Raw genomic sequence first — 270,548 nt, 5'->3', positions numbered from 1 at the left:
ATTTTTCAACATAGTAAGAGATGGCGCAACCTGAGTTATGTGACCACACAACCCTTTTCTATTCATAATCAACCCTTTATCATTACTTTTACAAACTCCCACATTCTCCAACACCCAAATAGTATCACTTCTACAGTGGTGTTTCCTACATCAATTCCTTCGGTGTGATGTCTGTAAAAACATTCATATTTTAATTTAACCACGGTACCTCTGCCTAATTGAGGTACATTTAATTCAGTTCTAATGTTATAGGCAGCACAATCATTGTCTCCCAGCATGGTCTCATTCAACATCATTTTTCCCCTAGTCCTTAACCAGAACAATCCTACATTTTATGTCACACAAGGGAAAGAATACTTTCTATTGGTACAATAGTCATTTTTCCCAACTTACACAGTTTTTACATGATGCTGGTTCAGAGACTATTAAAAGATCAGACAAAGGTGATTTTCTTCACAAAATACAATTGTCCATTCTGTGTCTGTTTGCCATATACTTAGCCCATTCGTATCACTCCTTCTTCACTACTTCTTCTCATGTGGTGTCCTTGAGTGGTTCTAATTCTGATATATCTAATTCTGTTGCTTTTTCAATGTTCTTATCTTGAGGTAGATCATTAGAGTTTATCAGAAAGTTTCAAATATCAGTAAAAACTCTGACTGATGTCTCAGGTTGCTTTGTTGGCACGGTGGTCTGCTTGGTAAGGGCAGTCGATGTCATCTAGTGATAGCTACTGTGGTTGTCACAGCAGCCGCCACCCTTGTTGTTGTCACAGGTTCTTCCTGTTCATGTGCAGGGGTAGGATCAATCTTAATGACAGTGGTGCTACTCCCTTCGGTCACTGTTGTTCTTGTTATTTCAACTATTAATTCTTCACCTTCAACTGGTTCAATCTGATTCATGATGAGCACCCTCTCGTCTTTTTCTTTGATTAATGTCAGGTCACATCCTTTCGGATCCCAAACGACTTGTCCCTTTGTTTGGTGATATGTCCATCCACAGAGTGCAATCTCCGATAAGGGTTTGATCCTTATGATTGAGATAGACTTCAGTTCTCCTACTTCTGTTATAAATTGAGGTGGAACAGAGATTCAAACCTTGTCAGTCTTTTTGGATTGTTCGGCTGATTCCATTCTTCTCTTCCTGCTCCCACAATACATCTTGATTGTGCATTAGTCTGTTGTTTCTATACTAGCATTCACTGTTACTTCTGTTATGTCAATGTCATTATTCTTTTGTTGTTCTAACATCAATTGTCTGTAAAGGAGGCCATTCAAAAGTTTAAAAGTCAATTGTAGGGTAATCCCCATTTTCTTCAGCTTGCGGGACTTTTCCTCCTCTTTCTTCACCTGAGGCTCCCTCCTCAGGCCGGACTTAGCTTCCATCTGGAAGGCTTTCAATTTTAGGAAAGAAACGTTCTTATTCTGTTCCTTGTGAGGCCTCTTCTCCTCTTCTGGGTGCATTAGTCGGTGCACGTGTCATATTTTGACTTTCACTTAATTTGCTGTTTTCTTGGCTCCTCCCTGGCGTCTCAATCGTTTCCGCTGCTCCTGGTTCCTCCAGGCTCCCTCCTGGTGAATCAGCATCCTCTGTGTCCTCATCTCTATGTGGTTGTATCCTTCTCTCTGTTAGGACTCAGCTGCAGTGGTTCAGATGGTACCACGTCTGGCTTCTTTTCACTTGGACGGCCGTTCTTGTTGCTTTGGCCACCTCATAGGGTCCATCTCTCCTCGGTTGATCCCACTTCCTCCGGATCCCTCCAACGTGGACTAGATCTCCTGGTATCACTGGGAGAGGTCCTTCTGGTCCCCTTGGATCATCAGACGCAGAACCTCTCATCCTGGTTCAGGTTTCTGCCTACTTTCTGTGAAGCATTCATACTTAGAGACTTATGGCCTCTGTTCTATGATTGCACCATACATCCTCTTACTTCCATCACTCATCACACAACAAACAGACATTCCAGCTGAAGCTGGCGAACCCCTCTCCTTCTGGTTTCCTTAACATAAGACTTGGAAAACAACAGACAAAACATAACAGCATTGACAATGTTATGTGTTATGCATAAATATATTCATGCAAACTGAAATCTGAGACCATGACAATTCCCACTCTCTCTTTACCTGACTCTATGCCTCCAGGATACTTTTCTGCTGGACTCCACAAAAATAAAAGCCCTAAAAAGCTTCCTCATGCTTCCACCCAGTCTTCCCCTTTCGGCCCCAGGTTCTGAGAGGTGTTCCCAAATCATGTCATTTTTACTTAGTTTCCCATCTACTCCATTTCAACTGATAATCATGTGCATAACCTACAATTAACATTCTCTCTTCTTGAATTAATTCAACACTGTATATGCTTTCATATCAATCCCTTTATCATGTTTGTTTAGAGTATAATATCCTATCATCCATTCTCTTTCACATGATGTATTAAAAATAAAACAAGTAGCCTCCAAACTCAACCCAGTATGTCTATAGTGGAATCTAGTCTCTCTCTCTTTCTCTCTCTGATTCCACATCCTCTGTCATGGTGTTTTCAAGCTCACCCATTATTCAGCTGGACCTTATTTCTCGTGAGACTTATGCACCCACCAAAGAGAGACAAGAAGAACTTTACCACTGCAGTGTTGTAAGAAGTATACCACCAGCCTGGTGTATCTTGATGTACACTCAGTCTCCAGAATGCAGCCCAAGCCCTTCCATTTCTGGCTGTTTTTTCCTGAGGACATACACACTTACACATGGGTTATTTCCTGACAACATTAGCAAGATCACTAAATCTTAATTTTTAATAACAGCCCTATGTAACCATTCTGCCTCAAATACCTGGCCTCCTGCCACAGAAATATTCATAATGATAGTTAAATGATGGTCCCTACGGCAACTGCTGTAAAATAACATGTACTCAGTCAAGTGTCTTCCAGTTGGAAGAATATCCAATCCTCACAAAACTAAGTCATAAGTTTCTTAAACTTTTGCTCTAGTGTTCAAAATGCCACCACTTATTCTTTTTACCATATCTTTAGATATGTGAATTGTTCTATTTACTTTAGAATTTTCCCTATATTTTACACAGTCAGCTGTCTTTCCTTTTCTGTGAATTATCTCTATTATTATACATAGTTTCTACAAATAACACCCATTCACTACCATTACCTTCATTTATGAGTCCCCTAACCCATAGCAGCCATTGTTTAATACATCCTTAAGTCAATTTATATATCATTTATATCAATCAGTCCCTCCTCAGGAACATATACACAACCTTATGTTCCTCAAAACAAAAATAAATTGACCAAACGAGAAAAAGAGAAAAAAAAAAAAAAATTTTTTTTTATAATAATTACACATTTGCAATAAATTTCCACTATTCGTAATGTAATTAAACCTGGAGAAAAACGTCCATCTGTTTCATTCTATGCCCATGTTATTATTGGTCTCTTTCTTCTTCATTCTTGGGTATCATCGCACAACATACTATCTTTTTATTCAATTAAACATTAGATTTTATCATTCCAATTCCAATGACATTATAAAACAAAAAAAATAAAAAATAAAAAACTTTAATCTAATATTCTGTAAGTTTTGTCAACCACCTTGTCTCAGGATTAGTTTCCAGAGCTTCCCTAGGCCTATTAAATTTAAACAGTTCTATATCTAAATAACTAAACAGTTATTTCTTAAATACATTTTCCAACCCAATATTCAGGATAACAGTCCTTAGTGTTTACTTTAACTCAAATTTGACCTTATCTATTCAATACACAACATCCCTTTAATAATGAACATTTATACTAAACACTTTAAATACCAGTATTATCTATTTTCCAATAGCCCTTTTGTCTCAGTTTCTCTCATGAATGGCCTGATAATAAAAAATCAGTACCCCAATAACTTTAAGTCATTATTCTCCCAACAAATATAATGTCATTTCAGCATGTCTTTTTTAGATACAGTTCACAGGTCATCAGACACAGTTGTCCCTCACTGTTCAGTCGGTTAGGGTGGGTTTGATCTCCACACCCACTTGTGGTAATATTCTCTCCCATGCCTTAAAGCATTCTGACGTCACCTTCTTATGATAACTCCCTTATTCCACCAGTGTTCTCTCAGATGAATTACAAATGATGTATTTATCAACAAAAACCCTCACAAACCCACACTCCAATAAACCCGTTGGAATAACTTTCAACACTTTTTATATGCATAATGAACAAAACACATTTGTGTATTTCCCCAAAGACCATAACCCCAAGGAACTGATAGTTTTACCCATGAACCCATGTTATATCAAAAATTAAAATTAAAATAAACCTATTCGAATAACTTATTCAATTTAAGGGTACAACTCTTCATAATTTTCCCAGAGACATAATAGATTTTCAAAGTAATTATACAGTTTGAATAGAGTCTGGTGTCTTAAACATTTTATAAGTAAATCCCACCTGTTCCAACAATTTCTAGTAAAAGGTGATCAGTCTTTCACAGGAAATTCCTAGGATTCAGGGCATTTTGACACCATTAATATGTTTCCACTCCCCCTTTCTTTAGGAGCAACTTAAATACATTTTTCAAAAACATGTTCATCCTTTTGCATACCCAATTTGAAACTGAATTGGAAAAAACCCTTCCAATATATCTACTAATGCATATTCATTCCCAGTACATGGTGTACTCACTAGTGAACCATAAGCTAATAATAGCAAACGAACTGGACTCACTCATCCAGAACTCCATGTTTTAGCCTTATCCAGATATTTTTATTTTTAAAGCGGCTGACTTTAATTACTGTGGAAAGCAGTTAATTAGTCTCCAATGACATTGTTGACCAGAGAAGATTGAAACCCCCTTTTTTTTTTTTTTTCCTTATTCTTTCTGGAAAAGAAAGTGTACATATCGTTAATATTCACAACGTTACCTTTTAGTCAGCAAACCAATAATTTTACTTATCCATAGATTTTATTCTAAAGCGTCTTTAACAGTTCCAGAGAATTGTGGTATAGAATGTCTAACAATTAAAATTCCATCGTTACTTTACTAGATGTCAAGTCAAACGTGATCTAATACTTCTTCTTGACCACATATAAACTGCAATCTCTATGAAACACTCATTGTTCCCTCAGAGACTACACACCGCCAAGTAAAAATTCCATTCTCACTAACCTCAAACCAATTAGTTGTCTGTCATTTTGACAAGGATATAAACTCTTGTATAGCGGCATTTCCTGCTACCGCACTAAGTTCTAATGTCACATTACACTAATTTTCCCATAACCGATATACCTATATCCAGAACAGAGAGCTATTTTCTTATTGGTTCTTAGATCTTGTCAATAGTTCTGCCAATCACCCGCACGTCTGCGAGGATTAGAGGAACCACACACACAACCCCATCGCAATGTATTTTCTGATGATAGAATGTTGACATCAGAACGCCTGCAAATCGAGCTTCACATTTTGGTCCCATGTGACTGTTTAATTCCCTTGTCCTATTTATCCTGTTCATCAGGTAATAGTGTCCTTCTCTCCCTATTCTATGGAAACAGTCATTTTGTTGTCATGCCACTAATTATTGTATTTTTCCTAAATACTCCCATGTATTATACACCTTTTATTTACTATTTTTCCAAGGTAGAGCGAATCCCCTTTCCAATTAAAAATGCATTTGTCACATCACTTAATTTCTCTTCTCAAACCAAGCTCTATATAGTACAGACATTATTTCTGAATACTACAGATGACTTAATGTCTTATTCTAATACAATACTTCAAATATCACTGTGTTTTTCCCATTACAGATATTATTATTTATTCATTTTATAATTCTAATCAATTTTATGATTACATTTACATTACATTTAAGTCATTTAGCAAATGCTCTTATCCAGAGCGACTTACAAATTGGAAAGTTCATACATATTCATCCTGGTCCCCCATGGGAATTTAACCCTCAACCCTGGTGTTGCAAGCACCATGCTCTACCAACTGAGTCACACCAGTCCACTGCCCGCTCCTTTACGATCTCTATCTAACGTCTTACGTTTACCTTTATTAATTTATTTTGTCTATACTTTCTTACCTCTTATCTATATTCTTATTATTTCATTGTCTTTTATCCCATTTTACTGTTTAATTCCCGATTCACGGTTTTAGTGAAACAAACCTCTCATATTTTGGTCTCTGTCCTTCAGGCTATTTTTAGACCGCAGTCTCTGTGGGTACAGAGTGATCGACGGCCTCTTTTTTCCTCTTCCTTTGTTACACCGTTCGTGAATCCTTAATCTGTCCTGAATTTCACTATTTATCACTATTTATCTTAACTAACCTAAATTCGTTTTTAACTTTATAGTACAATTTCAATTTATCGACGATTCTACTTTCTGTCTTGTTACACACTATTTGGTTTAATCCTCTTTTATTATCTTTATGGTTATTTATTTTAACACCTTTTTTAGTATTCTACTATGGTCGCTTATTACTTTATCACATCAGTGTTTTTATCCTTGATTATAACTTATTTTACTTCGATGTTCCTTAATTTCATTCCATCTGCCTAATAGCAGTTAACTGCACTCTCCTTCTCAAATTACACTCAGTTAACTATCAGAGAGGCTTGCGCATGCCTCTTCCTACCACAGACACACACACACACATCTGCCTTCTTATACTATTTACCTATCTATTGTTTAATAGTGTGATATCTACCTACATATGTCACTTACTCCTACAACAGTAATGTCAATCTTTCATGATTCACGATGAGCTTTCATAGGTTAAAACAAGGGCTTCACATTATTGAGTAGACAAAGGAACCACTCGTGTGTGGGCATGGTACAGTACTTCTCTGTTAGGATAACATATTTATCTAATGTTAAACTATTATTGTGCAGTGTAATTCCACTGTAAAGTGTCATATTGAACTGAGATGTGGTTGGGTGGATTTCTACTGTGGCCAGTGGTTGGGGTTTCAAGCGTTGTGGGTGAATCATGTGGTTTGGGGGATGTGGTACCCCGATCCAGAGCTAAATACAAGTGTTTTAACACCTCTATGGGTTTCAGAATGTGTGGGGCAGGGGACCCTACACTACAGCAGCTTGTGTAGACATATGCTCTGTGTTAAATGTGAAATGCGCTTTATTTTTTGGAAGAAAAACAACTTAAGTAACCGCAAAATGAAAACGCTTAATGATAATCAACATGCACTAACTCAGGGGTTCTCAAGCTTTTGGGGGCCGGAGACCCCGTTTGTGATAGCAAATTCGTCAGGGACTGTGTCGTAATCAGAACACAACTTGAGCGAGATACAAATTGCATAAGGATGAACCAAGTCTCGGACCCTGGGAAGGAACATTTTAAAGTCCCATCTCTTGGCATCGGAGTGAAAATGTTGCAGTTAAGCAACTTTCCTGCAAGTCTAGTTCTACACATTTTGTAATGGTGCTGAGAGAAATGTTGTTGTTTAAAGCTTTAAAGCTAACACCCTGCAATTCTAAACATTTTACCATGAGGCAGAGAGAAAATGTTGCTGTTTCATACCGGTGCATTTATATTTAAAATAAATTGGGCAGTGGTGTGTATTCATGGATGCCAAGGAAAGCCAGGCTTCCTGAAAAAATGTACTTTTTTTCTCATCATTTTCCTTCAATTCGCAAGAGGCTGAATGAATCTCACCAGAGAAAGCATCCGAGCGAACGAAACAGCGCCCCTATGTCTCTGTATGTGTAGCCCATCTGATGCTGTCTGGTCAAAAAGAGTATGACATTGTTGCCGTCCGTAGCTTTGAATGCAAGGTAATCCAGTTACCATTTGGCCTGCCTTGATAAAAAAGTGTAAAATAATAGCCAATCAGCATTGAACTAAACTGAGTGAGCTCAACCTTGAGTGGTCCTGGCGCACAAAAAAAAGTGTAAATGGAAGCCAGTTTGGGTTTGGCTTCACACCAATCACATCAAAAGCAAAACGTAATTGACAGAAAAAACTTGAATTGTTGCATCTTGTTGTCCTCCGGTGGCTAGCTAGCTTTTGACCCTTTCCTAAATTAGAGATGGATGGAGATAGGGATTTGGACTTGTGGTTTTAATTAATTCTCCATACTGCCAATGATTATCATGACGATTCTGATTCAACCATAAATTCATACATTGTGCCTCTGGCCTGAGAGGATGGAAGTTCAATATGTAGCTAGATGTAGAAGGCTGATGTTAACTAGCTGGTTCATCGTTGCCCATGAACGGAAGTTAGGCTAGTGAGCAAGCATTTTAGTCAGGTAGCCTAGGACAACAAAAACTAAAAGCATGTACTGTATGACAGAGTCATAGATCGTTTCTCAACATGAAAGAGAGGATGGCAATGGTGTTTCTCTACAAGTAGGGTGAGTCAACATGTTTTTCTACTTGCATGAATGCATGCACACATATACACACACAGAAATCAGAACCATGGACAGCCACATATTTAGCTTACGTTGATTGGTGTAACGAACGTCTTCGGGAGAAAGAGAGGAGGACCAAAGCGCAGCGTGGTAAGTGTTCATGATGATGTTTTTAATTAAACTCAGAACACTAAACAAAACAATAAACGATGTGAACAAACAAAACAGTACCGTGTGGCGACAAACACTGACACAGAAGACAAACACCCACAACCAAAAGACAAAACAGGCTACCTAAATATGGTTCCCAATCAGGGACAACGATAAACACCTGCCTCTGATTGAGAACCATATCAGGCCAAACACAGAAACAGACAAACTAGACATACAACATAGAATGCCCACTCAAATCACACCCTGACCAAACAAAACATATAAACATACAAAGCAAACCATGGTCAGGGCGTGACAATTGGACTAAATTGTTTTTGGTATCTTTAAATTGTTATTGTATTAGACTAAGCAGAGGTGATTTGATGATGTTGAAATGGTGCTGGAATAGTGGAGGCAGCTCCTGTTATCTTTGTGACTTGCGGTAACTCTCTGTGGTTCTAAATCAATAGTTGTTTAGTAGTCTGAAAATGTCAGAAACATTAACTTGATTGACCATGCTGTAGGTCATGTAACTGTTTCATTCAATATGCTTTGTGGACTTCACCAGACAGAGGTTACTCTCCAGTTTTGTGATGAAACAGAGGTGTGGTTGAATTTATTCTGCCACTGTGTCTTCTTATTGTCTCGGCCTTTAGGCCTATATATCACAGTGTCAAGGCATATGAACTAACAGGTTACAGAGCAAACAACGCAATTATCACAACACATAGGTTGGAATGTGGCTTTTCTCTCTGGTTTCCCCAGTGATTTTACCCACGCACCCTACTGGTTTGGGGGAATACAATTAACTATTGATTTGGAAAATGTACTGTGGATACAAATATCCCTGTGAGCTTCCCAAGCCCATGTTGCTTAGGGTTAACAGCATAAATTGTATATCAATAATATTATACTGAACAAAAATGTAAACACAACATGTAAAGTGTTGGTCCCCTGTTAAATGAACTGAAATAAAATATCCCAGAAATGTTTCATGCTCACAAAAAGCTTATTTCTCACAAGTTTTGTGCAATAATTTGTTTACATTTCTGTTAGTGAGCATTTCTCATTTGCCAAGATAATCCATCCACCTAACAGGTGTGGCATATCAAGAAGCTGATTAAACAGCATGATCATTACACAGGTGCACCTTGTACTGGGGACATTAGAAGGCCACTGAAATGTGCAGTTTTGTCACATAACCCAATGCCACAGAAGTTTTGAAGGAGCGTGCAATTGGCACACTGACTGCAGGAATGTCCGCCAGAGCTGTTTCCAGAGAATTTAATCCGGGTTCTTCACTTGTAGGAGTATTTCTGACTGTAATAAAGCCCTTTTGTGGGGAAAAACTCATTCTGATTGGCTGGGCCTGGCTCCCCAGTAATGAATGTATAGTGAATTTCCATGAATAAAAAAATGAATAACAGAACAGTCTCAACAGCCAATTATTGCAGGATATCCAAGGACATGCAGTCATGTGAAATCCAAAGATCAGGGCCTAATGAATTCATTTCAATTGACTGATTTCCTTCTATGAACTGTTATTCAGTAAAATCTTTTAAATTATTACATTTTACGTTTATATTTTTGTTCAGTATACATGTATTGTATCACACCCTCTAAACGTGTTCCACGGATCCCTTGGCCAAATTAGTGGAATCTGTTGGGAATATTCATTTAAAAAAATACTGCTCCCCACTTTGAGAACCCCTGCACTAACTGAGATATTGTAAGACATTGTGTGAACAAGGTGTACATTTTTCCAAGGTGTTAGTTGTAACTTTGTATTGCTTTGGTTAGTTTACTGAATTGAGAGATCTTGTTAATTTTATATTAAAATAATGTGCTGTGTATTAAAAACAAAGCCCCTGTGTTGGTTTGGTTTGTTTATCCTCCCTCTGCATCCATTGGTTCAGTGCCTCCCGCCGCTCCTCTGTTCCCATGGTGACTCCCTTCTTAGCTGGGTCAGTGCTATCCGGAACCCTTGGGATGTCGCTACCCTAACCCCTAACCCCTACAGTAACAATCATTCTTAAATAACCCTAACCCTATTCTTAACCCTTACCTTAACCATTTTACATTTCAACTTCAATAGGCTAGGGACGTCCCAAAGATCCTGGCTAGCAATACTGTTACCATGGAAACTGCTGTCTCAGTGTCAGCACCGTGTTGTCTCCATGACAACAGCGCAACAGGAAGGAGACGCAGACACAACATTGTGAATATCAATTTTTATTCCTCATATTTATATTTATTCTCAGGGTCACAGAGTTCAACGTTTACAGAGTTCACACTAAAAATAACCATGACAACCCTAAACCCAATCTAATCTATTCTTCATCTTCCATATCTCTGCTAGACATCACTAAGTGATTAGACTCAGCTGTTATCCATTAAGACTCCTTTCATCCTTCCCTATCTCCAATCAGACGCTCTCGCCACACAAACACACTCACTCATTCAGGCTACGTTCCAATATCCATACTAGAGTACCACTGAGAAGGAAACGATGCTAGCTGTGCATCCTAAGTGTAGCACATGTAGTGTTCTAGTGTGGATGATGGAATACAGCCTCCCTCTCAGGCCACTCCCTCACACACCTGTCGCCTTCAGAAGGAACACAGTAGGAAAACGCTTTCAAAACTTCTTCTCCCATTTGTTCCAACAAAACCCTGACCAGCGCAGTCCACACGCAGTTCCATCTGAACGCTACCCTGACCAGAGCAGTCCACACGATTCCTTCTGAACGCTACCCTGACCAGAGCAGTCCACACGATTCCTTTTGAACGCTACCCTGACCAGCACAGTCCACACGCGATTCCTTCTGAATGCTACCCTGACCAGAGCAGTCCATACGCGGTTCCTTCTGAACGCTACCCTGACCAGAGCAGTCCACACGGTTCCTTCTGAACGCTACCCTGACCAGCACAGTCCACACGCGGTTCCTTCTGAACGCTACCCTGACCAGAGCAGTCCACGCGCGATTCCTTATGAACGCTACCCTGACCAGAGCAGTCCACACGGTTCCTTCTGAACGCTACCCTGACCAGAGCAGTCCACACACGGTTCCTTCTGAACGCTACCCTGACCAGAGCAGTCCACACAGTTCCTTCTGAACGCTACCCTGACCAGAGCAGTCCACACGGTTCCTTCTGAACGCTACCCTGACCAGAGCAGTCCACACGGTTCCTTCTGAACGCTACCCTGACCAGAGCAGTCCACACGGTTCCTTCTGAACGCTACCCTGACCAGAGCAGTCCACGCGCGATTCCTTATGAACGCTACCCTGACCAGAGCAGTCCACACGGTTCCTTCTGAACGCTACCCTGACCAGAGCAGTCCACACAGTTCCTTCTGAACGCTACCCTGACCAGAGCAGTCCACACGGTTCCTTCTGAACGCTACCCTGACCAGAGCAGTCCACACGGTTCCTTCTGAACGCTACCCTGACCAGAGCAGTCCACACGGTTCCTTCTGAACGCTACCCTGACCAGAGCAGTCCACTCGGTTCCTTCTGAACGCTACCCTGACCAGAGCAGTCCACACGGTTCCTTCTGAACGCTACCCTGACCAGAGCAGTCCACACGGTTCCTTCTGAACGCTACCCTGACCAGAGCAGTCCACACGGTTCCTTCTGAACGCTACCCTGACCAGAGCAGTCCACACGGTTCCTTCTGAACGCTACCCTGACCAGAGCAGTCCACACGGTTCCTTCTGAACGCTACCCTGACCAGAGCAGTCCACACGATTCCTTCTGAACGCTACCCTGACCAGAGCAGTCCACACGCAGTTCCTTCTGAATGCTACCCTGACCAGAGCAGTCCACACGCAGTTCCTTCTGAACGCTACCCTGACCAGAGCAGTCCACACGGTTCCTTCTGAACGCTACCCTGACAGGAGCAGTCCACACGCAGTTCCTTCTGAATGCTACCCTGACCAGAGCAGTCCACACGCAGTTCCTTCTGAACGTTACCCTGACCAGAGCAGTCCACACGCGGTTCCTTCTGAACGTTACCCTGACCAGAGCAGTCCACACGCGGTTCCTTCTGAACGCTACCCTGACCAGAGCAGTCCACACGGTTCCTTCTGAACGCTACCCTGACCAGAGCAGTCCACACACGGTTCCTTCTGAACGCTACCCTGACCAGAGCAGTCCACACGCGGTTCCTTCTGAACGCTACCCTGACCAGAGCAGTCCACACGGTTCCTTCTGAACGCTACCCTGACCAGAGCAGTCCACACGGTTCCTTCTGAACGCTACCCTGACCAGAGCAGTCCACACGCGGTTCCTTCTGAACGCTACCCTGACCAGAGCAGTCCACACGCGGTTCCTTCTGAACGCTACCCTGACCAGAGCAGTCCACACGGTTCCTTCTGAACGCTACCCTGACAGGAGCAGTCCACACGGTTCCTTCTGAACGCTACCCTGACCAGAGCAGTCCACACGCGGTTCCTTCTGAACGCTACCCTGACCAGAGCAGTCCACACACGGTTCCTTCTGAACGCTACCCTGACAGGAGCAGTCCAAACACGGTTCCTTCTGAACGCTACCCTGACAGGAGCAGTCCACACGCAGTTCCTTCTGAATGCTACCCTGACAGGAGCAGTCCACACGCAGTTCCTTCTGAATGCTACCCTGACCAGAGCAGTCCACACGCAGTTCCTTCTGAACGTTACCCTGACCAGAGCAGTCCACACGCGGTTCCTTCTGAACGCTACCCTGACCAGAGCAGTCCACACGCGGTTCCTTCTGAACGCTACCCTGACCAGAGCAGTCCACACGCGGTTCCTTCTGAACATTACCCTGACCAGAGCAGTCCACACGCGGTTCCTTCTGAATGCTACCCTGACCAGAGCAGTCCACACGCGGTTCCTTCTGAACGCTACCCTGACCAGAGCAGTCCACACGGTTCCTTCTGAACGCTACCCTGACCAGAGCAGTCCACACGGTTCCTTCTGAACGCTACCATGACCAGAGCAGTCCACACGCGGTTCCATCTGAACGCTACCCTGACCAGAGCAGTCCACACGCGGTTCCTTCTGAACGCTACCCTGACCAGAGCAGTCCACACGGTTCCTTCTGAACGCTACCCTGACCAGAACAGTCCACGCGCTTCCTTCTGAATGCTACCCTGACCAGAGCAGTCCACACGCGATTCCTTCAAAACGCTACCCTGACCAGAGCAGTCCACACGGTTCCTTCTGAACGCTACCCTGACCAGAGCAGTCCACTCGGTTCCTTCTGAACGCTACCCTGACCAGAGCAGTCCACACGGTTCCTTCTGAACGCTACCCTGACCAGAGCAGTCCACACGGTTCCTTCTGAACGCTACCCTGACCAGAGCAGTCCACACGGTTCCTTCTGAACGCTACCCTGACCAGAGCAGTCCACACGGTTCCTTCTGAACGCTACCCTGACCAGAGCAGTCCACACGGTTCCTTCTGAACGCTACCCTGACCAGAGCAGTCCACACGATTCCTTCTGAACGCTACCCTGACCAGAGCAGTCCACACGCAGTTCCTTCTGAATGCTACCCTGACCAGAGCAGTCCACACGCAGTTCCTTCTGAACGCTACCCTGACCAGAGCAGTCCACACGGTTCCTTCTGAACGCTACCCTGACAGGAGCAGTCCACACGCAGTTCCTTCTGAATGCTACCCTGACCAGAGCAGTCCACACGCAGTTCCTTCTGAACGTTACCCTGACCAGAGCAGTCCACACGCGGTTCCTTCTGAACGTTACCCTGACCAGAGCAGTCCACACGCGGTTCCTTCTGAACGCTACCCTGACCAGAGCAGTCCACACGGTTCCTTCTGAACGCTACCCTGACCAGAGCAGTCCACACACGGTTCCTTCTGAACGCTACCCTGACCAGAGCAGTCCACACGCGGTTCCTTCTGAACGCTACCCTGACCAGAGCAGTCCACACGGTTCCTTCTGAACGCTACCCTGACCAGAGCAGTCCACACGGTTCCTTCTGAACGCTACCCTGACCAGAGCAGTCCACACGCGGTTCCTTCTGAACGCTACCCTGACCAGAGCAGTCCACACGCGGTTCCTTCTGAACGCTACCCTGACCAGAGCAGTCCACACGGTTCCTTCTGAACGCTACCCTGACAGGAGCAGTCCACACGGTTCCTTCTGAACGCTACCCTGACCAGAGCAGTCCACACGCGGTTCCTTCTGAACGCTACCCTGACCAGAGCAGTCCACACACGGTTCCTTCTGAACGCTACCCTGACAGGAGCAGTCCAAACACGGTTCCTTCTGAACGCTACCCTGACAGGAGCAGTCCACACGCAGTTCCTTCTGAATGCTACCCTGACAGGAGCAGTCCACACGCAGTTCCTTCTGAATGCTACCCTGACCAGAGCAGTCCACACGCAGTTCCTTCTGAACGTTACCCTGACCAGAGCAGTCCACACGCGGTTCCTTCTGAACGCTACCCTGACCAGAGCAGTCCACACGCGGTTCCTTCTGAACGCTACCCTGACCAGAGCAGTCCACACGCGGTTCCTTCTGAACATTACCCTGACCAGAGCAGTCCACACGCGGTTCCTTCTGAATGCTACCCTGACCAGAGCAGTCCACACGCGGTTCCTTCTGAACGCTACCCTGACCAGAGCAGTCCACACGGTTCCTTCTGAACGCCACCCTGACCAGAGCAGTCCACACGGTTCCTTCTGAACGCTACCATGACCAGAGCAGTCCACACGCGGTTCCATCTGAACGCTACCCTGACCAGAGCAGTCCACACGCGGTTCCTTCTGAACGCTACCCTGACCAGAGCAGTCCACACGGTTCCTTCTGAACGCTACCCTGACCAGAGCAGTCCACACGCAGTTCCTTCTGAACGTTACCCTGACCAGAGCAGTCCACACGCGGTTCCTTCTGAACGCTACCCTGACCAGAGCAGTCCACACGCGGTTCCTTCTGAACGCTACCCTGACCAGAGCAGCACACGCGGTTCCTTCTGAACGCTACCCTGACCAGAGCAGTCCACACGGTTCCTTCTGGACGCTACCCTGACCAGAGCAGTCCACACGGTTCCTTCTGAACGCTACCCTGACCAGAGCAGTCCACACGGTTCCTTCTGAACGCTACCCTGACCAGAGCAGTCCACACGCGGTTCCTTCTGAACGCTACCCTGGCCAGAGCAGTCCACACGTTTCCTTCTGAACGCTACCCTGACCAGAGCAGTCCACACGGTTCCTTCTGAACGCTACCCTGACCAGAGCAGTCCCCACGCAGTTCCTTCTGAACACTACCCTGACCAGAGCAGTCCACACGGTTCCTTCTGAACGCTACCCTGACCAGAGCAGTCCACACGCGTTTCCTTCTGAACGCTACCCTGACCAGAGTAGTCCACACGCGCTTCCTTCTGAACGCTACCCTGACCAGAGCAGTCCACACGGTTCCTTCTGAACGCTACCCTGACCAGAGCAGTCCCCACGCGGTTCCTTCTGAACGCTACCCTGACCAGAGCAGTCCACACGGTTCCTTCTGAACGCTACCCTGACCAGAGCAGTCCACAAGCGGTTCCTTCTGAACGCTACCCTGACCAGAGCAGTCCACACACGGTTCCTTCTGAACGCTACCCTGACCAGAGCAGTCCACACGGTTCCTTCTGAACGCTACCCTGACCAGAGCAGTCCACACGCGGTTCCTTCTGAACGCTACCCTGACCAGAGCAGTCCACACGCGGTTCCTTCTGAACGCTACCCTGACCAGAGCAGTCCACACGGTTCCTCTGAACGCTACCCTGACCAGAGCAGTCCACACGGTTCCTTCTGAACGCTACCCTGACCAGAGCAGTCCACACGGTTCCTTCTGAACGCTACCCTGACCAGAGCAGTCCCCACACGGTTCCTTCTGAACGCTACCCTGACCAGAGCAGTCCACGGTTCCTTCTGAACACTACCCTGACCAGAGCAGTCCACACGGTTCCTTCTGAACGCTACCCTGACCAGAGCAGTCCACACGGTTCCTTCTGAACGCTACCCTGACCAGAGCAGTCCCCACGCAGTTCCTTCTGAGCACACTCCTGACCAGAGCAGTCCACACGGTTCCTTCTGAACGCTACCCTGACCAGAGCAGTCCACACGCGGTTCCTTCTGAACGCTACCCTGACCAGAGCAGTCCACACGGTTCCTCTGAACGCTACCCTGACCAGAGCAGTCCACGGTTCCTTCTGAACACTACCATGACCAGAGCAGTCCACGCGGTTCCTTCTGAACGCTACCCTGACCAGAGCAGTTTACACGTTTCCTTCTGAACACTACCCTGACCAGAGCAGTCCACATGGTTCCTTCTGAACGCTACCCTGACCAGAGCAATCCACACGGTTCCTTCTGAACGCTACCCTGACCAGAGCAGTCCACACGCGTTTCCTTCTGAACGCTACCCTGACCAGAGCAGTCCACACGCGCTTCCTTCTGAACGCTACCCTGACCAGAGCAGTCCACACGGTTCCTTCTGAACGCTACCCTGACCAGAGCAGTCCCCACACGGTTCCTTCTGAACGCTACCCTGACCAGAGCAGTCCACATGGTTCCTTCTGAACGCTACCCTGACCAGAGCAGTCCACACGGTTCCTTCTGAACGCTACCCTGACCAGAGCAGTCCACACGGTTCCTTCTGAACGCTACCCTGACCAGAGCAGTCCACACGGTTCCTTCTGAACGCTACCCTGACCAGAGCAGTCCACACGCGGTTCCTTCTGAACGCTACCCTGACCAGAGCAGTCCACACGTTTCCTTCTGAACACTACCCTGACCAGAGCAGTCCACACGGTTCCTTCTGAACGCTACCCTGACCAGAGCAGTCCACACGGTTCCTTCTGAACGCTACCCTGACCAGAGCAGTCCCCACGCAGTTCCTTCTGAACACTACCCTGACCAGAGCAGTCCACACGGTTCCTTCTGAACGCTACCCTGACCAGAGCAGTCCACACGGTTCCTTCTGGACGCTACCCTGACCAGAGCAGTCCACACGGTTCCTTCTGAACGCTACCCTGACCAGAGCAGTCCACACGGTTCCTTCTGAACGCTACCCTGACCAGAGCAGTCCACACGCGGTTCCTTCATAACGCTACCCTGGCCAGAGCAGTCCACACGTTTCCTTCTGAACACTATCCTGACCAGAGCAGTCCACACGGTTCCTTCTGAACGATACCCTGACCAGAGCAGTCCCCACGCAGTTCCTTCTGAACACTACCCTGACCAGAGCAGTCCACACGGTTCCTTCTGAACGCTACCCTGACCAGAGCAGTCCACACGCGTTTCCTTCTGAACGCTACCTTGACCAGAGTAGTCCACACGCGCTTCCTTCTGAACGCTACCCTGACCAGAGCAGTCCCAACGCGGTTCCTTCTGAACGCTACCCTGACCAGAGCAGTCAACACGGTTCCTTCTGAACGCTACCCTGACCAGAGCAGTCCACACGCAGTTCCTTCTGAACGCTACCCTGACCAGAGCAGTCCACACACGGTTCCTTCTGAACGCTACCTTGACCAGAGCAGTCCACACGGTTCCTTCTGAACGCTACCCTGACCAGAGCAGTCCACACGCGGTTCCTTCTGAACGCTACCCTGACCAGAGCAGTCCACACGCGGTTCCTTCTGAACGCTACCCTGACCAGAGCAGTCCACACGGTTCCTCTGAACGCTACCCTGACCAGAGCAGTCCACACGGTTCCTTCTGAACGCTACCCTGACCAGAGCAGTCCACACGGTTCCTTCTGAACGCTACCCTGACCAGAGCAGTCCCCGAACTGTTCCTTCTGAACGCTACCCTGACCAGAGCAGTCCACGGTTCCTTCTGAACACTACCCTGACCAGAGCAGTCCACACGGTTCCTTCTGAACGCTACCCTGACCAGAGCAGTCCACACGGTTCCTTCTGAACGCTACCCTGACCAGAGCAGTCCCCACGCAGTTCCTTCTGAACACACTCCTGACCAGAGCAGTCCACACGGTTCCTTCTGAACGCTACCCTGACCAGAGCAGTCCACACGCGGTTCCTTCTGAACGCTACCCTGACCAGAGCAGTCCACACGGTTCCTCTGAACGCTACCCTGACCAGAGCAGTCCACGGTTCCTTCTGAACACTACCATGACCAGAGCAGTCCACACGCGTTTCCTTCTGAACGCTACCCTGACCAGAGCAGTCCACACGGTTCCTTCTGAACGCTACCCTGACCAGAGCACACACGTGTTTCCTTCTGAACGCTACCCTGACCAGAGCAGTCCACACGCGCTTCCTTCTGAACGCTACCCTGACCAGAGCAGTCCACACGGTTCCTTCTGAACGCTACCCTGACCAGAGCAGTCCCCACACGGTTCCTTCTGAACGCTACCCTGACCAGAGCAGTCCACATGTTCCTTCTGAACGCTACCCTGACCAGAGCAGTCCACACGGTTCCTTCTGAACGCTACCCTGACCAGAGCAGTCCACACGGTTCCTTCTGAACGCTACCCTGACCAGAGCAGTCCACACACGGTTCCTTCTGAACGCTACCTTGACCAGAGCAGTCCACACGGTTCCTTCTGAACGCTACCCTGACCAGAGCAGTCCACACGCGGTTCCTTCTGAACGCTACCCTGACCAGAGCAGTCCACACGCGGTTCCTTCTGAACGCTACCCTGACCAGAGCAGTCCACACGGTTCCTCTGAACGCTACCCTGACCAGAGCAGTCCACACGGTTCCTTCTGAACGCTACCCTGACCAGAGCAGTCCACACGGTTCCTTCTGAACGCTACCCTGACCAGAGCAGTCCCCACACGGTTCCTTCTGAACGCTACCCTGACCAGAGCAGTCCACGGTTCCTTCTGAACACTACCCTGACCAGAGCAGTCCACACGGTTCCTTCTGAACGCTACCCTGACCAGAGCAGTCCACACGGTTCCTTCTGAACGCTACCCTGACCAGAGCAGTCCCCACGCAGTTCCTTCTGAACACACTCCTGACCAGAGCAGTCCACACGGTTCCTTCTGAACGCTACCCTGACCAGAGCAGTCCACACGCGGTTCCTTCTGAACGCTACCCTGACCAGAGCAGTCCACACGGTTCCTCTGAACGCTACCCTGACCAGAGCAGTCCACGGTTCCTTCTGAACACTACCATGACCAGAGCAGTCCACACGCGTTTCCTTCTGAACGCTACCCTGACCAGAGCAGTCCACACGGTTCCTTCTGAACGCTACCCTGACCAGAGCACACACGTGTTTCCTTCTGAACGCTACCCTGACCAGAGCAGTCCACACGCGCTTCCTTCTGAACGCTACCCTGACCAGAGCAGTCCACACGGTTCCTTCTGAACGCTACCCTGACCAGAGCAGTCCCCACACGGTTCCTTCTGAACGCTACCCTGACCAGAGCAGTCCACATGTTCCTTCTGAACGCTACCCTGACCAGAGCAGTCCACACGGTTCCTTCTGAACGCTACCCTGACCAGAGCAGTCCACACGGTTCCTTCTGAACGCTACCCTGACCAGAGCAGTCCACACACGGTTCCTTCTGAACGCTACCCTGACAAGAGCAGTCCACACGTTTCCTTCTGAACACTACCCTGACCAGAGCAGTCCACACGGTTCCTTCTGAACGCTACCCTGACCAGAGCAGTCCACACGGTTCCTTCTGAACTCTACCCTGACCAGAGCAGTCCACACGCGTTTCCTTCTGAACGCTACCCTGACCAGAGCAGTCCACACGCGCTTCCTTCTGAACGCTACCCTGACCTGAGCAGTCCACAAGGTTCCTTCTGAACGCTATCCTGACCAGAGCAGTCCACAAGGTTCCTTCTGAACGCTACCCTGACCAGAGCAGTCCCCACGCGGTTCCTTCTGAACGCTACCCTGACCAGAGCAGTCCACACGGTTCCTTCTGAACGCTACCCTGACCAGAGCAGTCCACACGGTTCCTTCTGAACGCTACCCTGACCAGAGCAGTCCACACGGTTCCTTCTGAACGCTACCCTGACCAGAGCAGTCCACACGGTTCCTTCTGAACGTTACCCTGACCAGAGAAGTCCACACGGTTCTATCTGAATGCTACCCTGACCAGAGCAGTCCACACGGTTCCTTCTGAACGCTACCCTGACCAGAGCAGTCCACACACGGTTCCTTCTGAACGCTACCCTGACCAGAGCAGTCCACACGGTTCCTTCTGAACGCTACCCGGACCAGAGCAGTCCACACGCGGTTCCTTCTGAACGCTACCCTGACCAGAGCAGTCCACACGGTTCCTCTGAACGCTACCCTGACCAGAGCAGTCCACGGTTCCTTCTGAACACTACCCTGACCAGAGCAGTCCACACGGTTCCTTCTGAACGCTACCCTGACCAGAGCAGTCCACACGGTTCCTTCTGAACGCTACCCTGACCAGAGCAGTCCCCACGCAGTTCCTTCTGAACACACTCCTGACCAGAGCAGTCCACACGGTTCCTTCTGAACGCTACCCTGACCAGAGCAGTCCACACGCGGTTCCTTCTGAACGCTACCCTGACCAGAGCAGTCCACACGGTTCCTTCTGAACGCTACCCTGACCAGAGCAGTCCCCACACGGTTCCTTCTGAACGCTACCCTGACCAGAGCAGTCCACACGGTTCCTTCTGAACGCTACCCTGACCAGAGCAGTCCACACGGTTCCTTCTGAACGCTACCCTGACCAGAGCAGTCCACACGGTTCCTTCTGAACGCTACCCTGACCAGAGCAGTCCACACGGTTCCTTCTGAACGCTACCCTGACCAGAGCAGTCCACACGGTTCCTTCTGAACGCTACCGTGACCAGAGCAGTCCACACGGTTCCTTCTGAACGCTACCCTGACCAGAGCAGTCCACACGCGGTTCCTTCTGAACGCTACCCTGGCCAGAGCAGTCCACACGTTTCCTTCTGAACACTATCCTGACCAGAGCAGTCCACACGGTTCCTTCTGAACGCTACCCTGACCAGAGCAGTCCCCACGCAGTTCCTTCTGAACACTACCCTGACCAGAGCAGTCCACACGGTTCCTTCTGAACGCTACCCTGACCAGAGCAGTCCACACGCGTTTCCTTCTGAACGCTACCCTGACCAGAGTAGTCCACACGCGCTTCCTTCTGAACGCTACCGTGACCAGAGCAGTCCACACGCAGTTCCTTCTGAACGCTACCCTGACCAGAGCAGTCCCCACGCGGTTCCTTCTGAACGCTACCCTGACCAGAGCAGTCCACACGGTTCCTTCTGAACGCTACCCTGACCAGAGTTGTCCACACGCAGTTCCTTCTGAACGCTACCCTGACCAGAGCAGTCCACACACGGTTCCTTCTGAACGCTACCCTGACCAGAGCAGTCCACACGGTTCCTTCTGAACGCTACCCTGACCAGAGCAGTCCACACGCGGTTCCTTCTGAACGCTACCCTGACCAGAGCAGTCCACACGCGGTTCCTTCTGAATGCTACCCTGACCAGAGCAGTCCACACGGTTCCTCTGAACGCTACCCTGACCAGAGCAGTCCACACGGTTCCTTCTGAACGCTACCCTGACCAGAGCAGTCCACACGGTTCCTTCTGAACGCTACCCTGACCAGAGCAGTCCCCACACGGTTCCTTCTGAACGCTACCCTGACCAGAGCAGTCCACGGTTCCTTCTGAACACAACCCTGACCAGAGCAGTCCACACGGTTCCTTCTGAACGCTACCCTGACCAGAGCAGTCCACACGGTTCCTTCTGAACGCTACCCTGACCAGAGCAGTCCCCACGCAGTTCCTTCTGAACACACTCCCGACCAGAGCAGTCCACACGGTTCCTCTGAACGCTACCCTGACCAGAGCAGTCCACGGTTCCTTCTGAACACTACCATGACCAGAGCAGTCCACGCGGTTCCTTCTGAACGCTACCCTGACCAGAGCAGTTTACACGTTTCCTTCTGAACACTACCCTGACCAGAGCAGTCCACACGGTTCCTTCTGAACGCTACCCTGACCAGAGCAGTCCACACGGTTCCTTCTGAACGCTACCCTGACCAGAGCAGTCCCCACACGGTTCCTTCTGAACGCTACCCTGACCAGAGCAGTCCACACGGTTCCTTCTGAACGCTACCCTGACCAGAGCAGTCCACACGGTTCCTTCTGAACGCTACCCTGACCAGAGCAGTCCACACGGTTCCTTCTGAACGCTACCCTGACCAGAGCAGTCCACACGGTTCCTTCTGAACGCTACCCTGACCAGAACAGTCCACACGGTTCCTTCTGAACGCTACCCTGACCAGAGCAGTCCACACGGTTCCTTCTGAATGCTACCCTGACCAGAGCAGTCCCCACGCAGTTCCTTCTGAACACTACCCTGACCAGAGCAGTCCACACGGTTCCTTCTGAACGCTACCCTGACCAGAGCAGTCCACACGCGGTTCCTTCTGAACGCTACCCTGACCAGAGCAGTCCAAACGCGGTTCCTTCTGAATGCTACCCTGACCAGAGCAGTCCACACGGTTCCTCTGAACGCTACCCTGACCAGAGCAGTCCACACGGTTCCTTCTGAACGCTACCCTGACCAGAGCAGTCCACACGGTTCCTTCTGAACGCTACCCTGACCAGAGCAGTCCCCACACGGTTCCTTCTGAACGCTACCCTGACCAGAACAGTCCACGGTTCCTTCTGAACACTACCCTGACCAGAGCAGTCCACACGGTTCCTTCTGAACGCTACCGTGACCAGAGCAGTCCCCACGCAGTTCCTTCTGAACGCTACCCTGACCAGAGCAGTCCCCACGCAGTTCCTTCTGAACACACTCCTGACCAGGGCAGTCCACACGGTTCCTCTGAACGCTACCCTGACCAGAGCAGTCCACGGTTCCTTCTGAACACTACCATGACCAGAGCAGTCCACGCGGTTCCTTCTGAACGCTACCCTGACCAGAGCAGTTTACACGTTTCCTTTTGAACACTACCCTGACCAGAGCAGTCCACACGGTTCCTTCTGAACGCTACCCTGACCAGAGCAATCCACACGGTTCCTTCTGAACGCTACCCTGACCAGAGCAGTCCACACGCGTTTCCTTCTGAACGCTACCCTGACCAGAGCAGTCCACACGCGCTTCCTTCTGAACGCTACCCTGACCAGAGCAGTCCACACGGTTCCTTCTGAACGCTACCCTGACCAGAGCAGTCCCCACACGGTTCCTTCTGAACGCTACCCTGACCAGAGCAGTCCACATGGTTCCTTCTGAACGCTACCCTGACCAGAGCAGTCCACACGGTTCCTTCTGAACGCTACCCTGACCAGAGCAGTCCACACGCGGTTCCTTCTGAACGCTACCCTGACCAGAGCAGTCCACACGTTTCCTTCTGAACACTACCCTGACCAGAGCAGTCCACACGGTTCCTTCTGAACGCTACCCTGACCAGAGCAGTCCACACGGTTCCTTCTGAACGCTACCCTGACTAGAGCAGTCCCCATGCAGTTCCTTCTGAACACTACCCTGACCAGAGCAGTCCACACGGTTCCTTCTGAACGCTACCCTGACCAGAGCAGTCCACACGCGTTTCCTTCTGAACGCTACCCCGACCAGAGCAGTCCACACGCGCTTCCTTCTGAACGCTACCCTGACCAGAGCAGTCCACACGGTTCCTTCTGAACGCTACCCTGACCAGAGCAGTCCCTACGCGGTTCCTTCTGAACGCTACCCTGACCAGAGCAGTCCACACGGTTCCTTCTGAACGCTACCCTGACCAGAGCAGTCCACACGGTTCCTTCTGAACGCTACCCTGACCAGAGCAGTCCACACGGTTCCTTCTGAACGTTACCCTGACCAGAGAAGTCCACACGGTTCTTTCTGAATGCTACCCTGACCAGAGAAGTCCACACGCGGTTCCTTCTGAACGCTACCCTGACCAGAGCAGTCCACACGGTTCCTTCTGAACGCTACCCTGACCAGAGCAGTCCACACGCAGTTCCTTCTGAACGCTACCCTGACCAGAGCAGTCCACACACGGTTCCTTCTGAACGCTACCCTGACCAGAGCAGTCCACACGGTTCCTTCTGAACGCTACCCTGACCAGAGCAGTCCACACGCGGTTCCTTCTGAACGCTACCCTGACCAGAGCAGTCCACACGGTTCCTCTGAACGCTACCCTGACCAGAGCAGTCCACGGTTCCTTCTGAACACTACAATGACCAGAGCAGTCCACACGGTTCCTTCTGAACGCTACCCTGACCAGAGCAGTCCACACGGTTCCTTCTGAACGCTACCCTGACCAGAGCAGTCCCCACGCAGTTCCTTCTGAACACACTCCTGACCAGAGCAGTCCACACGGTTCCTTCTGAACGCTACCCTGACCAGAGCAGTCCACACGCGGTTCCTTCTGAACGCTACCCTGACCAGAGCAGTCCACACGGTTCCTTCTGAACGCTACCCTGACCAGAGCAGTCCCCACACGGTTCCTTCTGAACGCTACCCTGACCAGAGCAGTCCACACGGTTCCTTCTGAACGCTACCCTGACCAGAGCAGTCCACACGGTTCCTTCTGAACGCTACCCTGACCAGAGCAGTCCACACGGTTCCTTCTGAACGCTACCCTGACCAGAGCAGTCCACACGGTTCCTTCTGAACGCTACCCTGACCAGAGCAGTCCACACGGTTCCTTCTGAACGCTACCCTGACCAGAGAAGTCCACACGCGGTTCCTTCTGAACACTACCCTGACCAGAGCAGTCCACACGCGGTTCCTTCTGAACGCTACCCTGACCAGAGCAGTCCACACGGTTCCTTCTGAACGCTACCCTGACCAGAGCAGTCCACACGGTTCCTTCTGAACGTTACCCTGACCAGAGAAGTCCACACGGTTCTTTCTGAATGCTACCCTGACCAGAGAAGTCCACACGCAGTTCCTTCTGAACGCTACCCTGACCAGAGCAGTCCACACGGTTCCTTCTGAACGCTACCCTGACCAGAGCAGTCCACACGGTTCCTTCTGAACGCTACCCTGACCAGAGCAGTCCACACGCGGTTCCTTCTGAACGCTACCCTGACCAGAGCAGTCCACACGGTTCCTTCTGAACGCTACCCTGACCAGAGCAGTCCACACGGTTCCTTCTGAACGCTACCCTGACTAGAGCAGTCCCCACGCAGTTCCTTCTGAACACTACCCTGACCAGAGCAGTCCACACGGTTCCTTCTGAACGCTACCCTGACCAGAGCAGTCCACACGCGTTTCCTTCTGAACGCTACCCCGACCAGAGCAGTCCACACGCGCTTCCTTCTGAACGCTACCCTGACCAGAGCAGTCCACACGGTTCCTTCTGAACGCTACCCTGACCAGAGCAGTCCCTACGCGGTTCCTTCTGAACGCTACCCTGACCAGAGCAGTCCACACGGTTCCTTCTGAACGCTACCCTGACCAGAGCAGTCCACACGGTTCCTTCTGAACGCTACCCTGACCAGAGCAGTCCACACGGTTCCTTCTGAACGTTACCCTGACCAGAGAAGTCCACACGGTTCCTTCTGAACGCTACCCTGACCAGAGCAGTCCACACGCAGTTCCTTCTGAACGCTACCCTGACCAGAGCAGTCCACACACGGTTCCTTCTGAACGCTACCCTGACCAGAGCAGTCCACACGGTTCCTTCTGAACGCTACCCTGACCAGAGCAGTCCACACGCGGTTCCTTCTGAACGCTACCCTGACCAGAGCAGTCCACACGGTTCCTCTGAACGCTACCCTGACCAGAGCAGTCCACGGTTCCTTCTGAACACTACAATGACCAGAGCAGTCCACACGGTTCCTTCTGAACGCTACCCTGACCAGAGCAGTCCCCACGCAGTTCCTTCTGAACACACTCCAGACCAGAGCAGTCCACACGGTTCCTTCTGAACGCTACCCTGACCAGAGCAGTCCACACGCGGTTCCTTCTGAACGCTACCCTGACCAGAGCAGTCCACACGGTTCCTTCTGAACGCTACCCTGACCAGAGCAGTCCCCACACGGTTCCTCTGAACGCTACCCTGACCAGAGCAGTCCACACGGTTCCTTCTGAACGCTACCCTGACCAGAGCAGTCCACACGGTTCCTTCTGAACGCTACCCTGACCAGAGCAGTCCACACGGTTCCTTCTGAACGCTACCCTGACCAGAGCAGTCCACACGGTTCCTTCTGAACGCTACCCTGACCAGAGCAGTCCACACGGTTCCTTCTGAACTTTACCCTGACCAGAGAAGTCCACACGCGGTTCCTTCTGAACACTACCCTGACCAGAGCAGTCCACACGCGGTTCCTTCTGAACGCTACCCTGACCAGAGCAGTCCACACGGTTCCTTCTGAACGCTACCCTGACCAGAGCAGTCCACACGGTTCCTTCTGAACGTTACCCTGACCAGAGAAGTCCACACGGTTCTTTCTGAATGCTACCCTGACCAGAGAAGTCCACACGCAGTTCCTTCTGAACGCTACCCTGACCAGAGCAGTCCACACGGTTCCTTCTGAACGCTACCCTGACCAGAGCAGTCCACACGCAGTTCCTTCTGAACGCTACCCTGACCAGAGCAGTCCACACACGGTTCCTTCTGAACGCTACCCTGACCAGAGCAGTCCACACGGTTCCTTCTGAACGCTACCCTGACCAGAGCAGTCCACACGCGGTTCCTTCTGAACGCTACCCTGACCAGAGCAGTCCACGGTTCCTTCTGAACACTACCCTGACCAGAGCAGTCCACACGGTTCCTTCTGAACGCTACCCTGACAGGAGCAGTCCACACGGTTCCTTCTGAACGCTACCCTGACCAGAGCAGTCCCCACGCAGTTCCTTCTGAACACACTCCTGACCAGAGCAGTCCACACGGTTCCTTCTGAACGCTACCCTGACCAGAGAAGTCCACACGCGGTTCCTTCTGAACGCTACCCTGACCAGAGCAGTCCACACGGTTCCTTCTGAACGCTACCCTGACCAGAGCAGTCCACACGCAGTTCCTTCTGAACGCTACCCTGACCAGAGCAGTCCACACACGGTTCCTTCTGAACGCTACCCTGACCAGAGCAGTCCACACGGTTCCTTCTGAACGCTACCCTGACCAGAGCAGTCCACACGCGGTTCCTTCTGAACGCTACCCTGACCAGAGCAGTCCACACGGTTCCTCTGAACGCTACCCTGACCAGAGCAGTCCACGGTTCCTTCTGAACACTACAATGACCAGAGCAGTCCACACGGTTCCTTCTGAACGCTACCCTGACCAGAGCAGTCCACACGGTTCCTTCTGAACGCTACCCTGACCAGAGCAGTCCCCACGCAGTTCCTTCTGAACACACTCCTGACCAGAGCAGTCCACACGGTTCCTTCTGAACGCTACCCTGACCAGAGCAGTCCACACGCGGTTCCTTCTGAACGCTACCCTGACCAGAGCAGTCCACACGGTTCCTTCTGAACGCTACCCTGACCAGAGCAGTCCCCACACGGTTCCTTCTGAACGCTACCCTGACCAGAGCAGTCCACACGGTTCCTTCTGAACGCTACCCTGACCAGAGCAGTCCACACGGTTCCTTCTGAACGCTACCCTGACCAGAGCAGTCCACACGGTTCCTTCTGAACGCTACCCTGACCAGAGCAGTCCACACGGTTCCTTCTGAACGCTACCCTGACCAGAGCAGTCCACACGGTTCCTTCTGAACGCTACCCTGACCAGAGAAGTCCACACGCGGTTCCTTCTGAACACTACCCTGACCAGAGCAGTCCACACGCGGTTCCTTCTGAACGCTACCCTGACCAGAGCAGTCCACACGGTTCCTTCTGAACGCTACCCTGACCAGAGCAGTCCACACGGTTCCTTCTGAACGTTACCCTGACCAGAGAAGTCCACACGGTTCTTTCTGAATGCTACCCTGACCAGAGAAGTCCACACGCAGTTCCTTCTGAACGCTACCCTGACCAGAGCAGTCCACACGGTTCCTTCTGAACGCTACCCTGACCAGAGCAGTCCACACGGTTCCTTCTGAACGCTACCCTGACCAGAGCAGTCCACACGCGGTTCCTTCTGAACGCTACCCTGACCAGAGCAGTCCACACGGTTCCTTCTGAACGCTACCCTGACCAGAGCAGTCCACACGGTTCCTTCTGAACGCTACCCTGACTAGAGCAGTCCCCACGCAGTTCCTTCTGAACACTACCCTGACCAGAGCAGTCCACACGGTTCCTTCTGAACGCTACCCTGACCAGAGCAGTCCACACGCGTTTCCTTCTGAACGCTACCCCGACCAGAGCAGTCCACACGCGCTTCCTTCTGAACGCTACCCTGACCAGAGCAGTCCACACGGTTCCTTCTGAACGCTACCCTGACCAGAGCAGTCCCTACGCGGTTCCTTCTGAACGCTACCCTGACCAGAGCAGTCCACACGGTTTCTTCTGAACGCTACCCTGACCAGAGCAGTCCACACGGTTCCTTCTGAACGCTACCCTGACCAGAGCAGTCCACACGGTTCCTTCTGAACGTTACCCTGACCAGAGAAGTCCACACGGTTCCTTCTGAACGCTACCCTGACCAGAGCAGTCCACACGCAGTTCCTTCTGAACGCTACCCTGACCAGAGCAGTCCACACACGGTTCCTTCTGAACGCTACCCTGACCAGAGCAGTCCACACGGTTCCTTCTGAACGCTACCCTGACCAGAGCAGTCCACACGCGGTTCCTTCTGAACGCTACCCTGACCAGAGCAGTCCACACGGTTCCTCTGAACGCTACCCTGACCAGAGCAGTCCACGGTTCCTTCTGAACACTACAATGACCAGAGCAGTCCACACGGTTCCTTCTGAACGCTACCCTGACCAGAGCAGTCCACACGGTTCCTTCTGAACGCTACCCTGACCAGAGCAGTCCCCACGCAGTTCCTTCTGAACACACTCCTGACCAGAGCAGTCCACACGGTTCCTTCTGAACGCTACCCTGACCAGAGCAGTCCACACGCGGTTCCTTCTGAACGCTACCCTGACCAGAGCAGTCCACACGGTTCCTTCTGAACGCTACCCTGACCAGAGCAGTCCCCACACGGTTCCTTCTGAACGCTACCCTGACCAGAGCAGTCCACACGGTTCCTTCTGAACGCTACCCTGACCAGAGCAGTCCACACGGTTCCTTCTGAACGCTACCCTGACCAGAGCAGTCCACACGGTTCCTTCTGAACGCTACCCTGACCAGAGCAGTCCACACGGTTCCTTCTGAACGCTACCCTGACCAGAGCAGTCCACACGGTTCCTTCTGAACGCTACCCTGACCAGAGAAGTCCACACGCGGTTCCTTCTGAACACTACCCTGACCAGAGCAGTCCACACGCGGTTCCTTCTGAACGCTACCCTGACCAGAGCAGTCCACACGGTTCCTTCTGAACGCTACCCTGACCAGAGCAGTCCACACGGTTCCTTCTGAACGTTACCCTGACCAGAGAAGTCCACACAGTTCTTTCTGAATGCTACCCTGACCAGAGAAGTCCACACGCAGTTCCTTCTGAACGCTACCCTGACCAGAGCAGTCCACACGGTTCCTTCTGAACGCTACCCTGACCAGAGCAGTCCACACGCAGTTCCTTCTGAACGCTACCCTGACCAGAGCAGTCCACACACGGTTCCTTCTGAACGCTACCCTGACCAGAGCAGTCCACACGGTTCCTTCTGAACGCTACCCTGACCAGAGCAGTCCACACGCGGTTCCTTCTGAACGCTACCCTGACCAGAGCAGTCCACGGTTCCTTCTGAACACTACCCTGACCAGAGCAGTCCACACGGTTCCTTCTGAACGCTACCCTGACAGGAGCAGTCCACACGGTTCCTTCTGAACGCTACCCTGACCAGAGCAGTCCCCACGCAGTTCCTTCTGAACACACTCCTGACCAGAGCAGTCCACACGGTTCCTTCTGAACGCTACCCTGACCAGAGCAGTCCACACGCGGTTCCTTCTGAATGCTACCCTGACCAGAGCAGTCCACACGGTTCCTTCTGAACGCTACCCTGACCAGAGCAGTCCACACGGTTCCTTCTGAACGCTACCCTGACCAGAGCAGTCCCCACACGGTTCCTTCTGAACGCTACCCTGACCAGAGCAGTCCACACGGTTCCTTCTGAACGCTACCCTGACCAGAGCAGTCCACACGGTTCCTTCTGAACGCTACCCCCACCAGAGCAGTCCACACGGTTCCTTCTGAACGCTACCCTGACCAGAGCAGTCCACACGGTTCCTTCTGAACGCTACCCTGACCAGAGCAGTCCACACGGTTCCTTCTGAACGCTACCCTGACCAGAGAAGTCCACACGCGGTTCCTTCTGAACACTACCCTGACCAGAGCAGTCCACACGCGGTTCCTTCTGAACGCTACCCTGACCAGAGCAGTCTACACGGTTCCTTCTGAACGCTACCCTGACCAGAGCAGTCCACACGCAGTTCCTTCTGAACGCTACCCTGACCAGAGAAGTCCACACGCGGTTCCTTCTGAACACTACCCTGACCAGAGCAGTCCACACGCGGTTCCTTCTGAACGCTACCCTGACCAGAGCAGTCCACACGGTTCCTTCTGAACGCTACCCTGACCAGAGCAGTCCACACGGTTCCTTCTGAACGTTACCCTGACCAGAGAAGTCCACACGGTTCTTTCTGAATGCTACCCTGACCAGAGAAGTCCACACGCAGTTCCTTCTGAACGCTACCCTGACCAGAGCAGTCCACACGGTTCCTTCTGAACGCTACCCTGACCAGAGCAGTCCACACGGTTCCTTCTGAACGCTACCCTGACCAGAGCAGTCCACACGCGGTTCCTTCTGAACGCTACCCTGACCAGAGCAGTCCACACGGTTCCTTCTGAACGCTACCCTGACCAGAGCAGTCCACACGGTTCCTTCTGAACGCTACCCTGACTAGAGCAGTCCCCACGCAGTTCCTTCTGAACACTACCCTGACCAGAGCAGTCCACACGGTTCCTTCTGAACGCTACCCTGACCAGAGCAGTCCACACGCGTTTCCTTCTGAACGCTACCCCGACCAGAGCAGTCCACACGCGCTTCCTTCTGAACGCTACCCTGACCAGAGCAGTCCACACGGTTCCTTCTGAACGCTACCCTGACCAGAGCAGTCCCTACGCGGTTCCTTCTGAACGCTACCCTGACCAGAGCAGTCCACACGGTTCCTTCTGAACGCTACCCTGACCAGAGCAGTCCACACGGTTCCTTCTGAACGCTACCCTGACCAGAGCAGTCCACACGGTTCCTTCTGAACGTTACCCTGACCAGAGAAGTCCACACGGTTCCTTCTGAACGCTACCCTGACCAGAGCAGTCCACACGCAGTTCCTTCTGAACGCTACCCTGACCAGAGCAGTCCACACACGGTTCCTTCTGAACGCTACCCTGACCAGAGCAGTCCACACGGTTCCTTCTGAACGCTACCCTGACCAGAGCAGTCCACACGCGGTTCCTTCTGAACGCTACCCTGACCAGAGCAGTCCACACGGTTCCTCTGAACGCTACCCTGACCAGAGCAGTCCACGGTTCCTTCTGAACACTACAATGACCAGAGCAGTCCACACGGTTCCTTCTGAACGCTACCCTGACCAGAGCAGTCCACACGGTTCCTTCTGAACGCTACCCTGACCAGAGCAGTCCCCACGCAGTTCCTTCTGAACACACTCCTGACCAGAGCAGTCCACACGGTTCCTTCTGAACGCTACCCTGACCAGAGCAGTCCACACGCGGTTCCTTCTGAACGCTACCCTGACCAGAGCAGTCCACACGGTTCCTTCTGAACGCTACCCTGACCAGAGCAGTCCCCACACGGTTCCTTCTGAACGCTACCCTGACCAGAGCAGTCCACACGGTTCCTTCTGAACGCTACCCTGACCAGAGCAGTCCACACGGTTCCTTCTGAACGCTACCCTGACCAGAGCAGTCCACACGGTTCCTTCTGAACGCTACCCTGACCAGAGCAGTCCACACGGTTCCTTCTGAACGCTACCCTGACCAGAGCAGTCCACACGGTTCCTTCTGAACGCTACCCTGACCAGAGAAGTCCACACGCGGTTCCTTCTGAACACTACCCTGACCAGAGCAGTCCACACGCGGTTCCTTCTGAACGCTACCCTGACCAGAGCAGTCCACACGGTTCCTTCTGAACGCTACCCTGACCAGAGCAGTCCACACGGTTCCTTCTGAACGTTACCCTGACCAGAGAAGTCCACACGGTTCTTTCTGAATGCTACCCTGACCAGAGAAGTCCACACGCAGTTCCTTCTGAACGCTACCCTGACCAGAGCAGTCCACACGGTTCCTTCTGAACGCTACCCTGACCAGAGCAGTCCACACGCAGTTCCTTCTGAACGCTACCCTGACCAGAGCAGTCCACACACGGTTCCTTCTGAACGCTACCCTGACCAGAGCAGTCCACACGGTTCCTTCTGAACGCTACCCTGACCAGAGCAGTCCACACGCGGTTCCTTCTGAACGCTACCCTGACCAGAGCAGTCCACGGTTCCTTCTGAACACTACCCTGACCAGAGCAGTCCACACGGTTCCTTCTGAACGCTACCCTGACAGGAGCAGTCCACACGGTTCCTTCTGAACGCTACCCTGACCAGAGCAGTCCCCACGCAGTTCCTTCTGAACACACTCCTGACCAGAGCAGTCCACACGGTTCCTTCTGAACGCTACCCTGACCAGAGCAGTCCACACGCGGTTCCTTCTGAATGCTACCCTGACCAGAGCAGTCCACACGGTTCCTTCTGAACGCTACCCTGACCAGAGCAGTCCACACGGTTCCTTCTGAACGCTACCCTGACCAGAGCAGTCCCCACACGGTTCCTTCTGAACGCTACCCTGACCAGAGCAGTCCACACGGTTCCTTCTGAACGCTACCCTGACCAGAGCAGTCCACACGGTTCCTTCTGAACGCTACCCCCACCAGAGCAGTCCACACGGTTCCTTCTGAACGCTACCCTGACCAGAGCAGTCCACACGGTTCCTTCTGAACGCTACCCTGACCAGAGCAGTCCACACGGTTCCTTCTGAACGCTACCCTGACCAGAGAAGTCCACACGCGGTTCCTTCTGAACACTACCCTGACCAGAGCAGTCCACACGCGGTTCCTTCTGAACGCTACCCTGACCAGAGCAGTCTACACGGTTCCTTCTGAACGCTACCCTGACCAGAGCAGTCCACACGCAGTTCCTTCTGAACGCTACCCTGACCAGAGCAGTCCACACACGGTTCCTTCTGAACGCTACCCTGACCAGAGCAGTCCACACACGGTTCCTTCTGAACGCTACCCTGACCAGAGCAGTCCACACGTAGTTCCTTCTGAACGCTACCCTGACCAGAGCAGTCCACACGGTTCCTTCTGAACGCTACCCTGACCAGAGCAGTCCACACACGGTTCCTTCTGAACGCTACCCTGACCAGAGCAGTCCACACGGTTCCTTCTGAACAATACCCTGACCAGAGCAGTCCACACGGTTCCTTCTGAACGATACCCTGACCAGAGCAGTCCACACACGGTTCCTTCTGAACGCTACCTTGACCAGAGCAGTCCACACACGGTTCCTTCTGAACGCTACCCTGACCAGAGCAGTCCACACTGTTTCTTTTGACTTCTCTTCATCTTCCTGTTGCTATAATCTACACATAAAAATTGGTCTCAGTCCTAGATTAAGTGTTAGAGTAAAAACATTAGAAAAAAGACGTAGACTGTCTTCCCAAGGGGAGGTTCTCTAAGTAAGGCCCTTATTGAGACTGTAACTATACATGAGATGAGTGCCACTCCTGGGGTGCCACAAACAGGGTGTGGATATTATGGATAACATATTATACAGAGACACACTGTGGTCTCCTGGGGTGTATTCAAGATGCCCTGAGCATTGCTTGAGAGTTTTAAAATGTTAACAGTAATAGTATTGAATTGAATGTTTAGTTGCAATTAGTGTCAGTATAGCAGCTGACCCTGATAGTATGTATCTTGAGTACACCGCTAGAGTTGCAGTTCTGAACCATTCAGCCGCTGATGCAGGAGTCTGATTTACCAGCAGTGCTACATGTGACCAGGGGTCACCCAGCTTATATCATGTACAAATACACCTGTATGTGGGTGTTTATGTTTTGTTGGTATATATACACTGAGTGTACAAAACAAAACATGCACTAAATTCTGCTTACTATGCATGCACGGCAGTTTGAGGAAAATATAGACAACTGTTCTCTTTATAATGACAGTATATACACTGAATGTACAAAACATGCTCTTGCTGTGACATAGACTGACCAGGTGAATCCAGGTGAAAGCTATAATCCCTTATTGATGTCACCTGTTAAATCCCCTTCAATCAGTGTAGGTATAGGGGAGGAGACAGGTTAAAGAAGGATTTTTAAGCCTTGAGACAATTGAAACATGGATTGTGCATGTGTGCCAATCAGAGGGTGAATGGGCAAGACAAAAAATGTAAGTGCCTTTGAACGGGTATGGTAGTAGGTGCCAGGCGCACCGGTTTGTGTCAAGAACTGCAACACTGCTGGGTTTTTCACACTCAACAGTTTAATCGTGTGTATCAAGAATGGTCCACCACCCAAAGGACATCCAACACCTTGTAGAGTCCATGCTCCTACGAATTGAGGCTGTTCTGAGGGCAAAAGGAGGAGGGGGGTGCATCTTAATATTAGGAATGTGTTATTCATGTTTAGTACACTCAGTGAACCATCTAGTGGTTTAGTTTTTGTGTGGATGTGAACATGTATGTGCTTTTCAGCTTTTGAGTGAGTGATGTGTGTGTTAGTCGGACCAGTCGTTCTCTTCCAGCTCTGAGTCATCTTCGGAGTCAGAGTACTCGACAGCGATGCGTCTGGAGAGGATGGTGGCCACGTCATTCCCTACAGGCTCTCTCTTAGCCTGCTGTTCCTGCTGCTCCTGACCCTTCTTCAACTGGATACCTACAGCCAGGGAGAGAGACAGTTAGATACACTTCAACTAGATACCTACAGCCAGGGAGAGAGACAGTTAGATATACTTCAACTAGATACCTACAGCCAGGGAGAGAGACAGTTAGATATACTTCAACTAGATACCTACAGCCAGGGAGAGAGACAGTTAGATATACTTCAACTAGATACCTACAGCCAGGGAGAGAGACAGTTAGATATACTTCAACTAGATACCTACAGCCAGGGAGAGAGACAGTTAGATATACTTCAACTAGATACCTACAGCCAGGGAGAGAGACAGTTAGATACACTTCAACTAGATACCTACAGCCAGGGAGAGAGACAGTTAGATACACTTCAACTAGATACCTACAGCCAGGGAGAGAGACAGACACACTTCAACTAGATACCTACAGCCAGGGAGAGAGACAGTTAGATACACTTCAACTAGATACCTACAGCCAGGGAGAGAGACAGTTAGATACACTTCAACTAGATACCTACAGCCAGGGAGAGAGACAGCTAGATACACTTCAACTAGATACCTACAGCCAGGGAGAGAGACAGTTAGATACACTTCAACTAGATACCTACAGCCAGGGAGAGAGACAGTTAGATACACTTCAACTAGATACCTACAGCCAGGGAGAGAGACAGTTAGATATACTTCAACTAGATACCTACAGCCAGGGAGAGAGACAGTTAGATACACTTCAACTAGATACCTACAGCCAGGGAGAGAGACAGTTAGATACACTTCAACTAGATACCTACAGCCAGGGAGAGAGACAGTTAGATACACTTCAACTAGATACCTACAGCCAGGGAGAGAGACAGACACACTTCAACTAGATACCTACAGCCAGGGAGAGAGACAGTTAGGTACACTTCAACTAGATACCTACAGCCAGGGAGAGAGACAGTTAGATACACTTCAACTACATACCTACAGCCAGGGAGAGAGACAGTTAGATACACTTCAACTAGATACCTACAGCCAGGGAGAGAGACAGTTAGATACACTTCAACTAGATACCTACAGCCAGGGAGAGAGACAGACACACTTCAACTAGATACCTACAGCCAGGGAGAGAGACAGTTAGATACACTTCAACTGGATACCTACAGCCAGGGAGAGAGACAGACACACTTCAACTAGATACCTACAGCCAGGGAGAGAGACAGTTAGATACACTTCAACTAGATACCTACAGCCAGGGAGAGAGACAGTTAGATACACTTCAACTGGATACCTACAGCCAGGGAGAGAGACAGACACACTTCAACTAGATACCTACAGCCAGGGAGAGAGACAGACACACTTCAACTAGATACCTACAGCCAGGGAGAGAGACAGTTAGATACACTTCAACTAGATACCTACAGCCAGGGAGAGAGACAGTTAGACACACTTCAACTAGATACCTACAGCCAGGGAGAGAGACAGACACACTTCAACTAGATACCTACAGCCAGGGAGAGAGACAGTTAGATACACTTCAACTAGATACCTACAGCCAGGGAGAGAGACAGTTAGATATACTTCAACTAGATACCTACAGCCAGGGAGAGAGACAGTTAGATACACTTCAACTAGATACCTACAGCCAGGGAGAGAGACAGACACACTTCAACTAGATACCTACAGCCAGGGAGAGAGACAGTTAGATACACTTCAACTAGATACCTACAGCCAGGGAGAGAGACAGTTAGATACACTTCAACTAGATACCTACAGCCAGGGAGAGAGACAGTTAGATACACTTCAACTAGATACCTACAGCCAGGGAGAGAGACAGTTAGATACACTTCAACTAGATACCTACAGCCAGGGAGAGAGACAGTTAGACACACTTCAACTAGATACCTACAGCCAGGGAGAGAGACAGTTAGATACACTTCAACTACATACCTACAGCCAGGGAGAGAGACAGTTAGATATACTTCAACTAGATACCTACAGCCAGGGAGAGAGACAGTTAGATACACTTCAACTAGATACCTACAGCCAGGGAGAGAGACAGTTAGATACACTTCAACTAGATACCTACAGCCAGGGAGAGAGACAGACACACTTCAACTAGATACCTACAGCCAGGGAGAGAGACAGTTAGATACACTTCAACTAGATACCTACAGCCAGGGATAGAGACAGTTAGATACACTTCAACTAGATACCTACAGCCAGGGAGAGAGACAGTTAGATACACTTCAACTAGATACCTACAGCCAGGGAGAGAGACAGTTAGATACACTTCAACTAGATACCTACAGCCAGGGAGAGAGACAGTTAGGTACACTTCAACTAGATACCTACAGCCAGGGAGAGAGACAGTTAGACACACTTCAACTAGATACCTACAGCCAGGGAGAGAGACAGACACACTTCAACTAGATACCTACAGCCAGGGAGAGAGACAGTTAGATACACTTCAACTAGATACCTACAGCCAGGGAGAGAGACAGTTAGATATACTTCAACTAGATACCTACAGCCAGGGAGAGAGACAGTTAGATACACTTCAACTAGATACCTACAGCCAGGGAGAGAGACAGACACACTTCAACTAGATACCTACAGCCAGGGAGAGAGACAGTTAGATACACTTCAACTAGATACCTACAGCCAGGGAGAGAGACAGTTAGATATACTTCAACTAGATACCTACAGCCAGGGAGAGAGACAGTTAGATACACTTCAACTAGATACCTACAGCCAGGGAGAGAGACAGTTAGATACACTTCAACTAGATACCTACAGCCAGGGAGAGAGACAGTTAGATACACTTCAACTAGATACCTACAGCCAGGGAGAGAGACAGACACACTTCAACTAGATACCTACAGCCAGGGAGAGAGACAGTTAGATACACTTCAACTACATACCTACAGCCAGGGAGAGAGACAGTTAGATACACTTCAACTAGATACCTACAGCCAGGGAGAGAGACAGACACACTTCAACTAGATACCTACAGCCAGGGAGAGAGACAGTTAGATACACTTCAACTAGATACCTACAGCCAGGGAGAGAGACAGTTAGATACACTTCAACTAGATACCTACAGCCAGGGAGAGAGACAGTTAGGTACACTTCAACTAGATACCTACAGCCAGGGAGAGAGACAGTTAGACACACTTCAACTAGATACCTACAGCCAGGGAGAGAGACAGACACACTTCAACTAGATACCTACAGCCAGGGAGAGAGACAGTTAGATACACTTCAACTACATACCTACAGCCAGGGAGAGAGACAGTTAGATATACTTCAACTAGATACCTACAGCCAGGGAGAGAGACAGACACACTTCAACTAGATACCTACAGCCAGGGAGAGAGACAGTTAGATACACTTCAACTAGATACCTACAGCCAGGGAGAGAGACAGTTAGACACACTTCAACTAGATACCTACAGCCAGGGAGAGAGACAGTTAGATACACTTCAACTAGATACCTACAGCCAGGGAGAGAGACAGTTAGATACACTTCAACTAGATACCTACAGCCAGGGAGAGAGACAGTTAGATACACTTCAACTAGATACCTACAACCAAGGAGAGAGACAGTTAGATACACTTCAACTAGATACCTACAGCCAGGGAGAGAGACAGTTAGATACACTTCAACTAGATACCTACAGCCAGGGAGAGAGACAGTTAGATACACTTCAACTACATACCTACAGCCAGGGAGAGAGACAGACACACTTCAACTAGATACCTACAGCCAGGGAGAGAGACAGACACACTTCAACTAGATACCTACAGCCAGGGAGAGAGACAGACACACTTCAACTAGATACCTACAGCCAGGGAGAGAGACAGTTAGATACACTTCAACTAGATACCTACAGCCAGGAAGAGAGACAGTTAGATACACTTCAACTAGATACCTACAGCCAGGGAGAGAGACAGACACACTTCAACTAGATACCTACAGCCAGGGAGAGAGACAGTTAGATACACTTCAACTAGATACCTACAGCCAGGGAGAGAGACAGTTAGATACACTTCAACTAGATACCTACAGCCAGGGAGAGAGACAGTTAGATACACTTCAACTAGATACCTACAGCCAGGGAGAGAGACAGTTAGATACACTTCAACTAGATACCTACAGCCAGGGAGAGAGACAGTTAGATACACTTCAACTAGATACCTACAGCCATGGAGAGAGACAGTTAGATATACTTCAACTAGATACCTACAGCCAGGGAGAGAGACAGTTAGATACACTTCAACTAGATACCTACAGCCAGGGAGAGAGACAGACACACTTCAACTAGATACCTACAGCCAGGGAGAGAGACAGTTAGATACACTTCAACTACATACCTACAGCCAGGGAGAGAGACAGACACACTTCAACTAGATACCTACAGCCAGGGAGAGAGACAGTTAGATACACTTCAACTAGATACCTACAGCCAGGGAGAGAGACAGTTAGATATACTTCAACTAGATACCTACAGCCAGGGAGAGAGACAGTTAGATACACTTCAACTAGATACCTACAGCCAGGGAGAGAGACAGACACACTTCAACTAGATACCTACAGCCAGGGAGAGAGACAGTTAGATACACTTCAACTAGATACCTACAGCCAGGGAGAGAGACAGTTAGATACACTTCAACTAGATACCTACAGCCAGGGAGAGAGACAGACACACTTCAACTAGATACCTACAGCCAGGGAGAGAGACAGTTAGACACACTTCAACTAGATACCTACAGCCAGGGAGAGAGACAGTTAGATACACTTCAACTAGATACCTACAGCCAGGGAGAGAGACAGACACACTTCAACTAGATACCTACAGCCAGGGAGAGAGACAGTTAGATACACTTCAACTAGATACCTACAGCCAGGGAGAGAGACAGTTAGATACACTTCAACTAGATACCTACAGCCAGGGAGAGAGACAGTTAGATATACTTCAACTAGATACCTACAGCCAGGGAGAGAGACAGTTAGATACACTTCAACTACATACCTACAGCCAGGGAGAGAGACAGTTAGATATACTTCAACTAGATACCTACAGCCAGGGAGAGAGAGAGTTAGATACACTTCAACTAGATACCTACAGCCAGGGAGAGAGACAGTTAGATACACTTCAACTAGATACCTACAGCCAGGGAGAGAGACAGTTAGATATACTTCAACTAGATACCTACAGCCAGGGAGAGAGACAGTTAGATACACTTCAACTAGATACCTACAGCCAGGGAGATAGACAGTTAGATACACTTCAACTAGATACCTATAGCCAGGGAGAGAGACAGTTAGATACACTTCAACTAGATACCTACAGCCAGGGAGAGAGACAGTTAGATACACTTCAACTAGATACCTACAGCCAGGGAGAGAGACAGTTAGGTACACTTCAACTAGATACCTACAGCCAGGGAGAGAGACAGTTAGACACACTTCAACTAGATACCTACAGCCAGGGAGAGAGACAGACACACTTCAACTAGATACCTACAGCCAGGGAGAGAGACAGTTAGATACACTTCAACTAGATACCTACAGCCAGGGAGAGAGACAGTTAGATATACTTCAACTAGATACCTACAGCCAGGGAGAGAGACAGTTAGATACACTTCAACTAGATACCTACAGCCAGGGAGAGAGACAGACACACTTCAACTAGATACCTACAGCCAGGGAGAGAGACAGTTAGATACACTTCAACTAGATACCTACAGCCAGGGAGCGAGACAGTTAGATACACTTCAACTAGATACCTACAGCCAGGGAGAGAGACAGTTAGGTACACTTCAACTAGATACCTACAGCCAGGGAGAGAGACAGTGAGACACACTTCAACTAGATACCTACAGCCAGGGAGAGAGACAGACACACTTCAACTAGATACCTACAGCCAGGGAGAGAGACAGTTAGATACACTTCAACTACATACCTACAGCCAGGGAGAGAGACAGTTAGATATACTTCAACTAGATACCTACAGCCAGGGAGAGAGACAGACACACTTCAACTAGATACCTACAGCCAGGGAGAGAGACAGTTAGATACACTTTAACTAGATACCTACAGCCAGGGAGAGAGACAGTTAGATACACTTCAACTAGATACCTACAGCCAGGGAGAGAGACAGTTAGACACACTTCAACTAGATACCTACAGCCAGGGAGAGAGACAGTTAGATACACTTCAACTAGATACCTACTGCCAGGGAGAGAGACAGTAAATACACTTCAACTAGATACCTACAGCCAGGGAGAGAGACAGTTAGATATACTTCAACTAGATACCTACAGCCAGGGAGAGAGACAGTTAGATACACTTCAACTAGATACCTACAGCCAGGGAGAGAGACAGTTAGATACACTTCAACTAGATACCTACAGCCAGGGAGAGAGACAGTTAGATACACTTCAACTAGATACCTACAGCCAGGGAGAGAGACAGACACACTTCAACTAGATACCTACAGCCAGGGAGAGAGACAGTTAGACACACTTCAACTAGATACCTACAGCCAGGGAGAGAGACAGTTAGATACACTTCAACTAGATACCTACAGCCAGGGAGAGAGACAGACACACTTCAACTAGATACCTACAGCCAGGGAGAGAGACAGTTAGATACACTTCAACTAGATACCTACAGCCAGGGAGAGAGACAGTTAGATACACTTCAACTAGATACCTACAGCCAGGGAGAGAGACAGACACACTTCAACTAGATACCTACAGCCAGGGAGAGAGACAGTTAGATACACTTCAACTAGATACCTACAGCCAGGGAGAGAGACAGACACACTTCAACTAGATACCTACAGCCAGGGAGAGAGACAATTAGATACACTTCAACTAGATACCTACAGCCAGGGAGAGAGACAGTTAGATATACTTCAACTAGATACCTACAGCCAGGGAGAGAGACAGTTAGATACACTTCAACTAGATACCTACAGCCAGGGAGAGAGACAGTTAGATACACTTCAACTAGATACCTACAGCCAGGGAGAGAGACAGGTAGATACACTTCAACTAGATACCTACAGCCAGGGAGAGAGACAGTTAGATACACTTCAACTAGATACCTACAGCCAGGGAGAGAGACAGTTAGATACACTTCAACTAGATACCTACAGCCAGGGAGAGAGACAGTTAGATATACTTCAACTAGATACCTACAGCCAGGGAGAGAGACAGTTAGATACACTTCAACTAGATACCTACAGCCAGAGAGAGAGACAGTTAGATACACTTCAACTAGATACCTACAGCCAGGGAGAGAGACAGTTAGATATACTTCAACTAGATACCTACAGCCAGGGAGAGAGACAGTTAGATACACTTCAACTAGATACCTACAGCCAGGGAGAGAGACAGACACACTTCAACTAGATACCTACAGCCAGGGAGAGAGACAGTTAGATACACTTCAACTAGATACCTACAGCCAGGGAGAGAGACAGTTAGATACACTTCAACTAGATACCTACAGCCAGGGAGAGAGACAGTTAGATACACTTCAACTAGATACCTACAGCCAGGGAGAGAGACAGTTAGATATACTTCAACTAGATACCTACAGCCAGGGAGAGAGACAGTTAGATACACTTCAACTAGATACCTACAGCCAGGGAGAGAGACAGTTAGATACACTTCAACTAGATACCTACAGCCAGGGAGAGAGACAGTTAGATACACTTCAACTAGATACCTACAGCCAGGGAGAGAGACAGTTAGATACACTTCAACTAGATACCTACAGCCAGGGAGAGAGACAGTTAGATACACTTCAACTAGATACCTACAGCCAGGGAGAGAGACAGACACACTTCAACTAGATACCTACAGCCAGGGAGAGAGACAGTTAGATATACTTCAACTAGATACCTACAGCCAGGGAGAGAGACAGTTAGATACACTTCAACTAGATACCTACAGCCAGGGAGAGAGACAGTTAGATACACTTCAACTAGATACCTACAGCCAGGGAGAGAGACAGTTAGATACACATCAACTAGATACCTACAGCCAGGGAGAGAGACAGTTAGATATACTTCAACTAGATACCTACAGCCAGGGAGAGAGACAGTTAGATACACTTCAACTAGATACCTACAGACAGGGAGAGAGACAGTTAGATACACTTCAACTAGATACCTACAGCCAGGGAGAGAGACAGTTAGATACACTTCAACTAGATACCTACAGCCAGGGAGAGAGACAGTTAGATACACTTCAACTAGATACCTACAGCCAGGGAGAGAGACAGTTAGATACACTTCAACTAGATACCTACAGCCAGGGAGAGAGACAGACACACTTCAACTAGATACCTACAGACAGGGAGAGAGACAGTTAGATACACTTCAACTAGATACCTACAGCCAGGGAGAGAGACAGTTAGATACACTTCAACTAGATACCTACAGCCAGGGAGAGAGACAGTTAGATACACTTCAACTAGATACCTACAGCCAGGGAGAGAGACAGTTAGGTACACTTCAACTAGATACCTACAGCCAGGGAGAGAGACAGTTAGACACACTTCAACTAGATACCTACAGCCAGGGAGAGAGACAGACACACTTCAACTAGATACCTACAGCCAGGGAGAGAGACAGTTAGATACACTTCAACTAGATACCTACAGCCAGGGAGAGAGACAGTTAGATATACTTCAACTAGATACCTACAGCCAGGGAGAGAGACAGTTAGATACACTTCAACTAGATACCTACAGCCAGGGAGAGAGACAGACACACTTCAACTAGATACCTACAGCCAGGGAGAGAGACAGTTAGATACACTTCAACTAGATACCTACAGCCAGGGAGCGAGACAGTTAGATACACTTCAACTAGATACCTACAGCCAGGGAGAGAGACAGTTAGGTACACTTCAACTAGATACCTACAGCCAGGGAGAGAGACAGTGAGACACACTTCAACTAGATACCTACAGCCAGGGAGAGAGACAGACACACTTCAACTAGATACCTACAGCCAGGGAGAGAGACAGTTAGATACACTTCAACTACATACCTACAGCCAGGGAGAGAGACAGTTAGATATACTTCAACTAGATACCTACAGCCAGGGAGAGAGACAGACACACTTCAACTAGATACCTACAGCCAGGGAGAGAGACAGTTAGATACACTTTAACTAGATACCTACAGCCAGGGAGAGAGACAGTTAGATACACTTCAACTAGATACCTACAGCCAGGGAGAGAGACAGTTAGACACACTTCAACTAGATACCTACAGCCAGGGAGAGAGACAGTTAGATACACTTCAACTAGATACCTACTGCCAGGGAGAGAGACAGTAAATACACTTCAACTAGATACCTACAGCCAGGGAGAGAGACAGTTAGATATACTTCAACTAGATACCTACAGCCAGGGAGAGAGACAGTTAGATACACTTCAACTAGATACCTACAGCCAGGGAGAGAGACAGTTAGATACACTTCAACTAGATACCTACAGCCAGGGAGAGAGACAGTTAGATACACTTCAACTAGATACCTACAGCCAGGGAGAGAGACAGACACACTTCAACTAGATACCTACAGCCAGGGAGAGAGACAGTTAGACACACTTCAACTAGATACCTACAGCCAGGGAGAGAGACAGTTAGATACACTTCAACTAGATACCTACAGCCAGGGAGAGAGACAGACACACTTCAACTAGATACCTACAGCCAGGGAGAGAGACAGTTAGATACACTTCAACTAGATACCTACAGCCAGGGAGAGAGACAGTTAGATACACTTCAACTAGATACCTACAGCCAGGGAGAGAGACAGACACACTTCAACTAGATACCTACAGCCAGGGAGAGAGACAGTTAGATACACTTCAACTAGATACCTACAGCCAGGGAGAGAGACAGACACACTTCAACTAGATACCTACAGCCAGGGAGAGAGACAATTAGATACACTTCAACTAGATACCTACAGCCAGGGAGAGAGACAGTTAGATATACTTCAACTAGATACCTACAGCCAGGGAGAGAGACAGTTAGATACACTTCAACTAGATACCTACAGCCAGGGAGAGAGACAGTTAGATACACTTCAACTAGATACCTACAGCCAGGGAGAGAGACAGGTAGATACACTTCAACTAGATACCTACAGCCAGGGAGAGAGACAGTTAGATACACTTCAACTAGATACCTACAGCCAGGGAGAGAGACAGTTAGATACACTTCAACTAGATACCTACAGCCAGGGAGAGAGACAGTTAGATATACTTCAACTAGATACCTACAGCCAGGGAGAGAGACAGTTAGATACACTTCAACTAGATACCTACAGCCAGAGAGAGAGACAGTTAGATACACTTCAACTAGATACCTACAGCCAGGGAGAGAGACAGTTAGATATACTTCAACTAGATACCTACAGCCAGGGAGAGAGACAGTTAGATACACTTCAACTAGATACCTACAGCCAGGGAGAGAGACAGACACACTTCAACTAGATACCTACAGCCAGGGAGAGAGACAGTTAGATACACTTCAACTAGATACCTACAGCCAGGGAGAGAGACAGTTAGATACACTTCAACTAGATACCTACAGCCAGGGAGAGAGACAGTTAGATACACTTCAACTAGATACCTACAGCCAGGGAGAGAGACAGTTAGATATACTTCAACTAGATACCTACAGCCAGGGAGAGAGACAGTTAGATACACTTCAACTAGATACCTACAGCCAGGGAGAGAGACAGTTAGATACACTTCAACTAGATACCTACAGCCAGGGAGAGAGACAGTTAGATACACTTCAACTAGATACCTACAGCCAGGGAGAGAGACAGTTAGATACACTTCAACTAGATACCTACAGCCAGGGAGAGAGACAGTTAGATACACTTCAACTAGATACCTACAGCCAGGGAGAGAGACAGACACACTTCAACTAGATACCTACAGCCAGGGAGAGAGACAGTTAGATATACTTCAACTAGATACCTACAGCCAGGGAGAGAGACAGTTAGATACACTTCAACTAGATACCTACAGCCAGGGAGAGAGACAGTTAGATACACTTCAACTAGATACCTACAGCCAGGGAGAGAGACAGTTAGATACACATCAACTAGATACCTACAGCCAGGGAGAGAGACAGTTAGATATACTTCAACTAGATACCTACAGCCAGGGAGAGAGACAGTTAGATACACTTCAACTAGATACCTACAGACAGGGAGAGAGACAGTTAGATACACTTCAACTAGATACCTACAGCCAGGGAGAGAGACAGTTAGATACACTTCAACTAGATACCTACAGCCAGGGAGAGAGACAGTTAGATACACTTCAACTAGATACCTACAGCCAGGGAGAGAGACAGTTAGATACACTTCAACTAGATACCTACAGCCAGGGAGAGAGACAGACACACTTCAACTAGATACCTACAGACAGGGAGAGAGACAGTTAGACACACTTCAACTAGATACCTACAGCCAGGGAGAGAGAGGCGTGTTAGATACACTTCAACTAGATACCTACAGCCAGGGAGAGAGACAGTTAGATACACTTCAACTAGATACCTACAGCCAGGGAGAGAGACAGTTAGATACACTTCAACTAGATACCTACAGCCAGGGAGAGAGACAGTTAGATACACTTCAACTAGATACCTACAGCCAGGGAGAGAGACAGTTAGATACACTTCAACTAGATACCTACAGCCAGGGAGAGAGACAGTTAGATACACTTCAACTAGATACCTACAGCCAGGGAGAGAGACAGTTAGGTACACTTCAACTAGATACCTACAGCCAGGGAGAGAGACAGTTAGACACACTTCAACTAGATACCTACAGCCAGGGAGAGAGACAGTTAGATACACTTCAACTAGATACCTACAGCCAGGGAGAGAGACAGTTAGATACACTTCAACTAGATACCTACAGCCAGGGAGAGAGACAGTTAGACACACTTCAACTAGATACCTACAGCCAGGGAGAGAGACAGTTAGATACACTTCAACTAGATACCTACAGCCAGGGAGAGAGACAGTTAGACACACTTCAACTAGATACCTACAGCCAGGGAGAGAGACAGACACACTTCAACTAGATACCTACAGCCAGGGAGAGAGACAGTTAGACACACTTCAACTAGATACCTACAGCCAGGGAGAGAGACAGTTAGATACACTTCAACTAGATGCCGACAGCCAGGGAGAGAGACAGTTAGACACACTTCAACTAGATACCTACAGCCAGGGAGAGAGACAGTTAGATACACTTCAACTAGATACCTACAGCCAGGGAGAGAGACAGACACACTTCAACTAGATACCTACAGCCAGGGAGAGAGACAGTTAGATACACTTCAACTAGATACCTACAGCCAGGGAGAGAGACAGACACACTTCAACTAGATACCTACAGCCAGGGAGAGAGACAATTAGATACCCTTCAACTAGATACCTACAGCCAGGGAGAGAGACAGTTAGATATACTTCAACTAGATACCTACAGCCAGGGAGAGAGACAGTTAGATACACTTCAACTAGATACCTACAGCCAGGGAGAGAGACAGTTAGATACACTTCAACTAGATACCTACAGCCAGGGAGAGAGACAGTTAGATACACTTCAACTAGATACCTACAGCCAGGGAGAGAGACAGTTAGATACACTTCAACTAGATACCTACAGCCAGGGAGAGAGACAGACACACTTCAACTAGATACCTACAGCCAGGGAGAGAGACAGTTAGATACACTTCAACTAGATACCTACAGCCAGGGAGAGAGACAGTTAGATACACTTCAACTAGATACCTACAGCCAGGGAGAGAGACAGTTAGATACACTTCAACTAGATACCTACAGCCAGGGAGAGAGACAGTTAGATACACTTCAACTAGATACCTACAGCCAGGGAGAGAGACAGACACACTTCAACTAGATACCTACAGCCAGGGAGAGAGACAGTTAGATATACTTCAACTAGATACCTACAGCCAGGGAGAGAGACAGTTAGATACACTTCAACTAGATACCTACAGCCAGGGAGAGAGACAGTTAGATACACTTCAACTAGATACCTACAGCCAGGGAGAGAGACAGTTAGATACACTTCAACTAGATACCTACAGCCAGGGAGAGAGACAGTTAGATACACTTCAACTAGATACCTACAGCCAGGGAGAGAGACAGTTAGATACACTTCAACTAGATACCTACAGCCAGGGAGAGAGACAGACACATTTCAACTAGATACCTACAGCCAGGGAGAGAGACAGTTAGATACACTTCAACTAGATACCTACAGCCAGGGAGAGAGACAGTTAGATATACTTCAACTAGATACCTACAGCCAGGGAGAGAGACAGTTAGACACACTTCAACTAGATACCTACAGCCAGGGAGAGAGACAGTTAGATACACTTCAACTAGATACCTACAACCAGGGAGAGAGACAGTTAGATACACTTCAACTAGATACCTACAGCCAGGGAGAGAGACAGTTAGATACACTTCAACTAGATGCCTACAGCCAGGGAGAGAGACAGACACACTTCAACTAGATACCTACAGCCAGGGAGAGAGACAGTTAGATACACTTCAACTAGATACCTACAGCCAGGGAGAGAGACAGACACATTTCAACTAGATACCTACAGCCAGGGAGAGAGACAGTTAGATACACTTCAACTAGATACCTACAGCCAGGGAGAGAGACAGTTAGATATACTTCAACTAGATACCTACAGCCAGGGAGAGAGACAGTTAGACACACTTCAACTAGATACCTACAGCCAGGGAGAGAGACAGTTAGATACACTTCAACTAGATACCTACAGCCAGGGAGAGAGACAGTTAGATACACTTCAACTAGATACCTACAGCCAGGGAGAGAGACAGTTAGATACACTTCAACTAGATGCCTACAGCCAGGGAGAGAGACAGACACACTTCAACTAGATACCTACAGCCAGGGAGAGAGACAGTTAGATACACTTCAACTAGATACCTACAGCCAGGGAGAGAGACAGTTAGATACACTTCAACTAGATACCTACAGTCAGGGAGAGAGACAGACACACTTCAACTAGATACCTACAGCCAGGGAGAGAGACAGTTAGATACACTTCAACTAGATACCTACAGCCAGGGAGAGAGACAGTTAGATACACTTCAACTAGATACCTACAGCCAGGGAGAGAGACAGTTAGATATACTTCAACTAGATACCTACAGCCAGGGAGAGAGACAGTTAGATACACTTCAACTAGATACCTACAGCCAGGGAGAGAGACAGTTAGATACACTTCAACTAGATACCTACAGCCAGGGAGAGAGACAGTTAGATACACTTCAACTAGATACCTACAGCCAGGGAGAGAGACAGTTAGATACACTTCAACTAGATACCTACAGCCAGGGAGAGAGACAGTTAGATACACTTCAACTAGATACCTACAGCCAGGGAGAGAGACAGTTAGATACACTTCAACTAGATACCTACAGCCAGGGAGAGAGACAGTTAGATACACTTCAACTAGATACCTACAGCCAGGGAGAGAGACAGTTAGATACACTTCAACTAGATACCTACAGCCAGGGAGAGAGACAGACACACTTCAACTAGATACCTACAGCCAGGGAGAGAGACAGTTAGATACACTTCAACTAGATACCTACAGACAGGGAGAGAGACAGTTAGATACACTTCAACTAGATACCTACAGCCAGGGAGAGAGACAGTTAGATATACTTCAACTAGATACCTACAGCCAGGGAGAGAGACAGTTAGATACACTTCAACTAGATACCTACAGCCAGGGAGAGAGACAGTTAGATACACTTCAACTAGATACCTACAGCCAGGGAGAGAGACAGACACATTTCAACTAGATACCTACAGCCAGGGAGAGAGACAGTTAGATACACTTCAACTAGATACCTACAGCCAGGGAGAGAGACAGTTAGACACACTTCAACTAGATACCTACAGCCAGGGAGAGAGACAGTTAGATACACTTCAACTAGATACCTACAGCCAGGGAGAGAGACAGTTAGATACACTTCAACTAGATACCTACAGCCAGGGAGAGAGACAGACACACTTCAACTAGATACCTACAGCCAGGGAGAGAGACAGTTAGATACACTTCAACTAGATACCTACAGCCAGGGAGAGAGACAGATACACTTCAACTAGATACCTACAGCCAGGGAGAGAGACAGTTAGATATACTTCAACTAGATACCTACAGCCAGGGAGAGAGACAGTTAGATACACTTCAACTAGATACCTACAGCCAGGGAGAGAGACAGTTAGATATACTTCAACTAGATACCTACAGCCAGGGAGAGAGACAGTTAGATACACTTCAACTAGATACCTACAGCCAGGGAGAGAGACAGTTAGATACACTTCAACTAGATACCTACAGCCAGGGAGAGAGACAGTTAGATACACTTCAACTAGATACCTACAGCCAGGGAGAGAGACAGTTAGACACACTTCAACTAGATACCTACAGCCAGGGAGAGAGACAGTTAGATACACTTCAACTAGATACCTACAGCCAGGGAGAGAGACAGTTAGATATACTTCAACTAGATACCTACAGCCAGGGAGAGAGACAGTTAGATACACTTCAACTAGATACCTACAGCCAGGGAGAGAGACAGTTAGATACACTTCAACTAGATACCTACAGCCAGGGAGAGAGACAGTTAGATACACTTCAACTAGATACCTACAGCCAGGGAGAGAGACAGTTAGATACACTTCAACTAGATACCTACAGCCAGGGAGAGAGACAGTTAGATACACTTCAACTAGATACCTACAGCCAGGGAGAGAGACAGTTAGATACACTTCAACTAGATACCTACAGCCAGGGAGAGAGACAGTTAGATACACTTCAACTAGATACCTACAGCCAGGGAGAGAGACAGTTAGATACACTTCAACTAGATACCTACAGCCAGGGAGAGAGACAGTTAGATACACTTCAACTAGATACCTACAGCCAGGGAGAGAGACAGTTAGATACACTTCAACTAGATACCTACAGCCAGGGAGAGAGACAGTTAGATACACTTCAACTAGATACCTACAGCCAGGGAGAGAGACAGTTAGATACACTTCAACTAGATACCTACAGCCAGGGAGAGAGACAGTTAGATACACTTCAACTAGATACCTACAGCCAGGGAGAGAGACAGTTAGATACACTTCAACTAGATACCTACAGCCAGGGAGAGAGACAGTTAGATACACTTCAACTAGATACCTACAGCCAGGGAGAGAGACAGTTAGATACACTTCAACTAGATACCTACAGCCAGGGAGAGAGACAGTTAGATACACTTCAACTAGATACCTACAGCCAGGGAGAGAGACAGTTAGATACACTTCAACTAGATACCTACAGCCAGGGAGAGAGACAGTTAGATACACTTCAACTAGATACCTACAGCCAGGGAGAGAGACAGTTAGATACACTTCAACTAGATACCTACAGCCAGGGAGAGAGACAGTTAGATACACTTCAACTAGATACCTACAGCCAGGGAGAGAGACAGACACATTTCAACTAGATACCTACAGCCAGGGAGAGAGACAGTTAGATACACTTCAACTAGATACCTACAGCCAGGGAGAGAGACAGATACACTTCAACTAGATACCTACAGCCAGGGAGAGAGACAGACACATTTCAACTAGATACCTACAGCCAGGGAGAGAGACAGTTAGATACACTTCAACTAGATACCTACAGCCAGGGAGAGAGACAGTTAGATACACTTCAACTAGATACCTACAGCCAGGGAGAGAGACAGTTAGATACACTTCAACTAGATACCTACAGCCAGGGAGAGAGACAGTTAGATACACTTCAACTAGATACCTACAGCCAGGGAGAGAGACAGTTAGATACACTTCAACTAGATACCTACAGCCAGGGAGAGAGACAGTTAGATACACTTCAACTAGATACCTACAGCCAGGGAGAGAGACAGTTAGATACACTTCAACTAGATACCTACAGCCAGGGAGAGAGACAGTTAGATACACTTCAACTAGATACCTACAGCCAGGGAGAGAGACAGACACATTTCAACTAGATACCTACAGCCAGGGAGAGAGACAGTTAGATACACTTCAACTAGATACCTACAGCCAGGGAGAGAGACAGACACATTTCAACTAGATACCTACAGCCAGGGAGAGAGACAGTTAGATACACTTCAACTAGATACCTACAGCCAGGGAGAGAGACAGTTAGATATACTTCAACTAGATACCTACAGCCAGGGAGAGAGACAGTTAGACACACTTCAACTAGATACCTACAGCCAGGGAGAGAGACAGTTAGATACACTTCAACTAGATACCTACAGCCAGGGAGAGAGACAGTTAGATACACTTCAACTAGATACCTACAGCCAGGGAGAGAGACAGTTAGATACACTTCAACTAGATGCCTACAGCCAGGGAGAGAGACAGACACACTTCAACTAGATACCTACAGCCAGGGAGAGAGACAGTTAGATACACTTCAACTAGATACCTACAGCCAGGGAGAGAGACAGTTAGATACACTTCAACTAGATACCTACAGCCAGGGAGAGAGACAGTTAGATACACTTCAACTAGATACCTACAGCCAGGGAGAGAGACAGTTAGATACACTTCAACTAGATACCTACAGCCAGGGAGAGAGACAGTTAGATACACTTCAACTAGATACCTACAGCCAGGGAGAGAGACAGTTAGATACACTTCAACTAGATACCTACAGCCAGGGAGAGAGACAGTTAGATACACTTCAACTAGATACCTACAGCCAGGGAGAGAGACAGTTAGATACACTTCAACTAGATACCTACAGCCAGGGAGAGAGACAGTTAGATACACTTCAACTAGATACCTACAGCCAGGGAGAGAGACAGTTAGATACACTTCAACTAGATACCTACAGCCAGGGAGAGAGACAGTTAGATACACTTCAACTAGATACCTACAGCCAGGGAGAGAGACAGTTAGATACACTTCAACTAGATACCTACAGCCAGGGAGAGAGACAGTTAGATACACTTCAACTAGATACCTACAGCCAGGGAGAGAGACAGTTAGATACACTTCAACTAGATACCTACAGCCAGGGAGAGAGACAGTTAGATACACTTCAACTAGATACCTACAGCCAGGGAGAGAGACAGTTAGATACACTTCAACTAGATACCTACAGCCAGGGAGAGAGACAGTTAGATACACTTCAACTAGATACCTACAGCCAGGGAGAGAGACAGTTAGATACACTTCAACTAGATACCTACAGCCAGGGAGAGAGACAGACACACTTCAACTAGATACCTACAGCCAGGGAGAGAGACAGTTAGATACACTTCAACTAGATACCTACAGCCAGGGAGAGAGACAGTTAGATACACTTCAACTAGATACCTACAGCCAGGGAGAGAGACAGTTAGATACACTTCAACTAGATACCTACAGCCAGGGAGAGAGACAGTTAGATACACTTCAACTAGATACCTACAGCCAGGGAGAGAGACAGTTAGATATACTTCAACTAGATACCTAGAGCCAGGGAGAGAGACAGTTAGATACACTTCAACTAGATACCTACAGCCAGGGAGAGAGACAGTTAGATATACTTCAACTAGATACCTACAGCCAGGGAGAGAGACAGTTAGATACACTTCAACTAGATACCTACAGCCAGGGAGAGAGACAGTTAGATACACTTCAACTAGATACCTACAGCCAGGGAGAGAGACAGTTAGATACACTTCAACTAGATACCTACAGCCAGGGAGAGAGACAGTTAGATACACTTCAACTAGATACCTACAGCCAGGGAGAGAGACAGACACACTTCAACTAGATACCTACAGCCAGGGAGAGAGACAGTTAGATACACTTCAACTAGATACCTACAGACAGGGAGAGAGACAGTTAGATACACTTCAACTACATACCTACAGCCAGGGAGAGAGACAGTTAGATACACTTCAACTAGATACCTACAGCCAGGGAGAGAGACAGTTAGATACACTTCAACTAGATACCTACAGCCAGGGAGAGAGACAGACACATTTCAACTAGATACCTACAGCCAGGGAGAGAGACAGTTAGACACACTTCAACTAGATACCTACAGCCAGGGAGAGAGACAGTTAGATACACTTCAACTAGATGCCTACAGCCAGGGAGAGAGACAGACACACTTCAACTAGATACCTACAGCCAGGGAGAGAGACAGTTAGGTACACTTCAACTAGATACCTACAGCCAGGAAGAGAGACAGTTAGACACACTTCAACTAGATACCTACAGCCAGGGAGAGAGACAGACACACTTCAACTAGATACCTACAGCCAGGGAGAGAGACAGTTAGATACACTTCAACTAGATACCTACAGCCAGGGAGAGAGACAGATACACTTCAACTAGATACCTACAGCCAGGGAGAGAGACAGACACATTTCAACTAGATACCTACAGCCAGGGAGAGAGACAGTTAGATATACTTCAACTAGATACCTACAGCCAGGGAGAGAGACAGTTAGATACACTTCAACTAGATACCTACAGCCAGGGAGAGAGACAGTTAGATACACTTCAACTAGATACCTACAGCCAGGGAGAGAGACAGTTAGATACACTTCAACTAGATACCTACAGCCAGGGAGAGAGACAGACACACTTCAACTAGATACCTACAGCCAGGGAGAGAGACAGTTAGATACACTTCAACTAGATACCTACAGCCAGGGAGAGAGACAGACACACTTCAACTAGATACCTACAGCCAGGGAGAGAGACAGTTCGATACACTTCAACTAGATACCTACAGCCAGGGAGAGAGACAGTTAGATATACTTCAACTAGATACCTACAGCCAGGGAGAGAGACAGTTAGATACACTTCAACTAGATACCTACAGCCAGGGAGAGAGACAGTTAGATATACTTCAACTAGATACCTACAGCCAGGGAGAGAGACAGTTAGATACACTTCAACTAGATACCTACAGCCAGGGAGAGAGACAGTTAGATACACTTCAACTAGATACCTACAGCCAGGGAGAGAGACAGTTAGATACACTTCAACTAGATACCTACAGCCAGGGAGAGAGACAGTTAGACACACTTCAACTAGATACCTACAGCCAGGGAGAGAGACAGTTAGATACACTTCAACTAGATACCTACAGCCAGGGAGAGAGACAGACACATTTCAACTAGATACCTACAGCCAGGGAGAGAGACAGTTAGATACACTTCAACTAGATACCTACAGCCAGGGAGAGAGACAGACACATTTCAACTAGATACCTACAGCCAGGGAGAGAGACAGTTAGATACACTTCAACTAGATACCTACAGCCAGGGAGAGAGACAGTTAGATATACTTCAACTAGATACCTACAGCCAGGGAGAGAGACAGTTAGACACACTTCAACTAGATACCTACAGCCAGGGAGAGAGACAGTTAGATACACTTCAACTAGATACCTACAGCCAGGGAGAGAGACAGTTAGATACACTTCAACTAGATACCTACAGCCAGGGAGAGAGACAGTTAGATACACTTCAACTAGATACCTACAGCCAGGGAGAGAGACAGACACACTTCAACTAGATACCTACAGCCAGGGAGAGAGACAGTTAGATACACTTCAACTAGATACCTACAGCCAGGGAGAGAGACAGTTAGATACACTTCAACTAGATACCTACAGCCAGGGAGAGAGACAGTTAGATACACTTCAACTAGATACCTACAGCCAGGGAGAGAGACAGTTAGATACACTTCAACTAGATACCTACAGCCAGGGAGAGAGACAGTTAGATACACTTCAACTAGATACCTACAGCCAGGGAGAGAGACAGTTAGATATACTTCAACTAGATACCTACAGCCAGGGAGAGAGACAGTTAGATACACTTCAACTAGATACCTACAGCCAGGGAGAGAGACAGTTAGATACACTTCAACTAGATACCTACAGCCAGGGAGAGAGACAGTTAGATACACTTCAACTAGATACCTACAGCCAGGGAGAGAGACAGTTAGATATACTTCAACTAGATACCTACAGCCAGGGAGAGAGACAGTTAGATACACTTCAACTAGATACCTACAGCCAGGGAGAGAGACAGTTAGATATACTTCAACTAGATACCTACAGCCAGGGAGAGAGACAGTTAGATACACTTCAACTAGATACCTACAGCCAGGGAGAGAGACAGTTAGATACACTTCAACTAGATACCTACAGCCAGGGAGAGAGACAGACACACTTCAACTAGATACCTACAGCCAGGGAGAGAGACAGTTAGATACACTTCAACTAGATACCTACAGCCAGGGAGAGAGACAGTTAGATACACTTCAACTAGATACCTACAGCCAGGGAGAGAGACAGTTAGATACACTTCAACTAGATACCTACAGCCAGGGAGAGAGACAGTTAGATACACTTCAACTAGATACCTACAGCCAGGGAGAGAGACAGTTAGATATACTTCAACTAGATACCTAGAGCCAGGGAGAGAGACAGTTAGATACACTTCAACTAGATACCTACAGCCAGGGAGAGAGACAGTTAGATATACTTCAACTAGATACCTACAGCCAGGGAGAGAGACAGTTAGATACACTTCAACTAGATACCTACAGCCAGGGAGAGAGACAGTTAGATACACTTCAACTAGATACCTACAGCCAGGGAGAGAGACAGTTAGATACACTTCAACTAGATACCTACAGCCAGGGAGAGAGACAGTTAGATACACTTCAACTAGATACCTACAGCCAGGGAGAGAGACAGACACACTTCAACTAGATACCTACAGCCAGGGAGAGAGACAGTTAGATACACTTCAACTAGATACCTACAGACAGGGAGAGAGACAGTTAGATACACTTCAACTACATACCTACAGTCAGGGAGAGAGACAGTTAGATATACTTCAACTAGATACCTACAGCCAGGGAGAGAGACAGTTAGATACACTTCAACTAGATACCTACAGCCAGGGAGAGAGACAGACACATTTCAACTAGATACCTACAGCCAGGGAGAGAGACAGTTAGACACACTTCAACTAGATACCTACAGCCAGGGAGAGAGACAGTTAGATACACTTCAACTAGATGCCTACAGCCAGGGAGAGAGACAGACACACTTCAACTAGATACCTACAGCCAGGGAGAGAGACAGTTAGGTACACTTCAACTAGATACCTACAGCCAGGGAGAGAGACAGTTAGACACACTTCAACTAGATACCTACAGCCAGGGAGAGAGACAGACACACTTCAACTAGATACCTACAGCCAGGGAGAGAGACAGTTAGATACACTTCAACTAGATACCTACAGCCAGGGAGAGAGACAGACACATTTCAACTAGATACCTACAGCCAGGGAGAGAGACAGTTAGATACACTTCAACTAGATACCTACAGCCAGGGAGAGAGACAGTTAGACACACTTCAACTAGATACCTACAGCCAGGGAGAGAGACAGTTAGATACATTTCAACTAGATACCTACAGCCAGGGAGAGAGACAGTTAGATACACTTCAACTAGATACCTACAGCCAGGGAGAGAGACAGTTAGATACACTTCAACTAGATGCCTACAGCCAGGGAGAGAGACAGACACACTTCAACTAGATACCTACAGCCAGGGAGAGAGACAGTTAGATACACTTCAACTAGATACCTACAGCCAGGGAGAGAGACAGATACACTTCAACTAGATACCTACAGCCAGGGAGAGAGACAGACACATTTCAACTAGATACCTACAGCCAGGGAGAGAGACAGTTAGATACACTTCAACTAGATACCTACAGCCAGGGAGAGAGACAGTTAGATATACTTCAACTAGATACCTACAGCCAGGGAGAGAGACAGTTAGATACACTTCAACTAGATACCTACAGCCAGGGAGAGAGACAGTTAGATATACTTCAACTAGATACCTACAGCCAGGGAGAGAGACAGTTAGATACACTTCAACTAGATACCTACAGCCAGGGAGAGAGACAGTTAGATACACTTCAACTAGACACCTACAGCCAGGGAGAGAGACAGTTAGATACACTTCAACTAGATACCTACAGCCAGGGAGAGAGACAGTTAGATACACTTCAACTAGATACCTACAGCCAGGGAGAGAGACAGTTAGACACACTTCAACTAGATACCTACAGCCAGGGAGAGAGACAGTTAGATACACTTCAACTAGATACCTACAGCCAGGGAGAGAGACAGTTAGATATACTTCAACTAGATACCTACAGCCAGGGAGAGAGACAGTTAGATACACTTCAACTAGATACCTACAGCCAGGGAGAGAGACAGTTAGATACACTTCAACTAGATACCTACAGCCAGGGAGAGAGACAGACACATTTCAACTAGATACCTACAGCCAGGGAGAGAGACAGTTAGATACACTTCAACTAGATACCTACAGCCAGGGAGAGAGACAGATACACTTCAACTAGATACCTACAGCCAGGGAGAGAGACAGACACATTTCAACTAGATACCTACAGCCAGGGAGAGAGACAGTTCGATACACTTCAACTAGATACCTACAGCCAGGGAGAGAGACAGTTAGATATACTTCAACTAGATACCTACAGCCAGGGAGAGAGACAGTTAGATACACTTCAACTAGATACCTACAGCCAGGGAGAGAGACAGTTAGATATACTTCAACTAGATACCTACAGCCAGGGAGAGAGACAGTTAGATACACTTCAACTAGATACCTACAGCCAGGGAGAGAGACAGTTAGATACACTTCAACTAGATACCTACAGCCAGGGAGAGAGACAGTTAGATACACTTCAACTAGATACCTACAGCCAGGGAGAGAGACAGTTAGATACACTTCAACTAGATACCTACAGCCAGGGAGAGAGACAGACACATTTCAACTAGATACCTACAGCCAGGGAGAGAGACAGTTAGATACACTTCAACTAGATACCTACAGCCAGGGAGAGAGACAGACACATTTCAACTAGATACCTACAGCCAGGGAGAGAGACAGTTAGATACACTTCAACTAGATACCTACAGCCAGGGAGAGAGACAGTTAGATACACTTCAACTAGATACCTACAGCCAGGGAGAGAGACAGTTAGACACACTTCAACTAGATACCTACAGCCAGGGAGAGAGACAGACACACTTCAACTAGATACCTACAGCCAGGGAGAGAGACAGTTAGATAAACTTCAACTAGATACCTACAGCCAGGGAGAGAGACAGTTAGATACACTTCAACTAGATACCTACAGCCAGGGAGAGAGACAGACACACTTCAACTAGATACCTACAGCCAGGGAGAGAGACAGTTAGATACACTTCAACTAGATACCTACAGCCAGGGAGAGAGACAGTTAGATACACTTCAACTAGATACCTACAGCCAGGGAGAGAGACAGTTAGATATACTTTAACTAGATACCTACAGCCAGGGAGAGAGACAGTTAGATACACTTCAACTAGATACCTACAGCCAGGGAGAGAGACAGTTAGATACACTTCAACTAGATACCTACAGCCAGGGAGAGAGACAGTTAGATACACTTCAACTAGATACCTACAGCCAGGGAGAGAGACAGTTAGATACACTTCAACTAGATACCTACAGCCAGGGAGAGAGACAGTTAGATACACTTCAACTAGATACCTACAGCCAGGGAGAGAGACAGTTAGATACACTTCAACTAGATACCTACAGCCAGGGAGAGAGACAGTTAGATACACTTCAACTAGATACCTACAGCCAGGGAGAGAGACAGTTAGATACACTTCAACTAGATACCTACAGCCAGGGAGAGAGACAGTTAGATATACTTCAACTAGATACCTACAGCCAGGGAGAGAGACAGTTAGATACACTTCAACTAGATACCTACAGCCAGGGAGAGAGACAGTTAGATACACTTCAACTAGATACCTACAGCCAGGGAGAGAGACAGTTAGATACACTTCAACTAGATACCTACAGCCAGGGAGAGAGACAGTTAGATACACTTCAACTAGATACCTACAGCCAGGGAGAGAGACAGTTAGATACACTTCAACTAGATACCTACAGCCAGGGAGAGAGACAGTTAGATATACTTCAACTAGATACCTACAGCCAGGGAGAGAGACAGTTAGATACACTTCAACTACATACCTACAGCCAGGGAGAGAGACAGTTAGATACACTTCAACTAGATACCTACAGCCAGGGAGAGAGACAGACACATTTCAACTAGATACCTACAGCCAGGGAGAGAGACAGTTAGATACACTTCAACTAGATACCTACAGCCAGGGAGAGAGACAGATACACTTCAACTAGATACCTACAGCCAGGGAGAGAGACAGACACATTTCAACTAGATACCTACAGCCAGGGAGAGAGACAGTTAGATATACTTCAACTAGATACCTACAGCCAGGGAGAGAGACAGTTAGATACACTTCAACTAGATACCTACAGCCAGGGAGAGAGACAGTTAGATACACTTCAACTAGATACCTACAGCCAGGGAGAGAGACAGTTAGATACACTTCAACTAGATACCTACAGCCAGGGAGAGAGACAGACACACTTCAACTAGATACCTACAGCCAGGGAGAGAGACAGTTAGATACACTTCAACTAGATACCTACAGCCAGGGAGAGAGACAGACACACTTCAACTAGATACCTACAGCCAGGGAGAGAGACAGTTCGATACACTTCAACTAGATACCTACAGCCAGGGAGAGAGACAGTTAGATATACTTCAACTAGATACCTACAGCCAGGGAGAGAGACAGTTAGATACACTTCAACTAGATACCTACAGCCAGGGAGAGAGACAGTTAGATATACTTCAACTAGATACCTACAGCCAGGGAGAGAGACAGTTAGATACACTTCAACTAGATACCTACAGCCAGGGAGAGAGACAGTTAGATACACTTCAACTAGATACCTACAGCCAGGGAGAGAGACAGTTAGATACACTTCAACTAGATACCTACAGCCAGGGAGAGAGACAGTTAGATACACTTCAACTAGATACCTACAGCCAGGGAGAGAGACAGTTAGATACACTTCAACTAGATACCTACAGCCAGGGAGAGAGACAGACACATTTCAACTAGATACCTACAGCCAGGGAGAGAGACAGTTAGATACACTTCAACTAGATACCTACAGCCAGGGAGAGAGACAGACACATTTCAACTAGATACCTACAGCCAGGGAGAGAGACAGTTAGATACACTTCAACTAGATACCTACAGCCAGGGAGAGAGACAGTTAGATATACTTCAACTAGATACCTACAGCCAGGGAGAGAGACAGTTAGACACACTTCAACTAGATACCTACAGCCAGGGAGAGAGACAGTTAGATACACTTCAACTAGATACCTACAGCCAGGGAGAGAGACAGTTAGATACACTTCAACTAGATACCTACAGCCAGGGAGAGAGACAGTTAGATACACTTCAACTAGATGCCTACAGCCAGGGAGAGAGACAGACACACTTCAACTAGATACCTACAGCCAGGGAGAGAGACAGTTAGATACACTTCAACTAGATACCTACAGCCAGGGAGAGAGACAGTTAGATACACTTCAACTAGATACCTACAGCCAGGGAGAGAGACAGTTAGATACACTTCAACTAGATACCTACAGCCATGGAGAGAGACAGTTAGATACACTTCAACTAGATACCTACAGCCAGGGAGAGAGACAGTTAGATACACTTCAACTAGATACCTACAGCCAGGGAGAGAGACAGTTAGATACACTTCAACTAGATACCTACAGCCAGGGAGAGAGACAGTTAGATACACTTCAACTAGATACCTACAGCCAGGGAGAGAGACAGTTAGATACACTTCAACTAGATACCTACAGCCAGGGAGAGAGACAGTTAGATATACTTCAACTAGATACATACAGCCAGGGAGAGAGACAGTTAGATACACTTCAACTAGATACCTACAGCCAGGGAGAGAGACAGTTAGATACACTTCAACTAGATACCTACAGCCAGGGAGAGAGACAGTTAGATACACTTCAACTAGATACCTACAGCCAGGGAGAGAGACAGTTAGATACACTTCAACTAGATACCTACAGCCAGGGAGAGAGACAGTTAGATACACTTCAACTAGATACCTACAGCCAGGGAGAGAGACAGTTAGATACACTTCAACTAGATACCTACAGCCAGGGAGAGAGACAGACACACTTCAACTAGATACCTACAGCCAGGGAGAGAGACAGTTAGATACACTTCAACTAGATACCTACAGCCAGGGAGAGAGACAGTTAGATACACTTCAACTAGATACCTACAGCCAGGGAGAGAGACAGTTAGATACACTTCAACTAGATACCTACAGCCAGGGAGAGAGACAGTTAGATACACTTCAACTAGATACCTACAGCCAGGGAGAGAGACAGTTAGATATACTTCAACTAGATACCTAGAGCCAGGGAGAGAGACAGTTAGATACACTTCAACTAGATACCTACAGCCAGGGAGAGAGACAGTTAGATACACTTCAACTAGATACCTACAGCCAGGGAGAGAGACAGTTAGATACACTTCAACTAGATACCTACAGCCAGGGAGAGAGACAGTTAGATACACTTCAACTAGATACCTACAGCCAGGGAGAGAGACAGTTAGATACACTTCAACTAGATACCTACAGCCAGGGAGAGAGACAGTTAGATATACTTCAACTAGATACCTACAGCCAGGGAGAGAGACAGTTAGATACACTTCAACTAGATACCTACAGCCAGGGAGAGAGACAGACACACTTCAACTAGATACCTACAGCCAGGGAGAGAGACAGTTAGATACACTTCAACTAGATACCTACAGCCAGGGAGAGAGACAGTTAGATACACTTCAACTAGATACCTACAGCCAGGGAGAGAGACAGACACACTTCAACTAGATACCTACAGCCAGGGAGAGAGACAGTTAGATACACTTCAACTAGATACCTACAGCCAGGGAGAGAGACAGTTAGATACACTTCAACTAGATACCTACAGCCAGGGAGAGAGACAGTTAGATACACTTCAACTAGATACCTACAGCCAGGGAGAGAGACAGTTAGATACACTTCAACTAGATACCTACAGCCAGGGAGAGAGACAGTTAGATACACTTCAACTAGATACCTACAGCCAGGGAGAGAGACAGTTAGATACACTTCAACTAGATACCTACAGCCAGGGAGAGAGACAGACACATTTCAACTAGATACCTACAGCCAGGGAGAGAGACAGTTAGATACACTTCAACTAGATACCTACAGCCAGGGAGAGAGACAGATACACTTCAACTAGATACCTACAGCCACGGAGAGAGACAGTTAGATACACTTCAACTAGATACCTACAGCCAGGGAGAGAGACAGATACACTTCAACTAGATACCTACAGCCAGGGAGAGAGACAGTTCGATACACTTCAACTAGATACCTACAGCCAGGGAGAGAGACAGTTAGATATACTTCAACTAGATACCTACAGCCAGGGAGAGAGACAGTTAGATACACTTCAACTAGATACCTACAGCCAGGGAGAGAGACAGTTAGATATACTTCAACTAGATACCTACAGCCAGGGAGAGAGACAGTTAGATACACTTCAACTAGATACCTACAGCCAGGGAGAGAGACAGTTAGATACACTTCAACTAGATACCTACAGCCAGGGAGAGAGACAGTTAGATACACTTCAACTAGATACCTACAGCCAGGGAGAGAGACAGTTAGATACACTTCAACTAGATACCTACAGCCAGGGAGAGAGACAGTTAGATACACTTCAACTAGATACCTACAGCCAGGGAGAGAGACAGACACATTTCAACTAGATACCTACAGCCAGGGAGAGAGACAGTTAGATACACTTCAACTAGATACCTACAGCCAGGGAGAGAGACAGACACATTTCAACTAGATACCTACAGCCAGGGAGAGAGACAGTTAGATACACTTCAACTAGATACCTACAGCCAGGGAGAGAGACAGTTAGATATACTTCAACTAGATACCTACAGCCAGGGAGAGAGACAGTTAGACACACTTCAACTAGATACCTACAGCCAGGGAGAGAGACAGTTAGATACACTTCAACTAGATACCTACAGCCAGGGAGAGAGACAGTTAGATACACTTCAACTAGATACCTACAGCCAGGGAGAGAGACAGTTAGATACACTTCAACTAGATGCCTACAGCCAGGGAGAGAGACAGACACACTTCAACTAGATACCTACAGCCAGGGAGAGAGACAGTTAGATACACTTCAACTAGATACCTACAGCCAGGGAGAGAGACAGTTAGATACACTTCAACTAGATACCTACAGCCAGGGAGAGAGACAGTTAGATACACTTCAACTAGATACCTACAGCCATGGAGAGAGACAGTTAGATACACTTCAACTAGATACCTACAGCCAGGGAGAGAGACAGTTAGATACACTTCAACTAGATACCTACAGCCAGGGAGAGAGACAGTTAGATACACTTCAACTAGATACCTACAGCCAGGGAGAGAGACAGTTAGATACACTTCAACTAGATACCTACAGCCAGGGAGAGAGACAGTTAGATACACTTCAACTAGATACCTACAGCCAGGGAGAGAGACAGTTAGATACACTTCAACTAGATACCTACAGCCAGGGAGAGAGACAGTTAGATATACTTCAACTAGATACCTACAGCCAGGGAGAGAGACAGTTAGATACACTTCAACTAGATACCTACAGCCAGGGAGAGAGACAGTTAGATACACTTCAACTAGATACCTACAGCCAGGGAGAGAGACAGTTAGATACACTTCAACTAGATACCTACAGCCAGGGAGAGAGACAGTTAGATACACTTCAACTAGATACCTACAGCCAGGGAGAGAGACAGTTAGATACACTTCAACTAGATACCTACAGCCAGGGAGAGAGACAGTTAGATACACTTCAACTAGATACCTACAGCCAGGGAGAGAGACAGACACACTTCAACTAGATACCTACAGCCAGGGAGAGAGACAGTTAGATACACTTCAACTAGATACCTACAGCCAGGGAGAGAGACAGTTAGATACACTTCAACTAGATACCTACAGCCAGGGAGAGAGACAGTTAGATACACTTCAACTAGATACCTACAGCCAGGGAGAGAGACAGTTAGATACACTTCAACTAGATACCTACAGCCAGGGAGAGAGACAGTTAGATATACTTCAACTAGATACCTAGAGCCAGGGAGAGAGACAGTTAGATACACTTCAACTAGATACCTACAGCCAGGGAGAGAGACAGTTAGATACACTTCAACTAGATACCTACAGCCAGGGAGAGAGACAGTTAGATACACTTCAACTAGATACCTACAGCCAGGGAGAGAGACAGTTAGATACACTTCAACTAGATACCTACAGCCAGGGAGAGAGACAGTTAGATACACTTCAACTAGATACCTACAGCCAGGGAGAGAGACAGTTAGATATACTTCAACTAGATACCTACAGCCAGGGAGAGAGACAGTTAGATACACTTCAACTAGATACCTACAGCCAGGGAGAGAGACAGACACACTTCAACTAGATACCTACAGCCAGGGAGAGAGACAGTTAGATACACTTCAACTAGATACCTACAGCCAGGGAGAGAGACAGTTAGATACACTTCAACTAGATACCTACAGCCAGGGAGAGAGACAGACACACTTCAACTAGATACCTACAGCCAGGGAGAGAGACAGTTAGATACACTTCAACTAGATACCTACAGCCAGGGAGAGAGACAGTTAGATACACTTCAACTAGATACCTACAGCCAGGGAGAGAGACAGTTAGATACACTTCAACTAGATACCTACAGCCAGGGAGAGAGACAGTTAGATACACTTCAACTAGATACCTACAGCCAGGGAGAGAGACAGTTAGATACACTTCAACTAGATACCTACAGCCAGGGAGAGAGACAGTTAGATACACTTCAACTAGATACCTACAGCCAGGGAGAGAGACAGACACATTTCAACTAGATACCTACAGCCAGGGAGAGAGACAGTTAGATACACTTCAACTAGATACCTACAGCCAGGGAGAGAGACAGACACATTTCAACTAGATACCTACAGCCAGGGAGAGAGACAGTTAGATACACTTCAACTAGATACCTACAGCCAGGGAGAGAGACAGTTAGATACACTTCAACTAGATACCTACAGCCAGGGAGAGAGACAGACACATTTCAACTAGATACCTACAGCCAGGGAGAGAGACAGTTAGATACACTTCAACTAGATACCTACAGCCAGGGAGAGAGACAGATACACTTCAACTAGATACCTACAGCCACGGAGAGAGACAGTTAGATACACTTCAACTAGATACCTACAGCCAGGGAGAGAGACAGACACACTTCAACTAGATACCTACAGCCAGGGAGAGAGACAGACACACTTCAACTAGATACCTACAGCCAGGGAGAGAGACAGTTAGATACACTTCAACTAGATACCTACAGCCAGGGAGAGAGAGACGTGTTAGGCAGTCAGCCAGCCAGCCAGTCAGTCAAACAGACAGACAGAAAAGGAAGGTTCGGTTTGCATGGCCCGTGGCCCAAGGTTGGCGCAACTTGCTCATTTTAGATCATTCCATTGGTCCTAAAGAGAAATCTCCACCCCCCCCGGGGCACCAGATAATGCAAAACTAACTCCACACCACACACACACACACACACACACACACACACACACACACACACACACACACACACACACACACACACACACACACACACACACACACACACACACACACACACACACACACACACACACACACACACACACCACAGCTCTGCCACAGAGACAGGTGGGTTAGATACAGATAGGCAGTCTTACCCATGCGTATGGCAGCCAGCAGATCACTACGAGCATCATTAACAGGCTGGGCATTGTGCGGCACGGAGGATATCTTGGGAGTGGTAGAGTAGGAGGAGCCTGGAGGAGGGGGCGGAGGCATTGGGGGAGTTGGAGCCACCAGCAACCCAGCAATTGGCGGTGGGGGCAGGGCATAGACACCAGCTGATCCCATTAGACCTGGAAGAGGAAGTGGGCCTCCGGGGGGCGTGGCAAAGGCAGATTGTGCAGATGGCATGAGAGGAGCAGGAGGAGGGGAGCCGTTTCCATATCCCTCCATACTGAGAGAGAAAGGGACAGATGGAGGGTGAACATGAGACATTATATTAATCATCATAACCATTTCAGAAATAAAAAGTATGATATGTTAATCGGCCTCTCCACAAAAACATCTCACATATAACCATGATAAGCCTACCATACCAACATCTCACATATAATCATGATAATCCTACCATACCAACATCTCACATATAACCATGATAATCCTACCATACCAACATCTCACATATAACCATGATAATCCTACCATACCAACATCTCACATATAATCATGATAATCCTACCATACCAACATCTCACATATAACCATGATAATCCTACCATACCAACATCTCACATATAACCATGATAATCCTACCATACCAACATCTCACATATAACCATGATAATCCTACCATACCAACATCTCACATATAATCATGATAATCCTACCATACCAACATCTCACATATAACCATGATAATCCTACCATACCAACATCTCACATATAACCATGATAATCCTACCATACCAACATCTCACATATAACCATGATAATCCTACCATACCAACATCTCACATATAACCATGATAATCCTACCATACCAACATCTCACATATAACCATGATAATCCTACCATACCAACATCTCACATATAACCATGATAATCCTACCATACCAACATCTCACATATAACCATGATAATCCTACCATACCAACATCTCACATATAACCATGATAATCCTACCATACCAACATCTCACATATAACCATGATAATCCTACCATACCAACATCTCACATATAACCATGATAATCCTACCATACCAACATCTCACATATAACCATGATAATCCTACCATACAAACATCTCACATATAACCATGATAATCCTACCATACAAACATCTCACATATAACCATGATAATCCTACCATACCAACATCCTCTGACAAGTTCAATAAGAAGGAACAACAGGATGGAATTATTCCCAGAGTTAGACAGGTCACAGATGAGTCATGTCAAGACCAAAGCAGAGGACCGTGTTTGGGTGTGTACCAGTGCAGTACTTGGCTTGTATGGGATGACAGTACATTACAGAGCCAACTGCTCAACTGCAGAGAGAATAAAGCTTGTTGTTCATCATCAGATCTAACCCAAACCAACAGCACATTAAACACAACAAACCCTGGCGTCGGAGCAGAGCCCCAACAAAAGGACCTACGTGGGTTTGTTTGGTGTCCCTGTGCACATGTCAATGAATGTTCATGTTTATTTGAGTGCATTTATGCATCAATCTGTCTGCCAGCGTGTTTATTCATGTGCACTCTGACCTGTAGTCCACAGGTCGTAGAGATATGGATCCATTCATGTTCTCAATGGGAGGGAGAGGGGGCGGAGCATTGTGGGGGCGACCCAGGTTGTATCCCCTGTAGGCATGGTCCAGAGTGGCGTTTCCCTGAGCAGCCAGCTGAGCAGCCAGGAGACTGGGAGGCGGGCCGGAGTACGTGTGGGCGTGACCAGCATGATTGGTTGAGTGAGAGTAGTGGCGTTGGTGGTGGTCAGGCCCAAGACCCCTAAGAGAGAGAAAGGGAGGGAGATGGAGACAACATTTTACAGAATGGCCAGCAGGGGGAGTAAGAGGACTGACACGTCTCCTTGAACAGCTGACAGAGACTAAATTATCATTGTACTGGGGGAAACCCCTTATTTCCACTGGGGGAAACACATTACTTCCATGCGAGTAATAATCATCGATACAGAAATGTATTATACAGAAAAGTAATTATTCCATACTTTTTTACATTTGATATGTTATCTTATAAATAAATCTTTGTTTTATGTCAACTTTTCATTGACCTCATCATACAATATGTATGTAACTGTGTGTGTATTTGGACTGGCCTCATCTCAGGAGACAGTGATCCCTCGCAGGTGGTCCCCCGGTGGAGTGAGTGTGTGTGGTGGTGGTCAGGCCTCAGCTCCTTATCCAGGGCCAACATATTCCACTCCTGACGACGGTTCCGAGCCTTACGCACCTTCTTCACCTCCCTCTGCAACGTCCCGTCCACACAACGCTTCTGCTCCTGCGAGGAGACACGTATTAGTGGAGACGGAGGAGGACAAGAAAGAGAAGAAGGGAGATATTATTTTGCTTACTTTGTTCTTCCTCTTCTCCTTCCTCTTGTCCTCTGTGTCCCGCAGCATCTTCTCTCTCCACAGGTCGAAGAAGTAGGAGGGGTCAGTGTAGAACTTCAGCCCCTCCTTGTGGTCATCCCTACAGGGTCAAAGGGCAAACGCGGGTCAGGGTTTGTGGGAAATGAAGTCCACAACATTCCACTATGAGACTACAAAACAAGATCAGGTGAGGTATTTGACTCTGGGTTAAGACTGCCCTGGGTAGTAGAGAGGTTAGACAGGTCTGGTGAGGTATTTGACTGGGTTTACACTGCCCTGGGTAGTAGAGAGGTTAGACAGATCATAGAAAGGGAGGGGGAGAGAACACACCTATATTTGGAGAGGATGTTGAGAGGTGGAGGTTTGTTACTCAGGTTGTACATCTCCTTGACAGGGATGGGAACGCTCCTCGTGGATACCACCTGCTGGTCCTGGGCGGTACTGCTCTTAAACGCCTTCTTCATGTTGATGTCCTGCAGAGAGACTGAGGACAGAGAAAGAGAGGACAAACAAAGAGCGAGAGAGAGAGCGTGAGAGAGAGAGCATGAGAGAGAGAGTGTGAGAGAGAGAGCGTGAGAGAGAGAGGACGCAGAAAGAGAAGGAGAGGGTTAGGGGGAGGGGGATAGACAGGGTGTGAGAGAGAGGGTTAGGGGGAGGGGGATAGACAGGGTGTGAGAGAGAGGGTTAGGGAGAGGGGGATAGACAGGGTGTGAGAGAGAGGGTTAGGGAGAGGGGGATAGACAGGGTGTGAGAGAGAGGGTTAGGGGGAGGGGGATAGACAGGGTGTGAGAGAGAGGGTTAGGGAGAGGGGGATAGACAGGGTGTGAGAGAGAGGGTTAGGGAGAGGGGGATAGACAGGGTGTGAGAGAGAGGGTTAGGGAGAGGGGGATAGACAGGGTGTGAGAGAGAGGGATAGACAGGGTGTGAGAGAGAGGGATAGACAAGGTGTGAGAGAGAGGGTTAGGGAGAGGGGGATAGACAGGGTGTGAGAGAGAGGGTTAGGGAGAGGGGGATAGACAGGGTGTGAGAGAGAGGGTTAGGGAGAGGGGGATAGACAGGGTGTGAGAGAGAGGGTTAGGGAGAGGGGGATAGACAGGGTGTGAGAGAGAGGGATAGACAGGGTGTGAGAGAGAGGGATAGACAAGGTGTGAGAGAGACGGGTTAGGGAGAGGGGGATAGACAGGGTGTGAGAGAGAGGGTTAGGGAGAGGGGGATAGACAGGGTGTGAGAGAGAGGGTTAGGGAGAGGGGGATAGACAGGGTGTGAGAGAGAGGGTTAGGGAGAGGGGGATAGACAGGGTGTGAGAGAGAGGGTTAGGGGGAGGGGGATAGACAGGGTGTGAGAGAGAGGGTTAGGGAGAGGGGGATAGACAGGGTGTGAGAGAGAGGGTTAGGGAGAGGGGGATAGACAGGGTGTGAGAGAGAGGGATAAACAGGGTGTGAGAGAGAGGGTTAGGGAGAGGGGGATAGACAGGGTGTGAGAGAGAGGGTTAGGGAGAGGGAGATAGACAGGGTGTGAGAGAGAGGGATAAACAGGGTGTGAGAGAGAGGGTTAGGGAGAGGGGGATAGACAGGGTGTGAGAGAGAGGGATAGACAGGGTGTGAGAGAGAGGGATAGACAGGGTGTGAGAGAGAGGGTTAGGGAGAGGGGGATAGACAGGGTGTGAGAGAGAGGGTTAGGGAGAGGGGGATAAACAGGGTGTGAGAGAGAGGGTTAGGGAGAGGGGGATAGACAGGGTGTGAGGGAGAGGGATAGACAGGGTGTGAGAGAGAGGGATAGACAGGGTGTGAGAGAGAGGGTTAGGGAGAGGGGGATAGACAGGGTGTGAGAGAGAGGGATAAACAGGGTGTGAGAGAGAGGGTTAGGGAGAGGGAGATAGACAGGGTGTGAGAGAGAGGGTTAGGGAGAGGGGGATAGACAGGGTGTGAGAGAGAGGGATAGACAGGGTGTGAGAGAGAGGGTTAGGGAGAGGGAGATAGACAGGGTGTGAGAGAGAGGGTTAGGGAGAGGGGGATAGACAGGGTGTGAGAGAGAGGGTTAGGGAGAGGGGGATAGACAGGGTGTGAGAGAGAGGGATAGACAGGGTGTGAGAGAGAGGGATAGACAGGGTGTGAGAGAGAGGGTTAGGGAGAGGGGGATAGACAGGGTGTGAGAGAGAGGGTTAGGGAGAGGGGGATAGACAGGGTGTGAGAGAGAGGGTTAGGGAGAGGGGTATAGACAGGGTGTGAGAGAGAGGGTTAGGGAGAGGGGGATAGACAGGGTGTGAGAGAGAGGGTTAGGGAGAGGGGGATAGACAGGGTGTGAGAGAGAGGGTTAGGGAGAGGGGGATAGACAGGGTGTGAGAGAGAGGGTTAGGGAGAGGGGGATAGACAGGGTGTGAGAGAGAGGGTTAGGGAGAGGGGGATAGACAGGGTGTGAGAGAGAGGGATAGACAGGGTGTGAGAGAGAGGGTTAGGGAGAGGGGGATAGACAGGGTGTGAGAGAGAGGGATAGACAAGGTGTGAGAGAGAGGGTTAGGGAGAGGGGGATAGACAGGGTGTGAGAGAGAGGGTTAGGGAGAGGGGGATAGACAGGGTGTGAGAGAGAGGGATAGACAGGGTGTGAGAGAGAGGGATAGACAGGGTGTGAGAGAGAGGGTTAGGGAGAGGGGGATAGACAGGGTGTGAGAGAGAGGGTTAGGGAGAGGGGGATAGACAGGGTGTGAGAGAGAGGGATAGACAGGGTGTGAGAGAGAGGGATAGACAGGGTGTGAGAGAGAGGGTTAGGGAGAGGGGGATAGACAGGGTGTGAGAGAGAGGGTTAGGGAGAGGGGGATAGACAGGGTGTGAGAGAGAGGGATAGACAGGGTGTGAGAGAGAGGGTTAGGGAGAGGGGGATAGACAGGGTGTGAGAGAGAGGGTTAGGGAGAGGGGGATAGATAGGGTGTGAGAGAGAGGGATAGACAGGGTGTGAGAGAGAGGGATAGACAGGGTGTGAGAGAGAGGGTTAGGGAGAGGGGGATAGACAGGGTGTGAGAGAGAGGGTTAGGGAGAGGGGGATAGACAGGGTGTGAGAGAGAGGGATAGACAGGGTGTGAGAGAGAGGGATAGACAGGGTGTGAGAGAGAGGGTTAGGGAGAGGGGGATAGACAGGGTGTGAGAGAGAGGGATAGACAGGGTGTGAGAGAGAGGGTTAGGGAGAGGGGGATAGACAGGGTGTGAGAGAGAGGGTTAGGGAGAGGGGGATAGACAGGGTGTGAGAGAAGTATTTATATATCCTCAGTTTCATCACTTTTACACCATCGCTATGTCAACGAGTAACGATGTCACTTCCTATTTCCTGTGACCTCTAACCCCTGTCTCACCTTCCTCCACGGTGGAGTCCAGCTGGGTGACCTTGACGGCCAGGCGGTCGATGCGGTCCTGCAGGGAATTGGCTCTCAGGTAGAACGTGTTGGCCTCGTTGAACAGCTCTCCGAAGATGTCCTCCGCATGTTTACCTGCAGTACAAGGGTAGACAGATGGATCATGTGGTTAGCATGACATCCTGGTGCACTACATTATGCATACTATGCATGCACTGCACATTGAGGAAATTATAGACAACTGTTCTCTTTATAATGACAGTATATACACTGAGTGACAGACTGACAAGTTGAATCCAGGTGAAAGCTATGATCCCAATGTAGAAAATATAAAAATAAAGAAAAACCCTGGAATGAGTAGGTGTGTCCAGATGTTTGACTGGTACAGTGTGCCACAAAATAACTTTAAGAAGGCACACCTGCTGCATTCCAGGTGACAAACCTCATAAAGCTGGTTGAGAGAATGCTAAGAGTGTGCAAAGCTGTCATCAAGGCAAAGGGTGCGTCAGACAGGTAGGGGAAACCAACTGAGATGGACTTGAAGATTGGTACTATCAATTCTCTTTCTGCCATTCTTCTGGTAACAAATTTAACTGACAAATAGACCAGGGCATCACTGTCATGCAAGGTCCTAGAGGAAAAATCCATAGCAATCAATCTTTGCTAGAGCAAGTCTGTTTAGGTCAGCGTCAATACGTTTTAACAATGCTGAACTTTTGTGTGTCATACGCAAACGCACGCATGAACGCATGAATGCACACACACGGCACGTGCACACGCACAATATAGACTATTTCTGTCACCATACTGACAGGATGACCTCTGGAGAAACATCTAGACTATTTCTGTCACCATACTGACAGGATGACCTCTGGAGAAACATCTAGACTATTTCTGTCACTATACTGACAGGATGACCTCTGGAGAAACATCTAGACTATTTCTGTCACCATACTGACAGGATGACCTCTGGAGAAACATCTAGACTATTTCTGTCACCATACTGACAGGATGACCTCTATCTAGAGGAAGGAAGGAAGAGAGATCTAGCATGCTGAGTTCAATCAACTCTGACCTCCCTTCATGGTTCTGACATTCAGTCTACCTCCACACATACACTCACACACACACACACACACACACAGATGCACACACAGATGCACACACGGATACACACACGGATACACACACACACGGAAACACACACACACACGGATATACACACACACACACACACACACACACACACACACACACACACACACACACACACACACACACGCACACGGATACACACCCACACACCTCCTGTCCCTAGCCCAGGCCTTCCAGGCCTTTGTACCTAGTCATTTATATTTATCCCACACAGCAGCTGCTGAAAGGCCCACTCCCACCACAAGAACTCTCACAATGACAGAGAGAACGAGAGAGAGAGACAGAGAGAGAGAGAGAGAGAGAGAGAGAGAGAGAGAGAGAGAGAGAGAGAGAGAGAGAGAGAAAGAGAAAGAAAGAGAGAGCGAGACAGAAAGAGAGAGAGAGAGAGGGGGACAGAGAGAAAGAGAGAGAGAGAGAGAGAGAGGGAGAGAGAGGGACAGAGAGAGCGAGACAGAAAGAGAGAGGGGGACAGAAAGAGAGAGAGAGAGAGAGAGAGAGAGAGAGAGAGAGAGAGGGACAGAGAGAGAGAGACAGAAAGAGAGAGAGGGACAGAGAGAGCGAGACAGAAAGAGAGAGAGAGAAAGACAGAAAGAGAGAGAGAGAGAGAGAGAGAGAGAGAGAGAGGGACAGAGAGAGCGAGACAGAAAGAGAGAGAGAGACAGAGAGAGAGAGGGACAGAAAGAGTGAGACAGAAAGAGAGACAGAGAGAGAGAGAGAGAGAGAGAGACAGAAAGAGAGAGAGGGACAGAGTTGGGGCGGGAAGAAAACAGAGTATGAGGAATACGTAGAAAGCAAGAAAGGGAGGGTCGAGAGAAAGCGAGAGGGGGAGCAGTGGTGGTTGGATACTGGGTATAAGGGAGGAAAGAATATGTCAATATATTCCACAGGACATGATATGGGTTGTGTCATGGAAGCAGCCAGGGTATTCAGGCTCCTCCCCCTTACGTCATAGTCACTCTGTTTAATATACCGCAGTACACCCAAACACACACACATGTTCTGAACGTATTCTCGCTGAAATATCTAAACAGGATTACATCCTCCTGTGGGTCTATGATGACAGAGTCTTGACCTAGCGACCTGTAGGTCTGATCCTAACAAATCAATCACTGCTCCAGGATTAAACACTACATCATCTTCTTATCAACGTCAAACAGGACTGTGCAGTGTGCACTGCAGCAAGATAACTAGGAGATAGTGATGAGAGAGTATTTTAATGCAAGTGTGTAATAGTACAATACTGTAGTGAACGGCGGGGCAGGGAAGCGAACCTGGGTCGCCGGGGTGAAAGGCAAACACCCTACCCATTGCGCCAATAGGGTTAACTCACTTGGGAATTGTAACATGTCTCATATAGGGAGGAGCAAAACAACATGAGGAGCATAAGCATGTTATTCATACGTGTGGAAGAGAGCAATGATAATGACATATGTTACTGTTGACACACTGGTATAAAGCGTATGAAGTTGTTTGTAGTGTGTGATTAGTGCTCTGAGAGAGAGAGTGTGTGTGTGTGTGTGTGTGTGTGTGTGTGTGTGTGTGTGTGTGTGTTCTGTGTGTGTGTGTGTGTGTGTGTGTTCTGTGTGTGTGTGTGTGTGTGTGTGTGTGTGTGTGTGTGTGTGTGTGTGTGTGTGTGTGTGTGTGTGTGTGTGTGTGTGTGTGTGTGTGTGTGTGTGTGTGTGTGTGTGTGTGTGTGTGTGTGTGTGTGTGTGTGTTCTGTGTGGGTGTTACTCAGGCTGCTGAGCTGGCGGATGATGGAGGAGAGGGTGTTGTTCATCACACACTCCAGTTCACTGCCTACGCCCTCTGGCAACGCCCCCCGGCACAGGTGGCGCGGGTCGATGTTCCTCTTCACCAGAGGCATGGTGACGCCTCACACTGTCACACCTAGAGAGAAGCACAGGACACACAAAACATATGATATATGACACACTGTACTTACATAAAGGACGTACTTACAGGCAATTTTTGTTTTAAGTTATAACTATTGCAAGTATAGGTATGGTAAGTAGTATAAACACAAACACACACACACACAGCTAGTCACTTGGTCAGACGTATTACCACACACTAACAAACACACAATCCTATTCTTCGAAACAGGGTTAAAGAGACTGGGCATACAACTGTGACCCGTCCAGACTGTAGTAGTAAACAGTAGCAGGCCAACGGCAGACAGATGAAGGTATTAGGAAAATAAGCTACAGTCCAGCTAATGCTTTCCAGCCTTACCACTGCCTACAGTCCAGCTAATGCTTTCCAGCCTTACCACTGCCTACAGTCCAGCTAATGCTTTCCAGCCTTACCACTGCACGCCACACGTGGCGTGCACGCTGAGACCCATTCCCTTGATAGTTCAGACCAACACACTCACTCTCCCGTGGCGTGCACGCTGAGACCCATTCCCTTGATAGTACAGACCAACACACACTCTCCCGTGGCGTGCACGCTGAGACCCATTCCCTTGGTAGTTCACACCAACACACTCACTCTCCCGTGGCGTGCACGCTGAGACCCATTCCCTTGATAGTTCAGACCAACACACTCACTCTCCCGTGGCGTGCACGCTGAGACCCATTCCCTTGATAGTACAGACCAACACACACTCTCCCGTGGCGTGCACGCTGAGACCCATTCCCTTGGTAGTTCACACCAACACACTCACTCTCCCGTGGCGTGCACGCTGAGACCCATTCCCTTGATAGTTCAGACCAACACACTCACTCTCCCGTGGCGTGCACGCTGAGACCCATTCCCTTGATAGTTCACACCAACACACACTCTCCAATGCAATTGGACACATTCACTAGATACTAAGGATTAAGTTGCCCTTTCCTTGACACTAATCTAAGGTGAGGTTAACATCTTCCCTAGAATCGTTCAAATCAGGATCTGAGGAGGCTGATCCTAGATCTGAGTCTAAGGGCAGCTTCTACAGCAGATGAAAAAGGGATCTCAGAAAGCATCGGAGCGGCCATCTTATCTGGGCCTCTTCCTGCTTCCTGTTTTTGCGGCCTCCGCCCGGCATCAGCTTCCTGTTCCTCACAGTGTAACATCTCTACTCCCTGTCCTCCCAGAGGAGCAGCAGAAGAACAATACAGCTTGAGGAACTGCTGGGGGCCACACACCCAACAGCAAAGCTGACCCCTTAGTCATGCTCTTCATTTCAGATCTAGTATGCTAGGCTATGTGTGTCATTGATGAATAGAGGGTTTTGTGAAGGGAAAGGGGATATCTATCTAGTCAGTTGCACAACTGAATGCATTTCACCGAAATGTGTCGTGCGCATTTAACCCAACCCCTCTGAATCAGGTTGGCTGCCTTAATCCATGTCCAGGTCATCGGTGCCTGGGAGCAATTGTTGTTTGGGGTTAACTGCCTTGATCAAGTGCAGAACGGCATATCTTTCCAACTTGCTGGCTCAGGGATTTGAACCAGCGTCCTTTCGGTTACTGGCCCAACAATCTTAACTGCGAGGCTAGCCCCTTTGATGGTGTTGACAGAGAAACTAGTCATTTCTGTCCACCAAGTAGCAACCTCCCCACAAGGCTACGGCAGAGTCCTCAGCTGGCCTCGGTCCAATACCCCCTGCCAAGCCCTGCTTACAGCCATAAACCAATAAGGGACAACAAAGGAGAAATTACTCCATCCTCGTCTGCTGCCACAAAACTCACTGAAAACAGCTAATTAGGCCTGCTGTTAAAGAGATAGCGCCATGGTTTGCGTATCGAACCAGGCCTACATTATTATAGAAAAACGCTAGTCTGTGAAATGTGTTGGTCTGCTCTGCTTGGAAGTTCTGAGTATAGTTAACATATGCCATGAGTTTGATTGGTTCTTGTCTGGTGTGACAATGGGGAGATAATTAAGAGGTTGGGGTGGGGAGGCAAATGAAAGGAAGGGGCAGAGAGGAAGGGAACATGTGTGTGTGTGTGTGTGAGGGGGTAAATCATGTGTGTATATGGTATGTGTGTGAGGAGGTAAATAATGTGTGTACATGGTATGTGTGTGTAAATCATGTGTGTATATGGTGTGTGTGTGAGGAAGAGTTGTGTGTGTGTGTGTGTGTGTGTGTGTGTGTGTGTGTGTGTGTGTGTGTGTGTGTGTGTGTGTGTGTGTGTGTGTGTGTGTGTGTGTGTGTGTGTGTGTGTGTGTGTGTGTGTGTGTGTGTGTGTGTGTGTGTGTGTGGAGAGTGAGTTAGTGAGGGAGGGGGTGTGCAGGGGCCTCAGGGAAGCCACTCTGAAAGGTTCCTAGGACAATAGAGCTCCGTTCACACGGCAACAGCAGAGTGCTCCCATGCATGCCTCCCCCTCCGCTCCCCCCCCCCTCCTCCCCAGACCTCCTATAACACACCCTGAAAAGAGGGCACTCCACTCAGAAAGGAAGAGAGGGTAGAAAGAGAGAGACACATGGAAAAATAGAGAGAGAGAGAGTTTAGATTACGATTTCTTATAGTTAGTCACATTCAGGTTTGCAAATGTAGTTGCAGTGTACAGTGAAATTCTTAATCTCCGAGCTCCAACAGTGCAGGTGTGAATGAAACAATAATACAATTAGTATTATATACACCAGTGATGGCCGGTGCCGTTTAAGATGAGGGAGGACGATACATTTCTTCATGAACATGGCCTTATTTCTATTACAGCATATTGGATGACTTTCATTCACCCAGTTCAATGTAACAGCGATCGGTTTAGGCTACTACATGATAATCTAATTTCTCTATACCCATCATGAGTTTGCTACAACCTAGCCTATTAATGAAAGTTTACAATGTAGGTGGACAGGTCAAGTAAATGTTTTGTAATCAAGGTGACAGTGACACATTCAATACCGCCTTATACACTCTTGCCTGCATCTAGCTGATCTAGGGTGTAGTCATTAGTCAAATCGCTGCAAACAAGAGTTTCTATTGGACAAATTCAGGTATGTTTATCCCTATTTCGTTCCGTTTGCTTCCGTTTAAGAAACGTTTTTCAACAGAATCGGCAGAATGAATACTCCCCATGATCACACGCAAAACACTTTCATAGCTGCCACATTCAAACAGCATGATCACTTTGCTCGTAATTCCTTCTCGCATCTATGCGCTCTCCTCCTTGCTCACCTTTTCCCCTTGCTTGTGGAATCCAGTGCATAACACATCAGCTGTCTGTGTGTAAGCCAAACCTTCAGATCATAACCTCTAACCGTTACAGACAGACTACACCATTGTTACCATTTATCTAATGTTTAAGTCAACATAGTTAATAGAACTAACGCATTAGCAACCGGTTCTACAATGTAAAAGGCCATTTCCACATCCATTGTTACATTAGTACATAACTCTTAATCAGACTTAATAATTATTAATGATATTTCAACACCATGCATACATGGAACGACGATTTTGTCTTATTCAACGTTCTGACTCCAAAGCGTTGAGCGCAGGCCATGTAGCCTATTCCTATGCGCACTGAGGCATGCGCTCGCTCCTATTACACACATAGGACAGAGACATAGGACACAGACACACGAAACTCCGACATAACCCGGAAAATATGAACAAAGAAAACCATAAATTGAATTAAATAAACAGTTAAATAAACAGAACTTACCCTTCATGAGTCTTGAGAACATTCATGTGCACTATAAACATCGTGCCCACTCAGAGCAGGGTAACAAATGGTTGGCTAAAGGAAAATGTATCGTTGGATTTTCAAACGTGAAACAGAAATGTCTACGTGTTGCAATAAACCTTAAGGGGATGGAATGATGAAACGCTAGCATTTATTGTAGTATAAGATGGAATCTAGATTTACCACATAGGGCCTATGCATTTAAACGTGTGAAAGCAACAGAAAACATTTCAACAAGAGAAAAAAGTTCTCCACTGGCGGGAGTTTGGTCTTCGAACACAGTAATAATAAATTTTAAGTACATATTCTAAATGCAAGCTTCATAAGTAAATTATTCATTTAAATGAATGGTTACATATCCAAATACCAGTATGCCTATGCTAGTAATTGTTGCCCAATTGCTGGTGAGCTTGCTAAGTAAATCGTTAATATTATTGATCACCCCCAAAATATTTATTTATTATGTCAATCCTCTCTCCCTACAATTTGAGTTTTCGCTGCACCCGATCCTATAACTGTACAGCAAATCAGCAATCTGTTGGCTAGTTTACCCGACCTGCGTTCATTGACAGTTTGCTGGTCCAATCAGAGTTAAAAAGTGTGCGTTTCCCTAGCCAATCTGTTGCAGGTTTTTACTTTTGCAAGGGTGATGCTGCTGCGACTACTGTCTCTGGCTGCGTGTAGAGTAGGCCTAATCCACTAGAACTTGTGCCACAAAATGAGTGACAAAACATGTTAGATCATTTGAAGTCATCAGTCTCAAGACAAAGTTGAGTCCCGAGTCTTGAGGCTCCAAGTCAAGTCTCAAGTTATTTTATTTTCTATCAAGTTGAGTCTCAAATAAAATTTGTACACAACTCTGATAAAGCATATAAATAGCGTGTCTGGATTTGATTAGAGCTTTGATCGAAAATTCAAGCCACATGCTTCCTGAGCCATACATTAAATACATTTTATGAGCTCAACATTAAAGACATTTTATGAGCACAAGCCCAAAAAAGCCCAAATGATTGTGCCGTTCTCCAATATATAGGCTACTGCACATTACGCAGGACAGAAAAACATAAAAGCCCATAGATGTAACTAGCTATATGCTCTCTTGGGTAAATAATTTAAACTAGCTCTAGTAGGCTAATCTTTTTGAGTGTGAACTGTATTTCTTTACTGTATTGTATTCAACTGTATTACATTACGCACATCATTCAAACCATGTTAAGCAGAAAAGAACATGTGATTCTGGTGCAGCACATGCAGCCTACAAAGTTACAAGCATAGGCTGGAGGATTTGATTTTCATTTTGAAATATAATAGGGCCTATTTGTATAATTAGTAGGCTGACGCATTTCCCTTAATGTTATTAGCCTACCTCCTCTTTCTCTCTCCATTGTTGCTTCATTCCTTCCTCACTTTCAACAGGTAATTAAATGAGTTCCGTTGTCCTCATCTCCATCATTCTAATGACATGCTCAATAATGTAGGACTAGAATTACATGCAGATGGCTTTCACTTCTCTTTAGGAAGATTGAATGGTTATGGGACTGAATAAATAACTGCTAACCTCCCAGGTTCGCTCTTCTTTCAAACTACCCCTGAGTTCTATTGGCTGCTGTATTTAACGTTCAGAAAACAAGAGCTTGCGTCCCTCTTCGAATCGTCTATTGGTATAAAAAATGCAGCATTTTTTTAAATTTTATGTCCAGCAAGCTATTCTAGGCTAGCTTTTCCAGCATTGGACTCCAAGAGCTAAGGGGCATTTTTTTTAAAGGAGAGAGGCCAGCGGACCACAGGGGCATGCATATTGCGCAAGAAACTAGTTAGAAGCTTACTATGCATAACCCATAATGTATTAGTTACATATAAGGCTAATTCTGCATTGAATTCATCACCTGAATGAGGTAGGCTAGGACATCTATACAGTGCATTCGAAAAGTATTCAGACCCCTTGACTTTTTCCACATCTTGTTATGTAATAGCCTTATTCTAAAGCAATTGGCATCCACAATTGTTTACTCCATATTTAATAGAAATCAGACTTTGCTTTAGATTTTTTTATTCAACATAATATTGTAAATAATAAAACAAATGAAACTGGCATGGACAAAAATGATGGGACCCTTAACCTAATATTTTGTTGCACAACCTTTAGAGGCAATCACTGCAAACAAACGTTTTCTGTAGCTCTCAATGAGACTTCTGCACCTGTTAACAGGTAGTTTGGCCCAGTCTTCCTGAGCAAACTGCTTCAACTGTTTCAGGTTTGATGGGTGCCTTCTCCAGACTGCAAGATTCAGCTCTTTCCATAAATGTTAGATAGGATTCAGATCAGGCTCATAGAAGACACTTCAGAATAGTCCTATGTTTTGTTCTTATCCATTCTTGGGTGCTTTGAGCTGTGTGTTTGGGGTCATTATCCTGTTGGAGGACCTATGACCTGCGACTGAGCTTTCTGACACTGGGCAGTACGTTTTGCTCCAGAATGTCTTGATAGTCTTGAGATTTCATTGTGCCCTGTACAGATTCAAGGCACCCTGTGCCAGGCGCAGCAAAGCAACCCCAAAACAGAACCCAGCCTCCTCCATGTTTCACTGTAGGTATGGTGTTCTTCTCTTTGAAAGCTTCATTTTTTCATCTGTGAACATAGAGCTGATGTGACTTGCCAAAAAGCTCGTTTTGACTCACCTGTCCAAAGGACATTCTCCCAGAAAGATTGTGGCTTGTCAATATGCATTTTAGCTAATTCCAGTCTGTCTTTGTTTTTCTTTCAAAAGTGGAGTCTTCTTCCATGGAGCCCACTGTCGCTCAAAAAGTGACGGATGGTGCGATTAGAAACTGACGTACCTTCAGCTTGGAGTTCAGCTTGTATCTCTTTGGCAGTTATCCTTGATTCTTTTTCTGCCATTCGCATGATCCTTCTGTTCAATCTGGGGTCGATGTTCCTCTTGCGGCCGCGCCCAGGGAGGTTGGCTACAGTTCCATGGACCTTAAACTTCCTAATAATATTTGCAACTGTTGTCACAGGAACATCAAGCTGCTTGAAGATGGTCTTGTAGCCTTTATCTTTACCATGCTTGTCTATTATTTTCTTTCTCATCTCCTCAGACAAATCTCTGCTTTGCTTTCTCTGGTCCATGTTCAGTGTGGTGCACACAATGATACCAAACAGCACAGTGACTACTTTTCTCCATTTAAATAGGCTGAATGACTGATTACAAGATTGGAGACGTGTGTGATACTAATTAGTTTGAAATATCACTATAATCCAATTATTTATTATCTTTTCTAAGGGGTACCAACAAATGTGTCCAGGCCATTTTAGAATATCTTTGTAGAATAAGCAATTATTGATCTCTTTTCACAGCTTCTTTCTATGACATACCAAAGGCATGCAAGTATACATGATAAAATAGCTTTTAATTGCACCCCTTTTCAGGAGGAATGAAGCACTCTTTTAATGAGCTGTAAGGGTACCAACAAATATGAGCACGTCTGTATATTAATCTTGAACAGGATTATCTTTTTGGATGCAATTTGAATGGAATTGATGAGAGAGAGAGGAAGACTGCGCGTGAATGCTCTGATTTAAAGCAACCATAGGCTGTTTCAAAACTCTGCAGCTGCAATCATTTTAAAAAACAAGGTGGCCCCCGAAAGCCAGATGGAGATGGGTTAATTAGATGCACATTCAGTCTTTATATTACTGTAGCATAGACTATACTGCAGCAAATGTAGGCCTATCTGTCACAAGGAAAAAAGTTACCATGATGAGATGATATGTCTACATGCATTGTGAACTGCACTCCATACTGAGATGGTCTGTCTGTCCCAACCAGGAGCGTTGATGACTGATCATGCAGAGAACAGAGTGAAGGCCGCAGAGAATACAGATTTGGACTTGCATATAATTTAACAGTTCCATGTCACGTCACTATTTACATGAATCATTTATTATAATTGACCGTTTCCACACAGTTTTATATCCCGGGAAAAGTGAGTGGTTTTGGGCGGGAAATCTCGATAACCGGACGTCCTCCAGAAATTGTCATAATTACTGTGTAAGTCTATGTAAGGGGGTGAGAACTATGAGCCTCATAGGTTTTGTATTTTAGTCAATATACACAGAGGAAGATGGAAGCTAGCTATCCTCCGGCTACACTGTGGCGCGGTTGAGGCTACTGTAGACCTTCTTTGCAAAATAGTGTGTTTTAATCAATTATTTGGTGACATGTGAATATATTTAGTATAGTTTTATCTAAAAATAGCTTTTTTAATGTTACACTATTTTCATGAAATTCACTGAGGATGGTCCTCCCCGTCCTCCTCTGAGGAGCCTCCACTGATATATATGAGTAAGAACATTTGAGAGAGGTGGGGAGAGAGAGCAAAAGATGTTAAACACTAGCGAGTTGGGGAGAGAGAGAGAGATGGGGAGAGAGAGAGAGAGAGATGGGGAGAGAGAGAGAGAGATGGGGAGAGAGAGAGAGATGGGGAGAGAGAGAGAGAGATGGGGAGAGAGAGAGAGATGGGGAGAGAGAGAGATGGGGAGAGAGAGAGAGATGGGGAGAGAGAGAGAGAGATATGGGGAGAGAGAGATGGGGAGAGAGAGAGAGATGGGGAGAGAGAGAGATGGGGAGAGAGAGAGAGATGGGGAGAGAGAGAGAGATGGGGAGAGAGAGAGAGATGGGGAGAGAGAGAGAGATGGGGAGAGAGAGAGAGAGATGGGGAGAGAGAGAGAGAGAGATGGGGAGAGAGAGAAAGAGAGATGGGGAGAGAGAGAGAAACTGCACGTAGTCAAAGAAAGAGTAATGCCCTAACACAAACACACAGGAATTGCTCCGCCAGGCATATAGGCTACTCTGACAAAATGATAACTTTAATGACAGAGTTAAAGTCCTTTTCTCTGTCATGCACACAAAACCACTATAGCCTCTCCGACGATTAGCAGGACATTCGCCATCTCCAGAGAGCAGAGGGGCTTTGTATTTCACTAGAGGGATCCTGACTGCTGCCACCAGGATGTAGTTCCTGTCTCCCTAAAGACCCGCCCACACACAGCTTTTACTATGGATGCTGAAATTCCTGAGCAGGGCAACATTATCCATTTATGAGTCAAGTACAGCCTTTTGGCGCAAGAGCTCGTGGTGGGGTCATCAATATTGCAAGATCAATTACGCCAGGTTACACACTGCCCTACAAATTACACTAAAACTCCAACTCTGACATTGCTAGATCATGCATGATCTCTACAACATGCCTATTCGCCCTGATAGACAGTTATATTAATAAATATACAGGCTATATTAATTATAGCCTGTGACCCTTATAATAATTGACATGTCACTGCCCTACATTCACAGAATAATGTAGCCCATTGCACATATTAATAGAACAATTGTAGCTAATCCATCTTGCTTTGAGTAGAGTGCGTGAGCAACAAAACCAGCCGTCTGTGCGCGTGCTGCAGGCAGTGCACAAACACAACACAGCCTATTCTACACACGCAGACACAACACTGATGGCAAGCGCGATCAATCAAAGTTCCTCAGTGTCTCTTCCCGTTACTGATGGGTTGGTTGACCTACATCTGTTTAACGATTCTATTTCCCAGCCTGCATCGATAGCAACAATATTATAACCCAACTTAGTTCTAACACTTTCTACATCAAATGCATTTTTGTTCGTTCCAGTAAACAATAATCAACCGGTTCCAAGCATGGCAGTGGCCAAATGGAGTGTGCAAAAATAGGCTATAATTTTATTTAAAGAATCGGGCCTTGGACACAGAACTCGTAAAGCCCTTGTGTTTCATCATTATAATCTATTGAGTGTCCACTAGTGGTGGCCGGCCGCTATGTCCAGTCAGTGGTTCGACCATTTGGATTAACGCAAATCCACACATATATATAAAAAACAAACATTCAATTAGGGGCAAATATAAACAGTGGCAAGAAATATTCCGACTCTTATGAGTTATAAAAGCATAGTAAATACCCTCACCAGCAGTCAGAAATGTAATAGATTAATCTGGCAGCATGTCCCGTTAGATACTCCTCTTGTTCGCGCTGCCATCTGTGTCCCTGGCCGTCAGGCCACTCTAAACAATCCACTGCGGGGGGCGGGATACACCGTTCGCCTCCGCCAATCAGCATTCAGCAACAAGGATTTAATAAGTAGTGGGTGTTCCCATTGTCAAATCGCAGCCCTTGAAAGGCATGAGTGACATCGAGGTTCCCTGTCGGGCATGGATAGGGCTGGGTCTCAGGGTGTGTAGGGGAGGCTACAGCGGGTTTAACATTTTATGCAATCCAGTCCCCATGCCGTGTTAACGTTAAAGGCTTAAAAGAAACACATTTTGGGGGATGGAGGATTTGGCCTACAGTTTAAAAGGGTCTTATAACTGGGGCATCTTTTGAGAATGTTTTTTGGGAGCAATTGACACGTGGCAGTGGTGGGTTTAATGATAGAGCTGGACTGATTCCATTCTAGCAGCTTTAGTAACTGACTGGGATGACTGCTTGCTTTAGGGATGCACAAGCTTTGAACTGGGCAATGGGGGCAGACTATATTTTGGGAGAGGGCAAACTCATCTTCTGTGTAAGTGTGTGAGAGAGAAAAAGACCAGAAGAGATATAGAGAGGGAGAGACAGAGGGCAGAGAACGAGTAATGACAGATCTTAGAGATAAAAAAAGGACGAACTGCAATTGTTCCATTATTGAAGACACTCTTCTATTCCTGGAAGAGAACATAACCTGGAAAAAAGCACTCACATAACACAGAGAGACAGACAGACACACAAAAAGACAGACAGAGACACAAAGAGACAGACAGAGAGACCCCCCAATGTCAACATTACCACTTTTATTGTCAGGATACTTGCGTCATGTAAAATATTTCAATACAGTAAAAATGCATGTTCCATATGCCATCCTCCACACAATGTGTTGGTTTGTCATCAAGAAGATAAGGCTTTGCCCACAGCAATAAAAACGGCAGCTCTCTCTCAGCACAACAGAAGCTGCTTCAACACTTTTTTTTTGTGTGAAAACAAAACGGATTAAATTATAAACTACTAAAATCGTATTTTTTATTCCTTTTGTTGTTTCTCAATAAAGCCCTCAACCAGAGCTGTGGGCGGGGCCCCACAAACTCCCAGAATGCTCCTGTCAGCAGCTCAATTCGGTCCCCAACGAAGACGCCCATGGAAGGGCGGACAGACACAAAGACACAGACGGGAAGACAAACAGACAGAGGGACAGAGACAGGAAAGACATATATTCTGTCAATGCTGGCAGTCACATAGCAGCTTTAATCTCATCGAAGCTTCAACAGGAAGAGGGGAATCCGGCTGGAAAGGGGGAGAGCTTTGGTGGAGGGGTAAGGAGAGAAGGAAATGAGGGTAAGGGAAGAGGGGAGCCCCGGGTCCACCTTCTGTTTGTTGGTCTGTTGGCTGTAGTTAAGTACCAGTTCTGAAGGTTAACTTTGTAATGGTCACAAACCTGCAGCGACGATAACTTGAACCACAGAAGAAGGAACGAGGGAAACAACAAACTGACAGCATCTGTTCTTCCTTCTCCATCTTCCTCTTGGTTTAGTCTCCATGTGTTGCTCATGGTTGAATTGAAGTCATTTTCTGTCATGGCTGATGTTGTCGCGTTATGTCATTTTCTGTCATGGCTGATGTCGCGTTATGGCATTTTCTGTCATGGCTAATGTTGTCGCGTTATGTCATTTTCTGTCATGGCTGATGTTGTCGCGTTATGTCATGGCTGATGTTGTCGCGTTATGTCATTTTCTGTCATGGCTGATGTTGTCGCGTTATGGCATTTTCTGTCATGGCTAATGTTGTCGCGTTATGTCATTTTCTGTCATGGCTGATGTTGTCGCGTTATGTCATTTTCTGTCATGGCTAATGTTGTCGCGTTATGTCATTTTCTGTCATGGCTGATGTTGTCGCGTTATGTCATTTTCTGTCATGGCTGATGTTGTCGCGTTATGTCATTTTCTGTCATGGCTGATGTTGTCGCGTTATGTCATTTTCTGTCATGGCTGATGTTGTCGCGTTATGTCATTTTCTGTCATGGCTAATGTCGCGCTATGGCATTTTCTGTCATGGCTGATGTTGTCGCGTTATGTCATGGCTGATGTTGTCGCGTTATGTCATTTTCTGTCATGGCTGATGTTGTCGCGTTATGGCATTTTCTGTCATGGCTGATGTCGCGTTATGTAATGGCTGATGTTGTCGCGTTATGTCATTTTCTGTCATGGCTGATGTCGCGTTATGTCATTTTCTGTCATGGCTAATGTTGTCGCGTTATGGCATTTTCTGTCATGGCTGATGTTGTCGCGTTATGTCATTTTCTGTCATGGCTGATGTTGTCGCGTTATGGCATTTTCTGTCATGGCTGATGTTGTTGCATCATGTCATGTTCTTTTAGAATGAGTATATTGTATTAACATACTGGGCTAATGGACTGCTGCAGTGAGGGTGGACCGGTGGGCTGTTGCCATGGACACACCCACTTCCCTTAGTACATTCTCCCTAGCGGGCATGGCGAGGGGTGGGTAAAGGTCAGGGGTCAGTAGCGGTGGGTCTGGTGTGAGTACTGCGGGGGCTGCTGGGAGGTAGAGGAGTATCCAATGCTGCTTTGGGGCAGTGATGTGCTTGGTCCGGGGTTCTGGTAGGCAGCATGTGGATTGGAGCGCTGACAGATAAATAAGGTAACTTATCAGACTCTTAATTTCCAATTTAGGTTTTTACAATTTGGTGGGATAACCCAGAAATGAGCTAAATCATGCTGTATATGGTATTGCGTGTGTGTACCATACCTGGTAGTCTGTAGTCATGAGGCCACTTGAGGTAGTGACGGGCGGGATCACTCGCACCTTCTTTAGGGGCGGGCCCTGGGCATGGCTATTGTCAGGGTTACCAGTGTGTCCCGCCCCATTGGTGTGGTTGTTCCCCTGCTGCTGCTGGTTCTTCTGGAAAATTAAACACCCACCAAGCATCCATCAACGGATAACCGTACACTAACACACACTGGAAATGCACGCAAATGTTTTGCTTAAAAGACCCAATGCAGCCGCTTTTATATCAATGTATTATATCAATATCAATTTTGTATCAATATCAAATCATTTCTGGGTAACAATTAAGTAACTAACTGTAATAGATTTCCAAGAATGTTGCTAGGACTGTCTGGGAGGGGTCTGAGTGGGGAGGGGACAACTGGAAAACAAGCTGTTATTGGCAGAGAGGTTTGGAACCCTCTGTTATTGGTCTATTAACCAATTTACCACAGTGACGTCACCATGGAAAGCTGAAACTCAATTCCATTTCAAACCTGCTGATTACAAGTTTGTGTAGAAATAATACAAAACACAGGAGAGAAAAAAACACACCGGGCCTTTAAAAACTTTATCTACATTTGACTAAACACACACAAGTCAAACATTTGGATAAACCTACTCATTCAAGGGTTTTTCTTTATTTGTACTATTTTCTACATTGTAGATTAATAGTGAAGACATCAAACTATGAAATAACACATGTGAATCATGTAGTAACCAAAAAAAGTGCTAAACAAATCAATTTCATATTTGAGATTCTTCAAAGTAGCCACCCTTTGCCTTAATGACAGCTTTGCACACTCTTGGCATTCTCTCAACCAGCTTCACCTGGAATGCTTTCCAACAGTCTTGAAGGAGTTCCCACATATGCTGAGCACTTGTTGGCTGCTTTTCCTTCACTCTGCGGTTCAACTCATCCCAAACCATCTCAATTGGGTTAAGGTCAGGTGATTGTGGAGGCCAAGTCATTTGATGCAGCACTCCATCACTCTCCTTCTTGGTCAAATAGCCCTTACACAGGTAGAAAGAGGAGGAAGGGAAGCGCTACTAAGGTACAAAATAGTAAATTTAGTAGACAGAAGCTGCTCTTTGGTAAAAGGGGAGAATTGGTCATCAAAAAGAAAGGAGGACCAAGGCACTCTTCATATAATTAATTAAAATGCCTTTATTTGTATGGCATGTTCAATAGAAACAACGTTTTTAAAAATCCGACGCATTTCGGCTGCATGGCCTTCGTCAGGGAGTACAAAAAAATAATACAATGTCCTCTTTTGAACAGTTTTTCCAATTAGCCCTAATTAGAAGAGGGAGTGGTTACAAAATTGATTGGACACACCTAGTAAGCAATACTACACACATTAAAAAGTGAAATACTGAAGCTATGTTATCATAAACATACAACTCCAAGCTAGAAGTATCTGGACACTTAGAAAGGTAGTTCTAACTTTAAATATGACTGGGAGACGTGTCAAGAATAAGACAGCAATATATTCCATAGTCCACTAGAACACAGCAAAACATGAACAACAACAGTCTAAACATTGCTGAGGGCAATTGAGCAAAATGTCCACTAGATGACAACAAATGGACCCATCACGACCCTACAGGAAGGGTGAGAAATCCATATCTTCATTTAAACCAGGGTATTTAGTAGCCTGTAGTTTGTAAATCCAAAAACTTTCCCTTTGGTTTAATTGTTTAAGACGGTCCCCTTTTCTAATAGAGGCCGGAACATGATCAATACCCATAGCTTGTAGGGAGGCAGGGTTGCCATGGTGTAAGGACTTGTAGTGCCTTGCCATGGTATGGCGTACTTGTGTTCCGCTAAGCGGTCTTGAAGGCGTCTCTTTGTCCGTCCAATGTAGAACACCTTGCACTGTGGACATTCCAATCTATAGATGACATGAGTGGTTTTGCAGTTAATGAAATGCTTGATGTAATACTCCATTTTGGAAGCTGTGTCAACAAAATACTTATTCTGTGCAATATTTCTGCAATGGTTACATTTAAAAGAGCCCTTGGGTTTGTGGTAAAGCCAAGTTTTTTGAGAGTCACCCGGAAGATAACTGTGGACTAATTTGTCATTTAGGGTAGGACATCTCTTAAAGCTTATGACTGGTGGCTCAGGAAAGACTTGACGTAGTAGCGTATCACTTTGGATGATTCCCCAATTATATTTAATGATTATTTTAATGTTCTCTGCTTCAGTGCTGTATTTTGTAACAAAATACACTCTCTCTGATGTATCACGAGGCACTCCCCTTCGCAACAAGTTCTCTCTGTCAAGTAATCCAGCCCTTATACCTGCATCTTTCAGGACCTGAATGCTGTAGCCCCGATTCAAGAAGCGATTCTCCAATTCAGCAGATTTGACACTGTAGTCTGTCTTACACAGCCTGGAGGTGTGTTTTGGGCCATTGTCCTGTTGAAAAACAAATGATAGTCCCGCTAAGCCCAAACCAGATGGGATGGCGTATCGCTGCAGAATGCTGTGGTAGCCATGCTGGTTAAGTGTGCCTCTAAATAAATCACTGACGGGGTCACCAGCAAAGCACCTTCACACCTCCTCCTCCATGCTTCACGATGGGGACCACACATGCAGTGATCATCCATTCACCTACTCTGCATCTCACAAGGACATGGTGGTTGAAACCAAAAATCTAAAATTTGGACTCATTAGACCAAAGGACAGATTTCCACCGGTCTAATGTCCATTGCTCATGTTTCTTGGCCCAAGCAAGTCTTTTCTTCTTATTGGTGTCCTTTAGTAGTGGTTTCTTTGCAGCAACTCGACCATGAAGGCCTGATTCACGCAGTCTCCTCTGAACAGTTGATGTTGAGATGTGTCTGTTACTTGAACTCTGTGAAGCATTTATTTGGACTTCACTTTCTGAGGCTGGTAACTCTAATGAACTTATCCTCTGCAGCAGAGGTAACTCTGGGTCTTCCTTTCCTGTGACGGTCCTCATGAGAGCCAGTTTCATCAAAGAGCTTGATGGTTTTTGCGACTGCACTTGAAGAAACGTTCAAAGTTCTTGACATTTTCCAGATTGACTGACCTTCATGTATTAAAGTAATGATGGACTGTCGTTTCTCTTTGCTTATTTGAGATGTTCTTGCAATAATATGGACGTGATCTTTTAACAAATAGGGCTATCTTCTGTATACCATGTCCCAACACAACTGATTGGATCAAACGCATTAAGGAAAGAAATTCCACAAATTCTCTTTTAACAAGGCACACCTGTTAATTGAAAGACATTCCAGGGGACTACCCCATGAAGCTGGTTGAGAGAATGCCAAGAGTGTGCAAAGCTGTCATCAAGGCAAAGGGTGGCTACTTTGAAGAATATAAAATATACTTTTTTGGTTACTACATGATTCCATATGTAATATTTCATAGTTTTGATGTCTTCACTATTATTCTACAATGTAGAAAATAGTAATAAAAAAAAAAAACCTGGAATGAGTAGGTGTGTCTAAACTTTTGACTGGTACTAAATATATATATATACAGTGGGGCAAAAAAGTATTTAGTCAGCCACCAATTGTGCAAGTTCTCCCACTTAAAAAGATGAGGCCTGTAATTTTCATCATAGGTACACTTCAACTATGACAGACAAAATGAGAAAAAGAAATCCAGAAAATCACATTGTAGGATTTTTAATGAATTTATTTGCAAATTATGGTGGAAAATAAGTATTTGGTCACCTACAAACAAGCAAGATTTCTGGACCTGTAACAACTTCTTTAAGAGGCTCCTCTGTCCTCCACTCGTTACCTGTATTAATGGCACCTGTTTGAACTTGTTATCAGTATAAAAGACACCTGTCCACAACCTCAAACAAACAGTCACACTCCAAACTCCACTACGGCCAAGACCAAAGAGCTGTCAAAGGACACCAGAAACAAAATTGTAGACCTGCACCAGGCTGGGAAGACTGAATCTGCAATAGGTAAGCAGCTTGGTTTGAAGAAATCAACTGTGGGAGCAATTATTAGGAAATGGAAGACATACAAGACCACTGATAATCTCCCTCGATCTGGGGTGCCACGCAAGATCTCACCCCGTGGGGTCAAAATGATCACAAAAACGGTGAGCAAAAATCCCAGAACCACACGGGGGGACCTAGTGAATGACCTGCAGAGAGCTTGGACCAAAGTAACAAAGCCTACCATCAGTAACACACTACGCCGCCAGGGACTCAAATCCTGCAGTGCCAGACGTGTCCCCCTGCTTAAGCCAGTACATGTCCAGGCACGTCTGAAGTTTGCTAGAGAGCATTTGGATGATCCAGAAGAAGATTGGGAGAATGTCATATGGTCAGATGAAACCAAAATAGAACTTTTTGGTAAAAACTCAACTTGTCGTGTTTGGAGGACAAAGAATGCTGAGTTGCATCCAAAGAACACCATACCTACTGTGAAGCATGGGGGTGGAAACATCATGCTTTGGGGCTGTTTTTCTGCAAAGGGACCAGGACGACTGATCCGTGTAAAGGAAAGAATGAATGGGGCCATGTATCGTGAGATTTTGAGTGAAAACCTCCTTCCATCAGCAAGGGCATTGAAGATGAAACGTGGCTGGGTCTTTCAGCATGACAATGATCCCAAACACACCGCCCGGGCAACGAAGGAGTGGCTTCGTAAGAAGCATTTCAAGGTCCTGGAGTGGCCTAGCCAGTCTCCAGATCTCAACCCCATAGAAAATCTTTGGAGGGAGTTGAAAGTCAGTGTTGCCCAGCAACAGCCCCAAAACATCACTGCTCTAGAGGAGATCTGCATGGAGGAATGGGCCAAAATACCAACAACAGTGTGTGAAAACCTTGTGAAGACTTACAGAAAACGTTTGACCTCTGTCATTGCCAACAAAGGGTATATAACAAAGTATTGAGATAAACTTTTGTTATTGACCAAATACTTATTTTCCACCATAATTTGCAAATAAATTCATTAAAAATCCTACAATGTGATTTTCTGGATTTTCTTTCCTCATTTTGTCTGTCATAGTTGAAGTGTACCTATGATGAAAATTACGGGCCTCTCTCATCTTTTTAAGTGGGAGAACTTGTACAATTGGTGGCTGACTAAATACTTTTTTGCCCCACTGCATGCATGCATATATATATATATATATATGGCACTCACATTTCTGACTTTCTCTGCCTTGTCCTCTGGCTCCTCCTCTGTCAGGAACTCCCTCTTTGGGTAGGGGATCTGGCAGCCTGCAAACACACTGAGTGAGAAATACAAAGAGTTATCAATCACTTTTCTTACAGGATATACCCCCACATAACCCCAGACATGTAGTAATAAATGTGCTACTCCGTTCTGTCACCTCTGGTCTCCTGGCGTTCCACCCCTACCGGGGGTCTACTCCCGCTCAGCCCAGTAAAAGCTCATTTCTGTTCTGGCACCCCAGTGGTGGAACCAGCTTCCCATTAATGTCATGACAGCTGCCAATCTTCCAAAAGTTGTTTGAAACCCTACTTCTTCAAAGCAGTGGAGGCTCCTCAGAGGAGGACCATCCTCCTCAGTGAATTTCATAAAAATGTTAAATGATCCTTTTCAGATAAAACTATACTAAATATAATCACGTCACCAAATAACTGATTAAAACACACTATTTTGCAAAGAAGGTCTACAGTAGCCTCAACAGCACTCTGTAGGGTAGCACCATGGTGTAGCCGGAGGACAGCTAGCTTCCGTCCTCCTCTGGGCACATTGACTTCAATACAAAACCTAGGAGGATCATGGTTCTCACCCCCTTCCATAGACTTACACAGTAATTATGACAACTTCCGGAGGACGTTCTCCAGCCTACAGAACTCTTGCAGCATGATCTGACATGTTGTCCACCCAATCAAAGGATCAGAGAATTAATCTAGTACTGAAAGCACAAGCTACTGCTAGCTAGCACAGCTGTGGATAAAATGTGGTGAGTTATTGACTCAGAGAGAAAGACAATAGATGAACAGTTTTGAACACATTAATTTCTTCCAAAATGAGACGTGAGACAGATTGAAAGTGAAAAGAAATGACACTTACTTTGCTAGCAAATACAGCTAGCTAGTTTAGCCTACTGAAACAACTTGCTCCAACAGAGGGATGCTATGTTAGCTAGCTGGCTATGACTTTCCAACACAGCACTGGAACTCCAAGTCAAGGTAAGCTTTTGGTATTACTACTGCGTGGCCCGCCGGTGTAACTGCATACTGACTATACACTAACACGTTAGTTCTATTAGCTATGCTGACTATGATGTTACTTTAGCTAATATGGTGGCAATGATGTAGGCTGTTTGTAAAGGTTTGGCTTGGAATGTTTTTTTTCGCCTGGTCACATACAGCTGATTTGTTGTGCATTGAAGTCCACAAGCGAAGGGAAGGAATACAACGTGGCTGCTATGAGAGTTTATGCATGATCAGGGGTGTATTCATTCCGCCGATTCTGTTGAAAAACATTTCTTAAACGGAAGCAAACGGAACAAAAACATACCTGTCCAATAGAAACTCTTGTTTTCAATGGACTAACGATTACACCCACTATCAGCTAGATGCAGGCAAGAGTGTGCAAGGCGGTATTGAATGCCACTGTCACCTCAAATTTGTCTCTTGACCTGTTTGCTCCGACATTGTAAACTTTAATTCATAGGCTAGGTTGTAGCAACTTCATGATGAGTATAGGGAAAATTAGAGTATCATGTAGTAGCCTAAACCGATCGCTGTTACATTGAACTGGGTGAATGGAATATGAATGAAAGTCATCCAATATGCTGTAATAGAAATAAGGCCATGCTCAGACCTGCCAACCCTGTCCAACTGTTTAGAGTACCAGACGGGCAAATTGGAGGTTCATGTGCTTAGACAAACATTATGCATCACACCCGGTTCAGTTCAGTCCTCTGAAAAGGTATTTAGAAAACATAAAAGATTCATACTGATAAGTACAGAACATATAATATAAATATGTTTTGTGGAATTAGCATAGATTGTCTGTATGTTTATTCCATTACATGTACAGTATAGAATGGAGATAATTATCTATAACGTTTTTCTAAGCACATGCCCCCAAGTTTAGTCTCTATAGCAGAGGAACGCTAGTCACCTCTCAAACAGGGCCAACTACTAGGGCCAGCTCACAAGTATTGGCTTTTTAGACACGGTTCCTAAGCAATAGTAAAAGCAAAATCATTTTGAACACATAAAAACAAATGATCATGTCGACACAGACTGCAAACTGGCTACACAAAGCTTAAGCAGGCTACCGCAAAGGGAATCCGAACGCTGCTCGGCAGGCTACCGCAAAGGGAATCCGAACGCTGTTCAGCAGGCTACCGCAAAGGGAATCCGAACGCTGTTCAGCAGGCTACCGCAAAGGGAATCCGAACGCTGCTCGGCAGGCTACCGCAAAGGGAATCCGAACGCTGTTCAGCAGGCTACCGCAAAGGGAATCCGAACGCTGTTCAGCAGGCTACCGCAAAGGGAATCCGAACGCTGCTCGGCAGGCTACCGCAAAGGGAATCCGAACGCTGCTCGGCAGGCTACCGCAAAGGGAATCCGAACGCTGTTCAGCAGGCTACCGCAAAGGGAATCCGAACGCTGTTCAGCAGGCTACCGCAAAGGGAATCCGAACGCTGTTCAGCAGGCTACCGCAAAGGGAATCCGAACGCCTTTCAGCAGGCTACCGCAAAGGGAATCCGAACGCCGTTCAGCAGGCTACCGCAAAGGGAATCCGAACGCCGTTCAGCAGGCTACCGCAAAGGGAATCCGAACGCCGTTCAGCAGGCTACCGCAAAGGGAATCCGAACGCCGTTCAGCAGGCTACCGCAAAGGGAATCCGAACGCCGTTCAGCAGGCTACCGCAAAGGGAATCCGAACGCCGTTCAGCAGGCTACCGCAAAGGGAATCCGAACGCTGTTCAGCAGGCTACCGCAAAGGGAATCCGAACGCTGTTCAGCAGGCTACCGCAAAGGGAATCCGAACGCTGTTCAGCAGGCTACCGCAAAGGGAATCCGAACGCTGTTCAGCAGGCTACCGCAAAGGGAATCCGAACGCTGTTCAGCAGGCTACCGCAAAGGGAATCCGAACGCTGTTCAGCAGGCTACCGCAAAGGGAATCCGAACGCTGTTCAGCAGGCTACCGCAAAGGGAATCCGAACGCTGTTCAGCAGGCTACCGCAAAGGGAATCCGAACGCTGTTCAGCAGGCTACCGCAAAGGGAATCCGAACGCTGTTCAGCAGGCTACCGCAAAGGGAATCCGAACGCTGTTCAGCAGGCTACCGCAAAGGGAATCCGAACGCTGTTCAGCAGGCTACCGCAAAGGGAATCCGAACGCTGTTCAGCAGGCTACCGCAAAGGGAATCCGAACGCTGTTCAGCAGGCTACCGCAAAGGGAATCCGAACGCTGTTCAGCAGGCTACCGCAAAGGGAATCCGAACGCTGTTCAGCAGGCTACCGCAAAGGGAATCTGAACGCTGTTCAGCAGGCTACCGCAAAGGGAATCTGAACGCTGTTCAGCAGGCTACCGCAAAGGGAATCTGAACGCTGTTCAGCAGGCTACCGCAAAGGGAATCTGAACGCTGTTCAGCAGGCTACCGCAAAGGGAATCTGAACGCTGTTCAGCAGGCTACCGCAAAGGGAATCTGAACGCTGTTCAGCAGGCTACCGCAAAGGGAATCTGAACGCTGTTCAGCAGGCTACCGCAAAGGGAATCTGAACGCTGTTCAGCAGGCTACCGCAAAGGGAATCTGAACGCTGTTCAGCAGGCTACCGCAAAGGGAATCTGAACGCTGTTCAGCAGGCTACCGCAAAGGGAATCCGAACGCTGTTCAGCAGGCTACCGCAAAGGGAATCCGAACGCTGTTCAGCAGGCTACCGCAAAGGGAATCCGAACGCTGTTCAGCAGGCTACCGCAGAGGGAATCCGAACGCTGTTCAGCAGGCTACCGCAGAGGGAATCTGAACGCTGTTCAGTAGGATAATGCAAAGGGAATCTGAACGCTGTTCAGCAGGCTACCGCAAAGGGAATCTGAATGCTGTTCAGCAGGATAATGCAAAGGGAATCTGAACGCTGTTCAGCAGGCTACCGCAGAGGGAATCTGAACGCTGTTCAGCAGGCTACCGCAAAGGGAATCCGAACGCTGTTCAGCAGGCTACCGCAAAGGGAATCCGAACGCTTTTCAGCAGGCTACCGCAAAGGGAATCTGAACGCTGTTCAGCAGGCTACCGCAAAGGGAATCCGAACGCTTTTCAGCAGGCTACTGCAAAGGGAATCTGAACGCTGTTCAGCAGGCTACCGCAAAGGGAATCCGAACGCTTTTCAGCAGGCTACTGCAAAGGGAATCTGAACGCTGTTCAGCAGGCTACCGCAAAGGGAATCTGAACGATGTTCGCTAGAAGAGTCTGCTGTTTCAGCCTATGTAAAGGTGTCTATTGTATTTCTTTGCAGCACATATATCATTTCAGGTTTTCGAAATTGCTAAAATCTAAAATGTAGTGCAAAGGCATTTTAGAAGAATTGCCTCTATAGTTAATACCGGACACGCATTCATTCTTCATCATGCAGTCTTCTAAACTCGACTCCATTTAATTCCAAGATGTTTATATTTATTTTTGATTATACTTTTGTAATGCTTTTTGTGACGTGGATCATGATTACTGTTACAATCTATCAGGTTGCGTGATCCTTGTAATGTTACGTGGAAAATACAACTAATGGAACGCAGAATTAAATGTTTTTCACACTCGCACAAATGCGACCAGTTATTTTTCGTATTTCATTTCTTTCACTAGCAAATGCGAGTGAACTGCTGGCACTTTAGAGCCCACTGAATGTCCATCTTATGTTCTCTAACGTTAGCTTGAACCAATGTGTTTACCTTTCCACAACACACGGAGTGGAAAAGGGATTTGTCCAGGTGTTAACTTACAGCTGACAGTCGGAAAACTCAGCATCACAACAACAGGAGGAGGGGCAGACATGAGGTAGCTACGTCTAATAATGATGTATTCATATCCAGGTCAGTTGACACAAACTCCGTTCATGTCTGTGTGTTGCAGCTCGAGAATCGGGATGTTAGATTTACTCAGTGGATACTTTTCTTCTTCTTCATGTAATAAAAAAAATAACAGGCCTTTTTCATTTCTGCGTACTTTTAACTCGGATCTCGTACCTTCGTACATGGACAGAGAATTGGGAAGTTGGTACGCAAAATGTTTGGCCGGTCTGCAAGCCCATGAAAACAAAACTCCCTCATCTGAAACGGCACTGACCGTCACTGCTTCAAAGAGTATCTTAAATAAATTCCTCCCCAAAAACTACACTTGTCTTTTCTTACTAGCACTGACACTGCATGTAACTACTTTACTGAAGGAAAATGTTCTTACTACGACTGGGATGTGGTTGTCTCACTTAGCCATCTTAAGATGAATGAACTTAAGTCGCTCTGGATAAGTGTCTGCTAAATGACTAAAAATGTCAAATGTAATACGTGTTATGTAGTAATACATGTAGTAATACCTGTTATGTGGTAATACATGTAGTAATAAATGTGTTATGTGGTAATACATGTAGTAATAAATGTGTTATGTGGTAATACATGTAGTAATACCTGTTATGTGGTAATACATGTAGTAATACCTGTTATGTTGTAATACATGTAGTAATACCTGTTATGTGGTAATACATGTAGTAATACATGTTATGTGGTAATACATGTAGTAATACCTGTTATGTGGTAATACATGTAGTAATACCTGTTATGTGGTAATACATGTAGTAATACCTGTTATGTTGTAATACATGTAGTAATACATGTTATGTGGTAATACATGTAGTAATACATGTGTTATGTAGTAATTAACAAGTTATAGATGTTGTATTAGGGTCCTGACTCACTCCGAGGTGGGCAGAGGTTCCTCCAGGAAGTAAGGGTCCTGCATGGCCTGCTCAGACGTGATCCTACGGATCGGGTCCATGGTCAGCAGCTTCTGAAGCTAACACAACGTTAGACACATCATGAGTAAAACACAGTGAACGTTCATACAATGTCAGCCTGAACAATGCGACAGTATGTAACAACAATCTCCAGGCAAAACTCATTTTAACTCACCAAGTGGAATGCTTTGCTGTCTGGTTTCACTTTGTGTTTCTCCATGTATTTTATTAAGCTGCAGTTTGTATACCTGTAAATAAAAAGGTGTTATTTCAGTTTGTATACCTGTAAATAAAAAGGTGTTATTTCAGTTTGTATACCTGTAAATAAAAGGTGTTATTTCAGTTTGTACACCCGTGATAAAAATGTGCTATTTCAGTTTGTACACCCGTGATAAAAGGTGTTATTTCAGTTTGTACACCCGTGATACAAGAACAGGTTATTTCAGTGGATGAGTAGAAGACATATCCAATCTTAAAATCCTAAAATAGATCTTGTCCTGAGCTGGCAGGAAGCATGCAGGCTGTCAGGCACACATGTAGAGATAACGGTACTCACGTGTTCCTTCTGAAGTCCTTCATCAGAGTGGAGTGCTCGGGCATCTTCTTGATGTCTTCCCAGTCCTTCTCTGAGGATTACATCATCAGACTGTGTCAGTGAGTGTTTGTACAGAACCCACATATTGTTTTGGATTCATACAAACCAGGACAGAATAGAACTGTGCCTAGTCAGGGTTTAATTACACTCGTCATTCAGTATTCTCTTTATATCACCGTTATCCAGGCAGGTTCAGATTACACATGGGCTCTCCAATGTTTGACCAAGGTTAACAATTTCACACATACAAGCGCCCATTTCAATGCACATAGCCGTGTCCTGATGAGTTATGGGAGTATCCAGCCCTCGTGGGGGAAACCCCCCCTATATCCAGCCCTCGTGGGGGAAACCCCCCCTATATCCAGCCCTCGTGGGGAACCCCCTCTATATCCAGCCCTCGTGGGGGAAACCCCCCCTATATCCAGCCCTCGTGGGGAACCCCCCCTATATCCAGCCCTCGTGGGGGAAACCCCCCTATATCCAGCCCTCGTGGGGAACCCCCTCTATATCCAGCCCTCGTGGGGGAACCCCCTCTATAGCCAGCCCTCGTGGGGGAACCCCCTCTATAGCCAGCCCTCGTGGGGGAACCCCCTCTATAGCCAGCCCTCGTGGGGAACCCCCTCTATAGCCAGCCCTCGTGGGGAACCCCCTCTATAGCCAGCCCTCGTGGGGAACCCCCTCTATAGCCAGCCCTCGTGGGGAACCCCCTCTATAGCCAGCCCTCGTGGGGAACCCCCTCTATATCCAGCCCTCGTGGGGAACCCCCTCTATATCCAGCCCTCGTGGGGAGCCCCCTCTATATCCAGCCCTCGTGGGGAACCCCCTCTATATCCAGCCCTCGTGGGGAACCCCCTCTATATCCAGCCCTCGTGGGGAACCCCCTCTATATCTCGGATTTGATACCAGCATCCTCTTGGTTGCCATTTTTTTCATATTTTTGTCAAACTCTGGATTAGAACTGGCAACCCTCCAACCGCTAGGCTACCTGCCGCCATGCCCAGCTCTCTCACCAGCGGGGAAGCCCATGACGTTGAAGATTCGGTCCAGCTGGTCATGGTGGTAGGGGTTACTGGTCTTGATGTCCTCTTGGCGACAGTGGAAGATGGGCTCAGATGTCAACAGCTCGGCAAAGATGCAGCCAATAGCCCAGATGTCTGACAGATGCACATGCAAGATTAGAGATGTCACACTGGGATTGGAGCACACGCCCAGTCAGACACCCTCTTGAACATGCTTACACACACACACACACACACACACACACACAAACACACACACACACAGAATTTGTCCTAGGATGGTGGAAGGATAGCTCAGAACTTCCTCTCTTTGGTGCACAGGGCAACAAAAAAACACCACCCACCCACCCCCGTGGCCGTTCTCACCGATGGCTTTGGTGTAGTGCCTGGCACCTAGCAGTAGCTCTGGTGCCCTGTACCAGAAGGTGACCACCACAGGGTCCAGATCTGCTAACGGCTTCAGTGGTGAGTTAAAGAGGCGGGCAAAGCCCATGTCCGCTGTAGGGAAACACACAAATCAATAAATAATAATGAAGTATAATGTTCAAATAATGTGTAATGAGAAGTGAATTAACTATATCCATTATATGTACTGACATAAAGCCTTATAACCTATATGTACTGACATAAAGCCTTATAACCTATATGTACTGACTAAACCTTATGAAAAGGGTGCTGAAAACACACAATGAGATTTCGTCGTACCGATCTTTACTCGACCCCTCTCTGGCCCCTCCCCCATCACTAGGATGTTGGCAGGTTTCTGAGGAAAAACAGATTACAGTTAAAACGGCATTCAGCAGTTGAAAGAATAACAAAGTGTCCTGCCCGCCACTGTTTCACATGGGGCCGGAGAAATTTAACAACTCTCAAGTTAATAGACAGCGCTATGGATGCAAGGAATGACCATCCATGAAATCAACATTTTTATTTAACCATGTTTTGCAGCTATACAGTGATTGCGTACGTTTACTTTGTTTACAAACATCGTAGTAAAACATGCTTATATTTTGGGTTCTGATGGGGTACGACACTTGAACTAAGCTCATGAGGCATTTATTAGTTACATTCTTCAAGAATCCATGGATACATATATTTAATTTATAAATCCAAAATTGATGTAGCTACTGCAGATTGCCCCTTCAATGTAATCCAAATATTTACTTCCATTATCCTAATACCCACAGTGATAACACGTTAACAGAAAGGAATTAAAGATGAATTTGGCACCATAATGCTGAATCACATGTGAATGGTTCAGGAAGTGTCAATGCTGCCCTCTGGTGGAGGAACAGTGAACATAACATCCAGCAGAGCAGCAGAACAGGACTCTCTTCTGATCTCTCCTCCCCTCTACCCCTTCCTCCCTACATCTCTGTGTAGGACCTAGTTGGTGTGCAGGAAATGGATGCTCGTTCTCCTTCGGTCTCTCACCAGGTCTCTGTGTAGGACCCAGTTGGCGTGAAGGTAATGGATGCCGTCCAGGATCTGGTAGAGCAGGGACTTGACCATTCCCCTGGGCAGCTGCAGGGGCTTCTTATTGGCCTTGGACGCTCTGTGGAACTTTATGATGTGCTGTGGATACAGGGGGCATTGTTAGTGTGTTAGTGTGTGTGTGTGTGTGTGTATTACTTTCCTTGTGGGAATCGTAAATCCCCACAAGGATAGTAAAACAAGGAAAATTCTCCCCCGTGGAGACATTTTCCAGGTCCCCACAAGGACAAAGACTATTTTAGGCTTAGGGGTGAGGTTTAGGTTTACAATTAGAATTAAAGATAGGGAAAATAGGATAGTGAATGGAAATCAAATGTAGGTCCCCACAAGGATAGTGAAACATACAGGATGTGTGTATTACCCAGAGGTCATGCTCGGCGTAGTCGAAGAGCAGCCAGACTTTGCGGTCTGCGTGTGACAGGAACACCTTCTGCAGTGAGATAACATTAGGATGCTTCAGCTCCCGCAGTAGCTAGAAGAAGAAACATTCATACAAACATTATGAGATGTCTCACAGACCCAGGTTAAGCCTGCTCTTGAGCTAAACACAACACTTACTGCAATCTCTCTGCAGGCAGACATGGAGATGCCAGTGCCTTCAATCTGCTTGAGGGCGTAGTCCTTATCATCCTTCCTGCAGACAGAGAAGATACAGCATCATCCCCAGTTCACCACAGTTCCCATGGGGCCTTGCTACACAGAGATAATGGAGGCTGGCTGACAGCTGGTGGAACAGGAGTGGGAAAGGGGGATACCTAGTCAGTTGTACAACTGAATGCATTCAATGTGTCTTACTCATTTAACCCAACCCCTCAATCAGAGGTGCGGGGGGCTGCCATAATTGACATCCACGTCGTCGGCACCCGGGGAACAGTGGGTTAACGGTCTTGCTCAGGGGCAGAATGAAAGATTTTTACCTTGTCAGCTCTGGGATTCGATCCAGCAACCTTTTGGTTACTAGCGCTCTAACCACTAGGCTACCTGCCTGGCCGTGAGAAGATGGAAACATGCTTCAATTACCTCCCGATTTAAGTAAAATAGTTATTGGTCGTGTACATATATTTTGCAGATGTTATCAGGTTTCTAGCTCCAACACTGCAGTAATACATATCAATACACACAAATCCACTAAATAAAATGAAAGGAATTAAGAAATATCAGAACAAACAATTACAGAATCCGTATATAATGTACAGTGCATTCAGAAAGTATTCAGCTATCTTGACTTTTTCCACATTTTGTTAAGTTACAGCCTTATTCTAAAATTGATTAAATTGTTTTTTCCCCCCTCATCAATCTACACACAGTACCCTTCATTAACAAAACAGGTTTTTAGACATTTTTGCAAATATTTTAAAAATAAAAAAACAGAAAAATCTGATTTACATAAGTATTCAGACCATTTACTCAGTACTTTGTTGAAGCACCTTAGGCAGTGATTACAGCCTCGAGTCTTCTTCGGTATGACGCTATAAGCTTGGCACACCTGTATTTGGAGAGTTTCCCCCATTCTTCTCTGCAGATCCTCTCAAGCTCTGTCAGGTTGGATGGGGAGTGTCGCTGCACAGATATTTTCAGGTCTCTCCAGAGATGTTCGACCGGGTTCAAGTACTGGCTCTGGCTGGACCACTCAAGAACATTCAGAGACTGGTCCTGAAGCCACTCCTGCGTTGTCTTGGCTGTGTGCTTACGGTCGTTGTCTTATTGGAAGGTGAACCTTCGCACCAGTCAGAGGTCCTGAGCGCTCTGCAGCAGGTTTTCATCAAGGATCTCTCTGTACTTTGCTCCGTTCATCTTTCCCTCGATCCTGACTAGTCTCCCAGTCCCTTCCGCTGAAAAACATCCCCACAGCATGATGCTGCCACCACCATTTTTGTTTTTGTATTTCACCTTTATTTAACCAGGTAGGCCAGTTGAGAACAAGTTCTCATTTACAACTGCAACCTGGCCAAGATAAAGCAAAGCAGTGCGACAAAAAAACAACACAGACTTACACATGGGATAAACAAAAGTACAGTCAATAACACAATAGAAAAATCTATATACAGTGTGTGCAAATGGAGTAAGGAGGTAAGGCAATAAATAGGTCATAGTAGCAAAGTAATTACAATTTAGCAAATTAACACTAGAGTGATAGATGTGCAGATGATGTGCAAGTAGAAATACTGGTGTGCAAAAGAGCAAAAAAGTAAATAAAAACAATATGGCGATGAGGTAGGCAGTTGGATGGGCTATTTACAAATGGGCTATGTACAGCTGCAGCGATCAGTAAGCTGCTCAGATAGCTGATACTTAAAGTTATTGAGGGAGATAAGTCTCAAACTTCAGCAATTTTTGCAATTCGTTCCAGTCATTGGCAGCAGAGAACTGGAAGGAAATGCGGCCAAAAGAGGTGTTGGCTTTGGGAATGACCTGCTGGAGCGCGTGCTACGGGTGAGTGTTGTTATGGTGACCAGTGAGCTGAGATAAGGCGGAGCTTTACCTAGCAAAGACTTATAGATGACCTGGAGCCAGTGGGTCTGGCGACGAATATGTAGTGAGGGCCAGCCGACGAGAGCATACAGGTCGCAGTGGGTGGCATATGGGGCTTTGGTGACAACACGGATGGCACTGTGATAGCAAACTGGATGCAGTCTGAGTAGAGTGTCATTTACAAAATAGCCTCCAACATCGCCGAAGTCGAGGATCGGTAGGATAGTCAGTTTTACGAGGGTATGTTTGGCAGCGTGAGTGAAGGAGGCTTTGTTGCAATATAGGAAGCCAATTCTAGATTTCATTTTGTACTGGATATGCTTAATATGAGTCTGGAAGGAGAGTTTACAGTCTAACCAGACACCTAGGTATTTGTAGTTGTCAACATTTTCTAAGTCAGAACCGTCCGGAGTAGTGATGCCAGTCGTGCGGGCGGCAATTGGTTGAAGAGCATGCATTCATTTTACTACCGTTTAAGAGCAGTTGGAGACCACGAAAGGAGTGTTGTATGGCAATGAAGCTTGTTTGGGGGTTTGTTAACACAGTGTCCAAAGGAGGGCCAGATGTATATAGAAAGGTGTCGTCTGAGTAGAGGTGGATCAAGGACTCACCCACAGCAAGAGCCACATCATTGATATATACAGAGAAAAGAGTTGGCCCGGGAATTGAACCCTGTGGTACGCCCATAGAGACTGCCAGAGGTCCGGACAACAGGCCCTCCGATTTGACATACTGAACTCTGAGAAGTAGTTGTTGAACCAGGCTGTTTTATTTATTTATTCTTTTTTACCTTTATTTATCCAGGTTTTTTCTCATTGAGATAATATCTCTTTTCCAAGAGAGACCTGGTCCAATAGCAGCAGGGGGAACAACATTTCAGACAAAACAACTTACACTATCACAACATTAAACAAAACTATAAACAAACACACATACAGTACAACAATTACATATTACATTAAAAACACAAACATCTTGACTAAAAACAGCTGGCCTAAAAACAATTACACTCTTCTATGATATATACATCGATCAAGTGTTTAACTTCTTATGGCTGCAATCCCGTTAACGGGATGATATGACAACAGCCAGTGAAAGTGCAGGGCGCCAAATTCAAACAACAGAAATCTCAATTAAAATTCCTCAAACATACATGTATCTTATACCATTTTAAAGCTAATATTGTTGTTAATCCCACCAAAGTGTCCGATTTCAAATAGGCTTTTCAGCGAAAGCACCACAAACGATTGTTAGGTCACCGCAAAAATCACAGAAAAACACAGCTATTTTTCCAGCCAAAGACAGGAGTCACAAAAAGCAGAAAGAGATAAAATGAATCACTAACCTTTGATGATCTTCATCAGATGACACTCATAGGACTTCATGTTACACAATACATATATGTTTTGTTCGATTAAGTTCATATGTATATCCAAAAACCTCAGTTTACATTGGCGCCATGTTCAGAAATGCCTCCAAAATATCCAGAGAAATTGCAGAGAGCCACGTCAAATAACATAAATACTCATCATAAACTTTGATGAAAGATACATGTTTTACATAGAATTAAAGATACACTTGTTCTTAATGCAACCGCTGTGTCAGATTTCAAAAATCTTTACGGCAAAAGCACAATATTCAATAATCTGAGAACAGCGTTCAGCCACAAAAGGAAGCCATACAGTTACCCTCCAAATTGTGCAATCAACAAAACTCATAAAAAGCATTATAAATCTTCACTTACCTTTGCTGATCTTCGTTGGAATGCACTCCCAGGACTCCCACTTCCACAAGAAATGTTTGTTTTGTTTGGTAATGTCCATCATTCATGTCCAAGTAGCTACTTTTGTTAGCGCGTTTAGTACACATATCCAAACGCTGCAGTCGGACGAAAACTTCAAAAAGTTATTTTACAGGTCGAATAAACTTGGCAAACTAAGTGTTGAATTAATCTTTAGGATGTTGTTATCATAAATATTCAATAACGTTCCAACCGGAGAATTCCTTTGTGTCTATAAAAGTAATGGAACGCAAGTCGATATCATGTGGAATGCGCGTCACCAGGACCTGGCTCTCTGCCAGACCACTGACTCAAACAGCACCCATCCGGCTCAACATCACAGTAGAAGCTTCATTCAACGTTCTACAGACTGTTAACATCTAGTGGAAGGCGTAGGAAGTGCAAACAGATCCATATCCTACAGTGTTTTTAATAGGCGATGAGTAAAAAAATAAAAAAATAAAAATAAATAAATCGACCAACCTCAGATTTCTCACTTCCCGGATGGATTTCTTCTCAGGTTTTTGCCTGCCATATGAGTTCTGTTATACTCACAGACATAATTCAAACCGTTTTAGAAACTTCCGAGTGTTTTCTATCCAATAATACTAATACTATGCATGTATTAGCAACTATGGAGCAGGCCGTTTACTCTGGGCACCTTTCATCCAAGCTACTCAATACTGCCCCTGCAGCCATAAGAATATAAACTCCATCAACGAAAGTAGATCATCACATTTTAAAATGTTCAGGAGAGAATTCCAGGACCACGGTGCTAAGTAACTAAAACTATTTCTACCATGACCTGTCCTAATTTTTGGTACTGTTAGAAGCAAATCAGAATGGGACTGTAATTGATATTTATTTACTGACCTGACTAAAAAAAGAACAGAGATAAAATGGCATTTTACCCAATATGGCCTTATAAATCAGTGTATACCACTGTTTAAGCCTACGCAAGGTCAATAACGACCAGCCAACAGCGCTGTAGATAACAATGATGTGTTAGACGTTTCTGATTTGTAATGAACCTGTCCTTTGCTGTTGTTCTGGGATTGATTTGCACTTCTTGCACCAAAGTACGTTCATCTCTAGGAGACAGAACGCGTCTCCTTCCTGAGCGGTGTGATGGCTGCGTGGTCCAATGGTGTTTACACTTGCGTACTATTGTTTGTACAGATGAACGTGGTACCTTCAGGCGTTTGGAAATTGCTCTCAAGGATGAACCAGACTTGTGGAGGTCTACAATTTTTTTTCTAAAGTCTTGGCTGATTTCTTTTGACTTTCCCATGATGTCAAGCAAAGAGGCACTGAGTTTGAATGTAGGCCTTGAAATATATCCACAAGTACACCTCCAATTGACTCAAATGATGTCAATTAGCCTATCAGATGCTTCTAAAACCATGACAATTTTCTGGAATTTTCCAAGCTGTTTAAAGGCACAGTCAACTTAGTGCATGTGAACTTCTGACCCACTGGAATTGTGATACAGTGAAATAAACTGTCTGTAAACAATTGATGGAAAAATGACTTGTGTCGTGCACAAAGTAGATGTCCTTACCGACTTGCCAAAACTATAGTTTGTTAACAAGAAATTTGTGGAGTGGTTGAAAAATGAGTTTTAATGACTCCAACCTAAGTGTATGTAAACTTCCGACTTCAACTGTATGTAAATAAGGCATCTGTTTTTATTTGTAATAAAATTGCAAACATTTCTAAAAACCTGCTTTTGCTTTGTCATTAAGGGGCATTGGGTGTCAATTTTTAATTTAAGGCTGTAACGTAGCAAAATTTGGAAAAAGGGAAGGGTTCTGAATACTTTCCAAATGCACTGTATTTGATGGTGTGTAGACAGTATGGACAGTATATTAAAATAAAAGGTGTGTGCAGCAGTAGTTATATAGGATGAGCCTTGACTAGAATACAATATATACACATATGAAGTGGGTAAAACAGTATGTAAATATTGACCAGTGTTCAAAGACTATGTACATAGGGCAGCAGTCTCTAATGTGCAGGGTAGAGTACTGGGTGGTAGCCGGCTAGTGGTGACCATTTAACAGTCTGATGGCCTGGAGAAAGATGTTTTTCAGTCTCTCGGTTTCAGCTTTGATGCACCTGTACTGTCTATGCCTTCTAGGTGGTAGCAGAGTGAACAGAGTGGTTTGGGTGGCTGAGGTCCTTGTTGGCCTTCCTTTGACACCGGGTGCTGTAGATGTCCTGGAGGGCAGGCAGTGCGCCCCCGGTTATGAATTGGGCTGATCGCACCACCCTCTGGAGAGCCCTGTGGTTACAGATGTTGCAATTGCTGCACCAGGCAGTGATACAGCCTGACAGGATCCTCTCAATGGTGCATCTGTGGAAGTTTGTGAGGGTTTTAGGGGCCAAGCCAAATTTCTTCAGCCTCCTGAGGTTGAAGAGGCGCTGTTGCCACCATTTCAGGTTGTCAGTGATGTGCACGCTGAGGAACTTGAAGCGTTTCACACTTTCCACTATGATGCTGTGGATGTGGACGTCCTGTATCTGCGGTCTCTAGAAGTCCACAATGCGCTCCTTCGTTTTGTTGACGTTGAGGGAGAGGTTATTTTCCTAGCACCACTTCGCCAGGGCAGGCCTACCACTGTTGTGTCATCTGCAAACTTGATGATTGAGTTGGAGACATGCTTGGCCACACAGTCATTGGTGAACAGGGAGTACAGGAGAGGGCTGAGCACGCACCCTTTTGAGGATCAGTGTAGTGGAGGTGTTGTTGCCTACCGTTACCACCTGGAGGTGGACCATCAGGAAGTCCAGGACCCAGTTGCACAGGGTGGGGTTCAGCCCCAGGGCCCTGAGGTTAGTGATGAGCTTGGAGGGTACTATGGTGTTAAAGGCTGAGCTGTAGTTGATTAACAGCAGTCTTACATAGGTATTCCACTTGTCCAGATGGGATAGGGCAGTGTGCAGTGAGATGAGTCATCCGTGGACCTGTTGGGGCGGTATACAAATTGTACTGGGTCTAGGGTTTTGGCTAAAAGGTGATATGAACCTTAACTAGCCAATCAAAGCACTTCATGATGACAGAGGTGAGTGCTACAGGGCGATAGTCATTTAGTTCAGTTACCTTTGCTTTCTTTGGCACAGGAACAATGGTGGACATCTTGAAGCAAGTGGGGACAACAGACTGGGATAGGGAGCGATTGAAAATGTCCGTAAACACTCCAGTCTGCACATGCTCCGAGGACACGGCTTAGGATATTGCATGGGCCGGCAACCTTGCGAGGGTTAACACGCTTAAATGTCTTACTTACTTTGGCTACGGAGAACGAGAGGTCACGCAGTAGTTCTTTTTCCAATGGTCAAATTAACTCACAGATTGGTCTTGGGTACTGTATAAAAACCTACAACTATTACCAGGGGGACCCTTCTCATATGTATGCTTTCACTTTTCACAATTAAAAGTGTGTGGGCACAGGATGAATATTGTAAATAGATATCTGCCACGTGGGATTACAACTCAACAAGCATTAAATATCAGCCAACTGTCACAGGAGACAGTGCCACCAATCAATCACCAATATAAAAGCATAATTATCATAGCCTACATTTTTTTTTTCTCTTTAAAAGCACATAGCTCTGTATAAAACGGTAGGTAAAAACGTTGCATTTGGTCATATGTGGAAATGTGCCTTACCGTCTTTTGAATTTTGTGTAACTTCTAGTCAAGGAAGCATAATGCTAAATACATTGGCACACTCCACCTACCAAGACCATTGCCAAATATGGTGCGCTGTCACCTACTTTGTATAGGAAGCCTTGAGGCTGTACCACCCAGCACATCTAGAAGGCAGTGGATTTCATACCTAACCCCTCCCTTGAGATGATGTTTCCTTAGTTATAGTGAAACATGTCGATATGGTCATCATTTTGACAGTCGATTTCAATGGTAGTTGAACTGCTAAGGGCCAAAAGAGCTAGATTTACAACTAAAAGACCGAAATAACATTTTTGCATCAAACTGTCAAAATGAAAAACATATCGACGTGTTTCACTATAACTAAGCAAAAAACATCTGGTTTACCATTAAACATTATTTCCCCCCATAACATTTCTACTCTTTAACGCTCCATATTAACTCATCCTCCACGTTTACTGGATTGGTTAAACAGTGCAGAAGAGAACCTCCCCTGACAGTTGTTTTTCTTGTCAAGTCCAGTATTTTGGGGATCTCGTTTCAGGCGTTTCTTTTACGCCTGCTACGTAGGTTAGCCTCTGGTTTGCTTGGCTGCGTCAGTGATAGGCTGGCCTACTTCACTACGTTGTTGATATTGCTGCGAAAAATGTAAAAATCTGATCATGTAAAAATGACAGCATAATCTGATACCGAAATACATCCTCAGAATTCGGTTTAGAGCAAAACCTGTTTCCTGGCTGCAATACCCCGACGTGAGCTGTTGTTACAACACCCCCGGTTATGTTCTGTTTCATCTGTGAGCGAAGGCGCCCTTATAAAAACTGCTTGATTGAACTGCAATCAACGATGTCAAGTGTAGCGGATGGATTTTGCGTACACACTGCACCGTTAGCACGGGGATAGGCCACTGATGACAGTGGTCAAATCGAGGCAGTAAATTTTGTCATGGAGCTCGAGCCCCAGTTCTCCAGATGAGATTAAGTCTCCGGAGTGTATTCAGTGGGTTCTTCAATCTACTAGTGATTTTCATCGCACTACGAGTTACAAATAGGTTTATTGATGCCAATAGCATTCGGAGATGGGGCCTTGAAAACAGGGGCAATTAACGAAGACAACGGAGTTATTTTATTTAGAGACGGGCGGACATGAAGGCCTTCTTACTGGCTATATCAATATAAACTTACCCATCTTTTCGCTTTGCTTTATATACATGGCCGTAGGTGCCTCTTCCCACTTTGCATCCCTCATATTCAAACAGGTCCTCTACACGTTCTCTCTCCCCGGTCAGCATCACTTTGAAATCATAGTCCATCTTCTCTGTTGTTTTGGTCAATTATCTTCTGCTTCCTTTTAAAGCGCCGCTTAGAAGGCAACTTACTTCACAACCCGGGTTAGAATTTTTAGTTGCCTTCCCTCGCGTCGCTCTCTCCTCAGCCCTGTTTCCACATCTAACCGCTCGGTGTATGTGTACCAGAGAAGATGCAGGATTCTTATCGGGGCCAGGTATGGGAACGATTGCTAACCCTTCTCTGTACTCTCTTGCTACTGCGTTTCTCCAACCGGTATCTCACTGGGGAGAACAGAAATTCCATGCACGGCTTTGTCGTAAAATGTCGTTATGTAGACTGTACAGAAAGAGACGGGAGAAAAGTGTTTAGAGCACCACGTGGACTTTAACTCTTTGTAACGTAAAGGGGCTAAAATTCACACAAACAAAAATATAGTATTCTGCTCAAAACTTTGGTACCTCTGCAGACAGTTTAAAATGTCCCCCCTTCACGTTTTATGGCAATTACTCCTCTCCTTAATAATACATTGATGTGGATGTCCACAATTAGACCATTCTGGCGTCTAATAAAGGCAGAAAGACTAGTCAAGATACGCGCACAGACATTGACAAACGAAAAACATTTAATTATGTCATTTTCCAATGCTATTTTGTGGGTTATACCTCATTCTAGAATCATTCAGACTGCGGGGAGAAAAATTATCAAACTTCGTGATTTTATGTAAAATACATTTGTGAAAAAGAACCTGTTGGAAATTGTAAACAGTCGTCTTCATAGTTAAACAAATATTAATGCATATATACATTGATTGAAACACAACAATTAGCTGTTTTAATCGTCGTAGTCGTGCGGTTTCATTGGGTAGGAACTAATCTGACACTGATAGTGTTTGGTCGGACGGTGAGAAGTGTAGCACAGGTGGTCCCATCTTGGCTACATTGTAATCAGAGCGGAGAGGAAAGCAAACCCGTCCATATTACAGCTGCTGTGTCAGGTACAACAATCCCTTTAAATTTCGTTGTCATTGCCATTTCCTCGAGCCAATAACACTGTTTAGATTGAGTATAGTATGTACTCTGTTCGTGTGTTGCTTGTCAAAAAAAAAAGTATTATTTATTGGTCAAACCTTTCACCAGAAGATGGCTAGTTAGCTGTCGACAGCAACTAACAAATGCGTTGCGCATTCAAAATGACAGCTCGTCGCTTTGAAAGGCAATGTGAAACCTGCGTATAGGTGTGAACAAGATTTTTTTGTAGTTGGAGACGTTTATATAATTCTGTTGCAATAGTTAGGTGACGATTCTTTGTCCTCTACATAGTCAGTTTGTATGGAGCCCGACTTTTCTTTGTCATGTCCCTCCTCCGTAGTGCAATGTTTGGACTCTCGACGTGTCTGTGATCATTCCTGGGTCGGTGATTGGTAACTAGTAGGATGACAACGTCAGTTTTGTTGCTCCTCCTGTGTTCTCCAACATGGCCTTCTATATTATGATGCTTTGTAGAGACTGCATTATTGCTCCAAATATCGTGATTGTTGCAACATTTACGGCCGACGAAATATTTTTTGCTGTCTATCGCAGTGGCATTGATGCTGTTGTGTAGAGCTTTTCTGATGAATCCGAGGTTAGCCAGCTAGCTGTCGGAACAGGGAAGGTTAGATTTTGTTATGTCAGCTCAGCCGACCTCTTACTGGCCATGTCTCATTCCACATCAAAATGGAAGTAGTTGTTTTAACTTGTCGTCATCGTTCATGGCTAAAGGTTGGCCACAGAAACCGGTTTAATAACGTAAAGGCGACGGGAGTTGCAGTCACATAATTCTGTTGATCGAGTAATAGCCTTTCTGTAAATCCTACTTTCACGTGACACAGAAGCTATTGGACTGCGGTTTTTCCCCAGGGAATTGCATGATCAGTAAAGCCTCGTTCTAATCCATGCTTGTCAAGTGTGTCAGTGATGTGTACATTAGTTGTATAGAATCTGTCAAATATGTCTGATCCCAACTCAACTGCTCCCTATGATTGAATGATGGATGCATCACAATAGCAGTGCCCTGGTAAGATCCAGCCAGGTGTTCCACAATTCTGACACCCCTATCACCCCTTCCGTGTGCACCAGCGGTTTCCATGGTGATGGACCCTCCCGGTGGGCGAGACGAGCGGCGGCGTCAGGCGGAGCGTCTTAGAAGGGAGGAGGCATACTATCACTTCATCAATGATCTGAGCGAGGAAGAGTACCGCCTCATGAGAGACAGCAACCTGCTGGGCACACCTGGTGAGAGGAACCTAGAACACCTGAACTCACTAGAACCGCAGGAACCTAGAACACCTGACCTCACTAGAACCCCAGGAACCTAGAACACCTGACCTCCCTAGAACCCGCTCCAATCGCTCAGGGCAGTGGTGTTTGCTGGTTTTCCTCCATGTTTTTAAATCACAGGCTAATTTGTATCAGGACAGCCACGTGCCCGGTCCCCCTAGCCAATCAGTGGCGCTAATTAATGCCATGGAGAAAGGAAAACCAGCAGGACTGCAGCCCTCGGATTAGCGTAGTTGTCCAAACCCAATACACTAATGCAGACTCGCTAATACAATCTAATATAGGCCGTCATTGTAAATAAGAATTTGTTCTTAACTGACTTACCTAGTTAAATAAAGGTAAAATAAAACACAAACATTTGTAATAACACAATATCACATCATAATATAATGTCTCCATGTTGGCCACTAAGGGCTGAACTGGACCCTCAACAATGAAGCATATAACCCACCCCATATCATACACCCTCCATCTTGACCTAACAGAGGACATGTTGTTCCCCAGGTGAAGTGACAGCTGAGGAGCTACGGCAGCGCCTGGACGGGGCAAAGGAGCGTGTGTCATCTCAGCCCCGACCTGAACCACGCCCACAAAACACGGAGACCGGAGAAGAGGAGGGAAGCAGCGGTGAGGGGGAGGAGAGAGGGTTAGGAGGGGCATGGAAGGAATATAGGGGAGGAAATGGATGCTAAAGTGTCTAGCCCGTATAACCTAAACTTGACAGGATGTTATGGGTCTCAAAAGGTTTATAACCTAATTGCTGCTGTATAGTACTGAAGCATTACTAGATAATTACAACTGACTCAGTTAAGTAACGAGCCGCTGTCTGTATAGGTACTGCTGAGCCGGGAGCAGAGACGTCTAATGGCGACTCACTGCTGGAGTGGCTGAACACGTTCCGACGAACCGGGAATGCCACGCGGAGCGGCCAGAGCGGCAACCAGACGTGGCGCGCGGTCAGCCGCACCAACCCCAACAGTGGAGAGTTCCGCTTCAGCCTGGAGATCAACATCAACCATGAGCAGCCAGAGCCAGGGGAGCACAGTGACACCCCCGACCCCTCAGAGTTGTCCCCTGTCCCCCCTCCATCCACAGCGTCCATACGCACTTCCCCCTCCACTCGCCCCTCACCCTACACTCCTGCCCGGCCCTCCCCCTATCCCTCACCTCGAGCAACCCTGGGCAGGAGGGCTCAAACCCGCCGTACACGCAGTACTACCACCACCCCTCCTCTGACTCCAGCACCCATCACCTCACCCCTGTCCCCCCCTACTGCTCTGAGTACAACAGCCCTCCACCTCCCCCCATTCCCCATCACCCCCCCTACACTTCAGGATCAAAGCAGCCCTCCACAGCTCCAGTCCCCAAGCGGAGCTTCCTCCCCAGAGGAGAGGCAGGAGGAGGATGTTGCTACCCTGGACTGCCCCCGTGTAGCGCCCCAGCCTGGCCCCCAGGGGGCGTCTGTGGGGCGTGAGCCACGCAGCAGCAGGACTCGTTCCCGCGGCCGGACCCGCAGGGCTGCGTCAGGAGGTGGGACTTCCTCCCGGTCGTCTAGGAGACGTAGCCGTTCCCCTCTTCAGAGAAACCCAGCCCCTAACTCAGCTTCCTTATCCCCTAATGGTGGGAGTGGAAATGGTGGCTCTAATAATATCCACATTGCCGAGCCCAGCAATGGAACTGCTTCTGTCTCCATGGAGACCGGTGAGGCCGTGTCAGAGCCGGCTGTAGTAGCAGAGCCTGGTCCAGAGGCAGGGGAGCAGGAGGCAGAGGCACACACGGCCGGGGCGGGGGGCGCAGGAGCGGTACGCCGCCATCCCACCATCATGCTGGACCTGCAAGTGCGTCGCATCCGACCGGGAGAGAACCGGGACCGAGACAGCATCGCCAGCCGTACCCGCTCCCGGGCCCGCGCTGCCGAGAATACCGTCACCTTCGAGAGTGACAGTGGAGGCTTCCGGCGCACCATCTCCCGCTCGGAGCGGGCCGGGATCCGGACCTACGTCAGCACCATCCGGATCCCTCTGAGGAGGATCAGTGAGACTGGCCTGGGGGAGCCCAGCTCCACCGCCCTGCGCTCCATCCTCAGACAGATCATGACCGGCTTCGGAGAGCTCAGCTCCCTCATGGAGACGGAGGCTGACTCTGAGACCACCGGGGGCACGCCAGGTCACCAGGACCCTGCTGGACCCAACACAAACACCACCACACAGGCCTACCATAGCCACGGCAACGAGAGTGGAACTGGGGCGGAAGGTCAGGCAGGAGGGGTGGAGATGGAGACCGAGGGAGCGGCAGGGGCCGAGGAGGAAGGAGGCCAGGAGAGATTAGTCGGGAGTGGCGGCGGTGCCGGTGGAGTCCCCACCCCCAATGAGGGTCGGCCGACGACCAGGGACACAAACAACCTCGTGGAAAACGGCACACTGCCCATCCTGCGTCTAGCCCACTTCTTTCTGCTCAACGATGAGGAGGATGAGGAGCACCCTCGTGGCCTGACCAAAGAGCAGATCGATAATCTGGCCACGCGCACCTACGGCCAGGCTAGCCTGGAGGGAGAGGCGGGGCGCGCCTGCAGCGTCTGCATTAATGAGTATGCCCAGGGGAATAAGCTGCGCCGCCTGCCCTGCGCCCACGAGTTCCACATCCACTGCATCGACCGCTGGCTCTCTGAGAACAACACCTGCCCCATCTGCAGGCAGTCCATCCTCCCTGTGCACCAGGACTGACCCTGCCCTGACCTTTGATCTCTAGAACCCCCTGACCCTAGACCGCCACCAGCTACACCTTGCCACCTGTTGGCTGAACTGAGCATGCCCGAGCGGAGTGGACGGTGCATGTACATAGCGCTTTAATGTTTTCATTTATCATTGCGCTATCCATTGAGGGGGGGAGAAAAAACTATAAATGCAGAGAATTAACAAAGCTTTATTTTTTTAGACTTATTTTATTTTCAGCACTTTTTTTCCCTTTTCTTTCCTCCTTGTTTCTCTTTGGCCACTCTGTCATGATGTCACTGAGGTCCACATGTAAAGATAGGACTTATGCTAATGAGCTACTATAGCCAGCTGCTGCTCCTCTACCTGATGCGCTGTGACATCACCCTGTCACAACCAGACTACAGTAATCAGTCAGACACATCTCTGGACTTGATTTGGTTGAGAACGTGTAAATATGTCACCGCCTCCTGTGTTTTGGGGTTGAGAAGAGAAAGTCCTCCTCAGTCGCCTTGCATTTTAATCAGAAGCAGGAAACAGCCATTTTAAGTTAAAGCTAATATTGGAATCCTCCATTTTAAAGCTCCAACATTCCTTTCAAAGTGTCCTCTATGATTTGACGTTGTGTGGACAAAGGCTGTCATGTATTCTGACTTTTGAATGAGTTTTCACTTGGTCAGTGGTTCCAAGGATCCTGTTGTCTGCCCACCTGTTCAGTATATTTCAACCTAGCCATCTAACCCCACAGATCCACAGTGGATGTTCAACATTTCATTCCGTTACAGCCTTTGACACTAAAATATTAGTACCCCAAGTCAGAAAGAAACATCTAAAGCAAAAGATGATCAGGAAAGTGTGTGATTTTAGCAGCAAGCACTTGTAGTAGGACTTGTCTGTTACAGAGACAGGCCAATAATGTTGATGCTAGACAAGGAGTTGTGCAATAACATGGAGGGAAGGAAGGACTGTTTTTCATAGTTACATTTTTAAACATTATAGTGCTGTTCGTTCTCCCTTGTTTACTCCTTGGCATCAATGATTAGTTCCTCTGTTGGGAAATAGAGTATCTGCTCAGTAGTATTCTGTCTCTCTACTCTCGGTCTAGAGATACCCCCTTAATTAAAAAGTAGTTCATTACCTCCCACTCCTCTAACGTCTGTGTTTTAAAGTCCCAGCTCTGGTAGAACCTGCCTGTCATGGCCTGATTTCCATGTTCACAAACCTGAAAGGAATGAATAGGTGAAAGCAAAATGGTTCTGGCTCCACTCAACCATTTTCTATATCTATCCAATCCTTTCAGATCAGTGAACAACAGATTTCTTCCTCCATTAGCCTGGCCTAGATCTCAATAGGCTCTTCCTGCATGCAGTATCACCATGTTACCACCAGGGGCAGTATTCACCACAGTACAACATGGTGAGAACTGGAGGCCAGTGTTATTGGTGTCCAGGTAAGGCAGGGGTTTTCTGTCATTTGAATCCTGACTTTTGTCATGCAGACCCATGAGACAGGGGTGTGATAATTGGGTAATATTGCTCTTTGTATACTGCAGAATCTGAGCGTACGTGCACTGTGGAGCTGTGAGTGTGATGAATAAGTGTGTGTGTGTGTGTGTGGTAGAGCTGAAGGAAGTGACAAAACAGAATGTCATGATTTAGCAGCATTAATCAGTCACCCGAATGTTAATCTAAGACCGAGTGGGAGGGTCCGTGGCCATCGAATTCAGAATTGAGTATTTATTCTGTTCCTATTTAATGAGATCAAAAACATAATTTGAGATATTGAATACTTATTGTTATGTGATGAGATTAAAACAATAAACTGTTAAGATTCATGTGTTCTGTTACTGTGTAATATAAATATACAAGGGTTTTCTTCTCTGCTCTAACAATGGAATTAAATACAGCTTTGTTATGCCTGGAGTTATTTTGTGTGACTTTGTGTTTGTGTTCCTCACACAGAACCACTGGTTTTATCCACATCTCCTCCTATGACACGACATAACCCAGTGTGATGGTTTTTCTCCCTGTCTTTTAATTTGACTTTCTCTCTAGGCTACAAATTACTCATAGGCCTATGAAATTAGATGAATGTAACACTTCATTTTTTTAAATATCCAAATATTAAATGACCATCGTGCTAATAGTCATATTCCCTACACCCATTTAGCATGCTATTTAACCTAGCTCTGCAGTGTTGGCCTCCTGCAGCCAATGGCTACTGCGTTACTATGTTATTTTTACACATGACATGATAGACTATTAATTTATGGCACACATTGGTTACATGCATATCCAGTTGAAGCAAAGTGAGTCTGAACGAAGGAACGAGGTTAGCCTTTTTGTGAGTTTGGCTGAGGACGAAGCCGCACGAACACATGCCATATATGCGCGCCCTCGTCGCTGCTGAGTCGACCCACCACGGTCCCTCGTCCTACTGGTCGGTTATGATTAAACTCCGAGCGAATGCAGCCTTGTCCCGGGCCCGCATTCCCCGCTGTGACAGTGAGCCACGAGCATGCCAGTGCCCCGGACGCCCTCTTCCAGCCTGATACAGACCCGCACAAGTTCAGGATGTATTTCAACCGGCGATCGAAGATCCACAGCGAGGGTGGTAAGCGTGGCTAGAGGGGACGACGCATGTACTGTAGTCTACAGTAGGCTAGTACAGCTCCATGGGTAATTATAGGGGTTGAACTGACAGCGACATAAACATTGCGACGAGGACGGATTGATTGATTCTATTGACAATTTGTGCAATCTGTCCTATTATATATGTGCTTTAGGCTATATTATCGGGACTATAGGGGTTGGGATGGCCTTGTTTAACCCAGGACTGCGGCACGGAGGCGGTGCACCCCGTCATAGGCTACACAGTCAGTGCAGGGCTGATTTTCTATTGGCACGGACTGACTCGGGTTGTGGGCTCAGCGCTTCAACTGAGTCAGTGTCGAATGCTTTGTATAGCGTAGCGTACTGTGCGTAATTATGCTGTGCAGAAATAATTCAGTAAATACCGGTAGATGGAGAGGAGGTTAGTGTAGGTTAGTGTAGGGACCGGAGAGCCCGTTGTTTAACACAGTCGTTACTTAAAGGCAACGTGACTAAGGGATCTTATTCTAAGCCCCTGGCGGGAAGGCCATCTCACCTGTTAAGGTCACGCGGGACCCACACAGTTGAACACGAAATCTGTGCTAGTTTAGGCTACATCATAGAGACATTATCTGGGCCTGTATACTGGTGCAGAATAGTGATTGGTCTTTTGGGGCTATTCATTGCGCTTTTGTCCCCGAAAAAAAAACAATGCGTCACAGATGCGCTTTTGCCCTCTATGCGTTACAGGGACAGCAGAAAGCATCATTGCACAGTACTCCCCACACAGCGCATAATAATTTTATCCAAGGACTCTAGCCTATGTACACACGGACAATCCTAGCATGATTATTGGCGTTTTGACCGTGTCAGGGAGTGACTGCTATAAGAGGTTTTGGGTCAAGGCTGCAGGGATTAGAGGAGAGGAGGTCAGGGTTTTGGGAGATAGCTGGGGCAGGTATGGCAGTGATGCAGCCAAATATGAGTTTGTGTTTGCTGATGCTCCAGCTGGGCTTTGGAGGGATTGTCCTGGAAGAGGGTATGCACGTGGCTGAACGACCTTGAGTGACTGGCACAAGTAACTGGCACAAGTGCATTGTGGCAGGTGTTTGTGTGTGACTGACTGTTTTTCCTCCAGCAGGTTCTAGTGAGAGACTCCAGGGAAGGCTGATATTGACAGAAAATTACTTTTATTCTGGGTTAATCAGGACAGTCAGGACCCAGGAGTCAAGACAGGAAGACACATCCGGGAACAAACACTCATACTATCCCTATAGACCTATTAACGCCCCCCCCCCCCCCCCCCCCCCAGTGACATTTAAGGGAGATGTTGACAGTTCTTCACTGATTATATAATAGTAAGGGGTTGCGTATATAGTGTTGTTTCATTGTATGTACAAGTGAGTAACCTGTAAGGTGTGAGATGGGAATGTGTTTTTTGCATATCCCACTCTCCCTGAGACACACTCAGAGAGCGGGGTCAGGGGTCAGACATTATTGACAGCTACCCAGGAGCAATTAGGTTTAATTAACTTGCTTGGGATTCGATCCAGCAACCTTTTGGTTACTGTCCCAATGTTCCTAACCGCCAGGATCCCTGCCGCCGCATTACTATTCAGTGTGTGTACAGTCCCCAGAGAAGTGTGGCTTGTTTACCATGTATAAAGATATAATGATATGAATCAGGCTATTGTCTGTGTGTCTGAGGCAGGTCTTTTTGGGGACATACACTACATGACCAAAAGTATATGCACACCTACTCTTGGAACATCTCATTCCAAAATCATGGGCATTAATATGGAGTTGGTCCCCCCTTTGCTGCTACATCATATTTTGCCTTTACCTCCCTTATCTCACCTCATTTGCTCACATAGTATATAGACTTATTTTTCTACTGTATTATTGACTGTATGTTTGTTTTACTCCATGTATAACTCTGTGTTGTTGTATGTGTCGAACTGCTTTGCTTTATCTTGGCCAGGTCGCAATTGTAAATGAGAACTTGTTCTCAACTTGCCTACCTGGTTAAATAAAGGTGGAAAATATCAGTCTCCACTCTTCTGGGAAGGCTTTCCACTAGATGTTGGCACATTGCTGCCGGGTACTTGCTTCCATTCAGCCACAAGAGCATTAGTGCGGTCGGGCGCTGATGTTGGGCGATTAGACCTGGCTTGCAGTCAGCGTTCCAATTCATCCCAATGGGATTGAGGTCAGGGCTCTGTGCAGGCCAGTCAAGTTCTTCCACACCTATTTTGACAAAATATTTCTGTATGGACCTCGCTTTGTGCACGGGGGCATTGTCATGCTGAAACAGGAAAGGGCCTTCCCCAAACTGTTGCCACAAAGTGGGAAGCACATAATCGTTTAGAATGTCATTGTATGCTGTAGCGTTAAGATTTCCCTTCGCTGGAACTAAGGGGCCTGAACCATGAAAAACAACCCCAGACCATTATTCCTCCTCCACCAAACTTTACAGTTGTCACTAGGCATTGGGGCAGGTAGCGTTCTCCTGACATCCGCCAAACCCCAAATCTTACTACCAGATGGTGAAGCGTGATTCATCATTCCAGAGAACGCTTTTCCACTGCTCCAGAGTCCAATGGCGGTGAGCTTTACACCACTCCAGCCGACGCTTGGCATTGCGCATGGTGATCTTAGGCTTGTGTGCGGCTTCCCGGCCATGGAAACCCATTTCGAGAAGCAGATTGGAACTCCGTAGTGAGTGTTTCAACCGAGGACAGATGATTTTTACGGGCTACATGCTTCAGCACTCGGCGGGCACATTCTGTGAGCTTGTGTGGCCTACCAGTTCGCAGATGAGCCGTTGTTGCTCATAGACGTTTACACTTCAAAATAACAGCACTTCCAGTTGACCGGGGCAGCTTTAGCAGGGCAGAAATTTGACAAATGGTGGCATCCTATGACGGTGCCACGTTGAAAGTCACTGAGCTATTCAGTAAGGCCATTCTACTGCCAACGTTTGTCTATGGAGATTGCATGGCTGTATGCTCGATACTATACACCTGTCAGCAACGGGTGTGGCTGAAATAGCCGAATCAACTAATTTGAATGGGTATCCACATACCTTTTTATATATAGTGTATAATTCCTGGTTGTCATGGCTGCTAGGTTGTTAAGGATACCATTTGGGGAATGAATGGTCTCTGGATGGACGTGTGGCTGGCACGGTCAGTCTAGGGAACAAATATAATGAGCTGCAGAAAAGCTTCAGGAGGCAATGTGATCAGTTGGCCACAGAGAAGCACTGTTGTACAACCTTCATGGTACTCAAGACAATGTCAACGACATTCCAACAGCATTCACAAGTAGAAACACACACACACAGTCTACAAAAACACACAGGCACACACACACACAATCAATTGCCTCTTCTAGACTCACACCTGAACTCCTTCACACACACACATCGATGACTTACTCACACGTGTGTTGTTGTGTGTGGCCGGCCCCAGACAATAGTGGCATTGCGTTACTGACTCTCTGTGTTGTTCTCTCCCGTCCCACGGCTGGTGGCCTACTCCCTTCTCTTTGTCTCCCTCGTACCACGACTGGTGGCCTACTCCCTTCTCTTTGTCTCCTGTCCCACGGCTGGTGGCCTACTCCCTTCTCTTTGTCTCACGTCCCACGGCTGGTGGCCTACTCCCTTATCTTTGTCTCCCGTCCCACGGCTGGTGGCCTACTCCCTTATCTTTGTCTCCCGTCCCACGGCTGGTGGCCTACTCCCTTATCTTTGTCTCCCGTCCCACGGCTGGTGGCCTACTCCCTTATCTTTGTCTCCCGTCCCACGGCTGGTGGCCTACTCCCTTATCTTTGTCTCCCGTCCCACGGCTGGTGGCCTACTCCCTTATCTTTGTCTCCCATCCCACGGCTGGTGGCCTACTCCCTTATCTTTGTCTCCTGTCCCACGGCTGGTGGCATACTCCCTTATCTTTGTCTCCTGTCCCACGGCTGGTGGCATACTCCCTTATCTTTGTCTCCCGTCCCACGGCTGGTGGCATACTCCCTTATCTTTGTCTCCCGCCCCACGGCTGGTGGCCTACTCCCTTATCTTTGTCTCCCGTCCCACGGCTGGTGGCCTACTCCCTTCTCTTTGTCTCCCGTCCCACGGCTGGTGGCCTACTCCCTTATCTTTGTCTCCCATCCCACGGCTGGTGGCCTACTCCCTTCTCTTTGTCTCACGTCCCACGGCTGGTGGCCTACTCCCTTCTCTTTGTCTCACGTCCCACGGCTGGTGGCCTACTCCCTTATCTTTGTCTCCCATCCCACGGCTGGTGGCCTACTCCCTTATCTTTGTCTCCCGTCCCACGGCTGGTGGCATACTCCCTTATCTTTGTCTCCCGTCCCACGGCTGGTGGCATACTCCCTTATCTTTGTCTCCTGTCCCACGGCTGGTGGCATACTCCCTTATCTTTGTCTCCTGTCCCACGGCTGGTGGCATACTCCCTTCTCTTTGTCTCCCTCGTACCACGACTGGTGGCCTACTCCCTTCTCTTTGTCTCCTGTCCCACGGCTGGTGGCCTACTCCCTTCTCTTTGTCTCCTGTCCCACGGCTGGTGGCCTACTCCCTTCTCTTTGTCTCCCGCCCCACGGCTGGTGGCCTACTCCCTTATCTTTGTCTCCCGTCCCACGGCTGGGGGCCTACTCCCTTATCTTTGTCTCCCGTCCCACGGCTGGTGGCCTACTCCCTTAACTTTGTCTCCCTTCCCACGGCTGGTGGCCTACTCCCTTCTCTTTGTCTCACGTCCCACGGCTGGTGGCCTACTCCCTTATCTTTGTCTCCCGTCCCACGGCTGGTGGCCTACTCCCTTATCTTTGTCTCCCGTCCCACGGCTGGTGGCCTACTCCCTTATCTTTGTCTCCCGTCCCACGGCTGGTGGCCTACTCCCTTATCTTTGTCTCCCGTCCCACGGCTGGTGGCCTACTCCCTTATCTTTGTCTCCCGTCCCACGGCTGGTGGCCTACTCCCTTATCTTTGTCTCCCATCCCACGGCTGGTGGCCTACTCCCTTATCTTTGTCTCCTGTCCCACGGCTGGTGGCCTACTCCCTTCTCTTTGTCTCCCTCGTACCACGACTGGTGGCCTACTCCCTTCTCTTTGTCTCCTGTCCCACGGCTGGTGGCCTACTCCCTTCTCTTTGTCTCCTGTCCCACGGCTGGTGGCCTACTCCCTTCTCTTTGTCTCCCGCCCCACGGCTGGTGGCCTACTCCCTTATCTTTGTCTCCCGTCCCACGGCTGGTGGCCTACTCCCTTCTCTTTGTCTCCCGTCCCACGGCTGGTGGCCTACTCCCTTAACTTTGTCTCCCTTCCCACGGCTGGTGGCCTACTCCCTTCTCTTTGTCTCACGTCCCACGGCTGGTGGCCTACTCCCTTATCTTTGTCTCCCGTCCCACGGCTGGTGGCCTACTCCCTTATCTTTGTCTCCCGTCCCACGGCTGGTGGCCTACTCCCTTATCTTTGTCTCCCGTCCCACGGCTGGTGGCCTACTCCCTTATCTTTGTCTCCCGTCCCACGGCTGGTGGCCTACTCCCTTATCTTTGTCTCCCGTCCCACGGCTGGTGGCCTACTCCCTTATCTTTGTCTCCAGTCCCACGGCTGGTGGCCTACTCCCTTATCTTTGTCTCCCGTCCCACGGCTGGTGGCCTACTCCCTTATCTTTGTCTCCTGTCCCACGGCTGGTGGCATACTCCCTTATCTTTGTCTCACGTCCCACGGCTGGTGGCCTACTCCCTTCTCTTTGTCTCACGTCCCACGGCTGGTGGCCTACTCCCTTCTCTTTGTCTCACGTCCCACGGCTGGTGGCCTACTCCCTTATCTTTGTCTCCCGTCCCACGGCTGGTGGCCTACTCCCTTATCTTTGTCTCACGTCCCACGGCTGGTGGCCTACTCCCTTATCTTTGTCTCCCGTCCCACGGCTGGTGGCCTACTCCCTTATCTTTGTCTCCCGTCCCACGGCTGGTGGCCTACTCCCTTCTCTTTGTCTCCCGTCCCACGGCTGGTGGCCTACTCCCTTATCTTTGTCTCCCGTCCCACGGCTGGTGACCTACTCCCTTATCTTTGTCTCCTGTCCCACGGCTGGTGGCATACTCCCTTATCTTTGTCTCCCGTCCCACGGCTGGTGGCATACTCCCTTATCTTTGTCTCCTGTCCCACGGCTGGTGGCATACTCCCTTATCTTTGTCTCCCGTCCCACGGCTGGTGGCCTACTCCCTTATCTTTGTCTCCCGTCCCACGGCTGGTGGCCTACTCCCTTATCTTTGTCTCCCGTCCCACGGCTGGTGGCCTACTCCCTTATCTTTGTCTCCCGTCCCACGGCTGGTGGCCTACTCCCTTATCTTTGTCTCCCGTCCCACGGCTGGTGGCCTACTCCCTTATCTTTGTCTCCCGTCCCACGGCTGGTGGCCTACTCCCTTATCTTTGTCTCCTGTCCCACGGCTGGTGGCCTACTCCCTTCTCTTTGTCTCCTGTCCCACGGCTGGTGGCCTACTCCCTTCTCTTTGTCTCCTGTCCCACGGCTGGTGGCCTACTCCCTTATCTTTGTCTCCCGTCCCACGGCTGGTGGCCTACTCCCTTATCTTTGTCTCCTGTCCCACGGCTGGTGGCCTACTCCCTTCTCTTTGTCTCCTGTCCCACGGCTGGTGGCCTACTCCCTTATCTTTGTCTCCTGTCCCACGGCTGGTGACCTACTCCCTTCTCTTTGTCTCCCGTCCCACGGCTGGTGGCCTACTCCCTTATCTTTGTCTCCCGTCCCACGGCTGGTGGCCTACTCCCTTATCTTTGTCTCCCGTCCCACGGCTGGTGGCCTACTCCCTTATCTTTGTCTCCCGTCCCACGGCTGGTGGCCTACTCCCTTACCTTTGTCTCCCGTCCCACGGCTGGTGGCCTACTCCCTTATCTTTGTCTCCTGTCCCACGGCTGGTGGCCTACTCCCTTCTCTTTGTCTCCTGTCCCACGGCTGGTGGCCTACTCCCTTATCTTTGTCTCCTGTCCCACGGCTGGTGACCTACTCCCTTCTCTTTGTCTCCCGTCCCACGGCTGGTGGCCTACTCCCTTATCTTTGTCTCCCGTCCCACGGCTGGTGGCCTACTCCCTTCTCTTTGTCTCCCGTCCCACGGCTGGTGGCCTACTCCCTTCTCTTTGTCTCCCGTCCCACGGCTGGTGGCCTACTCCCTTATCTTTGTCTCCCGTCCCACGGCTGGTGGCCTACTCCCTTCTCTTTGTCTCCCGTCCCACGGCTGGTGGCCTACTCCCTTCTCTTTGTCTCCCGTCCCACGGCTGGTGGCCTACTTCCTTATCTTTGTCTCCCGTCCCACGGCTGGTGGCCTACTCCCTTATCTTTGTCTCCCGTCCCACGGCTGGTGGCCTACTCCCTTATCTTTGTCTCCCGTCCCACGGCTGGTGGCCTACTCCCTTATCTTTGTCTCCTGTCCCACGGCTGGTGGCATACTCCCTTATCTTTGTCTCCCGTCCCACGGCTGGTGGCATACTCCCTTATCTTTGTCTCCTGTCCCACGGCTGGTGGCATACTCCCTTATCTTTGTCTCCCGTCCCACGGCTGGTGGCCTACTCCCTTATCTTTGTCTCCCGTCCCACGGCTGGTGGCCTACTCCCTTATCTTTGTCTCCCGTCCCACGGCTGGTGGCCTACTCCCTTATCTTTGTCTCCCGTCCCACGGCTGGTGGCCTACTCCCTTATCTTTGTCTCCCGTCCCACGGCTGGTGGCCTACTCCCTTATCTTTGTCTCCCGTCCCACGGCTGGTGGCCTACTCCCTTATCTTTGTCTCCTGTCCCACGGCTGGTGGCCTACTCCCTTCTCTTTGTCTCCTGTCCCACGGCTGGTGGCCTACTCCCTTATCTTTGTCTCCTGTCCCACGGCTGGTGACCTACTCCCTTCTCTTTGTCTCCCGTCCCACGGCTGGTGGCCTACTCCCTTATCTTTGTCTCCCGTCCCACGGCTGGTGGCCTACTCCCTTCTCTTTGTCTCCCGTCCCACGGCTGGTGGCCTACTCCCTTCTCTTTGTCTCCCGTCCCACGGCTGGTGGCCTACTCCCTTATCTTTGTCTCCCGTCCCACGGCTGGTGGCCTACTCCCTTCTCTTTGTCTCCCGTCCCACGGCTGGTGGCCGACTCCCTTCTCTTTGTCTCCCGTCCCACGGCTGGTGGCCTACTCCCTTCTCTTTGTCTCCCGTCCCACGGCTGGTGGCCTACTCCCTTATCTTTGTCTCCCGTCCCACGGCTGGTGGCCTACTCCCTTCTCTTTGTCTCCCGTCCCACGGCTGGTGGCCTACTTCCTTATCTTTGTCTCCCGTCCCACGGCTGGTGGCCTACTCCCTTATCTTTGTCTTTCGTCCCACGGCTGGTGGCCTACTCCCTTATCTTTGTCTCCCGTCCCACGGCTGGTGGCCTACTCCCTTCTCTTTGTCTCCCGTCCCACGGCTGGTGGCCTACTCCCTTATCTTTGTCTCCCGTCCCACGGCTGGTGGCCTACTCCCTTATCTTTGTCTCCCGTCCCACGGCTGGTGGCCTACTCCCTTCTCTTTGTCTCCCGTCCCACGGCTGGTGGCCTACTCCCTTATCTTTGTCTCCCGTCCCACGGCTGGTGGCCTACTCCCTTCTCTTTGTCTCCCGTCCCACGGCTGGTGGCCTACTCCCTTATCTTTGTCTCCCGTCCCACGGCTGGTGGCCTACTCCCTTATCTTTGTCTCCCGTCCCACGGCTGGTGGCCTACTCCCTTATCTTTGTCTCCCGTCCCACGGCTGGTGGCCTACTCCCTTCTCTTTGTCTCCTGTCCCACGGCTGGTGGCCTACTCCCTTATCTTTGTCTCCCGTCCCACGGCTGGTGGTCTGCTCCCTGATTTCTCTCCCCCAGAGCAGTTAGTGTTGACTCCAATTAGTCAGTAGGAGACCACTGACCACCTGGACCCGGAGCGGGGCGTCGGCGCTCTCGCCATGCGCTCTCGCCTCACTGACAGGTGTGACAGAAGTGAGTTAGAGTGTTGTCTTACACAGGCTGGCCTGGCTGGCGCCCCTCACTGCTTGGAGTTCACAGGCTGGCCTGGCTGGCGCCCCTCACTGCTTGGAGTTCACAGGCTGGCCTGGCTGGCGCCCCTCACTGCTTGGAGTTCACAGGCTGGCCTGGCTGGCGCCCCTCACTGCTTGGAGTTCACAGGCTGGCCTGGCTGGCGCCCCTCACTGCTTAGAGTTCACAGGCTGGCCTGGCTGGCGCCCCTCACTGCTTGGAGTTCACAGGCTGGCCTGGCTGGCGCCCCTCACTGCTTGGAGTTCACTGGTGGTCATTAACCCTGATACTAGAGGCACATGACTTTCTAGGACCAGAGCTGGTGACCGCTGGACTAGGCTGGTCTGCCTGTCTGCACAGTGACTTTATGTGCTCGTAGTAAATAGACTTGACATTCGATCACATATACACATACTGTATAAACTACCATGTATTCACTCTTGTACACATTTAGACAGACACACAAAACACACACAAGAACATGGTCACATACAGTTGAAGTCGGAAGTTTACATACACCTTAGCCAAATACATTTAAACTAAGTTTTTCACATTTAAGCCTAGTAAAAATTCCCTGTCTTAGGTCAGTTAGGATCACTACTTTATTTTAAGAATGTGAAATGTCAGAACAATAGTAGAGAGAATGATTTCTTTCATCACATTCCCAGTGGGTCAGAAGTTTACATACACTCGATTAGTATTTGGTAGCATTGCCTTTAAATTGTTTAACTTGGGCCAAACGTTTCAGGTAGCCTTCCACAAGCTTCCCACAATAAGTTGGGTGAATTTTGGGCCATTCCTCCTGACAGAACTGGTGTAACTGAGTCAGGTTTGTAGGCCTCATTGCTCGCACATGCTTTTTCATTTCTGCCGACAAATTGTCTATATGATTAAGGTCAGGGCTTTGTGATGGCCACTCCAATACCTTGACTTTGTTGTCCTTAAGCCATTTTGCCACAACTTTGGAAGTATGCTTGGGGTCATTGTCCATTTGGAAGATCCATTTGCGACCAAGTTTTAACTTCCTGACTGATATCTGGAGATATTGCTTCAATATATCCACATCATTTTCATGCCATCTATTTTGTGAAGTGCACCAGTCCCTCCTGCAGCAATGCACCCCCACAACATGATGCTGCCACCCCCGTGCTTCACGGATGGTGTTCTTCGTCTTGCAAGCATCCCCCTTTTTCCTCCAAACATAACGATGGTCATTATGGCCAAACAGTTCTATTTTTGTTTCATCAGACCAGAGGACATTTCTCCGAAAAGTACGATCTTTGTCCCCATGTGCAGTTGCAAACCGTACTCTGGCTTTTTATGGCAGTTTTGGAGCAGTGGCTTCTTCCTTGCTGAGCGGCCTTTCAGGTTATGTCGATATAGGACTCGTTTTACTGTGGATATAGATACCTTTGTACCTGTTTCCTCCGGCATCTTCACAAGGTCCTTTGCTATTGTTCTGGGATTGATTTGCACTTTTCGCACCAAAGTACGTTCATCTCTAGGAGACAGAACGCGTCTCCTTCCTGAACGGTATGACGGCTGCGCGGTCCCATGGTGTTTATACTTGCGTACTATTGTTTGTACAGATGAACGTGGTACCTTCAGGCATTTGGAAATTGCTCCCAAGGATGAACCAGACTTGTGGAGGTCTACAAAACTTTTTATGAGGCCTTGGCTGATTTCATTTGATTTTCCCATGATGTCAAGCCAAAAGGCACTGAGTTTGAAGGTAGGCTTTTAAATACATCCACAGGTACACCTCCAATTGATTCAAATGATGTCAATTAGCCTATCAGAAGCTTCTAAATCCATGACATAATTTTCTGGAATTTTCCAAGCTGTAAAGGCACAGTCAACTTAGTGTATGTAAACTTCTGACCGACTGGAATTGTGATACAGTGAATTATAAGTGAAATAATCTGTCTGTAAACAATTGTTGGAAAAAGGACTTGTGTCATGCACAAAATTGATGTCCTAATGGACTTGCCAAAACTATAGTTTGTTAACAAGACATTTGTGGAGTGGTTGAAAAACAAGTTTTAATGACTCCAACCTAAGTGTATGTAAACTTCCAACTTAAACTGTATATGTAAATAAAGCACACTTACTTGTGTCCCATGCGTATGCACATGGCATGCCTTAACCATGCACATACGTAGATGCATGCATGTGTTTGGGTTGACTGTTGAGTTGGGTGAGAGTGAGTGAGTGAGAGGGTGAGCGGGCGAGTAGTTAACTGCATGTTGGGCCATTGCATGTGTAAATGCATTGCCACTGTAATAGTGGGTACTACTGTGTTTTTGTTTTTTTTAGCTTTGTGTGAATGTGTGTATGGGAGTGTAAGTGTGTGTGTGCATGCGTGAACAGTACAGTATATGTGATTAGGTATAAATGTATTATGCCGTCTCTGGTCTCACCTGTAGGATTATCAGTGTATGGATTAGCAGGTAGAGGAAGTTGCAGAGCAGACACTGAAAGGATTACTACCCCAGCTTGTGCTGTAGGAAAGAGGCTTTCACTCCTCTACTCGTTGTTCACTCCATCGCCTTGGTAACTGGACCCACTGGCCACCCCAGCAGACCTGCAGGTCAACCTTGACCAGGAAGTAAACGACCTGGCTAGAGGTCACCTTAGGAACAGGGACAGCCATGGCACCTCGTAGGGGTCAGACGGTCAGACGGCACTGCTCTGTAGGTAATGCTTTCCTGACATCATAATGGGAGGGGCAACGAATCAACACAGGGAGACTGGGGGGCGATGGGGGAACCTCCGATTCACCAAGAAGTGTTCAGAGGGTGGGACCTTCAAGTGGGCTGTCTGAGTTTGTAGTTTGCTTATTTTTAGTCACATGACTGACTTTGTATGCCTGTTTTACAGATAGTCCAAACCATAAGCCAAAACAAGAAAAACTGAGCGTCGCTATCCGACTGTCACATTCAATTGGTGGACATCATAATTAGGACTCTGGCGGACACAACATTTTGTTAGCCGGTGATTGTCAAGCAAATAACTGCCGGTCTCACGGTAATTGACCGTTAATTAACATAAACACATTTAGCATCTCCTGGCTTCCACTGATGCAGACCTTTGGAAAATCTACTTTTTAAAAAGTGTAATAAATCCATGTAATATAGCGTACACCTTCACAACAAATCCATTATGTATTTTAGACTGGTCTAAAGAAGCATGATATGAAGGAAATGTAGTCTATTTCAGAAGAACAGAATAGCATACTCTGAGTTGTCCTGATCTGGCTATGCCATATAGCTATGGGCTACACTAGTTCATTTAGCAGACAAGATTTGCTTAGAATTCCATGGCATTATTTTATAGTATGAAGAATACAACTGAACAAAGCTGAATAAAATAGAAAGGATATCTTCTCCAAACGATTTGAGGGAGTGTGCACATTCTTTGTTGAGCAGTTAACAAAGAAGCAGGTACCCGTAAATGCTTAAGGTTGGATTTTTAATACATTCTAATACATTCTAAATCTGCATGACACGACTCTAATGATGATTTGAAAAAAGTTGCATGAAAGGCATGAGCTCTGCTTTGTTTTTTTGTGCAGGCTGTACACACTTCATCAGTCTCTTTTTCACAATTTGACAAGCACTTGACAATGCCTCGGATTTCCCGGCGCAATCCCCTTGTGTGGCTGTAATGCCGTTTTGTGCCCTTGGGCTGAATATAATCATTTTAATTCCCTTCTCCCTTTGTGCTGCGTGCTTCGAAGGTCCTCTCACTCACATGGCTCTCCATCACGTGATTGGGTCTTTCTCACAGGCTACAAGCGAAGACATACACATGCGCACATGTCCTATCCATTCCCGAGGCGCCTATTGAAGATATTAGAACTGTCCACATTTACTTTTCGTTAGCCAACAAGATGAGTAGGCCTAACAAACAGCAAAAGCACTAGCTTATGTCAATCTACTATCTCCCATAGTACAAAAGTGGCCCGATTCTGTCCGATAAATAAATATTCCAAACATAGTCTGGGACAGTTGTGGGATGCGATAGATCCCAAATGAATACAACCACTAGCATCAAAAAAACTTTTTTTTTACACTATAAGGCTGACGCAACACATCAGAACGTTTAGCTTTACATTTTTATAAATGATTAGGCTATTTTTTCACATTACAAGCGCAGCAATGCACTCACGGCAGTAGGCTATAAGCGTGAATGTATGCCAATTAGGCTCTACACCCATTGTAAAGCGGATTAATGTGCTTAATTTTAAGAAGTTATTTGGCCACTTTAGTTGTGATGCAAACCTTATCAAAACATAGAGGCCTATGGGCTCCCAAGTGTCGCAGCATCTCAGTGCTAGAGGCGTCACTACAGACCCTGGTTCGATTCCAGGCTGTATCACAACCGGCCGTGATTGGGAGTCCCATAAGGTGGCACACAAATGGCCCAGCTGTCACGCCCTGGCCTTAGTATTCTTTGTTTCATTTATTATTTTAGTTAGGTCAGGGTGTGACATGGGGAAGGTATGTGTTTTTTGTATTGTCTAGGGTGGTTGTATGGTTTAGGGGGTTAAGTAGAGTAGATGGGTTAGTGTTCAGTGTAGGTGTCTAGGAAAGTCTATGGTTGCCTGAATTGGTTCTCAATAACAGACAGCTGGTTATTGTTGTCTCTGATTGGGAGCCATATTTAAGGCAGCCATAGGCTTTAGCTGTTTGTGGGTAATTGTCTATGTTGAACGTTTGTAGCTTGTGTATGCACTTACGTTTGTAGCTTCACGGTCGTTTGTTGTTTTGTAAAAGTGTTTGTTTCGTGTTTCGTCATCTTTAATAAAAGAAGATGACTTCATTTCCCGCTGCGCCTTGGTCCGCTTATTATGACGATCGTGACACCAGCGTCATCCGGGTTAGAGTTTGGCCAGGGTAGGCCGTCATTGTAAATAACAATTTGTTCTTAACTGACTTGCTTAGTTAAATAAAACATTAATACAATATGGGCTAGGCTACAGGTCTGGGACTATGATTTGAAAAAGTCGCTAAAAAAATGTATGCATTGTGTCTTGCCTTATGCTTTCTTGCCTTATGCTTGGCATCATTCACAAGTGATAATATATACTATATAAATTGATAGGCTAATATTGTCACCCATCAGACTCTTCTTGATTTAATCTTATCTTTATATATACTAAATAATGTGTGACATTTGTTTTGATTTAGAATGGACCATTATTACGCATATGGCTTGAAACGGGGGGGGGATACATGTCATCTATGCACTTAAATAGCGAATGGAGGACGCTTTTCCTGTGGTTCATTTTCATGCCAGCAAGGTAGGCTATACTCCTGTTGTAAAGACAAGTAATGTGCTTAATATTAGGAAAGTTGAGAAATAAATATATTAGGCCTAGCCTATAGAAAACTGATGGGATTCTCCTCTTTTTAATAGAGGCCATCACTCTGTTTTCTCACACAATAGCATTGCCTATAGAAATGTTGCGCAACATGAGCTCATGTAGTGTTTGATTAGATTTTCGATTACATTTGCATTGATGTCAAAGTGATTAGAGGGACCATAGAGTGCTGAGTACCAGGCTGTTAGCAAGTTTGGTAGGCTACTAATGATCGTCAGCAGCATCAGAGCTTGGAGAAGCCTAATTACCATGACCAAGCAACCACGTGGAATTTGACTGCATTCATGACTTGTGACCGCCAGTGTGGTGGTAATACGGTCACCATGCCACAGAGGCAGGGTGTCTGCTGACACGGAACCCAAACCGGCTGCGCGCGTGCGCCATCGTGCATAAATGTATTTTGTCCCCCCACACCAAACGAGATCTCGAAACTCAGGTTAAAATATCAAATCATACTCTGAACCAATTACATTAATTTGGCGACAGGTCGAAAAGCATTAAACATTTATGGCAATTTAGCTAGCTAGCTTGCAATTTAGCTAGCTAGCTTGCACTTGCTAGCTAATTTGTCCTATTTAGCTAGCTTGCTGTTGCTAGCTAATTTGTCCTGGGATATAAACAGTGAGTTGTTATTTTACCTTAAATGCACAAGGTCCTCTACTCCGATAATTAATCCACACACAAAATGGTCAACCGAATCGTTTCTAGTCATCTCTCCTCCTTCCAGGCTTTTTCTTCTCTGGACTTTACATTGCAATTGGCAACTTTCATAAAGTAGGTGTATTACCGCCACCGAATTCGTTCATCTTTCAGTCACCCACGTGGGTATAACCAATGAGGAAATGGCACGTGGGTACCTGCTTCTATAAACCAATGAGGAGATGGGAGAGGCAGGACTTGCAGCGCGATCTGCGTCACAAATAGAACTAACTTCTATTTTAGCCCTTGGCAACGCAGACGCTCGTTGGCGCGCGCGAGCAGTGTGGGTGCAATAATTGAATAATATAGATATCTAAATTTATTTTGCAACGCTCGTGCACGCGACACGAGCGGTGTAGTCAGGGTATGAGAGGTGACACCAACCATACAGGAGAGAGATAGTATGAATTATGCAGCCTCCCTCAATCCATTATTCAGAACAGCGCCTTGCTTTATAGCCATGAAAAGCTGGCACGGGGCCAGGGAACACAGGAACAGAGAACACAGGAACAGAGAACACAGGAACAGGGAACACAGGAACAGGGAACACAGGACCAGGGAACACAGGACCAGGGAACACAGGGCCAGGTAAAAGGTGGCAGAGGTCAACCCAGAGAAGAACAGAGGGATACAGTGTAGTACAGCCTAGCTGTGTCTGACTGAGCTATTGATGTGTTTCTGGGATGATAAGACATGATTATACCTGCCAGGTATGACTTTATTTATTGTTGATTGCATGTGTGGGTATATCAAGATGATAAAAGTTTTACTGGTCTTGGTGACCTGATTTGTTTTGAGTTGGGGCGTGTCTGTTTGGTGTTTGTTTTGTTTCCCCTGCCCAGGGCCAGGTTAGTGTCACGGTTGTTTAAAGGAGTGGACCAAGGCGTAGCATTTTGAGCGTACATACTTATTTACCGATGTCGCCAACAATAAATATCAAACCGACACGTGAAGCCAACGTAGTGCATCCAGGAAACTAACATGGACAACTACCCACAAAACCAACTTGGAAAATGGCAACCTAAATAGGCTCCCCAATCAGAGACAACGATAAACAGCTGTCTCTGATTGGGAACCATCCAGGCCACCATCAACCTAATTACCCCTAAACAAGACAAAAACCCATAGACAACACAAAAACTAAACAAACCACCCTTGTCACACCCTGGCCTAACCAAATAATAAAGAAATCAAATATAACTAAAGTCAGGGCGTGACAGTTAGTATGCTGTATTGTGGCTCTGGTCTGTTTCACCTGCCCAGGGCCAGGCTAGTATGCTGTATTGTGGCTCTGGTCTGTTTCACCTGCCCAAGGCCAGGTTAGTATGCTGTATAGGGGCTCTGGTCTGTTTCACCTGCCCAGGGCCAGGATGGTATGCTGTATAGGGGCTCTGGTCCGTTTCACCTGCCTAGGGCCAGGATGGTATGCTGTAGAGGGGCTCTGGTCTGTTTCACCTGCCTAGGGCCAGGATGGTATGCTGTATAGGGGCTCTGGTCTGTTTCACCTGCCTACGGCCAGGATGGTATGCTGTAGAGGGGCTCTGGTCTGTTTCACCTGCCCAGGGCCAGGTTAGTATGCTGTATAGGGGCTCTGGTCTGTTTCACCTGCCTACGGCCAGGATGGTATGCTGTAGAGGGGCTCTGGTCTGTTTCACCTGCCCAGGGCCAGGTTAGTATGCTGTATAGGGGCTCTGGTCTGTTTCACCTGCCCAGGGCCAGGCTAGTATGCTGTATAGGGGCTCTGGTCGTAGTAGCTGTATAGCGTGACTGACTGAGCCCATGGAGGGGTTAGCTGCTGAGTCAACCTTGGCGCATCAGTAATGAGCAGCGGAGGTGTCGATGCTTCTGCTTGTAATCCATCAGGGAGGAGGAACACAGAGCCATTGATAAGCCATTGATACGGTAAGGATGAAGAGAGGTAGAGTGGAGAGTACGGTAAGGATGAAGAGAGGTAGAGTGGAGGTGTACGGTAAGGATGAAGAGAGGTAGAGTGGAGGTGTACGGTAAGGATGAAGAGAGGTAGAGTGGAGGTGTACGGTAAGGATGAAGAGAGGTAGAGTGGAGGTGTACGGTAAGGATGAAGAGAGGTAGAGTGGAGGTGTACGGTAAGGATGAAGAGAGAGAGTGGAGGTGTACGGGAAGGATGAAGAGAGGTAGAGTGGAGGTGTACGGGAAGGATGAAGAGAGGTAGAGTGGAGGTGTACGGTAAGGATGAAGAGAGGTAGAGTGGAGAGTACAGGAAGGATGAAGAGAGGTAGAGTGGAGGTGTACGGGAAGGATGAAGAGAGGTAGAGTGGAGGTGTACGGTAAGGATGAAGAGAGGTAGAGTGGAGGTGTACGGTAAGGATGAAGAGAGGTAGAGTGGAGAGTACGGGAAGGATGAAGAGAGGTAGAGTGGAGGTGTACGGTAAGGATGAAGAGAGGTAGAGTGGAGAGTACGGTAAGGATGAAGAGAGGTAGAGTGGAGGTGTACGGTAAGGATGAAGAGAGATAGAGTGGAGGTGTATGGGAAGGATGAAGAGAGGTAGAGTGGAGGTGTACGGTAAGGATGAAGAGAGGTAGAGTGGAGGTGTACGGGAAGGATGAAGAGAGGTAGAGTGGAGGTGTACGGTAAGGATGAAGAGAGGTAGAGTGGAGGTGTACGGTAAGGATGAAGAGAGGTAAAGTGGAGGTGTACGGTAAGGATGAAGAGAGGTAGAGTGGAGGTGTACGGGAAGGATGAAGAGAGGTAGAGTGGAGGTGTACGGTAAGGATGAAGAGAGGTAGAGTGGAGGTGTACGGGAAGGATGAAGAGAGGTAGAGTGGAGGTGTACGGGTAGGATGAAGAGAGGTAGAGTGGAGGTGTACGGGAAGGATGAAGAGAGGTAGAGTGGAGGTGTACGGGAAGGATGAAGAGAGGTAGAGTGGAGGTGTATGGTAAGGGTGAAGAGAGGTAGAGTGGAGGTGTACAGGAAGGATGAAGAGAGGTAGAGGAGCAATGGAGAGAGCAGAGTGGGAAGAAAGGAGTAGAAGAGAGAGTGAAATGAAGTAAGGGAGTTAGAGAGGAAGAGAGAGAAAGAAGGGAGAAAGGAGGAGAAGAATTTAAACAAATCATCAAAACTAGGGCTGACCACAATTAGTCGACAAGTCGATAGTTTGGTCGATAGGCTGTTGGTCAACCAAGATTTTTTTGTTGTTGTTGCAGTAGCATATATATATACAGTACCTGTCAAAAGTTTGGACACACCTACTCATTCAAGGGTTTGTCTTTATTTTTTACTATTTTCTACATTGTAGAATAATAGTTAACACATCAAAACTATGAAATAACACATATGGAATCATGTAGTAACCAAAAGAGTGTTAAACAAATCAAAATATATTTTATATTTGAGATTCTTCAAAGTAGCCAGCCTTTGCCTTGATGACAGCTTTGCATACTCAGACCCAAGTTGAATGTTTCAAGTTTGTTGCAGACCATGCGTAGCCAATGTGATTTACAGGATATTTCTTTTTTTATCAGGATATTTTCTACCTGCAGGCTGCAGTGTTGTTACTATTTGGCTTTATCGGCTATTTTTACATACAGTAGTTGGCAATCGAAGTTACTTTTTAGGTTTGTGTTATTTTCATTTAGATTTGGATATAATTTTTATTAACCACATGACAATGATTTTGAGATATGAAGATGTTATTATAAATGAAATGAAACTGTTTCACGAAAATGTGCATATGAAAACCAGAACTGGCACACAGTCCGGTAGAAATGGTAAGATAAATGGCATTCCACATGAGAAAGTTTGCTGACTCCGGGTGTAGCCTATTACCGGCTACTTCAGGAGAGTAGAGGAAGAATCTGCGAATGCCATTAGGAGCGGGAGGAGGATGGTCGGGACAGGTTAAGGTTTTTTACTTCTGGTTATCTTGATCTCTGGCTCCCTCTTGAGTCGTGTGTGTCTTATTTCATCAAACAGTGTGCTTATTAAAGCATCAGACAAGCTCAATGCATACATGGTGTGTGTCTACATATGGAAGAATACACGTTTAAAAATGTCGACCAATCACCTTGTCAAAAGAACAGATGACTTTCAGTCGACCAATACTTGTTTTAGTCGGGGACAGCCCTAATCAAAACAAATCATCATGAGGCCCTGTAGCTGTCTTATTCTTTCTTCACTCCATTGTCTTTTACCTTGTTGCATCCTCAGCTAAATATGTACACTCCTACGTGATCACAACCTCCTCTCTCTCCCCAGTGAGCTGTGAGATAGATGGTGGGAGGTGATTTATTGGCCTGTTGGTTACTGGGCAATAGGCCACTGAGAGAGGAGACACATGGTGCATTCCTCTGCGCAGGCATTTCTGACACATGCCAGATCTTACAACGCCTGGATAGGTATTTTACGTATCAGCTAACCACATATTTTATAGCAATCTGGTGCCTAACGGCACAGTCGATGACGTGGCAGGCAACCATTGGTTGATGCATGCAACGTCTGAGCAGGGGAACGTGACCACGGTGATCAGTCTGCTCAGAAGACCTTTGACCCGTTCTGTCTCCTGTGAACTAGCCCCAGACGACCAGGAGGCTCCCTGCATGAATCTTTATGAGGGGTTGGAACATTTGGTCCTGGATGTCTGCTCTGTGTGCAGGGCTGTTGAGCAGAGCTGTTGTGAAGGAAGTAAGTTTGTGTTTATACAGGACCTCCCGCCCCCACCTACCGTCAACCAATCATGTGAATGCGGATCTCTACGGAGCCAAAATTTGGGAGGCGCACGGCGATGCGGTACGGAAATCAATTTGGCCTCCGCCTCTGGAGGCTCCACAACTGGTACGGAAATCAATTTGGCCTCCGCCTCTGGAGGCTCCACAACTGGTACGGAAATCAATTTGGCCTCCGCCTCTGGAGGCTCCACAACTGGTACGGAAATCAATTTGGCCTCCGCCTCTGGAGGGTCCACAACTGGTACGGAAATCAATTTGGCCTCCGCCTCTGGAGGGTCCACAACTGGTACGGAAATCAATTTGGCCTCCGCCTCTGGAGGCTCCACAACTGGTACGGAAATCAATTTGGCCTCCGCCTCTGGAGGCTCCACAACTGGTACGGAAATCAATTTGGCCTCCGCCTCTGGAGGCTCCACAACTGGTACGGAAATCAATTTGGCCTCCGCCTCTGGAGGCTCCACAACTGGTACGGAAATCAATTTGGCCTCCGCCTCTGGAGGCTCCACAACTGGTACGGAAATCAATTTGGCCTCCGCCTCTGGAGGCTCCACAACTGGTACGGAAATCAATTTGGCCTCCGCCTCTGGAGGGTCCACAACTGGTACGGAAATCAATTTGGCCTCCGCCTCTGGAGGGTCCACAACTGGTACGGAAATCAATTTGGCCTCCGCCTCTGGAGGGTCCACAACTGGTACGGAAATCAATTTGGCCTCCGCCTCTGGAGGGTCTACAACTGGTACGGAAATTAATTTGGCCTCCGCCTCTGGAGGGTCTACAACTGGTACGGAAATTAATTTGGCCTCCGCCTCTGGAGGGTCTACAACTGGTACGGAAATCAATTTGGCCTCCGCCTCTGGAGGGTCTACAACTGGTACGGAAATTAATTTGGCCTCCGCCTCTGGAGGGTCCACAACTGGTACGGAAATCAATTTTGCCTCCGCCTCTGGAGGGTCTACAACTGGTACGGAAATTAATTTGGCCTCCGCCTCTGGAGGGTCCACAACTGGTACGGAAATCAATTTGGCCTCTGCCTCTGGAGGGTCCACAACTGGTACGGAAATCAATTTGGCCTCCGCCTCTGGAGGCTCCACAACTGGTACGGAAATCAATTTGGCCTCCGCCTCTGGAGGGTCCACAACTGGTACGGAAATCAATTTGGCCTCCGCCTCTGGAGGGTCCACAACTGGTACGGAAACCACAACTGTGTCACACCCTCCATACGAAGCCTCCGACCACATTTTCAGATCAAGCATAAATTGTTTTTAAGCCTGCGCACACTGTGACACCTGTATGTGATTCATATGTCCCTTCCACATTGTGACACCTGTATGCGATTCATATGTCCCTTCCACACTGTGACACCTGTATGTGATTCATATGTCCCTTCCACATTGTGACACCTGTATGTGGTTCATATGTCCCTTCCACACTGTGACACCTGTATGTGATTCATATGTCCCTTCCACATTGTGACACCTGTATGTGGTTCATATGTCCCTTCCACACTGTGACACCTGTATGTGATTCATATGTCCCTTCCACACTGTGACACCTGTATGTGGTTCATATGTCCCTTCCACACTGTGACACCTGTATGTGGTTCATATGTCCCTTCCACACTGTGACACCTGTATGTGGTTCATATGTCCCTTCCACACTGTGACACCTGTATGTGATTCATATGTCCCTTCCACACTGTGACACCTGTATGTAATTCATATGTCCCTTCCACACTGTGACACCTGTATGTGATTCATATGTCCCTTCCTGCACGCTGGATGCTTACCTGATCTGCCTGACAAGACCTTACTGTGATTTCCACTCCTCCTAGACATGTGTCCCTGTCCTCATTCCAGTGGAAAACAGGATGTGTATGAATATTGATGCTATCAAGGGCTATAATGACCAGCTGCTCTGCTTTCAACCGGGCCATTTCAGCCTAGTCATTTGACAGAGGCTAAACACAGAAATCACTTCTACACAGAGGAAACTCTGCTGCCTCTTATACTTGTTCTGAATTATTGATGGAATAATGATGGATGTTTTCAATTCCAGCCCCACAAGGCGATCCAGACAGGGCCCAATCTTGTAAGAATTGATTGCTTGTGAAGTTTGGAGTAGAACCTGAAATGAGTTAGAAATTGAGCTGCATTAGGGCCAAAATTGCAGTTTGTGGCTATGATTTCATATAGCCTGCCCTGAATAGTGAATGTAGTGACTGAACCTTAAGGCCCCAGAAAACAGTGTGGGAAACTGAGGAACGTGCCCTCTTGATGGATGACGCGTCCCTTTACAAGTGTAATATAAACTGGTAAAACGAGCCTGCAAAAAAACATGTCAGACAGCAGACACTATACCAGCCTCGCTCAGCTACCGGATTTAAAGGGGCTACTGTCCCTTTAAATCCGGAGCCCTCAGCCCGCCCTCAGATGGGAACACCCGTAGTCAAGCCTTCGCGGGAGACTGGGGCGGTTGTCTGGTGTCGGAGCATCATCTAATCCGCGTTGCAGGGAGACCATTTTTATAAGCCACGCCGAGAAAAAGGCTTTTCTAGACCGCTAGAGACGGCCCGATGAAACGGAAGCGGTGGAGGTCTGTGGGCTTGGGGTATTCTCACAACCAGGACTCGGGAGCTTACCCAACAGCGAGGCCGAGAGAAAGGAGACGAGTGACGGGCGTGCTCCAGCTGTCCTCGCCGAGGCTTGTTGTGCCAGCTGGGTAAACTATTCCGTAACGCCCAGAACTGCTTGCCATTCACCCCCCCCCCCCCCCCCCCCCCTCCGTTATTTAGCGCAGCCGGATGATAGACAATGTTTCTCCGACGCGCAATGGGTGTGGCGGATCGCTGCTTCGCCTTGATTTTAAACGAGACAACCACAAAAGAGGGGGGACCCAGTATGGAAGCAGTGCCGCGCGATTCATGCAGCGTCGGTTCAGGTTCTCTTGGGTGATAATGCAGGTGCTCTGTGCGCACATAGAACGATGTAACAAGTCCCCATGGTGTTAGATAAACAAATACACAAGGTTTCTGTAACGATAAAAGGAGTCAAACCAACGGTGTTTGTTTGAACATTGTACATCCCTCAGCACATTCTATACAGAGGGTCCCGTGGGCGTTGAGCGGCTTGTGTGTGTATTGGTGATGGTGCAATAGCGTCGAGCGAGGCGAGAGCGCACTGAAAGAAGAGGGGCTGTTTGGAATGGGGGGGGGGGAGAAGTGATTGACATCGACCGCCACTCCGCCAGCTTACATCAGCATACAGTTAGCCCTAGCTACCTGTTGTTTCTGCCCTCCACTTTTTCACTGTAAACAACGTCTCGTATTTCTGTCTCCCACACACACACACTTACCCTAGCCTCAACTTTCTCCCATCAATCGAACCGTGCAGGACCCTCTTGCTCATCCGCCGGCTACCGCAAGGCAGATGATGAGATGTCCGGGACTACTTCTCAGGCGGATCCCACAGATGCCACGGCGCGGACGATTCTGCTCAACCAACCTCAGAACACCAAGTTCTGTGATAACCATGTCAGGTAAGATTTCATCTGGCTACAGCGTCATTATCATCAAGTCACTGAATACAGACTTCAATTGCCTTTCCAGACGGTTTGTGATATTATGATTGCCTACAATACAGTTTGTTGATCGTTTTAGGAATTTGTTTTCTTATTTTAATTTTGTTTTAGTTAAATTGTTTTTGTGATAGCCCAATGGGCTTATTATTGATAGGCTATAGGAGATAATGGGCCATTTATGGAACAGTAAATTATGGTTGTAAATTATAATCAATTTTGTATTAAATGACCTCCAATGATTGGAGAAAGGCATCAACGGGTTATTGTTTTACGACTCCCCTGTTAGTGCCAGTCTGAGGAAAGTCCTTCACATGAACATTTAGGCTACTGTCATGTGACCGATATTAGCATTTTTTTTTGCCGCATCATATCAAAACATCTAAGGTTTTTTGTTGAGCTTCACAATCAATTTAAGATATTTTCGTTTGATTTGGACATGATCGGCCCCATGACTTGAATGGGATTTGTGCCACATATGCTAAATTGTTAGTGCCTGGGAAACTAAACCAAAGCATGGATTTCTGTCATACCTTGTCCATAGACTACTTACAGGGTAAGGAAACCAATGTGTAATTTTGTAATTTGGGTGAACTATTCCTTTAATCAATAATGACTAATGTATTTTTAAAGCAGGCACTGAAAGAAAAGTAACTACAGAGAGTTAATAATGTAATGGTCGACATTTAGTAGCCTAGCATGAAACAGAATAGAACAGGTTCCATTCAAAGTTTGAAAGAAATTTGTTTTGCTCAGGAAAAATAACAAGATCTAGTGTATGATCCAGGTCTGGTCACTGGTCATTTTACTCTGTGCTGTCCTGATCAGATGAGGCAAACAACCTTCTCACAGTACATTTTCAAATGGACACTCATTCCTTCAATCCAGGAAGTACACTTAAATTACAATCATCTTCAATGCTTTTCAATTAGGAACATTTTTTATTTTAATTTGGCTTACTTTCTGAATTCCCTGGAATTTAAATTGTTCCCAACGCTGGTAAGCAGGGGATCTGGCCTTAACAAATCCAGTCTCTAAAGCGACAACATTCACAACTAGTTGGTTAATGATTTGGTGTGTGGCTATCTCTCGTGGGCAGGGTTCTGGGTAGGGACCAAACGGAATCTTCATTTGTGTGGAATATCTTTTACAACCACCCTCCCAGCTGTCGGCTGCATATTCGATGGTGACGACAACACTGGAGCTATAAATGTTGAGTCATATAGCTTTGCACACCAATGTATTGTTGACATTTGTTATTACCTCTCAATGTATTTATGTTGGCTTGAGGAGATAGGGTTGAGTTCAGTGGTGTGCAGCAATGTCGGAATGTTCAAATAGAAATACCATTTGTAGAATAGTTATGCTTCTCTGTTATGTAGAATAGGAAATCATGTTGGCTCTATATGCCCTACAACTCTATCTGGAACATTTAGGAGACTACGCCCCCCCCCGAACATTACCCTGACGCCTATAGAATCCATCAGGTCCTAGTTACATGCGGCAATCGGCAAACACACCTCAACGATCTGTCTTTACCTTCAGGAGATTCAATTCTGCTCTGAAAGGGGCCTATTTCAGGTCCGTTAATGAGATTAAGGTGGGCCTTCATCAAATTGTCTCATTGGATCACCAGGCCTTTTACTGGCCTTTGATTGGACAGTCTGGCTCTGGAGCCATGCCCTGTGTATGTCTGTGTTTTGTGTTTTAGGGCTTTACTGGTCCTATTGATTAGTCTGAGATTAAATTCCTATAGCTCTTATCTTCTGTTTTCCTCTTCCACCTCTTCTCTGCCTTCACTACATGTTTTATTCACAGCCCTGTGTCCCTGTTTGATTTGATACAGACACAGAGACACAGGGACACAGGGACCTTGTGGATTTAGATACTCTCTTACATACACACACAAACGTACACACACACACACACACACAAACGTACACACACACAAACATACACACACACAAACCCTTGACTTAGCTATATTGGCCAGGATAACGACGGACCCTGAAGGGAAGGCTGGCAGTTATTTTTGTCTCTCAAAAAGCTCTTACAGCTGCTGGCTATTGTCAATGCTAATAATTGCTGTTGTCTGAGCAATACAGGTGACTGACTGACAAGGTGAGCCTTCCAAGGCCTCATACACCCCTATTTAGGAGGTTTGGTCTAAATATAAAGCTTTGAACAGTGAGGTTCGGTCCATTTGTGGGAGTGTGAAGTTGTGCAGCCCATAATAGATCCTTGGTAACACTTTACTTGACACCCAGCGCCATAACATGTTATGCCACGGTCATAACCATGTCATAATGTGTCATAACAGCTGACATAACTTGTCATAACCTGTCATAAATGGTCAAAACACTGTCATGACCCATATATTTACACCTGTGACATATTGTATTATGTTATGGATGGTTATGACACCTGCATTTATTCAATTGTGTTTTTTTCCTGCCAAGAAGTTTCCTTTCGTTTGGAAGTTTGTGTCTTATGTCCTTTGTTGTTGTGATGAATTCTAACTTGTATAAAATACTCTTTATGGCACTGTCATAAAGCATTATGACCATCCTGTGTCACTTAACTCGGACTAAGAAAATACACTTCATCATTTGTCTGTTAGATTAGATAAAAGCAGCTTTAATGTGTGGGTCAGATGTGCTTATCTCACCACACTGTGGTACCAGAAGAAGGGGGGGGGGTGTATGTGTGTGCGTGCTTGCACGTGTGTGTGTGTATCCGGTTCAGCTGTTGCGTCTGCTGTTTGGTATCCTGGTCTTTGTGTGTGACTGGGCTCGTTGCAGGGAGACCATTTTTTTAAGGGCCACTCTGAGAAAAAGCCTTTTCCAGACAGCCAGAGAAGGCCCGATGAAACGGAGGCGGTGGAGGTCTGTGGGCTAGGGGTATTCTCACATTTCAGAGCATGTTAAAATAACATGAACATACTGTTGACATGTAGGCTATAGTGTAATGGAATGTTTTTTCCTTGTGTGGTGGGTTTTGACACTCTCTTATGTAGGTGTCATAACCAGCCATAAAAATATGTCCGACAGGTCTAAATATGTGTCATGACAGTGTTATAGCCATGTTATGATAGGTTATGTCAGCTGTTATGACATGGTTATAATGCTGGGTATAGTAAAGTGCTACCTGATCCGGTAATGTTTTGCTGCCTGTAACAGGAATTTCCAGTTGAACAAAAAGGAGGGCAGTCGTTGAAAACTCAGATCAAAATCAGGTCAATTACAAGTTGCATGTTGCATCATGCATCTCCTGGAGACGGGCCATTTTATATTCTAACCAGACACCACTCAATGTTCTCTAAACGTCCGCCTGAGAGGATTGTACCAAGTCAAAACAGAAGGCACGGATGTTGCCAGCTGCTACAGAATCACACGGTATTCATATTGTCATCAACACTATAAGAGTCACTGTGTCCTCGGTCCTTACACCTTCAGTAGCTCTCACGTCATTCACTGTTAATGATATGAGAACTATCCAGAACATCCCTAAAAGGTCTAGTGACCATCAACCAGTACACAAATGAGTGTCACAAATAGCACACTGGAAATCATGTGCATTACAGAAAAGGGAAAACATAAATATGCTAATCATTGTGTTAATTACTATTATCTGAATATTAACTTTATTAATCTTAAATATTCCCGTTTCACCGCCAGAGGACATTTTGAGTCTTGTGTTGTCTCTGTAATGGGGTTTCATGTGCATCGATCATTTTAGTGGAGAGTTTTGATGAATGTTTTGAAGAAGGGATTTAAACTCTAGTGACTACCTCTGTGTTACCCTGGAGAACACCGAGAAAGTTTCTGAAAAAGAAAATCAAACTCCCTATTTTTGTCTACAGTATACTCACAGCCCAAGGGGGATTACTTTTTTGGTGTGCGTATTTGTGTTTCATTACCGTGGTGACTAACCCTGTGTTGTACATGTATCCCTCCTCCTACTTCTCCTCCTTCTCAGTACCACTAAGTACGGGGTGCTCACCTTCTTGCCTCGTTTCCTGTACGAGCAGATCCGCCGGGCCGCCAACGCCTTCTTCCTCTTCATCGCCCTGATGCAGGTATGCCACGCCCACTACATGTGGTTTACTCTGGAGGGTGCAACGTCCTAGAGCATTCAGATAGAAATGTGTTGACAAGATATGATTCTCTGTGAAGTAGAACTATGAAACAAATCAGCTCTATCCATTACATTTCTATCTGTAACCTGCACTGACAGCCTGACCGTGTCTAACCAAACCGTCAGCGTTTCCTCAACATTGTCTCTGCGTTCTTCCTCAGCAAATCCCTGATGTGTCTCCTACGGGTCGTTACACCACTCTGGTACCACTCATCTTCATCCTCACTGTGGCCGGGATCAAAGAGATCATAGAGGACTATGTAAGTAGGACGGTCACTGGTCAACAGAGACAGGTCAGCAGAGACAGGTCAGCGGAGACAGGTCAGCGGAGACAGGTCAGCGGAGACAGGTCAACGGAGACAGGTCAACGGAGACAGGTCAACGGAGACAGGTCAGCGGAGACAGGTCAACGGAGACAGGTCAACGGAGACAGGTCAGCGGAGACAGGTCAGCGGAGACAGGTCAGCGGAGACAGGTCAGCGGAGACAGGTCAGCGGAGACAGGTCAGCAGAGACAGGTCAGCAGAGACAGGTCAGCAGTCGCAGGTCATCTCCTCCGCTGTGGAACAACACCCTGCAGAGTTTATACATCTCCCCCTCTGTTCCAAAACAATTGCTTAGCCAGCACAGAGCCATTCTTGTGCATCTAATGTGAAAGAAAAAGGGAGGGAGACTGGTAAGAAGCTCACACCCCCTCTCTGTCTCTTTACAGCAAAGACACAAGGCAGACAACACAGTCAACAAGAAAAAGACCACAGGTATTGGACATGTGTGAAGCCGTCAGTTTCATGAGTGTATTCCATGCGGCTTAACCTGTCTAGGCTGAGGGTGCCGCTAGCGGCACTCCCCCCCCACCCCCACTGAAAAGGCAGAGCCGCGAAGTTCAAAAAAAATATTTTTTTTAAATATTTAACTTTCACACATTAAAGTCCAATACAGCTAATGAAAGACACAGATCTTGTGAATCCAGCCAACATGTCCGATTTTTAAAATGTTTTACAGGGACGACACAATATGTAAAGATGTAAATCTATTACCTAAAAACACATTAGCATAATCCACCATCTTTTATTTGTCCACCAACACCAGTAGCTATCACCAATTCGGCTAAACTAAGATATTTATAGCCCCTAACCAAGAAAAAAACTCATCAGATGACAGTCTGATAACATATTTATGGTATGGGATAGGTTTTGTTAGAAAAATGTGCATATTTCAGGTAGATGGCATAGGTTACAATTGCACCCACCGTCACAAATGGACTAGAATAACTACATAGAGCAACATGTTTACCTACTTACTAATCATCAAACATTTCGTAAAAATACACAGCATACACTAATCGAAAGACACAGATCCTGTGAATACAGACAATATTTCAGATTTTCTAAGTGTCTTACAGCGAAAACACAATAAATCGTTATATTAGCATAGCACATAGCACATAGCAGCCCAGCATTGATTCTAGCCAAAGTGAGCGATAACGTCAACATCGCCAAAATATATTAATTTTTTCACTAACCTTCTCAGAATTCTTCAGATGACACTCCTGTAACATCATATTACACAATCCATATAGAGTTTGATCGAAAATGTGCATATTTAGCCACCAAAATCATGGTTAGACAATGTGAAATGTAGCCCAGCTGGTGAGAAAATGTCCGTGCGCCATATTAGACAGTGATCTACTCTTATACATAAATACTCATAAACGTGACTAAAAAATATAGGGTGGACAGGGATTGATAGACAATTTAATTCTTAATACAATCGCGGAATTACATTTTTTAAATTATCCTTACTTTTCAATACAGTTTGCGCCAAGCGAAGCTACGTCAAAAAACATGGCGTCCTAAGCCACTAACATTTTTCGACAGAAACACGATTTATCATAATAAAAATGTCCTACTTTGAGCTGTTCTTCCATCAGTATCTTGGGCAAAGGATCCTTTCTTGGGTCTAATCGTCTTTTGGTGGAAAGCTGTCCTCTTGCCATGTGGAAATGCCAACTGCGTTCGGGATGAACTGGAAGCGTGCCCAGCAATTCACAGCGTTTCAGAAATAAATGTCCCAAAATCGCACTAAACGGATATAAATTGCTATAAAACGCTTTAAATTAACTACCTTATGATGTTTTTAACTCCTATAACGAGTAGAACATGACCAGAGTAATATTACTCCCTCCACTAATGCTTGGAACAAGTGCGGGTCGATGTCCTCCAGGCGCATAACGCAGCAAGAAAAGAGTTCCTAGCTACAGGGTTTTTTAATTTGTAGTGCCTGTGAACGCGCAATCGACCCCATTCAAATCGTCATCACGTAAAGGCATCCAGGGGAAGACGTAAGCAGTGTCCGTATACTCATAGCAATAACTGTGGCCTTTTAACTGACTCCAGATCAGGGGCCAACATTTCTGAAATCTGACTCCATGTCAGGGAAATTGCTGTAGAATGGGTTCTGTTCCACTTAGAGACAAAATTTCAACTCCTATAGAAAATATAGACTGTTTTCTATCCAATAATAATAATAATATGCATATTGTACGATCAAGAATTTTGTGGGAAGCCGTTTAAAAAATTACACGATTAGCATAAATAGTGACAACAGCGCCCCCAGCCTCAACAGGTTAATAGACAGTTGTGCTTTAGGAAAGAGCAGCAGTATATGACGTGTTTAGGCTAACAGCTCTGTTGTCTTTGTGTCTCAGTTCTGAGGAATGGAGCCTGGCAGACCATCATATGGAAACAGGTACCATTACCCTCATCCTCTCAACAGCCTGTCTGACTAGTGGTTACAGATGGAGCCCACACTTTCCACAACACACAACCTGAACATGGAAAAAGTCCTAACTTTAGTTGCAGCCTGTAACTAGGGCCCAGAGTTTTTCCTCATCAGGTGATATGGTGAAGGAAAACTCTGGGCCCTAGTAATAAAGACTGCATGGCTCATTCTGTACCATCTTTCTCCACGTTGTTGAGTATCCTTTGTATCTAATGCTGAGCAGCTTGCTCTGACTGAGGGACGTGTCAGACTTAAACATTCACAGTAAAGCTACTTGCTGCTCACTGTCACTTTCTTTCTCCCTCTCTCCACCCTCCCTCTCTCTCCCTCCACCACCATCCCCCTCTCTCCCTCTACCACCATCCCCCTCTCTCCCTCTACCACCACCCCCCTCTCTCCCTCTACCACCACCCCCCTCTCTCCCTCTACCACCACCCCCCTCTCTCCCTCTACCACCACCCCCTCTCTCCCTCTACCACCATCCCTCTCTCTCCCTCTACCACCATCCCTCTCTCTCCCTCTACCACCATCCCTCTCTCTACCTCTACCACCATCCCTCTCTCTCCCTCTACCACCATCCCTCTCTCTCCCTCTACCACCATCCCTCTCTCTCCCTCTACCACCATCCCTCTCTCTCCCTCTACCACCATCCCTCTCTCTCCCTCTACCACCATCCCTCTCTCTCCCTCTACCACCATCCCTCTCTCTCCCTCTACCACCATCCCTCTCTCTCCCTCTACCACCACCCCCCTCTCTCCCTCTACCACCACCCCCCTCTCTCCCTCTACCACCACCCCCCTCTCTCCCTCTACCACCACCCCCCTCTCTCCCTCTACCACCACCCCCCTCTCTCCCTCTACCACCATCCCTCTCTCTCCCTCTACCACCATCCCTCTCTCTCCCTCTACCACCATCCCTCTCTCTCCCTCTACCACCATCCCTCTCTCTCCCTCTACCACCATCCCTCTCTCTCCCTCTACCACCATCCCTCTCTCTCCCTCTACCACCACCCCCCTCTCTCCCTCTACCACCACCCCCCTCTCTCCCTCTACCACCACCCCCCTCTCTCCCTCTACCACCACCCCCCTCTCTCCCTCTACCACCACCCCCCTATCTCCCTCTACCACCATCCCTCTCTCTCCCTCTACCACCATCCCTCTCTCTCCCTCTACCACCATCCCTCTCTCTCCCTCTACCACCATCCCTCTCTCTCCCTCTACCACCATCCCTCTCTCTCCCTCTACCACCATCCCTCTCTCTCCCTCTCTCCACCATCCCTCTCTCTCCCTCTCCACCATCCCTCTCTCTCCCTCTCTCCACCATCCCTCTCTCTCCCTCTCTCCACCATCCCTCTCTCCACCATCCCTCCACCATCCCTCTCTCTCCCTCTCTCCACCATCCCTCTCTCCACCATCCCTCTCTCCACCATCCCTCTCTCCACCATCCCTCTCTCTCCCTCTCTCCACCATCCCTCTCTCTCTCCCTCCACCACCATCCATTTTCAATGTCATTCTGACCTCATGCTGTTGCATTGCTGCATCCTGGCCACAAGGTGGCAGTAGGAGACATAGTGAAGGTGACCAATGGGCAGCATCTTCCAGCTGACATGGTCATAGTGTCCTCCAGGTTGGTTTGCGGTCTTGTGTTTTTGTGTGGTCAGTGTTAGTTAAAGTAGTGTTTGATCAGTATTGTCAGGGTAGTAATAGGGGTCACCATTATGTTTGATCAATGATTCAATATTGTCATTTGACCGTTGCATAGATGAACGTTGTGGTTAAGTTGGACTCCATCTCTCTCCACAGTGAGCCTCAGGCCATGTGTTATACTGAGACCTCCAACCTGGACGGAGAAACCAACCTGAAGATCAGACAGGTGAGACGTGTGCGGAATGACCCCCAACGCTGTGCTTTATCAACCTCCGGAGGAGCTGGTGATGGGAGTGTGTGTGTGTGTACCTGCTCTAACAGGGTGTGTGTGTGTATTTCAGGGTCTCCCTCTCACAGCTGGTCTCCAGTCTCTGGAGGAGCTGATGGGTCTCTCTGGCCGTCTGGAGTGTGAAGAGCCCAACAGACACCTGTATGACTTCACTGGGACTCTACGCCTGGACAACCAAAAGTACTGAGCGCTCTCTCTCTCTCATTATTTTAGTCTTTTTGGGGTTTACTGCCAGGGCCCAGGTCTGGCAGTACTGCTCTAGCAGCTCCAGGCTCTGCTGTAGGCCATGTGCTGTGGGTGACAGCAGGCGCAGGTCATCTGCGAAAAGTAGGCATTTAACCTCTGAATTGTGGAGATTAACACCAGGGGCTGAGGATTTTTCTAGAATAGTGGCCAATTCGTTGATGTAAATATTGAAGAGTGCAGGGCTCAGATTGCAACCCTGACGAAGGCCCCGCCCCTGGTTAAAGAATTCTGTTATTTTCTTGACAATTTTGATGCTGCATGTATTGCCAGTATACACTGATTTTATTATGGCATATGTTTTACCCCCTACACCACTTTCAATAACTTTGTAGAACATTTAAATAGAATAAAATGCTTTTTGGAAGTCGATAAAGCAGGCGTACATTTTGGTATTATTTTGGTTGACATGTTTATCTATCAGGGTGTGTAGGGTGTAAATATGATCGGTCGTGAGATGTTTTGGTATAAATCCAATTTGGCTTTTACTCAAGACATTGTGCTTATTAAGGAAGTTCATAACTCTTATATTTATAATACTACAGAAAACCTTCCCCAGGTTACTGTTCACACAAATGCCTCTAATTGTTACATGCTGACCACACTACTTGCGCGCGTGCGTTCGCCATCGCGAGCATGTTGATTTTGTCCAGTCACACCAGACGCGATCAGGACACGCAGGTTGAAATATCAGAACAAACTCTGAACCAACTATATTCATTTGGGGACAGGTCAAAAAGCACTACAAATTTATGGCAATTTAGCTAGCTAGCTTGCTGTTGCGAGCTCATTTGTCCTGGGACAAACATTGGGTTGCTATTTTACCTGAAATGCACACAGTCCTCTACTCCGGCAATTAATCCACAGATAAAAGGGTAAAAGTTTGTTTTGAGTAATATCTCCTTCAGGCTTCTTCTTCTTTGGACATTATATGGTAGTTAGTAACCAATGTTAGGTGCATTACCACTACCAGCTGGAGTGTGGACCTCAGTTCATCTTTCAATCACCCACGTGGATATATGCTCCTAAAAACCAATGAGGAGATGGGAGAGACTTGAAGCGCGTCAAGCGTCACAAATAGAACCAAGTTCTATTTTAGCTCCTGGCTACGCGGATGCTCGCACATGACGCAAGCAGTGTGGCCAGCATGTTAGGGTCAAATTTGTCTCCATTCTTAAAGATTGGGGTTATGAGTCCTTGATTCCAGATGTCAGGGAAATAACCTACACTCAGGATCAAATGAAACAGTTTTAATATAGCCAGTTGAAATTTTGCACTATTGAATTTGAGCATCTCATTTAGGGTTCCATCAGGTCCACATGCTTTTTTAAATTTGAGGCCTGAAGTTTCTTATAGAGCTCATGGTCAGTAATTGGGGAGTCCAATGGATTTTCATTGTCCTTCATAAATGTTTCTACTCCATTAAACTTCTAATGAATTTGGCATTGTTCTGCGTTTGCATCAATGTGAACAGTGTTGTAAATGGCTCGTCCATATCTCTCCATTTTCTATCACTAATTCCTCTAGATTCTATTTTTTTTTTTTAGGTTTTTCCAATTTTGCCAGAAGTTGTTTGTGTTTATGGACTCCTCACTGTCAGATTCTTGCTGTTGTACTGTGCTTTTTTTTGCTTCTGAGTGTACTTCTATAGAGTTTTAAAGTCTCACAGTAATTAAGGTGTAATTCATCATTATTTGGGTATGTGTGCTTTTGTTTTTTTCCTTCTAATTCTACAATCTGCATCAAACCAGTTGTCATCTGTGGTCTTTTTTGGTTCGTTTTTTAAATTCAATTTCAGTTGTGCTTCTTTTGCCGTTTGCCTGAATTTATTGTTAATGTTTTTTCTGCTAGATTGATGCCTTCTTTACTGTGAGTGGATGTGGTATGCAGAAACTTTTCTAAGAGTGTTTTGATTTTTTGGTTACTGGTTGCTTTCTGGTATTCTTCTGTGCTGTTTTGGGCTCATCTGTATAAATGTCTGATGTTATACAGCTTACTGGGCTGTGAATGTCTGATGTTGTACAGCTTACTGGGCTGTGAATGTCTGATGTTGTACAGCTTACTGGGCTGTGAATGTCTGATGTTGTACAGCTTACTGGGCTGTGAATGTCTGATGTTATACAGCTTACTGGGCTGTGAATGTTTGATGTTATACAGCTTACTGGGCTGTGAATGTGTGGTTGTTTCCATGTCTGTTCTTTTGAGGAACAACGTAATTTGGCTGTGATCAGACAGAGGTGTTAGTGGCTTGACGGTGAATGAGCTGAGCGAGAAAGGGTCAATGTCTGTGATCATATAGTCTACTGTGCTGTGGCCGAGAGGTGAGCAGTAGGTCAATCTCCCCAACGAGTCGCCCCGTAACCTACCATTGACAAAGTACAGACCCAGGCTTCTACAGAGCTGCAACAGATCCCTTCCGTTTTTGTTGACGGTGCTGTCACTGTTGTTTCACCGGGGGAGATTAAGGCAGTTAGAAACAGTATGGCCTGTAATAAAGCTGTCCCCTCGTGTGCTCGTTAGATCAGGTAGTGTTCCTGTGTGCACATTTGTGTCCCCATAGATGAGCACATTTCCCTGGGCCTGGAAATGGCACGTTCAAGGGTGGGGAAGATCTCCTCTCAGTAATATAGTTTTAACCAAATGTGATATTTAGGGGATCAATTAGATTTTGTAGTTGGGATTGTAGAAAATGATCAATCCTCCAGAGTCTCTGCCTCTATTGACAGAGCTGTGTTTCTGTGACGGCACAATTACCTCTCTGTGGCCTATGGGACAGTGAGTGACAATGTCAGCCTTACACCATGTCTCCTGCAGAATTATGACGTCAACATCTTTAAGATTTTATTTAAACTCCTGTACAAAACTCTTCAGCCCAAAGGTTGATGAGTTTAGGCCCTGAATGTTTTCATGTTGCAAAAAGAAAGAATAGCACAGTCAGAAATACAGTAACTACTAACTACTGAGTTGTTCAGAGTGATTAACAGGATAACAGAAATACAGTAACTACTAACTACTGAGTTGTTCAGAGTGATTAACAGGATAACAGAAATACAGTAACTACTAACTACTGAGTTGTTCAGAGTGATTAACAGGATAACAGAAATACAGTAACTACTAACTACTGAGTTGTTCAGAGTGATTAACAGGATAACAGGAATACAGTAACTACTAACTACTGAGTTGTTCAGAGTGATTAACAGAAATACAGTAACTACTAACTACTGAGTTGTTCAGAGTAATAAACAGGATAACAGAAAAACAGTAACTACTAACTGCTGAGTTGTTCAGAGTGATTAACAGAAATACAGTAACTACTAACTACTGAGTTGTTCAGAGTAATAAACAGAATAACAGAAATACAGTAACTACTAACTACTGAGTTGTTCAGAGTGATAAACAGGATAACAGTCAGAAATACAGTAACTACTAACTACTGAGTTGTTCAGAGTGATAAACAGGATAACAGTCAGAAATACAGTAACTACTAACTACTGAGTTGTTCAGAGTAATAAACAGAATAACAGTCAGAAATACAGTAACTACTAACTACTGAGTTGTTCAGAGTGATAAACAGGATAACAGTCAGAAATACAGTAACTTCTAACTACTGAGTTGTTCAGAGTGATAAACAGGATAACAGTCAGAAATACAGTAACTACTAACTACTGAGTTGTTCAGAGTAATAAACAGGATAACAGAAATACAGTAACTACTAACTGCTGAGTTGTTCAGAGTGATTAACAGGATAACAGAAATACAGTAACTACTAACTACTGAGTTGTTCAGAGTGATTAACAGGATAACAGTCAGAAATACAGTAACTTCTAACTACTGAGTTGTTCAGAGTGATAAACAGGATAACAGAAATACAGTAACTACTAACTGCTGAGTTGTTCAGAGTGATAAACAGGATAACAGAAATACAGTAACTACTAACTACTGAGTTGTTCAGAATGATTAACAGGATAACAGAAATACAGTAACTATTCATCGAACAAGTAAACTTTTAGTACATTAGCTGTGTGTTTAGTGCTGATGTATTGGAGGAGCTGTTTAATCTCACTCAATCCTACAGAGTTCTCCTGTCCTCTGGGGCTTCCTCTCTGGTCTGGTAGAGGTGGTGGTCTGGTGTGGGGTAGTAGGCTGGGCCCGGTCCAGTCTGGCTGCGCCGATGGAGGTGGTGATGCTCTGGTGGTGGGTGGGACCTGTGGGGTGTGCTGTGTCTGGGGGGGCCTGGGGCTCCTTGTTGGTGCAGTGGTCTGGTAGGGGGCTCTGGGTGGTCCTCTGTCCAGTGCGGTATAGGGTGTCTACCAAGTGCCACTTGCTTTAGAGACTTGACAAACATACCTACTGTCTGCTTCCCCGGGTGGGAGTGGTCGTGCAGGTGCTTTGGGGTGATTGTTGGGGTGGTGAGCAACATACACGTTCGTGAGTAGGCCACAGCCTCTGGTGATGTCAGCATTGACCTTCTGGATGGTATATGGGATGAAAGTCTTTGCGGGGCAGCAGAGAGGAGATGGTGATGTGGGAGTTGGAGAACCACTCAGAGGCCCTCTACTCTGTAGACCAGGCTGCCATCTCTCTCCGGCTCTTCTCACAGGTTGTTGGTGCGGGTGTGAATAATAATGTGGCCTGGTGTGCCAAAGTCAGGCTGGGACAGGATGTGGAGTGTATCCTGTGTTTTTGGGCACCATATTTTGGACACCTTGTGTTGGGGGAAGAGTTTATCCTCTTGGATGAATTTCCCATTTGAGTCAATGAGGATGGCCCCCTCAGTGAGTTTTACCAGAGTAGTGGGTTTACGGCTGGGGCTGGGTACAGTGCAGGGTGTGTCTGGGGCTGGGGTACACAGGGTCTGGGTACAGTGAGGGGAGTGTCAGGGGTTCCATAGAGCTTCTCTCTGTAGTAGGTGTCCCCATGTGAGCCTCCTTGTTGACTGGGGGTGTGTATAAGGGGTGGTCGGTATGGGGGGGGTGGTAAGGAGTATCTCAGTCACTGCTGCTGTGTTGAATTTAATTAGTATTTTTTTTTAAACTCAATCTTTTCCTCCTGTGTTGATCGTCAGTTGTACAATTTGATTACCTATATATTTTTTGCTAATTTAATCTTGTTAATCTCACTCTTAGCAACCAGAAGTCAGGAGCTGTTCGTCTGCATGACTGCCTCTCTCTCTCTGAACACACACCTAACATAGGATTTTATCATTTTGAACCTCCACCTGCTTGTCACTGTTCTCTTTCCAGTGCGGTTCCTCTGGGTCCTGACCAGGTGCTGCTGCGAGGTGCCCAGCTCAGGAACACACAATGGGTTGTGGGTATTATAGTCTACACTGGACATGACTCCAAACTGATGCAGGTGAGACATTTCAAGCCTTGAACCAAGCAAATCTAAACTCTAATAGTGTAAAAGAGGCTGTGGAGTTTGCTGTTCTTCCTCCATAGTGGTCGTCTGAGTTCCTGAACTCTGTGCCATTTGGGGTGTTTTGTAGTTCCACATGAAGGATGTAATAATGTGGTGAATGTTCCTTCCAGAACTCGACCAAGGCCCCTCTGAAGCGTTCTAACGTGGAGCGGGTGACCAACGTCCAGATCCTGGTGCTGTTCTGCATCCTCCTGGTGATGGCGCTAGTGAGCTCTATAGGAGCCTCCATCTGGAACAAACAACATACTGAGGAGGCCTGCTGGTACCTGTCACGCGCTGGTGAGAATACACACACACCCCTGGACACACACATGCCTCTTAGTCATTTATTCTTCTTCCATACAACCGTGTGTGTGTGTGTGTGTGTGTGTGTGTGTCTACAGGTGACATCTCCACTAACTTCTGGTATAACCTGCTGACCTTCATCATCCTCTACAACAACCTCATCCCCATCAGCCTGCTGGTCACTCTGGAGGTGGTCAAGTTCACACAGGCACTCTTCATCAACTGGGTACGCACGGACGCAGGCTCGTGTGTGTTTAGAGAGCGTTTGGCTGTCTTTAGATGTCTTTCATCCAACTTCTCTGTGTTTGGTGTCAGGATGTGGAGATGTACTACGCGGAGACAGACACACCCGCCATGGCTCGAACATCCAACCTCAACGAAGAACTGGGCCAGGTGAGAATGGACCACCAATCTTTATCATGTTCACATCCGGGCTCAACCAATCAGAGTTGATTCCTGTTGTGAACTGACATCCTTCCTTTTTCCCCTCTCTCCCAGGTGAAGTATCTGTTTTCTGATAAGACAGGAACTCTCACCTGTAACGTCATGCATTTCAAGAAGTGTACCATCGCTGGAATCACATACGGCCACTTCCCTGACCTAGATGTTGATCGTTCCATGGAGGACTTCAGGTCAGTGACCTCCTCTTATTCTTCACCTTTGGCTGTGCTTTATTTTTGTTTTATGTAGTTAGTGTCAATTAGTAGTGTTTAATTCTGTCCGTCTCCTCTCAGTCCCCTGCCGTCCAGCAGTCTTAACTCCACAGAGTTTGATGACCCCACTCTCCTCCAGAACATTGAGAAGAGCCATGTAGGTGTTCCCCTTCTGTCATGATAATTATTATACTGAAAGAGATTGACACTGGGCTGTGTATGACTGCTCTCTTTGTTGCTCGCTCTCTCTCTCATTCCCTCTCTCCAGCCGACCTCTGCTCAGATCTGTGAGTTCCTGACGATGATGGCGGTGTGTCACACCGTGGTTCCAGAGAGAGAGGCGGACCAGCTTATTTACCAGGCCTCCTCGCCAGGTAGACAGCCTATCACGACGCAGCTTATACACCTAGGAGCCAATCATAACTCAGCTACTAGACAGTAGAACCAATCACATCCAAGCTACTACACCTTAGAGCCAATCACATCCAAGCTACTACACCTTAGAGCCAATCGAATCAACTCAACATGTATGTGCACTGCATGTGTGTTTTCCTTTCCTCAGATGAAGGAGCTCTGGTGAAAGGAGCCAAAGGTCTGGGCTTCGTTTTCACAGCAAGGACTCCTGGCTCAGTTATCATGGAAGCTGTAAGTGTGGGTTTGAGACACGGGATGCAGTGCGTCATTTGAAGAAAGGTAAATATTCATCCTCTGTTGAATTCTTTCTATTTGTTTGTGTCTTTCAGAGGGGGAAGGAAAAGAGCTTTGAGCTGCTGAATGTGCTGGAGTTTTCAAGGTAAGTAAAACCACACACACACACACACACACACACACACAATCACGACACACACACATTCACAGACACTTAACAGTCATTCCCTTTCCTACAGTAACCGTAAGCGCATGTCTGTAGTGGTCCGAACCCCCGATGGGAAACTGCGTCTGTACTGCAAGGGAGCAGTGAGTATTCCCCCAGTCATTGAATGCACCACCGTTTATTCCCATAGTGGCATTGCTCATATTGAAGATGAACCGGCGCGTGTTGATGATGTCATGGTGTGTGTTTCAGGATAATGTGATCTTTGAGCGTCTCACTGATGCGTCTCAGTACAAAGAGTTGACCATGGCACATCTGGAACAGTTCGCCACCGAGGGTACGTCCTTTCTCTTTTTAAATGTGCTGGTCATATTTCTTCCTGCTAGCTTTTGTCTACGTTCTCTTACCTTTTTACCATCTTTTTCTCTGCAAGATTCATTTTCCCCTTTCACCCCCTTTTTATTATCTACATTATTACTACTGTATTACATGTTGACCTTGTCCCCCCCAGGTCTGCGGACTCTGTGTTTCACCTATGTTGATCTGGAGGAGGGGTTATATCGGGAGTGGCTGAAGGAGTACACTCGGATTAGCACTATCATTAAAGACCGGGCCCAGAAACTAGAGGACTGCTATGAACTGCTGGAGAAGGTAAGGGTTAAGGTTGGGCTTAGCGGTTAGTGATTAGCATTGCATGTGTAGTTAGATATTGCAAAGATATATCTCTGTACTGTTTAGCATGGTGAGATAGTGACTACCCCTCACTCCATCCCCTTCAGTCAGTGTGTTGGTAAGAGGGTGACTACCCCTCACTCCATCCCTTTCAGTCAGTGTGTTGGTAAGATGGTGACTACCCCTCACTCCATCCCCTTTAGTCAGTGTGTTGGTAAGATAGTGACTACCCCTCACTCCATCCCCTTTAGTCAGTGTGTTGGTAAGATAGTGACTACCCCTCACTCCATCCCCTTTAGTCAGTGTGTTGGTAAGATGGTGACTACCCCTCACTCCATCCCCTTTAGTCAGTGTGTTGGTAAGATAGTGACTACCCCTCACTCCATCCCCTTAAGTCAGTGTGTTGGTAAGATAGTGACTACCCCTCACTCCATCCCCTTCAGTCAGTGTGTTGGTAAGATAGTGACTACCCCTCACTCCATCCCCTTTAGTCAGTGTGTTGGTAAGATAGTGACTACCCCTCACTCCATCCCCTTCAGTCAGTGTGTTGGTAAGATGGTGACTACCCCTCACTCCATCCCCTTCAGTCAGTGTGTTGGTAAGATAGTGACTACCCCTCACTCCATCCCCTTCAGTCAGTGTGTTGGTAAGATGGTGACTACCCCTCACTCCATCCCCTTCAGTCAGTGTGTTGGTAAGATGGTGACTACCCCTCACTCCATCCCCTTCAGTCAGTGTGTTGGTAAGATAGTGACTACCCCTCACTCCATCCACTTCAGTCAGTGTGTTGGTAAGATAGTGACTACCCCTCACTCCATCCCCTTCAGTCAGTGTGTTGGTAAGATGGTGACTACCCCTCACTCCATCCCTTTCAGTCAGTGTGTTGGTAAGATAGTGACTACCCCTCACTCCATCCCCTTCAGTCAGTGTGTTGGTAAGATGGTGACTACCCCTCACGCCATCCCCTTCAGTCAGTGTGTTGCTGGGCTGGTAAGATAGTGACTACCCCTCACTCCATCCCCTTCAGTCAGTGTGTTGGTAAGATGGTGACTACCCCTCACGCCATCCCCTTCAGTCAGTGTGTTGCTGGGCTGGTAAGATAGTGACTACCCCTCACTCCATCCCCTTCAGTCAGTGTGTTGCTGGGTTGGTGGGTTGGTAAGATAGTGACTACCCCTCACTCCATCCCCTTTAGTCAGTGTGTTGCTGGGTTGGTGGGTTGGTAAGATGGTGACTACCCCTCACTCCACCCCCTTCAGTCAGTGTGTTGCTGGGTTGGTGGGTTGGTAAGATGGTGACTACCCCTCACTCCATCCCCTTTAGTCAGTGTGTTGCTGGGTTGGTGGGTTGGTAAGATGGTGACTACCCCTCACTCCATCCCCTTTAGTCAGTGTGTTGCTGGGTTGGTGGGTTGGTAAGATGGTGACTACCCCTCACTCCATCCCCTTTAGTCAGTGTGTTGCTGGGTTGGTGGGTTGGTAAGATGGTGACTACCCCTCACTCCATCCCCTTTAGTCAGTGTGTTGCTGGGTTGGTGGGTTGGTAAGATGGTGACTACCCCTCACTCCATCCCCTTCAGTCAGTGTGTTGGTAAGATAGTGACTACCCCTCACTCCATCCCCTTCAGTCAGTGTGTTGGTAAGATGGTGACTACCCCTCACGCCATCCCCTTCAGTCAGTGTGTTGGTAAGATAGTGACTACCCCTCACTCCATCCCCTTTAGTCAGTGTGTTGCTGGGTTGGTGAGTTGGTAAGATAGTGACTACCCCTCACTCCATCCCCTTCAGTCAGTGTGTTGGTAAGATGGTGACTACCCCTCACTCCATCCCCTTCAGTCAGTGTGTTGGTAAGATGGTGACTACCCCTCACTCCATCCCCTTCAGTCAGTGTGTTGGTAAGATAGTGACTACCCCTCACTCCATCCCCTTCAGTCAGTGTGTTGGTAAGATAGTGACTACCCCTCACTCCATCCCCTTTAGTCAGTGTGTTGGTAAGATGGTGACTACCCCTCACTCCATCCCCTTCAGTCAGTGTGTTGGTAAGATAGTGACTACCCCTCACTCCATCCCCTTTAGTCAGTGTGTTGGTAAGATGGTGACTACCCCTCACTCCATCCCCTTCAGTCAGTGTGTTGGTAAGATGGTGACTACCCCTCACTCCATCCCCTTCAGTCAGTGTGTTGGTAAGATGGTGACTACCCCTCACTCCATTCCCTTCAGTCAGTGTGTTGCTGGGCTGGTAAGATAGTGACTACCCCTCACTCCATTCCCTTCAGTCAGTGTGTTGCTGGGTTGGTGGGCTGGTAAGATGGTGACTACCCCTCACTCCATTCCCTTCAGTCAGTGTGTTGCTGGGTTGGTGGGCTGGTAAGATGGTGACTACCCCTCACTCCATTCCCTTCAGTCAGTTTGTTGCTGGGTTGGTGGGCTGGTAAGATGGTGACTACCTCTCACTCCATTCCCTTCAGTCAGTGTGTTGCTGGGTTGGTGGGTTGGTAAGATAGTGACTACCCCTCACTCCATCCCCTTTAGTCAGTGTGTTGGTGGGTTGGTAAGATGGTGACTACCCCTCACTCCATCCCCTTCAGTCAGTGTGTTGGTAAGATGGTGACTACCCCTCACTCCATCCCCTTTAGTCAGTGTGTTGGTGGGTTGGTAAGATAGTGACTACCCCTCACTCCATTCCCTTCAGTCAGTGTGTTGGTGGGTTGGTAAGATGGTGACTACCCCTCACTCCATCCCCTTTAGTCAGTGTGTTGCTGGGTTGGTAAGATGGTGACTACCCCTCACTCCATCCCCTTTAGTCAGTGTGTTGCTGGGTTGGTAAGATGGTGACTACCCCTCACTCCATCCCCTTTAGTCAGTGTGTTGCTGGGTTGGTAAGATAGTGACTACCCCTCACTCCATCCCCTTTAGTCAGTGTGTTGGTAAGATGGTGACTACCCCTCACTCCATCCCCTTTAGTCAGTGTGTTGCTGGGTTGGTAAGATAGTGACTACCCCTCACTCCATCCCCTTTAGTCAGTGTGTTGGTAAGATAGTGACTACCCCTCACTCCATCCCCTTTAGTCAGTGTGTTGCTGGGTTGGTAAGATAGTGACTACCCCTCACTCCATCCCCTTTAGTCAGTGTGTTGGTAAGATAGTGACTACCCCTCACTCCATCCCCTTTAGTCAGTGTGTTGGTAAGATGGTGACTACCCCTCACTCCATCCCCTTTAGTCAGTGTGTTGGTAAGATGGTGACTACCCCTCACTCCATCCCCTTTAGTCAGTGTGTTGGTAAGAGGGTGACTACCCCTCACTCCATCCCCTTCAGTCAGTGTGTTGGTAAGATGGTGACTACCCCTCACTCCATCCCCTTTAGTCAGTGTGTTGGTAAGAGGGTGACTACCCCTCACTCCATCCCCTTTAGTCAGTGTGTTGCTGGGCTGGTAAGATGGTGACTACCCCTCACTCCATCCCCTTTAGTCAGTGTGTTGCTGGGTTGGTAAGATGGTGACTACCCCTCACTCCATCCCCTTTAGTCAGTGTGTTGCTGGGTTGGTAAGATGGTGACTACCCCTCACTCCATCCCCTTTAGTCAGTGTGTTGGTAAGAGGGTGACTACCCCTCACTCCATCCCCTTTAGTCAGTGTGTTGCTGGGCTGGTAAGATGGTGACTACCCCTCACTCCATCCCCTTTAGTCAGTGTGTTGCTGGGTTGGTAAGATGGTGACTACCCCTCACTCCGTCCCCTTCAGTCAGTGTGTTGCTGGGTTGGTAAGATGGTGACTACCCCTCACTCCATCCCCTTTAGTCAGTGTGTTGCTGGGTTGGTAAGATGGTGACTACCCCTCACTCCATCCCCTTTAGTCAGTGTGTTGCTGGGTTGGTAAGATGGTGACTACCCCTCACTCCATCCCCTTTAGTCAGTGTGTTGGTAAGAGGGTGACTACCCCTCACTCCATCCCCTTTAGTCAGTGTGTTGCTGGGCTGGTAAGATGGTGACTACCCCTCACTCCATCCCCTTTAGTCAGTGTGTTGCTGGGTTGGTAAGATGGTGACTACCCCTCACTCCGTCCCCTTCAGTCAGTGTGTTGCTGGGTTGGTAAGATGGTGACTACCCCTCACTCCATCCCCTTCAGTCAGTGTGTTGCTGGGCTGGTAAGATGGTGACTACCCCTCACTCCATTCCCTTTAGTCAGTGTGTTGCTGGGCTGGTAAGATGGTGACTACCCCTCACTCCATTCCCTTTAGTCAGTGTGTTGCTGGGCTGGTAAGATGGTGACTACCCCTCACTCCATCCCCTTTAGTCAGTGTGTTGCTGGGTTGGTAAGATGGTGACTACCCCTCACTCCGTCCCCTTCAGTCAGTGTGTTGCTGGGTTGGTAAGATGGTGACTACCCCTCACTCCATCCCCTTCAGTCAGTGTGTTGCTGGGCTGGTAAGATGGTGACTACCCCTCTCTCCATTCCCTTTAGTCAGTGTGTTGCTGGGCTGGTAAGATGGTGACTACCCCTCACTCCATCCCCTTTAGTCAGTGTGTTGCTGGGTTGGTAAGATGGTGACTACCCCTCACTCCATCCCCTTCAGTCAGTGTGTTGGTAAGATGGTGACTACCCCTCACTCCATCCCCTTTAGTCAGTGTGTTGGTGGGTTGGTAAGATAGTGACTACCCCTCACTCCATTCCCTTCAGTCAGTGTGTTGGTGGGTTGGTAAGATGGTGACTACCCCTCACTCCATCCCCTTTAGTCAGTGTGTTGCTGGGTTGGTAAGATGGTGACTACCCCTCACTCCATCCCCTTTAGTCAGTGTGTTGCTGGGTTGGTAAGATGGTGACTACCCCTCACTCCATCCCCTTTAGTCAGTGTGTTGCTGGGTTGGTAAGATAGTGACTACCCCTCACTCCATCCCCTTTAGTCAGTGTGTTGGTAAGATGGTGACTACCCCTCACTCCATCCCCTTTAGTCAGTGTGTTGCTGGGTTGGTAAGATAGTGACTACCCCTCACTCCATCCCCTTTAGTCAGTGTGTTGCTGGGCTGGTAAGATAGTGACTACCCCTCACTCCATCCCCTTTAGTCAGTGTGTTGGTAAGATGGTGACTACCCCTCACTCCATCCCCTTTAGTCAGTGTGTTGCTGGGCTAGTAAGATAGTGACTACCCCTCACTCCATCCCCTTTAGTCAGTGTGTTGGTAAGATAGTGACTACCCCTCACTCCATCCCCTTTAGTCAGTGTGTTGGTAAGATGGTGACTACCCCTCACTCCATCCCCTTTAGTCAGTGTGTTGGTAAGATGGTGACTACCCCTCACTCCATCCCCTTTAGTCAGTGTGTTGGTAAGAGGGTGACTACCCCTCACTCCATCCCCTTCAGTCAGTGTGTTGGTAAGATGGTGACTACCCCTCACTCCATCCCCTTTAGTCAGTGTGTTGGTAAGAGGGTGACTACCCCTCACTCCATCCCCTTTAGTCAGTGTGTTGCTGGGCTGGTAAGATGGTGACTACCCCTCACTCCATCCCCTTTAGTCAGTGTGTTGCTGGGTTGGTAAGATGGTGACTACCCCTCACTCCATCCCCTTTAGTCAGTGTGTTGCTGGGTTGGTAAGATGGTGACTACCCCTCACTCCATCCCCTTTAGTCAGTGTGTTGGTAAGAGGGTGACTACCCCTCACTCCATCCCCTTTAGTCAGTGTGTTGCTGGGCTGGTAAGATGGTGACTACCCCTCACTCCATCCCCTTTAGTCAGTGTGTTGCTGGGTTGGTAAGATGGTGACTACCCCTCACTCCGTCCCCTTCAGTCAGTGTGTTGCTGGGTTGGTAAGATGGTGACTACCCCTCACTCCATCCCCTTTAGTCAGTGTGTTGCTGGGTTGGTAAGATGGTGACTACCCCTCACTCCATCCCCTTTAGTCAGTGTGTTGCTGGGTTGGTAAGATGGTGACTACCCCTCACTCCATCCCCTTTAGTCAGTGTGTTGGTAAGAGGGTGACTACCCCTCACTCCATCCCCTTTAGTCAGTGTGTTGCTGGGCTGGTAAGATGGTGACTACCCCTCACTCCATCCCCTTTAGTCAGTGTGTTGCTGGGCTGGTAAGATGGTGACTACCCCTCACTCCATCCCCTTTAGTCAGTGTGTTGCTGGGCTGGTAAGATGGTGACTACCCCTCACTCCATCCCCTTTAGTCAGTGTGTTGCTGGGCTGGTAAGATGGTGACTACCCCTCACTCCATCCCCTTTAGTCAGTGTGTTGCTGGGCTGGTAAGATGGTGACTACCCCTCACTCCATCCCCTTTAGTCAGTGTGTTGCTGGGCTGGTAAGATGGTGACTACCCCTCACTCCATCCCCTTTAGTCAGTGTGTTGCTGGGCTGGTAAGATGGTGACTACCCCTCACTCCATCCCCTTTAGTCAGTGTGTTGCTGGGCTGGTAAGATGGTGACTACCCCTCACTCCATCCCCTTTAGTCAGTGTGTTGCTGGGCTGGTAAGATGGTGACTACCCCTCACTCCATCCCCTTTAGTCAGTGTGTTGGTAAGAGGGTGACTACCCCTCACTCCATCCCCTTTAGTCAGTGTGTTGCTGGGCTGGTAAGATAGTGACTACCCCTCACTCCATCCCCTTTAGTCAGTGTGTTGGTAAGATGGTGACTACCCCTCACTCCATCCCCTTTAGTCAGTGTGTTGGTAAGATGGTAACTACCCCTCACTCCATCCCCTTTAGTCAGTGTGTTGGTAAGAGGGTGACTACCCCTCACTCCATCCCCTTCAGTCAGTGTGTTGGTAAGATGGTGACTACCCCTCACTCCATCCCCTTTAGTCAGTGTGTTGGTAAGAGGGTGACTACCCCTCACTCCATCCCCTTTAGTCAGTGTGTTGCTGGGCTGGTAAGATGGTGACTACCCCTCACTCATCCCCTTTAGTCAGTGTGTTGCTGGGTTGGTAAGATGGTGACTACCCCTCACTCCATCCCCTTTAGTCAGTGTGTTGCTGGGTTGGTAAGATGGTGACTACCCCTCACTCCATCCCCTTTAGTCAGTGTGTTGGTAAGAGGGTGACTACCCCTCACTCCATCCCCTTTAGTCAGTGTGTTGCTGGGCTGGTAAGATGGTGACTACCCCTCACTCCATCCCCTTTAGTCAGTGTGTTGCTGGGTTGGTAAGATGGTGACTACCCCTCACTCCGTCCCCTTCAGTCAGTGTGTTGCTGGGTTGGTAAGATGGTGACTACCCCTCACTCCATCCCCTTTAGTCAGTGTGTTGCTGGGTTGGTAAGATGGTGACTACCCCTCACTCCATCCCCTTTAGTCAGTGTGTTGCTGGGTTGGTAAGATGGTGACTACCCCTCACTCCATCCCCTTTAGTCAGTGTGTTGGTAAGAGGGTGACTACCCCTCACTCCATCCCCTTTAGTCAGTGTGTTGCTGGGCTGGTAAGATGGTGACTACCCCTCACTCCATCCCCTTTAGTCAGTGTGTTGCTGGGTTGGTAAGATGGTGACTACCCCTCACTCCGTCCCCTTCAGTCAGTGTGTTGCTGGGTTGGTAAGATGGTGACTACCCCTCACTCCATCCCCTTCAGTCAGTGTGTTGCTGGGCTGGTAAGATGGTGACTACCCCTCACTCCATTCCCTTTAGTCAGTGTGTTGCTGGGCTGGTAAGATGGTGACTACCCCTCACTCCATTCCCTTTAGTCAGTGTGTTGCTGGGCTGGTAAGATGGTGACTACCCCTCACTCCATCCCCTTTAGTCAGTGTGTTGCTGGGCTGGTAAGATGGTGACTACCCCTCACTCCATCCCCTTTAGTCAGTGTGTTGCTGGGCTGGTAAGATGGTGACTACCCCTCACTCCATTCCCTTTAGTCAGTGTGTTGCTGGGCTGGTAAGATGGTGACTACCCCTCACTCCATTCCCTTTAGTCAGTGTGTTGCTGGGCTGGTAAGATGGTGACTACCCCTCACTCCATCCCCTTTAGTCAGTGTGTTGCTGGGCTGGTAAGATGGTGACTACCCCTCACTCCATCCCCTTTAGTCAGTGTGTTGCTGGGCTGGTAAGATGGTGACTACCCCTCACTCCATCCCCTTTAGTCAGTGTGTTGCTGGGCTGGTAAGATGGTGACTACCCCTCACTCCATCCCCTTTAGTCAGTGTGTTGCTGGGCTGGTAAGATGGTGACTACCCCTCACTCCATCCCCTTTAGTCAGTGTGTTGCTGGGCTGGTAAGATGGTGACTACCCCTCACTCCATCCCCTTTAGTCAGTGTGTTGGTAAGAGGGTGACTACCCCTCACTCCATCCCCTTTAGTCAGTGTGTTGCTGGGCTGGTAAGATAGTGACTACCCCTCACTCCATCCCCTTTAGTCAGTGTGTTGGTAAGATGGTGACTACCCCTCACTCCATCCCCTTTAGTCAGTGTGTTGGTAAGATGGTAACTACCCCTCACTCCATCCCCTTTAGTCAGTGTGTTGGTAAGAGGGTGACTACCCCTCACTCCATCCCCTTCAGTCAGTGTGTTGGTAAGATGGTGACTACCCCTCACTCCATCCCCTTTAGTCAGTGTGTTGGTAAGAGGGTGACTACCCCTCACTCCATCCCCTTTAGTCAGTGTGTTGCTGGGCTGGTAAGATGGTGACTACCCCTCACTCATCCCCTTTAGTCAGTGTGTTGCTGGGTTGGTAAGATGGTGACTACCCCTCACTCCATCCCCTTTAGTCAGTGTGTTGCTGGGTTGGTAAGATGGTGACTACCCCTCACTCCATCCCCTTTAGTCAGTGTGTTGGTAAGAGGGTGACTACCCCTCACTCCATCCCCTTTAGTCAGTGTGTTGCTGGGCTGGTAAGATGGTGACTACCCCTCACTCCATCCCCTTTAGTCAGTGTGTTGCTGGGTTGGTAAGATGGTGACTACCCCTCACTCCGTCCCCTTCAGTCAGTGTGTTGCTGGGTTGGTAAGATGGTGACTACCCCTCACTCCATCCCCTTTAGTCAGTGTGTTGCTGGGTTGGTAAGATGGTGACTACCCCTCACTCCATCCCCTTTAGTCAGTGTGTTGCTGGGTTGGTAAGATGGTGACTACCCCTCACTCCATCCCCTTTAGTCAGTGTGTTGGTAAGAGGGTGACTACCCCTCACTCCATCCCCTTTAGTCAGTGTGTTGCTGGGCTGGTAAGATGGTGACTACCCCTCACTCCATCCCCTTTAGTCAGTGTGTTGCTGGGTTGGTAAGATGGTGACTACCCCTCACTCCGTCCCCTTCAGTCAGTGTGTTGCTGGGTTGGTAAGATGGTGACTACCCCTCACTCCATCCCCTTCAGTCAGTGTGTTGCTGGGCTGGTAAGATGGTGACTACCCCTCACTCCATTCCCTTTAGTCAGTGTGTTGCTGGGCTGGTAAGATGGTGACTACCCCTCACTCCATTCCCTTTAGTCAGTGTGTTGCTGGGCTGGTAAGATGGTGACTACCCCTCACTCCATCCCCTTTAGTCAGTGTGTTGCTGGGCTGGTAAGATGGTGACTACCCCTCACTCCATCCCCTTTAGTCAGTGTGTTGCTGGGCTGGTAAGATGGTGACTACCCCTCACTCCATTCCCTTTAGTCAGTGTGTTGCTGGGCTGGTAAGATGGTGACTACCCCTCACTCCATTCCCTTTAGTCAGTGTGTTGCTGGGCTGGTAAGATGGTGACTACCCCTCACTCCATCCCCTTTAGTCAGTGTGTTGCTGGGCTGGTAAGATGGTGACTACCCCTCACTCCATCCCCTTTAGTCAGTGTGTTGCTGGGCTGGTAAGATGGTGACTACCCCTCACTCCATCCCCTTTAGTCAGTGTGTTGCTGGGCTGGTAAGATGGTGACTACCCCTCACTCCATCCCCTTTAGTCAGTGTGTTGCTGGGCTGGTAAGATGGTGACTACCCCTCACTCCATCCCCTTTAGTCAGTGTGTTGCTGGGCTGGTAAGATGGTGACTACCCCTCACTCCATCCCCTTTAGTCAGTGTGTTGCTGGGCTGGTAAGATGGTGACTACCCCTCACTCCATCCCCTTTAGTCAGTGTGTTGCTGGGCTGGTAAGATGGTGACTACCCCTCACTCCATCCCCTTTAGTCAGTGTGTTGCTGGGCTGGTAAGATGGTGACTACCCCTCACTCCATCCCCTTTAGTCAGTGTGTTGGTAAGAGGGTGACTACCCCTCACTCCATCCCCTTTAGTCAGTGTGTTGCTGGGCTGGTAAGATGGTGACTACCCCTCACTCCATCCCCTTTAGTCAGTGTGTTGCTGGGTTGGTAAGATGGTGACTACCCCTCACTCCGTCCCCTTCAGTCAGTGTGTTGCTGGGTTGGTAAGATGGTGACTACCCCTCACTCCATCCCCTTTAGTCAGTGTGTTGCTGGGTTGGTAAGATGGTGACTACCCCTCACTCCATCCCCTTTAGTCAGTGTGTTGGTAAGAGGGTGACTACCCCTCACTCCATCCCCTTTAGTCAGTGTGTTGCTGGGCTGGTAAGATGGTGACTACCCCTCACTCCATCCCCTTTAGTCAGTGTGTTGCTGGGTTGGTAAGATGGTGACTACCCCTCACTCCGTCCCCTTCAGTCAGTGTGTTGCTGGGTTGGTAAGATGGTGACTACCCCTCACTCCATCCCCTTTAGTCAGTGTGTTGCTGGGTTGGTAAGATGGTGACTACCCCTCACTCCATCCCCTTTAGTCAGTGTGTTGCTGGGTTGGTAAGATGGTGACTACCCCTCACTCCATCCCCTTTAGTCAGTGTGTTGGTAAGAGGGTGACTACCCCTCACTCCATCCCCTTTAGTCAGTGTGTTGCTGGGCTGGTAAGATGGTGACTACCCCTCACTCCATCCCCTTTAGTCAGTGTGTTGCTGGGTTGGTAAGATGGTGACTACCCCTCACTCCGTCCCCTTCAGTCAGTGTGTTGCTGGGTTGGTAAGATGGTGACTACCCCTCACTCCATCCCCTTCAGTCAGTGTGTTGCTGGGCTGGTAAGATGGTGACTACCCCTCACTCCATTCCCTTTAGTCAGTGTGTTGCTGGGCTGGTAAGATGGTGACTACCCCTCACTCCATCCCCTTTAGTCAGTGTGTTGCTGGGTTGGTAAGATGGTGACTACCCCTCACTCCGTCCCCTTCAGTCAGTGTGTTGCTGGGTTGGTAAGATGGTGACTACCCCTCACTCCATCCCCTTTAGTCAGTGTGTTGCTGGGCTGGTAAGATGGTGACTACCCCTCACTCCATCCCCTTTAGTCAGTGTGTTGCTGGGTTGGTAAGATGGTGACTACCCCTCACTCCGTCCCCTTCAGTCAGTGTGTTGCTGGGTTGGTAAGATGGTGACTACCCCTCACTCCATCCCCTTTAGTCAGTGTGTTGCTGGGTTGGTAAGATGGTGACTACCCCTCACTCCATCCCCTTTAGTCAGTGTGTTGGTAAGAGGGTGACTACCCCTCACTCCATCCCCTTTAGTCAGTGTGTTGCTGGGCTGGTAAGATGGTGACTACCCCTCACTCCATCCCCTTTAGTCAGTGTGTTGCTGGGTTGGTAAGATGGTGACTACCCCTCACTCCGTCCCCTTCAGTCAGTGTGTTGCTGGGTTGGTAAGATGGTGACTACCCCTCACTCCATCCCCTTTAGTCAGTGTGTTGCTGGGTTGGTAAGATGGTGACTACCCCTCACTCCATCCCCTTTAGTCAGTGTGTTGCTGGGTTGGTAAGATGGTGACTACCCCTCACTCCATCCCCTTTAGTCAGTGTGTTGGTAAGAGGGTGACTACCCCTCACTCCATCCCCTTTAGTCAGTGTGTTGCTGGGCTGGTAAGATGGTGACTACCCCTCACTCCATCCCCTTTAGTCAGTGTGTTGCTGGGTTGGTAAGATGGTGACTACCCCTCACTCCGTCCCCTTCAGTCAGTGTGTTGCTGGGTTGGTAAGATGGTGACTACCCCTCACTCCATCCCCTTCAGTCAGTGTGTTGCTGGGCTGGTAAGATGGTGACTACCCCTCACTCCATTCCCTTTAGTCAGTGTGTTGCTGGGCTGGTAAGATGGTGACTACCCCTCACTCCATTCCCTTTAGTCAGTGTGTTGCTGGGCTGGTAAGATGGTGACTACCCCTCACTCCATCCCCTTTAGTCAGTGTGTTGCTGGGCTGGTAAGATGGTGACTACCCCTCACTCCATCCCCTTTAGTCAGTGTGTTGCTGGGCTGGTAAGATGGTGACTACCCCTCACTCCATCCCCTTTAGTCAGTGTGTTGCTGGGCTGGGAAGATGGTGACTACCCCTCACTCCATCCCCTTTAGTCAGTGTGTTGCTGGGCTGGTAAGATGGTGACTACCCCTCACTCCATCCCCTTTAGTCAGTGTGTTGCTGGGCTGGTAAGATGGTGACTACCCCTCACTCCATCCCCTTTAGTCAGTGTGTTGCTGGGCTGGTAAGATGGTGACTACCCCTCACTCCATCCCCTTTAGTCAGTGTGTTGCTGGGCTGGTAAGATGGTGACTACCCCTCACTCCATCCCCTTTAGTCAGTGTGTTGCTGGGCTGGTAAGATGGTGACTACCCCTCACTCCATCCCCTTTAGTCAGTGTGTTGCTGGGCTGGTAAGATGGTGACTACCCCTCACTCCATCCCCTTTAGTCAGTGTGTTGGTAAGAGGGTGACTACCCCTCACTCCATCCCCTTTAGTCAGTGTGTTGCTGGGCTGGTAAGATGGTGACTACCCCTCACTCCATCCCCTTTAGTCAGTGTGTTGCTGGGTTGGTAAGATGGTGACTACCCCTCACTCCGTCCCCTTCAGTCAGTGTGTTGCTGGGTTGGTAAGATGGTGACTACCCCTCACTCCATCCCCTTTAGTCAGTGTGTTGCTGGGTTGGTAAGATGGTGACTACCCCTCACTCCATCCCCTTTAGTCAGTGTGTTGCTGGGTTGGTAAGATGGTGACTACCCCTCAATCCATTCACTTCAGTCAGTGTGTTGCTGGGCTGGTAAGATGGTGACTACCCCTCACTCCATTCCCTTCAGTCAGTGTGTTGCTGGGCTGGGTAGTTTGTCCAGCAGAGGGCAGAGTGGTCCCACTTATCAACTGTTGAGAATTATGACCTCTCAGTACTGAAGAATCCCTGTTTCCCCAGAGGACCCCCCCCCCCCCTCTCTCTCTCTCTCTCTCTCTGTGTGCTAACACCAGTCGGTCACTCCCCTAAGGTGTCAACAGTACAGACACTCTGTAACCCAGAGGACATCTCCAGTATACATCTGGACACGATCATGTCTGTGGTCATTAATAGTCTGGACATGTCAGCTGTAGACACAAAAATAATTCTGAGTGTATTCATTGAGGCTGGCCATTAGGAAGGCACATGACTCCACAGCTGCCTTTGTTTGGCTATAATGAGAGGCAGGACTCCAGTAAAGAGGGGTTTTGAGAGACGGCCCAGAGGAGAGGAGGGGGAAGGTGATGGGATAAAAGTGAGGGAAGAGGAAGGGGTTGAGGTAGACTGGAAGACTACAGAGATAATTACCCTCACCAGTCTGCCAAGAGCCCCTTAAAATTGGTGTGTGGTTGTGTGTGTTTGACTACATGACTTTGTTTGCGTGTTTTAATAGAGTTCAAAATAAATGTTTGGGAAACATTAAGACTTTCCCCATGCTGCTGTTTGACCCACATACAGAGACATGATACACACACCTTCTTACACTCTAATGCTTCTACTGCCCAGCCTGTCTCATCAACTTGGTTGTAGCTTATAAGAGCCCCCCCCCCCCCCCTTTCTCTCTGTAGGATCTGTTGTTGTTGGGGGCCACAGCTATAGAGGACCGTCTCCAGGCAGGGGTCCCTGAGACCATCGCTACTCTGATGAAGGCCGACATCAAGATCTGGGTCCTCACCGGAGACAAACAGGAGACCGCCATCAACATAGGTGAGAGCGAGAGGTGCATGGAGGGAGAGAGAGCGAGAGGTGCATGGAGGGAGAGAGAGCGAGAGGTGCGTGGAGGGAGAGAGAGCGAGAGGTGCATGGAGGGAGAGAGAGCGAGAGGTGCATGGAGGGAGAGAGAGCGAGAGGTGCATGGAGGGAGAGAGAGAGCGAGAGGTGCATGGAGGGAGAGAGAGCGAGCGAGAGGTGCATGGAGAGAGAGAGAGCGAGCGAGAGGTGCATGGAGGGAGAGAGAGAGAGCGAGCGAGAGGTGCATGGAGGGAGAGAGAGAGAGCGAGAGGTGCATGGAGGGAGAGAGAGAGAGCGAGAGGTGCATGGAGGGAGAGAGAGAGAGCGAGAGGTGCATGGAGGGAGAGAGAGAGAGCGAGAGGTGCATGGAGGGAGAGAGAGAGAGCGAGAGGTGCATGGAGGGAGAGAGAGAGCGAGAGGTGCATGGAGGGAGAGAGAGAGAGCGAGAGGTGCATGGAGGGAGAGAGAGAGAGAGAGCGAGAGGTGCATGGAGGGAGAGAGAGAGAGAGAGCGAGAGGTGCATGGAGAGAGAGAGAGAGCGAGAGGTGCATGGAGGGAGAGAGAGAGAGAGAGCGAGAGGTGCATGGAGGGAGGGAGGGAGAGAGAGCGAGAGGTGCATGGAGGGAGGGAGGGAGAGAGAGCGAGAGGTGCATGGAGGGAGGGAGAGAGAGAGAGCGAGAGGTGCATGGAGGGAGGGAGGGAGAGAGAGCGAGAGGTGCATGGAGGGAGGGAGGGAGAGAGAGCGAGAGGTGCATGGAGGGAGGGAGAGAGAGATGTCTCTTTCTGTGCTGAATCTGGTATTGTATTCTCTGTCTCAGGCTACTCCTGTCGTCTGGTGACCCACGGCATGTCCCTCCTCATCGTCAACGAGGACTCACTGGATGTGAGTTCATCTTCCTCACCTCTTCCACCCAGCCATCTCCTCATCTTCCACTCCCTCCTCCCTCTCCACTTTGGGTCTGTGTGGGCTCTAGAGTGTTACCGTGGGAATCGGGGTGTGGCAGAGTAGAGATTGGTGTGTGTCTCTTTGTCTGCTCACAGGTGGAGGTAATTAAGGTGTCTGGTGTCTTCCTGGAGAAAGAGATGAAAGACACATAGTGCTGTATCGCTTTCTCTCCTCTCATCCCGGTCTCTCACACACACACACACACACACACACACACACACACACACACACACACACACACACACACACACACACACACACACACACACACACACACACACACACACACACACACACACACACACACACACACACGTTGGCATAGGAGACACTCTATAGAACACAGAATGCTCTGGTCAGATTCCATTTCAACCTGTGAATTAGGCTGGCTGAGTTGAGGGTCTGTGTTTGTTGTTTTCATGTAGAGTCTGCTGATTCTAAGTGGCTGGATTACTGTCATGTGAGAATAAACACACACTCCGTCTCAGCAGTGGTGTAAAGTACTTAAGTAGAAATACTTTGAAGTACTATTTAAGTATTTTTTTTGTTATCTTTACTTTACTATTTATATTTTTGACAACTTTTACTTCAGTACATTCCTTAAGAAAATAATGTACTTTTTACTCCATACATTTTCCCTGACACCCAAAAGTACATTTTGAATACGTAACAGGATAGGAAAATGGTCTAATTCACACTTATCAGGAGAACATCCCTGGTCATCCCTACTGCCTCTGATCTGGCAGACTCACTAATCACACACGTTTCATTTGTAAATGATGTCTGAGTGTTGGAGTGTGCCCCTGGCTTTCCACAAACTAAAAAAAACAAGAAAATGGTGCCCTCTGGTTTGCAAAATTAAAAGCAATTTGAAATGATTTATACTTTTACTTTTGATATTTAAGTATATTTAAAAACAAATGTATTTAGACTTTTATGCAAGTAGTATTTTTTATTTATTTGACCTTTATTTAACTAGGCAAGTCAGTTAAGAACAAATTCTTCTTTTCAATGACGGCCTAGGAACACTGGGTTAACAGTCAGCTCGGGGATTCGATCTGGCAACCTTTCAGTTACTAGTCCAACGCTCGAACCACTAGGCTACCTGCCGCCCTATTTTACTGGGTGACTTTTACTTAAGTCATTTTCTAATAAGGGATCTTTACTGTTAAGTATGACAATTGGGTATTTTTTTCCACCAATGCGGCACAGTCTGCATGTTTTAGTGGAGTTAATTTGTCTGTTAGACAGATAGTCTGCAGATGGCAGACAGGGTTACAGCCTCTACACTCCATTGTGTCTCAGACTGTGTGTACGAAGAGGGATGTGTACTGATGTATAGGTAGAGAATGTGTGTGTGTGTGTGTGTGTGTAGGTAGTGTGTGTGTGGGTGGGTGGGTGGGTAGAGTGTGGCTAGGGAAAAGTACACACTTCCATAAGAGAATGAGAGGGAAAGGGAGACCGTTTTCCAGTTAAGTACAGTAAAATGCTTTTCTTGACAATGAGACCATTCAGTAGCACTGTAATTAGTCAGACTGAGTCTATTCAATTAAAACCTTAACTGACGTTAAGGGACCTCTCCAACGTAACATTCCTGTCACCCTGAAATTCAACCAATAATAGTTGGCTTTATTTCATCCCTCCTACTGTAAATATTGTTTTGTTGACTTAGTATATACTAATTCAAATATGCATTCTTGTAGCTTAATGTGAAGGATGATTGGGCCCTTACCTTGTTGTGTGTGTGTGTGTTGAGTGGGACTGAGTGCCCAGAGAGCTGTGGTGAGAGGACAGGCCCAGAGAGGTGTGGTGAGAGGACAGGCCCAGAGAGCCGTGGTGAGAGGACAGGCCCAGAGAGCTGTGGTGAGAGGACAGGCCCAGGGAGCTGTGGTGAGAGGACAGGCCCAGGGAGCTGTGGTGAGAGGACAGGCCCAGGGAGCTGTGGTGAGAGGACAGGCCCAGGGAGCTGTGGTGAGAGGACAGGCCCAGGGAGCTGTGGTGAGAGGACAGGCCCAGGGAGCTGTGGTGAGAGGACAGGCCCAGGGAGCTGTGGTGAGAGGACAGGCCCAGGGAGCTGTGGTGAGAGGACAGGCCCAGGGAGCTGTGGTGAGAGGACAGGCCCAGGGAGCTGTGGTGAGAGGACAGGCCCAGGGAGCTGTGGTGAGAGGACAGGCCCAGGGAGCTGTGGTGAGAGGACAGGTCACCACGGATGAAAGCAGGCAGACTTATCTCACATCACACTTAAAATAAGGTTAGGTTTGAGGTTCAGGTTAGAGCCACCACTGTGTGTGTAGCATGTATGTAACATGTGTAGGTGGGTGGGTTTGTGTTTGTTAGCGAGAGCAGGAGCAAATATATATGTATTATACAAATATAATTCCTAGGAGCGACATTGCAGTGTATCTCTTGTCCTAGTTTACCACTCCTTCTCCTACCCCTGCTTTTTTCACTTTGTTTCTTTAGTTTTTCGGAGGTGAGGCTCATCTCTGTTGATCTTGTGGTTGGTAGTCAGGCGGATGTCTCCCTCCCTCCTCTCTTTTCTTCCCCCTTTCCATGTCTCCTTCACGCTGCTATCTATACATCTGTCAGCAACCCCTCTGTACACAGGAAGAGACGTGTGTTTGTGTTTTATGTGCGAGATAAACATCTGGAGGTAAAAGGGAGAGAAAAAGTGAAATAGATTAAGAGAGAGAGAAAGAGGGAGGGGAACTGACGAGAGGGAGCAAGAAAGGGAGGTAGAGGTACTGGAGAGAGAGGAAGAGGTCCCAGACAGAGGGGTAGAGGTCCCAGACAGAGGGGTAGAGGTCCCAGACAGAGGGGTAGAGGTCCCAGACAGAGGGGTAGAGGTCCCAGACAGAGGGGTAGAGGTCCCAGACAGAGGGGTAGAGGTCCCAGACAGAGGGGTAGAGGTGCTGGAGAGAGGGGTAGAGGTGCTGGAGAGAGGGGTAGAGGTACTGGAGAGAGGGGTAGAGGTACTGGAGAGAGGGGTAGAGGTACTGGAGAGAGGGATATATGAAGCCATCTGAGGGTGATGAGTGAGGAGGGAAATGTGATCTCCTTTTGGTGCTCCCTTTCGTCAAAACAAACCCTCTTAGCAATGCCTCCTGGGTAAACATGGCGGCCTGTGACGGTTACACAGTGACAGGTCCACCTGTCACCTTTATATCAAATATATCACACACACCAGTCTTTACAGTAGAGGTGGTGGCTTTTACAGATCAGGCTCATAGTGTTGGATATACATTTCATCAATCTTACCCACAACCCCCCTCTGTCCTGTCACACCGCCCGCATTACAAGTCAAACACAAACCTCTTCACTGTGCTGCTCATTAATCATCACACGCACACTACATAGCCAAAAGTATGTGGACACCTGCTCGTCGAACATCTCATTCCAAAATCATGGGCATTAATACATAGTTGGTCCCCCTTTTGCTGCTATAACAGCCTCCACTCTTCTGGAAAGGCTTTCCCCTAGATGTTGGAACATTGCTGCGGGGACTTGCTTCCATTCAGTCACGAGCATTAGTGAGGTTGGGCGCTGATGTTGGGCGATTTGGCCTGGCTCGCAGTCGGCGTTCCAATTCATCCCAAAGGTGTTTGATGGGGTTGAGCAAAGCGTCAGTCAAGTTCTTCCACACCGATCTCGACAAACCATTTCTGTATGGACCTGGCTTTGTGCACAGGGGCATTGTCATGCTGAAACAGGAAAGGGCCTTCCCCAAACTGTTGCCACAAAGTTGGAAGCACAGAATTGTCTAGAATGTCATTGTATGCTGTAGCGTTAAGATTTCCCTTCTCTGGAACTATGGGGCCTAGCCCGAAACAGAGAACTCATTTTCACTGCTCCAGAGTCCTGTGGCGGTGAGCTTTACACCACTCCAGCAGACGCTTGGCATTGCACATGGTGATCCTAGGCTTGTGTATGGCTGCTCGGCCATGGAAACCCATTTCATGAAGTTCCCGACGAACAGTTCTTGTGCTGACGTTGCTTCTAGAGACAGTTTGGACCTTCGGTAGTGAGTGTTGGAACCAAGGACAGACAATTTTTTACGCGCTACGCACTTCACTACTCGGCGGTCCTATTCTGGGAGCTTGTGCGGCCTACCACTTTGCGGCTGAGCCATTGTTGCTCCTAGATGTTTCCACTTCACAATAACAACACTTACAGTTGAGTGGGGAAGATCTAGCTGGGCAGAAATTTGACGAACTGACTTGTTGGAAAGGTGGCATCCTATGACGGTGCCATGTTGAAAGTCACTGAGCTCTTCAGTAAGGCCATTCTACTGCCAATGTTTGTCTATGGAGAATGCATGGCTGTGTTCTCGATTTTATACACCCGTCAGCAGCGGGTGTGGCTGACATACTTCTCACCATGTGGATAAAACACTTCTCTCTTTGATAAAGACACTATGTAGTCACTTGTATAGTCTCACTATTTATGGTCAAAGTTTATACCAGCCTTGTGTGTGTGTGTGTCTGCAGGGGGAGTGTGTGTGGGTCTGTCAGGCAGGGGGTGTTTGTACAGATGCTTGGCTGATAATTAAGCGCTGTATTAAATCTCACTGGTGACAGAATCTGCACTTCAGATATGAGCGTGTCTATCTCCTCCCCCCTCTCTCACCTACCCTCCCCTTTTTACTCATTCACCCACCCTCCCACATGCTAACCATACCCCCCATATACCCCCTCACACATACTAACCATACCCCCCATATACCCCCTCACACATGCTAACCATACCCCCCATATACCCCCTCACACATACTAACCATACCCCCCATATACCCCCTCACACATACTAACCATACCCCCCATATACCCCCTCCCACATACTAACCATACCCCCCATATACCCCCTCCCACATACTAACCATACCCTCCATATACCCCCTCCCACATACTAACCATACCCCCCCTCCCACATACTAACCATACCCCCCATATACCCCCTCCCACATACTAACCATATACCCCCTCCCACATACTAACCATACCCCCCCTCCCACATACTAACCATACCCCCCATATACCCCCTCCCACATACTAACCATACCCCCCATATACCCCCTCCCACATACTAACCATACCCCCCATATACCCCCTCCCACATACTAACCATACCCCCCCTCCCACATATTAACCATACCCCCCATATACCCCCTCCCACATACTAACCATATACCCCCTCCCACATACTAACCATACCCCCCCTCCCACATACTAACCATACCCCCCATATACCCCCTCCCATATACTAACCATACCCCCTCCCACATACTAACCATACCCCCCATATACCCCCCTCCCACATACTAACCATACCCCCCATATACCCCCCCCCTCCCACATACTAACCATACCCCCCATATACCCCCCCTCCCACATACTAACCATACCCCCCATATACCCCCCCCTCCCACATACTAACCATACCCCCCATATACCCCCCCTCCCACATACTAACCATACCCCCCATACCCCCCCTCCCACATACTAACCATACCCCCATATACCCCCTCCCACATACTAACCATACCCCCCTCCCACATACTAACCATACCCCCCATATACCCCCTCCCACATACTAACCATACCCCCCATACCCCCCCTCCCACATACTAACCATACCCCCCATACCCCCCCTCCCACATACTAACCATACCCCCCATATATCCCCTCCCACATACTAACCATACCCCCCCTCCCACATACTAACCATACCCCCCCTCCCACATACTAACCATACCCCCCCTCCCACATACTAACCATACCCCCCATATACCCCCTCCCACATACTAACCATACCCACCCTCCCACATACTAACCATACCCCCCATACCCCCCCTCTCACATACTAACCATACCCCCCCTCCCACATACTAACCATACCCCCCATATACCCCCTCCCACATACTAACCATACCCCCCCTCCCACATACTAACCATACCCCCCATATACCCCCTCCCACATACTAACCATACCCCCCTCCTCCCCATTTACCCCTCCCACATACTAACCATACCCCCCTCCTCCCCATTTACCCCCTCCCACATACTAACCATACCCCCCATATACCCCCTCCCACATACTAACCATACCCCCCATATACCCCTTCCCACATACTAACCATACCCCCCCTCCCACATACTAACCATACCCCCCTCCTCCTCATATACCCCCTTCCCACATTTTATTTTATTTTACCATTATTTTACCAGGTAAGTTGACTGAGAACACATTCTCATTTGCAGCAACGACCTGGGGAATAGTTACAGGGGAGAGGAGGGGGATGAATGAGCCAATTGTAAACTGGGGATTTTTAGGTGGCCATGATGGTTTGAGGGCCAGATTGGGAATTTAGCCAGGACACCGGGGTTAACACCCCTACTCTTACAATAAGTGCCATGGGATCTTTAATGACGTCCGTCAGGACACCCGTTTAACGTCCCATCCGAAAGACGGCACCCTATACAGGACAGTGTCCCCAATCACTGCCCTGGGGCATTGGGATATTTTTTTTTTTAGACCAGAGGAAAGAGTGCCTCCTACTGGCCCTCCAACACCACTTCCAGCAGCATCTGGTCTCCCATCCAGGACCAACCCTGCTTAGCTTCAGAAGCAAGCCGGCAGTGGTATGCAGGGTGGTATGCTGCTGGCTTAAATGCAAACCATACCCCCCATATACCCCCTCCCACATACTAACCATACCCCCCATATACCCCCCTCCCACATGCTAACCATACCCCCCATATACCCCCTCCCACATACTAACCATACCCCCCCTCCCACATACTAACCATACCCCCCATATACCCCCCTCCCACATGCTAACCATACCCCCTCCCACATACTAACCATATCCCCCTCCTCCTCATATACCCCCCTCCCACATAATAACCATACCCCCGAAATATCCCCTCCCACATACTAACCATACCCCCCCTCCCACATACTAACCATACCCCCCATATACCCCCTCCCACATACTAACCATACCCCCCTCCTCCTCATATACCCCCCTCCCACATACTAACCATACCCCCCATATACCCCCCTTCCACATACTAACCATACCCCCCCCATATACCCCCTCACACATACTAACCATACCCCCCCTCCCACATACTAACCATACCCCCCATATACCCCCTCCCACATACTAACCATACCCCCCATATACCCCCCTTCCACATACTAACCATACCCCCCATATACCCCCTCCCACATACTAACCATACCCCCCCTCCCACATACTAACCATACCCCCCATATACCCCCTCCCACATACTAACCATACCCCCCATATACCCCCCTTCCACATACTAACCATACCCCCCATATACCCCCTCCCACATACTAACCATACCCCCCCTCCCACATACTAACCATACCCCCCATATACCCCCTCCCACATACTAACCATACCCCCCTCTCCCTCACATACCCCCCTCCTCCTCATATACCCCCCTCTCCCTCACATACCCCCCTCCCACATACTTACCATACCTCCCTCCCACATACTAACCAATACCCCCTCTCCCTCACATACCCTCACATACCCCCCCTCTCAACCTCCCCCTTACTCATTCTACTCTCACCTCACTGCCTCACTAACGTACCCCACTCCCTCATTCTCTCTTGCGTGTGCGTGTGCGTGTGTGTGTGTGTGTGTGTGTGTGCTGAGAGAAGGTGATCTGTGATATGTCACACCATCTGAACCTTTCTGCCCAGCTCTAAATATAAACCTGAGAAGATTCCACACAAGAGCCTGAGGGAAAGGTTTACAGCGTGTCTGCAAATGTGCACCTATGTGCAAGTGTGTGTGAATCTGTGTTCGAGCTTGTTCCCAGCGCAGATACATATGAAAAATAACATTTTGCTTGGAACTGAAAATGCCTTTACTGAGAGATCTGTCATTCGGTGACATGGAAAAATGTACAGTACTTGATTGCCCCCAAAAATAGGGAGTTATTTGTATGAGAGGAATTCATGCAGTGACTTCAGAGACGCTGGTTATTTTACAGTCTGCAGTATCTCTTAACTGTAGATATGCAGGACAATCCAAATGGTTAGTTTTACATTAAGAAAGATATGGGGTGTTAAAAGTTACATAAAGCAATGATGTATGATGATTTACAGTTTACTAATGACTGTTTGACATTGATTTCTAATCAGTTAATACGTGTTAGTTTCCGCTCTGTTAGCTAGTGTGTGTGCTTGTCTCTCTGCTGTGACAACTAGCAGTGGGTTATTAGCACCAACGTGTTAGGCCATTACACTGTTTGCTTCCAGTTGGACTCATTGAGGTGTGTGTGTGTGTGTGTGTGTGTGTGTGTGTGTGTGTGTGTGTGTGTGTGTGTGTGTGTGTGTGTGTGTGTGTGTGTGTGTGTGTGTGTGTGTGTGTGTGTGTGTGTGTGTGTGTGTGTGTGTGTGTGTGTGTGTGTGTGTGTGTGTGTGTGTGTGTGTGTGTGTGTGTGAGAAGCACAGTGTGTTGGTTGTTTGTTTTTTTTTCTTCTTTTTTTCTTAGGGGTGTTGGTTGTTGCTTGGGGAGTGTAATTGTGATGATGTAGGTAGGCTGTAATATCTCATGATATTGTGACGGCCCTCTACACCAAACTACCTCATAATAACAGTGTGACGGCCCCTCTACACCAAACTACCTCATAATAACAGTGTGACGGCCCCTCTACACCAAACTACCTCATAATAACAGTGTGACGGCCCCTCTACACCAAACTACCTCGTAATAACAGTGTGACGGCCCTCTACACCAAACTACCTCATAATAACAGTGTGACGGCCCCTATACACCAAACTACCTCGTAATAACAGTGTGACGGCCCCTATACACCAAACTACCTCATAATAACAGTGTGACGGCCCTCTACACCAAACTACCTCATAATAACAGAGTGACGGCCCTCTACACCAAACTACCTCATAATAACAGTGTGACGGCCCCTCTACACCAAACTACCTCATAATAACAGTGTGACGGCCCCTCTACACCAAACTACCTCATAACAACAGTGTGACGGCCCTCTACACCAAACTACCTCATAATAACAGTGTGACGGCCCCTCTACACCAAACTACCTCATAATAACAGTGTGACGGCCCCTCTACACCAAACTACCTCATAATAACAGTGTGACGGCCCTCTACACCAAACTACCTCATAATAACAGTGTGACGGCCCCTCTACACCAAACTACCTCATAATAACAGTGTGACGGCCCCTCTACACCAAACTACCTCATAATAACAGTGTGACGGCCCCTCTACACCAAACTACCTCATAATAACAGTGTGACGGCCCTCTACACCAAACTACCTCATAATAACAGTGTGACGGCCCCTATACACCAAACTACCTCATAATAACAGTGTGACGGCCCCTCTACACCAAACTACCTCATAATAACAGTGTGACGGCCCCTCTACACCAAACTACCTCATAATAACAGTGTGACGGCCCCTCTACACCAAACTACCTCATAATAACAGTGTGACGGCCCCTCTACACCAAACTACCTCATAATAACAGTGTGACGGCCCTCTACACCAAACTACCTCATAATAACAGAGTGACGGCCCCTCTACACCAAACTACCTCATAATAACAGAGTGACGGCCCTCTACACCAAACTACCTCATAATAACAGTGTGACGGCCCTCTACACCAAACTACCTCATAATAACAGTGTGACGGCCCCTCTACACCAAACTACCTCGTAATAACAGTGTGACGGCCCTCTACACCAAACTACCTCATAATAACAGAGTGACGGCCCCTCTACACCAAACTACCTCATAATAACAGAGTGACGGCCCCTATACACCAAACTACCTCATAATAACAGTGTGACGGCCCCTCTACACCAAACTACCTCATAATAACAGAGTGACGGCCCCTATACACCAAACTACCTCATAATAACAGTATGACGGCCCTCTACACCAAACTACCTCATAATAACAGTGTGACGGCCCCTATACACCAAACTACCTCATAATAACAGTGTGACGGCCCCTCTACACCAAACTACCTCATAATAACAGTGTGACGGCCCTCTACACCAAACTACCTCATAATAACAGTGTGACGGCCCCTCTACACCAAACTACCTCATAATAACAGTGTGACGGCCTTCTACACCAAACTACCTCATAATAACAGTGTGACGGCCCCTCTACACCAAACTACCTCATAATAACAGTGTGACGGCCCTCTACACCAAACTACCTCATAATAACAGTGTGACGGCCCTATACACCAAACTACCTCATAATAACAGTGTGACGGCCCTCTACACCAAACTACCTCATAATAACAGTGTGACGGCCCTCTACACCAAACTACCTCATAATAACAGTGTGACGGCCCCTATACACCAAACTACCTCATAATAACAGTGTGACGGCCCTCTACACCAAACTACCTCATAATAACAGTGTGACGGCCCTCTACACCAAACTACCTCATAATAACAGTGTGACGGCCCTCTACACCAAACTACCTCATAATAACAGTGTGACGGCCCCTCTACACCAAACTACCTCATAATAACAGTGTGACGGCCCCTATACACCAAACTACCTCATAATAACAGTGTGACGGCCCCTCTACACCAAACTACCTCATAATAACAGTGTGACGGCCCCTATACACCAAACTACCTCATAATAACAGTGTGACGGCCCCTCTACACCAAACTACCTCATAATAACAGTGTGACGGCCCTCTACACCAAACTACCTCATAATAACAGAGTGACGGCCCTCTACACCAAACTACCTCATAATAACAGAGTGACGGCCCCTCTACACCAAACTACCTCGTAATAACAGTGTGACGGCCCTCTACACCAAACTACCTCGTAATAACAGTGTGACGGCCCTCTACACCAAACTACCTCATAATAACAGAGTGACGGCCCCTATACACCAAACTACCTCATAATAACAGTGTGACGGCCCCTCTACACCAAACTACCTCATAATAACAGTGTGACGGCCCTCTACACCAAACTACCTCATAATAACAGTGTGACGGCCCTCTACACCAAACTACCTCATAATAACAGTGTGACGGCCCCTATACACCAAACTACCTCATAATAACAGAGTGACGGCCCCTATACACCAAACTACCTCATAATAACAGTGTGACGGCCCCTCTACACCAAACTACCTCGTAATAACAGAGTGACGGCCCCTCTACACCAAACTACCTCATAATAACAGTGTGACGGCCCTCTACACCAAACTACCTCATAATAACAGAGTGACGGCCCCTCTACACCAAACTACCTCATAATAACAGTGTGACGGCCCTCTACACCAAACTACCTCATAATAACAGTGTGACGGCCCCTATACACCAAACTACCTCATAATAACAGTGTGACGGCCCCTCTACACCAAACTACCTCATAATAACAGTGTGACGGCCCTCTACACCAAACTACCTCATAATAACAGAGTGACGGCCCCTCTACACCAAACTACCTCATAATAACAGTGTGACGGCCCCTCTACACCAAACTACCTCATAATAACAGTGTGACGGCCCTCTACACCAAACTACCTCATAATAACAGTGTGACGGCCCCTATACACCAAACTACCTCATAATAACAGAGTGACGGCCCCTATACACCAAACTACCTCATAACAGTGTGACGGCCCTCTACACCAAACTACCTCATAATAACAGTGTGACGGCCCCTATACACCAAACTACCTCATAATAACAGTGTGACGGCCCCTCTACACCAAACTACCTCATAATAACAGAGTGACGGCCCCTCTACACCAAACTACCTCATAATAACAGTGTGACGGCCCTCTACACCAAACTACCTCATAATAACAGTGTGACGGCCCTCTACACCAAACTACCTCATAATAACAGTGTGACGGCCCCTCTACACCAAACTACCTCATAATAACAGAGTGACGGCCCCTCTACACCAAACTACCTCATAATAACAGTGTGACGGCCCCTCTACACCAAACTACCTCATAATAACAGTGTGACGGCCCTCTACACCAAACTACCTCATAATAACAGAGTGACGGCCCCTCTACACCAAACTACCTCATAATAACAGAGTGACGGCCCCTCTACACCAAACTACCTCATAATAACAGTGTGACGGCCCCTCTACACCAAACTACCTCATAATAACAGTGTGACGGCCCCTCTACACCAAACTACCTCATAATAACAGAGTGACGGCCCCTCTACACCAAACTACCTCATAATAACAGAGTGACGGCCCCTCTACACCAAACTACCTCATAATAACAGAGTGACGGCCCCTCTACACCAAACTACCTCATAATAACAGAGTGACGGCCCCTCTACACCAAACTACCTCATAATAACAGTGTGACGGCCCCTCTACACCAAACTACCTCATAATAACAGTGTGACGGCCCTCTACACCAAACTACCTCATAACAACAGAGTGACGGCCCCTATACACCAAACTACCTCATAATAACAGTGTGACGGCCCCTATACACCAAACTACCTCATAATAACAGAGTGACGGCCCTCTACACCAAACTACCTCATAATAACAGTGTGACGGCCCCTCTACACCAAACTACCTCATAATAACAGTGTGACGGCCCCTCTACACCAAACTACCTCATAATAACAGTGTGACGGCCCCTCTACACCAAACTACCTCATAATAACAGTGTGACGGCCCTCTACACCAAACTACCTCATAATAACAGAGTGACGGCCCCTCTACACCAAACTACCTCATAATAACAGAGTGACGGCCCCTCTACACCAAACTACCTCATAATAACAGTGTGACGGCCCCTCTACACCAAACTACCTCATAATAACAGAGTGACGGCCCCTCTACACCAAACTACCTCATAATAACAGTGTGACGGCCCCTCTACACCAAACTACCTCATAATAACAGTGTGACGGCCCTCTACACCAAACTACCTCATAATAACAGTGTGACGGCCCTCTACACCAAACTACCTCGTAATAACAGTGTGACGGCCCTCTACACCAAACTACCTCGTAATAACAGAGTGACGGCCCTCTACACCAAACTACCTCGTAATAACAGTGTGACGGCCCTCTACACCAAACTACCTCATAATAACAGTGTGACGGCCCCTATACACCAAACTACCTCATAATAAGTGTGGGTGTTATTTGAAGTAATCCTGACGACAGGCACAAGGTTCTTCATTTTTCAATTGAGGTTCTTACCTAAAAATTGTTGAAGGTTAATTTATGAATGCCTCTGGATTAGAGCATCTACTATGTTAATAAAATGTACATTTATAGATTTATTTTATTTTTATTGTTTTGAGAAAATGTCATGTTTGTGTTTAATCTTTGATTCCCAGACTGAGGAGATTCCGCTGGGGCAGATGGATGGGACTTTATCTGACTGTGCCCCTAAACACAAGCACATGCTCACATTCTCACACAGTCACACACACACAGGGACTTTGATTTGCAGACCTCTGACAACTGGTAATATCCTTTTATTCTCTTTGTTTTACTCTCCCCTTGTTTGGGAGAAGGTAAATACAAACAGGACTTCTAGACTAGAAGAGAAACACAGTCCAAGGCTGAGAGAACAAGAGAGGAGATTTTTCAAGAGAGAGGAGCGACAGCACGTTGCTGGATCTGTGTGTGTATGTGGTGTGTGTGTGTGAGTGTATACATTTTGGAGGGAAGCAGGGGTGAAAAATAATGTTGGTCTGGGCGAAAGAAAGGGAGTGCGTGTGTGATTGGTGTGTAGTTTCTCCCACACTCTGGTCAGTTGACTGTCACGCCCTGGCCTTATTATTCTTTGTTTTCTTTATTATTTTAGTTAGGTCAGGGTGTGACATGGGTAATGTTTATGTTTTGTTGGTTTTGGGTGTTTATTTGGTAAAGGGGTTATGGGGTGTAGTAGATGGTTTTGTGTTGAGTGTATATGTCTAGCGTTGTCTATGTTGGTTAGTTATCTAGGAGAGTCTATGGTTACCTGAATGAGTTCCCAATTAGAGACAGCTGATTTCGGTTGTCTCTGATTGGGAGCCTTATTTAGGGTAGCCATAGGCTCTCATTGGTTGTGGGTAATTGTCTATGTAAGAACGTTAGTAGCCTGTATGTTTGTGCACAACGTTTGTAGCTTCACGGTCGTTTTGTTGTTTTGTTGTGTTGTTAAAGTGTTTTTGTGTCGTGTTCATCTTCGTGTTAAAATAAAAGAAGATGGCTTATTTTCCAAAAGCTGCATTTTGGTCCGTTAATCCTCCACACGATCGTGACATTGACAGAGGGGTCATATCAGATCACAGGGATGAGCTGGGGTCATCTGACTGGAAATAGTCCTGTCTTCTCTGTGGGTTCATTGAATCCATAAAGTCTGTATTCAAATCAGATTTGATTGCGGGCGTAGTGAAAGGCTTGTGTTCCTAGCTCCTACAGTGCAGTAGTATTTAACAATACACAACAATAACACAGGAATCTAAAAAGTAAAAGAATGGAATTTAGAAATATTACTACGATCAATGTTTGTGCCTGGGACTGTGGTTTTGACAGTCTACATCTATCTGACGTTATATACTGAACATTGTGAAAGTGTGTCTGTTTACAGTTTGAATGTACAGTGTATACATGTTCTGTAATCTGTGTGTGTGTGTGTGTGTGGATTAAGTATGTATCCTGTGTGTGTGTGTTCTCCTGTAAGTGTGTGTGGGCTGTGTGGTGTTGTGTGTCTGCCTGGCCACATGGTTCTCATTAGAGGCGATGGGATGTTTGTTTTCTCTATTAGTCTGCTCCTTTATTATCAACAACTCCTTCAAAACTGCCCCAAACTACAGCCCAATAAACAGGTCTAACAAACACAACCAGGACTGCATAAACTGTGTGTGTATGTATTTAAATGTGTGTTTCAGACTTCAGATTGTGTTGCTACTGATGTATAGAGGTTTATATTGCCCCAGGCAGCAACCTCATTAAGATATGGATATCTCCTTCTCCCTGCCTCACTCAGTCCTTCCCTTTCACAATATTGGCCTTTCTTTGTCCCTCTACTGTCTCACTCTCTCCTCTTTGTCCCTCTACTGTCTCATTCTCTCCTCTTTGTCCATCTACTGTCTCACTCTCTCCTCTTTGTCCCTCTACTGTCTCACTCTCTCCTCTTTGTCCCTCTACTGTCTCACTCTCTCCTCTTTGTCCCTCTACTGTCTCATTCTCACCTCTCTTTCTTCACTCTTTCTAAGTCCCTCCGGCCTGTTCATGTACGTGTAAGAAGTGTGTGTTTATTTTCGATTGTATACTTTTGCATCTCCATTTCTGCTTAAAACCTGTAGATGAAGAATATATCTGGTGTGTGTTGAACCCCGTCTTTCTCTTGCCCTCCCCAGGCAACACGGGCCACCCTGACAGCTCACTGTACGTCTCTGGGTGACTCTCTGGGGAAGGAGAATGAGTTGGCTCTGATCATCGATGGACAGACCCTGAAATACGCCCTGTCCTTCGAGCTCCGCCAAGCCTTCCTAGACCTCGCCCTGTCCTGCAAGGCCGTCATCTGCTGCAGGTAACAAACGCACTCGCACACACATCCTATTCTGCATCTGCTTCATGTAGGACACACACACAGAGAGGAAGGAGAGCGTTGGGCTTGGGGTGTGTGTTGGGCTTGGGGTGTGTGTTGGGCTTGGGGTGTGTGTTGGGCTTGGGGTGTGTGTTGGGCTTGGGGTGTGTGTTGGGCTTGGGGTGTGTGTTGGGCTTGGGGTGTGTGTTGGGCTTGGGGTGTGTGTTGGGCTTGGGGTGTGTGTTGGGCTTGGGGTGTGTGTTGGGCTTGGGGTGTGTGTTGAGCTTGGGGGGTGTGTGTTGAGCTTGGGGGGTGGGGGTGTGTGTTGAGCTTGGGGGGTGTGTGTTGAGCTTGGGGGGTGTGTGTTGAGCTTGGGGGATGTGTGTTGAGCTTGGGGGGGAGGTGTTGGGCTTGGGGGGGGGGGGGGTGTTGGGCTTGGGGGGGGGGGGTGTTGGGCTTGAGGGGTTGGGCTTGGTTGTGTGGGCTTGGGGGGGGGGGGTGTTGGGCTTGAGGGGTTGGGCTTGGTTGTGTGGGCTTGGGGGGGGGGTGTTGGGCTTTGGGGGGAGGTGTTGGGCTTGGGGGTGTGTTGGGCTTGGTGCTGACTATAAAGGATCTGTTTGTTTTTTAATAGTGTTAGTAAATGACTGTAGATCATAAAATCCTGGCATGGATCTCAGAGTGGTTAATGGAATACACCGCACCACATGGAAATGTCAAAGTCATGACTCACTTAATGCTATTATCCAACCGCACACACACACACACACACACATACAGTTGGAAGTCGGAAGTTTACATACACTTAGGTTGGAGTCCATTAAAACTCGTTTTTCAACCACTCCACAAATGTCTTGATAACAAACTATAGTTTTAGCAAGTCCGTTAGAACATCTACTTTGTGCATGACACAAGTAATTTTCCCAACAATTGTTTACAGACAGATTATTTCACTTATTCACTGTATCACAATTCCAGCGGGACAGAAGTTTACTGTGTCTTTAAACAGCTTGGAAAATTCCAGAAAAGGATGTCATGGCTTTAGAAGCTTCTGATGGGCTAATTGACATAATTTGAGTCAATTGGAGGTGTACCTGCGGATGTATTTCAAGGCCTACCTTCAAACTCAGTGCCTCTTTGCTTGACATCATGGGAAAATCAAAAGAAATCAGCCAAGACCTCCACAAAAGAAATTGTGGACCTCCACAAGTCTGGTTCATCCTTGGGAGCAATTTCCTGCAATAAAATGCAAATGAATTACTTAAAAATCATACAATGTGATTTTCTGGATTTTTGTTTTAGATTCCGTCTCTCACAGTTGAAGTGTACCTATGATAAAAATGACAGACCTCTACATGCTTTGTAAGTAGGAAAACCTGCAAAATCGGCAGTGTATCAAATACTTGTTCTCCCCACTGTAATATATACACTGCCTCTATCTGTCCCTTCATTCATACAATGTACTCTCAAAGTCTCCTAGAATATTTACATTCCCTTTTTTAGTCATGTTTCCACGTCAGACAGTTACGTGTGTGTGTGTGTGTGTGTGTGAGGAGGGAAGTAATTGACTCGCATAAAAGCCATATCCGGACTCGGGTCTCCAAGGCCTTACAAAATAGCTCCATTCCTCCCCCTCTTTTTGTTCCTCTGTTTTCTTCCTGCTCCCCCCCTGGCACTCTCGTGGTAGAGGTGGCTGTGATCCTCTCCTGCTGTTTGTGTGTATGTTATGGCTGTTGTATCATCTCTGCTGGGCTATCATTTATCAGCGAGAGAGGAGAGAGAGACCTATATCTGTGTGCTACCTATATCCCCACACTAGAATCCCCATACTTTAATGAAGACAGCTTCTCCATCCTGGAGGGGGAAATCAATAATTTCCAGGCCCAGGGACATGTACTAGTTTGAGGCGACCTAAATGCCACAACTGGACGAGAACCTGACACCCTCAGCACACAGGGACAAATACCTACCTGGAGGTGACAGCACTCCCTCCTTCATATGCCCCCCTAGGCACAACTATGACAACATAACCAACAAAAACTGGTCACAACTCCTGCAGCTCTGTCACATGCTGGGTATGTACATAGTCAATGGTAGGCTTCGAGGGGACTCCTACAGTAGGTACATCTATAGCTCATGTCTTGGCAGTAGTACTGTAGACTACTTTATTACTGACCTCTACTCAGAGTCTCTCAGAGCGTTCAGTCAGCCCACTGACACCCCTATCAGATCACAGCAAAATCACAGTCTACTTGAACAGAGCAATACTCAATCATGAGGCATCAAAGCCAAAAGAACTGAGATAATATTAAGAAATGCTATAGATGGAAGGAATGTAGTGTGGAAACCTACCAAAAACCAATTAGGCAACAACAAATTCAATCCCTTTTAGACAACTTGATGGACAAAACGTTCCACTGTAATAGTGAAGGTGTAAACTTGGCAGTAGAAAATCTAAACAGTATATTTGACCTCTCAGCTTCCCTATCAAATCTAAAAATGTCAAACAGAAAACCAAATAAAATGAATGACAAATGGTTTGATGAAGAATGCAAAAACCTAAGAAAGAAATTGAGAAACCTGTCCAACCAAAAAGATAGAGACCCAGAATACCTGAGTCTACGCCTTCACTATGGTGAATCACTGAAATAATACAGAAATACAGTACGGAAAAAGAAGGAACAGCATGTCAGAAATCAACTCAATGTAATTGAAGAATCCATAGACTCGAACCACTTCTGGGAAAATTGGAAAACACTAAACAAAAAACACGAAGCGTTATTCAATTCTTTAACATCATCCACAGCTCTGGCATCTTCCCCAATATTTGGAACCAAGGACTGATCACCCCAATCCACAAAAGTGGAAACAAATTTGACCCCAATACCTACCGTGGGATATGCGTTAACAGCAGACTCGTACATTTCCTCAGTGAAAACAATGTACTGAGCAAATGTCAAAATGGCTTTTTACCAAAATACCATATGACAGACCTCGTGTTCACCCTGCACACCCTATTTGACAAACAAACAAACCAAAACAAAGGCAGTCTTCTCATACTTTGTTGATGTCAAAAAAGATTTTGACTCAATTTGGTATGTGGGTCTGCTATACAAATAGATGGATAGTAGTGTTTGGGGAAAAACATACAACATTATAATTTAAAAAAACTCACATTTCTTTCCACAGGCCCGTGGGGTGAGACAGGAATGCAGCTTAAGCCCCACCCTCTTCAACATATATATCAACAAATTGGCCAGGGCAGTAGAACAGTCTTTAGCACCAAGACTCACCCTACTAGAATCTGAAGTCAAATGTCTACTGTTTGCTGATGATCTGGTGCTTCTGTCCTCAACTTAGGAGGGCCTACAGCAGCACTCAGATCTTCTGCACAGATTCTGTCAGACCTGGGCCCTGACAGTAAATCTCAGTATCACAAAAATAATGGTGTTCCAAAAAAGGTCCAGTTGCCAGGACCACAAATCCAAATTCCATCTAGACACCGTTGCCCCAGAGCAAACAAAAAACGATACATACCTCGGCCTAAACATCAGCACCACAGGTAACTTCCACGAAGCTGTGAACGATCTGACAGACAAGGCAAGAAGGGCCTTCTATGCCATCTGAAGGAACATAAAATGTGACATACCAATTAGGATCTGGCTAAAAATACTTGAATCAGTTATAGAACCCATTTCCCTTTTAGGGTTGTGAGGTTTGGGGTCCGCTCACCAACCAAGAATTCACAAAATGGGACAAACACCAAATTGAGACTCTACATGCAGAATTCTGCAAAAATATCCTCCGTGTACAACGTAGAACACCAAATAATGCATGTAGAGCAGAATTAGGCTGACACCCACTAATTATACAAATCCAGAAAAGAGCTCAACAGCCACCTAAAAGGAAGCGATTCCCAAACCTTCCATAACAAAGCCATCACCTACAGAGAGATGCACCTGGAGAAGTCCCCTAAGCAAGCTGGTCCTGGGGCTCTGTTCACAAACACAAACACACCCCACAGAGCCCCAGAACAGCAACACAATTAGACCCAACCAAATCTTGAGGAAACAAAAAGATAATTACTTGACACATTGGAAAGAATCAACAAAAAAACTGAGCAAAATAGAATGCTATTTGTCCCTAAACAGAGAGTACACAGTGGCAGAATACCTGACCACTGTGACTGACCCAAACTTAAGGAAAGCTTTGACTATGTACAGACTCAGTGAGCATAGCCTTGCTATTGAGAAAGGCTGTCGTACACAGCCTGTCTTCTCTTGAGAGCCAGGTCTATGTGCACACTGCCCACAAAATGAGGTGGAAACTGAGCTGCACTTCCTAACCTCCTGTATGACCATATTAGAGACACATATTTCCCTCAGATTACACAGACCCACAACGAAAACAAACCCAATTTTTTGATAAACTCCCATATCTGTTAGGCAAAATACCGCAATGTGCAATCACAGCAGCAAGGTTTGTGGGCCGTTACCATGAGAAAAGGGCAACCAGTGGAACACAACATTGTAAATACCACCCATATTTATCTGTTTCCTAATCTTCCCCTATTATTCGTACTACAACTATTTGCATATTGTTAAAACACTGTACATGGCTGATAATATAACATTTGGAATGTTTTAATCCCTTGAAACCTGTATGAGTGCAATGTTTACTGTAGATTTTGTAAAAGTTTTTGTTGACATTGTTTGTTTCTCATCACCTTTGTTTATTATTTCAATTGCTTTGGCAATGTAAACATGTTTCCCATTCCAATAAAACCCATCTTAATGGAAAGAGACCATGCTAATAAATCCCCTTTGAATTGAGAGAGAGAACTAACAACAACATCAATTACAAAACGCATAAAGATTAGAATTCTTGGAAATGGAAAACGAGAGCTAAAAGACAAGTGGGTTGAAGTTGAGTTGAAGAGAGAAAGAACAAATGAAAGGAGATGCAGGATGAGTTGGCAGCGTAACAGTAAGACTTCACACACAAACTCCATGAGGTTTTTGTTTAGTGGTTTCCATCAGGTAGCAGGAAAACATGAATCACTGCCGTGCTTAAAATAACCAAAATGGCTTCCATTTAGAGCCAATTCCCAAGGTAAAAGTTTGCCTTAACCAAAGATCTAGGATTAGATTTGACTACCCCGGATCCTAACCTGAACAATTACGTGGATAGAAGTATTTCGGCCCCTGTATCAGTGGTTTAGAGGAGGTTTTCCCAAACCCGGTCCTGGGGCCCCACCTGGGTGCACGTTTTGGTTTTTGCCCTAGCACTACACAGCTGATGCAAATAACCAACTCATCATCAAGCTGTGATTATTTGAATCAGCTGTGTAGTGTTAGGGCAAAAACCAAAATGTGCACCCAGGTGGGGCCCCAGGATCAATTGGGGGGGGGGGGGGGTCGTCCAGGACCAAGTTTGGGAAAGCCTGGTTTAGGGGAACCTCTTCCCACTAATTGATTTATGTAGCTGTTCAGTCATTATGATAGCTGGTTGAGGTACTCACCCTCTTAACCTGTAACCCTCTCTGTCTGTCTGTCTGTCTCCTAAACCGGTTCTGTCTCCACACAGACAATGAGATGAGGAGCCCAGGGGAAAGGGACTAGGGAAATTCAGACTGTTTGTTTCTGTGTGTGCGTGTATAGCAGACACTATGCCTGTGGAAGACATGGCTCCTGTTACTATCTGTATGTCTATTTTGTAGCCCTGTAGTCAGACTAGGACCCACAGTGATTTAAAGCCCCAACAAGGAACAGTCTTTCTGGGATAAGAGGGAGCAGGCCTGGGTGGGTATGGAGCAAATCTCTACACCAGCATGTAACCACACACACACACACACACACACACACACACACGGCAGGCCAGGGGGAAGCCAATGAGTCATACAGATGCTCTGTGTGTTCTAAGCAAGACCCTGGCCCGGTCAAGCTGACACTGCAGAGCTGGGTGGTCCACTTAGCATTCTCACACACACACACAAAATCCGAGGGGAAACCCTCAGAGAGATTTGGCTGGAGAAGTCGATGTTGATAGACGAGCTGCGCCTCTGCTCTCTGAGGTGTGTCTGTCGGTCTGTGTGCGTGACAGAGTGACTCAACAGTCAGCCTGGTCTCAGAGACCAGATCTCTCGCTCTCTTGCTGTGTTAACATTATCTACTTCACTTGATTTGGCAATGAACAAAAGTGAAATAAACAAAAATGTACATTAAACATAACACTCACAAAAGTTCCAAAATAATAAAGTCATGTCATATGTGCAAATGGTTAATGTACAAAAGTGAAAATAAATAAACATAAATATGAGTTTACAATGGTGTTTGTTCTTCACTGGTTGCCCTTTTCTTGTGGCAACAGGTTACAAATATTGCTGCTGTGATGTCACACTGCGGTATTTCACCCAGTAGATATGTGAGTTTATCAAAATTGCGTTTGTTTACAAATTCTTTGTGGGTCTGTGTAATCTGAGGGAAATATGTGTCTCTAATATGGTCATTGATACACTTAGGTTGGAGTCATTAAAACTAGTGTATCTAAACTTCCAACTTCAGCTGTAGGTGCTGCTGTAGGCCATCGTTGGTTGGTGACAGAAGCACCAGATCATCCGCAAACAGTAGACATTTGACTTCAGATTCTTGTCGGGTAAGGCCGGGTGCTGCAGACTGCTCTAGTGCCCTCGCCAATTCGTTGATATATGTACCGTTCTGTATTTATTTTCTTAGTCAACCTTGTGTTCTGTTTCATTGTGTTCTTGAATGTAGCCCTGTTTCTTTGTTCTTGAACATAGCCCTGTCTCATTTTTTTCATTGATTTCACCTGTGGTAGTTACTCACCTGGTCTCATCTGCTCATTATTCAGCTCAGTTAATTCTGATTGTGTCTTTGTGAGCTATTGTTCGTTTTGACTCTACTAAGCCTGTTCCTAGCTCGTTTGTGAGAACCAGTTATAGTCCTAGTTTTGATTCACCTGCCTGTTTGCCTACCTGTGTATGACCAAGGTGAAACAAACACCTGCCGCGCTCTGCGCGTGAATCTACACCTTTTTCACCCTGAGTATTCATTACAATATATATATATATATGTTGAAGAGGGTGGGGCTTAAGCTGCATCCCTGTCTCATCCCACGGCCCTGTGGGAAGAAATGTGTTTTTTGGCTATTTCAACCGCACACTGGTTGTTTGTGTACATGGATTTTATAATGTCGGATGTTTTTCCCCCAACAACACTTTTCATACATTTTTATAGCAGACCATCAAATTGAGTCTTATCTTTTTGAAATCAAAAAAGCATGAGAAGACTGCCTTTTTGTTTGTTTGTCTATTAGGGTGTGCAGGGTGAATCTGTGTTCTGTCGTATGGTATTTTGGTAATAAGCCAATTTGACATTTGCTCAGTACATTGTTTTCACTGAGGAAATATACAAGTCTGCTGTTAATGATAATGCAGATGATTTTCCCAAGGTTGCTGTTGACGTATATCCCACAGTAGTTATTGGGGTCAAATTTGTCTCCACTTTTGTGGATTGGGATGATCAGTCCTTAGTTACAAATATTGGGGAAGATGCCAGAGCTGTGGATGATGTTTAAGTGTAGCCAATTGGAATTTGTTGTCTGTATATTTTATCATTTCATTGAGGATACCATCAACACCACAGGCCTTTTTGGGTTGGAGGGTTTGTATTTTGTCCTTTTGTTAATTCAAGGTAATTGGAGAATCCAGTGGGTTCTGGTAGTCTTTTAATAGTTGATTCTAAGATTTGTATTGGATCATGTATATGTTTTTGCTATTTGTTCTTTGTTATTGATACAACAAGATTGGACAAGTAGTTTACCCATACATCTCCGTTTTGGATAGATAACCCTTGTTTAGTGTTTTCCATTTTTCCCAGAAGTGGTTAGAGACTACGGACTCTTCAATTACATTGAGCTGATTTCTGACGTGCTGTTCCTTCTTTTTCCGTACTGTATTTCTGTATTGTTTTAGTGATAGTGAAGGCGTAGGCTCAGGTTTTCTGGGTCTCTATCTTTTTGGTTGGGTAGGTTTCTCAAGTTCTTTCTTAGGTTTTTGCATTCTTCATCAAACCATTTGTCATTTTTCATTTTCTTAGGTTTTTTGTTTGACATTTTTAGATTTGATAGGAAGCTGGGAGGTCAAATATACTGTTTAGATTTTCTACTGCCAAGTTTACACCTTCACTATTGCAGTGGAACGTTTTGTCCAGGAAGTTGTCTAAAAGAGTGCAGATATGTCTCTTTCCACCTCCAGCTCTCTGGGTCTGGTTGATGGGGTGTTGTTGAGCTGGACTAGTTTTTTAATGCTGACTGGCATGTGTTCACCTGTTAATAATATAGCACTGCGCCATGCCAGGGGATTGTCTGTGTGGAAGATTAAGTTGCTTATGTTCCCCTTTTTATAATAGTCAGATTTTCCATAAGGAGCTTATTTGTATTCTTTTCATGCCTTTGCATTTTTTACATTGAGGTTACTGTATTGTAATGACCTCTGAACAGCGGGAGGGGGCTTCAAAGGCCTCTGCATTTGGGTAGGGGAGGCTGTGAAACTCTCCTGCCATTGTTGGGCTCAAGGGATTTGACACCTCTCACTTCACACCTCAGAACATATCTGACTGCAACTTCAATTAGCACTGTCTTAGCATTCAGTCCTTATAAAATAAAATATATAATTGTAATGTATTTTTCTTCTTGACTTTAAAAGTCTGAACACCACTCACTCAGTTCCAGGTTGGATGGTGTTTTCAGGTTTCTGTTTGTTTGCCAGAGCATTTGCTGTATATCTTGGATATAATAATCTTAGTAGTCGGAGGAATCCTAGGAATGGAATCCTTCCAGGAAATGTTTTCCAAAATCAGGTTGTAGGTTTGGAGTGAAGGTTTTGTTTTGGGGGGTAGTATCTTCTATATGTCCTTGCTGAAAAATCCAAGTTTATACAAGTAAAACATTTTTTCCCCCTGGTTGTATTTTACTCTGTCTGTTTTTTCCAGTCTCCAGACATCTTTTACTTTTGGTCGTTGATGTTATAACTTTTTTCTAACGGGTTTCTCTCTCTCCAGGGTGTCTCCCCTCCAGAAGTCTGAGATAGTGGACATGGTGAAGAAGCATGTGAAGGCCATCACTCTGGCCATAGGAGACGGGGCCAACGACGTAGGCATGATCCAGACTGCCCATGTGGGGGTTGGCATCAGTGGCAACGAGGGCATGCAGGCCACCAACTCCTCTGACTACTCCATCGCACAGGTAACACACACACACACGCGCGCACACGCTAGAGTAGAGAACGGAGGAGGGGGGGAAAGGGAGGAGGGGAGTGGGAGAAGCTAGTTGAAGTATTCTGTGAGAGCCAGAGGAATCTCTGTTTATCTGTCTGACCACTCAGGTGTCTACTACTGCTTATCTCTTTGTCTCACTCCCCTCTCTTTCTGTTGCTAGTTTTCCTACCTAGAGAAGTTGTTGCTGGTCCATGGGGCGTGGAGTTATAACCGTGTCACTAAGTGTATTCTCTACTGTTTCTATAAGAATGTGGTTCTCTACATCATAGAGGTAAGACACACCCCACCCCCTCACTGTCCCACCCCTTAACCCTCACCTCTCTTAACCTTCAACCCTCACCTCTCCCACCCTTCAACTCTCACCTCTCCCACCCTTCAACCCTCACCTCCCCATCACCCCTCCCACATATAGACTGTACCTTATAAATGCCATCCAGTAATGTTTGAAGATGTATTACTATTTAAAACAATGTTTTACATTAGTAGAAGCTGGACCCATTTGGAGAGAGACTAACTCCCTTTCCCTACTTAGACCAATCTCTTTTCTCTCTCTCTCTCACACACAGACACACACACACACATTAACAGAGACATTTTGCAGCTGTTTGTCGAAATGTTTGACAATGACGGATGAGGTGCTCCTCTGGTGTCTGCTTTCTGTCTCACACACAAACACACACACACACACACACACACACACACACACACACACACACACACACACACACACACACACACACACACACACACACACACGGTCGGTCAGGGGCATTTTGGGAGGCTCCCCCATCATGAGGGTGATTTGTCAGCTGTGCCCCCTTCTCTGTCTAACATTAAGGATGCCAGCAGGTGCAGACCCTCAACCTCTACCTTCTACCACAATGTCCCTCTCCCGCAGGGCTAAGGATGTGTGATTATCACATGTGATTGGCTGCCTGTAGAGATCTGTAGGTCAAGGGACATAGACACTCTTTGTCCACAAAGCAGAGATACAGAGTCGTGTGTGTTGGGGGGGTTGGGTTGGCAGAGCAGGCGGGTGCTCCAGGAACCTCACCACAGTCTGTGTCTCTGTATGGATGGATGGGTTTTTTACTCTTTGTAGATACCTTTAGCATTGGGTAGTGTGAACTGACCCTAGATCTGTAATCTGCAGTGCCTTCAGAAAGTATTCATACCCATTGACTCATTCCACATTTTGTTGTGTTACAGCCTGAATTCAACATGGATTCAATAGATTTCTTCTCTCTCACCCATCTACACACATAATGACAAAGTGAAAAAATATTCTAGAAATTGTTGCAGATTTATTACAAATCAAATACAGGGGCCTCCCGAGTGGCGCAGCGGTCTGAGGTACTGCATCGCAGTGCTTGAGGCGTCACTACAGACCCGGGTTCGATCCCAGGCTGGGTCACAACCGGCCGTGACCGGGTGTCCCATAGGGCGGCGCACAATTGGTCAAGCGTCGTCCGGGTTTGGGGAGGGTTTGGCCGGGGGGGCTTTACTTGGCTCATCGCGCTCTAGTGACTCCTTGTGGCAGGCCGGGCGCCTGCAGGCTGACTGGTCGTCAGTTGAACGGTGTTTCCTCCGTCACATTGGTGCAGCTGGCTTCTGGGTTAAGCGGATGGGTGTTAAGGAGCACAGTGTGGCAGGTCATATTTAGGTGGACACATGACCCGATCTTTGCCTCTCCCGATTCCATTGGAGAGTTGCAGCGATGAGATAAAATCGTAATTGAAATTGGGAGAAAAGGGAGGTTAAATACAACAACAACAACAACAAAAAAATATATATACACAGTACTAGTCAAAAGTTTGGACACACCTACTCATTCATGTAGTAACCAAAAAAAGTGTTAAACAAATCAAAATATATTTTATATTTGAGATTCTTCAAAGTAGCCATCCTTTGCCTTGATGACAACTTTGCAGACTCTTGGAGCTGCCTTACAACCTTTTTTTGCTTTATTGAGTATGTGGCTTTATTATTTTACATTCTTTGAAAACTGATATGTGACATGTATTAATGCCCAAATAACATGCAAAACAGGCAACAAAAAAAACAAAAACAAACAGGTGGCTAAATAGGTGGGGCTCAAAACAGTTGACTGGTCGCCACTGATTACAAGCATACCCATAACATGATGCAGCCACCAGTATGCTTGAAAATATGGAGAGTGGTACTCAGTAATGTGTTGTATTGGATTTCCCACAAAGATAACACTTTGTATTCAGGACAAAAAGTGAATTGCTTTACCACTTTTTTTTATTGCCTTGTTGCAAACAGGATGCATGTTTTGGAATATTTTTATTCTGTACAGGATTTTTTCTTTTCACTCTGTCAATTAGGTTAGTATTGTGGAGTATCTACAATGTTGTTGATCCAGCCTCAGTTTTCTCCTATCACGGCCATTAAACTATAACTGTTTTAATGTCCTCATTGGCCTCATGATGAAATCTCTGAGTGGTTTCCTTCCTCTCCGGCAACTGAGTTAGGAAGGTCGCCTGTATCTTTGTAATGATAATTAATTACTTCTCCATGTTCAAAAGAATATTCAATGTCGGCTTTTTTATTTTGACCCATCTACCAATAGATGCCCTTCTTTGAGAGACATTGGAAAACCTCCCTGGCCTTTGTGGTTGAATCTGTGTTTGAAATTCACTGCTCAACTAAGGGACCTTACAGATAATTTTATGTGTGGGGTACAGAGATGAGATAGTCATTCAAAAATCATGTTAAACACTTTTTTTGCACACAGAGTGAGTCCATGCAACTTATTATGTGACTTGTTAAGCACATTTTTACTCATGAACTTATTTAGGCTTGCCATAACAAAGGGGTCGAATACTTATTGACTCAGCTTATCAATTTGTAAACATTTTGAAATACTTTATTCCACTTTGACATTGTGGGGTATTGTGTATAGGCCAGTGACACAAAATCTAAATTGAATCTTTTTTAATTTCGGGCTGTAACACAACAAAATGTGGAAAAAATCAAGAGAATTGAATACTTTATGAAGGCAATGTATGCACAAGGGCTATGTGGTTATCCTCTATCCCTGTTAATCAATTTATTCCATGCTCCCTTGTTTCACTCATCCTATATCATCCCTCTCTTGTCCAGCTGTGGTTTGCCTTTGTGAACGGCTTTTCTGGACAGATCCTGTTTGAACGCTGGTGTATAGGCCTCTACAATGTGGTGAGTGTCCACTTTATGCATACTGTCCATTTCTCTGTCTCACTCTTTCTGGATCTGTCCTTTACTCCCCCGCGTTCTATATATTTTTTCTCCCTTTCTCCCTCTCCCTCCCTTTCCCTGTCTCCTTCCCTCCCTCCCTCTCTTTCTCCCTCTCCCTCCCTTTCCCTGTCTCCCTGTCTCCTTCCCTCCCTCCCTTTCCCTGTCTCCTTCCCTCCCTCCCTTTCCCTGTCTCCTTCCCTCCCTCCCTCTCCCTCCCTTTCCCTGTCTCCTTCCCTCCCTCCCTCTCTTTCTCCCTCTCCCTCCCTTTCCCTGTCTCCTTCCCTCCCTCCCTCCCTCTCTTTCTTTCAATCTCTCCTTCCCTCCCGCCCTTCCTCTCTCTTTCACTCTCCCTCTTTTTCCATGTCTCTACTCTGTGTGAGCTGTTTGGAAATGGTGGAATTCCTGCTGATTGTGTCACGGTGATTGTTGTGCTGATTGTGTCACGGTGATTGTTGTGCTGACTGTGTCACGGTGATTGTTGTGTTGACTGTGTCACGGTGATTGTTGTGCTGACTGTGTCACGGTGATTGTTGTGCTGACTGTGTCACGTGATTGTTGTGCTGACTGTGTCACGGTGATTGTTGTGCTGACTGTGTCACGGTGATTGTTGTGCTGATTGGGTCACGGTGATTGTTGTGCTGATTGTTTCACTGTGATTGTTGTGCTGACTGTGTCACTGTGATTGTTGTGCTGATTGGGTCACTGTGATTGTTGTGCTGATTGTGCGACCGATAACACAGCCAACGGAGTAAGTCTGAATTTCTGAAAGTCAATCGATCATAGTGTTTGTTTGGGCGTTTTACGTTGTACTGTGTGTGTGTGTGTGTGTGTGTGTGTGTGTGTGTCAGATCTTCACAGCGCTGCCTCCCTTCACTCTGGGTATCTTTGACCGGCCGTGCAGTCAGCAGAACATGCTCCGCTTCCCCCAGCTATACAGGATCACCCAGAACGCTGAGGGCTTCAACACCAAGGTACACACACACACCCAAACAAACACGCACAGACCACTTTTTTACATTTTCAATTGTATTGAAATACTGTGCACACAAACACTGCCATAATTATTCATGGACAAGCATATGGAACGTTTTTGAACATTGAACACTATGAATGAAACAATTTGAGTTTAGACAGAGTGTAGTTTAGAGTTTCACAACTTGTAGGCCTATATGAACATTTATTGCATCATCTGAAAAAAAGCTATACAGAAGTAGGTGGACAACATTTCAAATTAGTGGATTTGGGTATTCCAGCCACACCCGTTGCTGACAGGTGTATACAATTTAGCACACAGCCATGCAATGTCCATAGGCAAACATTGACAGTAGAATGGCCTTACTGAAGAGCTCAGTGACTTTCAACATGGCACCGTCATTGGATGCCACCTTTCCAACAAGTCAGTTCGTCAAATTTCTGCCCTGCTAGAGCTGCCCCGTTCAGATGTAAGTGCTGTTATTGTGATGTGGAAAGGTCTAGGAGCAACAACGGCTCAGCCGCGAAGTGGTAGGCCACACAAGCTCAGAACGAGACTGCCGAGTGTTGAAGCAGGTAGCACATAAAAATAATTTATCCTCGGTTGCAACACTCACTACCAAGTTCCAAACCTCCTCTGGAAGCAACGTCAGCTCAATAACTGTTCGTAGGGAGCTTCATGGAATGGGTTTCCATGGCCGAGCAGCTGCACACAAGGCTAAGATCACCAATCACCATGCGCAATGCCAAACGTTGGCTGGAGTGTTGTAAAGCTCACCGCCATTGGATTCTGGATGAGTGGAAACGCGTTCTCTTGAGTGACGAATCACGCTTCACCATCTGGCAGTCCGATGGACGAATCTGGGTTTGGCGGATCAGGGAGAACACTACCTGCCCCAATGCATAGTGCCAAATGTTACGCTTGGTGGAGGAGGAATAATGCTCTGAGACTGTTTTTCATGGTTTGGGCTAGGCCCCTTAATGTTAACACTACAGCATATAATGACATTCTAGATTACTCTGTGCTTTCTACCTTGTGGCAACAGTTTGGGGAAGGCCCAAACTGTGTGTGTGTGTGTGTGTGTGTGTGTGTGTGTGTGTGTGTGCTCAGGTGTAGGGCAGTTGGTTAGTAGCGATGGTCAATACATAGTGGTAGTTGTATTACTGAACACTGTTTTTCTTTGGGCTCTGAGTGTTTTGGCTTTGGCTTTTACTGACTCTACTACTGCCCTCGCTCTCTTTCATTCTCGCTCTCTTTCATTCTCTTGTTCTCGCTCTTTCATTCTCTCTCTCAGGTGTTTTGGGGTCACTGTATAAATGCTCTGATCCATTCCATTATTCTCTTCTGGTTTCCACTCAAAGTTCTAGAACATGGTAAGTAGTGGTCCCTACACACACTGCTAGAGACACTCACTCACACACGTGCACTCTGCTTGACACATTCACTCACACACGGGCACTATGCTAGACTCACTCACACCTGTGCACTATTCATCTTAAAGTAACTGTATATTCAGTAATTAAGTGTATGTACAGTTGAAGTCGGAAGTTTACATACACTTAGGTTGGAGTCATTAAAACTCGTTTTTCAACCACTCCACAAATTTCTTGATAACAAACTATAGTTTTGGCAAGTCGGTTAGGACATCTACTTTGTGCATGACACAAGGAATTTTTCCAACAATTGTTTACAGACAGATTATTTCACTTCTAATTCACTGTATCACAATTCCAGTGGGTCAGAAGTTTACATACAGTAAGTTGACTGTGCCTTTAAACAGCTTGGAAAATTCCAGAAAATTATGGATTTAGAAGCTTCTGATAGGCTAATTGACATCATTTGAGTCAATTGGATGTGGACCTGTGGATGTATTTCAAGGCCTATCTTCAAACTCAGTGCCTCTTGGCTTGACATCATGGGAAAATCAAAAGAAATCAGCCAAGAACCCAGAATAAAATTGTAGACCTCCACAAGTCTGGTTCATCCTTGGGAGCAATTTCCAAACGCCTGAAGGTACCACGTTCATCTGTACAAACAATAGTACGCAAGTATAAACACCATGGGACCACGCAGCCGTCATACCGCTCAGGAAGGAAATGCATTGTGCCTCCTAGAGATGAACGTACTTTGGAGCGAAAAGTGCATATCAATCCCAGAACAACAGCAAAGGACCTTGTGAAGATGCTGGAGGAAACGGGTACAAAAGTATCTATATCCACAGTAAAACGGGTCCTATATGAACATAACCTGAAAGGCCGCTCAGCAGGGAAGAAACCACTGTTCCAAAACCGCCATAAAAAGCCAGACTACGGTTTGCAACTGCACAGGGGGACAAAGATCGTACTTTTTGGAGAAATGTACTCTGGTCTGATGAAACAAAAATAGAACTGTTTGGCCATAATGACCATCGTTATGTTTGGAGGGAAAATGGGGATGCTTGCAAGCCGAAGAGCATCATCCCAACCGTGAAGCACGGGGGTGGAAGCATCATGTTGTGGGGGTGTTTTGCTGCAGGAGGGACTGGTGCACTTCACAAAATAGATGGCATCATGAGGTAGGAAAATTATGTGGATATATTGAAGCAACATCTCAAGACATCAGCCAGGAAGTTAAAGCTTGGTTGGAAATGGGTGTTCCAAATGGACAATGACCCCAAGCATATATCCAAAGTTGTGGCAAAATGGCTTAAGGACAACAAAGTCAAGGTATTGGAGTGGCCATCACAAAGCCCTGACCTCAATCCTATAGAACATTTGTGGGCAGAACTGAAAAAGTGTGTGCGAGCAAGGAGGCCTACAAACCTGACTGTTACACCAGCTGTCAGGAGGAATGGGCCAAAATTCACCCAACTTATTGTGGGAAGCTTGTAGAAGGCTACCCGAGAAGTTTGACTCAAGTTAAACAATTTAAATGCAATGGTACCAAATATTAATTGAGTGTATGTAAACTTCTGACCCACTGGGAATGTGAAGAAAGAAATAAAAGCTGAAATTAATCATTGTCTCTACTATTATTCAAACATTTCACATTCTTAAATTAAATTGGTGATCCTAACTGACCTAAGACAGAGCATTTTTACTAGGATTAAATGTCAGGAATTGTGAAACTGAATTTAAATGTATTTGGCTAAGGTGTATGTAAACTTCCGACTTCAACTGTACGTCTTGTAGTAAATGTTTCTGTATGTGTGTGTTCTCCCCAGACAGTCCTTTCAACAACGGTCATGGTACTGACTACCTGTTTGTGGGGAACATGGTGTACACGGTAAGCACATGCCACTCAGTGTATCTCGTCTGTGTTGGTGCTGATACTCTGAACAAAAACATGGACTCATCCCACTAATGCAAAGCCCAGTCTGATTGTGTCTGTTTGTGTGTGTGTGTGTGTGTGGTGTGTTCCACTTCTTGGATCCTGCTACAGAGATGCTAGACTGGCCATTACAGAAGTAATGAAGTGTTCTCATGGGACTGCTGTCAGTCTCCCTCCTTCTCTCTCTATCACTCTGTTCCTTAAATTCAGCACGGTGTGTGTCTGTTGCTTATTTGTTAGTGAGTTTTTAGATGGCTGAGAGCAGCGGTTATACTTTGAGTGTTTTAACAGGTATTGTTTACAGTATCATTATGGATATTTATAATCTCTGGTGTCGTTTGTGAACTAACCCCACTTCTCTTTCTCCCTCATTCTCTCTTTGTCCCCCTCATTTTCCCTCCCGCATTTTCTCTCTCTCACCCTCCCGCATTTTCTCTCCCCCTCTCTTATTTTCTCTCCCCCATCCTAATTTTCTCTCTCCCCCTCCCTCATTCTCTCTCTCTCTCTCTTATCCTGCCTCATTCTCTCTCTCTCTCTCCTTCTCCCCCTCTCCCTTTCTCTCTTCTCTCTGCAGTATGTGGTAGTAACAGTGTGTTTGAAAGCTGGTATGGAAACCACTGCCTGGACCAGGGTACAGTCTGTTTTACCGTAACGATTTCCTCTCCAACACACACTCCCACTCCACTACTCCTATAGACTGCTTAGATGTACCATGGTGACATACAGAACCAGTCAAAAGTTTGGACACACCTACTCATTCCAGGTGAAGCTGGTTGAGAGAATGCCAAGTGTGCAAAGCTGTCAAGGCAAAGGGTGGCTACTTTGAAGAATCTAAAATATTAAATATACTTTGATTTGTTTACTGCATGATTCATATATGTTTTCATAGTTTTGATGTCTTCACTATTATTATACAATGTAGAAAATAGTAAAAATAAAGAAAAACCCTTGAATGTGTAGGCATGTCCAAACTTTTGACTGGTACTGTACAGTCGTGGCCACAAGTTTTGAGAATGACACAAATATGAATTTTCACAAAGTCTGCTGCCTCAGTTTGTATGATGGCAATTTGCATATACTCCAGAATGTTATGAAGAGTGATCAGATGAATTACAATTAATTGCAAAGTCCCTCTTTGCCATGCAAATGAACTGAATCCCCCAAAAACATTTCTACTGCATTTCAGCCCTGCCACAAAAGGACCAGCTGACATCATGTCAGTGATTCTCTCGTTAACACAGGTGTGAGTGTTGACGAGGACAAGGGTGGAGATCACTCTGTCATGCTGATTGAGTTTGAATAACAGACTGGAAGCTTCAAAAGGAGGGTGGTGCTTGGAATCATTGTTCTTCCTCTGTCAACCATGGTTACTTGCAAGGAAACACGTGCCATCATCATTGCTTTGCACAAAAAGGGCTTCACAGGCAAGGATATTGCTGCCAGTAAGATTGCACCTAAATCAACCATTTATCGGATCATCAAGAACTTCAAGGAGAGCGGTTTAATTGTTGCGAAGAAGGCTTCGGGGCGCCCAAGAAAGTCCAGCAAGCGCCAGGACAGTCTCCTAAAGTTGATTCAGCTGCGGGATCGGGGCACCACCAGTACAGAGCTTGCTCGGGAATGGCAGCAGGCAGGTGTGAGTGCATCTGCACGCACAGTGAGGCAAAGACTGTTGGAGGATGGCCTGGTGTCAAGAAGGGCAGCAAAGAAGCCACTTCTCTCCAGGAAAAACATCAGGAACAGACTGATATTCTACAAAAGGTACAGGGATTGGACTGCTGAGGACTGGGGTAAAGTCATTTTCTCTGAATCCCCTTTCTGATTGTTTGGGGCATCTGGAAAAAAGCTTGTCCGGAGAAGACAAGGTGAGCGCTACCATCAGTCCTGTGTCATGCCAACAGTAAAGCATCCTGAGACCATTCATGTGTGGGGTTGCTTCTCAGCCAAGGGAGTGGGCTCACTCACAATTTTGCCTAAGAACACAGGCATGAATAAAGAATGGTACCAACACATCCTCCAAGAGCAACTTCTCCCAACCATCCAGGAATAGTTTGGTGACGAACAATGCCTTTTCCAGCATGATGGAGCACCTTGCCATAAGGCAAAAGTGATAACTAAGTGGCTCGGGGAACAAAACAGCAATATTTTTACTAACTCCCATTGAGCCTTAATCCCTTTGAGAACTTGTGGTCAATCCTCAGGATGTGGCCCAGAAGTTAATTGACAGCATGCCAGGGCGGATTGCAGAGGTCTTGAAAAAGAAGGGTCAACACTGCAAATATTGACTCTTTGCATCAACTTTATGTAATTGTCAATAAAAGCCTTTGACACTTATGAAATGCCTGTAATTATACTTCAGTATTCCATAGTAACATCTGACAAAAATATCTAAAGACACTGAAGCAGCAAACTTTGTGGAAATTAATATTTGTGTCATTCTCAAAACTTTTGTCCACGACTGTATAGTAGCACATAGAAGCCTGCAGATGGAAGGTAGCCTGCAGATGGAAGGTAGCCTGCAGATGGAAGGTAGCCTGCAGATGGAAGGTAGCCTGCAGATGGAAGGTAGCCTGCAGATGGAAGGTAGCCTGCAGATGGAAGGTAGCCTGCAGATGGAAGGTAGCCTGCAGATGGAAGGTAGCCTGCAGATGGAAGGTAGCCTGCAGATGGAAGGTAGCCTGCAGATGGAAGGTAGCCTGCAGATGGAAGGTAGCCTGCAGATGGAAGGTAGCCTGCAGATGGAAGGTAGCCTGCAGATGGAAGGTAGCCTGCAGATGGAAGGCAGCCTGCAGATGGAAGGCAGCCTGCAGATGGAAGGTAGCCTGCAGATGAAAGGTAGCCTGCAGATGAAAGGTAGCCTGCAGATGGAAGGTAGCCTGCAGATGGAAGGTAGCCTGCAGATGGAAGGTAGCCTGCAGATGGATGGTAGCCTGCAGATGGAAGGTAGCCTGCAGATGGAAGGCAGCCTGCAGATGGAAGGCAGCCTGCAGATGGATGGTAGCCTGCAGATGGAAGGTAGCCTGCAGATGGAAGGCAGCCTGCAGATGGAAGGTAGCCTGCAGATGGAAGGTAGCCTGCAGATGGATGGTAGCCTGCAGATGGAAGGTAGCCTGCAGATGGAAGGTAGCCTGCAGATGGAAGGTAGCCTGCAGATGGAAGGTAGCCTGCAGATGGAAGGTAGCCTGCAGATGGAAGGTAGCCTGCAGATGGAAGGTAGCCTGCAGATGGAAGGCAGCCTGCAGATGGATGGTAGCCTACAGATGGATGGTAGTCTGCAGATGGAAGGCAGCCTGCAGATGGATGGCAGTCTACAGATTGACAGCTGACAGTGAGAGGTATACTCTAGTATAGAGAGACAGCACCGACTATATACTGTACATACACACACAGTCCTTGCCATGTGTTACAGCCATCTCAGCTCATTCCTACTGCGGTGAGGGGGTAGAGGTGGGTGTTGACACCCCCCGTCCGTTCTGCTGTCCACATAACACCCCCCCCCAACCCACCGGTAGTGAAGCAGGGTCCCATAGGAATTCACACAGTGTCCCCTTACCAGTGGTGTAAAGTACTTAAGTAAAAATACATTAAAGTACTACTTAAGTCATTTTTGGGGGTATCTGTACTTTACCTTACTATTTATATTTTGGACAACTTTTACTTCACTACATTCCTAAAGAAAATTATGTATTTTTTACTCCATACATTTTACCTGACACCCAAAAGTACTCGTTACATTTTGAATGTTTAGCAGGGCAGGGAAATGGTCCAATTCACACACTTATCAATACAGCACATGGTCATCCCTTCTGCCTCTGATCTGGACTCACTAAACACACATGCATCTTTTATAAATGATGTCTGAGTGTGACCCTGGCTATCTGTAATGATGTCTGAGTGTTGGAACGTGCCCCTGGCTATACGTACATTTAAAAAACAAGACAATGGTGCCGTCTGCTTTGCTTAATAGAAGGAATTTGAAATTATTTATACTTTTACTTTTGATACTTTAGTATATTTTAGCAATTACATTTACTTTTGATACTTAAGTATATTTAGAACCAAATACTTTTAGACTTTTACTCAATTAGTATTTTACTTGGTTACTTTTACTTGAGTAACTTTCTATTAAGGTATCTATACTTTTACTCAAGTATGACAATTGGGTACTTTTTCCCACCACTGCCCCGTACAGAGGGGGAGGAGGGGAGAGCCACAGAGAGGAGGGGCGACACTCAAGGACAAGGTTGTCTATATGCAGTATGTACAGTAACTAACTATGTGACCTCACTTCCTCTATTTTATTCCCTTCCTTTCTTCTTCCTCTCTCTCCCTCCCCCGTCCACTCCCTCTCCCCCTCCCTCCTCCTCCCTTCCCTCTCTCTCTCCCCCTCTCTTCTCCCTATAGTTCTCCCACCTGGCGGTGTGGGGCAGTATGATTCTCTGGGGGCTCTTCTTCACGGTCTACTCTACTTTCTGGCCGTCCATCCCCATCGCTCCTGACATGCAAGGCCAGGCAAGTCTCCTCCTCCTCATGGTTCAAATTGTCTCTTCTTCTGTTCAACGAAGCCGCGTCCACAGTGCCCTGTTGACTTGAAAAGCTGAGGTGCCCGGTAGAGGTGTGCGGTCAGCCCCAAAACCCCCGCCTCAGACCATGCTGTAAATATGTCATAATAGTTTAGAAACAGCTCTGTGGACCTGTTCTATATGGACTTAGTGCTTTCCACCTCCCAGCTCTCCCCAAACGTGTCAGTCATTTCGGTAATGGGATGGTGGGGGATAATAACCCTTCATTACGCCCGGCGCCAGGGCGGCTGGCCTTCTGGGTGTTCCATGTCAGCACTGCTGGAGCCCCAGGGAGATTCATACCCTGCCAGCCCGCTCTGCAGGCCCTCTGCACCTGCTGCGCCGTCACCTGAGCCCCAGGCTTTTACGGCCTGCTCTGGAGGTGTTGACTCTAGAGTGGGTGGGATTGGCTGTGCAGGGCTGGTGGAGGACCGGTGAGTGTGTGTCTATGGGGGACCCCCTGATTGAGGGTTTTTAGGGGGCTAGTGTGGTGGTACCCCACTGTGAGGGGGGGGGGGGGTCTCAGCCCCCTTCAGACCATTAATTCAATTTGTGTCAGAAATTAGGAACATGAATAACCCCTGCAGCTGCTCCGTCCAATTGGGGAACTGAGAAACACATTCACCCTCCCTCACCCCACCTCTCTCCCCGTCCCAACCCCTCCCTCACCCCACATATCTCCCCGTCCCAACCCCTCCCTCACCCAACCTCTCTCTCCCCGTCCCAACCTCTCTCCCCCGTCGCAACCCCTCCCTCACCCCACCTCTCTACCCCGTCGTAACCCCTCCCTCACCCCACCTCTCTCCCCCGTCGCAACCCCTCCCTCACCCCACCTCTCTACCCCGTCGTAACCCCTCCCTCACCCCACCTCTCTCCCCCGTCGCAACCCCTCCCTCACCCCACCTCTCTACCCCGTCGCAACCCCTCCCTCACCCCACCTCTCTACCCCGTCGTAACCCCTCCCTCACCCCACCTCTCTCCCCCGTCGCAACCCCTCCCTCACCCCACCTCTCTACCCCGTCGCAACCCCTCCCTCACCCCACCTCTCTACCCCGTCGTAACCCCTCCCTCACCCCACCTCTCTCCCCCGTCGCAACCCCTCCCTCACCCCACCTCTCTACCCCGTCGTAACCCCTCCCTCACCCCACCTCTCTCCCCCGTCGCAACCCCTCCCTCACCCCACCTCTCCCGCTCCTCTCATTCTCTGCATCGCTTCCCCCGTCACACATTCTGATCTCCTCTCCCTTGCTCCCCCTATCGCTGCATTCATCTTCCTATAAGGGATGAATACTGAATACTGGGCTGTTCGTTGAGGGCTCTGTCAACGCTTCTAATAATTGTGTTTGTGTCGGTGTTTGTCGGAGACCGTGTCTGTATGTGTTGGTGTTTTGACAGACAGAGAATGTGTGTATGTACGTATACGTGGAGGTGTTAGTCGGAGACTGACAGTCTGTTCGGTTGTCTGTGGGTGTGTGTCAGACAGGGAATGTGTGTGTGTGTGTAGTCTGAGCATCTCTGGGTGTGTCGCAGGGAATGTTTCATAACGGTTTTCCAATTCAGTCCGGAGAATCTTCCTGGGAATGTCAGCTGTGTCTGGCCCAAACTATCTATCTCTGACCATCTCTGAACTACAGCCTCATAACAGCGACTAAGGATGTAGCTAGTTAGTCAGTACAAGGTAGACTACAGCACAGTGTCCAGTTGTATTAATGTAGTATAGTAGAGAGATGGGCTTTGTTGCCAGGGCATATTCAGCTAACTGTTACTGGTATTCAGCATATGGTGTCAGAAATGAATACCATGTAGAAAGACAAGGGGGGGGGGGGATACATACAGATGGAGAGAATCTGAGTGGAGAGATAGAAAGGAAGATGTAGCTGATTGAGAGAGAGGCAGAGAGGATGATTAACCCCGAGAGTCGGGGTTAGAGGTCAGAGGTCAGAGGTCATCGCGACTGACTGCAGCTGGATAACAGAGGGAGGAGACCCTAGTAGTTACTCAATGAAGAGTATCTGTCTAACTTGTTGCTGGAATGTTGTGTTATGTTGTGTATGTGTGTGATATGGTGTGAATGTTATGTTGATTTGGTGTGTGTTACGTTGTGTGTGTTACGTTGTGTGTGTTGACGTTGTGTGTGTTGACGTTGTGTGTGTTGACGTTGTGTGTGTTGACGTTGTGTGTGTTGACGTTGTGTGTGTTGACGTTGTGTGTGTTGACGTTGTGTGTATGTGTGTTGTCGTTGTGTGTATTTGTGTTGTCGTTGTGTGTATTTGTGTTGTCGTTGTGTGTGTTGACGTTGTGTGTGTGTGTGTGTTGATGTTGTGTGTGTTGTGTTGATGTTGTGTGTGTTGTGTTGACGTGTGTGTTGTGTTGACGTGTGTGTTGTGTTGACGTGTGTGTTGTGTGTGTGTGTGTTGTGTGTTATGTTGATGTTGTGTTGACGTGTGTGTGTGTTGACGTGTGTATATTGACGTGTGTGTGTGTGTGTGTGTGTGTGTGTTGACGTGTGTGTGTTATGTTGACCTGTGCGTTGTTGACGTTAGGTGTGTGTGCGTTGTTGACGTTGTGTGTGTTATTTTGACGTGTGTGTGTGTGTTATGTTGACGTGTGTGTGTGTGTTATGTTGACGTGTGTGTGTGTGTTATGTTGACGTGTGTGTTTGTGTGTTATGTTGACGTGTGTGTGAGACGTGTGTGTGTGTGTGAGACGTTGTGTGAGCGTTATGTTGACGTTGTGTGTGTGCGTGGTTGACTGTATGTTGACCTTGTGTGTGTTATGTTGACGTTGTGTGTGTGTGTGTGTTATGTTGATGGTGTGTGTGTTATGTTGATGGTGTGTGTGTGTTATGTTGATGGTGTGTGTGTTTGTTATGTTGATGATTTGCGATGTTGATGGTGTGTGTGATGTTGACGATGGTGTGTGTGTGTGATGTTGACGGTGGGTGTGTGTGTGTTATGTTGATAAAGTGTGTTTGTGTCTGATGTTGACGGTGGGTGTGTGTGATGTTGATGTTGCGTGTGTTTGTTTTTTGCAGGCTGACAGGGTGATGCACTGCTGGCACTTCTGGCTGGGGCTGGTCCTGGTGCCAACAGCCTGTCTACTCAAAGACTTTGCCTGGAACGCGTGAGTAACACACTTACACTGCATATGTACGATCAAAATCAATACCTACATGCGTATGAACAGGTAAAGTGGATTCGGAAAGTATTCAGTCCACTTGACTTTTTCCTCATTTTGTTACGTTACAGCCTTATTCTAAAATGGATTAAATACATCTAATTCCTCATCAATCGACAGACAATGCCCCATAACGACAAAGTAAAAACACGTTTTTAGAAATTTCTTAAAATAAAAAACAGATACCTTATTTACATAAGTATTCAAACCCTTTGCTATGAGACTCGAAATTGAGCTCAGGTGCATCCTGTTTCCATTGATCATCCTTGAGATGTTTCTACAACTTGATTGGAGTCCACCTGTGGTAAATTAAATTGATTGGACATGATTTGGAAAGGCACACACCTGTCTATATAAGGTCCCACAGTTGACAGTGCACATCAAAGCAAAAACTAAGCCATGAGGTCGAAGGAATTGTCCGTAGAGCTCCGAGACAGGATTGTGTCGAGGCACAGATCTGGGGAAGGGTACCAAAATATTTCTACAGCATTGAAGGTCCCCAAGAACACAGTGGCCTCCATCATTCTTAAACAAGAACCCGATGGTCACTCTGAGCTCCAGAGTTCCTCTGTGGAGATGGGAGAACCATCCAGAAGGACAACCATCTCTGCGGCATTCCACCAATCAGGCCTTTATAGTAGAGTGGCCAGACGGAAGCCATTCCTCAGTAGAAGGCACATGGCAGCCCGTTTGGAGTTTGCCAAAAGGCACCTAAAGGACTCTCAGACCATGAAAAACAAGCTACACTGGTCTGATGAAACCAAGATAGAACTCTTCGGCCTGAATGTCAAGAGTCACTTCTGGAGGAAACCTGGCACCATCCCTAAGGTGAAGCATGGTGGCAGCATCATGTTGTGGGGATGTTTTTCAGCGGCAGGGACTGGGAGACTAGTCAGGATCGAGGGAAAGATGAACGGAGCAAAGTCCAAAGAGATCCTTGATGAAAACCTGCTCCAGAGCGCTCAGGACCTGACTGGGGTGAAGGTTCACCTTCCAACAGGACAACGACCCTAAGCACACAGCCAAGAAAACGCTGGAGTTGCTTTGGGAGAAGTCTCTGAATGTCTTTGAGTGTCCCAGCCAGACCCAGGACTTGACCCCAATCTAACATCTCTGGAGAGACCAGAAAATAGCTGTGCAGCGACACTCCCCATCCAACCTGACAGAGCTTAAGAGGATCTGCAGAGGACAATGTGAGAAACTCCCCAAATACAGGTGTGCCAAACTTGTAGCATCATACCCAAGAAGACTCAAGGCTGTAATCGCTGCCAAAGGTGCTTCAACAAAGTACTGAGTAAAGGGTCTGAATACTTATGTAAATGTGATATTTTTATACATATGCAAAAATAATGGGTTATTGTGTGTAGATTGATGGAAAAACATTTTTTAATCAATTTCAGAATAAGGATGTAATGTAACAAAATGTGGGAAAATTTAAGGGGTCTGAAACACACACATGCATATTATATAAACATAAAAAAAGTCACATTTCAAAAAATCGCATAAAACTGTCTGATCACCATACTACAAAAAGAGGACTTGCAATTTTAACCAATCCCCATCACTTTTACTGCATAAAATGGTTAAATCAGAATTGCTGCAGCAAAATCAAGCCTTTTTGCCTGCGGATATCACCAAAGAAACAGTGAAGTCCTGGTGGGACTAATAAGCAATAGAACCCTGTGAATGTGTTGTAGGGGGCGTCGCACTGTGAAGAAGTCTCTTCTGGAAGAGGTCCAGGAGCTGGAGGCCAGGGCTGTTGACCCGGGGGCCGCTGTGCTCAGAGACGCCAGCGGACGCAGGTCAGACACACACACACTGCATCATGGGATCACAGTTGGGAGGCCACAGACGGGAGCTCTACATAATTTACTGTGACATAGTTAATATCATTTTCATGCCGTATCAGAGATCATGATAATTCCTTGGACTGAGGGGGAAACACCCTTCAGGGATTTTGTTACGAGTCTGTAAGATTAATGTGCGTGTTTATATGACTGTTTGTATGAGAGAAGACCAGTGCTGTAACCATGGCCCTCTAACCTCTTGGTAACCTCTTGGTAACCTGGTTGACCCATCCACAGGGCCAAAGCCAAAGCTGAGGTCCCCTAGTCCCACAGCTCAGAGCACAGACTCCCCCCCCCCCCCCCCCCCCCCCCCACACACACACACACACACCTTGGCTTGGTTTGACCTGTCTAACTGTGTGACCTCTGACCTGTGTGTGGTGATCTTTCTTCCCCTCTTCTCACTCACTCACTCACCCACCTCAGTACTCATGTCTCATGTTAAATGTTTTTATTTTCTTTCTGTCTTTTTTTGTATCCCTCCATTTGATTCTCTCGAGTCAGGAAGTGGACAGGTTTCCACTGCTGTAAGGACTGGGTGTGTGGACTGGGCGTACTGTAGCTTCTGTGGTTGTGTGTTAGAGAGAGCCGTTTGTGTTAGTTTGTATTGTGTGTTTATAGTCATATCTGTCATAAGAGAAGCAGTAGAACAGCTCAGGGTGGAAACCGTTAGATTGGGTTTAGAACATTGTAGGTATTAGGTTGAGAAGTGGAGTGGGAGATGGAAGACTGAGGTTTGGCCATTTGAGGGGCTGTTATGTGGGATATTGGCTGGGGATGGGGCTCTTTGGTGGGCTTTGGGCAGGAACAATAGTCCTCAGTCATCCAGTGAGACGGCTAACAATCCTGTCCAGAGCAGAGAACTGGCTTGGACAGAGCTGGCGCGGGGAGGTGCTCAGGGACAGGGAGGGGAGGCAGGGCGTTGTTTTTGGACAGGGGACGCGCACAGCCTTCCCTAGCCCTGAGGTGAGGGCCTTGTCCTGGGCTTAACCTGCTCCCAACATGTGTAGGAACCAGGAGGGGCCCCAGCAACGACCATGGATAACACTGAGGAGGAGTTTCAGAGAGGAACAGAGGAGAAACGCACACATCTGTATTTGTATTTCATACCAGGAGAGGGTTGGGACGAGGGTGGGGGTGGGAAAGGTAGAGGACCAAAGTTTCTCTGGGGAAGTATTTAGATGTGGCGCATCCTTGGACTGTTTGAAGTCTCAATGCCCTTCCAGACAGCGACAGTACAGGGGCCGACATGCAGCAGGATTCAGTCATAGTTTAAATATGTGCTATTTCTATGTTTATTTGTTTATGTGTTCGTCTATCCATTCATTCTTCAATCATTCACCTTATTATTCATTTAGCAGACCTCATTTTCTTTGGCGAATGATACGGTTGCAAAACTTTATTTCAGGCTTTGCCAAACACGCCAGTTCTAGGTTCCCTGTGGTACCGTAAGGAGCGGGTCCCAGCTGCTTGCTCAGAAGTGTGACCTTGGGGAGGCTGGCCCCGGTCCACACACTCTGTGGATCAAATCAGGCCCGTGCCCAGTGCTAGGAAAACCCCTCTCATGTGATGATATAAGGCCTTATTGGCTGCCTGATCTAGAGAAGTAACCTACCGTGTTCCACAGCGGAATTCGACAATCTGAGGAGCATCCTGTAAAAGCATTCTATTCGGAGGAAACAATCTGTTCCATTTGGATACAGACCGTTATCACAATGTTTAGCGTTGCCATTAGTGATGAGGAGGAGGAAGATGGGTAGGAGGAGGATTGAGAGAGAGGAAGGCTGGGGGAGTGTGTGTGTGTGTGTGTGTGTGTGTGTGTGTGTGTGTGTGTGTGTGTGTGTGTGTGTGTGTGTGTGTGTGTGTGTGTGTGTTAACAAGGGCAGGAATGGGGCTGGTTATTTTGGTCATTGAGGTAGAGGAGCGATGATGGTGTGTTGTCTGGAAAAATAGTGTCAGTCACATAATGAGATGTGATTGGATTAACTGAATGTCAATCTGCTCTTCAGTACCAGCCAAGACAAATGCCTAGACCAGGGGGGGCAAAAGTATGCCCCCCCCTCTTCCCCTTTTCCTCCCCAATTTCGTGGTATCCAATTAGTAGTTAGTCTTTTCCCATCTCTGCATCTCCCGTACGGACTCGGGAGAGGTGAAGGTCGAGAGCCGTGTGTCCTCCAAAACATGACTCAGCCAAGCCGCACTGCTTCTTGACACACTGTCCGTTTAACCCATAAGCCAGCAGCACCAATGTGTCAGAGGAAACACTGTGCACCTGGCGACCGTGTCAGAGTGCATGCTACCGGCCCGCCACAGGAGTAGCTAGAGCGCGATGGGACAAGGACATCTCGACCTGCCAAACCCTCTCCTAACCCAGACGACGCTAGGCCAATTGTGCGCCGCCTCATGGGTCTCCCAGTCACGGCCAGCTGTGACACAGCCTGGGATCGAACCCGGGTCTGTAGTGACGCCTTAGATTGCTGCGCCACTCGGGAAGCTCCTGCAAATTGATTTTAACAAACAATTGGTCCCCCAAAAAATACGTCCCTCTGTTGAATTTCTAAATCCCAATATGGCCCTCGAGCCAAAAAGTTTGCCCACCCCTGGCCTAGACTCTACCCTATCAGGTATGACTCTGGTCATCACATCAAAAAGTAGACTTATCTTGGGGTCAGGTCTAGGCAGGGGTGGATGCCAGACTGACTTCTTTAACCCTAATAGAACTAGATAATCTATTCTCACTTCTCTCTTTCCTTCAAGACCACAGATCTGAAGGTCTGAAAGGTCTTAGCAATATGGTGGAAACAGATTCAGTCTTTTCACCTATATGTGTCCATAAAGGAAAGGAGATGATGAAATGATAGCCTGGTCCCAGATTTGTTTGTGCTCTTGCAAGTGCCAACTCCCTTGCCGTCATTGACAATTAGTGACAAAGAGTTGGCATGATAGCACAAACAGGCCGACATAGGAGCTACACTGGGGTAGTCAAACAGGCCGACATAGGAGCTACACTGGTCTAGTCAACAGGCTGATATAGGAGCTACACTGGGGTAGTCAAACAGGCTGACATAGGAGCTACACTGGTCTAGTCAACAGGCCGACATAGGAGCTACACTGGGGTAGTCAAACAGGCTGACATAGGAGCTACACTGGTCTAGTCAACAGGCTGACATAGGAGCTACACTGGTCTAGTCAACAGGCTGACATAGGAGCTACACTGGGGTAGTCAAACAGGCTGACATAGGAGCTACACTGGGGTAGTCAACAGGCTGACATAGGAGCTACACTGGGGTAGTCAAACAGGCTGACATAGGAGCTACACTGGGGTAGTCAAACAGGCTGACATAGGAGCTACACTGGGGTAGTCAAACAGGCTGACATAGGAGCTACACTGGGATAATCAAACAGGCTGACATAGGAGCTACACTGGGGTAGTAAAACAGGCTGACATAGGAGCTACACTGGGGTAGTCAAACAGGCTGACATAGGAGCTACACTGGGGTAGTCAAACAGGCTGACATAGGAGCTACACTGGGGTAGTCAAACAGGCTGACATAGGAGCTACACTGGTCTAGTCAACAGGCCGACATAGGAGCTACACTGGGGTAATCAAACAGGCCGACATAGGAGCTACACTGGGGTAATCAAACAGGCTGACATAGGAGCTACACTGGGGTAGTCAAACAGGCTGACATAGGAGCTACACTGGGGTAGTCAAACAGGCTGACATAGGAGCTACACTGGGGTAGTCAAACAGGCTGACATAGGAGCTACACTGGGGTAGTCAAACAGGCTGACATAGGAGCTACACTGGGGTAGTCAAACAGGCTGACATAGGAGCTACACTGGGGTAGTCAAACAGGCTGACATAGGAGCTACACTGGGGTAGTCAAACAGGCTGACATAGGAGCTACACTGGGATAATCAAACAGGCTGACATAGGAGCTACACTGGGGTAATCAAACAGGCCGACATAGGAGCTACACTGGGGTAGTCAAACAGGCCGACATAGGAGCTACACTGGTCTAGTCAACGGGGCGACATAGGAGCTACACTGGTCTAGTCAACGGGGCGACATAGGAGCTACACTGGGATAATCAAACAGGCCGACATAGGAGCTACACTGGGGTAATCAAACATGCTGACATAGGAGTTACACTGGGGTAATCAAACAGGCCGACATAGGAGCTACACTGGTCTAGTCAACAGGCTGACATAGGAGCTACACTGGTCTAGTCAACGGGGCGACATAGGAGCTACACTGGGATAATCAAACAGGCCGACATAGGAGCTACACTGGGGTAATCAAACAGGCCGACATAGGAGCTACACTGGAGTAGTCAAACAGGCCGACATAGGAGCTACACTGGGGTAGTCAAACAGGCTGACATAGGAGCTACACTGGGGTAATCAAACAGGCCGACATAGGAGCTACACTGGGGTAGTCAAACAGGTTGACATAGGAGCTACACTGGGGTAGTCAAACAGGCTGACATAGGAGCTACACTGGTCTAGTCAACAGGCTGACATAGGAGCTACACTGGGGTAATCAAACAAGCTGACATAGGAGCTACACTGGGGTAATCAAACAGGCCGACATAGGAGCTACACTGGTCTAGTCAACAGGCTGACATAGGAGCTACACTGGGGTAGTCAAACAGGCTGACATAGGAGCTACACTGGGGTAATCAAACAGGCCGACATAGGAGCTACACTGGTCTAGTTAACAGGCTGACATAGGAGCTACACTGGTCTAGTCAACAGGCCGACATAGGAGCTACACTGGGGTAGTCAACAGGCTGACATAGGAGCTACACTGGGGTAGTCAACAGGCTGACATAGGAGCTACACTGGGGTAGTCAACAGGCTGACATAGGAGCTACACTGGGGTAGTCAACAGGCTGACATAGGAGCTACACTGGTCTAGTCAACAGGCCGACATAGGAGCTACACTGGTCTAGTCAACAGGCCGACATAGGAGCTACACTTTGGTAGTCAACAGGCTGACATAGGAGCTACACTGGTCTAGTCAACAGGCCGACATAGGAGCTACACTGGGGTAGTCAAACAGGCCGACATAGAAGCTACACTGGGGTAGTCAAACAGGCCGACATAGGAGCTACACTGGGGTAATCAAACATGCTGACATAGGAGTTACACTGGGGTAATCAAACAGGCCGACATAGGAGCTACACTGGTCTAGTCAACAGGCTGACATAGGAGCTACACTGGTCTAGTCAACGGGGCGACATAGGAGCTACACTGGGATAATCAAACAGGCCGACATAGGAGCTACACTGGGGTAATCAAACAGGCCGACATAGGAGCTACACTGGTCTAGTCAAACAGGCTGACATAGGAGCTACACTGGGGTAATCAAACATGCTGACATAGGAGCTACACTGGGGTAATCAAACAGGCTGACATAGGAGCTACACTGGGGTAATCAAACAGGCTGACATAGGAGCTACACTGGGGTAGTCAAACAGGCTGACATAGGAGCTACACTGGGGTAGTCAAACAGGCTGACATAGGAGCTACACTGGGGTAGTCAACAAGCTGACATAGGAGCTACACTGGTCTAGTCAACATGCTGACATAGGAGCTACACTGGGGTAATCAAACAGGCCGACATAGGAGCTACACTGGGGTAGTCAAACAGGCCGACATAGGAGCTACACTGGGGTAGTCAACAGGCCGACATAGGAGCTACACTGGGGTAGTCAAACAGGCTGACATAGGAGCTACACTGGGGTAATCAAACAGGCCGACATAGGAGCTACAATGGGGTAGTCAAACAGGCCGACATAGGAGCTACACTGGGGTAGTCAACAGGCCGACATAGGAGCTACACTGGGGTAGTCAAACAGGCTAACATAGGAGCTACACTGGGGTAGTCAAACAGGCCGACATAGGAGCTACACTGGGTTAGTCAAACAGGCCGACATAGGAGCTACACTGGGTTAGTCAAACAGGCCGACATAGGAGCTATACTGGGGTAGTCAAACAGGTTGACATAGGAGCTACACTGGGGTAGTCAAACAGGTTGACATAGGAGCTACACTGGGGTAGTCAAACAGGCTGACATAGGAGCTACACTGGGGTAGTCAAACAGGCTGACATAGGAGCTACACTGGTCTAGTCAACAGGCTGACATAGGAGATACACTGGGGTAATCAAACAAGCTGACATAGGAGCTACACTGGGGTAATCAAACAGGCCGACATAGGAGCTACACTGGTCTAGTCAACAGGCTGACATAGGAGCTACACTGGGGTAATCAAACAGGCCGACATAGGAGCTACACTGGGGTAATCAAACAGGCCGACATAGGAGCTACACTGGTCTAGTCAACAGGCTGACATAGGAGCTACACTGGTCTAGTCAACAGGCCGACATAGGAGCTACACTGGTCTAGTCAACAGGCCGACATAGGAGCTACACTGGGGTAGTCAACAGGCTGACATAGGAGCTACACTGGTCTAGTCAACAGGCCGACATAGGAGCTACACTGGGGTAGTCAAACAGGCCGACATAGGAGCTACACTGGGGTAGTCAAACAGGCCGACATAGGAGCTACACTGGGGTAGTCAACAGGCCGACATAGGAGCTACACTGGGGTAGTCAAACAGGCTGACATAGGAGCTACACTGGGGTAGTCAAACAGGCTGACATAGGAGCTACACTGGGGTAATCAAACAGGCTGACATAGGAGCTACACTGGGGTAGTCAACAAGCTGACATAGGAGCTACACTGGGGTAGTCAACAGGCTGACATAGGAGCTACACTGGGTTAGTCAACAGGCTGACATAAGAGCTACACTGGGGTAGTCAACAGGCCGACATAGGAGCTACACTGGTCTAGTCAACAGGCTGACATAGGAGCTACACTGGGGTAGTCAAACAGGCCGACATAGGAGCTACACTGGGGTAATCAAACAAGCTGACATAGGAGCTACACTGGGGTACTCAAACAGGCCGACATAGGAGCTACACTGGTCTAGTCAACAGGCTGACATAGGAGCTACACTGGGGTAATCAAACAGGCTGACATAGGAGCTACACTGGGGTAATCAAACAGGCCGACATAGGAGCTACACTGGGGTAATCAAACAGGCCGACATAGGAGCTACACTGGTCTAGTCAACAGGCTGACATAGGAGCTACACTGGTCTAGTCAACAGGCCGACATAGGAGCTACACTGGTCTAGTCAACAGGCCAACATAGGAGCTACACTGGGGTAGTCAACAGGCTGACATAGGAGCTACACTGGGGTAGTCAAACAGGCCGACATAGGAGCTACACTGGGGTAGTCAAACAGGCCGACATAGGAGCTACACTGGGGTAGTCAACAGGCTGACATAGGAGCTACACTGGGGTAGTCAAACAGGCTGACATAGGAGCTACACTGGGGTAGTCAACAGGCTGACATAGGAGCTACACTGGGGTAGTCAACAGGCTGACATAAGAGCTACACTGGGGTAGTCAACAGGCCGACATAGGAGCTACACTGGTCTAGTCAACAGGCTGACATAGGAGCTACACTGGGGTAGTCAAACAGGCCGACATAGGAGCTACACTGGGGTACTCAAACAGGCCGACATAGGAGCTACACTGGGGTAGTCAAACAGGCTGACATAGGAGCTACACTGGGGTAATCAAACAGGCCGACATAGGAGCTACACTGGGGTAATCAAACAGGCTGACATAGGAGCTACACTGGTCTAGTCAACAGGCTGACATAGGAGCTACACTGGTCTAGTCAACAGGCCGACATAGGAGCTACACTGGTCTAGTCAACAGGCCGACATAGGAGCTACACTGGGGTAGTCAACAGGCTGACATAGGAGCTACACTGGGGTAGTCAAACAGGCCGACATAGGAGCTACACTGGGGTAGTCAAACAGGCCAACATAGGAGCTACACTGGGGTAGTCAACAGGCCGACATAGGAGCTACACTGGGGTAGTCAAACAGGCTGACATAGGAGCTACACTGGGGTAGTCAAACAGGCTGACATAGGAGCTACACTGGGGTAGTCAAACAGGCTGACATAGGAGCTACACTGGGGTAGTCAAACAGGCTGACATAGGAGCTACACTGGGGTAGTCAACAGGCTGACGTAGGAGCTACACTGGGGTAATCAAACAGGCTGACATAGGAGCTACACTGGGGTAGTCAACAGGCTGACGTAGGAGCTACACTGGGGTAATCAAACAGGCTGACATAGGAGCTACACTGGGGTAGTCAACAGGCTGACATAGGAGCTACACTGGGGTAATCAAACAGGCTGACATAGGAGCTACACTGGTCTAGTCAACAGGCCGACATAGGAGCTACACTGGGGTAATCAAACAGGCTGACATAGGAGCTACACTGGTCTAGTCAACAGGCCGACATAGGAGCTACACTGGGGTAATCAAACAGGCCGACATAGGAGCTACACTGGGGTAATCAAACAGGCTGACATAGGAGCTACACTGGGGTAGTCAAACAGGCTGACATAGGAGCTACACTGGTCTAGTCAACAGGCTGACATAGGAGCTACACTGGTCTAGTCAACAGGCCGACATAGGAGCTACACTGGGGTAATCAAAGAGGCCGACATAGGAGCTACACTGGGGTAGTCAAACAGGCCGACATAGGAGCTACACTGGGGTAGTCAAACAGGCTGACATAGGAGCTACACTGGGGTAATCAAACAAGCTGACATAGGAGCTACACTGGGGTAATCAAACAGGCTGACATAGGAGCTACACTGGGGTAGTCAAACAGGCTGACATAGGAGCTACACTGGGGTAATCAAACAGGCCGACATAGGAGCTACATTGGGGTAGTCAAACAGGCCGACATAGGAGCTACACTGGGGTAGTCAAACAGGCCGACATAAGAGCTACACTGGGGTAGTCAAACAGGTTGACATAGGAGCTACACTGGGGTAATCAAACAAGCTGACATAGGAGCTACACTGGGGTAATCAAACAGGCCGACATAAGAGCTACACTGGGGTAATCAAACAGGCTGACATAGGAGCTACACTGGTCTAGTCAACTGGCCGACATAGGAGCTACACTGGTCTAGTCAACAGGCTGACATAGGAGCTACACTGGGGTAGTCAACAGGCCGACATAGGAGCTACACTGGTCTAGTCAACAGGCTGACATAGGAGCTACACTGGGGTAGTCAAACAGGCCGACATAGGAGCTACACTGGGGTAATCAAACAAGCTGACATAGGAGCTACACTGGGGTAATCAAACAGGCCGACATAGGAGCTACACTGCTCTAGTCAACAGGCTGACATAGGAGCTACACTGGGGTAATCAAACAGGCCGACATAGGAGCTACACTGGGGTAATCAAACAGGCCGACATAGGAGCTACACTGGTCTAGTCAACAGGCTGACATAGGAGCTACACTGGTCTAGTCAACAGGCCGACATAGGAGCTACACTGGTCTATTCAACAGGCCGACATAGGAGCTACACTGGGGTAGTCAACAGGCTGACATAGGAGCTACACTGGGGTAGTCAAACAGGCCGACATAGGAGCTACACTGGGGTAGTCAAACAGGCCGACATAGGAGCTACACTGGGGTAGTCAACAGGCCGACATAGGAGCTACACTGGGGTAGTCAACAGGCCGACATAGGAGCTACACTGGGGTAGTCAAACAGGCTGACATAGGAGCTACACTGGGGTAATCAAACAGGCTGACATAGGAGCTACACTGGGGTAGTCAACAGGCTGACGTAGGAGCTACACTGGGGTAGTCAACAGGCTGACGTAGGAGCTACACTGGGGTAATCAAACAGGCTGACATAGGAGCTACACTGGGGTAGTCAACAGGCTGACATAGGAGCTACACTGGTCTAGTCAACAGGCCGACATAGGAGCTACACTGGGGTAGTCAAACAGGCTGACATAGTAGCTACACTGGTCTAGTCAACAGGCCGACATAGGAGCTACACTGGTCTAGTCAACAGGCTGACATAGGAGCTACACTGGGGTAATCAAACAGGCCGACATAGGAGCTACACTGGGGTAGTCAAACAGGCCGACATAGGAGCTACACTGGGGTAGTCAAACAGGCTGACATAGGAGCTACACTGGGGTAATCAAACAGGCCGACATAGGAGCTACACTGGGGTAGTCAAACAGGCTGACATAGGAGCTACACTGGGGTAATCAAACAGGCCGACATAGGAGCTACACTGGGGTAGTCAAACAGGCCGACATAGGAGCTACACTGGGGTAGTCAAACAGGCCGACATAGGAGCTACACTGGGGTAATCAAACAGGCTGACATAGGAGCTACACTGGGGTAGTCAAACAGGCTGACATAGTAGCTACACTGGTCTAGTCAACAGGCCGACATAGGAGCTACACTGGTCTAGTCAACAGGCTGACATAGGAGCTACACTGGGGTAATCAAACAGGCCGACATAGGAGCTACACTGGGGTAGTCAAACAGGCCGACATAGGAGCTACACTGGGGTAGTCAAACAGGCTGACATAGGAGCTACACTGGGGTAATCAAACAGGCCGACATAGGAGCTACACTGGGGTAGTCAAACAGGTTGACATTGGAGCTACACTGGGGTAATCAAACAGGCTGACATAGGAGCTACACTGGGGTAATCAAACAGGCCGACATAGGAGCTACACTGGGGTAATCTAACAGGCCGACATAGGAGCTACACTGGGGTAGTCAACAGGCTGACATAGGAGCTACACTGGGGTAGTCAACAGGCTGACATAGGAGCTACACTGGTCTAGTCAACAGGCTGACATAGGAGCTACACTGGTCTAGTCAACTGGCCGACATAGGAGCTACACTGGTCTAGTCAACAGGCTGACATAGGAGCTACACTGGGGTATCAGGAACAGTAGTTTTTTTCCCTGCTACGCTGGACAAGTAACTTTTGGCCAGCAGAGCAGAGCGCGCGCCATGTTATCCAGTGTTCTGGGACGTGAGCGTTATGTTGAACATGGAACCAGAGCGGACCTGAGCTGCTTATGACCAGGTTTCATTGAATGAATATGTCTAGTGTAGCAAGTCAGTGACATTCAGGAAATGAAGGCTTCTGAAAGTATTAGGACACAATTAGTCTCCTGAGTAGAACTTCCACCTGTCCTGTTGGTCGCGTTAACCTGTCAATAACAGAGAGTCTCCCGGGTGATTGGTGCTGTGACCTGTCACTGAGTGTCTGTGTGTTCTTTGATTGTTGGACTGACCTGTCTGTCTCCTCCCCTCCAGTCTGAACGAGCGTGCCCACCTGTTGACCCGGGTTTTTAGGAAAACACCGTCCAATGTGGGGTGCAAAAACTCTGTGCAACAGAGCAACGTGTCCCGTGAGTATCCCTGTCCCGGCCTCGGCTACTTGTATTCATTCCCTGTATACAATTAATATACTTTCTGTAGGTAATATAATATACTGTTTAGGAAATATAATATACTTTCTCGGTCATATAGTATACTTAATCGTAAATATAATATACTTTCTAGGAAATATAATTTACTGTCTCGGTAGGTGACAACACAGGTGTGTACTTACTGTATCTCTCTCCATATCTCTCTCTCTCTCTCTCTCTCTCTCGCTTTCTCTCCATATCTCTCTCTCTCTCTCTCTCTCTCCTTTCTCTCCATATCGCTCTCACTCTCTCGCTTCCTCTCCAAATCGCTCTCACTCTCTCTCGCTTTCTCTCCATATCTCTCTCTCTCTCTCTCTCTCTCTCTCTCTCTCGCTTTCTCTCCATATCTCTCTCTCTCGCTTTCTCTCCATATCTCTCTCTCTCGCTTTCTCTCCATATCTCTCTCTCTCTCTCTCGCTTTCTCTCCATATCTCTCTCTCTCTCTCTCGCTTTCTCTCCATATCTCTCTCACCTCTCTCGCTCTCTCTCTTTCTCTCCATATCTCTCTCACCTCTCTTGCTCTCTCTCTTTCTCTCTATCTCTCTCACCTCTCTCGCTCTCTTGCCTTCTCTCTCTCACTCTTTCTTTCTTTTTCCTTCTCTCTCACGCTCTCTCCTTCTCTCGCCCCTCTCCATCTCTCTAGATGGCTATGCCTTCTCCCAGGAGGAACATGGGGTGGTGTCTCAGTCCCAGGTGTGTCGATCCTACGACACGACCCGCCAACGGCCCAGTATCTAGCCCCCCCCCCACCGTCCCGCCCTTGGCCCACCTGGCTACGGGGATCTTGGCAACGTTTTCCCAGGCAGCAGCGGAGACAGACTGATGCTGAGGCATCACCCCTGCTGTGGCCTTATTGGAACTTATACTGACTTTGACCTGGGACCTTGACCCCTGGAGGCCGTTGCTCGGCATGGAACACTGACTAAAGGGAAGGGACCAGACCCGTCTGTACTGTCCAAACTGGTCTCCGCTCTTGCTTACACACACACACACACACACACACACACACACACACACACACACACACACACACACACACACACACACACACACACACACACACACACACACACACGCAGACACACAGGCACGAGTAATCACAGCCACACAAACAGACATAATAGATCAACCACAGAGACTGTAATGTGTATCTAATTATAGCATGGACTGGGTTTAGTTTACACATCAGTGCGTCTTTGTCCGTTTGTATGTCTGCACTTGTCTGTGCTACTGTATGTATCTGCCCTCGTGTGTGTGTGTGTGTGTGTGTGTGTGTGTGTGTGTGTGTGTGTGTGTGTGTGTGTGTGTGTGTGTGTGTGTGTGTGTGTGTGTGTGTGTGTGTGTGTGGCCACACTCCCTCTCATCTCGCTCTCTTGAGCCGGGGTTTAGCTCGTCCGTCATCACCGTGACGATGGGAGACGGGGAAGGAAGGAAGGAGGAGGAGCACTTTGAAATATAGACTGAACATATACTGGCCCAGGAGGAATTCCTCTCTGAGAGCTGAAGAGAAGAGAGCCCCACTGCCCCACTGCCAAAGATCACAGAGATGCCACTGAGGGGGAACCCCCACCCATACTGACCACTACTCTACAAGGACCCCCACCCATACTGACCACTACTCTACAAGGACCCCCACCCATACTGATCACTACTCTACAAGGACCCCCACCCATACTGATCACTACTCTACAAGGACCCCCACCCATACTGACCACAACTCTACAAGGACCCCCACCCATACTGATCACTACTCTACAAGGACCCCCACCCATACTGACCTCTACTCTACAAGGACCCCCCCCCATACTGACCACTACTCTACAAGGACCCCCACCCATACTGACCACAACTCTACAAGGACCCCCACCCCCATACTGACCACTACTCTACAAGGACCCCCCACCCATACTGACCACTACTCTACAAGGACCCCCCCCCCCCCCCATACTGACCACTACTCTACAAGGACCCCCACCCATACTGACCACTACTCTACAAGGACCCCCACCCATACTGACCACTACTCTACAAGGACCCCCACCCATACTGACCACTACTCTGCAAGGACCCCCACCCATACTGACCACTACTCTACAAGGACCCCCACCCATACTGACCACTACTCTACAAGGATCCCCACTTACCTCTCTGGCTCAGCGACCTCCTATCTCCCCCCTCTCATCTGCGGCTATGGACTTCTTTTGTTGTTGAATAAATGGACTTGTGTCTCCGTCTTTCTCTTTTAATATCTGTGTTTCTGCTCCTTGATAGATAGATATATATTATTATATTTTCTATCTATCCCATACTGGACTATAGACCATATTAGCTGGAGGCAAAAGGGATATTCCATGATGTGAACTAATAACCGGTGCTACATATGCTTCACAAATGTTAGGGTTGTGGTCCATTCCATTTCCACTTCATCAATAAGCACTATATTGGAGTCCACATAGTTAACATTTCAATAAATATTCTGTAGAATGTAGTTGGTTTCAACCCTATGTGGTGCGTTCGTAAACTGTGTTAAGGACACTTCAGGGAAGGAATGCAAGGGTCAGGGAATTTTACTACATTTCAGATGTAATCATTAAATATAATCAATCAATGATTTAAATGCTTCTTGACTTTTACTTACTAAATCTGAACTTTTGTTCTGCAGGATAGAGTAGGACGTTTAGGTTTCTTGGTCAATGAAAACATTGTGACATGAGGGTAAATAAATTCCCAAGGTGATTGAAGGCTAAGAGCATGTTGAATGAGATGAACACTCATAGTAAATAGTAAACCTATGGCCAGTTTCACAGAGAGAGATGGAATGTGAACGAATATACATTATGAATGTAAGCTGTGAATGCTATGCAAGCCAGCCACGTCCTGTTAGCATCACCATTAAACTCCTGTCCCCGATCAGTAGGAATAAGCATGGGGATGCCACGCCCACCTTCTTGGATGTCTCCCAGCCTGCAGCCTGGCTCCAGCTCCAGCCTGCAGCCGCTCTGCTCCAATATGGAGAATCCATTCCTCCTCCCCAGCATGAGTAGTAGATCCATTTCACCTTCCTAAAACGACTCGCCCTCGGCCTTCTACTTTCTCTCTCCACTCAACTCCACTTCCCCCTTTAGTCCCCAAGTTTCCATAGAGATTTGCCAAGAATACACCTCCCGAGCACAGAGGAAATAGTTGGGGTTTAGGGACTGTAATTGTTGTGTTTTGTTAATATCACAGCGTTATGTGTCTGGTGATGGATGTGACCGGTATTTGTGTTGTCTACACTGGGTGGTACGGCTGTCTCTGTCTGTAATTAGTGTGTTTATATGCATTAAGGTATGGTAACTAAGTATAATTTGTATGTTGTGTGTACGAACGGGAGAGTGTGAGAACGACCAAGAGTGTGAGGCAACGAGTGTGTGTAACAGTGTGAGTGCTATATCTAGTGTGTATGTTGGCTACTCACTCCCCGAGACTGTTTTGTGGTTCGGCTCCTGCTGGCTGTCAGTTTTTACACTTGGGAGTGTTGTTTCTGTAGTTCTAGTTCTCGCCTCGTCTCTAAGCGTGTTAAAATCTCACAGCTCCTGCCAGGACCGAGTCAGCCATGGTGCTAGTCTTATGGCTACAGACGTTGCCTCCAACCTAACCGTGGAACATGTGTTGTGTGGACTGGTGTTGGTGGTGGGGGGGGGGGGGAATGGGTGGTTTAAGAACAGACATGGCCCAAACGACTGTGAGGCTAGCAGTATATTTCCTTTCTTAAGCCAGGCAAAACCTCAGCAATGTGTGTTTTCCTTATTCTAGAAACGTGTTAAATGGTAGCAGTTGAACTACAGGCAGAATGGACATATGACTCCATGAGAGTTTGGACTCTGTTTCATATTTATTTATTATAATTCATATGAAAAATGGCACACTGAGCATGTACACATTCAACCTTAGGATACACGTGCGCACACACACACACACACACACAGCTGATCATACAGACATTGTGCTTGAAATCCACGACACACACAGTCAGATTAGTCTGCTTTGGGACATTTATGCACTTATGCAATTTCATGAACTGACATTTGGGGCTGAACTGTGTGTTCAGAACCAGTTCTAAAGCAGGAGAGTTTCCAGAGTCCAAAGGCCCCTTTAAGACTAGCCACCCAATGTGACTGGCAGTTGTGACTTTCTATGTATTTTTCTACCCTGCTGAGGTGAAAAGAATTGACTCAAAATGTTGGAAATACCCTGAAACGTTCCAACAAAACTCCAGTCTACCTTCAGTTTGCACAGAGGGACAAATACACACACTTCTTTCACAGGAGGGAGGCTTAGTGAAGGGGAACAGTTTGCACAGAGGGACAAATACACACACTTCTTTCACAGGAGGGAGGCTTAGTGAAGGGGAACAGTTTGATTGCATTATTAACTCTGCAGTCTTCAGAAGGCTGCCGATCACAGCTACACAGGGAGAGAGCACGGCGCTCCTGTCTCACCGCTACACAGGGAGAGAGCACGGCGCTCCTGTCTCACCGCTACACAGGGAGAGAGCACGGCACTCCTGTCTCACAGCTACACAGGGAGAGAGCACGGCACTCCTGTCTCACAGCTACACAGGGAGAGAGCACGGCGCTCCTGTCTCACCGCTACACAGGGAGAGAGCACGGCACTCCTGTCTCACCGCTACACAGGGAGAGAGCACGGCACTCCTGTCTCACAGCTACACAGGGAGAGAGCACTCCTGTCTCACAGCTACACAGGGAGAGAGCACGGCGCTCCTGTCTCACCGCTACACAGGGAGAGAGCACGGCACTCCTGTCTCACCGCTACACAGGGAGAGAGCACGGCACTCCTGTCTCACCGCTACACAGGGAGAGAGCACGGCGCTCCTGTCTCACAGCTACACAGGGAGAGAGCACGGCGCTCCTGTCTCACAGCTACACAGGGAGAGAGCACGGCGCTCCTGTCTCACAGCTACACAGGGAGAGAGCACGGCACTCCTGTCTCACAGCTACACAGGGAGAGAGCACGGCACTCCTGTCTCACAGCTACACAGGGAGAGAGCACGGCACTCCTGTCTCACAGCTACACAGGGAGAGAGCACGGCACTCCTGTCTCACAGCTACACAGGGAGAGAGCACGGCACTCCTGTCTCACAGCTACACAGGGAGAGAGCACGGCCCTCCTGTCTCACTGCTACACAGGGAGAGAGCACGGCACTCCTGTCTCACCGCTCCTTTCACCTTTCGTGCACATTTATTTCCAAATCCTTGTGTGAGTGTTTGTGTATTTTCTTGCGTGTGTGTGTGTATTTCTGCTCAGGGCAGTGGTGTGTGTGTGTGGGGGGGTTGCGGGCGTCACAGTCTGTGTCCTGTGTTCACTTCATTGGACTTTAACCGGTCTACAGGGAGAGAGGGACTGCTTTTCACATCCCACCACCTGCATTTCCCATTACACACCACATATACTCATATACACACATCCACTCACAGTACCTCTGTTAACATAGAGCCATTCCGCACCACATATTGCTCACACACACACACAGCACATACTCTACATATGAAGAGTTTCATTCCAAAACGCTAACCATTTTCAGAAATGTTAGTAAATTAGCTTTTATTGTTCAAAGAAATGATGAAAGAGTGCTGTGTTTTTCACTATCTAATCATGGCATGGGCTTGTTCAATGACAGATGTATTTGTTTGAAATCTATTACTTAATGGTTTCATTTCAGAGAGACAAATAATCAAGTTTTTTTTGCAAAATGCTATATATCCACCTCACTCTGAGAGAAATAAGTAGTTCGTTTTTACACAGTCACATATTACAAAAAACTGTCGAAATTATACATTTGTGACATCAATATAAAAAAATACAAAAGAAATCAATACGTTAATATGACATCTGTATGTAAAACTTTGACATTTTAATAATTTAGCTGATGCTATTATCCAGAGTGACTAACAGTGACATTCATCTTAAGATAGCTAGGTGAGACAACCACATTAGTCAAACAGTATACCAACATTCCATTCCAGCTAAACGATGGATACATAGCATTTTGGGGGAAAAACACATTTTCATATGCATCTAAAATCTATTAATAAAAAATTTGAAAACAGTAATATTTTACACACACATGAAGGTACCCATAAGTAATCATTTCTGATTAAAAAAAATTAAAAACACGTGAAAAATTGGTTGATATAGCGTTTTGGAAATAAACTCTTCATATATTCACAATTCACATACAGTACACACACAGGACACAGCACCTCACAACCTGTACTGTACATACACACATTCCCTCATTTACACATACAACAGATACTACATGGACAAACTTCAAGATGTTAAACACATGTACGTACAGTGCCTTGCAAAAGTATTCATCCCCCTTGGCATTTTTCCTATTTTGTTGCATTACAACCTGTAATTTAAATTTATTTTTATGTGGATTTCATGTAATGGACATACACAAAATAGTCCAAATTGGTAAAGTGAAATGAAAAATATAACTTATTTCAAAAAATTCTAAAAAATAAAAATGGAAAAGTGGTGTGTCACCCCCTTTGCTATGAAGCCCCTAAATAAGATCTGGTGCAACCAATTACCTTCAGAAGTCACATAATTAGTTAAAGTCCACCTGTGTGCAATCTAAGTGTCACATGATCTGTTCCATGATTTCAATATATATATATACACCGGTTCTGAAAGGCCCCAGAGTCTGCAACACCACTAAGCAAGGGGCACCACCAAGCAAGCGGCACCATGAAGACCAAGGAGCTCTCCAAACAGGTCAGGGACAAAGTTGTGGAGAAGTACAGATCAGGGTTGGGTTATAAAAAAATATCAGAAACTTTGAACATCCCATGGAGCACCATTAATTCCATTATAAAAAAATGGAAAGAATATAGCACCACAACAAACCTTCCAAGAGAGGGCCGCCCACCAAAACTCACGGAACAGGCAAGGAGGGCATTAACCAGAGGCAACAAAGAGACCAAAGATAACCCTGAAGGAGCTGCAAAGCTCCACAGTGGAGATTGGAGTATCTGTCCATAGGACCACTTTAAGCCGTACACGCCACAGAGTTTGGCTTTACGGAAGAGTGACCAGAAAAAAGCCATTGCTTAAAGAAAAAAATAAGCAAACACGTTTGGTGTTTGCCAAAAGGCATGTGGGAGACTCCCCAAACATATGGAAGAAGGTACTCTGGTCAGATGAGACTAAAATTTAGCTTTTAGGCCGTCAAGGAAAACACTATGTCTGGCGCAAACCCAACACCTCTCATCACCCCGAGAACACCATCCCCACAGTGAAGCATGGTGGTGGCAGCATCATGCTGTGGGGATATTTGTCATCGGCAGGGACTGGGAAACTGGTCAGAATTGAAGGAATGATGGATGGCGCTAAATACAGGGGAATTCTTGAGGGAAACCTGTTTCAGTCTTCCAGAGATTTGAGACTGGGACAGAGGTTCACCTTCCATCAGGACAATGACCCTGAGCATACTGCTAAAGCAACACTCGAGTAGTTTAAGGGGAAACATTTGAATGTCTTGGAATGGCCTAGTCAAAGCCCAGACCTCAATCCAATTGAGAATCTGTGGTATGACTTAAAGATTGCTGTCCACCAGCGGAACCCATCCAACTTGAAGGAGCTGGAGCAGTTTTGCCTTGTAGAATTGGCAAAAGTCCTAGTGGCTAGATGTGCCAAGCTTATAGAGACATATCCCAAGAGACTTGCAGCTGTAATTGCTGCAAAAGGTGGCTCTATAAAGTATTGACTTTGGGGGGTGAAGAGTTATGCACGCTCAAGTTTTCCGTTTTTTTGTCTTATTTCTTGTTTGTTTCACAAAAAAAATATTCTGCATCTTCAAAGTGGTAGGCATGTTGTGTAAATCAAATGATACAACCCCCCCCCCCAAAAAAAATCTATTTTAATTCCAGGTTGTAAGGCAACAAAATAGGAAAAATGTCAAGGGGTTGAATACTTTCGCAAGCCACTGTATGCTGAGAGTCGTTGGCCATGGTGAGTAGCATAACCCCTCTATGTGATTGTGTTTTCTTGAATGAGGACATCCAGAAAGATGTACCCCTTTCTTGTCCTCACATACTCCATCTTGGGGTGAGGTTGACTCAGTCAGAATGATTACCCTGAGGCAACGTAATATCACACACATCCCACTAGGCACAGAAGTCAATTCAACGTCTATTCCACGTTGGTTCAACGTCATTTAATTGAAATAATGTGGAAACATTGTTGATTCAACCAGTGTGTGCCCAGCGGGATGTAGGACAGACACACACACACGCAACACACTGTGGCTGGTCAGGCACAGATCCCAGCTTGGGTTTTACGAGTCCTCTGTGTGAGCCAGAGTCCATATCATTCTCTCTATAAGCTGGCGAGCTCCCAATGTCCCCATAAGGTTTCTCACGCAGTCTCCGTAAGGTTTTCTGGCAGAGTTCCACAAAGTCCTCACACGGTCTGTTACACACAGTCATCAAAATGGCCCCTTCCTCAAACTGTTACTGGAGGGTACTTCTGCTCACTGGTGACACTCGCCACACTGGTGGGTGGGGGGTAGGGGGACTGCAGCTGTCTGTAGCCCCCCTGGGTGGGGTCCAGGTAGACCCCCTGGGGCGGGGACATGTGGTGGGTGGCGTAGCCGATGTACTGGGGGTGGATGAACTGTCCCTGGTGGGGCATGATCTGGGTGGCCTGCTGGCAGTTGAGCACGGAGAAGTTGGTGGGCATGTTGACGAAGACACTGGCGTCTGTAGGCAGACAGCAGGAGGCCTGGGTGCGCATCATGGGCTGGGGGGCCGGGCGAGGCACCTGGGCAGGAGGGGCAGAGGAACTGGACGACGTGGCTGTGCTTGATTGGCGGGAGGAGGAACCGCGAGACGTGCCCACGCTGGCCATCATGGGAATGGTCTCCAGGAGACGGCCGCCACCTCCCCCACCCCCTGACGACAGTTCCTGTTTGGGGCGGAGACAGCGGCAGCAGCACACGGCAACGACGGAACCCACCAGGACGAAGGCCACGAATACAGAGCCCACGATCAGGAAGGGAACGTAGATGGGTACTGAAAAGAGAGAGAGAAAGGTATTGTCAGTGATCTGACGATAACACATGGATTTTCAACAAAAAATGTCTGTTCTCTTTCTCTCATTATCAAATACACAGTATGACAGGAATGAAAGTACGATAGGAATCAAGCAGCAGGCTCATTCTCTCTATAACAAGTAGAGCAGAGCGAGGACAGAACTTCTTCAGACCATAACCACTTACGCCCTCAGAGAAAACAAACTGAACACAGTACAACAGCAACATGATGAAGTGATTTATTTTCTGCCATCAAGACATTTGACATGATTTTGGAAAATGCACTCTTTGCTTGAATGAGTAAAGTTGAAAGACTACGAGTCAACCACCATGAGGAAACCAGGTTGTCTAGAGTTTAAACCAAGAGCTTTTACAGTCACGTGTTTCAACTTCACCCACAAACACAAATCTCCCACGTGAGTGAAGGAGAGATAGAGACAACGAGATAAAAGACAAAAGATGTGGAGACAAAAGGAGAGGAAGAAAGGGATAGACAGAGGTGGACTAGTGGCGTGTCCCCAGGGGGCCCCAGGCCCTCATTAGTACTTATCAACTTTGTTTTCATCTGTTATAATCCTGCACGCCCAGCTGTGACCCCACCACCCCCCTCCCCCGCCGACCCTGCACCCCTCTGTGTGTGTGTGTGTGTGTGTGTGTGTGTGTGTTTGATCTGTGTTTATGTCTGTGTGAGGGGGGATTCTGTCTCATACCAAAGTTATGCAGACAGAATTTGTTATGTGGGTACTCCTGCCCTTTTCCCATATATAAATCCACATCACGCCACGCCCTTCAAGACAAAATAGTCACTTAAACTGTATAGAGGCAGCATTAAGACATATTGAGAGTGGCATTAACGGTGGCTTGTTTGGAGTAGTGAAACAGGCCACATTACAGGCCTAATTCCATCCATATTTTCAGTATTATAAAGACCAACCTTTCAGTGGGGCTCTAATGTACACTACATCTATCTTTCTGTAACTGTGTTTAATATAACTCCTGTGACTCTGGACATGAAACAGGCTACTGTGTGTTAGATCTGCATGATTCTGTGATAATTAGCATATCATTTACCCCTCAATGGACCATAACAGAGTACATAGCTGTTATTCTACCATGTGTCTACTGTAAATCAGCTCCAGGAAGTACAGTAATCACGTTATGAGCATTAGACCGTCTGTCTGCCTGTTGTAGTGATTGAAGATGACTTGCTAATCAAGCAGTAGGCTAACTCTCTTACAGAGTGAGGTAGATAATGGCAGCGTAGCCTACTACAGTGTAAACAAGGTGGTTTATACTAAATGTTTTTTTGGGGGAGGTAACTTTTGACCCAACAGTGAGCACTCATGGGGAATGTTGGCAGCAATGGGCCGAGAGGTGTTACACACACACACACACACATCCTTTTGGAGCGCAATGAGGAACCTGTTATATTACAGCTGATTTCATGTGATGTATTGTTCCTCTGGTGAAGTTGCTCATTTTCCAGTTTGAATATTCCAGTGTTATGGAGTGTAACCTTGAGAAATGCAGTGACTCGGTTGCTCTGTTGTTTTCTTTTTCATTCATTCATTGTCTGTCTGTCTGTCTGTCTGTCTGTCTGTCTGTCTGTCTGTCTGTCTGTCTGTCTGTCTGTCTGTGTCCCTCTCTCTCTCTGTCTGTCTGTCTGTCTGTCTGTCTGTCTGTCTGTCTGTCTGTGTCCCTCTCTCTGTCTCTTTGTCAGTCTCTCTTTCTCGTATCAACATCAAAAGTCACCAGCATTTCTAAGGACCTTTATAGAACTCTAAAGTCTGAAGCTATAGGCACTCCCCACTGGTCACAGACGTCAATTCAACATCTATTCCACGTTGGTTCAACATAATTTCTTTGAAATGACTCCGAAACAACGTTGATTCAACCAGTGTGTGCCCAGTTGGCCATTAGATTACTGTAATTCTGGGACAACAGACCAACTGGAAAGTGACTTCACTGACATTTTCAACCTCTCCCTGACCGAGTCTGTAATGTTTCAAGCAGACCACCATAGTCCCTGTGTCCAAAAAAGCGAAGGTAACCTGCCTAAATGTTTGTTAGTTTGTTTGTTGGTTTGGCAATGCCACTGTCAACCAGAGAAATATGCTGAGAAGGATTATCACCACAGAGAGCAAGGTACTTGGAGTCAAACAGACAGGCCTGGATGAGATCTTTAAGGTCAGGGCCCTCCGCAAGGCTCACAAAATCATTTTAGACCCAAGCCACCGCCTGTACCCGGACTTTGAACTACTCCCCTCTGAGCGCAGGTATAGGGCACCCCTCGGCAGGAAAAACAGAACTAAACAATAATTTGTGCCAGGTGTCATATCCCTCCAAAATGCTTGGGGCTAATGTTCCCATCGACCCAGTAAGGTCAGCAGGCTAGACTCTTTGTAATGGTATGTACAGTTGAAGTCGGAAGTTTACATATGTAACAGTATAACTTTAAACCGTCCCCTCGCCCCGACACGGGCGCGAACCAGGGACCCTCTGCACACATCGACAACGGTCACCCACGAAGCAGCGTTACCCATCGCTCCACAAAAGCCACGGCCCTTGCAAAGCAAGGGGCAACACTACTTAAGTCTTAGAGCAAGTGACGTAACTGATTGAAATGCTACTAGCGCGTACCCGCTAACTAGCTAGCCATTTCACATCCGTTACACTCACCCCCCTTTCAACCTCCTCCTTTTTCCGCAGCAACCAGTGATCCGGGTCAACAGCATCAATGTAACAGTATAACTTTAAACCGTCCCCTCGCCCCGACCCGGGCGCGAACCAGGGACCCTCTGCACACATCAACAACGGTTGCCCACGAAGCACGGTCGTTACCCATCGCTCCACAAAGGCCGAGGCCCTTGCAAAGCAAGGGGCAACACTACTTAAGTCTTAGAGCAAGTGACGTAACTGATTGAAATGCTACTAGCGCGTACCCGCTAACTAGCTAGCCATTTCACATCCGTTACACATACAGTTAGGTTGGAGTCATTAAAACTTGTTTTTCAACCACTCCACAAATTTCTTGTTAACAAACTATAGTTTTGGCAAGTCGATTAGGGCATCTACTTTGTGCATGACAGAAGTCATTTTTCCAACAATTGTTTACAGACAGTTTATTTCACTGTATCACAAGTCCAGTGGGTCAGAAGTTTACATACACTAAGTTGACTGTGCCTTTTAAACAGCTTGGAAAATTCCAGAAAATTATGTCATGGTTTTAGAAACGTCTGATGGGCTAATTGACATCATTTTAGTCAATTGGAGGTGTACTTGTGGATGTATTTTAAGGCCTACATTCAAACTCAGTGCCTCTTTGCTTGACATCAATGGAAAATCAAAATCAGCCAAGACCTCAGAAAAAAATTGTAGACCTCCACAAGTCTGGTTCATCCTTGGGAGCAATTTCCAAACGCCTGAAGGTACCACGTTCATCTGTACAAACAATAGTACGCAAGTATAAAGACCATGGGACCACGCAGCCGTCATACCGCTCAGGAAGGAGACACGTTCTGTCTCCTAGAGATCAACGTACTTTGGTGCGAAAAATTCTAATCAATCCCAGAACAACAGCAAAGGACATTTAAAAAATATATATGTTTACCTTTATTTAACTAGGCAAGCCTGATATGAACAAATTCTTATTTTCAATGACGGCCTAGGAACAGTGGGTTAACTGCCTTGTTCAGGGGCAGAACGACAGATTTTTACCTTGTCAGCTCGGGGATTCGATCTTGCAAACTTTCGGTTACTAGTCCAATGCTCTAAACACTAGGCCACTAGGCTACCTGCCGCCCATTGTGAAGATGCTGGAAGAAGCAGGTACAAAAGTATCTATATCCACAGTAAAACAAGTCCTATATCGACATAACCTGAATGGCCGCTCAGCAAGGAAGAAGCCACTGCTCCAAAACCGCCATATAAAAGCCAGACTACGGTTTGCAACTGCACATGGGGACAAAGATCGTACTTTTTTGAGAAATGTCCTCTGGTCTGATGAAACAAAAATAGAACTGTTTGGCCATAATGACCATCGTTATGTTTGGAGGAAAAAGGGGGAGGCTTACAAGCCGGAGAACACCATCCCAACCGTGAAGCACGGGGGTGGCAGCATCATGTTGTGGGGGTGCTTTGCTGCAGGAGGGACTGGTGCACTTCACAAAATAGATGGCATCATGAGGTAGGAAAATTATGTGGCTATTTTGAAGCAATATCTCAAGACATCAGTCAGGAAGTTAAAGCTTGGTCGCAAATGGATCTTCCAAATGGACAATGACCCCAAGCATACTTCCAAAGTTGTGGCAAAATTGCTTAAGGACAACAAAGTCAAGGTATTGGAGTGGCCATCACAAAGCCCTGACCTCAATCCTATAGAAAATTTGTGGGCAGAACTGAAAAAGCGTGTGTGAGCAAGGAGACCTACAAACCTGACTCAGTTACACCAGCTCTGTCAGGAGGAATGGGCCAAAATTCACCCAACTTTGTGTGGAAGGCTACCCAAAACGTTTGACCCAATTTAAACAATTTAAAGGCAATGCTACTGAATACTAATTGAGTGTATGTAAACTTCTGACCCACTGGGAATGTGATGAAAGAAATAAAAGCTGAAATAAATAATTCTCTCTACTATTATTCTGACATTTCACATTCTTAAACTTAAACTCCAACACCATCATTATGTTTGCTGACAAAACAACAGTGGTAGGCCTGATCACCGACAACGATGAGACAGCCTATAGGGAGGTGCCAGAACAACAACCTCTCCCTCAATGTGAGCAAGACAAAGGAGCTGATCGTGGACTACAGGAAAAGGAGGGCCAAACAGGCCCCCATTAACATTGACGGGGCTGAAGTTCTACAGCTGCACCATCGAGAGCATCCTGACCGGTTGCATCACCGCCTGGTATGGCAACTGTTCGGCATCCGACCGTAAGGCACTACAGAGGGTGGTGATTTAGTTCCAGTACATCACTGGGGCCAAGCTTCCTGCCATCCAGGACCTATATACTAGGAGGTGTCAGAGGAAAGCCCCAAAAATTGTCAAAAACTCCAGTCACCCAATTCATAGATGGCAAGCGGTACCGGAGCGCCAAGTCTAGGTACAAAAGGCTCCTTAATAGCTTCTACCCCCAAGCCATAAGACTGCTGAACAATTAATCAATTGGCCTCCCAGACTATTTACATTGACCCCCTCCCCCGCTACTCACTGTTTATGATCTATGCATAGTCACTTTACCCCTACCTACATGTACAAACTACCTCAACTAACCTGTATATAGCCTCGTTATTGTTATTTTATTGTTACATTTTATTTTATTTTTACTTTATTTCATTTAGTAAATATTTCTTTAACTCTATTTCTTGAACTGCATTATTGGTTAAGTCTACACCTGTTGTATTCGGCGCATGTGACAAATAAAATGTCATTTGATTTGAACAGCTGACTAGACTCGATTTAGCCTAGATAGTTTCTCCCTCTTCTGTACTCTGAGACACTACGACATCAATAATCTGAGACCATTAATTATTTCCTACTGAACAGCAACAGTGTCAGTTTAAATATCTCGCAGGCAAGATAATTCCAGGGGTCCTCTCCTTTCCTGAATCCAACACATGTTCCTTAATGTTGAATGTTACGCTCCGTTTGTTGTTCTTAATGCATATATAATATCCTCCTCGGGGTTATTCATTGACGTGGCTGTGTGTATCTTTGCTTCATGATTAATACTTTGCCCTGTAGATGAACAATATATAAAATGTACAAAGGGTGCCTTGCACGACAAAATACTTCCTTTTTGGCTCTTGGGAGAAAAACCCTCCATACTTTTAGTTATTTTGGCCGCTGTATGAAAATGTAAATAGCTCTTTCTGGAGTGATAAGGGATGATTGTTTCAACAAATGCCAAGAGAGAAGCATGCTGTAGGTTACTCTACAAGAAAGGCATGCTCTGTTGATGCAGATGTTTCATATCTGGACTAAGTCTAGCAAACTATTATTTTTCTTTGAAAAATTACCAATGCAAGATTTTGGAGTCATAGTAAATGTGCCTCTCATTTTGCATAATTCAATTATGTAATTTCTCTTTTCTTCCTACAAACTCTGATGTTATGAAAAAGATGGAAACATGTTGGAAACAAGAGATTAAGACCTAATACCAGTTTAGACCTTTAAATTTTTCAGCAAATCTACTTTCAATACAAATTATAAAGAGTTATGACATTTGTTCTTCCAATCACACCCAATTATTAATACTTAATCACTACTAAACCTGAGATGAAGTTATAATGTGACATTATTAGGGGCTTCTGTTCCGTGGCAATGGGTTATATGGACACCCTAGTCATCCGCAACAAAAGGCCAGCCCGCAGAAAATCATGTGAAGGTAACCAGACAAACAGACGTCACTTTAGCTCAGCAAACTTCTGGAACACTCAAGGGATCCCCACTCTCGAGGTGTTCTGAATGGAAATCAACACGCAAGCGCGGGGAAATGATCCATATCGCGATTTGTTTTTATGAACAGAGCTGTCAGCGCGGTTGCGAACCACTGCCCTAAAGATCCGGTCAAGTCCAAACATGATCCTCATGGGGACAGAGCTCCTGCTCTGCATTCCCTGCGGCGCGCGCTTTTGTTAGAGCTAGAACAAACACAGATATTTATAACGCAACGCAGCACAATTTGCCATTTGTGAGTGAGTCGGTAGTTGGTTGACTTTCTGGTGTCCACTGTCTCTGTAGCCGAAATACTCATGCAACCCTCACTTGCCACGTTGCATGCGCGAGCATTGACACATACATTTACACATCACATTTACATTTTAGTCATTTAGCAGACGCTCTTATCCTGAGCAATTTACAGGAGTAATTAGGGTTAAGTGCCTTGCTCAAGGGCACATCGACGTGCATGTACCAGGGTCTACTGGAGCCAAGTGCTAAAATAGATGGAGGCAGGTAGCCTAGTGGTTAGCGTGTAGGGGTGGGGAGGTAGCATAGTGGTTAGAGTGTAGGGGCGGGGGGTAGCCTAGTGGTTAGAGTGTAGGGGTGTCAGGTAGCCTAGTGGCTAGAGTGTAGGGGTGTCAGGTAGCCTAGTGGTAGTGGTTAGAGTGTAGGGGCGTCAGGTAGCCTAGTGGTCGAGTGTTGGACCAGTAACTGAAAGGTCACTAGTTTGAATACCCAATCCAACAAGGTGCATAATCTGCCAATGTGCCCTTCAGCAAGGCACTTAATCCTAATTTTCCCCAGGGGTACTGTACTACTATGGCTGACCCTGTAAAACAACTAATTTCACTGTACCTATCTGGTGTATGTGACAATAAAACATGTATTATTGTATTTGACTAAATCAACATGTTTAGATTGTGGCTGGTGTAACCATGGTGTGAGACGACCATCATTGAAGTCATTTGTGTTGACAAGGGGCACAAGGGGCATTGCACAAAACAAAGTAGTCATCTAACCAATCAGAGTATCAAAGCCAATGAAGAATTTTCAAACTCCTATTTTACACAAGTGTGTTCTGGCTCTGCCCCAAACCATCGGTTCCTTGACCAATCAGACTGCCCCGAATGTGTTCACGTTTGGGGTACTCAGATCCAGACTCTTTACAGAGAAGAAACTAATGTCCATGGGCGTGGCGTAGCGTTTGGCCGGAGTAGGGAGTCTGGGTAGCCAGGCAAACTCCTCTGCAGCTGTCGCTGCCAACTGAAGCGGAATATAGGCCTATTGCATCTGTTTAAGCGATTGTTAAGATCCCAGATAGAGATAGTGTTTGGAAAAACTAGAACATACCCACATTTTTGAAATAACGAAGAACCCCATACCTCCAATTTAAATTAGACCTGTGTCATTTGTTCCAGTCCTGGGCCAGTGTAGCCTAACCTTTAAACTTAGGCAATTAGGCCCACTCTTTCTGTCTCACTCTCAACTACTTGGAAATGCAATATTGCTGGTTTATAACAATTAAGTTAAACAATTTAAACTAGACCAGTAAGAAATCTAATTTATAAAATACATTATAATTTTGAGCAGACAATGAGAGCTTTGCAGCCTTAAGGCAGAGCGTTTGGCAGGCACACAGCTGCTATGGCCCCTAAAGCTGACCGTGCTTGGCCAGACAGAGAGACAGAGGTCTTACCTGCGCCCGTATCCTTGTTCTCCTTGCTGTTGGTGCCCGGTTCCTGGGCTTGCTTGTCGTTTTCACAAGTCCCCTGGTCCAGCCGTGCTTCAGTGCTGGAGCAGCAGTACCGGAGCTCGCATTTCCCGCAGCAGATGATGGCATCCTCACCATCAAACTTCTCCGGGCACTGGAAGCCCTCTCTCCAGGTCCCCTGGGTGTCATGCCAACCGTGACAGTACTCTCCACTCGCCTTAACGTCAATAATAACCAGGAGTAGAGTTACAACCACGGTGACAGACATTGGGAAACCTCGGCCACCCCACATCCCGACCCCGGTACCCGTGTGGGCGCGCTATAAGAGACAGAGGGTTTGCTTCTCTTTCTCTACGGCTCTAACCTGGTTAATGGAGTGATACGGTGGATGGATGAAAATAAAGAGATAGTGGCGACAAAGTGGAAACAAAACAAAACGTTTTTGAAACTGTCATTTGACAGTTGAATTCCGTGCATAGCCTAACTCAATAGATCCACACATTTGTCACCAAAGCGCTCCTTTTAAAAGTATCCACTGTTCGAAGTGTATCACAAGATTCCAAGTAGTTTATTTACGATTGTTTTGGAAATAAACCATGATACCCAGAACATAAATACATTTGACACCAATCTTATAAATAGCCTATTTTTTCATAGAGCTTATTTCACTCTCCATTCCACGGCTGTGAGCTCTGCTAGTCCCGGGAAACATCAATCCAGGCTGAACGGAATCGCTCTGGCACCGAAGCGAGGCTGTCCATGGTCTCCTGAAAATGCACTTCTCGGATGACTTTCCCCCAAATAGCAGCGAAACCAACACTGGCTTTACATGTAATCCATACGCGCCCTGCGAGTGTCCTCGCGAAATCTTCCTCTGTCCAGTCCACCAGCCCAGAAAGTTGTGTTTCTCCTCTTCTAATGCATGTCGAATAACTCCTCCAAACGTTTCTACAGTAGATTAACATATAGGAAACTAGACCATGAGACTAAATTCGAACAGAGCATGTTATTCACGGTTTCTTGTGGATAGTCTACGTCAGAAAGATCCGTGCAAGAGATATCAATTGTGCACCCATTCATACATTATTGCCTCCCAGTCCGAGTCCATCTAGGGCGAGAGTGCTTCGAATTAGCGTGTCCCGTTTCAATGGAAGGTGGGCAACAGTTAAACTTCCGCTTGCGCATTGGTCACTGACATGTTCCTAGACTTTTCAGTGCTCAGCCAGCCAGCCAGTTGTCAGTGTGAACAAGTGTCACTGCGCTCAGTTCTAAAGAGCCCCTCCGCTTTCCGGGGGTAGCCCCCGTGCGGTGTTGGGTGTGGTTACCCCCTTGGGACCCCTGACCGCACAATGGAAGGCCCGATTGTTGAATGGAGTGCACGTATTGACTGCTGAGAGTAGAGAGTAGCTCTCACTCATACATTATCACCTTAAATTGACTTGTGTGCATACAAACTATGGCCAAGACGCACGCACGTACACACACACACACACACACACACACACACACACACACACACACACACACACACACACACACACACACACACACACACACACACACACACACACACACACACACACACACACACACACACACACATAGTTGGATATTAATAGGCCCTATCAAGTGAATGCTAACTCATTACCTACCTACTTATTGCATGGTCAGTGTTCATGGCCTTGGGAATAAGGTGTATTCTACTAGAGCTAGAAAATTACAAAAGTAGTTATGGTATAGGCCTCGTTATGCTATGTGTACAGTGATATAGGCCTCGTTATGCTATGTGTACAGTGATATAGGCCTCGTTATGCTATGTGTACAGTGATATAGGCCTCGTTATGCTATGTGTACAGTGATATTTTTTATTTTATTTTTATTTAACCTTTATTTAACCAGGTAGGCAAATTGAGAACACGTTCTCATTTACAATTGCGACCTGGCCAAGATAAAGCAAAGCAGTTCGACACATACAACAACACATAGTTACACATGGAGTAAAAACAAACATATAGTCAATAATACAGTGAAAAAAAAATAAGTCTATATACAATGTGAGCAAGTGAGGTGAGATAAGGGAGGTGAAGGCAAACAGATATATGTATAAATAAATAAAAATACAAAAAGGCCATGGAGGCGAAGTGAGTACAACACAGCAAGTAAAATAAAAACTAAAAAAAACACTGGAATGGTTGGTTTGCATTGGAAGAAAGTGCAAAGTAGAGACAGAAATAATGGGGTGCAAAGGAGCAAAATAAATTCATAAATAAATACAGTAGGTAAAGAGGTAGTTGTTTAGGCTAAATTGTAGATGGGTTATGTACAGGTGCAGTAATCTATGAGCTGCTCTGACAGCTGGTGCTTAAAGCTAGTGAGGGAGATAGGTGTTTCCAGTTTCAGAGATTTTTGTAGTTCGTTTCAGTCATTGGCAGCAGAGAACTGGAAGGAGAGGCGTCCAAAGGAGGAATTGGTTTTGGGGGTGACTAGAGAGATATACCTGCTGGAGCGCGTGCTACAGGTAGGTGCTGCTATGGTGACCAGCGAGCTGAGATAAGGGGGGACTTTACCTAGCAGGGTCTTGTAGATGACCTGGAACCAGTGGGTTTGGCGACGAGTATGAAGCGAGGGCCAGCCAACGAGAGTGTACAGGTCGCAGTGGTGGGTAGTATATGGGGCTTTGGTGACAAAACGGATGGCACTGTGATAGACTGCATCCAATTTATTGAGTAGGTTTTTGGAGGCTATTTTGTAAATGACATCACCGAAGTCGAGGATTGGTAGGATGGTCAGTTTTACAAGGGTATGTTTGGCAGCATGAGTAAAGGATGCTTTGTTGCGGAATAGGAAGCCAATTCTAGATTTGACTTTGGATTGGAGATGTTTGATGTGGGTCTGGAAGGAGAGTTTACAGTCTAACCAGACACCTAGGTATTTGTAGTTGTCCACATATTCTAAGTCAGAGCCGTCCAAAGTAGTGATGTTGGACAGGCGGGCAGGAGCAGGCAGCGATCGGTTGAAGAGCATGCATTTGGTTTTACTTGTATTTAAGAGCAGTTGGAGGCCATGGAAGGAGAGTTGTATGGCATTGAAGCTCGCCTGGAGGGTTGTTAACACAGTGTCAAAAGAAGGGCCAGAAGTATACAGAATAGTGTCGTCTGCGTAGAGGTGGATCAGAGAATCACCAGCAGCAAGAGCGACATCATTGATGTAAACAGAGAAGAGAGTCGGTCCAAGAATTGAACCCTGTGGCACCCCCATAGAGACTGCCAGAGGCCCGGACAACAGACCCTCCGATTTGACACACTGAACTCTATCAGAGAAGTAGTTGGTGAACCAGGCGAGGCAATCATTAGAGAAACCAAGGCTGTCGAGTCTGCCAATGAGGATGTGGTGATTGACAGAGTCAAAAGCCTTGGCCAGGTCAATGAATACGGCTGCACAGTATTGTTTCCTATCGATGGCGGTTACGATATCGTTTATGACCTTGAGCGTGGCTGAGGTGCACCCATGACCAGCTCTGAAACCAGATTGCATAGCGGAGAAGGTGTGGTGTGATTCGAAATGGTCGGTAATCTGTTTGTTGACTTGGCTTTCGAAGACCTTAGAAAGGCAGGGTAGGATAGATATAGGTCTGTAGCAGTTAGGGTCAAGGGTGTCCCCCCCTTTGAAGAGGGGGATAACCGCAGCTGCTTTCCAATCTTTGGGGATCTCAGACGACACGAAAGAGAGGTTGAAGAGGCTAGTAATAGGGGTGGCAACAATTTCAGCAGATAGTTTTAGAAAGAAAGGGTCCAGATTATCTAGCCCGGCTGATTTGTAAGGGTCCAGATTTTGCAGCTCATTAAGAACATCAGCTGACTGTATTTGGGAGAAAGAGAAATGGGGAAGGCTTGGGCGAGTAGCAGAGGGGAGGGCAGTGCTGTTGTCCGGGGTAGGGGTAGCCAGGTGGAAAGCATGGCCAGCCGTAGAAAAATGCTTATTGAAATTCTCAATTATAGTGGATTTGTCGGTGGTGACAGTGTTTCCTATCTTCAGAGCGGTTGGAAGCTGGGAGGAGGTGTTCTTATTCTCCATGGACTTTACGGTGTCCCAGAACTTTTTTGAATTTGTGTTGCAGGAAGCAAATTTCTGCTTGAAAAAGCTAGCCTTGGCTGTTCTAACTGCCTGTGTATATTGGTTTCTGGCTTCCCTGAAAAGTTGCATATCACGGGGGCTGTTCGATGCTAATGCAGAACGCCATAGGATGTTTTTCTGTTGGTTAAGGGCAGTCAGGTCAGGAGAGAACCAAGGGCTATATCTGTTCCTGGTTCTAAATTTCTTGAATGGGGCATGCTTATTCAAGATGGTGAGGAAGGCATTTAAAAAAAATGACCAGGCATCCTCTACTGACGGGATGAGATCAATATCCTTCCAGGATACCCCGGCCAGGTCGATTAGGAAGGCCTGCTCGCTGAAGTGTTTCAGGGAGCGTTTGACAGTGATGAGTGGAGGTCGTTTGACCGCTGACCCATTACGGATGCAGGCAATGAGGCAGTGATCGCTGAGATCTTGGTTGAAAACAGCAGAGGTGTATTTAGAGGGCAAGTTTGTTAGGATGATATCTATGAGGGTACCCGTGTTTACGGAGTTGGGGTGGTACCTGGTAGGTTCATTGATAATTTGTGTGAGATTGAGGGCATCAAGCTTAGATTGTAGGGTGGCTGGGGTGCTGAGCATGTTCAAATTTAGGTCGCCTAGCAGCACGAACTCTGAAGATAGATGGGGGGCAATCAGTTCACATATAGTGTCCAGAGCACAGCTGGGGGCAGAGGGTGGTCTATAGCAGGCGGCAACGGTGAGAGACTTGTTTTTAGAGAGGTGGATTTTTAAAAGTAGAAGTTCAAATTGTTTGGGAACAGACCTGGATAGTATAACAGAACTCTGCAGGCAGTCTTTGCAGTAGATTGCAACACCGCCCCCTTTGGCCGTTCTATCTTGTCTGAAAATATTGTAATTGGGGATAAAAATGTCTGAATTTTTGGTGGTCTTTCTAAGCCAGGATTCAGACACGGCTAAAACATCCGGGTTGGTAGAGTGTGCTAAAGCAGTGAACAAAACAAACTTAGGGAGGAGGCTTCTAAAGTTAACATGCTCGAAGCCAAGGCTATTACGGTTACAGAAGTCAGAAGTACAGAAGTTGAGGCCTCGTTATGCTATGTGTACAGTGATATAGGCCTCGTTATGCTATGTGTATAGTGATATAGGCCTCGTTATGCTATGTGTACAGCGATATAGGCCTTGTTATGCTATGTGTACAGCGATATAGGCCTCGTTATGCTATGTGTACAGTGATATAAGCCTCGTTATGCTATGTGTACAGTGATATAGGCCTCGTTATGCTATGTGTACAGTGGTATAGGCCTCGTTATGCTATGTGTACAGTGGTATAGGCCTCGTTATGCTATGTGTACAGGGATATAGGCCTCGTTATGCTATGTGTACAGTGACGAAAAAGTACCCAATTAAAGATTCTTTTATAGAAAATGACTCAAGCAAAAGTGAAAGTCATCCAGTAAAATACTACTTGAGTAAAAGTCTAAAAGTGTCTGGTTTTAAATATACTTAACTATCAAAAGTAAATGTATTTGCTAAAATATACATAAGTATCCAATTTAGAAGTATAAATCATTTCAAATGCCCTATTTTACGCAACCCAGATGGCAAGATTGGGATGTTTTTCTAATTTATGGAAAGCCTGGGCCAAAGTCGTACACTCAGACATCTTTACAAAGGAAGCATTTGTGTTTAATGAGTCCACCAGATCAGAGGCAGTAGGGATGACCAAGGATAATCTCTTGATAACTGCGTTTCTTTAGGGATGTAGTGGAGTAAAAGTAAAAGTTGTCAAAAATATAAATAGTAAAGTACATTACAGATACCCCCCCCATCTCCCCAAAAAACTACTTAAGTAATACTTTAAAGTATTTTTACTTAAGTACTTTACACCACTGGATGTGTAGGTCTAGTGTTCAATCATCGAGTACATTTGAAACATTAGTGAAGTTGAAAATCATTCGTTAGATGACATTGCCACCTGGTGGTTATAAATATTAGTACACATGACAGTATAACATTGTTTTCCATAAATTAGACAAATTATGCAAATTATTTACATTGTTTATATTTCTGGGGGGGACGTGATGAATAGTTGGCCTATGTTTCAGGTCATTTTATTTTCACTATTCAGCCCTGTCTGAAGCTCCCACTAGCTACACTACACCCTTTACTTGTGGCTATGTTGAAGACTACCTTTCCCATCATGCTCTACTGTAAAATAGCGTCATTGGTAACTAGGAAGGCTAGGAAGTATAAATCATTTCAAATGCCCTATTTTACGCAACCCAGATGGCAAAATTGTGATGTTTTTCTAATTTATGGAAAGCCTGGGCCAAATTCCAACACTCAGACATCTTTACAAAGGAAGCATTTGTGTTTAATGAGTCCACCAGATCAGAGGCAGTAGGGATGACCAAGGATAGTTACCAAGGACGCTATTTTACAGTAGAGCATGATGGGAAAGCAAATTTAACCCAGAAGCGCGCAACTGTTGGATACACAGTACAGGTGTTGTGACGAACAGCTCCCCACTGCAGACCCCCCCCCCCCCCCCCCCCCCCTTTGCGTGAACGCGCACGCACTCAATTCTTCATTGCTTGCTAGTTGAGATTTCTGATCACGTTAGGCTGCGTTTCATTTTATTTTATGTCGTTTTGATCGCGGGGGAAGCGCTAGTAATGTCTGCAGTTTTCGGTTTGGCTATTTGTTTCAAGTGTATTAGTCTATAAATAAATATCTTTGCCAAAATTCGTAATCTCGTCATCTTGTTCTGAAATGTTTATTGCTTGCCTACATTTGACTTCTTCCTCTATGTTTCATATAACACACATACATGAATTATTCATTTCGGTTGCCTCTTCTGACGTGAAGTTTGTTCTATAGAAGATATTTGACTCTGATGTGTGCCACAGAAAGTATTTGACTCTAGCCAAGAAATTAAAGAAATTAGAAGGGGGGGGGGGGGGGGGGGGGGGCTATTTTCTTGCCTGCCTTTCACAAAATGAAGTGGGCATTTCAGCAATAGTTTTCGGAGCCCTCTACTGTTCTCTCTACCCATCCCCCAATCCCCCATCCCCTTGTGCTTTCCCTCTTATGGCTTTTCCTAAAAGAAATTGTTACACTTTTCTGTTTTCATTTTTTAAGAATGTAGGTATAGCAGTAATAATAACAATAATACATTTAAAAAAATTGAACTCTGGGCAAAAAAGAAAGTTCAAATATATAAGTCAACATGAGTGCATATCCATAATCACAGTAAACTGTTAAACTAATAGAAATTAAAAAAAAAAAAGTATAATAATATAATAAACAAAACTATGACTGAATGTGCCTCCATGTAGAATCCCCTCCCCAATAGGTCCCTTCGCCCTCAATAGCACACCCACAGCACCTCCACCATCCCCATCAACCTCCCCCCACCCCCCACCCCTCAACCACAAAACACAATAATGATAATAATAATAGAAATTAAAATGTAAAAAATATATACCAACATATATATACATATACACACACATGTACAGTAAAAACTGTTGAAGTCGGAAGTTTACATACACTTATGTTGGAGTCATTAAAACTCGTTTTTCAACCACTCAACACATTTCTTGTCAACAAACTATAGTTTTGGCAAGTCGGTTAGGACATTTACTTTGTGCATGACACAAGTAATATTTCCAACAATTGTTTACAGACAGTTTATTTAACTTATTGTATCACAATTCCAGTCGGTCAGAAGTTTACATACACTAAGTTGACTGTGCCTTTAAACAGCTTGGAAAATTCCAGAAAATTATGTCATGGCTTTAGAAGCTTCTGATAGGCTAATTGACATCATTTAATTCAATTGGAGGTGTACCTGTGGATGTATTTCAAGGCCTAGCTTCAACCTCAGTGACTCTTTGCTTGACATCATGGGAAAATCAAAAGATATCAGCCAAGACCTCAGAAAAATAATTGTAGACCTGCACAAGTTTGGTTTATCCTTGGGAGCAGTTTCCAAACACCTGAAGGTACCACGTTCATCTGTACAAACAATAGTACGCAAGTATAAACACCATGGGACCGCGCAGCCGTCATACCGTTCAGGAAGGAGACGCGTTCTGTCTCCTAGAGATGAACGTAGTTTGTTGCGAAAAGTGGAAATCAATCCCAGAACAACAGCAAAGAACCTTTAAATTATTATTTTTTTAACCTTTATTTAACCAGGCAAGTCAGTTATGAACGAATTCTTATTTTCAATGACGGCCTAGGAACAGTGGGTTAACTGCCTTGTTCAGGGGCAGAACGACAGATTTTTTACCTTGTCAGCTCAGAGATTTGATCTTGCAACCTTTCGGTTACTAGTCCAACGCGCTAAACACTAGGCCACTAGGCTACCTGCCGCCCATTGTGAAGATGCTGGAGGAAGCAGGTACAAAAGTATCTATATCCACAGTAAAACGAGTCCTATATCGACATAACCTGAATGGCCGCTCAGCAAGGAAGAAGCCACTGCTCCAAAACCGCCATAAAAAAGCAAGACTACGGTTTGCAACTGCACATGGGGACAAAGATCGTACTTTTTTGAGAAATATCCTCTGGTCTGATGAAACAAAAATAGAACTGTTTGGCCATAATGACCATCGTTACGTTTGGAGGAAGAAGGGGGAGGCTTGCAAGCCGGAGAACACCATCCCAACCGTGAAGCACAGGGGTGGCAGCATCATGTTGTGGGGGTGCTTTACTGCAGGAGGGACTGGTGCACTTCACAAAATAGATGGCATCATGAGGTAGGAAAATTATGTGGATATATTGAAGCAATATCTCAAGACATCAGTCAGGAAGTTAAAACTTGGTCGCAAATGGATCTTCCAAATGGACAATGACCCCAAGCATACTTCCAAAGTTGTGGCAAAATGGCTTAGGGACAACAAAGTCAAGGTATTGGAGTGGCCATCACAAAGCCCTGACCTCAATCCTATAGAAAATGTGTGGACAAAACTGAAAAAGTGTGTGTGAGCAAGGAGGCCTACAAACCTAACTCAGTTACACCAGCTCTGTCAGGCGGAATGGGCCAAAATTCACCCAACTTATTGTGGGAAGCTTGTGGAAGGCTACCCGAAACGTTTGACCCAAGTTAAGCAATTTAAAGGCAATGCTACCAAATACCAATTGAGTGTATGTAAACTTCTGACCCACTGGGAATGTGATGAGGGAAATAAAAGCTGAAATAAATCAATCTCTCTACTATTATTCTGACATTTCACATTCTTAACATAAGGTGGTGGTCCTAACTGACCTAAGACAGGGATTTTTTACTATGATTCAATGTCAGGAATTGTTAAACACTGAGTTTAAATGTACTTGGCTAAGGTGTATGTAAACTTCCGACTTCAACTGTATACATAAACATATTCACAGGACACTCAACTTATCTTTTCCTTCATCAGATATGCAGGTGACATTTCCACCTGGATGACAGCACATAATCAGCAAGACGGGGATGCTCTTCATCCGAGGGAATGCCTGCCCATTCTCAGATGTTAGATCATCCCAGATGATCACTTCATTTACATTACAGCCCTTGTCACCTCCAGATTTGACTACTTCAACTCACACCCTGCTGGAATCCCTGCATTCTCAGATTCCCCTCTGTTATTAATCTCTATATTGTAATCAATAAAGTGTTTCAAAATGCTGTACTTTTATGAACATATAATGTTCAGATCATTCCTGAGAGAGAAGGGGTGTAATATCTCCAGATGGGCGTGTGGTACCCTTCCTCACCCATGCCAACAAGATGTTACTTCTTGTGGGGTCTTTGCCTTGAAAGTAAGTATGAGAGTATAAGTAACGTACAATTAACCTACTGAAAGTATACTGACTAAAAGGCTAAACAGAACTGTCAAGTTATATTATAGCTGTGTTGTTGTATACTTGCGAATTAGAATCTTAAGTGTAACATAAATTTGTTGGGGAAAACTGAAATGCCCATAAAAAAAATATTCCCCAGTTTGCTAAATGTGTAATGTGTTCCTGAAGGAGAAATCGATTGACAATTTCTAATTTAATATAATTGTACATAAAAAATAACATTTACATGGATCTTTCAAGGTTATCTTTGATCCAACTTCTGACTAGATGGCCACTAAAACACATGTATTTAAATAATTATGTTACAAGAAACCTATACTATTTCGTTGTTCCCTGTTCGCTCAGAAAAATACATGTAAAGATGTATAGACTACTTGACATTATGTTTTGCTAGATGACCTGAGCCAACTGTACCACTTCTGTGGGGAGGTGGAAGACACTAACTGGGTATTTGCTTGTTCACTTCTAAAAGGCACATTTGTATTAGTACGAAATTGTATAAGCAGTAATATTTCTAGAGGTAGTATCATTTGCTTTGTCTGATAATGAAATAATTGTAATTCAAGAAAATGTGTTTCAAGTTTTAAATATATTCACATTTTTCCTCATAAATTTCAGATTGTTTGTGACCGCTGCCCACGATGGTTCCACCAGTCCTGTAGGAAAACCATCCCATCATTGGAGGATTATGTCTGCGCTGCCTGTCAGGACTAGATTAGGCTTGAGTTCCAGGCGACGGTAACACCTGGAAACGTTCCATAAAAGTGGAATAAATGTTCAGTCGATTGGATTTATTGTCATTTTATATATTATTATGCAACGATCAAAATTTGTATTTTTTATTTAATGTTTGTTAACAAACTTAACTTTCTGTGATGTTTTTGTGTTATTGTGCGCTAATATTAGTGTATTATCATTATTTTCTTAAGCATTACAAAATGTTTCTAAAATAAATGTTTATGTTTCTGTGTACTCTAAGTTTGCTTTCTGTGACACACACTACCGTTCAACATGAGCTGCCAAAATGAAGTATTCGGGGGTTCGGGATGCAACCAAAAATAGCCTTGCTGAAATCCTTCATCTCCTTTTAATTTCTCTACATTTTGTGGCTAGAGTCAAATACCTTCTGTGGCACACATCAGAGTCAAATACTTTCTATAGAACAAACTTCACATCAGGATAGGCAACAGAAATTAAGAATTAATGTATGTGTGTTATATTAAACAGAGGGAGTAAAATGTAGGCAAGCAATAAACATTTCAGAACAACTACTAGTCGAATAAGACATGGGAAAGATGAGGAATTTTGGCAAAGAGATTTATTTATAGACTAATACACTTGAAACAAACAGCCAAACCGAAAACTGCAGACATTACTAGTGCCTCCTCCGCGATCAAACCGCCATAGAAAATCTAATGAAACGCAGCCTAACGTGATCAGAAATCTCACAATCTGGATTGGACATATTGTGTTCATGTGTGCATGGATCGTGCTGCATCAATGTCTGGAAGAGTGAAATGATTAATTGCCCACATAAAGAAGGTAAATCCCGCTGTATCATTCACAGAGAGGCATTGGCCAGTAGAGAACGAGTCCTGAGTTACATGATGTTTTGAATAACGCAGTGAAAGTGATTAACTTTATCATGTCCAATCATATCATGTCTGAATCATCGACTGTTTGAAAGGCTCTGTCATCACCAGCAGCTACTGCTTCACACCGATGTCCGTTGGCTTTCCAGAGGGAAAACGCTACAGAGGCTTTTTGAGCTGCATGCGGAAGTGATTTTCTGTCAGAGCACTCACTCCCCCTTGTGGCTGTTCGATGACACAGACTGGGGAGCCCGCTTTGTCTATCTTGCTGATGTGTTCAGCAAACTGAACAACCTGAATCTAGCTCTGCATGGTAAAGACACACACATTCTAAACATGTATGACAAAGTGTGTGGATACATGAAGAAGATCAATCTCTGGGAGAATGTTTATGATGTGAAGATGTGGATATGTTGTTTCCAGCAGCTTGACCCCTACCTTTTTACAGATGATGTTGACAGAAATCCTATTGTGCGAATAGTAAGCTCACATTTATCCAAACTCAACAGTGAGTTCAACTCCTACTTCCCTAACATTGTAAACCACATTTTTGTCAGATTTTCACTAAATTTAGGAATCACACTTGGCCGCACACACATGGGGGGTACTTCAGGCAGGTCAAAGTGTTTTAGGGGTACAGTACCTCAAACAGGTTGGGAACCAGTGGGTTATGGTATGGGCAGGCGATAATTATGGACAACGAACACAATTTAATTTTATCAATGGCTATTTGAATGTACAGAAATACCATGATGAGATCCTGAGACCCATTGTGAAGCCCATTCTCTTAAGTTATCTGTGACCAACAGATGCATATTTGTATTCCCAGTCATGTGAAATCCATAGATTAGGGCCTAAGGAATTAATTTCAATTGACTGATTTCCTCAGTAAAATCTTAGAAATTGTTGCATGTTGCCTTTGTATTTTTGTTCAGTGTTTACATACAGTGGGTATCATAAGAATTCACCCCACTTGGATTTTTTCACATTTTGTTGCGTGACAAAGTGGGATTGAAATAGATTTAGTTGTGATTCTTTTTGTCATTGATCTACACAAAACACTCCATTATGTCAAAGTGAAAAGAAAAATTCTACAAATGTTAACAAATTAATAAAAATTGTACAACTAAAATTGAGTTGTTGATATGTATTTTCACACTATGAGGTTGGAATAATACTGGGAAATTGTGAAAATGATGACGCACTTTTAGTTTAAGAGCTGTTTGAAAAGACTGAATGGTTGAAATGTCAGCTTGTTTGGCTTGGTGGGGTTTTTGGACCACCAGGCGGTATAACTTAATAGACCAATAACAATAAAAAAAAAATTTTTTTAACTAGGCAAGTCAGTTAAGAACAAATTCTTATTTACAATGACGGCCTAGGAACAGTGGGGTAACTGCCTTGTTCAGGGGCAGAACAACAGGTTTTGTACCCTGTCAGCTCGGGGATGTGATCTAGCATCCTTTTGGTTACTGGCACAACGCTCTAACCACTAGGCTACCTGCCGCCCCCACAATCATAGCTACCGTGCCTTCTGAAAGTATTCATACCCTTTGTCTTATTCCACATGTTGTTACAGCCCTAATTCAAAATTGATTAAATAGATTTTTTTTCTTTCACCCATCTATACACAATACCCTATAATTTATTTATTTTTATTTTACCTTTATTTAACTAGGCAAGTCAGTTAAGAACACATTATTATTTTTAATGACGGCCTAGGAACAGTGGGTTAACTGCCTTGTTCAGGGGCAGTCATAATGGCAAAGTGAAAACATTTTTTTAGAAATGTTTGCAAATTTATTGAAAATGAAATTCAGAAATATCTAATTTACGTAAGTATTCACACACCTGAGTCAATGCATGTTAGAATCACCATTGGCAGTGATTACAGCTGTGAGTATTTCTGGGTAAGTCTCTAAGAAACTTACACACCTGGATTGTACAATATTTGCCCATTATTATTTTCAAAGTTCTTCAAGCTGTCAAATTGTTTGTTGACCATTGCTAGAGAACCATTTTCAAGTCTTGCCATAGATTTTCAAGCAGATTTGAGTCAAAATTGTAACTCGGCCACTGAGGAACATTTACTGTCTTCTTGGTAAGTAACTCCAGTGTAATATTTGGTCTTGTGTTTTAGGTTATTGTCTTGCTGAAATGTGAATTCATCTCCCAGTGTGTGGTGGAAAGTAGACTGAAGCAGGTTTTCATCTAGGATTTTGACTATGTTTAGCTCCATTCTGTTCATTTTTTATCCTGCAAAAACTCTCCAGTCCTTAACAATTACAAGCATACCCATAACATGATGCAGCCACCACTATGCTTGAAAATATGGGGACTGGTACTCGATAATGTGTTGTATTGGATTTACCCAAAAGAATACACTTTGTATCAGAACAAAAGTGATTTGCTTTGCCACGTTTTTTGCAGTATTACTTAAATTCCTTGTAGCAAACTGTCACGGTTTCCGCCAAAGTCGGCTCCTCTCCTTGTTCGTGCGGCGTTCGGCTGTCGACGTCACTGGCTTTCTAGCCATCGCCGCTCCATTTTTCCATTGTTCCATTGGTTTTGTCTTGTTCCCTGCACACCTGGTTTTCATTCCCTAATCACACTGCATGTATTTATTCCTCTGTTCCCCCCCATGTCTTTGTGTGATATTGTTTTTTTGTTACGTGTTCGTGTGTACGCGCCAGGCTGGGTTTTTCCCCGTTAGTCCGTGGCTTTTCACGAGGGATGTTTATTGTACAACATTTGCTCAATTTTTGTGACTGTTTGGCGCATTACACTTTTACCTTTGGCTGGAGGTTTTGACGCAGTGGCGTCTGTCTGTTTTATTGCCTCTGACTTAATAAAGTGTGCGCCTGTTCACAACTCTCTGCTCTCCTGCACCTGACTTCTCCACCAGTAGCGCACAACCCTGTCATGCCCTGACCTTAGAGATCCTTTTTATGTCTCTATTTTGGTTTGGTCAGGGCGTGAGTTGGGGTGGGTATTCTATGTTCTATGTTTTGTAGTTCTATGTTTTGACCGGGTAGGGTTCTCAATCAGGTACAGCTGTCTATCATTGTCTCTGATTGAGAACCATACTTAGGCTGCCCTTTTTCCACCTGTGTTTGTGGGTAGTTGACTTTGTTTAGGGCACAGAGCCTTTAGCTTCACGGTTTGTTTTTGTAGTGTTTATTGTTTTTGTTCGGCAACATTTTTATTAATAAAAGGAAAATGTCCGCTCACCACGCTGCACCTTGGTCCTCTTCTTTTCACAGCCGTGACACACCCTGACACAAACAGGATGCTTGCTACTTATTTTGTGACTTGTTAAGCACATTTTTACTCCTGAACTTATTTAGGATTCCCATAACAAATACTTATTGACTCAAGACAAATCAGCGTTTCATTTTTATTCATTTGTGAACATTTAAAAAAGAATATTTCCACTTTGGCATTATGGGGTATTGTGTGTAGGCCAGTGTCAAAAACATCTAAATGTAATTCATTTTAAGTTCAGGCTGTAACACAACAAAATGTGGAAAAAGTGAAGAGTTGTGAATACTTTCTGAAGACGCTGTAGTTTTCAGGTTAGACGTCCCTCCTATTAGGCATCTCCCATTAGGCTCCTCCCATTAGGCTCCTCCCGTTAGGCTCCTCCCATTAGGTTCCTCCCGTTAGGCTCCTCCCATTAGGCTCCTCCCATTAGGCTCCTCCCGTTAGGCATCTCCCATTAGGCTCCTCCCATTAGGCTCCTCCCGTTAGGCTCCTCCCATTAGGTTCCTCCCGTTAGGCTCCTCCCATTAGGCTCCTCCCATTAGGCCCCTCTGTAAGACAACTCCCACACAGTGCTTGCAAAATTGTTGCTTTAGAAATAACCTTTTGGTAAGAAGCTATTTTGGTTTGTTTCTGACCATTTTAATTTAAAACAATCACAGTAAGGTACTTCATTGTTACCCAGAAATTATTTGATATTAAGATAAAAACAGCTGCATTGTACCTTTAATAAATCACATAATAAGTCATGGACTCACTCTGTGTGGACTAATAGGGGTTGACATGATTTTTGAATGACTACCCTTTCTTCTGTCCCCATACATACAGTACAATGCCTGTAAGGTCCCTCAGTCAAGTATTGCATTTCAAGCACAGATTCAACTTCAATGACCAGGGAATTTTTCGAAAGCCTCATAAAGGGAAATAGATGTGCAACTTTCCCTTTCGAGACGATTCGATATGTATCAAGAAGATACATGGGCTCCGATACATTTCAGTTTCAAACGATTCGTGCGTTTCGGCTTGATTAGAGAACGAATCATTTCGATGCACTTAACATTTGTTGCATAAACACATACATTTTCCATTCTAAATTGAAATCTGCTGCTGATGGAGCTCATGAGCTTGGCCTCTATGAGCTGGATCTGTCTGAGCTGACTTCTGTGTGTCTCTTGTGTTTGTGTGTAACTTACGTACTGTACGTATATGGTGCATGTAGGCTTCTAATGTTAACCCATGAGTTGAGCTATAAAGGAGACTAGGCATCTACCACTATCAGATTAGGGGGGGGGGGGGGTTGACTCCCCACTTTGGTTCTGAAATCACCATCACCCACTAATGAACTTGTCATTTTTGTAGATGAAATGTTTGACCTAGTAATATATCAACATTTATTGTTTACAAATTATGACATAGCCAATGAATATATATAGCACAATTTTGGATTTCACCTCCATCTCAAAATCGAATGCATGTGCCTGTGATTGCTAGTTATGATATTACATCAATTTTACCCGGTATATCTAAAAATGACCATATACACTGATTGTTTAAAGCAAAATACCAAAACTATTGTTGATGGTGACCTTGAACAACTTTCAGAAGTTAGAGCCTGATGAGAGTTGTGTTTCCAGTAAAACAACATTTTCAAACAGCGCATAGATAACAACAACCTAGAAATCACATAGGTTGTTTGTCACTCAACAAATAGAGCTTAATATCACGCAAGCCATTTTAGCATTTGACTGCTGAAGGTGCCGCGGCAATGTGAAAGATCAGGAACAGGCCGCCTACATCGATCGCGTTGGCCAGCGTGCGAAACTGGGCAGAGTGTGCCGTTTGATTAGGCTACGTGATATTACCTGGCGTTGTTAGACACGCATACAAAATAGCTGGTACATCAATGACTGTCAAAGCAATTACACGCAGCTCGACAACGTTCCGACAACGTTTCGAACACACCGACAGTGTCCTTGCGCAAAATATGACGCAGCCTCATCTGGATGTGTATGCAACAAAAGTTCAACATTCACCTTCTGCTACCATTTCTGTCAAGTCGTCTACGCATACAGTTTGAGCTTACGTTCAATAAATCCAACCTATGCACCACACCGAACACACTGCAACTGCCTCTGCAACGCAATGCAGCGTTTCATTGGAAATTCATTGGAAATGAATGTAATTCTGGTGTACCAAAATGCAATGACACCGTTGGTGTCGGTGTGTTCGAAGTGTTAAAGACGGTACTCCGTTGTTTATAAAAAATAATGTAATATGATAAGAAAAACAATGTGTGATCCACCGACAGAAGAATAAGGTTTTAATCAGTTTTCTGACTGATGCATGTTACATTTGGATCGGTTTGGAGTCTGCTACAGACCCTGCAGCCCACTCAAGGCAGCGGGGCCCACAAACTTTGGGGGTTTGGATTTTGGGGGGGTTTGGGGTCCCCCCGGAGGTCAGCACCCCCAAATAGCATATGAACATGTCATAATACATAACTTTTTTTCAGTTTTTTAGGAAATTAGCTTTAGAGTTGTACTATGCAGAAATCCCTCCACCATTCCCTGGTTACTAAAACTCGAATAGTTCACCTAATTTCAGTTTATGCGACAAAATAAGCTAGTATAGTGTGAACCATTGTACCATCTAAACCGCAGTGAAATCTATTTTCAGTTGTATGAAGCTGGTGTACAAAACCAAAAGTAAAAGACGCAAAAACAAAACTTATGAACGGGAAGCATAGAAATAACATACATAGAACATATCTACCCCTTCTTAGACTTGCTTTCAAGTAGAATGATAGCTCTATAACACACATTTCTATGTGAATTTGGTGGGTTGCCCAAAAAGTGACATATTGACTTTTTATTTTCTCTCAGCTTCATGGCAAAATGTGTAGAATAGCAGGAAACTAGCTCAAGGATTCTTTAAAGTCGGTATAATCGTTGTTCAGGAGGGAAACTATTTACATAGCTGAAAAAAAATGGATTTTGTTCAATTATTTGAGTTTAAAATGTACATTCAGGGGTATTTTATAATAGAAAATATTTGTTTTGGGAATTTTCAAAATGCTTTCAATATTATTCATTTCGATGTCGGCTCTATGCTTTGAAATGCCCTTGTCCGGAGAAAAGGATCTCCATTTCAAACTCAAAAAAAAAAGCTAAAAAATAACAAAAAGCTGGCAGAAATTGATATGAATTGAAAAATTATCTTATGTTTCTTGCAATAGCCGTTTGTGACTTTAAATAATATTTATCTCAAAACTGCGAATGCTAAAATATGTTTCAGGATGTTTGGTAAACCTAAATCCTAAATGAATCAGGAATGAGCAGGGTCAGCTGTACCATAAGGACCCCTTGTTCATATCCTCATTACATGTAGTGCAACAAGACCCCTCGTGGTCTGGAAAGTTCTCTTCCTTTGATAGAGAAACAATATTGGAATCACTATGGTTGCAACCATAAACTGTCAACTCCACCTGCCTGATAAAATCTGAATTTAATTTGTCACAAGCCTCTTAAACAGCAGGTGTGAACTAACAGTGAAATGCTTAATTACAGGCCCTTCCCTACAATGACGAGGGAAAGAAAATACAGAAATAATAGAAAAGTAAAACACTTAATAACAGATACACAATTAGTAATGATAACTTGGCTATATATAAGGGGTACCAGAACCGAGTCAATGTGCATCGGTACGAGGTAATTGAGGTAGATACACTACACGACCAAAATTATGTGGATACCTGCTTGTCGAACATCTCATTCCAAAATCATGGGCATTAATATGGAGTTGACCCCCCCCACCTTTGCTGCTATAACAGCCTCCACTCTTCTGGGAAGGCTTTACACTAGATGTTGGAACATTGCTTTCGGGGACTAGCTTCCATTCAGCCACAAGAGCATTAGTGAGGTCGGGCACTAATGTTGGGCGATTAGGCCTGGCTCGCAGTCGGCATTACACATTTATCCCAAAGGTGTTTGATGGGGTTGAGGTCAGAGCTCTGGCCAGTCAAGTTCTTCCACACCGATCTCAACAAACAATTTCTGTATGGACTTCGCTTTGTGCACTGGGGCATTGTCATGCTGAAACAGGAAAGTGCACCTTCCCCAAACTGTTGCCACAAATTTGGAAGCACAGAGTCATCTAGAATGTCATTGTATGCTGTAGCGTTAAGATTTTCCTTCGCTGGAACTAAGGGGCCTAGACCAAACCATGAAAAATAGCCCCAGACCATTATTCCTCCTCCACCAAACTTTACAGTTGGCACTACGCATTGGGGCAGGTAGCGTTCTCATGTCATCTGCCAAACCCAGATTGCCCGTCGGACTGCCAGATGGTGAAGTGTGATTCATCACTCCAGAGAATGCGTTTCCACTGCTCCAGTTTGGAACTAGGTAGTGAGTGTTGCAACTGAGGACAGGCAATCTTTACACGCTATGCACTTTAGCACTTGGTGGTCCTGTTCTGTGAGCGTGTGTGGCCTACCACTTCGCGGCTGAGCCGTTGTTACTCCTAGACGTTTCCACTGCACAATAACAGCACTTACAGTTTACCGGGGCAGCTCTAGCAGGGCAGAAAAGGTGGCATCCTGTGAAGGTGCCACGTTGAAATTCACTGAGCTCTTCAGTAAGGCCATTCTACTGCCAATGTTTGTCTATGGAGACTGCATGGCTGTGTGCTCAATTTTATACAACTGTCAGCAACGGGTGTGGCTGAAATAGCTGAATCCACTCATTTGAAGGGGTGTCCACATACTTTTCTATATATAGTGTATGTGTAACGGATGTGAAATGGCTATCTAGTTAGCGGTGGTGCGCGCTAATAGCCTTTCAATCGTGACGTCACTTGCTCTGAGACCTTGAAGTAGTGGTTTCCCCTTGCTCTGCAAGGGCTGCGGCTTTTGTGGAGCGATGGGTAACGATGCTTCGTGGGTGACTGTTGTTGATGTGTGCAGAGGGTCCCTGGTTCGCGCCCGGGTCGGGGAGAGGGGACGGACGTAAAGTTAAACTGTTACATATGTATGTATATGATGGTGTGTATAAACAGTTTGGACAGTATATTAAAATAAAAGGTGTTTACAGCAGTAGTTATATAGGATGAGCCTTGACTAGAATACAGTATATAGATATAAATTGTGTAACAGTATGTAAACATTTAAGTGACCAGTGTTAAAGACTATGTACATAGGGCAGCAGTCTTTAAGGTGCAGGGTAGAGTCCTGGGTGGTAGCCGGCTAGTGGTGACCATTTAACAGTCTGATGGCCTGGAGATAGGAGCTGTTTTTCAGTCTCTCATCCTCTGGAGAGCTCTGCGGTGCAATTGCCGTACCAGGCAGTGATACAGCCTGACAGGATGCTCTCAATAGCGCATTTGTAGAAGTTTGTGAGGGTCATTACATTTTCACCCTTGACCTCTCTGTCACAGATCAGCTTCATCACCAGAGAGCAGGTTGAGTTGACCTTCCACATTCAAGCAGTTGACTCTACCACAATTATGCAAAACATGCATTAAATGTTTTATCTACTGAATGGGGTTGTTTCAACATTTCCCCTAAAGCAAAGTACGTTGCAGCTAGATGTTGCAATACCACTAAGTTGCCAACAGATGGGGGTGTTTCAATCAAAACTTAATTGATATGAAAGTGAATTTCGAAATACAGTATTTGAGGAGGTAATTATTGGGGGAGCTTTTGGGGACTTAGTGGACACAAAGGCACAATATAGAAAAATAAAAGCAAGAGTTTCTTTGCTGCAATTGATATAGTGCAATGTGATGTCTTATTAGCTAGCCTGTCTAAACTTTGAGGAAGCAAGAAAGTCCACAATGTGCCCAACAGCAAAATAAGCTCCATAATATTAGTATGATGAGCAGTTCCTAAAGCCTTCCCGCTCTCTTTAATTTCAGTCCAGACAAAACATAGAGAGGTACTGTAGCAAAAGATCAGATTTTTTTCTCTCCTACATGTTGAGTGATTATATAGTAGCTGTTTAGACTGCTTTATTAACTTTTATCCACAAACCATTTTATGAACCAAACAATATAATATGTATCCCCTCAGGTGTGTACTATGCTATATTCTGTGGTCTGCAGGCTGCAGGGCCAGGGGTCAGAGTAGAGCAGATTAGAGTGGGGAAAAGGAGAGGACCACTTGATTTTTTCCAGAGAGGGGTGACAGTGCCACAATAGCCAGGGGGAATATCTAAAGGAGTAAATATGTCAGATAATAACTGCTGCTGCATAAAGAGCCCGGGAGCATCGGCGGTAAACGCAGGGTTAAGGGTCGTCACGGTGATAACAGGGGGAGGGGGAGGGGTCTATTGTGTTCTGTGCGGCTGAGTGGAGGAGGGGATGAATGGGGATTAACCTTGCCCCAGTGGCTCTATACCCCCCCCCCCCCCACCCCTCACAAACCCCGAGACCTGGGGACATTCCCATCTGGGAACCCTCCTTTATCTGCCTCTTGGGAGTCAAAGGAGAGTCCTTTCTCCTCTTCTACACCAGCCAGCCGCTCCACATACCACATACACACTCCTAATGCACAGGCATTACGTTAAAATGTTATGTTCTCATTTACGGTAGATGCACGTTGCACACATACACACACACACACACACAGACACACAGACACACACACAGACACACACACAGACACACACAGAGAGAGAGAGAGAGACATACACACACACAGAGACACACACACACACACAGAGAGAGAGAGAGACACACACACACACAGAGGCACACACACATACAGTACACAAACACACACACACACACACACACACACACACACACACACACACACACACACACACACACACACACACACACACACACACACACACACACACACACACACACACACACACACACACACACACACACACACACATACACAGAGAGAGAGAGAGAGAAACACACATACAGTATACACACGCACACTGGAAATGTCAATATGAGAGGGGTGTGGAGAGGACTGTGCAGACACGCTTTAGTTCTTAACACATTTAAATCTGCTCCCACTTCACCTTAATGAAGGGGGGTTGGAGTCACCCCCTCTACGTAGCCCAGAAAACACACACTCTCTGTCTCACACACACGCTCAGTCACTGGTTGACAGGATTGACTTCCACATTGTCTAGGGAGGTTGTGAGGGAGGTTGTGAGGGAGGTTGTGAGGGAGGTTGTGAGGGAGGTTGTGAGGGACACTTGACAGGCTGAAGTAGAGGTTAATGGGGGAGATTGGTGGTCAGAATGAAACAGATTTCATGATGAAGCACTCTGTCTTTGTTGTATAAATGCCTGATTTGGCTCTTTCTCTGTCTCCCCGTTGACCTCCAGGCTATTAGCTCCAGGCTATTAGCTAGAATGCTTCACCACCGGAGGCCTCAGGGGATAAGACTGCAGATAGACGTTACTTACATCTAGACTGTCTGATATTGGTACATCAAAATACCTCAGGTTTCACTCAGCTACTAAGCTTTGCTGTCTGGTTTTTGCAGACGGTTCATGCTTTCAGACACGCATCAATACATAGGACTGCTATCAGAATATCCAATATCAAAGCAGCCTCTTCCAGCCATGCTGATTTCAGCTTCCATTCTGTTTGGCTGCACAATGGAACCAGGACGGTGGATCAAAGATAAAGAAGGAAGACTCAATGCAGCAACTGTACTTTCAATATACTTCTGCAGAGTGTGGTGTTGGAATGGATCCGCTGGGTCTTCCTCATTGACTTCTATAAGAACCGTTGGAGCCCAGTGGCTGTACACTCTCAGGGAACATACCATTAGTTCTCGCTAAACTTTGTAGCTTCACTTTGCCTCCACCAGAGGGCAACATCCATATACCGCCACTCTGTCCACACACACACAGTACGAGGCTTGTGTTGAGGGAGCTGTGTGTTGGAATGTGCCCTCTTTCTCTCAACATATAAAGCCACTAACTATGACTTCCCTCTTCTTTGCGATGTAGTTTCCACTGTGAGGTTGACTATTTACTTTCTTTTACCAGAGTGGTTTAGTTTGTCGTTAGGAAGCTAAGTAGTGTTTGTTTGACCATAGTCTCAATATTAATTCAGCTTTGGTTGACTTGTTTTTAGATGCATCAAATTTGTAACTCACTTTCCTTGGTATGTAGAGTTGAGTACAGAGGCCATTTTAGGAAGATTTTGTCTTTCTGAGATTGCAGTTGGTCTGAATGAACCTCAAAGTGTGTCGTCAGAATTCAGAAACTACCAGAGAGTAACACATTGACTGTTATGGTATGTCTCTATAAGCGGGTGTGTGAAGAAGGAAGAGTGTGTTTTTGAAGTGAGTCTGCATGCGTGTGTGTGTGTACAGCACAGCTGTGTTAGGTTCTGATGTGAAGCAGGCTGCTGCTTGCTGTGAAAATATTATTGCAAGTGTTTATTATTGCTTCAGTGTGAAACAGTTGGAGTGTTGTGTGTGCCATGCGAGCTGACGGGTGTGTGTGTGTGTGTGTGTGTGAGTGTGTGTGTATGAACTGTGAGTGTGTGTCTGTGTGTGAGTGTGTTGGGGGGGGTCATCTCCCCCTCCCTCTGTCTCTCCCGCTTTGCCTCTTCTGTTCCCACAGGCCTACCCTTAGCCCCCTGCCCGGGCCCCAGTGCAGGCTGGGTAATGGCGAGGCCTATTGGAGTTGATTAGTTCCGGCTGGATCCCAGATAGAGTTCTGACAGGCAGGAGAAACGAGCTCCCAGCGTGACCCCCCTCCCCGTCTGAGGCACAATGGGGCCGCCAGGAGAAGGACTTTTTAAACAACTGCAGCTTCGCTCAACTCTAACAATGCCCCCCTCCCCCAACCCCAACACCCAATACTGGGCCATTATCACAGCACACACCCACACCATGCTATTAACACACATACCACTTCATAAAACACACAGACTATAGTGTTACTAGTGCAGATACCAACACACAGGGATCACGCTACAACTTTAACACAACATGTTGCTGAAACTGAATACTCTCTACAAAATAGAAACCTGAAGAAACTCTCAGTAACCGAGAGTTATACCATTACTTAGCCAATCAATACAACACTGCTATGATAGCACATCAATACAACACTACTATGATAGCACATCAATACAACACTACTATGATATCACATCAATACAACACTACTATGATATCACATCAATACAACACTACTATGATAGCACATCAATACAACACTACTATGATATCACATCAATACAACACTACTATGATATCACATCAATACAACACTACTATGATAGCACATCAATACAACACTACTATGATAGCACATCAATACAACACTACTATGATATCACATCAATACAACACTACTATGATATCACATCAATACAACACTACTATGATAGCACATCAATACAACACTACTATGATATCACATCAATACAACACTACTATGATAGCACATCAATACAACACTACTATGATATCACATCAATACAACACTACTATGATAGCACATCAATACAACACTACTATGATATCACATCAATACAACACTACTATGATATCACATCAATACAACACTACTATGATAGCACATCAATACAACACTACTATGATATCACATCAATACAACACTACTGTGATATCACATCAATACAACACTACTATGATATCACATCAATACAACACTACTATGATATCACATCAATACAACACTACTATGATATCACATCAATACAACACTACTATGATATCACATCAATACAACACTACTATGATAGCACATCAATACAACACTACTATGATATCACATCAATACAACACTACTATGATATCACATCAATACAACACTACTATGATATCACATCAATACAACACTACTATGATATCACATCAATACAACACTACTATGATAGCACATCAATACAACACTACTATGATATCACATCAATACAACACTACTATGATATCACATCAATACAACACTACTATGATAGCACATCAATACAACACTACTATGATATCACATCAATACAACACTACTATGATATCACATCAATACAACACTACTATGATATCACATCAATACAACACTACTATGATAGCACATCAATACAACACTACTATGATATCACATCAATACAACACTACTATGATATCACATCAATACAACACTACTATGATAGCACATCAATACAACACTACTATGA

At 46.6% G+C, this 270,548-nt stretch overlaps 5 protein-coding genes across 8 annotated transcripts; 2 read left to right on the top strand and 3 right to left on the bottom strand.

Moving 5' to 3' along the window:
- Nucleotides 1-32,400: 32,400 nt before the first annotated feature.
- Nucleotides 32,401-86,752, bottom strand: LOC129859104 (actin-binding protein WASF3-like). The gene is made up of 9 exons (XM_055928480.1): nucleotides 85,990-86,752; nucleotides 76,109-76,264; nucleotides 73,223-73,357; nucleotides 70,210-70,363; nucleotides 69,862-69,979; nucleotides 69,607-69,788; nucleotides 69,036-69,278; nucleotides 67,424-67,722; nucleotides 32,401-35,432 (listed from the first exon to the last, which is right to left on the bottom strand). The coding sequence occupies exons 2-9, from the start codon at nucleotides 76,239-76,241 to the stop codon at nucleotides 35,275-35,277; spliced, it is 1,422 nt and encodes a 473-aa protein (XP_055784455.1). The 5' UTR covers nucleotides 76,242-76,264; nucleotides 85,990-86,752; the 3' UTR covers nucleotides 32,401-35,274.
- Nucleotides 86,753-86,831: 79 nt separating this feature from the next.
- On the bottom strand, nucleotides 86,832-112,438 carry LOC129859105 (cyclin-dependent kinase 8-like). 2 transcript variants are annotated; one of them, XM_055928482.1, is made up of 13 exons: nucleotides 111,995-112,437; nucleotides 103,444-103,519; nucleotides 103,247-103,357; nucleotides 102,826-102,966; nucleotides 102,097-102,154; nucleotides 101,758-101,889; nucleotides 101,383-101,526; nucleotides 100,334-100,403; nucleotides 99,953-100,025; nucleotides 99,739-99,836; nucleotides 93,989-94,076; nucleotides 88,820-88,972; nucleotides 86,832-88,695 (listed from the first exon to the last, which is right to left on the bottom strand). In XM_055928482.1, the coding sequence occupies exons 1-13, from the start codon at nucleotides 112,120-112,122 to the stop codon at nucleotides 88,570-88,572; spliced, it is 1,398 nt and encodes a 465-aa protein (XP_055784457.1). In that variant the 5' UTR covers nucleotides 112,123-112,437; the 3' UTR covers nucleotides 86,832-88,569. The 2 variants fall into 2 exon arrangements, with proteins under 2 accessions (XP_055784457.1, XP_055784456.1); XM_055928481.1 differs by lacking the exons at nucleotides 86,832-88,695; nucleotides 88,820-88,972 and adding an exon at nucleotides 89,006-90,732 and having other exon boundaries at nucleotides 111,995-112,438.
- Nucleotides 112,439-112,975: 537 nt separating this feature from the next.
- LOC129859103 (E3 ubiquitin-protein ligase RNF6-like) lies at nucleotides 112,976-119,054 on the top strand. Its single transcript, XM_055928479.1, has 4 exons — nucleotides 112,976-113,093; nucleotides 114,217-114,372; nucleotides 114,922-115,044; nucleotides 115,252-119,054. Exons 2-4 carry the CDS (start codon nucleotides 114,225-114,227, stop codon nucleotides 117,138-117,140), a joined length of 2,160 nt encoding a protein of 719 aa, XP_055784454.1. The 5' UTR covers nucleotides 112,976-113,093; nucleotides 114,217-114,224; the 3' UTR covers nucleotides 117,141-119,054.
- Nucleotides 119,055-119,368: 314 nt separating this feature from the next.
- LOC129859102 (phospholipid-transporting ATPase IB-like) lies at nucleotides 119,369-230,914 on the top strand. Of its 3 annotated transcripts, none has more exons than XM_055928476.1 (36): nucleotides 119,369-119,741; nucleotides 142,902-143,079; nucleotides 147,097-147,196; nucleotides 147,417-147,515; nucleotides 147,967-148,012; nucleotides 149,962-150,002; nucleotides 151,588-151,661; nucleotides 151,838-151,907; nucleotides 152,023-152,150; nucleotides 157,457-157,568; nucleotides 157,745-157,913; nucleotides 158,018-158,145; nucleotides 158,235-158,312; nucleotides 158,418-158,551; nucleotides 158,654-158,729; nucleotides 158,841-158,946; nucleotides 159,135-159,217; nucleotides 159,316-159,365; nucleotides 159,460-159,529; nucleotides 159,639-159,723; nucleotides 159,898-160,037; nucleotides 173,801-173,939; nucleotides 174,782-174,846; nucleotides 190,324-190,496; nucleotides 199,571-199,754; nucleotides 199,947-200,057; nucleotides 202,913-202,987; nucleotides 203,875-203,997; nucleotides 205,294-205,372; nucleotides 207,202-207,263; nucleotides 207,883-207,939; nucleotides 211,713-211,820; nucleotides 214,905-214,993; nucleotides 216,745-216,849; nucleotides 228,149-228,243; nucleotides 228,947-230,914. In XM_055928476.1, exons 1-36 carry the CDS (start codon nucleotides 119,594-119,596, stop codon nucleotides 229,039-229,041), a joined length of 3,675 nt encoding a protein of 1,224 aa, XP_055784451.1. In that variant the 5' UTR covers nucleotides 119,369-119,593; the 3' UTR covers nucleotides 229,042-230,914. The 3 variants fall into 3 exon arrangements, with proteins under 3 accessions (XP_055784451.1, XP_055784452.1, XP_055784453.1); XM_055928477.1 differs by having other exon boundaries at nucleotides 119,371-119,741; nucleotides 142,935-143,079; XM_055928478.1 differs by lacking the exon at nucleotides 119,369-119,741 and adding an exon at nucleotides 142,020-142,263 and having other exon boundaries at nucleotides 142,935-143,079.
- Nucleotides 230,915-232,165: 1,251 nt separating this feature from the next.
- Nucleotides 232,166-246,793, bottom strand: LOC129859101 (protein shisa-2-like). The gene is made up of 2 exons (XM_055928474.1): nucleotides 245,548-246,793; nucleotides 232,166-237,386 (listed from the first exon to the last, which is right to left on the bottom strand). The coding sequence occupies exons 1-2, from the start codon at nucleotides 245,852-245,854 to the stop codon at nucleotides 236,818-236,820; spliced, it is 876 nt and encodes a 291-aa protein (XP_055784449.1). The 5' UTR covers nucleotides 245,855-246,793; the 3' UTR covers nucleotides 232,166-236,817.
- Between the last annotated feature and the right edge of the window lie 23,755 nt (nucleotides 246,794-270,548).

The sequence above is a fragment of the Salvelinus fontinalis genome, chromosome 7, assembly GCF_029448725.1.
Source record: "Salvelinus fontinalis isolate EN_2023a chromosome 7, ASM2944872v1, whole genome shotgun sequence".
In the NCBI taxonomy this organism is placed as follows: Eukaryota; Metazoa; Chordata; class Actinopteri; order Salmoniformes; family Salmonidae; genus Salvelinus; species Salvelinus fontinalis.
This window is presented reverse-complemented; position numbering and strand designations above follow the sequence as displayed.

Excerpts from the sequence above, each read along its gene's own strand:
- LOC129859102 (XM_055928476.1), top strand. The coding sequence starts at position 119,594 with ATGCAGCCTTGTCCCGGGCCCGCATTCCCCGCTGTGACAGTGAGCCAC. Across the intron at positions 158,947-159,134 it reads TTACCAGGCCTCCTCGCCAG|ATGAAGGAGCTCTGGTGAAA; the intron begins GTAGACAGCCTA and ends TCCTTTCCTCAG. Across the intron at positions 174,847-190,323 it reads TCAACGAGGACTCACTGGAT|GCAACACGGGCCACCCTGAC; the intron begins GTGAGTTCATCT and ends TGCCCTCCCCAG.
- LOC129859104 (XM_055928480.1), bottom strand. The coding sequence starts at position 76,241 with ATGCCTCTGGTGAAGAGGAACATCGACCCGCGCCACCTGTGCCGGGGG. Across the intron at positions 69,980-70,209 it reads AACATCCTCTCCAAATATAG|GGATGACCACAAGGAGGGGC; the intron begins GTGTGTTCTCTC and ends TTGACCCTGTAG. Across the intron at positions 69,789-69,861 it reads AGGAGAAGAGGAAGAACAAA|GAGCAGAAGCGTTGTGTGGA; the intron begins GTAAGCAAAATA and ends GTCTCCTCGCAG.
- LOC129859101 (XM_055928474.1), bottom strand. The coding sequence starts at position 245,854 with ATGTGGGGTGGCCGAGGTTTCCCAATGTCTGTCACCGTGGTTGTAACT. Across the intron at positions 237,387-245,547 it reads GAACAAGGATACGGGCGCAG|TACCCATCTACGTTCCCTTC; the intron begins GTAAGACCTCTG and ends CTCTCTTTTCAG.
- LOC129859103 (XM_055928479.1), top strand. The coding sequence starts at position 114,225 with ATGGTGATGGACCCTCCCGGTGGGCGAGACGAGCGGCGGCGTCAGGCG. Across the intron at positions 114,373-114,921 it reads CAACCTGCTGGGCACACCTG|GTGAAGTGACAGCTGAGGAG; the intron begins GTGAGAGGAACC and ends GTTGTTCCCCAG. Across the intron at positions 115,045-115,251 it reads AGAAGAGGAGGGAAGCAGCG|GTACTGCTGAGCCGGGAGCA; the intron begins GTGAGGGGGAGG and ends CTGTCTGTATAG.
- LOC129859105 (XM_055928481.1), bottom strand. The coding sequence starts at position 112,122 with ATGGACTATGATTTCAAAGTGATGCTGACCGGGGAGAGAGAACGTGTA. Across the intron at positions 103,520-111,994 it reads AAAGCAAAGCGAAAAGATGG|GAAGGATGATAAGGACTACG; the intron begins GTAAGTTTATAT and ends CTCTGTCTGCAG. Across the intron at positions 100,404-101,382 it reads CGTCATGGGCTTCCCCGCTG|AGAAGGACTGGGAAGACATC; the intron begins GTGAGAGAGCTG and ends TGTAATCCTCAG.